Source organism: Callorhinchus milii, unplaced genomic scaffold (assembly GCF_018977255.1).
Source record: "Callorhinchus milii isolate IMCB2004 unplaced genomic scaffold, IMCB_Cmil_1.0 Scaffold2, whole genome shotgun sequence".
Taxonomy (NCBI): domain Eukaryota; kingdom Metazoa; phylum Chordata; class Chondrichthyes; order Chimaeriformes; family Callorhinchidae; genus Callorhinchus; species Callorhinchus milii.
In genome coordinates this window covers 24,768,826-25,057,183 of record NW_024704743.1, presented here as the reverse complement: position 1 = coordinate 25,057,183, position 288,358 = coordinate 24,768,826, and the positions used below count along the sequence as shown (strand labels likewise).

At 41.7% G+C, this 288,358-nt stretch overlaps 7 protein-coding genes and 1 non-coding gene across 10 annotated transcripts in view; 3 read left to right on the top strand and 5 right to left on the bottom strand.

Annotated features, from left to right (window-relative positions):
- The window catches only part of mturn (maturin, neural progenitor differentiation regulator homolog (Xenopus)), a 24,007-nt gene extending 15,023 nt beyond the window's left edge, over positions 1 to 8,984 (bottom strand). Inside the window, exon 1 of the mRNA XM_042332405.1 lies at positions 8,763 to 8,984. Within this exon, the coding sequence (XP_042188339.1) occupies positions 8,763 to 8,924 (162 nt within the window). The 5' untranslated portion in view covers positions 8,925 to 8,984. The remainder of the gene's footprint in view (positions 1 to 8,762) is intronic.
- A 15,987-nt stretch (positions 8,985 to 24,971) lies between these two features.
- On the bottom strand, positions 24,972 to 33,461 carry eaf1 (ELL associated factor 1). The gene is given in 8 exon segments (XM_042332113.1): positions 24,972 to 25,221; positions 27,083 to 27,340; positions 28,130 to 28,296; positions 29,282 to 29,385; positions 29,388 to 29,420; positions 29,581 to 29,618; positions 29,621 to 29,653; positions 33,321 to 33,461. Coding segments are annotated over 8 exon segments (795 nt in total). The 5' UTR covers positions 33,436 to 33,461; the 3' UTR covers positions 24,972 to 25,174.
- A 5-nt stretch (positions 33,462 to 33,466) lies between these two features.
- mettl6 (methyltransferase 6, methylcytidine) lies at positions 33,467 to 39,664 on the top strand. Its single transcript, XM_007889669.2, has 6 exons — positions 33,467 to 33,610; positions 35,071 to 35,443; positions 35,981 to 36,115; positions 36,893 to 37,063; positions 37,799 to 37,940; positions 39,232 to 39,664. The coding sequence occupies exons 2-6, from the start codon at positions 35,114 to 35,116 to the stop codon at positions 39,369 to 39,371; spliced, it is 918 nt and encodes a 305-aa protein (XP_007887860.1). The 5' UTR covers positions 33,467 to 33,610; positions 35,071 to 35,113; the 3' UTR covers positions 39,372 to 39,664.
- Positions 39,665 to 68,379: 28,715 nt separating this feature from the next.
- Positions 68,380 to 115,402, top strand: sh3bp5b (SH3-domain binding protein 5b (BTK-associated)). 3 transcript variants are annotated; one of them, XM_007889673.2, is made up of 11 exons: positions 68,380 to 68,408; positions 68,532 to 68,626; positions 69,089 to 69,180; positions 86,515 to 86,577; positions 90,293 to 90,421; positions 99,724 to 99,888; positions 101,579 to 101,709; positions 103,542 to 103,584; positions 105,250 to 105,469; positions 112,219 to 112,461; positions 113,760 to 115,402. In XM_007889673.2, the coding sequence occupies exons 3-11, from the start codon at positions 69,103 to 69,105 to the stop codon at positions 113,936 to 113,938; spliced, it is 1,251 nt and encodes a 416-aa protein (XP_007887864.1). In that variant the 5' UTR covers positions 68,380 to 68,408; positions 68,532 to 68,626; positions 69,089 to 69,102; the 3' UTR covers positions 113,939 to 115,402. The 3 variants fall into 3 exon arrangements, with proteins under 3 accessions (XP_007887864.1, XP_007887862.1, XP_007887861.1); XM_007889671.2 differs by lacking the exon at positions 68,380 to 68,408 and having other exon boundaries at positions 68,500 to 68,626; XM_007889670.2 differs by lacking the exons at positions 68,380 to 68,408; positions 68,532 to 68,626 and having other exon boundaries at positions 68,978 to 69,180.
- Positions 115,403 to 117,125: 1,723 nt separating this feature from the next.
- On the bottom strand, positions 117,126 to 158,077 carry capn7 (calpain 7). Its single transcript, XM_007889674.2, has 21 exons — positions 157,926 to 158,077; positions 153,445 to 153,553; positions 150,868 to 151,031; positions 149,028 to 149,095; positions 148,214 to 148,420; positions 147,208 to 147,294; positions 145,615 to 145,741; positions 143,694 to 143,779; positions 142,977 to 143,070; positions 140,678 to 140,824; positions 136,600 to 136,706; positions 136,393 to 136,513; positions 135,600 to 135,744; positions 134,082 to 134,181; positions 132,702 to 132,837; positions 130,345 to 130,420; positions 127,302 to 127,447; positions 125,769 to 125,831; positions 123,671 to 123,801; positions 123,244 to 123,321; positions 117,126 to 118,692 (listed from the first exon to the last, which is right to left on the bottom strand). Exons 1-21 carry the CDS (start codon positions 158,025 to 158,027, stop codon positions 118,548 to 118,550), a joined length of 2,439 nt encoding a protein of 812 aa, XP_007887865.1. The 5' UTR covers positions 158,028 to 158,077; the 3' UTR covers positions 117,126 to 118,547.
- An 8,394-nt stretch (positions 158,078 to 166,471) lies between these two features.
- On the bottom strand, positions 166,472 to 194,176 carry LOC103176324 (collagen alpha-1(VI) chain-like). The gene is given in 34 exon segments (XM_042346169.1): positions 166,472 to 167,141; positions 167,965 to 168,171; positions 168,965 to 169,151; positions 170,031 to 170,140; positions 171,043 to 171,176; positions 171,346 to 171,354; positions 172,357 to 172,393; positions 173,946 to 173,981; positions 174,143 to 174,208; positions 174,602 to 174,664; positions 174,753 to 174,788; positions 175,364 to 175,414; positions 176,323 to 176,385; positions 176,944 to 177,006; positions 177,097 to 177,159; positions 178,108 to 178,170; positions 181,759 to 181,794; positions 183,556 to 183,609; positions 183,804 to 183,866; positions 185,376 to 185,438; positions 186,036 to 186,089; positions 187,595 to 187,639; positions 187,727 to 187,753; positions 188,785 to 188,811; positions 188,923 to 188,967; positions 189,905 to 189,958; positions 190,047 to 190,091; positions 190,712 to 190,732; positions 190,837 to 190,857; positions 190,958 to 191,071; positions 192,051 to 192,210; positions 193,049 to 193,249; positions 193,856 to 194,000; positions 194,089 to 194,176. Coding segments are annotated over 34 exon segments (3,057 nt in total). The 3' UTR covers positions 166,472 to 166,535.
- Positions 194,177 to 208,896: 14,720 nt separating this feature from the next.
- On the bottom strand, positions 208,897 to 208,968 carry trnam-cau. Its single transcript has one exon. It is a non-coding gene; the product is annotated as a tRNA-Met (tRNA).
- A 6,377-nt stretch (positions 208,969 to 215,345) lies between these two features.
- On the top strand, positions 215,346 to 287,278 carry LOC103176327 (collagen alpha-6(VI) chain-like). The gene is made up of 43 exons (XM_042346162.1): positions 215,346 to 215,419; positions 225,125 to 225,222; positions 226,366 to 226,992; positions 227,654 to 228,241; positions 228,923 to 229,543; positions 233,437 to 234,009; positions 235,941 to 235,946; positions 236,943 to 237,545; positions 238,719 to 239,279; positions 239,698 to 240,273; positions 241,808 to 242,377; positions 243,092 to 243,441; positions 243,984 to 244,062; positions 245,079 to 245,224; positions 246,315 to 246,407; positions 246,792 to 246,845; positions 247,194 to 247,265; positions 248,549 to 248,575; positions 249,737 to 249,814; positions 257,160 to 257,213; positions 258,183 to 258,245; positions 259,424 to 259,489; positions 262,009 to 262,062; positions 262,259 to 262,294; positions 267,118 to 267,180; positions 267,351 to 267,413; positions 270,470 to 270,532; positions 271,557 to 271,619; positions 272,288 to 272,338; positions 274,039 to 274,074; positions 274,197 to 274,259; positions 275,557 to 275,619; positions 277,552 to 277,587; positions 277,687 to 277,723; positions 278,779 to 278,793; positions 278,915 to 279,408; positions 279,900 to 279,999; positions 281,898 to 282,572; positions 283,280 to 283,385; positions 283,505 to 283,528; positions 283,559 to 283,671; positions 283,787 to 283,825; positions 286,947 to 287,278. The coding sequence occupies exons 1-43, from the start codon at positions 215,346 to 215,348 to the stop codon at positions 287,117 to 287,119; spliced, it is 8,346 nt and encodes a 2,781-aa protein (XP_042202096.1). The 3' UTR covers positions 287,120 to 287,278.
- The last annotated feature ends 1,080 nt before the right edge of the window (positions 287,279 to 288,358 follow it).

Sequence of the window (288,358 nt, the reverse complement as noted above, 5' to 3'; positions counted from 1 at the left end):
TGTCCAAATTGGCCGCCGTGCGCAAACTGGCTGCTGCGTTCGCTGGCAACATAGCGTCACTGCACTTTACAGTATAACCTATGAAGCATTTTACAGTATATCCTATGAAGCATTTTACAGTATATCCTATGAAGCATTTTGGACATCCTCCCGATGTGAAAGGCAGTATATCAAATATGAATATCATTACGATGATAAACAAACAGATTACCGGATTCCAATTTCTTTGGAGATTTCCACATTCATCAGTCCCCATGATAAAAGTTGACTAAGTGGGATTAATCCTTTTACTTATGATCCAAGGATTGTCGTTTAGGATGAAGATCAGGTCACCGCTGATCTCAGTAAAGACAAGACACAGAAACTGATGGATATTCTGCACACTGAGCAGCCCTCTCCAAAGAGTGGGATGAATGTTTTTCATAGAATCGTACAGCACAGAAGGAGGCCATTTGGCCCATCAGCCCTGTGCCAGCTCTTTGAAGGAGCTACCAACTCGTGCCACTCTCCACTCTTACCCCTATCCTTGCAAACGTTTTTTTATTTTCAGGTAAATATTCAATTCCCTTTTGAAAGTTATTATTGAATCTGCTTCCAAAACCCTTTCAGGTAGCGCATTCCAGATCGGAACAAATGCGCCGCACAAAAAGAAAATACAACTGATCTCCCCTCTTTTTAGAGGGGAAGTTTGAGAGGGTAAAAATTGGCCAGAGTTTCTGCAACCGATATCTATTTAAGAACCAGTGTGTCTGAGTTGTCAGGATTGGTGGTCGTTGCAATGCTTCCCACAGATGAACAGCAGATACTCACTATCAAGGTTCATAAGTAAAGAATGGTTCTTCTGTTGAGATACCCGACCATAACTCAGCATGAAGTTAATACATCCAACAGAGGGAATGAGAAACAATGGTGAGGAAAAGACTAGCATGCAAAACTATTCCACTTCATTCCCATTTAGGATTCGCCTTTAATTGAAGAGTGGGAATCTGTAGAAGTTGGAGCCTGTTCTACATAATTGGACCAACAGAAATTAAAAACTTACTGACAGAGGGAATATTGCCACCATAGAAAGTACAGTGCATTTCTTATTATTTTAGACACAAAGATGGTAACCATAATAATACTTACATTTGATATAGCCCCTTATCATGTCTAAAAGTGCTTTACAGAATATACTGTAAAGTGAATTGACTGTATACTTCATGGCTGAAATATTTTTGCATTTCCAAAGTTTCCAACAGAAAGCATCCATGGTCCCAATAAATGCAGATGGTTCAGTACTCAAGAGAGTACAAAAGAGGAGAAGACCATTTATAAAGGTCCATTTGGTCAGTTCCAAGTTGTCAGACTTCCTTCATCTGAAAACGCCTTTATTTGAAAGTATATTCTATACCCTGCTGATGAAAATAACCGGTTTTGAAGCAAGATTATGTTCTGAGATTTTACCATGCTGTAGAATTTCAATATGCTCAGCATAATGTCAATCTAAAATCATTGCTAATATTCCTGTGGAAGTTATTCCCACTGTAACAAATTCTGCATTTGGCGAGTAACATCCAAATGGATAATAGCAAGGCAAGGGCCTGTGCCAGTTCCTCTGCTACCTGGCCTCGTTCCTTTCATTGGTACCCATTATCTAATGCAAAACTCGGACTGAAAATTACACTCTCTTTGACTTAGCTCAGTATCTAAGGTAATTCCCTGTCACTTTGTTGTATGGATCAATTTCTGCAGTTGCCACAGTTATTCTGGAACATAAAGTGAAAATAATATCGAGAAAGAGGATTGTGGCAGTGTTCAGGATAGAATTTGGATCTATTCCAATTTATAGACCTTTGGACACCACCCAAAAGCTGACACAATAGATGTCATGCAAAGTTCCACCTGCGGAGAACAAATCAATTCTTTCCTGAACATTGCCACAATGCTGAACATTACATTAACTAAGTCATTATCTGCCTTCCTTTAGCAGAGGAGATTAGGCTGCTGATGTATCTCAATGACTAGCAGCAAATTTGCTTTCATAGCACATACAGAACTGCTGCCTGTCCCTTCCAGACGATAATCACTTTAGAATGAGTAAAACTTCAATACTTATGAATAGATCATGATTGGTCCTCTAAAGTGCCAATGACCCAGAACCGGTGCCAACAGACTTCCTACAGAAATCAATTTTGGTGTTGGATGCTTACCTGATCAAGATACCATTAAAAGTGAGAAATAAAATAGACAGGCATCAAGTGGTAAAACATTAAGGCCCTTAGGGTATGTTATAAAAGATAAGAAACTGTAGATTATCATTATGGCACATGGATTTACTACAGGCTTGGCTAAGTAAACAGCACAGCTCGTAGTAAAAGTAGCAAAAGCATATTTCAATTTATACTTTTCAATTTTAATTAAAATTTACAATATTGTGGAGGGGTTTCTTTGGGCGCACTTGCGAGGTCCAGGTCCAAGCAGTAAGGTGAATTTGTGGAGAAACAACAGGGGAATCAACTGCAGGAAGGAAGAGCTCTGACTTACACTGACCTGTCGCTGTGCATCTTGAAGGCAGAATCGGCTTCAGTGTACAAGTCTATTTGCCAAAGCCCCTCATATAAGGACCTGGATAAAGTAAACCTGGTAAGTGGCATAGGATTTGGACTTCTGGAACTTCAAAGTAGCTGGCAGAGCGCACGTAAGCAACAGGGTGAATAACTGCTGCTTAGGCTCCCCACCTGCAACTGGTGAAACCAGAGTTCAATGGGTAAGGGTCAGTTGTGACGTTCACGTTTCATGCCAAGTTGTGCTGTTCACCATGAAGACTTCCCGGGATCTGCTGGTCGGGTCCCGTGCTGGTCAATGACAACTCACAACATTTCTCTTCTGTGTGGGTTAGGGCGGTGGGGAGGGGGGGAAAGGGGGAGGAAAGAGAGGCGAAATATAGAGAAAAAGAGGTCAGCAAGGGCCGTACTGGCTCTAAGGTAAAATGTCCGGCAATGATAGATCGGAATCAAATCGACTCTGTGGCAGACTGGCTGCTCCGATATCTAAGGCAGGCAGGTTTCCAATATTCCAAGGCATTCTGATCATGGAGCATTAACAGGATTTGGAAGAGTAGACCGGGAATGGTACTCTTCCACTTGGCATCTCTTAACCTTGCAACCACAGGCAGAATGGTCCAAGTTGAACAAGCAGTGGGATTCTAATGGTAATGCAGTTTTATCTGGTTAATTTCCTGAGTTCCCCATACTTCGGCTTTTACAATTTGTGGGCTAAACTCTGTGATTAGGGAAGCAGGGTTCACCCGGGGGGGGGAAGAGACGCAAGCTCTGCTTTGTTACGCAAATAGAACCCACACATACGTGGAACTCAGTAGTTTAGTTTGGAGACCAGTATGGTGGTGGGCTTCCACTTGCGTCAGAAATCTTGCTCCAAGAAAGGTATTAGATAGCTATAATAGATTTAGTTTTGGAATTAGGCATTTTAAATATTTTGGGGTCAACCAGATGGACCTTAAAGGCCCTTTCTTGCCCTGTACATTTTCCTTTACATAAATGATGGGGGTAAGCCTCATGCACATCTGCGTAGCCCCTATTTGATACTTCAGAAATTTCTGTATTTCAAACAAAATTTAGACTGTCTAATATTGTTAATGCAATTACACATTTTTTTTAAAAAGTCCCAACCCTGCCATAACTACAGCATTTCTTTTCTCATTGACAACACAACCATAAACCCAAACCACAAAAGCGGTTTCTACATGAATTTAATGATTTTAAGTTGCTGGAAACATGACAACATTCCTGTGAATCCTTCAGATTAAAATGTCTCGGGTCGCATATATAATTTATAAGATAGTTTAAGATAAAGGAAAGCAATTTTACAGGTGTCTCTTTCCTAGCCTCCCCAGTTGGTAAATTGGAAGAAAGGCACAGGCCCTTGCTGGGAAGTAAGCCATACTCATCAGAAATGTGTTAGAAGCAATTTGGGACATTTTGAACACCACATGCATGCCTACATTACATCCAGGCTCGACTATGCCGACGCCCTGCTCGTCGCCCTTCCAAAGTCTTCCCTCCACAAGCTGCAGATCATCCAGAACTCCTAAGCGTGTGTTCTCTGCCACACCCGGCTCTGTGACCCCATCACACCCACCGTCACCCAGGTCCACTGGTCCCCCATCCCTCACAGGATCAAGTTCAAAATCCTCACCTTCGAGGCCCTCCATGGCCTTGTCCCCTCCTAACTCTCCGACCTGCTAACCCCTCACCCCTCTCTCCGCTCAGCAGGTTCCGGCCTGCTCCATCGGCGGTCGGGCCTTCAGCCTCTCTGCCCCCACCCCCTGGAACTCCATCCCATTCCCTTCGCCTCACTCCCTCGCCTCCTTCAAGGCACACCTCAAGACCCTCCTCTTCAACCATGCCTTCGGCCACCCTCCCTGATGCCTTCCCCGGGTCCTAATCCCTGACTGTTCAACGCCTCGGGCTGTCCTCCCGACATGTAAGGCACTTTACAAATGTAATTTTGGATTGTATTTTGCATTGTATATGAAAAGGAAGGATTATTATTGCTGTAGATCTGTACTAAATTAGTTTGTTCCAGTCAGTCATTGCAGCCATTGGAGTGTTACAATTAGCTTTTGGATTCCATAAAGTGAAGAGCACGTAAAAGACGGTCAGGCATTCCCAATTGATATCCAGTGACCTTTACTAGAAAGTGCAACTGGGGAAAAGGGCAAAATTATCTTCATGTATGGTAATGTCTTTGATCGCTTCACAGGAATGAGGTTGGACCAAGCAAAGAGTAGTGGGAGATGGCTATAGGCCATTCAAAGAGGCAGGTTTTGACACACACTTAAAAACAGAGAGAAGGGTAAGACATAGTGGTAGAGGAAGGAGTTCCAGAAATTAGGAACTAAGGCTCGGCCACCGATGACAATATAAAGAGGGAGGAAGACAAGCAACAAGCCTACATTAGCTGAGTGAAGAGAGGCAGGTGGTCAGATTAGGGTAGATCTAACATAAGAGGGTACCAGGGAGGGGATGGATTTGTAGATAAGGACGAGGACCTTGAAATTAATCTACTGGGAGTTATTGGACACTAGTGAGGCCTAGGGTAACAGATACACGGAGTAGGTTTGGTTGAGGATATGGTTTTGGACGAGATGCACCTTATGGATGGTGGAGCTAGGGAGACCAGCGAGGAAACGTCTAAGCGGGATGTGATGAAAGTGTTTCAGTGACAGTGGGGTGAGCTGTGGACGATGTGGCAGAAGCTCATCTTTGATGCCCTTTAGAATTCAACATCCTACCAGACACTTAACAATCCAGACGTTCATCAAGATAGCAGTGGCCAATCAGCATTTGGAAGCTTTTGCCAGGAAGAGCTAGTGCCTTCACGAGAGAAGTGAAAAGCTTTTCTAGTTCAGCTTCGTGTCCCCCCTGTTCTACCATCAATGAGGAGGCTTTCTGCCATTCTGCCCCCACTATCTGGAACAACATCCCAGAATCCTCCCAGCTTGCTCCCTCCCTCCCTCCCCCTTTCATTCAATGCCTGCCTCAAAGCTTTTCTGTTTGAGTATGTTTGCAGTCATCGTTCTGCTACCCATCCCCAGCTGGGGTGCCTAGTCATCACCGTCAAGTGCTTTAAGATGTCCTCCCACTGTGAAAGATGCTATAATAAATTAAATATGTATTGTATCACATTCACTGTGTACTTGAAATCAGTGGTTTTGTTGCATTGAATATGTGAAAATCTGGGAAGACACCACTCCTGATCCAAGGACATTGTTTTTGTTAAAACGAGTTACATAATTCAGTGGAATCAGTTGCATCACCAAATGGGTTGAACCAGCTCGGTTTCATCCAGGAAAATTTTAATTCCATTGCAACACAGAGAACATTGGAGAAGGTGAAAAACCCTCTCTAAAATAGGTCAGGACTTATTCGCCTATTTTCTCCTATTCCGGCTCAACAATCCTCCAAGTTGTCATCTGAGGCACTGAGGCCCTCCTGCTTGGTTTCCGTCAGCACCGCCTCACCTCAGGTGTTGACAGCATCACTATTCATAGATGCATACTCCACTTCACCGAGCCGGTATCTTGCTCAACCCTCAATTGTCTTTTAAAGCCACATCCGTACTATGAACCCTTCTGCCGCTATCTCTCCCCCACCCCCCCCCGACTTGATTATGCTAACTCCCTGCTCGCCAGACGTCCCGACTCTTCCCTCCACAAGCTGCAGGTTACCCAGAACTCTGCAGCGCGTGGCCTCCCCACACCCGGCTCCGTGACCCTATCACCCCCATCCTCACCCAGCTTCATTGGCTCCCCACACCTCAGAAGATAAAGTTTAAAATCCTTGAACTCACTTTCAAAGCTCTCCACGGTCTTGCTCCTCCTGACTGAACCTTCACCAACCTGCCTGCTGCTTGTTTGGTGGGCACTCGCCTGCTCCACACACCCCACCTGGAGCCCCTCCCTTGCTGCCTTCAAGGCCCGTCTCAAGAACCGTACTCTTCAACCATGTCTTCGGTCATCTTCCCATCCCACCGCTATTGCTTTCCACCCCTCTTAATTCCCCCACCACAAGGTACAAACCATTCACTGTCCAGCTACTTGGGACATCCTCCTGACGTGAAAGGCATAATATAAAAGCAATTTGTTGTGGCATTTTGCTGTGAGCAAACTGGCTATGGTATTTGCCTACAGATACAGTCAGTACATTTGACAGTAATTCCTCACAAAGCACTTCAAGATGCTTTGACAATATACCAATCAAATGCAAGGATTATTATTTAATCAGAACAATGCAAGCCTGTGGCCTAATTTTCCAGTCCCACAAGGCTGCATTCCAGTTATAATCCTCGCTGAGACACTTTAAACAAATCAAATGAAGATCAATTATAAAGCCTTTTAGTGGCTAAATGAATATGCAATTCTTAGATACAAAGTAACTAGTGCAGGAAAAGCATTATAATCAACACATTTGTTTAAAAAAGTACAGAAATATTAGTACCAGTCAGATATCATCAAACAATTAATTAATCTTATTGATTACATATGTAATCATTCATGCTGATTATTTTCTAAAAGAAATCTTACATAGCTGCAACCAAATGATTGCAAGGATGGCCATGTTTGTAGAATCAGCACATTAGATTTGACCATTAATAATAAAAACAGACAGATTGAAAACTGTCTGAGGGCAGTATGGTAACCCCCTCCCCTCTTTCATTATATGACCTTGTATAAGCTCAATACTCCAGAGACAAAAAAAACTAGTTATCTAAACCCTGGATTTTTGTCATGTGTCCCTTCTTAAAAAATTGTTTTTAGTTCTATGTCACAGAAACCTGAAATAGAAATGTTAGAACGTAAATAGTTTTAGAAAATGAGACATGGAAGCATATTGTGCTAAGAACTTGTTCACCTTATAAATACAAAGTCTCTATGAAGACAGCAGATGCAGTGTCGGTCTTAATTTTAAAGAGTCTGCACTCTCTCTCCCCCACAATGCACAAGGCAGCAAAATCCACCACCCATAGAAATCAGAAGGCAGGCACCCAAATTAAATGCTCACCATTCAGAAATTATTTCACCCTCAAAATACAGTCAAACCACATTACAATATATTCTGTGAAGCGATTTGAGACGTATCAATGACGTGACAAGACACTATACCAAATGCCAGGATTATTATTATTATACAACCATAGCAATACTATAGCATTCAGAAAGCAAACAAAATATATGTGTAGGTAATCTGTTAAATGTCAACCAACGTGCATCATAACATAAGGATCAACCACACAATCTTGTGATGATAATAATAATCTTTCCATTTGATATAGGGCCTTATTACGTCTCCAAGACGTCTCAAAGCACTTCACAGAATTTACTGTAAAGTGAACTGACTGTGTATTTCGTGGGCGAAACACAAATTGAAGAGAAGCTGGAGGAACGCTTCATTCCAGACACTGCATCTCCTCCAGCTTATTCCCTCGGGTCTCTGCCTTTTCCAGGATGCATCATCATTTAAGTGTATGTATGTGCAATGTGTATATACATATACATGTATGTATACGTGTGTATATACATATGTGTGTGTATATATACACACATATATATAGACACATATACAACATAATACACACACACAGTATATATAAATTGGCTCCAGACCCACTGTGGGGCTCATCCTCCTGGAAATGAGCGTGTGATGGGAGCCACGAACAGCTGCGATAAGGGAGACAGACAGACACAGACACAGACATCACATCACATCAGAGGGGTTCAGGTGGTCCTGGCAACACGTACACAAAAGTGGCGCACTTCCAGCGGGACGTGTGGGGACTTAAATCACACCCAAATCCTCATTGATTTACATCGATGGAGGAGGGGGGAGAGGGGGGGAGGGAAGGGAAGAGGGGGGGAGGGAAGGAAGAGAGGAGGAGGGGAGAGGGGGGAGGGAAGGAAGAGGAGAGGGGGGAGGAGGGGGAGGGAAGGAAGATGGGGGGGAGAGGGGAGGAGGAGGGGGAGGGGGGGAGGGAAGGAAGATGGGGGAGGGAGAGGGGGAGGAGGGGGGGAGGGGGGGAGGGAAGGAAGATGGGGGGAGGGGAGAGGGGGAGGGGAGAGGGGGGGGGAGGGAGGGGAGAGGGGGGGGAAGGGGGAGAGGGGAGAGGGGGGGAGAGAGAGAGAGGATGGTGGGGGAGAGCAGAATATATATAAACATCCCCCCCCCCAACCCCCAACCCCTCTCCTTTAAAACAATACTCACGAAATTATCTCTGAAGTCGCTGTCGGGGCACAAGACGTAGAACGAAACCCCAGGATCGGCGTAGAAATCGAGGCGGCTCTCGGCCTCCTCGGTGGCGATGAGCTCGAACGGGGTGTTATAGCACCATTTGTCTGCAATGTCGACAAACTGCTGGAAATCCATGTTGCGGTGAACACACTGTGTGTGTGTGTGTGTGTGAGAGAGAGAGAGAGAGAGGAGAGAGGCTGCTCTGGCTGGGGAGGCAGTCAGTCAGCCAGTCAGCCAGTCACCGGGGGAGGGAGGGAGGGAGTGATGGAGGGAGTCAGTGAGGGAGGGAGTCAGTCAATGAGGGAGGGAGTCAGTCAGTGAGGGAGTCAGTCAATGAGGGAGGGAGTCAGTGAGGGAGGGAGTCAGTCAATGAGGGAGGGAGTCAGTGAGGGAGGGAGTCAGTTAGTCAGTCAGTGATGGAGGGAGTCAGTCAATGAGGGAGGGAGTCAGTGAGGGAGGGAGTCAGTGAGGGAGTCAGTTAGTCAGTCAGTGATGGAGGGAGTCAGTCAATGAGGGAGGGAGTCAGTGAGGGAGTGAGTCAGTCAGTCAATGAGGGAGTCAGTCAGTGAGGGAGGGAGGGAGTTAGTGAGTGAGTCAATCAGTGAGGGAGAGAGGGAGGGAGTCAGTGAGGGAGTCAGTCAATGAGGGATGAGTGAGGGAGTGAGGGAGAGGGCTGGCGGGTGCCTCACAGGCAGGTCACCAGCCGCCTGTCTGCACGAGCGGGAGCCCCGCACATGGCGCGCGCCGCCCTTTGTTATTGTCCTCGCGCGGGGCGGGGGAGGGAGGAGGAGGAGGAGATGATGATGAGGAGGAGGGAGGGAGGGGTCGTGTGGGAACCGAACACGGCGCCGGCTGTGGCCGCTCTAGAAGCGCATGGTCCCGGCTCCGCTCCCTGTGCCGCTCCGCTCGCCTCTCGCCCTTTATTCCGGATTGCAATGAACGGCCCCTTCGCGGCGCCGCGCTCTGTCCGCGCCCCCGTTCCCGTCCCCGTCCCGTCTCGACCCCGCCCCCACCTCCTCCCCGCCGACCAATGGGGAGCTCCTGCGGCCTGCGTGACGTGACGTGTGACGTACTGCCGAGCTCGCGCGCGCGCGCCCTGAGGTGTCTCTCCAGCTGTGTCTTCAACTGTCATTTTCCCCATCGCTCGTCTCTCGTTTTCTCATCTCTTTCTTCCCTCTCTCTCCCCCTCTCTCTTCTATCTCTTTTCTTCTCCCTCTCTCTTCTATCTCTTTTCTTCTCCCTCTCTCTTCTATCTCTTTTCTTCTCCCTCTCTCTCTCTCTCTTTTTTTCTCCCTCTCTCTTCTATCTCTTTTCTTCTCCCTCTCTCTTCTATCTCTTTTCTTCTCCCTCTCTCTTCTATCTCTTTTCTTCTCCCTCTCTCTTCTATCTCTTTTCTTCTCCCTCTCTCTTCTATCTCTTTTCTTCTCCCTCTCTCTTCTATCTCTTTTCTTCTCCCTCTCTCTTCTCTCTTTTCTTCTCCCTCTCTCTTCTATCTCTTTTTTTCTCCCTCTCTCTTCTATCTCTTTTTTTCTCCCTCTCTCTTCTATCTCTTTTTTCTCCCTCTCTCTCCTATCTCTTTTCTTCTCCCTCTCTCTTCTATCTCTTTTCTTCTCCCTCTCTCTTCTATCTCTTTTCTTCTCCCTCTCTCTTCTATCTCTTTTTTTCTCCCTCTCTCTTCTATCTCTTTTTTCTCCCTCTCTCTTCTATCTCTTTTTTTCTCCCTCTCTCTTCTATCTCTTTTCTTCTCCCTCTCTCTTCTATCTCTTTTCTTCTCCCTCTCTCTTCTATCTCTTTTCTTCTCCCTCTCTCTTCTATCTCTTTTCTTCTCCCTCTCTCTTCTATCTCTTTTCTTCTCCCTCTCTCTTCTATCTCTTTTCTTCTCCCTCTCTCTTCTATCTCTTTTCTTCTCCCTCTCTCTCTTCTATCTCTTTTCTTCTCCCTCTCTCTTCTATCTCTTTTCTTCTCCCTCTCTCTTCTATCTCTTTTCTTCTCCCTCTCTCTTCTATCTCTTTTTTTCTCCCTCTCTCTTCTATCTCTTTTTTTCTCCCTCTCTCTTCTATCTCTTTTTTTCTCCCTCTCTCTTCTATCTCTTTTTTTCTCCCTCTCTCTTCTATCTCTTTTCTTCTCACTCTCTCTTCTATCTCTTTTTTTCTTCCTCTCTCTTCTATCTTTTTTCTTCTCACTCTCTCTTCTATCTCTTTTTTTCTCCCTCTCTCTTCTATCTCTTTTCTTCTCCCTCTCTCTTCTATCTCTTTTCTTCTCACTCTCTCTTCTATCTCTTTTTTTCTCCCTCTCTCTTCTATCTCTTTTCTTCTCCCTCTCTCTTCTATCTCTTTTCTTCCCCCTCTCTCTTCTATCTCTTTTCTTCTCACTCTCTCTTCTATCTCTTTTTTTCTCTCTCTCTCTCTCTTCTATCTCTTTTTTCTCCCTCTCTCTCCTATCTCTTTTCTTCTCCCTCTCTCTTCTATCTCTTTTTTTCTCTCTCTCTCTTCTATCTCTTTTCTTCTCCCTCTCTCTTCTATCTCTTTTTTTCTCTCTCTCTCTTCTATCTCTTTTCTTCTCCCTCTCTCTTCTATCTCTTTTCTTCCCCCTCTCTCTTCTATCTCTTTTCTTCCCCCTCTCTCTTCTATCTCTTTTCTTCTCCCTCTCTCTTCTATCTCTTTTCTTCTCACTCTCTCTTCTATCTCTTTTTTTCTCTCTCTTCTATCTCTTTTCTTCTCCCTCCCTCTCTTCTATCTCTTTTCTTCTCCCTCCCTCTCTTCTATCTCTTTTCTTCTCCCTCTCTCTTCTATCTCTTTTCTTCCCCCTCTCTCTTCTATCTCTTTTCTTCTCTCTCTCTCTTCTATCTCTTTTCTTCTCCCTCTCTCTTCTATCTCTTTTTTTCTCTCTCTTCTATCTCTTTTCTTCTCCCTCCCTCTCTTCTATCTCTTTTCTTCTCCCTCTCTCTCCTATCTATTTTTTTCTCCCTCCCTCTCTCTCTCTTTTCTTCTCCTTCTCTCTTCTATCTCTTTTTTTCTCCCTCTCTCTTCTATCTCTTTTTTTCTCCCTCTCTCTTCTATCTCTTTTTTTCTCCCTCCCTCTCTCTCTTTTTTTCTCCCTCTCTCTTCTATCTCTTTTTTTCTCCCTTTCTCTTCTATCTCTTTTTTTCTTCCTCTCTCTTCTATCTCTTTTTTTCTCTCCCTCTTCTGTCTCTTTTTTTCTCCCTCCCTCTCTTCTATCTCTTTTTCTCCCCCTCTCTCTTCTATCTCTTTTCTGCTCCCTCTCTCTTCTATCTCTTTTTTTCTCCCTCCCTCTCTCTTCTATCTCTTTTTTTCTCCCTCCCTCCCTCTTCTATCTCTTTTTTTCTCCCCCTCTCTCTCTCTTCTATCTCTTTTCTTCTCCCTCTCTCTTCTATCTCTTTTTTTCTCCCTCTCTCTTCTATCTCTTCTTCTCCCTCCCTCTCTCTTCTATCTCTCTTATTCTCTCTCGCTCTCCTGTTTCTAATCTCTCACTCTTATTTTCTCTCTTTATTTCTTTCTGTTTTTTTTTCTCTCTCATCTCACTTTCTCTCCATCTTTTCCCCTCTGTTTCGCTGTGGTTTTTTTCTCTCTTTTCTATTCCTGTTTTTCTCTCTGTATCTCTTTTTTTCTCTTATCTCTCTTAACTTCGTTTTCTCTCTCTTTTTCCGTCTCTCTTTTCTCTCCCTGTCTCTCTGTTTTCTTTCCCTGTCTCTATCTTTCTACATTTCTTTATTTTTCTCAGTCTTGCGTTTGATATAGCGCCTTATCACGTCTTCGATACGTCTCAAAGCACTTCACACAATATACTATAAAGTAGATTTGACTGGATATTTTGTGGGCGAAATTTAGGAAGTCTCTCTCCCTCTATCTCTATTTTTCTTTAAGTCTCCCATTTTCTCTCAATATCTTTTGAGACACCCCACTGTCGTTTCCCATAAAAATGTTTGAATTGAGGCTCAACTTGTGCGACCAAACCCAGGGGCAAAAGATTTCTAGCGTCTGAACCCAGCTGACACCTAGCTACTGTAGTTACCTTCCCTCCATTGGTTACTTAAAAATATTTAACATCAGAAGTACTTTCTCTCAGTTAAATAGAGTGGGAAGGTGAGATAGATAAAATGTATTTCTCAATCTGTATGTCTTGACTTTTGCTTCGATTGGATCCCTTTCGTTTTTGGAAGAAAGGGCGGAATATCTTCACCTGTAATTGACTAAAATTTGAGTTCAGAGGGTTACACGTTTCTTATCTGTTCTTATGGAAGGCACGATCCTGGCCTAGTTGCTGTATAAAGATTTCATTAAGGTTTTGAATAAAGCAGTTGTGGTCCCAAAAATCCAATTTAAAAAAAATCAATCATATCATAATATGTTGATATAGAACATGACCTCATCTAATGTGCCAAAGCCTGGCAATAAACCCTAAAATAAAATATATTATAAAATGCCATCAGCACTTTGGGATATCCTCCCAATGTGACAGGCACTATATCAATTTAAATTCGTCTTGTAAAATAAATTCGAAATCTGTAAGATGTTACAGCCGTTCTGCTGAAGGCTCATACCTGAACTATGTTTCCACTCACCCTGAAAACCCCTCGGTCACCTCCGGGGCACCTTAGGGCTCCATCCTTGGCCCCCCTTCTTTTCCTAATCTATATGCTTCCTTTTGGCGATGTCATCCGCAGACACAGGGAAAGCTTCCACATGTATGTGGATGACACGCAAATCTACTTTGCCTCCCCCAGTGCCAAATCCAGGTCCACCGATGTTCTATCAGCTTGTCTGGCAGACATCAGAGTGTGGACAAGATGGAAGTAATACTCTTTGGCTCCCATCAACGTCTTCACTCCTGCAGATGTGAACTTCTCAACTTCTCAACCTCCCTGGGCTCTCCCTCACACTCACCGAATCAGTGCGCAATCTAGGCATCCGGTTCGACTCCCAACTGATCTTCCTCCCCCACTTCCTCCCTGACCAGGATCCCTTCCTCCACCTCCTCCACATTACCCACCTCCAACCGTACCTTACCCAAAATGCAACTCAAACCCTCGGGCATGTGTTTGCCACCTCCCGCCTGGATTATTCAAACGCACTCCTCGCTGGTCTCCCCAGTTCCATCATTCAAAAAATCCAACTCATTCAGAACTCTGCCGCCCATACACTTACCAAACACGACCCATACACGACCAAACTCCGTACCCACGTCTTACCAGTTCTGGCCAGGCTCCACCCACTCCCCATCGCCGAACGGATTGTTTTCAGGATCCTCACACTCGTGTTGAAATCACTTCACTCCCTGGCACCTCCCTACCTCTTCGACCTCCTCATTACCAAATCCACAACTCGGCACCTCCACTCAACTGGCACTGACCTTCTGCTTGTCCCTCGCACCCTCCGCTCCACCATTGGAGGTCGCGCTTTCAGCTACTACACCCCAAAACTTTGGAACACTCTCCTTCAATCCCTTCGCCTTACCCACTCTCCCCTTTTTCAAGTCCCGCCTTAAAACCTTTCTCTTCGACTATGTTTATGGTCACTTCGCCACCCCCTCCCCTCGGCTCGGAGTCAGGCTCCTCCATTGTTAAGTGCTCTGGGACCCTACCCTGCATGGATGCCACTATATAAGTCCAAGTTGTTGTTATGTTTCTCTTTCAGTTGATGATTGACCTGTTATGTATTTTGTTTTACTTTTAAACATAAAACATTACTTTTTATTGTGTTTGTTGTTCAAATAGAATGAAAATTAAGAACTGGTGATTTACAGGAAACAAAGTCCTTGTGTCATCACTTATGTAAGCCACTTGTACTTCTGAATTATTTTGCAAATGGCACTCATCAGTTTGTTTTATTCTATATACCAAGAACATAATGTCATCAGTGCAATGATTGGGATTACTTTCTTATCAATTTCTTCACTCCCACCCCTGCCTTAATAACATGTTATGATATCTACTTGGCACAGGGCTGATTAAATGCACAGTGACTCATTCCCTCCCCTACAACACTTCATATATATGGACAATGCATATATATTTATAATGAAAAATAACAAATTAAAAAACACAATGACTATGAAGACCAAGGGGATTCAAAAGAATAAGTGCTTCCCACCACAATTTGGAAAGGTATTAGCATAATACAGACAGGATGTCTCAAAGTGTGTGGCTCCATCTGCCAGAGCATACATTTCTCCAGTAATATCGCAAAACAACTTGCATTCATACTCTATTGCGCCTTTCAGGCGAGGTAGTGTCTCAGACCGCTGGTGTCTAAAATGGACCAAATGCAGAGTCTAGAAAAAATCTCAGTGAACGTACTTCTAGTATATAAAATATTGGAAGGATTAGGAAGGGTGGTTGGGAAAACAGGTCCAGTAAGTGATGGGGGAGTGCTGTATTGTCTGAGGTACCATCCTTTGGATAAGAATATAACCAAGTACTTGTCTGCCTGTTCAGGTTAAAGGTGCCATGGAGTTATTCCAAGAGCAAAATGAATTTTTCTGGTATCCTCGCCACCAATTCAATACACTTTACAACAATAAACATATTTTGAGCCATTTAGACTTAATAATAGTAATAATAATCCTTGCATTTGATATAGCGCTTTTCACATCTTCTAGTCATCTCAAAGGGCTTCACAGAGTATACTCTAAAGTGAATCGACTGTATATTTTGTGAGCAAAACGGGGCAGCCAATTGCGCACAACAGTGTTCCACAAATAGTCGTGGATTGAAGTGACCAACTTATTATTTTTTTTCTTGAGGGATTATTATCAGGCATGTGGAGTAAGGAAACTTGCCCAAGGTTTCGCCCTTCCAGGAATCAAACCCAGGTCTCTCGCTTGTGAGGCGAGCGCTCTAACCACTGAGCTACAGGACTTGTTATGTCAAGTTCAAGGATTATTAAAAATATACTTTATTCACAATGAATAAAACATTCACCTAACAAATACATTTCTGCTTTCTGGATAGCTGCAATAACATTGTCATTCTAACATTTCCCTAACTCAGGGTGGTCCAACTGGTGGCCCGCAGGCCACATCCAGCCTGGGAGATGATTTCATCCAGAATGCGAACACGGTCATACTGGGTGTCCGATGCCCAGGCTCGGTCTGACCCAATGGGAAAAACAATGGCACGAGGTGCCAGTCAATCAACAGGAGAGAGATTCAGAGAGAGAGAAACAAAGAGACATAGACACAGAGAGAGACACACACACACAGACAGAGAGACAGATACAGAGACAAACAGACAGACAAATACAAAGCCACAGAGAGAGGGCAAGACAGATACAAGACACACAAACAGAGAGAGACACAAAGAGACAGCCTTGTCGCTGGTTGTATTATTGCTTTAAAATTTGTATGAATTTTTACATTGCCTATTTAAAGTTTGCATTGTAACTAAGATACAGTGAAATTAAGTAATACAGTTACACAATTTAAAATATAGGATTCCTATATGATTCTTATGGATCATGTTTCTGGAATGGAAACACAGAAATATTAAATATTGCTTATCCGGCCCGCAGACGTTTCTCAAATCCAGCATCTGACTCTTAGGAACAAAAACTTTGCCTAACTAACCAATAACAAACCCATATCAATTGTCTTGAAGCCAATCTTTACAAAAAACATATCTCAGAATTCCCAACAGCTACTTAGCCACCATTGTTACAATTCCCTAATTTACTGGTCACTCTTTAGTTACATACAATGCGTTTGAGGCTACTCAACAGAGACATGATGCTTTTTGATGCTTTGTCCTATTCTGCAATGTAAAGGGGTGCTCTTCAGTTACAAGGTCAACGCTGCTTTCAAAATATTCTTCATTCAAAATCAATATTGTTTGTTGCTTAAATAGCAAAGTCCTTTAAGTGGAGATCAGTGACCAGTCCTATTTATCTGGAGTATTGCCGACCAAGTCATTGGCACAAACTCCCTTCTTTTCAAATAGTGTCACAAATCTTTAATGTCCACTGGGACAGGCAGACGTGACCTCAGTTTAACAGCTACCGCAACAGACAGCACCTCCAACAATGCAGTGTGTCCCTAATAATGCACTAACTGGACCATGAGATCAAAACCAAACATGGGACAACTCACAAACTTCGGACCCAGAGTTGAGAGTGCTGTCACCTGAACCAAGTCAAACACAGTTCTGTACAACATATTTTTAGCATTAGTATTGTGGGTAGGAGATGCATTTCAATTGTTCTGGAGAGAGTTGAAAGCTATGTTGGCACAGATACATGCAGTCATTGATCGCACCAACTATGCAAGAACAATCCTAAATAAATCTTTCTTCCGCTGACTGAAGTCTGTTGTCAAACAGGGCTGGTTTCAGTGTTAGACAATAATACTAATAATATGTAGCACCAAGCAAAGTTGGAGTCTGGCTCAACAGGCCATAGCAAAGATTCATCTCCATGGAGTTTGGAAGAGTTGAAGTGAGGCATGGAGCAGATTGAAGGCCTGATTGACCCAATCCGTTGAGAGGAGGTAGACTCAGCATTGCAGAGTATTGCTAATGGCACCTGGAGCAGATGGCATCAATGATGAGTTCCTAAGAGCTATTCTGAGGAAGGGAAGGGGAATGGAGAACAATGAGGATCTTACAGAAACCTCCAACTCACCAACTCACCTTGGAGTTGCCCTCCCAGTGCTGGTCAACAGGACTCTCCAAGGCACATATTCCATCAGTGTTCCAGAATGCAATTGTGGTTTCTATCTTTTTTTTGGTCAGCTGGGTGTCTGACAAGTGCGGAAACCCATCACCATGCTTAAATGTATCCAAACCAAACTGTACATGAAAATTTCAGAGATATTTATTGGAATAGATGCACACTCTCCCTGGAGGGACACATCCTGTTTCATTTCAGAAAATATTAGGTGCAAGTTGTCAGGAGCCAAGACCGTGTGTTGGGGTACGCATTCCATTCCAATAAACATCTCTAGAATTTCTGCGTAGATTGGTTTGGATACTTTTAAGATTGGTGATGGGTTTCTGCATGTGTCAGACACCCAGCTGACTAAACAAGTACGCTGAGGTTGGGCAGGATCTAGTTATAATTAAGATGGTAAAAATAGTATAAATATATTATTCTGTTTGCAGATGTTTTGTACTTTCCCAGTCAATGTTTTTCGATTTTACACTTTGTGAAGGGTATCTATAAGTCATACTGAATATAATAATGCTGAATAGGTTCCCTGTCTTTTGTAACACTGTTTAATGGTACTCTGTGTACAAAAATGTAATACAATTGTGACTAACAATAAAAACATGCAGCACTTGGTGCTCCAAGCCGCATACGTCACAAATCAGTTGCACAGATTAGCAATTTTCAAACAGAAAATTACATTTGTATAGTGCCTTTCACTCTGGGAGGATGTCCCAAGGCGCAGGACAATCAGTTTTTCGGACCCAAGCTGGTGGTTGGGATCAGGGAGGGTGCAGTGCAGGGTCCAAGGAAGGTGACCGAAGGCACGGTCTAAGAGGAGAGTTCTTGAGATGGGTCTTGAAGGAGGTATGGGAAGGAGATAGTGGAGGTTCTGTGGGATGGAGTTCCAGAGGGTGGGGGCAGAGTGGCTGAAGGCCCGTCCACCAATGGTGGGGTGGGCGAGGCGGGGGATGTGAAGCAGGCTGGAGCCCGCTGAGCAGAGGGAGTGGGCAGGTTGGTAGGGGTTTAGGAGATCGCAGAGGTAAGGGGGAGCGAGGTCATGGAGGGCTTTGAAAGGACCAGGATCTTGAACTGTATCCTCTGTGATGGGAAGCCAATGGAGTTGGGCAAGAATGAGTGTGATAGGGTCACGGAGCCTGGTGCGGGAGAGGACACGGGCTGCAGAGTTCTGGATGATCTGCAGCCTATGCAGGGAGGAGTTGGGGAAGCTGACAAGCAGGGAGTTTGGATTGTCAAGCCTAGATGTTATGAATGCGTATATGAGGGTTTCGGCGGCCTGTGGTGTGAGGCAGTGGCGGAGCTGGGCGATGTTGCAGAGACTAGAGGAGAAACCGTTTGTGGAGATGAAGTGGAGGTGGCGTGCGAGGCAGGATCGGAACCATTCAAGGACAGAACCATGAAGGTTGAGGTGAGAGGAGAGGCGTTGGAGGAGAATTGAGTGGTCCACGATATCGAAGGCAGCAGAGAGGTCAAGGAGGACGAGGAGGCAGAGGGAGTCCTGGTCACAGATGGACAAAATAACATTTGTCACTTTGACCAAAGCTATTTCTGTGCTGTGGGCAAAGCTGGGAAGCAATGACTCATTCCAGGACCTTGGAAAGGATCCAACAATAATGAGTTGTAGAATTTGACATTAAGATATCCTTGTGAATTTGATCACCTAGTTGAAATTATTTAAGATTTCTAGTTATCTGAGTTTAAACTGTCTTGAAGACATAGTTGGTAAAAACATAACATTTGAGTATGATACTTGCCAAAATATATAATTCTGTATTTAAAAAGCTATAGCACACATAAATATAATGGAAAACATTGAAACGTCCAATTTATTCCCCAGAGACATGTATAAGTTACAGCTTTGTAATGCACTAACAGGCTTTAATAAATAAACTATGTATTAATTTTGCTCTGGATTTAACTGTATCCCTTAAACTAGGAATATGCTTTTACCAATAGAATGAAACAAAGAAATATGTTTAAACAGTTCTTAATTAAGGTCAACAAATTGTTATAATTATATTTTATAAACCCCATTATCTTCATTTCTGAGATCTCTATCTCCAAAAAAATCTATCTTGGACTGTTTGTCATCTTGTTTCGCCCACAAAATGTAGTCAATTCACTTTACAGTATATGTTGTGAAGAGCTTTGAAATGTCTCGAAAACATGATAAAGCACTGTATCAAATGCAATTATTATTTTCTCTCTTATTTCCCTATTTGCAGGACTAATTCCTTCCAACCTTGGAAATAGAGGATCCCTCTCTTTGACTGACAAACACAATGGAGTCTTCCTCCAGCCCTCCGCTTATCATAATCTCAACACATCTATTTAGCTTCTCAATGACTCTCTTGCTTCTACATACACCTCGACTTTGACAAAATCTCAAACTGATTGCTACGGGTGCAAGTCCCCCTGCTAAATCAGTTACCTCCGATCATTAAAGTCTAAAGTCGGTATCAGGCATGATCTTCTCCACTACCAACCACCTCCTCTGCACATTGTCTTACGCCCACTCCAATTATTATTATTATTATTAAATGTGAAGCCGTGGACTTCCTAGTATCCAAAATTGACAGGATTGATTCAGGTGCTTCCAATCCTCTCTCCACTGATCGTACAGTTCCCTCCTTACATATTGTTGATACCATCTCTCCTTCTTTCCTCTCTTTTCTTATGAAACCAACCACTTACTCAGTTTACCCCATTGCCACACAGCTCTTGTTCACCCAGTTGCAGCTTCTCATTACCGTTAGCTGACATCATCAACCTCTCCCTTTTCTCTGGCACAGTACCCCTCTTTTTCAAAGCTATCGTTACTCCTCAACTCCTCCATTCACAGGCTGCAGATCATCCAGAACTCCGCAGCTCATGTCCTCTCCTGCACCAGGCTCTGCAGTCCCATCACCCCTATCCTTGCCCAACTCCACTGGTTTCCCATCACTCAGAGGATACAGCTCAAGATTCAGGTCCTCACCTTCAAAGCCCTTCACGGCCTTGCTACTCCTCTGTGACCTCCTAACTCCCTACCAACCTGCCCGCTCCCTCCGCTCAGTGGGCTCCGGCCTGCTTCCCATCCCCCACCTCACCTGCCCCACCATTGTCGTGTTGGCCTTCAGTCTCTCTGCTCCCACCCTCTGGAATTCCATCTCACAATCCCTCCACCTCGTCCCCTCCCTTGCCTCCTTCAAAATCCATCTCAAGACTCTCCTCTTAGACCTTGTCTTCGATCACGCTCCTACCCCTCCTTCCACCCCTCTTGATCCCAACCACCAGCTCAGGTGCGGATCCCTGGCTGTCCAGCACCTTGTGACGTCCTCTTGATGTGAAAGACACTATACAAATGTAATTTGTTGTTGTTACATCTTTCTCAAACAAAATTCCCCAACTCTCCCATTACTATCCCAACTCCAATTTCCCTTCCTCCCCAAAGTGCTGGAAGAAGTCATCAACTCCCAGCTCCATTTGTTCCTCCATTCATTCCAGACACAACTTTTTATTTACATTTACATAGCTCCTCTCACGCAAGATAGCGTCCCAGAGCGCTTGACAGTAGCAGAGCACGACCCCAAGCCGGGTGGAGGTGACCAAAGGCACGGTTGAATAGGAATGTCTTCAGGCGCAAGCTGAAGATGGGGAACGAAGGGGCAAGGTGGAAGGATAGAGCAAGAGTGTTCCAGAGTTTTGGAGTGGCTGAAAGCCCGGCCACCAATGGTGGAACAGAGGGCAGAAGACCGGAGCCAGTCGAGCGGAGGCAGCGAGTTGTGGGGTAAGCAGGTCGGAGAGGTAGGGAGGTGCCAGGGCATAAATGGATTTGAAAACGAGTGTGAGTATCTTGAAATTGATCAGTTCAGCGATAACCAGTGGATCCTGGCTAGAACTGGTCTGATGGGGGTACGGAGTTTAGCATGGACGGCTATGCGTGTAGGGGAGTCCCTTTTGCTTCCCTTCCGTCTACAGAACTGAGAAAGCCCGAGGCAAAATCTCAAAACCAATTCTCTCTGCCTGACGAGGGCTCTTTCTGCCTTTATCCTCCCCAATCCCTTTGAGGCCTTTGACATGGTTGACCAGCCAGGCTTCACTATTCCAACAACTTGCTCGATGGACTCCGCTGCTCTACATAAGCTGCAGAACCTGTCCTATTCTATAATAATAATCCTTGCATTTGATATAGCGACTCATCACGTCACTGAGGTCTCAAAGCGCTTTGCAGAAAAAATATACTGTAAAGTGTAGTGACTGTATTTTGTGGGTGTAATATTCCAGGTTCCATGAGCCCAACATTCCCATCTTTGCTTGGCTTTACTGGCTCCCCATCCCCTAGTGGATAACACACTACATCAAATGCAATGATTATGACTTTACTGAATTCATTTATCCCCAATAATTAATATTATATTAACATAACAGGTCCACCAGCAGCTGAAAATTCTAAATACACACCATTAGGGATGTGCTATTCTCTGTTTAAAACTTTACATTATAATTTTTTTTTAAAAGGCTGATTCGACAAAGTGATCCCGTCACTATCTGTAAACAATCATGTAACGTCAATCTTGATGGAATAGAATGCTTTCCGCACAGAAAGGGACCATTCAGCCCAGCATTTCTCTGCAGGTTATTGGTCTCCCCTAAAGCCTCTTACTTTGATCCCACCCTTTGCTTACTGTTTAATCCTGTTTCTAGTTCATGTATTTAATTTTTTAAATCATTCATAGATTCAGGTTCAGCAACAACAAAATAACATTTATATAGCGCCTTTCACGCCGAGAGGATGTCCCATCAGCCATCCGGTCGCATATTACTATTTCAGGATTCAGTTGTTAACGTTTTTAAAGACGCAAAAAGCAGGAAATAATTATTGGATATGACCATTACAACTGAGAAATGACATTTTTTTTTGGGTACATACAATGATTATATATATTCTTCAAATTATTGAGTCACTCATGGAGGCACCAAGGGGAATGACAAAAATAAGTGAGTCACACTAAGCTTTGTGACAACTTCTGCAGAAAGCAAGGATATCCTCCTCCCCCTCCGCTAAAATAGGCTTGGGAATGGCACTTCGTGACTTGAGGGGAAATAAAAAATATTTTTAAAAAAAATCACAACAGTAATGCTTCAGCTGTATTTTTATACATAAATTATACACAAATTCCAAAACAGCATAAATCAAATGAAGAAAATTCCAAAAGTTTTTCTGGACACAGATTACGCTCAGCCTCTTTACTGAACTTCCCAAGCAGTAAGAAATGCCATTTTTAAAAAACAGGGATATAGAAGGTTCAGTCAATGCAGCATTCTGTTCCCAACATGTTCTCCCACTAAGAGCTTTTTAAGATGAATTTCGATCACATTGTGCATTTGCATATTTGGATCAGGTGGTTCTAAAATACTTTCATTGGGAGAAGGGTTAAAAAAACTCAGTGTATTAACTTGTTATCTCCAAATCTTCATTGCATATTTTTAATTGCTGAAAAATTCAACAGATTCCAGTGAGACATAAAAGTATCCTTGTATCCATAAAAGACTGTATAATAAGCAATCATAAAACATCCAAATTAACACAAAATAGTCACTTTACAAACATCTACAATTTAAAGTTTATACCAACTCTGGAGAATTGTTCTAATTACACATTGCATGATATCAATGCTGATATATAAATTGAATATGTATAGTAAACGCTACATACACAATGGAGGCATTGAAATCTATTTTTGTCTGGAGGCCAGTTCTGCTATGAATATGTAAGCTTGCCATTCAGTCCATTTAAAATGTTTTGGCCGGTAAGGTTTCAGTAAATTAACTCTGATACTTGACAAAAACACAAGTAAGACAAAGGATTCTAGTTTCATTAAAACAGATATATATTTGAGAAGGAATAAAAGTAGAAAACTTGAAAATGCTGAAACTCTGAAATAAAAACACTGGAAGCGTACAGCAAGTTAACCAGCATTGGACTGAGAAAAATAGACTATGTTTTGGCATTGCCTTAAATTGGAAATGAACGGGGAACTGGGAAAGGGATATCTTATATTGGAAGGCAAATAAAACATTAGAGTAGAGAATTGTTTAATAGAATTACATTATTATTAGAGGCAAATTGTGGAATGCTGTTAATGGCAGGATTAACAAAAATAGAAGCAAGTGGGACAACAGTAAGATGGTGTGAAATTCCAGTTCAATTAAAAAGAGAAAATGCAAACCTTTTAAAGTTGGAAACCTACTTGTGAGTAACTGTTTGCAGTTAAATGTTATTCTGATGTTTTACACTAAACAGAAAATAAGCATTCTCCCAGCAGCATAGGTGAACAGACGCAATTCACACATTTTAATTTTGACGGTTGAGTTGCAAAGTTAGAAGATATACAGTGGAGGGGGAAATGTATCTCGTGCTGTAGGTGAGGAGAAGGATGACTTGGTAGCTAGATGCTGAAGCTGGTGAGATGGAAAGCAAGGACCAAGAGGGATTTGTCATTGTTGTGAGACAACGGTGGACGGAGGCATTGGAAATTGGGTACCTACATTTGAAGGGTCTTTTGAATCACGTGAGGGTGTGCCTCATTGGGGTGAAAAAGGCGATTTAGAATTTTTGTGCAGAAAGTGGTAGATACTACAGATAACCTGCAAAAGGAATTGAGATTTCATTCTGGAAAATAATCTAATTAGTTGTGGATGTATAATAATGTTGACAGAAGCCTTCAGTCTTCATATCTACCCATCATCAAACTTCAGTCATCTTTCATTTTCCACCTTTGCTCCTAGATTTCTATTTCCCTTCTGTTCCTTTAATTGCCACCCTCTTATCAATATTTTAGGATGCAACAAGACGGTAGAACAAGGGGACGTAGGTTTAGAGATGTAAAGAGCAATTTCAGACAAGTATGCAAAGGATAATTAAAGAGTGGAACAGATTGCCAGTTAAAAAAAAAGGCCAGGAAACTGGATTCATTTAAAAAATAGCAGCTAGATCCAGTAATAATAATAATAATAATCCTTGCATTTGATATAGCGCTTTTCACGTCAGGAGGACGTCCCAAAGCGCTTCACAGAACACACTGTAAAGTGAATTGACTGTATATTTGTGGGCGAACGCGGTAGCCAATTGCGCACAGCAATGTCCCACAAACAGTCGTAGATTGAAAATGACCAATTTATTATTGTTTTTGGATTTGGAGGGATTATTATTAGGCGTGTGGAGTAAGGAAACTTGCCCAAGGTTTCACCCTGACCTGCCTGGAAATAAACTCAGGTCTCTCGCTTGCAAAGCGAGTGCTCTAACCACTGAGCTACAGGACTCCATGGGACGGGTGGTGGTCCTGGAAGGGTGAGATCAGATGGGTCAAAGGACCTTCTTTACCCAAATCAATCGTGGGATCGTGTGACCTATATTAGGGTCACTCAGTTTTTCTACTCATGGCAAAAGTCATGCCTGAAAATCAAGCTATTTTTCTTTTCAGATGCAGATTGACCTGTTGTGGATTTCCAGCATATCTAGCTTTATTAAATATATTTTCATAACAAAATGTACTGCATTAAATAATTATCTAAGATACCACATCTGATATTAAAACTGTATTAGGGCACACGATAAAATAAGTTTTTGCAATAAACCAGTAGTTCAGGTAATTTTCTCTGCAAACTTTAACACCATCTCCGCATTGAGTCATAATGGAAGTGAAGAATTACTTTCTTAAGTCTTCAATCATCACTGTCACTTCCAGATTCACTCAGTTGCAAATCATTTCCTGAAAAACAAGTGTTACATCCTTATGAATGAAAAATAGTTCTCACGAATATGTAAGCCAATAAAACAAAGTCAATTCTTAGATAGTAGAATTTGCAACTATTCTAGCTCATTTTAAAAATGACATTTTTTGATCAGCCATGTGTCTGACATATCCATATCTAGCATCATGCTTCAGAGTATCCAAACCAGGCTGTTTTGTGCCTGTTACCTTCACGTCTGGTGGAATGTGCACTCCCCAGAAGGCTGCACCACATTTATCCAATTCCAGAGAGGATTTGGCACAGGTTTGTAAGAGCCAAGGCTTGGGGACCCCAGAGTGTACGTTGGGGTACTGTTGGGAGTCTAACCAGCAAAACTTGTACAGCTTACCACTGAAAACACTGTCTGGGAAGCTTCCCACTGCTTGACCAGCTAGGACCACCCTAGCCATTAGGGCTTTGGCTTGACCGCAGTGTTCCTTTAATGTTCTGCTAATGAGCCAGGCTGACTGGGCTGTCATCAGGTTTGCCCTGGAGTACTGCAAACCCACTTAGTTCAGAAACTGGACTATCGAGACTACCACGGAGGGTTGACTTATCTCTGACATTATATTGCCAAGCATATCACCTTAATAATAATAATAATCCTTGCATTTGATATAGCGCTTTTCACGTCGGGAGGACGTCCCAAAGCGCTTCACAGAACACACTGTAAAGTGAATTGACTATATTTGTGGGCGAACGCGGCAGCCAATTGTGCACAGCAATGTCCCACAAACAGTCGTAGATTAAAAATGACCAATTTATTATTGTTTTTGGTTTTGGAGGGATTATTATTAGGCGTGTGGAGTAAGGAAACTTGCCCATGGTTTCGCCCTGCGTGGAATTGAACTAAGGTCTCTCACTTGCAAAGCGAGTGCTCTAACTACTGAGCTACAGGACTCCAGAACTGGTGCCAGTTTAGCTACTTTCCCCAAAGAGGACAATCCTGTATTAAAAATTTTGACCTTTAAAAAAATGGTAGGTGAGCAAGTTTACAATTAGTATAAATTGTCTGATTTGATGTCTCAGTGTACCTTGCAACACATCAGATTATTATAGTCATCCTTTACCATATATACAAAGCAATGGATGCTTCTTGAATTATAGGCAACTAAAGCTTATAGAAGGAGACAAAGGATGGGGTGAGGGAGGGGACTGTGGGATGGAGTTCCAGATGGTGGGGCAGAGAAGCTGAAGGCCCGCCGCCAATACTGGGACAGGCAAGGCAGCGGACGTGAAGCAGACCGGAGCTCGCTGAGTGGAGAGAGCAGACAGTTTGGTAGGGAGTTAGAAGGTCACATCAGTCTTAAAAGTATCAGAATTCCAAGATTAAAGTCTGTGAGCATTATGTAAATGATGTTCTTCAGATTGCACCCAAGGAATGCACAATACTTGAAGGCGAGGACCAGGAACCTGGATTTGATTGTTTGGCCAGTGGAGCCGTGCACAGGTAAGGGTGATGGACATACAGAGCCCGTTACCGGAGAGGGTACGGGCTGCAGAGTTCTGGATGGTCTACAGCTTGTACAGCTTCTGTCGAGCAGAGAGGTGGAATAATTAACTAACTTAAATTCTTCCAAGAGTTTTCTTCATGTGTCTAGCTTCACTAAGTATTTGCTCTCTCCTCCGATCTCAAATGGAATTCTCACATGTCCTCCATTGCTGCAGCTGTCTCTAGAAATCTCAATATCTATTTTCACCTAAACCGATTCTTCTCGACCTCGTGTGTTTTTCGCTCTTCAACCTTAGCGGTGGATGCCATTCACCTACATTTCTCAATTTTAAAGAAAAGGTAACAAACTTATCAAACTGTAATTCGAGCAATAAGAGAGTACTTACTGAGAGTGCTCATGAGCTGAATGCTCCCTGGTCTGCTTGTGCCATTTGAAGCAGAGTTTCGGTTGCTGTACTGCTGGTACTGATGCTGTGGTTGTGGTTGAGGCTGAGGCTGCAGTTGTGGCGGCGTAGATGAAGGCTGAGCTTCGTTTTCCACATCGCTGCTGGAGCTGTCATCACTGCCAGAGGAACTTCCTGAACCCGAGGAACTACTACTGCTGCTGCTCATCTGTTCAATGATGTCAACTTCAGCTCGCAGTTCTGGGGGAAGGAAAGAGAGAGGAGATGGGAAAAATTATTTCAGAAGTCAACTGCTCTCATTTATCTTCTTTAGGTCACTAGTCAACATGTACTAATAATAATAATCCTTGCATTTGATATAGTGCTTTTCATGTCTTCTAGACGTCTCAAAGTGCTTCACAGAATATGCTGTAAAGTAAACTGACTGTATATTTGTGGGTGAAACTACATTTTTGTTGCAAACAAGTGTGTATGTCCGTATATTTCAATTCTTGAAAAGACAACTATGTGAGCAATTTAGAACTACGGTGATCACTCAAAGGTCTGCACTGTACCTCAATGCCAATCACCATAAATACCCACATAGCTGCAAAGAGCGCACAATATCTTCTTTGCTGCACTTCTTTGTTCCATCATAGGTGGGTCCATAAAATGCCTTATGCCAAAGTGCGCTCAAGAGATGCTGGCGGTCAGTGCTTATGGGTCATGAAATCATCAATCACATAACTGTTGATGCCACTCTATTCGTGGGTGGAAAGCCGTTGGCAGCATTGCATTGCTCTAACATGAATTTAAATGTAAAGATGAGGGGGCTTGGTTTTCAGATATCAATGTTGGGGTCCACAGCCCAATCGCGATATAAATTAATCCCATGTTATAGCGAACCACATTATGGTGGAGGTTTATCACTTTGTAAAATCACCACAAAACACAAGACATCCAACAAAAATTAGATTCAAACAAAACCTTGACTTGCCGAACCTCACTGCTTTCTAGTTTCTCACATTTATATAGGACATACATACATACCTCTTTTTATGTCATCAAGTTGGGGCTCAGGTGATGGGTTGTCCTTTGATGGAGATGTTTTTGGACCAGCAATAGGCTTATTGGGGGCCCTGAATTGAGAGGAAGGCTGGGATCTTCGGGCCAGCTGCTGCTCAAACTGAGCCTGAATTTTACTGCTTCCTTCAGCTCTGAAAGAATTGGGTCATTTTGAAATGTCACACTGTGTTCAGACACCATCCATGCAAACACTAAAACAAACACAATTACCTCATGACCAGGAATTTTTAACATCAACCTGACCAAGCAGACAGGACCTTGTTTCAACTTATCATAGTACTCCCAACAATGCAATACACCCCCACTACTGCAGTGGAGTGAAACTGCATTGGAGCCTAAGCTATACAAGTTCAAAATACCGATGAACCCACATCCTTCAGAGGTGAGAATGCTATCAACACTCACAAAATACAAAGCTTGTCCTTTCAAGAGTCAAGATGTCAAATGAAGGGCGAGAGGAGTAGAGGAGTTTTGCCAGATCTGTCTCATAACTCTACCGCTGATGACAAGACATTACAGAAGAAATCATTGTGGATTGGTCAGCATAAGTGTGAATTTTTGTTCTTTCTTCACCAACTACGAGATTGCATTTATCAATTTTGTGCGGAATGGAGGGAGTCATGAACAAACTGTATACCTTTAAATATCCATTACCCATTAGTAAAGGATTGGTTATATAAAACAAAATGAAAGTCTACTTACACCATCAAACGTCCCCTAAAAACATTCTGTCAAACAAGACCTATCCATGAGACTAAAATCTCTGCGTTTAATTACAGGAGAGCCCTAAGATCTTACTCAACAAGTACCTGGACTAATCTGTGGCAAAGTTCAATACAAACAAATTCAAGATACTCTGTTAAGTACCAAAATATTCCATGATGGAATAAATCTCACCAAAGAGGAAGTTGAAAGAAATCTCAGTTGACTCATTGCTAACTATATCCAAAAACTGCGAGGCAGAAACAAACATGGAAATTGAATAGGAAGATGTGCCAATTCCATTCAAATCTTTAAAGTTCATACTGAGGAGTCATGGAATCAAACTGCAGTAAAATGAAAAGCAAAATAAAACAAGTATTCAAGGATTCAGTTAGCACACCTATGTAATCTCACCTGGTTTTTTNCACCTGTATACTGCTACTTAGTTTTTCCAGCACAAACTCCCCAGTGTCATGGTTAATGATAAGAACGCAGTCCTTCTGATATGGCCTTTTATTTTACCTTTGAACACAGTCATTGGTGGGGTGGAGCCCTGGTGAGCAACAAAAAACAGATTGGATTTTAGTTTTCTAGCATTTTGTTACCCACAGTCTGAAATTGTCAAATAGTTGATGGAATCTGGCTGAACACGTTACATTTAGAATGCAAATAGTTTACAAAAACACATAAAATGACAAAGACTGCTAACTTACTGGGATGTGTGGCAAAGTGATGGTGACCTGATCGCCTCACATGATGTATCTATGGATGCTGGTTTAAAATCATCTGAAGAGAAAGAGAAGCATAAATCAGCAGTTAGTTTTATGAGCTTATAGTGATCAGGACTGTTAATAATTCGACAGGCGGTGATAAGAGTATAGTGTTTATTCCATTAATATCAAATATATATAAGACAAACAGTAAAATTCAAAAATCATATGACCATATAACACAATAGTCCACATCATGTAATGACACAGATATATGAATCAAATAATTGAGAAACAACAGCATGCACTCAGAAATTACTCCAAACAAAACAATAAGCCTGAGAATGCACCTCAACGCACACAGCAGAGAGCAACCTCTGTAAATCCCTCAGGGACTACTGATTCTGTAAAACAAAACCTAATAGGGACTGGCGCTGGTAAACCCTCGGACACAACCAATCCTATATAAAACATACTGAGCAGAGATCATAGAACTATCACACAGAATCAGAGAGTGGCTCCTGCAAACTCAACAGAAACAATCAGCTCTTAGCCCAGCACCTCACTCGTGCTGCCTAATCTGACTTCTGGTTATCAAAAAGACCAACCACTACTACTGTTACCACTTCTCTGCCTAGCAAACAGAACCAAAAACAAACATATTACCCACTACCCCTCGTCTTTCACTTTTAATGGTCACTCTCTTACTGGAGATACATTCCCTCACCCCTATACATACATATATATATATATATATTGTGTATATATACACATCTTGGATTTATATAGCGCCCTCCATGCCGGATGGCGTCTCAGAGCGCTTTACAGTTTCACACACACACACACAGTAGAATCGAATCCATTGGGAAGCGCACTGACCCTCTGCACAAATTCAACTATTTCAAAGTTACATCTTTATTTCATGTGTTTCTGACTCCACCTCCCCTTGTCACAGAGATAGCCCCCACCCATCACGGGCTGCTTTGCAGACAGAGATATGGACGACTTCTGGGCAGCCTTCCACAGCCTACTTGTCTCTCAGCCTTGAGATAGGCAGGTGTCTGAGGCTGTAGCCTTTTCTTTCTATGGTTCATTGTTCTTACATCTATGCTCAAGGACCCGATTACTCATTATCTCAGAGGAGTGAACATCACCCCAGGAAACTATGAAATGTAATCAGAAGCTGACCTCAGCTCATCCAGCAAAGCTAATTTTAACCATATCAAACCTTCTGGAACATTCGGTTGCTGTTTGAAATATACCAAGGCATCCTGAGGTGATAGTTGGTATATTTCAACAGGACTGCATCAACTTTGATGAATTGTATCCATTCAAATTCCCATATTAATTTTCTAGCTGGTTATATCCCTTACTTTTGTTGACCCTTTTCAGAAAAAATTGGTATAAATGTTTTGCCTAGGTTGAACTAAAGTAGGAAATTTCTGCAAAATACTAGTCAATGTACTGGTCAATGTACCTAGCAAAAAGACCAGACTAGCTTTTGCAAGCTCCTGCATCAAGTAGTAGGATGGTGTGAAATCACATGAACTCAGTTTGCTTATGTTCAAACACCATACTGGTACTTTATATTCTAAAGTGACACTTGAATACAGTGTAGGGCATAGTGCTGAATTAGCATAGGTGCATCTTTTGAATGAGTCATTAAACTGAGATTCCAACTGTCTTGTTCATGCAGGCATTGAAGACTATGGCACTATTTGACATTAATCTCTTGGTGTCCGAGCCAACAACCCCCCATATAAAAAATGGTCATTCCCTTCATGATTTGCAGGAAACTGCTTTGTGCAAATTGCATTTGCTTCCAAATACAGTCAGTAAGTTTTACAGAAAGAATCTGTGAAGTGGATGGAGTCATTTTGACGTTATTATGAAATGCAAGTATTATTGTTATATTATTAATTGCCCGATCTGTGTCCACCGCTATATTTATCTAGTATTTCATAAGTTCTTTTACTTGAAATGCACTGTGAGTGTAAATGCAAGTTAATGCAACTGCTCTTTTCAATCAACACATCAGGTTTGGTCTGCCAATCCAATCTACCACAATCCTCAATGATTTTCATTAATTCTGCCTTCTTGCACCTTTGAGCTACTATCTCCCAAACAAACTGTCCACCATTGCCAAGTCCACGGAAGTGCAAGAACCTTGTTCATATGGAGCTGCTCTAAACTTGAATCAGTGCCATTGCAGTACATCACAGTTTCACAGCACACAAGGTTTGTAGATTTGTGCTTGCACATTTAAATACAAATATATAAAAATAAGTCCTTGCATTTGATATAGCACTTTTCACGTCTTCTAGACATCTCAAAGTGCTTCACAGAATATACTTTTGAAGTGAATTGGCTGCATATTTGTGGGCGAAATGCGGCAGCCAATTGTGCACAGCAGTGTCCCACAAACAGTTGTGGATTGAAGTGACCGTTTTATTATTGCTTTTTTCTTGAGGGATTATTATCAGGCGTGTGGAGTAAGGAAACTTGCCCAAGGTCTCACCGTGCTGGGAATCCAACCCAGGTGTTTCGCTGAGCTGCTCTATCAACAAACAGCAGGAAATTGCATTTACGCAGCAGCTATCACATCAGGAGGTCACGAATCTCCCATTAGATAAAGTTACAAGTCAAATTTAACTTTTTAAAATAAACAGTATTTATCCACTATTTTGGTCCCTCTGATCTTCCCATGATAAACACCATCTGTGCCTGATCTTTGGCAGAGACAAGGTGATTGGCACTCTCAGACCCGCCATATCTCAATCATTAGGACATTCATTGCAGTATAAAACGCAACGTTTTGCTATACAACAGACATAGAAAGGAAAATTTAGTGAGTTAAGTGCAATGTCCATTTGATTGATCCAAATCTCAGTCTGAGTGATTCCGCAACTTAACTTTTTTGTGAAAAACAATATACAAACTGAACCATTTCAACATTTTACACTTCCTGATCTTGATAATATTTGGTTCGAGAAAATACAGAGGGAAGGAAGCCCTCCACAAACAACTTATTAATTTGCATTACACTCCGGTCAAGCGCGAGACAGCTGGGAATGATTAACATTCACTTATTTTGGTTAAAAGTATGAAACTAATTTTGATGTGACTTGCTCCAAAATTAAACAACAACAACATTGCATTTATAAGAGCGCCTTTCACGTCGGGAGGATTTGCACTTTGTCTCTGCTGATGAACTACCCACCTGACATTTTACCCCCAACCTCACAGACAACTCTCCCACCCCCACCTTGTGTCCCCCCACCCCGTCCCCCCTTCTCCTCTCTCCTCTCTTCCTCCCCCCCTTTTCTCTCTCTCTCCCTCCCCCCTTCTCCCCTCTCCCCCCCCTTCTCCTCTCTCCTCCCCCCCTTTTCTCTCTCTCTCCCTCCCCCTTCTCCTCTCTCCCCTTCTCTCTCCCCCCCTTCTCTCTCTCCCTCCCCCTTCTCCCTCTCCCCCCATTCTCCCTCTCCCCCCATTCTCCTCCCTCCCCCCATTCTCCTCTCCCCCCTTCTCCTCTCCCCCTTCTCCTCTCCCCCCCTTCTCTCTCTCCCCCCTTCTCCTCTCCCCCCCTTCTCCTCTCTCCCCCCTTCTCTCTCTCCCCCCTTCTCCCTCTCCCCCCTTCTCTCTCTCCCCCCCCACCCCCTCTCTCTCTCTCCCCCTTCTCCTCTCCCCCCCCCCCTCTCTCTCAGTCCCTCCCCCACCCCTCCCCTCCCGGGGGCCGCACTCACAGCGGATGGTGTGGAAGGAGCTCTTGGGCCGCTTCTCGAAGCTCTCGCCCAGTTTCAGGACGTGCTCCTCTTTGCCGAGGCTGAGGCCGAGGCCGGGCTGGGAGGTGCCGTTCATGGCTGAGGCCGGGCCCGGGCCTTGGGGGGGGGAAGGGGGGGAGGAGAAGGAGGAGAAGCAGCGACGACTGCCTGACCCCGGGAGGAGCAACTTCCGCTTCCGGTGCGCGGCCCCCCCACCCCCTCTGTGACGTCACAGGAGCCCAGCGACACCCGGGGTCAGAGCGGCCTCAGAGGTAAATAGTCCTCATCACGTGGTGCTCTATACTGTCTATACTGTATCTGATACCCCCCACTCCCCCCTCCCCACTCCCTCCCCCCACTCCCCCTCCTCCCTCCTCCCACTCCCTCCCCCCCTCCCTCCCCCCCCACTCCCCCCCTCCTCCCTCCTCCCACTCCCTCCCCCCCACTCCCTCCTCCTGCCCCTCCTGCCCTTCCCCCCTCCCTCCCCATCTCCTGCCCCTCCTCCCTCCCCCTCTCCCTCCTGCCCTTCCCCCCCTCCCCCTCTCCTGCCCCTGCTCCCCCGCCTCCCTCCCCCTCTCCCTCCCTCCTGCCCTTCCCCCCTTCCCCTCTTCCTCCCTCCTGCCCCTCCTCCCCCCCTCCTGCCCCTCCTCCCTCCCTTTCCCTCTCCTGCCCCTCCTCCCCCCCTCCCTCCCCCTCTCCTGCCCCTCCTCCCCCCTCCCTCCCCCTCTCCTGCCCCTCCTCCCCCGCCTCCCTCCCCCTCTCCCTCCCTCCTGCCCTTCCCCCCTCCCTCTCCTGCCCTTCCCCCTCCCTCTCCTGCCCCCCCTCCCCCCTCCCTCCCCCTCTCCTGCCCCTCCTCCCCGCTTCCCTCCCCCTTTCCCTCCCTCCTTCTTTTCGACCGCGCCTTTGGTCACCTTCCTCCCCCTCCTCCCCCTGACTCGTTCCCAGAATCCATTACTGTAAAGCGCTCCACGCGTCCGGCGTGGAGGACGCTATATAAATCCAAGTTGTTGTTGTACATTGTTCAGTACCACAATCAAAAAGTCCACTTACCATTGAGCTCATAGCTCACATACTTGGAAAGTCACCAACTATCTGCCATTGACCATTGTAAAATACTTTGATGCCTATTTTCTTCGGATTGGGTTAACGCCTGAAATGGCTCAATTTAGTGGTTAAGTTGAAAGTTTCTTCTAAGCAGCCAAGTGCTGGTCACGAAAACGTACATCGTGTAGTTAGTCATGCAACACAAAACTGCTTAATTGTGTGCAACTAACAAGGATATTCATACAAAGAGGGGATTCTCAACTCCTGTCAGGAAACCCCTTGTGTGGGTACTAGTCAATGGGATTGGGAGATCAAAGTGAAGACCGTCCCCCCACCCCTATATGACTGGTGAAAGCTTGGTTACAGGGGAAGTACACTGTATGTAGCGACTGTTGTGTGGCTGCGACATGTAATAGTGCGGTATTAGACGTCAGGCACTTGGGCATGGCGCAGCCCGCCCGGGGTTAGACGTGCGCAGTGCTTAGTCAATTTACACAGAACTATGTGGAATGTTAAAGCACTGGATATTACTTTGTTGATCTCAGCATGGGGAGCGTGCGGTGGGGAATGACATCCTGGGATCCTGTCATTTCCATTACACAGTGACCCAATTCTCTCATCCCACTCTGCTCCTTTTAGCGAATCTTGCTTAGAGGAATCTGTTGACTCCTTGTTTTTTCTTCCTCAGGAAAATTGTTTGGATCATTTCCAGAGTATTTTTTAAAAAAACAATGGGTGACACAAAGGAAGCTTGTGTTACTGAACCACAGAGAACAGAACAGCGAAGTGATTGCACTTTAAGAGAGAAAATGGTGACTGTAACACCTTACAGGCCAGAAGCGACTTTTCAAACAATAGGACACAGTGCGAGAATCCTGGACCCTGAGGAGGCAGAAAAACTAGAAAAAGACCGGAATCTCGTGTCTGATTTTAAGCAAGAAAAACTGGAAAGAGAAGCGCAGAAGAATTGGGACTTATTTTATAAGAGAAACAGTACCAATTTTTTCAAAGACAGGCATTGGACAACTAGGGAATTTGAAGAGTTGAAAGCATGTAGAGAAGTAAGTGCTGCTGACTGAAGCAAGAGGGCATTACAACGAGGCTGAGCATTTAGACGCTGATGCAGTGATCAGTTCAGTGAAAACCTGCAGAAAACAAAAAATTGATCATTTGAAATACTTGATTATTTTGTGGTGGAAATAAATAGCATGAGAAGAATACTTTTCTTCAAGTAAATACTCTGCTTTTATTCTTTAAAACCTCTTTAACAATGTCTTGCTACTTCTCTTACTATCTTCAAGAACCTAAAAACATATCTCTTTCACCGTGTCATTGACCAACAACTTTGAATCCCTTATTTCCCTGCTTGGCAACCACCAATATATTTGTCAAGTGCTTTAAGATTTGTTAATGTGAAACAAGGAATATAAATGAAGATTGTTGTATTCCCTTGCACAATATTGATATTGACCCTTGTTCAAAATATAGCTGATTCCTTTAATTGGTGAAATGTCAGCACCTTTCTGCTTTATGGTTTTGTTATTCAGCAATATTTTAATGATTGTGTACTTAACTTTATGTGTTTCTCTTCCCTACAGTTTCCAGCTCAAAAACTGATCGTCTTGGAAGCTGGCTGTGGAGTGGGAAACTGTTTATTTCCTCTCCTGGAAGAAGATTTGAATATATTTAGTTATGCTTGTGATTTCTCCCCCCGAGCTGTAGAATTCGTCAAGGTTGGTGCATAAATGGCCCTTGTTTTTAATGACTACTAATTTATTGGTACTGCACTGTTTTCTGGCATATTTGGCACTGTTGGTGGCACATCTGGTGTTGGTGGCACTGCTGAGAACAGTGACACCTTTGTAACAAGATACTGTATTTTGTAGGTGGTTGTATTTTTTAAGTGCTTTGTAACTTTTTTTGTGTACGAAAACAAATTTTAGCTGACATAAAAATTCCCGAATAAAGTTAATTTACTTTCTCCCACATATTGCCATTGGTGTATTCCTATCATAGAATCCTACAGCATAGAAGGAGGCCCATCGTGCCTGTACCAACTCTTTGAAAGAGCTATCCAACTAGTGCCACTCCCCCATTGTTATTACTTGCTTCACCTTTTAAACTTATTGTACTTGGTAACCTGCAGCATATCATAACGCGGTCGCATTGTTTCAGAGTGAAATAAATGTAAATCTTATTTCTAAGGGTTGTAAAAAAATTGGACAAAATGTTGGAAGGCAAACACTGGATTTTACCAATTTGGGTTTCGTGATTTACTGGCAAACTTACAATTGCAAAACAGAAGTTGTAATTAGTGCACCAAATCTGCTTTGTAAATACTGTCAATTAGAACCATTATTATTGTGTATAGTTTGCTACATATTGCATAGGGCCTTGGGACGTCCTCCTGACATGAAAGGCGCTATACAAATATAATTTGTTGTTGTTATTGCTACAGTATGATGGTCGTTAATATTTCGCACAGACTTGCCTTTGTTTTGTTTTTAAAGCAAAACCCTTTATACAACCCTGAGCGGTGCAATGCCTTCCAGTGTGACCTGACGAAAGATAACCTCCTGGAGAACGTGCCAGCAGACTCGGTGGACGCTGTAACATTGATCTTTGTTCTCTCTGCCATTCACCCAGACAAGATGCAGCTGGTCTTAGAAAATATTTATAAAGTTAGTACCTAATGACACTTTCACTTCGCCTCTTTAGTTGTAATGTGCAAGTGAGGAGATTTGAAAGGATTCAACAATAATATTCCATCGACTATTTGACTCTGCTCTTCTATGATGTTAGGGCTTTGGCTTGAAGAGTTGTTAGGAGAAGAATCCCTGCCCCCAGTGCCTGGTCTGCTCCTCCCAAGTCGTGCCATCAAGCCAGGCCGACTGGTCTATCATCAGCAATGCCTTGGAGTCTTGCGGATCCAATTGCTCTAGAGCTGGACTCCTGAGTTTGCCGCGGAGGATTGACATTCCATCAGCAGACACATCACCTTGGAGCCAGCCCAGCCACAGGGAGACCCTGCTTACTTATCCCTAAGGCCTGAACAATCTGACCAAATGTCAGAATGTAAACGCTGGATTAGTGATTCACTGGCAATCTGATAACCGCAAAACAGAACTCGCAATTAATGCCCCAAATCTAGTTTGTCAATATCGTAAATTAGAACCTCGTTGTTGTTGTGTATGGTTTACTTTTAAATCATTAAATGTTGCATATTTTATGAATTAATTGTATTGTTGCACTGATGTGACATAGACGTGTCAATTCCTACAGTAGTTGAGAATCTGTTACTGCGAAGCGCTCTGAGACGCCGTCTGGCGTGGAGGGCGCTATATAAATCCAAGTTGTTGTTGTTAATGTGCTTGTTGTAGCTGAGCTGCTGATGGTTCTCTGTGTGCTTCTGGCAGGTATTGAAACCAGGTGGATGCCTACTATTCCGAGACTATGGACTGTATGACCACACCATGCTCCGTTTTAAAACCGGTCACAAACTTGGATCAAATTTTTATGTTCGGCAAGATGGAACCCGGTCTTTCTTCTTTTCCGATGGTGAGATACTGTATGTCATTGTTTAAAGAAGTGAAGGGATTTTCAACTTTGATTGAGGGCTCAGATGCACGTTGCCTATCATTCTGAAGTGTCTGCCATCTTAACATATACAGGCAGATATGTTTTAAAAAAATTATAACTTTGTCTCAGGGATCTGAAGGTGAAATAGATTTGCATAAATTGCGCAATTGGCTGCCTGTTTCACCCACAAATATACAATCAATTCACTTTACTGTACATTTTGTGAAGCGCTTTGAGATGTCTAGAAAACGTGAAAAGCACTATAGCAAATGAAAGGATTATTATTATAAAATGCTAAATTCTAGCTGTGTGAAGTTATGCTTCTGGTTCTATAGTTACGATAGTTTGTGTCAGACTGGCTAAGTTGGTAGCACTCTCGCCTCTGAGTCAGCGGATTGTGGTTCAAGCCCCATATCCTGACACACAGTCTAAGTTGACATTCCAAAGCAATACGGGGGAGAGTTCTCAAGACTTTCCTCTTTGACTGTGCTTTCGGTCATCTTTTCCCCACCACCCCCCCTAACCCCACCCCTTGAATCCATCTCAAACTCGGGTGCAAAACCTCAACTGTGTATTAGGATGACTTCCTGACGTGAAAGGCACTATATAAGTGCAATTTCTTGATATTGTATATATCTATGGTTCTATTAGGTATAACATACGGTCCAAATTAAAGATTCCTGAAGTGTGGAATATGAATTAACCAATGTGCCGGTTTCCATCCTAACCACCCGACCATTTTCAATGCCGCCCTCCCTGGCCTGGGTGTGATTTCCGGCTTGCAGATTGTGGATTTTAGCTGCCAGTTAACGCGATAGTGGCTTTTGTGAATCTCTTTTCTATAGAACAGAATAACACTAGGAAAGAGGTAGTCATCGTCACTAAGTGTATATTTTACACAGAAGCTTCTCACAGATTTTTCAGCAAGGACTGGGTCTAAGACAATATGTGTTCTAAGTATCATCACACAGTGCACTTATTTTTTGCAAGCTTTTATATAAAAAGCCACTTGCTGCTTGCAAGTTGGCTGCTGTGTTTCACCCACAAAATAGAGTTACATCACTTTACAGTATATCCTGTGAAGTGCTTTGAGATGTTTCGACAATGTGATAAGCCCAACTATATCAAATGCATATTTTTATTATATTATTATAAGAATTGTTATGCCAATTATTGCAACTTATTGTAACTTTCAGAACTGTGGATGTATGTTTCTTTCCAGAACTCACTTGTTCTTCATGTTGTCTGTTTCTTTCTGTTTTGCCAATAGAATATGTGTGTCGGCTCTTGACGGCTGCAGGATATGAATTGCTGGTCAATGAATATGTACAGCGTGAAACTATTAATAAGAAAGAAGGTCTCTGTGTGCCAAGGGTGTTTCTGCAGTGCAAATGTAAAAAGCCAAAGTGAGAAATGTAGGACATGTTGAAACACAAGGATTCTTTTTACGAGTCTAAGATGTTAGACAAGTAGTGATCTGAGGTGAACCTCAGGACTTACAATGGCCACTGGGCATGTAAGGAGAATGGAATGAAGCATCGTGATGGTGAGAAGTTGGTTTGATTTCCCAACACCTCCAAGACAGTGAGTTCCTGGCTGTGTTCTGCTCCTTATATGAACATGATTGTGTGCACATTGCCAAATTGAAATACTTCCCACTCTCTGGAACTATATTGTTTTTATAAAATGTAAAGTTACAGATGTTTGACAGAATTTTTTAAATGTATTTTGATCCGTGGCTTTAATAAAGCATTTTCTAATATGTATGTGAAAGATACTTCTTTGAATACACAGTAATAATATTTCTGAAATAGACAGGAGAAAATCATACCGTGTAATGTTACATTTTCCCAATTTATTCTACGCCACCCCCTCGTTAAAGGAAGTTCAAAAACTGCACGTGACCCAGCATTTCACATTACACAGCTACAAAAACCCAACCGGTGGAATGCCCTGCTAAATGATGTAGTAGAGGCAGAGTTCATTGTAGGTTTCAAGCAGGAAGTAAATCGGTATATGAAGGCTTGAAGGAGATTGAAATAGACCAGGCCAGAGGGATTGAAATTGCTCAAGACTTGCATTGCTGCAGAGTCAATTATGTTCTGTTTCACATTGACTCTTGGAATTAAGGCATCTGACCAGATCCAGCTCTGACCAAATTAGAGAGATGCCAGATTGACTAACTGTAAAGTCAAGAATGAGTTGACTTTTGGAATGATCAGTTTGCATTGATTTTACATGAGATTCCACCAAGATTGTGGAAATCTCACACATTTTCTACTCGGAAGGTTTATAGCTGCAAACGGAAAAGATTCACCTTCAATGACTGTTCAGATGAATGATGAAGGGAGTTTCTTCCTGTGTCCTGGCCAACAAATCCCCTGAATAAAATTGGGTTACTTCATAGATGTTTGTGGGACATTGCTATGTGCAAATTGGCTGCCAAGTAAATACACAGTCACTACACTTTACAGTAAGATTACAGTGAAGCACTTAGAGATGTCATGACAGCATAATATGCCGCTATATCAAATGCTAGGATTATTGTCATTAATGTGATATGGATCGACTATACTTTCACTTCCAGTGTTATTCAGGCACCTATTCAGTGCCAGGTTAACCCTACCTTGAATGTAATATAATAATATTAATAATCCTTGCATTTGATATAGCGCTTTATCACGCCTTTGAGACGTTTCAACGCTTCACGCAATATACTGTAAAGTCAATTGACTATTTTGTGGGCGAAACGCGGCAGCCAATTGTACACGTACAGGATATTTATTGCAGCTCTGTGTGTACTTGTGGACATGAGTTCCCACTTGGAAAAGATTCACATTGTTAATTTTGTTGAATGACATTAAAGGGATGATTATGATTGAGAGTCACGAGGTCCTGCAATACCAGCTTTTTGCACAAGATGGCCCTAGAGTTAGATGTTACTGTTGGTTCTCAGTGAAGATATAAATGTATTTTTTTACTGTATTATATTCTTTTGAGATAAAAATATTTAAGATATCTGAATGTTCATTTTTTAATGTAAGCTAAACATTTCATTCAAAAGGAAGGGAAAACCTGAGGGAACACTTTTTGTTATGAGCGCAGCGTCTTGGGGGTGCTTCACAAATTAACTAAATTAATATTCAAATTTCAGATGTTACTGAGATCCTCACTCCTCGCCCTTCATTGCTATGTCCATGATTGTCAATCTGGCAGCATGGGACAATGCCCCGAGGCTTAGTGGTTAGTGCGCTCGCCTCACAAGCGAGAGGATCCAGGTTTGATTCATGGGCAAAGCAAAACCTTAGGCAAGTTTTCTTACTCCATACACCCCTGTTTGCTTAGCAGTAAGTAGTAAACCGGTTGGTTGTCGATTAGCAGATTGTTTTCCAGGGGTAATGATCCCTCCCCCCAAAACATTTGGTCACTGAATCTACGACTGCTTGTGGGACACTAATGTGCCGTGTTTCGCCCACAAAATACACAGTGAATTCACTTTACAATATATTTTGAAAGTGCTTTGAAACGTCTCATCAACGTGATAAAGCACTATATCAACTGCAAGGATTATCAGTAATGTATTGTTGAATGTCACCACTTTGGACGGGCTGATTGGATTTAGGATGTTAGGTTCAGTCACCATTATTTTGTCTTTTCCTTGGAGCCAGTAAAAGCCAGCAGCTTGTGTGCCATCGATCCGCCCATTGTGTTTCCGACCACTGGGATCATGATTCCAACAGGGCACATATGGGAGGAGGAGGAAGCAAGAAAGTGTTTGCAAAATAACTTCTTCATGAATTCATGATTTCGGAGTACAATATAATACAAAATATTTATTTAAAATAAATCTTAACAGGCAATTTAGAAATTACAATGAAACCTAATAATGGGGGCGGGAAATAATTGAATGGTAAACTGAGTACCAATCGGTTTATGTGAATATTTAACATTTTGACAGAGACAGTTCTCTCTTTAAGTGTTTTCTTTGCAACCTCAAAATGCAAAGTTGCTTCAAAATCAGCAGGAATAATTCATTCTTGTGGGTGCTTCAGCACTGGTCAGGAGAAGCATTACCATGAACCAGCTTAAAAGGTCAGCATACACCGCTGAGGAGCTTTGCATGTGTATAATGTAAATTTATGTTAAGTCACCTGCAGCTGGTGGTTGCAGTCTCTCTATAATGAGATGGTGGCATAGAGAAACCTCATGTCAGCAATTCTATCTGTAAATTGAAATGACAGGCTAGCTAAATCGTGCCCAGCCTTAATGTAACTGGCAGACATTCAGGTATTGTTTACAGTATATTGATTTATTTGGCATTCTGTCAAGTGACACTGAAAGATCCCAAATGATCCCAAAACAGCCCACTAAAGTATATCAAGTGGGCCGGTTGCTACCTTTGTAAGCCATGGTTGCCATCTTTGTGCATATGTGTGTGTGTGGCAGGGGCACTTACAAAAACATTTTAATGCAGTTCCTTAAATAAGAAATGGAATGTGTTTGAGAATATTGAATTTTTTACCCCATAGGTATGTGTATATAATTGCTGTAGCCACAATGGTCCCTTGCTTACTGGATATTTTTATCCAGGTGGGGGCAGTGAAATTCAAATTGAAACTCAAAAGAAATGAAGTGACGATGTCATAGAAAGGGCTTGACTGTTCAAGACATGCATCGCTGTGGAGTCAATTAAACCCGACCTTATGAAAAGTAAACAGCAACAATATATGCTTGGCAGAACAATTTATGTTATAAGCGCTTGGATGTTTAAACCAACTTCCGGCCCACCACAAAATACTATTTATTTATTACACAGATACAAATGAGTCATTTGATGCAAATTGTCATTGAAACACAGCAGGATTCCAACATTGATATCCAGACCCTAATAATTTTTTATATGAACAGCTTTCTGGCACAATTTTTATCCAGGTGCGGGCAGTGAAATTCAAATTGAAACTCAAAAGAAATGAAGTGACAATGTCGTAGAAAGGGCAGAGACAGATGCTTATCTGGCTGGGATGCATTATATGCATGAATGAGACGATGCCAGAATTCCATGTTATATCTCAAGAAGGAAACCAGAAGGGAAAAGGAAGCAAAGTGGAGAGGAAATACAATACAGACATATGCTTGATTAAAAATATCAATGGCATTTATCTTTGAACGCGATGCTTTTTGGCATCTCTTGTTATTGAAATACTCCCAGTTTCCACCCACGGCACCAGCACCACTGCTGGTCTCGACAGACTGTCTGACAGTCTTGATGAGCTTTAATTTCCTTCAAGTGAATATTTCACAAAATTGACCCAATCCTGCTTGGCCCACCTTCTCCTGCCTGCTTACTCTAACTTGTGAAGCCAGTGCACAGTTTTAGTCTTTTGACTGGATCTTAGGTCCTGTAAGTGCGGGCAGTCTCAACTCTATGATTTCCAGTAACGATCGTGGCCAGGGTTTGGTTGTTTTCAGCTTTCGGACACTATGACCCAACCCTCTGAAACTGCCTGCTTCAATCGCTCCACCTTATTCCCTCCTTCCCTGTCTTCAGATCACTCCATATCCATCTGTCCACTCCCTCCGCTCAGCAGGCTCTGGCCTGCTCCATGTCCCCCGCACGGCCTGCCCCAATAATCGGCGGTCAGGCCTTCAGCCTCTCTGCCCCCATCCTCTGGAACTCCATCCCTCAGTCCCTTGGCCTTGCTCCCTCCCTTTGCCTCCTTCAAGGCATGTCTTAAGACACAATTTGACCGCGCCTTTAGTCACCCTCCTACCCCACCTTCGGTCAACCTCCTACCCCTATGCTCCCTGCCCTCCACCTCTCCACCCCTCCTGACCCCAAACCCCCAAAGCGAAAGGCGCTATACAAATGTCATTTGTTGTTGGGTAATTAGTTGCTGAACCCTTTTCCCTTGGAGTGATGAGTTATCAAGATTTTTCTGTATATCAAGTAGAGAAATATTGAATTATAAAAGAGACTTAGGGTGACATTATTGGAGGAAGATTGTGCATAACAATCCTATTGGGATCCTTTGAAGAGAATAAATCTTGTGATAATGAGAACTAAGCGGATGTTATATATTTTAATAAAGCTTTTTACGCAATGCCATGCAGGAGATTGGGTTAGAAGCAGGGTATGGGGAGGCTTTTGAAGGGGATCGGAAATTGGTTGAATCATAGGCAGAGATGGATAGTTGTATATGGAGCTTCAACAGGCAGAAATAAGTAATGGGGTGTCTCAGAGCTCAGTGCTCAGGTGATGCTCTTTATTCAGTACGTAGAGGATTTGGAAGTGGGGAAAGAAACCAAGCTATCCTAACGTTTTCTTTTTTGTGGCTTGTTACAACAAGAACAACAACAACCACATGGATTTATTTAACTCCACGCCGGATGGTGTCTCGGAGCACTTTACAGTAAAAAGGAGGAGGCCAGACCAGGAGGAACGAAGGCAACGGGCACTGTTTTGAGGAGAGAGGAGGTCAGAGAGGTAGGGGGGTGCAGAGGAGTGGAGGGATTTGAAAACAAGGGTGAGGATCTTGAATTCAATCCTCTCTGGGATAGGCAGCCAGTGCTGTCTGGCAAGGACTGGGGTAATCGGGGAGCGGAGTTTGGTGCGGGTGAGAATGCGGGCAGCAGAGCTTTGAATAATCTTATATTCTGAGGCTGTAGGGGAAATTAGAAGTGCAACACAAATGCAAACGATGGTACAGTAGTTAGGATTTGGTGCTTTCACTGCTATAGACTGGGTTTGATTCCCAGTCAGGAAAGTATCTTTCTCTGAATTGAAACATAAAAGTTCTTATTTACATCATTAAGAAATCTGACCTTTGGTTCACACATTTTTATGTGTTACAGCAAGAAACTACCAAGGCAGAATAATACAAATAAATGGAAACCTATTCTATTTCCAAGCTACAAACTTGTGTCACATGTCCAGAAGTGAGGAAATTAAAATTGTATGTAGCAAGTCCACAACAACAACACGTATTTATATAGCGCCCTTCACACTGGATGGCATCTCGGAGCACTTAGCATCTGATAAAGGTTGATTCAATGCTAACAATACAATGGTAGACATGTTTCCATCTCATAAGAAAGTGTCTTGAAGGAGCAAACACGAACGTGGAAAATGGGATGAATAGCCTCCTATCATTTCATACATTTTCATGTTTCTATTGATAAGAAGCTTTACCATTTAAGGTCTAGTCGTAGCCTGTAAGACCATTTTGTTTTAGAAAATAAAATCAATATAATTTTAGAAAAATCACAAATTCAGCTTAATTTTAAAGCTGTTTTCTGCAGTTCTCAAGAAGAACAGGTTTCCAAATTAAGACCGTCAGCAGGGAAGTTGTAGAGACTGAATGATTTATGTTTAAAAAAAATCTAAGTAGTATAGTGGACACATATGCTTCATTCAATACTATCAAAATATATGCTTTCTAGCAATTATTCTTGTAATGTGCCATTATCAGCACAAAATTAATGATGGATTGTGCTTTGTTGATCTTTGCTTCATCTGTATTCATGATGATTGGTTTGGAAACAGATCTTGTCAGTACCCGGTGTTAAAATTGCTTTGGCTTGTATTTATAAACCTGTCCATTAAATGACAACTTGCGGGTTAGGTTAACTATGTGCAAGCACACTCAGGGGTCTTTATATAATTAACCAAAGATAGCATTATGGAATCAACTGCAACCCTTCTCACTAGTTGTTAATGACATACTTACATCCCCTCCCATAAGTGAGTCTAACATTACTTATCTTACTGATATGACTGAAGTTCTGTTATTTTAGCATGTGAACACTATGCCTGAGTATCTGACAGTCATCCTTTGTTTATTTGCCAAACACCCTATATAATTTGTGGCAGTGAAACCATTATATTAAGTACTGCACAAATTCATTCATAACTTTTGTTTGATTGATTCTTAAATATTTGTTCAAAATAACATAGTTAATATCATCCAATTAAAGCAGGTTTTTCGATATAATTCACAATCCCTCACTTGTTTCAAACCCCACACGTTAGCTCAGCTACATCTGATAGACCCCGAGTCAGTGAATCCGATTGTTTTCTATCAGTTTTGCAGCCAACAACGTCAACAACAGAGCCTGCAGTCCATTATCATGTGGTTTTCCTCATAATATTAATCCTTGCATTTGATAAAGCGCCTTATCGTTAAGGCATCTCACAGCACTTCACAGAATAGATTGTAAAGTGGATTGACTGTATATTTTGTGGGCGAAAGGCGGCAGCCAATTGAATTAGTGTGAGTAAGACACTCAAGGAAATCCCTCAGATTCAGAAAGCTGAATGTGAGCCAGTCATTGTGCGGTCTGCCTTGTACCAATTACTCATTGGCATTGCTTTCGCCAGCTCACAGGATACAATATTAAGCAACAAGGCTGGCTCCAGTTAGCCAAGCAGGATGACTCAGAAATATTCTGACAATTAATGATTATTCACAAAGAAAAGCACTAGAAACATGCTCCTAGGCTTGCATATTATATTTGAAAGATGTTTCTATTCTTCTCAATAGAAACATAAGTATGACTCTAGAAACAATTTGTGGTTTCAAAGCACACTGGGTCCAAATCCCTGACTGTCCAGGGCCTTGGGACATTCTTCTGACATGAAAGGTGCTTTATGTAGTGTAATTTTGTATTGTATTTGCACCTTAGCTGGAGGGGTGGAGAGCAAAGAGAGTGGAAGTAGGAGGGTGACCAAAGGCACGGTCAAAGAGGAGGGTCTGGAGGTGAGCCTTGAATGGGGCAAAGTAGGGGGCAAGGTGAAGAGACTGTGGGATGGAATTTCAAAAGGTGGAGACGCAAAGGCTGAAGGCCCGACCACTGATGGTGGGGCAGGCAGGACGGGGTGGGTGGCATGCAGCAGGTCAGAGCCTGCTGAGCGGACTGTACGGACGGGTTGGTATGGAGTCAGCAGGTCACAGAGGTAGGGAGGACCACGGCCATGGAGGGCTTTGAAAGCGAGGATGAGGATTTTGAACTCTATCCTCTGGGGGATGGGGAGCCAGTGGGGCACCTATATTTAGTACAATATTTGTGTTTCAAAGAGAGTTAAACTTTGATCTTTGAACATTCAGCGAGATAGAAAAGAGATGCTGTCAGCCCCCTGGGTTTCTGTAATTTTCTAACTTGCTTAAATCTTGCTCTGCTTCAAATGGACAGATTTAATCTTTGCTTGGATGATCATGCTTCCAATCCATAATACAATAATATCTCAAAACAGCAACCAGAATGTTTTTCCTTGTCATTGCAATAACAGTCAGGTTTCAGTGATCACTCTATCATATCCTCCCAACGTGAAAGGCGCTATACAAGTGTACTTTGTTGTTTTGCACCTTCTACTGGGAGCTCAGTACAATAGCCCAGTGAGCTTACTTAGATAGACGGTAATAAATAACTGTCAGGCTCATAATTCTTTGTAGCTTGATGAGAAATGAAATGTTAGTGATGGATATTTAAATAACCCTGGATTACTGTAACATTTAATTCAAAAACTAAGGACAGAGATAGTTTACTAAATTAACTGAATCTCCTGATGTGAAAGGCGTTAGATAAATGTAAAAAGGTTGTTGTTGTTGTTGAATCTGGATGGGTTAGGAGGTTACCAATTCCTGAAAAAATCTTGCACAATAAGAAATTAAAGTGGCACTGTCCCTACTCCTTTTTATTATTAATATTTTTAGGCCTGTTTTCAATTTAGATTTCATTTTCTGTTCCCCTTTTTTAAAGTCTCCTTATCATTTCTCATCCATTTGAATTCTTCTTAGCCCTCCACCACTGTCACTCCTATCAGGTAGGAAACACAATGAACAGCCTTATTTGACCTCAGATTTTTCCTCCCTCTAACCCCTGAAAGAATAAATTACATCTGCTTAACATCTTCCCGCTGACAGCAAGGTTAAGTTCAAGAATTTTGTCTGTGGGAAGCACCCCAAACTATTTCTCACCACAGTATGGCACACATAATGGATCTCCACAACCACCAGACCTGTCTTCTGCACTCATTCTCAGATTCCTTGTAGTAAATTATCTTGTTGAGAACATTACTGTCTCTTTACAAGGACTTTGCAATTTTGTGGTTTCCAGAAATGACACATGTGAGTGTCAACGTGAGAGACAAGCTCTTATTCATTTTAATAGGGAAGGAAATAAAACAAACTGAAAGGTGGTATTGAATAGGCATGTGGTGAAATATGCAAAGTTTTCAGCAGTTCTATTTTTTGTAATTATTTTTCAACAATTCAGTGTTGCACCTTTGCACATGATAAATCCAGACAACAAAATTGCTTCTCAGAAATATAACAACTTGTACTTATACAGCAACTTTCATGTAGGATAATGTCCCGAAGGACTGAGTGAAAAACAAGAAAAGTGGGAAATGGGGGGAGGGTGTAAAGAGGAAACATGAGTGGATTGCAAATGTGAGTGGATTTACCAAAGGTGCATTACAAAGGGGCTTTGAAGCATCCTTTACGTGAAAGATCGGTGCAATTTTAAATTTTTAATCCAATATAATTTTAAAATCCTTTACAAGTATCAATGGAATTATTTCCATTGAATTATTTCCTTTGACAGGGGAGTCAGTGACTAGGGAACATAGTTATAAAGTCATCACGAGAACAGTGAAAGGAGAACTTCAGAGGAATGTTTTCACCCTGAGAGTTGTTGGGATGTGCAACACCCTGCTGGGTCGGGTGGTGGAGGCAGATTCTGTTGTAGCTTTCAAGAGGGAAGCAGACAGCCACATGAAAGAGAGGGGCTGGAAAGCGTATGGGGATAATGCAGAGCAGAGGGATTACATTGATCGTCTTGTTCTGTGAACTGGTAGAAACATGATGGGCCAAATTGCCTCCTTCTACACTGTAGATTTCTATATTTCTATGTTACATTTGATATAGTGCCTGTCACACTGGGAGGATGACTCAAAGCACTTTGCAAGATATATTGTAAATTATAGTGTCTGCATGTTTTGTAAGTGAATGTGGTGACCAATTTACCCACAGCAATGTACCACAAAAGCCTTGAAGTGAATAACCAATTGTTTTATTCAGGGGACTGTTGGCCAAGACACCACGGGAAACTCTCTTCTCTTTTTGAATACCTCTGTGGGATCCTTACCATCTACCTGAACAAGCAGACTGGACCTCGGTTTAATGACTCACCACAAGGACAGCACCTGAAAAAATGCAGCCTGGCCAGAACAGTGCAGTGGAGCATCATCAAACACGATATGAGTTAAGAGTCCCGTTTGAATCGGCTGAGTTCAATGAAGAAAAAAATGTCCAAAGAGAATGTTACTGTTATTCAGATACCAGTCATTGGAGCACTGCATCTGCACATAAGTATGTAAATGTAGGGATCTGCTTTACACATATTTATGAATTTAATACTTTTTTTAAAAAATCTCTCTTTTTTTTGGTTCTCATGCATAACAGCCAGCACCAGCTGACACCTTACCATCGGATTGAAAATGCAACATTCACAAGCTGGGTTCACTGGGTTGACCATAACTGCTGCTTTATGAATGTTACATCACACAGTTCAAGGCTGCAAAATCATGAATCAACAACAAGAACAACTTGCATTTATATAGCGCCCCTTTTGCAGGGTAGCAGCCAGAGCGCTTGACAGTGGCAGAGCACGATACCGAGCCGGGGGGTGACCGTAGGCACAGTCAAAGAGGAAGGTTTTCAGGCGCGATCTGAAGATGGGGAAGGAGAGATAGAGGAAGAGTGTACCAGAGTTTCGGGGCGTAGTGGCTGAAAGTGCTGGTGGAATGGAGAGCACGAGGGACATGCATAAGGCCGGAGCCAGTCGAGCGGAGGCAGCAGGTAGTGGGTTACGGAGTACGCAGGTCGGAGAGGTAGCGAGGTGCCAGCGCACAAAGGGATTTGAAAAAGATCGTGAGGATCTTGAAATTAATCCATTCAGGATAGGGAGCCAGTGAAGCCTGACTAGAACTGGTGTGATAAGGTATGGAGTTTAGTGTGGGTGAGTACGCAGGCAGCAGAGTTTTGGATCAGCAGCTTGTTCTGGATGGTGGAGCCGGGGAGAATCCTTTGTCTGAAAAAAAAGGTTGGTGACCAAAATGGCTGGTGTAGTGTATTTCTTACTGACGTTTCATCATCTGTTTCTGCTGGCCTGGGCTCAATTTTTACACAGTTACTTAAAGTTACATATAACATTATAGCATAGAAACAGGCCGTTTGGCCCAACTAGTGTGCGCAGGGTTCCACTCCACACAAGCCTCCAGCCCTCCTAATCTCTTCTCCCAAGCCCTCCTTTTCCTTTCTTTCTCATCTATGCATCTGTTTTCCATTTGTAATTTTCACAATCCGATATTTACACACTGGAAATCACAATTAACATGACAAATCCAGTTTGCAAATGTGACATTTTAGATCCCATCATCCAGTAACAATAAACCGTTAATTTCCATGAGACAGGTCATGATTGGTGTGAAATAAATGGAGCACTTGTTCTCATTCTGTCAGGATGAAATGAATCAGTGTTGAGAACTAAGCAATTTCATTTTGCGTGACACTGAGTGAACCCTGGCTGAAACAGATTACAGCTTATTCAGTCATTGCATAACATCAGTTGCCCACCTAACAAACTTCACAAAAACTAAAGAGCATTGTTTGTAATTCTTATCCTCGCAAAGTCACAACTCTTGGTCAGAGCAGGAGCTAAGAACCAAATCAAACATATATGTAATGTCTTTCCATGAACAGAATGGACGGCTTCATATGTAACATTTTAATTCCTTGCTTTAGTCTCTATTATTTAGATGGTCAACCCATTAACGGAAAAGGTACTGATCAGCACTGCCCTTTTGCAGGCACATCTCAAGTGTTTTGTTATTTCAAATTTCTTCTCACACATAGATGATGTACTTGGAAATCTATATTAAACTCCAAGGCATTTCCATGGCAATTATTTTAAACTACACCAATAACTATTTTAACAAGCAAAGCATTAGCCTCATTATCTTGCAATTCTTTATTACCCGATTATTGTCTACATTAAATGCAATAAATACATTGTGTGCACTAGTTATTGCATTGTTGTTATTATACGACTGTTGCAGCCAAGACTAGAAGTACGATAAATGGTTTCAGGTAGATACAGTATTTACCTGTGGCCTTGATTGCATCATCTTTAGATCAACAATATAACCATGTGTATGGGGAGAAATTCCATCTGGGTCTAGAATTACTGTAATCGTAAATATTTTCACATGTCAAACTTTCGCGGAATCCCCGATTTTTTTATCTTGTTGTGTCGACAAATTCTCGCAGATGGTCCATGGCCCACATTAAAAGAAATGAAAATGGTCAATTTATTGGTAAAGCAGGACGCAATAAAAAAAGACCTTTATCTGTTAGGGCGGGAAGTTGCTGGGCTATGTGCAAGCATGCACCAGCCGACCTATCATTGAATTGTTGAATCTTACGGCACAGAAAGAGGCCATTCGGCTAATCGTGCCTGTGCCAGCTCTTTGAAAGAGCTATCCGATTAATCCCACTCCCTCCTTGCAAGAACAATTCAAACCGTTCTCAAAAGGCCTGCACACAGCCCAGCTGCTTCCCACACTCAGCTGGTAGATTGTTTTTTGCTTTGGAAATTATTACGCAATGATTTATTTTTGCATATACTGTAGTGGTTTCACGATTTCCACAGCAATTATTACGCACGAAAATATATATATATGACACTGCATTTTCTTAGCATTAAGAGCATGTGGAGTCCTGTAGCTCAGTGGTTAGAGCACTCACCTCGCAAGTGAGAGAGCTGGGTTCAATTCCTTGCAAGGCAAATCCTTGGGCAAGTTTTCTTGCTCCACACGCCTGATAATAATCCCTCAATAAAAAAAATAATAACAATTTGGTCACTCAATCCACGACTGTTTGTGGGACACTGCTGTGCACAATTGGCTGCCGTGTTTCATCCACAAATATACAGTCAATTCACTTTACAGTATATTCTGTAAAGCGCTTTGAGACACTCAAAGATGTGAAAAGTGCTATATCAAATGAAAGGATTATAATTATCCAGAATTTGGCAAATTGTTGAATTCAGTGTTAATTTTGAAGCTTTTTTTGGTAGTCTTAAAAGAAGCGTACAGAAAATTGTCTTTAAAAAAACTGTTCAATCTTAATATTAGTCTTTAATGCTAAAAAAAGAGTAAATCTAAAACCCGGGTAGAAAATCTAATTGGTAGTACGTAAACATTATCTGGAAGGTTTATGAAAGCAGTGGATGACAGTGCTAAAATATCAATGTACTTTCAGTGACAACATTAAGTTGAGTATAGCATTTTCTTAATACAGTGTATCCATCATCTTCAGGTGAATAGCCCTCATATTTCTCAGATTCTCTGGGGGCTAAGATCTGCTATGGAACATTAACCAATTCATTGCCTTTTGTGCCAAATATGACCAAGGTTCTTTGCTGCTAAAACGTATCAGGAATTGGATTGAGATTTCTTTAATTTCTAGACTGAATTCCTTCAGGACCATAAACAGAGAGAAAAAATATACTCCTCATTTAAACCGAGGACCACCAGTGGCCAGCTGTGCCCTCACAAGTATCGCCTAAAACCATTGGGATCATCTCCTGAATGATGTGTGCCTAACCTAATGAAAAGGTTTGTGAAATTCTGAACTGACTGCTAGTGCTAAACTTTCATTGCAAGCTGTGCATTTTATTCTTATAAACTTACCTAGCTAACAGTCTGCTATTGCCTCCTGCTAGTCGTCCAAATTTTAGAGAAATCTGTTCTCTTGGCCAGTATTCCCCAAAAATTTTAGGGCCATTGACATAACTCCTTAAATATCTTTGTGAATCACCATCAACCGGTCACGTTAGGCAAAGTTTCACTATGACTGTACCTCCCAATGTAATTGCTGCACCCAGTGTGACTGCAACTCCCAGTGTGACGGAGATAATACTTGTGGTGTTACATCCCACTGGCGAGAATGAAAGAGGTGCTTTGTTGATACTTACAGGAATAATGCAGGTTTGGAAAACATACTGGCAAATTGTTTTCTATTTCAGAATCAATAATAATAATCCATGTCTTCGAGACGTCTCAAAGCGCTTCACAGAATATACTGTATAGTGAATTGACTGTATAATTGTGGGTGAAACGCGGCAGCCAATTGCACACAGCAGTGTCCCTCAAACAGTTGTAGATTGAAGTGACCAATTTATTATTGTTTTCTTTTCTTGAGGGATTATTATCAGGAGTGTGGAGTAGGGAAATTTGCCCAAGGTTTCGCCCTGCCAGGAATCAAACCCAGGTCTCTTGCTTGCGAGGCAAGTGCTCTAACCACTGAGCTACAGGACTCCACTATTATCCAATGATAAATATATTTTTAAAAATCCATCAGTAGCAGTCTTGGATTTTTTTCCAGTCAGGCAAGTATCTGGGATATGAGAAACCTACATCATTCTTAAATGTATCCAAACCAGATTGAGAGTTCCACATATCACAAGATTGATGTGGATAATAATAATAATAATAATAATAATCCTTGCATTTGATATAGCACTTTTCACATCTTCTCGACATCTCAAAGCGCTTCACAGAATAGGCTGTAAAGTGAATTGACTGTATATCTGTGGGATAAAGGAACTTTAGCCCTACCGTCCTCCAATCATAGCATCAAGCTGCTTTTTAAATGAGTCCAGTGTCCTGGTCTCAACCACCCTTCCTGCCAACGTGTTCCAGTCATGAATTACCCTCTGAATAAGGAATTGTATGATATCTTACCCTGTATTTGGAATGGAATGCACACTCTCTCCTGGAGGGATGCAATTTGTTTGCGTAATTCTGAAGAGGATTCGGCGTTAGTTGGTGAGAGCCAAGGCTTGAGGACCCCAGAGTGTGCATTTGGTACTGATGGAGCTTAACTAGCTAAACTAATATAACTTCCCATTGAGAGCACTATCTGGCAAACTTCCCATTACATGCTTAGTTAGAAAGCTGCTTACCTTCCTCTACCCCCCTTCCTCCACCCCCACTTCGTCCGCTACCCCATTCCTCCGTCCCCCCTTCCTCTGCTCCCCCTCTTCCATCGCCCCCCTACCTCCTCTGCCCCCCCACCCCCCCACTTCTTCCTCCCTCCCCCCACCCACCTCCCAAGGATATTCAGTCCTGGACTTGAAGTCCTGGACGAGAGACAACTTTCTTCAGCTCAACGTGCGAAAAACCGAGGCCCTCCTGATTGGCTCACGTCAGCGCCTCCGCACCTCAGGCGCTGACACCATCAGCATCCAAGGCTGCACTCTCCACCTCTCAAAGCCAGTCAGGAACCTCGGCGTTTTGTTCGACCCTGAGCTGTCCTTTCTCCCTCACATCCGCACCACAACTGGCACCGCCTTCCATCACCTCCGGAATATCGCCAGATTACGGCACTACCTCACCCCTCACGCTGCTGAAACCCTGGTTCACGCCTTTGTCACCTCAAGGCTGGACTATGGGAACTCTCTCCTCGCCGGCCTTCCCGGCACCTCCCTCCACAAGCTGCAGGTCATTCAGAACTCTACAGCTCGTGTACTGTCCCGCACCAGGCTTCAGGACCACATCACTCCCACCCTCGCTCGCCTCCACTGGCTCCCCATCCCCCAGAGGATTGATTTCAAGATCCTCATCCTCACCTACAAGGCCATTCACGGCCTCGCTCCCTCCTACCTCTCCAACCTACTATCCCCTACCTACCTGCCCGTACCCTCCGTTCCTCTGGCTCCGGTCTGCTCCACGTCCCCCGCCCCAACCGCCCTACTATCGGTGGTCGGGCCTTCAGCCTCTCAGCCCCGAGGCTCTGGAACTCCATCCCCCAGTGCCTTCGCCTTGCTTCCTCCCTTTCCTCCTTCAAGGCCGGTCTCAAAACCTTTCTCTTTGACCGAGCCTTCAGCTCCCCTCTCGACTCTCTTCCTCCTCCTCGCTCCCTCCCTTCCCTCCCCTCACCCTGACCATTTCCCCCCTCCTCTCTCCCTCCCTTCCCTCCCCTCACCCTGACCATTTCCCCCCTGCTCGGGTCATGACCCAACTGTGCAGCGCCTTGGGACGTCCTCCTGACGTGAAAGGCGCTCTATAAATGGAATCTTGTTGTTGTTGTTGTTGAAGCCAAGATGAGTTGCAGAGCAATGGTTTTACCATTGTGTTTCTAAGAAGGACTAGTCTGTTCTCTACAGCAATACTGAATGTGTGACCAGTTACATTTAATCATCCACTTAGTCACAAGGGTTGAGAACAAACACTTTTTTTACTCAGTTACAATATGACATAAACATCAAGAACAAATAAGAAGAACAAAGTCACATTTTGCCTTTCACTATGATAATACTCGAAAGAGCAAAGCATCTGTAGCTGTAACTGCTTAACTAAACTGAACCTAGAAACAGAAACTCTTGAATTAGGATTACAAAACAGTCTTGTGCAAATCAAGAATATTTCTATTATTCACGGAGAACTGGAGATGTTCTTAGAAATAGGAGAAAAAATTGGAACAATAAAATGAGTGGCATAAGTATGAATGCCGGTAGCATCAAAGCGGTTAGAAGACATCAACAAACTACACACAATCACACCACTTTGCAATAAATCCTGTGAAGTCCTTTGAGACTTGTCGACAATGCTGTAAGGCACAATGTCATATGAAAGGATTACTATTATACATTACTATAAGATCATAAACAATGTGTGGGTGAAGAAGAAGACCTTCATTTGATCTGATCTTTCCAGAATACTACTCTACCATTCTCCCATCACAGCATCAAGTTTTTTTAAAAAATGTGTCCAGCATCCTGGCCTCAACCACTCTTCCTGGTAACTCATTCCAGTTGTTAATTACCCTCTGAGTAACAAAATATTTCCTTGGGATTATCCTCTCACTATTTCTCAACATCATCAACCAACAGTGATATCTCATTTAGGTCCAGTGTGCTATATGTCAAAATTGTCTCAAAAACGTGATACGGCGCTATATCAAATGCAAAGATTATTATTATTATTTCTAGAATAACCCTTGCTCATTAAGATTATACACCTCTGAATTGTTTTACCTCACTACCTGAAATTTTTGCTTTAGTACTGAAAAGTTACGAGGTGGAATTGTACTGGCAAAGTCCTGGGGAGAAATAGTCTGGCCAATCGATGGGACAAAGACAGACGGTGAAATGCACAGAGGAAATGAAAGGAGAGAGAGGAGGGAGTGACTCTGAAAATAAAGAAAATTTAAACAAAAATGTTCCACTAAATTTCTTGTTAAATACAGGAAATACTTGCAACAGGAACTTGCTGTCCCCTGTCATCTTACAACAAGAAAGTACAGATAATCTACATTAAATAAAAACTATACAGCCCACATGCTATGTGCGAAGCTTAGTTTGACTAAAGTATAGCTTGATCGATGTGGTATGCGATCTTTGACTCTATATCCAAAATAACTTAGGTTAAGTTGCCTTTTAAGGAGTCTTATATACCACTGGCAGTTCAGGGTCTTGTGACACACATGGAGATTGGAGCAACTGAAGCTGTTTCCCTGGTCACTGAATGTTTATTGACTTATAGGCTGCCGCCCCTTAAATCTCTTGGCAAATTTTTTAAACCATTTATTTATTTCTTGGGCTTCTGGCCAATTAGACTCCAAACATAACTGAAGAAATGTGGAAATGGAAGAAGGAAAAGAAAACAGAAAAGTTGATGACTTAAAGGTGTCTTTATGGATTGTCTACTTACACAGACATGCACATTTGGCAATAGTATTATGCGTTACTGCTTCTGACGCAGTTCAGGTGGAAATGAAATCATTGTAATTAAAAGGATTTCTCTTCCACTGCTCTAAATAGTGTCCATAGAATCATACACATTTACAGCACAGAAGGAGGCCATTGCACCAGCACTCAAAGCAAGGTATTCATACAATCCCACTGTCAAGGCCCTCCACGGCCTTGTCCCTCCCTACCACTGCGACCTGCTGACCCCTTATCAACCTGTCCACAGGGCCTGCTCCACATCCCTCGTGCGGCTTGCTCCATCACTGGCAGGCAGCTGGGCCTTCAGCCTTTCCGTCCCCATCCTATGGAACTCCATCCCACGTTCCCATCGCCTCACTCCCTCCTTCCCTTGACTCCTTCAAGGCGCGTCTCAAAACCCTCCTCTTCGACGGAGCCTTCGGCTGCCCTCCTACCCTCCCTGCCCTCCACCCTCCCGATCCCGGCCCCCTTGCTCAGGTCCAAATACCTCATTGTCCATCACCTTGGGACATCCTCCCAACATGAGAGGTGCATTACAAATGTCATTTTGGATTGTATTGTATATTTACTATATAGGATAATATCTACTGTATAACAGCAGTGCCTTTTGCTTCTTGGATTGCTATCTTCTCCTTTTGAGTATGACCAATATATAGCCCCTATGCTGTTAGTAAAACAATCCACTGTACAATTCATTGTTACATCTGATTGAGGTTTCTAAAATAATAAAGGGATTCGATAGATACAGAGGAACTATTTCCTCTGCTCGGGAATCTAGAACAATTGGCATAAATTTAAAATTAGAGCTAGGCCATTTAGGAGTGAAATCAGGAGGCAGTTTTTCACCCAAATGGAAGGGATGACCCCAAATTCTACCTCTCTGCCTCCACCCTTGACTCCAGAACCACAGACAGAATATCCGTTGTACATCAAGTTCTGGATGAGAGCTAACTTTCTTCAGTTGAATATCAACAAGACTGAGGCTCTCCTCACCTCAGGCGCTGACAGCATCACCATCCATGGTTGCAGACTCCACCTTGCTAAGCCAGTCTGGAACCTTGGGGTCTTGATTGACCCTCAACTATCCTTTCAAAATCACATCTGCGCCGTGACCCGTTCTGCCTTCTCCCACCTCTGCAGCATCACACGGCTCCAACACTGTCTCACACCGCAGGCTGCCAAAGTCCTCATACATGCTTTCATTACATCGAGGCTCGACTACGCAAACTCATTGCTTGTCGGCCCCCCCAACTCCTCCCTCCATAGGCTGCAGATCATCCAGAACTCTGCAACCCCTGTCCTCTCCCGCACCAGGCTCTGTGACCCTATCACCCCATCCTCGTCCAACTCCACTGGTTTCCCATCACACAGAGGACACAGTTCAAGATTCTGGTCCTCACCTTCATGCGCCCTGCCTATAATAATAATAAAAATAATAATCCTTGCATTTGATATAGCGCTTTTCACGTTGGGAGGACGTCCCAAAGCGCTTCACAGAACACACTGTAAAGTGAATTGACTGTATATTTGTGGGCGAACGCGGCAGCCAATTGCGCACAGCAATGTCCCACAAACAGTTGTAGATTGAAAATGACCAATTTGTTATTGTTTTTGGTTTTGGAGCCTACCTCTGCAACCTCGTAAACCATGACCATCCTGCTCACCCTCTGCGCTCAGCGGGCTCCGGCCTGCTTCACGTCCCCCGCATCGCTCGTCCTACTATTGGCGAGCGGGCCTTCTGCCACTCTGGCCCCCACTTTCTGGAACTCGATCCCGTAGTCCCTCCCTTACCTCCTTCAAAACCCATCTCAAGACCCTCCTTTTCGACCATGCTTTCGATCTTCCTGCTTCCCTCCCTGCCCTCCACACTCCCCAATCCTGACCCCCAGCTTGGGTCTGAAACTGTGTCTGTCCAGCACCTTGGGATGTCCTCCCGATGTGAAAGGCGCTATAAAAATGTAATTTTGTTGTTGTTGTTGTGGAAATCCGGAACTTTTTCCCCAAAAGGCTGTGGATGCTATATCCATTCACATCTTTAAGACTGAGGTGGGTAGATATTTGTTAGGTCAATATATTAAGGGATACAACAACAACAACCTTGTATAGTGTCCTCCATGCAGGGTAGCATCTCAGGGCGCTTCAAAGTGGTGGAGCCTGACTCTGAGCCGAGTGGCGGGTGGAGGTGGCCGTATGCACGATCGAAGAGCAAAGTTTTCAGGGAGGACTTGAAATAGGGGAGAGAAGAGCAAGGTGGAGGGATTGAGGGAGAATGTTCCAGAGTTTTGGGGTGTAATGGCTGAAAGCATGACCCCTGATAGGGGGGGTGGAGGGTGTGAGCGATGAGCAAGAGACTGGTGCCAGTCGAGTGGAGGCACCAAGCGGTGGATTGGGGGATGAGGGGGTCGGAGAGGTAGGGAGGTGCCAGGGAGTGAATGGATTTGAACATGAGTGTGAGAATCTTGAAGTCGATCCATTTAGTGATGGGGAGCCAGTGGAGCCTGACCAGAACTGGTGAAATGTGGGTATGGAGTTTGGTCCCGATCAGTATGTGGGCGGCAGAATTTGAATTGGTTGGATCTTGTGAATGGTGGAGCTGGGGAAACTAGCGAGGACTGTATTGGAGTAATCCAAGCGGGAGGTGACTAGCGCATGCACAAGGGTTTCAGCTACATTTGGGACTCCACCACGTGAGTCCTGTAGCTCAGTGGTTAGAGCACTCGCTTTGCAAGCGAGAGACCTGAGTTCAATTCCAGGCAGGTCAGGGCGAAACCTTGGGCAAGTTTCCTTACTCCAAACGCCTAATAATAATCCCTCCAAAAACCCAATACAATAATAAATTGGTCATATTCAATCTACGACTGTTTGTGGGACATTGCTGTGCGCAATTGGCTGTTGCGTTCGCCCACAAATATACAGTCAATTAACTTTACAGTGTGTTCTGTGAAGCGCTTTGGGACGTCCTCCCGACGTGAAAAGCGCTATATCAAATGCAAGGATTATATTTTTATATATAAGGTACGGTCGGAGGCGGGCAATGTGGTGGAGGTGGAAGAAGGCGGACCTGGTCAGAGACTGAATGTGGGGGAGGAAGGACAGCTGGAGGGTGGAAATGGATGCCAAGGTTGCACACTGGTTCAGTGAGTTTGAGGGAGAGTCCATGGAGGTTGAGGAATTTAGATCCGTAGGAGTGAGGACGTTGATGGGAGCCAAGGAGTATGGTTTCCAGTTTGTCCATATTCAGCTGCAGGATGTTTACACTCATCCAGGCCTTGATGTCTGCCAGACTAGCTGATAGAACACTGGTGGTCCTGGAGTTGGTACACAGAGGCAAAGTAGATTTGTGTGTCATCCACATACATGTGGAAGTTTACCCTGTGTCTGCAGATGACATCGCTCAGAGAGAGCATATAGATAAGGATAAGGGATACGGAGCAAGGGCAGGTAATTGGATTTTCAGGTACAGATCAGCCATGATCTTATAGAACGGCAGAACAGACTTGAGGGACTGAATGACCTACTCCTGTTCCTGTGTTTCTATTCCAATACCCCTTCAAGCCTCTGTCCTTTATATACCTTAGTTATGTCCCTCTTGAAACCCACAATGGCCCCAGCCTCTACCACCTTACTTGGCAGTTCATAATAACTGTAGATTTAATAATCTTTGCATTTGATATCGAGTCTTTCATGTCAGGGGTCATCTCCAAGCGCTTCACAAAATATATTATAAAGTGAAGTGACTGTACCTTGTGGGCAATTTGAGTCCTGTATCACAAAAACTTAAAAAAACACCAGTAGCCAGTATTTTTCCCACTCAGCTTCGATTAATGCTGCAAGCCAAAACCCAAGTGGATCTTAGCTGGACAAACAGTGCTTTCAAAGGCAAGCTGTATGTTTTTAGCTGGTTAGACTCTAGTAGTACACTAACACCCAGTCTGGGGTCCCCAAGCCTTGGCTCCTGTTAACCTATGCCTAATATTTTCCGAAATTAGGTGAGCAAGGTTCATCTCTCTCGGAAGAGATTGTGCATTTTTTTCTAGACACAGGGAGGTTTTGATGCATAGGTGGCATATATATTTGAACTCTCAGGTTTGGATACTCTTAAGCTTGCTGATGGAAACCTGAAGAGAATTGAAACTGAACAGTTTGAGGTATCAACACAAATGAGGTTAAAAACTTCATAGAGTTTCACCCAGTGGCACAATAGGTAAATATATGCCCCAGTGTAGCACTAAGCAGACAGAAGATTGTAGGTTCTCAGTTAGCTGATCTCAGCTAGATTCATATTGTAGTTGAATGCTATATTTTAATTTTGGATGCACTGAGACAGCAGAACAGGGGGATACAGGTTTAGGGTTTCAAAAGGCAATTTTAGGACAGACACCAGGAAGTATTTATCTACTCAGAGGGTGGAACAGGTTATTAGGAATGTGGAGTCCTATAACTCAGTAGTTAGAGCACTCACCTCGCAAGTGAGAGACCTGGGTTTGATTCTCAGCAGAGTGAAATGTTGGACAAGTTTCCTTACTCCACATGCCTCTGTTTACCTAGCAGTAAGTAGGAATCTGGTTGTTAGTTGATTGGCGGATCGTTTTTCCGGTGGTAACAATTCCTTAAAAAAAATGATAAATTGGTCACTTCAATCCACGACTGTTTGTGGGACACTGCTGTGCACAATTGGCTGCCACGTTCCGTCCACAAAAATATACAGTCAATTCACTTTACAGTATATTCTGTGAAGCGCTTTGAAACGTCTCAAAGAGATGATAAGGCGCTATATCAAATGGAAGGATTACTATATTGTGAGGCTGGTTGCGGCAAGGCCACTGGACTCATTTAAAATAAAAAAAGTCTGATGCTGTGATAGGAAAATGATAGGGTGGGTATTTTGGAATTATGAGATTAAATGAATCGAAGGGCTTTCTTCATCCAAGTCAACCTTGTGACCTTGTAAACTTGTGAGTTCTAGACATCTCTCAATAATTGTTACAGATTTTACAAACTTGTTGTGAAGCTTACAGACTCTGCTAGTACATTGATATACAGTATTGAGGAACACATGACGTTTGCCTGTATGGAAGAAGTTGTTCGAAGAAGTTTGTGGTTTTTCATGTGCCGTACAGTATATCACCTCTGTGAGTCTGACTCTATTTCAAAGCACAAATGGTTCCAGGCTAACCACGTTTTTGAACAGCACCTTTTTTGAGTCAAAGCTAAGTCCTCAAAGTTTGAAAATTAGTTCAACTTTAATGCCATAAATAAAATGGGAACGTTTCCTCAGGTTTCGTAGTGAGAGAAATGGCCAGATGTTACACTTCCGTCACAGCTTCCTTGTGAGCTGACACTTCTCAGTCATCACTCTTTTGTCACTGCAGAGTAGCTCACAAAATTACTGTAGTCTTCCACTATCTAGGGCAGGGATGGCTAATTGCAGCCCTATTTTACGCATGTACAATGCAGCTAGCAAACAGCCAGCAGGCCTAAAGTTGTCCATCCCTGATCTAGGGTAATGCCTACTGTATGAGAGCAGCGCCCTTTACTCCATTGGACGACCTCTGCCTTCTCCTTTCCCTATGACCAATACCCTTTGCTGCTAGTAAGAAATCTACTGTATGATTCACTGCTTTCACCACCTACCTGCTATTCATGCCCTGTGTGTTTGCACAGGTTTTCCAGTCTGATCTGGTATTAAACAAATATATTTAAACATCAATTTTTGATGAGTCTTTTGCGCAATTGAGCTGAAACAAGCTCAATATTTGTTTGACTACCCTTTTTTTGGGGTCAGCCGGGTGTCTAACACATGCGATAAACCCATCAGCATGCTGAAGAGTTTCCAAACTAAACTGAGATTTCCACATATCCCAGCAATGCATGGAAATTCCAGAAATCTTTGTTGGAATGGAATGCTCACTCTCTCCCTGGAGTGACGCATCCCGCTCACCTAACTCCAGAAAGTATTAAGTGCAGGTTGGCAAGAGCCAAGGCTTGGAGACCCCAGAGTGTGTGTTGGGGAGCTGCTGAAGTCTAACCAGCTAAAACCACATAGCTTGGCTTTTGTAGCACTGTCGGGTAAGCTTTCTTACCGCTGCTTCTCAAGCTAGGAGCATCTTAGGGATTTGGCTTGCAGGGTTAACAGGAGCTGAGTGGGAAGAGTCCCTAACCCAAGAGACCGGCCTGCCCCTCCAAGTCCTGCGGATGAGCCAGGCTGTCTGTGACCTCCTTGGCTCGGAAACTGGACTACTGAGACAGCCATCAAGGGTGTGCTCAATTTGGACTTTGTTTACTTTTACAGTATATCCTGTGAAGTACTTTGAGATGTTTTAACAATGTGATATGGTGCTATATCAAAAGCATGGATTATTATTATTATTATTGTTACTTTTCATTTTGGGAGTTGCTCTTAGCAACGTTCCTTCCAACCTCTGTGACCTGCTAAACCCATAACGGCCTGTCTACTCCTCTGCTCTGCGGACTCTGGCCTGCTCTTCTTCCCACTTGCCTGCTTGCCCCACCATCGGCGGTTGAGCTTTCAGCCTTTCTGCCCCCACCCTTTGGAAGTTCATTCCACTGCCTCTTTGCTAGTTCCCTCCCTTGCCTCCTTCAAAGCCCATCTCAAAATCTTCCTCTTCGACCACGCCTTCCGTCACCCTCTTACCCCCGCCCCCTCTACCTTTTACCCCTCCTCGGATCAGATCCGAACCCCCAGCTCGGGCGCAGATCCTTGACTGTCCAGTGCTTTGGGACGTCTTCCCGACATGAAATGTGATTTATTGTTGTTGTTATACCTCTACTTTTTCACTCATGTTAATGAACAGAGGATTCTCAGCCCCCTTGTTATCAGCAGTGCTTTCCTCACTGCAGAATCGTTCAGTAAATTACCTTTTATCACTTCACAGTGACCAAGAACTATCCATTACCCGAGGAATGTTTTTGGCCTCACTGGTCACTTGTTAAGCCAAGAAGATATAACTGAGAGGGTCACTACAGCATCCAATAACTGTCAATTATAAAAATGATGGCCTGATATTAACAATTCACAATTGCCTTAGTGCTGTTTTGAATTGCATTCCAAATTGTATCTGGCTCCCAAATGGGGGGAAAATGGGCCTCTCTTTTAAATAAAAAGCAGGTTATACTTAAAATTATTAGAATTCTTTTGAGGATATAGTAGAATAGGAAAACAGGCCTCTTTAATTTTTTAGTGCAATGTGAAGCTACATGTAATTGTTCCCTGAAAATCAGGGATAGTTTACAATTACAATGATAATGCAGTGATATATGATTATTATATTTATTACTAAAGGACCAGGAATGTCATTTTAAATTAAATAAATAATATTTATCTGATAATACAAAATGCCTTTTGCACTTACTGAAATGCATTGCAAACCTAGCTGTGGTTTCCTGGAAATACTGCATTACAGTGCACACTAATCCAAGTACTTATGCCCATAAAAACAGAACCATTGTTTTTTTTAAAAAAAACTCTTTCAAGTCACTAACATTGTAAAGGCAATTAAAATGTCTCTGTTGATCTCAGGACTAATGAAAATGTTGGACCTCATATCTAATGACCAAAAATGTAAAAATAGCACATTCCAAAGATATGATACAAAGGAAAGTCATGTGATTCGCTTCTAGCAGTGGACTGTTTGGGAATGGGAAATCTGATTTATATTTTCTGCTTTCTTAATCCTTGCATTTGATATATATTTGATATATATATTCTTGGTTTCGTTCAGAGACTGAGAGGAGCTCTGAGCATGTCTGGTTGACAAGGCAAGCACCATCTCACTGTTCACCTAGCATTAAGTAGGAACCCGGTTATTAGTCAATTGGTGGATCAATTTCCAGGGGACATGTGGAGTCCTGCAGGATATTGGTTAGAGCATTTGCATCACAAGCGAGAGGATCTGGGGTTTGATTCCCAAGCAGGGCGAAACCTTAAGCAAGTTTGCTTACTTCACACGCCTCTGTTTTCCTTGTATTAAGTAGGAACCCGGTTGTTAGTTGATCAGAGGATCACTTTCCGGGGGTAATAATCCCTTCAAAAAATAAATTCTAAGAATAATAATTTGGTCACTCAATCTCCCAAATAACATTGGGCATTCACTCCATGGCTGCTTGTGGGATATTGCTGTGTGCAACTGGCTACCGCATTTCGCTCACAAAGTACAGAGTCAGTTGCAGCGATGATTATAGGAATTAATTTTGTGACCAAATTATTATATATTTTTTAATTCAGTTATTTTTTGAAGGGATTATTACCCCTGGAAAGTGATCTGCTAATCAACTAAAAACAGGTTCCTACTTACTACTAGGTAAACATAGGTGTGTGGAGTAAGGAAACCTGCCTAACGTTTCGCCCAGCCTTTGATTCAGGTACTCTAATAGCGCTAGGGCTGATCATGATGACATTACATGTTGCTTGATGGCATATTCAGCATTTCAGATCAATGTTTTTCTTCAAAATCTTATTTTCATAATAAAGGGTAATAAGAGCTTCATCTTGTGCTGATATTCTGATAGCTTCTGTTTCTGTTTCGGCTCTCAAATTCCTGTTATTACTATTATTATTATTATGATGATAGGATTTTGTTAGTATTGTTAGGGAAGGGCAAAGGGAAGAAACTGTTTGGGCCGGATTTGAACTCAGGTCCTAAATCTTGCCATCCTATTGTGCCAATCAGAGCTTATCTTCTTGTTTTAAAAAAATCCATAAACCTTTATTGTTAATTAAATAAGATTATAAAGTAAATGTACCTGTCATCCCTTTACTTGTCTTTAGTTGCTATCTCCAAGCTTTACCGACAGAATGATATTCTGTGATGAATAGTAACTGTGTCATGTTGGGAATCATCAGCATAGGGAAGATTAATGCAAAGTATGAGAACAGGCTATAGACAGGCAAGACTACATCTTGCAAAGAGTGACAGGAAAGTGAAATTAAATAGTATCTTCAAACAGTTCCTGACTACATAGCTCCAATACACAATAAATTTATTGAACTCTTACTTGCCACCATTCAGGTAACTGGGGCAAATTAGTGTCAGCTGCAATGCATACTTTGACAATACGTTTTCAATTTTTACTTGTAAAAAAGAGCCCTAATTTTTCATGAAAATAATAATAATAATAAATAAATTAATGATTGCTCGTTGGCAGGTTATACACTTTGCTCTCACCTTTGAGACTGGGGTTCGTTCTAAACTCATGGAAAGAAACTCGCTTTTCTCTGCTAGCTGTATGAAATGAACCAGATAAAAGTTGGTGATTCACTTCATGGTTGTTTGTAGGACATTGCTGTGTGTATATTGACCGAAACTGTAAAGCGCTCTGAGATGCCTCCGTCCGGCGTGGAGGGCACTATATAAATCCAAGTTGTTGTTGTCTCGTTCACCCACAAATGCACAGTCACAGTAATTCCTTCCTGTAAGGCGTTTTGAGACAGCTCAATGCCGTGATAAGGAGCTATATCAAATGCAAAGATTACTATCATACATCTACGCACCGCAACTCTGTTCCTGGAAGGATTATAGCACAAAAGACAATGAAATCTGACTCAGAGCTTTGCGTGAGAACAGCAGGGGTTTAAAATACCTGACCAGCGACTTCTGTTTGTATTATTGCGGACTTTAAAATGCCACTTTGATGCAGCAGGGTGAGCTCTTCTGAGGTAGGAGTCGGGGGTATAGTAGAAGAAGCTCTTTATATAGTCTCGTTGAATCCAACCTGTGTTTGATGCAAACTGGGGGTGACAGAGTTGGGTGGGGTGAATGTGTGTATGTATGTGTGTGTGTAGGGCTGGGTGGAGGGGGTGGGGGGGGAGTTGAATCTACGAACACCTTGCTTACCATGGTTTCCCTCACCTTGAGCAGGATAAAAAAAATTCAAGTACATTTAAAGAATAAAATAGGTGCAATCGGGGATGCGATCAAATCTCCTTTTATTTCTAAACCACGTTCAAGACATTTTGCCTTCAGATCCTCGCATTCCTGAAATGAAGAGAGAGTGGGTTAGACACAATCCCTAATTAATAATGATAATAATAATCCTTGCATTTGATGTAGGTCTATATCACGTCGTTGAGACGTCTCGAAGGGGTTCACAGGATATACTGTAAAGTGAATTGACTGTAAATAAAAAATGATTTAAAATCTTAAAAGCTCATGTCTCTACCTGGTGTTAATGTTGAGTGAGTGAATGAGTGAGTGAGTAAGTAAGGGAGTGACTGAGTGAGTGAGTGAATGAGGGAGTGAGTGAGTGAATGAGGGAGTAAGTGAATGAGTGAGTGAGTGAGGGAGTGAGTGATGAGTGAGTGAGTGAGTGAGGGAGTGAGTGAGTGAGTGAGGGAGTGAGTGACTGAGTGAGGGAGTGAGTGAGGGAGTGACTGAGTGAGTGAGGGAGTGAGTGAGTGAGGGAGTGAATGAGGGAGTGAGTGAGTGACTGAGGGAGTGAGTGAGTGAGTGACTGAGTGAGTGAGGGAGTGAGTGAGTGAGTGACTGACTGAGGGAGTGAGGGAGTGAGGGAAGTTGGCTGTACAGTGGTGTTGAGAAGGTTGCACTGACCCTCCTGTGGTGCTGTCTGTGTTGCGCTGCACTGAGATGATCGGAAGGGGCGGATTTTGCTGAGAGGTGACTCGATGTTGCGGTGAAAACGCTGTAACAAAGCGGCGGCGATAGGAGGAGAGCAGAGGGGTGACAGCAGCCAACACAGCACAGCACAGCACACACAGCACTCACACACAGGGACTGCACTCACACACACACACAGACAGGGATTGCACTCACACACACACAGGGACTGCACTCACACACACAGGGACTGCACTCACACAGAGACAGGGACTGCACTCACACACACACACACACAGAGCAGACAGACACACACACACACACACAGCCGACAGACAGACAGAGACACACACACAGAGCAAACAGACAGAGACAGGGACTGCACACACACACACAGACAGGGATTGCACACACACACACATAAAGAGCAGATAGACAGATACACACACACAGCAGACAGACAGACAGACTGAGACACACACACACACACAGAGCAGACAGACAGACACACACACACACACAGAGCAGACAGACAGAGACACACACACACACACAGAGCAGACAGACAGACACACACACACACACAGAGCAGACAGACAGAGACACAGAGCAGACAGCCAGACAGAGACACACACACACACAGAGCAGACAGACAGAGACACACACACACACAGAGCAGAGCAGACAGACACACACACAGAGATCAGAGCAGCCAGACAGACACACACACACAGAGCAGCCAGACACACACACAGATCAGAGCAGCCAGACACACACACACACACAGAGCAGCCAGACACACACACAGAGCAGAGCAGCCAGACAGACACACACACACACAGAGCAGCCAGATAGACACACACACAGAGCAGAGCAGCCAGACACACACACACACAGAGCAACCAGACAGACACACAGATCAGAGCAGACAGACACACACACAGAGCAGAGCAGCCAGACAGAGACACACACACACAGAGCAGCCAGATAGACACACACACAGAGCAGCCAGATAGACACACACACAGAGCAGAGCAGCCAGACACACACAGAGCAGAGCAGCCACACACACACACACACAGAGCAGACAGACACACACACACAGAGCAGACAGACACACACACACAGAGCAGACAGACAGACACACACACACACAGAGCAGAGCAGCCAGACACACACACAGAGCAGAGCAGCCACACACACACACACACAGAGCAGATCCTCCTCACTGGAGCTCAGAAAGGAAAGGGAAGATTAGACCAGAGACGTCAGTAGGATTTTCCTCTCAGGACAGAGAAGGTGAAATCACAGGGCGGAGGCTGTGTCCACCGACCCTTCAGCCTCAGCCTCAGCTCATGTTTTCTCTTTTATTCCCCGCACACATATCAACAGTGATTTAGGGTGTTTCCTGCCCTGGTTGCGTGGAATTTTTTTCTCTCTCTCTCTGAGAGAGGAGGGGAAGGTCTGCTCTCCAGCTGTTGTTACAGAATGCAATCCAGATGTTGCCTCTGAGCTTTGCCCCCAAACACATCCTCTCTCTCACTCACTCACTCACTCACTCTCTCACTCACTCCTCTTTGCCTTTCTGCTTTCAGTCATTTTTTCTTGGTTTCATATATATTTTTATACACATATACACAATCTACATAGATCCTTAATTGCCTCTTTTTTTTAATGTAATAACCCCACCCCCACACTTTCCCGTATTTTGCATTGTTGAAATTTGTAAATATTTTTAATTCCAACCCAAAAAATTAAAAGAAAACAGCAATAAGATGGACGGTTTATCGCGAGGAAGCAAAGTGATCCAGGCGCCAGAAGAGGAGGAGGAAGAAGTGGATCCGAGAATCCAGGTAGACTTTTATTTTTATTCCAATGGTTATTTCGTCGCCTTGTTTATTGGCATGTTTCAGATTTGCTGCCTCCTTCAGTGAGCGAGAAGAAGGAGGGGGAGAGAGAGAAAGGTTCACCGTCTGACTTTCAGTGTAACAGCGAATCACGCTATAATCCACTGTTAGATTTTATTTGTAAAATAATAACAATGAACCTTGTGTTTGATGTAGAGCTTTGTCACGTTGTTGAGATGTCTGAAAAATGTCTTGCAAACCCTGTTCATTTAGGCACAGTCTCAGAAAAAAAGGGTATGAAATGAATAGTTTTCCAGGAGTTCAGGCTATTTGTAGGAAGATCAGTGAAGCCATCGTTTATTTCCTTCCTATTTCCTTTCCAGCAAAAGAAAGCAGTGTGGAATTGAAATGTTTCTGCTTTGTTCTAAATGATCCTGAAAACCACAGGGCCATTGTTTAATAGTTTAGCAGTTGCAATATTAAATTTGATGCAACTTTAACATTTCTTTTATAATATACTATAATAATCCTTGCATTTGATATAGTGCCTTATCATGTCGTTGACACGTCTCAAAGCGCTTCACAGATGTATTGTGAATTGAATTGACTGTATATTTTGTGGGTGAAACATGGCAGCAATTGGGCACAGCAGCATCCCACAAACAGCCATGGATTGAGTGACCAAATTATTATTTTTTAAAATGACTTTTCTTCAAACGGCTTATTGCAAGATTTACTGTGGAGTGCATTGACTGTGTATTTTAAGGTGCTTGTCAGATTACAATTACAAACTGAAACCTGGGTGTTGTATCATAATGAATCCAACTTTAATTTAATTCTAGTTCCTCATAAACAGGAAATTGTGCCCTGTCGCTATTCAGATAATGGTGCTTGCAGTGCTGTGTATAAAGAATGGCATGCTCCTTGGCTGTTGATTTTGGCTACCTACAGAGCTCCAATGCTTATACAGAACTGGATAGTAAATGGTTAACGTACTGGTACTGTGTGAGGTTTAAAATAGGAACTAACAGTATTCTTGTAAAAAAAAACGCCTCCACTGGGAGTTCCTACCCAAGTAGAAAAGGTCAGGAAAAACTGTGTAACGTCGTGTTGTGGCTAAAATGAATAGTGTTCAGGATCAGCACTGAATAAAAATCTGCTGGTTTAAATTTTGTATGTATATACTTGTGTGTATAAAATCTCTTTATTCCATCCCACCACCACCCCAGCCTCACCAGGCCTCACTGGCAGCACACCTCCAGAGACCCATGGTAGAGGGAAAGGTGACAAGCGAATAAGACCATATGACATAGGAGCAGGAGTAGGCCATTCGGCCCCTCAAGCCTGCCCCGCCATTTAATAAGATCATGGCTGATCTTCTAACCTAATTCTATTTACCTGCCCTAACCCCATATCCCTTAAGCCCTTCAGTTTTTAAAAATCTATCAACCTCAGTCTTGAATATGTTCAAGGACTGAGCATCCACAGCCTTCTGGGGTAGAGAATTTCACAAATTCACTACCCTCTGAGTGAAGAAATGTTTCCTCAACTCAGTTCAAAAAGGCTGATCCTTAATCTTGACCCCTAGTTTTACATTCTCCAACCAGGGGAAACAGTCTCACGGCATCTACCCTGTCAAGAGCCTTAAGAATCTTATAGGTTTCTATAAGATCACCTCTAATTCTTCTATATTCTAGAGAATTATAGGCCTGGTTTACTCAACCTATCCTCATAGGTCAAACCCCTCATCCCAGGAACCAAACTAGTGAATCTACGCTGCACCCCTTCTAAGGCGAGTATGTCCTTTCTTAAATAAGGAGACCAAAACTGCACACAATATTCTAGGTGCGGTCTCACCAAGGCCTTATATAACTGCAGCAAGACTTCCCTACTCTTGTACTCTAACCCTTTTGCAACAACGCCAACATGGCATTAGCCTTCCTAGTTGCTTCCTGTACCTACATACTAACTTTTTGTGACTGGTGTACAAGGACACCCAAATCCCTCTGAACACTAACACTACTTCGTCTCTCCCCCTCTAGAAAATAATCCGCTTTTCTACTACCTAGGTGAATAATGTCACACTTCCCCACATTATACTCCATCTGCCACTTTCTGGCTCACTCACCTAGCCTGTCTATTTCCCTTTGCATTCTTCGTGTGTCATCCTCACAGCTTACTCTCCCACCTACCTTCGTATCGTCCGCGAATTTAGATATGTTAAGTTCTATTTCCTCATCTAAATCATTGATATAGACTGTAAATAATTGAGGCCCAAGCACTGATCCTTGTGGCACTCCACTAGTCACATCCTGCCAATCTGAGAAGGACCCGTTTATCCCTACTCTCTGTTTTCTTCCTGTTAACCACTCTCCGATCCATACTAATATATTACCTTTAATTCCATGGGCTCTAATCTTATGCCACAGCCTTTTATGTGGCACCTTGTCAAATGCCTTCTGGAAATCCAAATACACCACATCTACTGGTTCCCCCTATCTAACCTGCTAGTTACATCCTCAAAAAACTCTAAAAGATTTGTTAAACATGATTTCCCTTTCGTAAAACTCTGGCTAATCATATTATGATTTTCTAAGTACCCCACGACGACGTCCCTAGTTAAGGACTCTAGAATTTTCCCTGCCACCGATGTCAGACTAACTGGTCTATAGTTCCCCATTTTTTGTCTCCCACCCTTCTTAAATAGCGGCGTTAAGTTTGCGACCTTCCAATCAATGGAAACCATTCCAGGGAATTTTGGAAGATCAAAAACAAAGCATCCACTATCTTTGCAGCCACCCCTTTTAAAACCCTAGGATGCAGGCCATCAGGTCTGGGGGATTTATCGTTTTTTAATCTTATCAATTTCTCTAGCACTATTGCTTTACTGATGTTCATTTCTTTAAGTTCCTCACTAACATTAGCCTCCAGGATCCCCTCTATTTTCGATAACTTTTCAGTATCCCCTAACGTGAAGACAGAAGCAAAATATTTGTTTAATGACTGCCATTTCTTTATTCCCTGTTATAATTTCTTCTGGCTCTGCCTGCAATGAATCCACATTCACTTTTGATAGTCTCTTCCTCTTTATGTACTTGTAAAAACTCTTACAATCTGTCTTTATGTTCCCAGCTAGTTTACCCTCATATTCCATTTTCTCCCTCTTAATCAGTGACTTGGTTTTCTTTTGCTGATCTCTAAAGCCCTCCCTCATGTTTACTGCTCTTTTTGGCTGTATTATAGGCCTCTTCTTTTAATTTTATACTTTTCCTAACTTCTCTAGTTAGTCAAGGTTGAACCACTTTTACTGTGGTATTTTTATTTTTCAAGGGAATATGTGGTCACTGGGAATTATGTATTATATCTTTAAACGTTTGCCATTGCTGGTCTATCATCATTTGTTAATCTAATTTCCCACTCTATTTTAGCCAAATCTTCTCTCATACCTGCAAAGTTACCTTTATTTAAATTTAAGACCCTTGCTTCAGATTCAACTACATCACTCTCTAATGTTAAATTCCATCATGTACTGATCACTCTGCCCTAGAGGAGCCTTATCTTCCAGATTGCTGATTAGCCCTATTTCATTACACAAAACAAGATCAAAGATAGCCTGTTCCCTGTTGGTTCCTCAGCATATTGTTCTAGAAAACTCTCTCTAATGCATTTATAGTATATTCTGTGAAGCGCTTTGGGACGTCTAGAAGACGTGAAAAGCGCTATATCAAATGCAAGGATTATTTTTATTATTATTATCCTATAAACTCATCCTCTAATTTACTTTTGCCAATTTGGTTTTCCCAGTCTATATGAAGATTGAAATCACCCACTATTAGTGTATTCTCCTTGCTATATGCTCCTCTAATTCCCTGATTATTACCTTGCCCACTATTGTAACTGTTGTTTGGGCATCTATAAACTAATCCCACTAGTGTTTTCTGCCTCTTGTTGTTTCTTACCTCCACCCATACTGACTCTACATCCTGATTTCTGATTATTAGCAGGGCTAACCCCCCACCTCGTTTTCCACATTGCCTATCTTTCCTATACGTTGAATACCACAGAATGTTTAGCTCCCATCCTTGGTCTCCCTGTAACCACGTCTCAGTAATAGCCACTAGATTGTACCCATTTATGTCTATTTGTGCACTTAATTTGTTTATCTTGTTACGAATGCTTCGTGCATTCAGATATAGCACCTTTAATTTTGACCTCTTACTATTTCCCCTACTCTCCCCTACTCATTAATGCCCTATTTCCTTTGTTGAGCTTTTTGTCCCTACTGGATATACTCTGTTCTTTATCTCCCAAGTCGCTACTCTGTTCTATAGCCATGACTGTTCCTTGCAATGTCGGTTTACGTTTTACATTTAACTGCAGCTGTAACCCTCCCTCCCCTCACAAATGCATCCCTTCTGTGTTGCATCAGAAACTTACCTTGTGTGTTTTTCCACTCTTCGTGGCAGCGCAAGTTAAAACAACAACAGGGCAGAGTTGGGGGGAGGGAATGGAATGTGTTTCACTGTTCTGTGGCTGCACCGTTGAGCACTGGACTTAGAGCTGAAAGGTTCTTGGTTCAAATCACAGCTCTTGGTTTTTTTGATGACGATAAGATGAATACCATGTCTAAAAATATCCTCCTTTGAGAGGGAGGTGAATAGCGTTCCACTGGTTTTGAGGAGACATGGCTAGGCAGGCTGGGCCAGGTGTCATGCTGTGGTTACCAACTACACCCAGCAACTTTTATATCAGTATGTTTCAAAGACTATAATGTCTATTTTTTTCTGTCAGCCAGGTGGTTGACACATGCATAAACCCACGGTCACGCTTAAGAGTACCGAAACCAGATTAAGAATTTCATATATATATATAAATATATTATATATGCCATCCACAAATGGAAATTTCCCCTGTCTGTAATGCAATACACACTCTCTCCCCAGAGAAATACACCTCGCTTATCTAATCTCAGAGAGGGTATTAGGTGCAGGTTGGCATGAGCCAAGGTTTGAATCTCCCAAAGTGTGTGTTGGGAACTGCTTGAGCTTGACCACCTAAAACTGCACAGCTTGTCATTGAGAACCCTGTCTGACAAGTTTCCTCCTGGTTGTCCAGGACCTATTAGGGCTTTTGTTTGCAGGGTTTGAGACGTCTCGAAAACGTGATAAGGAGCTATATTAAATGCAAGGATTATTATTGCTAATATTAACAGGAGTTGAGTAATACGAATTCTTGCCCCCAGCGATTGGTCTATCCCTCCAAGTCCTGCTGACAAGCTAGGCTGGACCTTTGAGTACTGTGGACGCGCCTGTCCGAATACCGAGACTACAGTGGGTTGACTTGAGTGTGACATTCTGTTGCTAAGTACATTGCCATGGAGCCAGCTCAGACCTCAGAACCCAACTTACCTCTCCCCCAGAAGCTTGCCTAGACAAGTGGCTATTTCCCGTAAACAAGTTTTAGTATTTCATAATTTTGGATGTGATTTCCCCTCTGCCCTGCACTAACGTTCTAGTGTTGAGGCAGAACTACTTTCAAAGAAGCATTCCACCAGTACATTAGGTCTTAACCCCAGAGGACACCATGTTCCCTTTAACAACCATAGTGAATCATATTGTGTTTTGTCCATCAGTCAAGGCAGCATGTGTGGGTTACTATATTACTGTACTTTGTGGGAGACACTGAGCTTGGGGGCCTGCCCTGGTGACTCATACTTTGGGTTGGTTTAAGTGTATGGGTGTGTTTTTTTTATTGACATATTTACATTTGTACTTTAGGATCAGTTTACATTTTTCTTTAAATGAACAATGTAAAGACTGTAAAATCTGCCAGTAACCTGTTCGGGAAAGTGAACACATTTTTTTGATCTCTGATCTCCCAAACCGAAGAGTTTTGATGTGAATATAACCCCATGTTAAGGGCACTGGCATTTACCATTGGCACCAAATGTACAGAGAGAAATTTTAGAACATCCAGAATTTGGGAAAGTGTTGAATTCAATCTTAACTTTAAATGAGTTTTTCTGTAGTTCTTAAAAAGAATGTGCTGAAAACCGTAATAAATGTTTTAAAAATAATAATAATTTGGTCACTCAATCCGCATCTGTTTGTGGGACACTGCTGTGTGGAATTGGCTGCCGATTTTTGCCCACAGAATATATAGTCAATTCACTTTACAGTATATTCTGTGAAACACTTTGAGACGTCTCAACGACTTGATAAGGTGCTATATCAAATGCAAGGATTATCATTATTATAAAAATAAAGGCCGTATTGAAAAATTTGCCTGTTTCTATACTCTCTGAAACACATTATATTATAATAATAATCCTTGCATCATATCTTCGAGATGTCTCAAAGCACTTCACAGAATATACTGGATAGTGAATTGACTGTATAGTTGACCCATTGTTACTGCGCTGGTATAAATTTCCTCTATTGGAACTACGCGCTCTATCCTTTACCTGTTAATATTATTTTTCCTTGAATGTTAATAGCATTAACAGTTAACTCCTCCAGTTATGCTCAAGTTAATAATAATAATCCTTGCATCCATATTATTAGCAATAGATATAATATCTCTCTCTTTACCCTATCAAAACCATTCGTAATTTTGAAAACCTCTATTTAAAATCCCTGCTTACTGTTCCTACCTTTTAAGTCTTCCCACGTAACTATTAGCACTCATGCCTGGCACGATACTATAGGTAGTTATAAACCACTGTAGCATGTTTTTTGCTTTGCCTTCTAATCCTCTGAATTAAGTGAATTTGATTAAGGTAACTATTATTTTACATGCACTGTAAATCCCAACTATCTAGGATTATGTTAACTGTTTCTCATCACCCTCCATCCCCACTCACCCCATCAAATACTGAATGTTCCTTTGTTGTGGAGGTAGAAACTGCTTTTGTATCTTTAATTCCCTTAAGTTAATTATTCAGATATCAGTATGTGTTCCAGTTCTCAAATCAGACAAACTGCTGACAACAGTATTGTAGGATTAATGTGCTGTTCATAGAATCATTGAATATTACAGCACAGAAGGAGACCATTCAGCCCATTGTGCCTGTGCCGGTTCTTTGGAAGAGCTGCCCAATCAGTCCCACTCCCCCGCTCTTTCCCCACATCCTTGCAAAGTTTTCCTCTTCAAGTACCTATCTAATTCCCGTTTGAAACTTGTCATTGAACCTGTTTCCACCACCCTTAATAATCCCTCCAAAACCCAAAACAATAATAAATTGGTCATTTTCAATCTACGACTGTTTGTGGGACATTGCTGTGCGCAATTGGCTGCCGCGTTCGCCCACAAATATACAGTCAATTCACTTTACAGTGTGTTCTGTGAAGCGCTTTGGGACGTCCTCCCGACGTGAAAAGCGCTATATCAAATGCAAGGATTATTATTATTATTTCAGGCAGTGCATTCCAGACTGTAGCAACTTCTCCTCATCTCCTCTCTGGTTCTATTGCCAATTATTTTACATCTATGTGTCCTGGTTACTGACCCACCTGCCAGTGGAAACAGTTTCTCCCTATCAACTCTATGAAACTCCTTCATAATTTGAAACACCTCCATTAAATCTAACCCTAACCCTCTCTGCTCTAAGGGACAGCAGTTATGCATTTGACACGTTGTCGGCAATGTCCTGGCCGAATCATTGTGTACTTGTTCTGAAATGAAGTGTCTAGTTTTCATCTATAGGGAAGAGGTGGGAAGTAAATAATTGTTTACAGGTCAGAAAAACAGTGACATATTATTGCAAGTATCCTTCTCAACTGGTCTTTAAATAACTCCAACATTCCATGGCAAAATAGGTTTCCAGCAGGTAAAACTGAATATGAGAATTTTGCTGCTCAATATTTCAAAGGGAATTGGATGTGTATTTGAAGATGAACAAAAGAAAGAGCAGGGAATTGGGATCAGTGTACCATCTATTGTTCCTCTAGAGCTAGCGTAGACTCCGTGTATCGAATAGTCAGTCTCCTTCTGTGCTGTAATTTCTATAATTATCATGAATCCAGTTAATGCTCATTGTCAGGAGTTTGGTGTCAAGATGTTCCACGGGAGACAAGGATTCTAATGAGGCAACATTGAGCTCTTTTATGCAATTTGATTATTCTGGACCAGTGACAGATTAGCAGTTCATTATTTCGTGCCTGATATCAACACCAGCAAATCTGGATATACTGAAAATATCTAGCGAATCTAAAAAAAAGGAGTGAAATTACAGTATTGGAGGAAAATAAAGCAATTGAGGAGCTGTAACAGAATATAAAATTTTATGAAATGCTTAGTTGACTTCAGGACTCCCGTGGTTCTACAGTTGAGGTATGGTACCAAGTGCCACCATTGTTTTATTCTGATATCCAATGTGCATATCCTCTTTTTTAATTGAAAAATCAAATCGTTTTTGCTTTGTTAACTATCCATCTTTGCAAACACTACAGTGCTTTGAGATTAAAGTGCACCTCTAAACATAGCTTATTTCCCTCACAGTCTAAGATTAATAAAGGATAGTTTACTCCCTGCAAAACTGAGTGCTTCCATTAGCCAGAAGCCCAAACTCCGCAGTTTAGCAATACTTGCCATATCCTGTCCTTGTTTACATGTACTGTGCTCTGAGTAAAGTGCAGAACATGCCTAGAGAGAGTCCTTCACACTCATGAACAAAATCTATTTGGGGTAATATAGGGTTTAATCCTTTTAGAGTTTCTGGATTTAGTTTGCGATCTATAAAATCACGTGAAGAAAATGGTGTGGAGAATTTAAACAAAATTAAGTGGAATATAGGCGGAGTGTAGAGACCAGAGACTCAATTGTGCCCATTGAGCTTTGTTGTTTTGTATAATACTAATATTATAATAATATACCATTTCTATAAAACTGATATAAATTACATTTTAAATAAAATGTATATATAATTGTTTGTATAATAATACTATAATAATGTACAATTTATATAAAATTTATATAAAATATTTTTAAAAATAAAATAACATTTTGTATAACACAATACAAAATTACATTTGTATAGCGCCTTTTATGTTGGGAGAATATCCCAAGGCGCTGTTAGAATAATAATATAATAATATCCAGTTTATATAAAATTGGGCCCATTGTCTTAAACCTTGACAAATATCACACATTTCTCTGTCTCTCGTACCTTTCAATTGACTTTATATTTCCACAATGGAGGCATTTTTAATTCTCAGAGTGACAGATTTGGTGAAATGTGCAAATAAGCAAGCAAAAATCAATCTGAGGGCCAATAGGTTATTTCTGTATTCACTTAGGTGGTTTGGGAATTGTACTGACAAATGGAGGAAAATTCATTTAAGCAGGATTAAATGTTATATAATTAAGTAGAAACTAATATAAGCAATTTGCCTGTTTTAAAAATAAGAGAGATCATGTTGGTACTTTTTAATCTACAATTTACACGTAAACATGCCTGCTCCCTCACAGTCAAGTTCCAACATCTTTCTTGTCATTGAGAGCATTGACATGACTGGCGTAGAAACAGTAATTTTCATTAAATGTACCAGTACCCTTTGTGAGTCTGCCAAAGCCACGAGATTCAGTGGCTAGATCCTAATAAATATATTATCAAATATATTATTTGATTTATCAGCTGTGTTAGGTAATATTAAGGTAAACATTGGCCAATACTCTGAGAACAATTTGTGAACTGAGGCTAGGCCTCATAATGGTGGTATTTGGCAGCTAAGTTGTTGTTTGCTTAAATTAGCCATATTTGCATTTAATTCAGTGCCTGACACTTCACTGCAGTGTTGGGGGTGTGCTGCATTGTTGAAGGTGCCGTCTTTCAGATGAGACATTAAACCTCACAGTGTGAGACAGTAACAATAATAATGCCTGTTCAGATGGACCTTAAAGATCACTATTAGAAAAGAATAAAAGTTTTCTCTTGATGTCTTTGCCAGCAATCCTCCAAAATAAAATCGCTCACTCATTCCTTGGCTGTTTGTTATCTGCAAATTGGCTGCCATATTTGCCCACAAAATGCATACAGTCATTTTATAACCTGAGAAGCGCTTTGGGATGTTCTCCTGACATGAAAAGCATTATACCAAATATAAGGATTATTATTATTATTATCATCATGTACAAACATCTCAAAGCATTTCACAAAGTTTTTCTGTAAAGTATAGTAACTGTGTATTTGTACGTGAATGTTAGCGAATATTTTGTCCCACACTTGCAATAGGAAATTCATTATAAAGGCTAGCAATAGCAAACCGTGCAAGTTAATCCCCGATTACTATAAATGTATGGGCAAAATCTCCATGTAGTAATGATGGCGGATGAAAAACCTCAGCAAACTATTAGTTTAAAACTACTCCTTACTGTCGCTTTGTAAGTTTTGTTACAGAAATAATATTGTACTGAACTTGAAATTTGGATAGAAATAAATTTAGTGGTTCAATTGATTATTTATGACCTGTTATTTCATCTGAGACCTGGGTTTGAATTCAGGTCAGAGTGATGTTGTAAACGTCTTCCCTTTCAGCAGAGGAGAGAAGAGGGGGCCCTAAGTGAAAAAGGCTTGTGCTGTTTAATTCTAGGTCCTTTCTTTCATGAATGTCATTCAGAGGTTATACGAATGTGGAAATAGAAAATAGGATGTAGGTTTCTTGTGGTTTATAATAGTAATAATAACTCTTATGTTTGGTACAGTGACTTTCATATCAGGAGGATGTCCCAAAATGGATCACAGGATAAAGTAAATTTCAGTGATTGTGTTTTGGTGGAAAATACATTCCTATTAGATAAAAGAACAACACATAAAGAGAGCAAGACACAATTAATGAATGACTTTAACACAGATCTGTAGGCCTAACTAAAATATGTCTTAACATAAGGAAGTGAAAGGGAGTGAGGATTGGCAGTCATATCAAAAAGCAATTGAAGAAAACTAAAAGGAGCATTTGAAAAGACAAGAGGGCAATAGAGAAACTGATGGCAGACAGTGGCAAGCTGGAGCCAAAGAATTAATTAGCAGTCGGCAGCATGTTGAAGACTATCTAGATCCTTTAAGGGACATGTCAAGAAGAGATATTGTAGCAGATCAAAAGATGACAGTTAAAATGAGGTTTCACATCCATTAAAAAGACAGCATATGTGGATTGAATAATAATAAATAATAATAATAATCCTAGCATTTGATTTAGTGCCTTTCATGTTGTGAGGATGGGTCAGAGAGCTTCACAGAATTTATGGTTTAGCTTAGTAACTGTATATCTTTCAAGCAAACCCAGTAGCCAATTTGCATACAGTAGTCTCCACCATGAAGTGATGACTGTGGGATTGTTGGCCAGGACACCAGAAGAAATTCTCTTCACTTTTCAAATAGTGCCATAGGACCTTTAATGTCCTCCTAAACAGACTGACTTCAGTTTAACGTTTCATCCTAAGAGCGTATAAGGAAACAATAACCACTGAATGTTGACGGCAGTCTGGTCAGACAGGATACAGCCTGGAATCTTTAAGAAAAGCGAGAGGAAAAGGGTGAGGCTTTGGGTTAATATTTTTAGAATCTCCATAAACATTAAAGCAGTATCTAATAATAACTGAAGCAGAGCAAATGTAATCCAGTTATTACATAAGAGACATGAGCCTGGAAACTATACACCAGTAGCCTAATAGAGTATCTGTAATGGAAAAATTCTATGAGAGTGCAATTCGAGATCCTGTTGAAGACAGCCACCCATATCCATGGGTTGCTCACCCATATCCAAACAGTGTGAAACAGCAATACTAATAAGCAATAATAATAATTCTTGCATATGATTTAGCGTCTTATCACATTGTTCAGACAGCTCAAAGCGGTTCGTAGAACTTACAGTAATGTGTAGTGACTGTAGGTGAATGTGTCAGTAATGTGCCGCAAACAGCCATGGAGTGAGCGACCAATTTTATTTGGGGGTTTGTTGACCAGGATCAGGAGAAACTTCCTTCTCTTTTTGCACAGTGCCGAGGATGTTTAATGTCCACGGGACCTTGGTTTAACGTTTTATCTGATGGATAGCACCTCTGACAATGTGGTGCTCCTCCAACACCGTGTTGGAACGTTGGCCTACGCTAGGAGTTCAAAGTCCTGATGGTGAGATTGAACCCACAACCATGTGGCTGAGAGATGAGCCAGGCTGGGTGGTCTGTTATTGACAATGCTCTGGAATATTGCAGACCCATCTGGCTCACAAACCAACTGAGACTGCTGCAAAGGAGCAACTCAGCTCTGTTATTCCCAGCTCCCAGCCTCTTATTCCTCCCCCCAACCCCACCACTACACACACACACACATAGACCCAGGAGGATAGTCATTAGTTGACAAGTGTAAATTTGAGCCTGCACCAGGTGGATGGCAGGTAATGGGAATTCCCAGTAAGCCTCTTGCTGAGCACCACAACACAGCATGAAATTTGTGAGAGCACTGCTCAACTACTCTTCCCTCCGCAAGCTGCAGATCATCCGGAACTCTGTAGGCCTCCAACCTGCTTCAGGTCCCCTGCACTTCCAACCCCACCATTGGTGGTCAGGCATTCAGCATCTCTACCACACTCACTGTAACTCTATCCCACATTTCCTCTGCCTCACTCTCTCTGTTGCCTCCTCAAATCCCTTCTAAAGACCGTCTTCCTCTTTGACTGTGCCTTCGACTGTAAAGTGAATTGACTGCATATTTTGTGGGCGAACCGTGGCAGCCAATTGCGCACAGCAGTGTCCCACAAGCAGTTGGGTGGATTGAGTGACCAAATTATTATCATAGCAGGTCGCAGGAGAATGGTGGAATGTTCCAGGTTACACAGTGTTTAGCATTGGCCTTGTGTTGATTCTGATAAGGTTTACAGTCATGGCTGTGTTATTTAAATAAATGCACCAAACAGGATAGAAGTATTCACAGTCACGAGCCTCTCACCTCACCAGTTATCTCAAATCTTATGACATGACAGCTTTGTATTAATTTACTTCCTGACACCTATTATAACACCACATTAATATCACACTCTACACCAAGTGACTGCAGGGATTGCATGTTGGTGAGCACTGGAATAACTGATGTGTTCCAGGAGTGAGAAGAAGGTGCATCTTCTTAAAAAGGAATAAAATGGGAATTCCACAGATTTGCGTTGTATGATCTGGGTATTATGTATGAGTGTTGTCAGAAAGAGACTTAACTGTTATTGTAAGCATGAGTTGTTTAATGATATCCTCCTTTCCCCCTCCCTCCTCTCTCTACACACCCATATGCAGTCTTCTGCCATGAGAACTTTCTGCTGTCCCGAGATACGAGTGGCTTTTATTTTGAAAATCCAAGAGCACATGAAGATTAAATGTTAAATTGACGTGCTTATCCCATTTTAGAATACTAGTTGCATTGAGAATGAATTCCAGAGTTACTGTGAAATTTTAGCTCAATAATTCAATATGTAAATACACATTAAAATGTAATCCTTTCTACGTAGACTGTAAAAAAGACACGTGGAAAAAAGAGAATCAATTCCTGCTCCCGATCTGGACAGGAAGAATTACGAGGGCAACGACTGTTGTGAAACACCAGTTGATCCTGGTGATGTCTGCAAGACATATATTAGAATAAATAGGGGCTAAGTTGTGTCCCTGTTTTGGTGACATGAATGTTTTTCCCCTAGGCAGGTATTGGAGGATTTAAATTTTTATCTTGGCTCAAGTGGTAGCCTTCTTACCACTGGTCAGAAGGTTGTGTGTTCAAGCTCCACATCGGGACTTGTGTTCATTGTTGATTCTGACCTAGAATAGGGGGCACTGAGCCATTCAATATATGCACCTGTTAACTTGTATTTTGGATTTAATTCTTGTTTCCATTTTGGTTGCGTACAGTTGTAGTTTTTTTTGTGCTAAATATATTCTTTGTGGAGTCAACAACAACAATTTGCATTTATATAGCGCCCTCCACGCCGGGCAGTGTGTCAGAGCCTTAACAGTGGCAGAACCCGAGGCTGAGCCAGGGGGAAGGTCGAAGAGGAAGGTCTTCAGGCGCAACCTGAAAATGGGAACAGAGGGGGCGAGGCAAAGGGGTTGAGGGAAGGAGTTCCAAAGTTTCAGGACGTAGTGGCAGAAGGCACGGCTGCCGATGGTGGAGCAGAGGATTCGGGGGACATGGAGGAGGCCAGACCCAGTAGAGCGTCCGGCCTCCTCCGTGTCCCCTGAGTGCTGTAGCATATTGGCACGAATTTTCATTGCAAGCTCCTCAAATTCCCCGGCCCAACCTCAGACTTACCTTACTGAACCAGTGCACAACCTAGGCATCAGGTTCGACCCACAGCTGTCCTTCCTTCCCCACATCCGGTCCCTGACCATGACCGCCTATCTCCACCTCTGCCACATTTCCCACTTCCAACAGTACCTTACCCCAAACGCAGCTGAAACACTCATTCATGCATTCATCACCTCCCGACTCGACTTCAAAATGCCCTCTTTGCCGGTCTCCCCAGCTCCACCGTGCACAGGATCCAGCTGATCCAAAACTCCGGCACCCGCATACTCACCTACACTAAACTCGGTACCCCCATCACACCTGTTCTAGCCAGGCTCCACTGGCTCCCTATCACCGAACAGATCGATTTCAAGATCATCGCACTCATTTTCAAACTCCATCATGTCCTGGCACCCCCTACCTCTCCAACGTACCTGAAAACGCACAGCCAGCTGCCTTCGCTTGACTAACTCCGGCCTTCTGCATGTCTCTCATGCCCTCCATTGGTGGCTGAGCTTTCAACCACTGCGCCCCGAAAGTCTGAAACACTCTTCCTCTATGCCTCCACCTTGTCACTTCCTTCCCCATCTTCAGGTCGCGACCATGCCTGCGGTCACCTCCCCCCACCCCAGCTCAGCGTCCTGTGCTCTGCCACTGTCGAACGATCTGGATGCTACCCTGCGTGAAGGGCGCTATATAAATGCAAGTTGTTGTTGCAAGCGAGAGGATCCGGGTTCGACTCCTTGGCAAGGCAAAACCTTAGGCAACAAAAACAGAAGTTGCTGGGAACACTCAGCAGGTCAGGCAGCATCTATGGAGAATGGAAAGTGAGTCAGTGTTTCGGGTCCAGGACCCTTCATCAAGGGTTGCGGACCCGAAATGTTGGCTCACTTTCCTTTCTCCGTAGATGCTGCCTGACCTGCTGAGTTTTCCCAGCGACTTCTGTTTTGTTTCAGATTTCCAGCATCTGCAGTATTTTGCATTTTGTTTAAACTTAGGCAAGTTTCCTTACTCCACACACTTCTGTTTACATAGTAGTAAGTAAGAACCTGGTTGTTAGTCGATAAGTGAATGGCTTTCTGGTGGTAATAATCCCTTTAAAAAAAATGTGGTCACTCAATCCACGTATTTCGCCCACAAAGTATACTGTTAATTCACTCTAGTATGTTCTGTGAAGCACTTTGAGATGTCTCAATGATGTGATAAGGCGGTATATCAAATGCAAGGATTACAAGGATCATTATATTTGCCAAGACATTTTCCTATCAGCACAGAAAGTTGAACAGTGGATCAAGTTGATATATTTGAAGTGTTCCAGCAATTTGAAATTATATGTAATGTAATTAATGTTGGGTATTATTGGAGTTTTACATTTGGATCATTTTTATGGTAAACCTAGAGGCTAACTTGCTGTTCTGGTTGTAGAAAGGAGACATGTTTGCATGGCTTCGAATTTTTACAAAGGAATCTCATTAAGAAATACATCAATTAAACCCCAGTATTTTAACTGAAGTATTTTTCTCAAAAACTGTAAGTGGAGGTGTTGTGAGAACTGGGGTGTATCGCACACTTCAATAAACTGATTGATTGTGAAAGGAACGGAAGAGCAGACTTGCTTTATTGGTTGCAGCCTCTGACTTGTGATCTGAAAGTTCCTCTTTCAGAGAATGGATGATAATGTGGGTTCTTGTCCACACTTGTGGTCTAAACTGAAGTGAAGATCCTAATCTGAACATGGTTTCTTTTATTTGTCAATTATCCATGCCAGAGTTGTGCAAAGCGTTCACCAGTAAAAAGGCTCGTGAACCCTTCCCTTGAAACTAAAACCAATCCATTGTCCAGCTCATGCAGTTGAGACACTCGCTGATCCTAGTAATTGAGGATAAACCTAGTAATTGAGGATGAACCAGTTCTCTATTCTGTCACCTACAACAACAACAACAACAAGATTGCACTTATAGAGCGCCTTTCACGTCGGGAGGACGTCCCAAAGCACTGGACAGTTGGGTCGGGACCCGAATGGACAGGAAATGGCTTCTTTTCCCAGCCCAGAAATGTTTGACCTGCTATGCAACTCCCGTAGCCTAGAGAGACAGCTCAGTTGCATTGAACCAATATTGCAAAATAGATAATATGCTGCTCATTGGCGTTGGTAGGTACCATACTGCCACAGTGTCTTCTACTGTCCAGTAAAGAGCTGATGATGTGCACTAATTGGGATTGATCCCATTGCAGATAACAACAACAACTTGCATTTACACAGCGCCCTTCACTGGGGAACAGTTTTATTCTGGAGATAAACAATCACTGCTAGTATTTGGATATCACACAAAACACAAATTGATCAGAGTTTTATTGTATCTATTAATGGTATCAGTATTAATAGTAATACTTGCATTTTATATAGTGCCTTTCATGTTGGGAGGATGTCTCAAAGTGCTTCACAGGATTCAATGTAAAGTATAGTGGCTGTGAATGTTTATAGGTGAACGTGGCAGGCAATTTGCACACAATAACGTCCCATAAACAACTATGAAGTGAATGATCAATTTTATCTGGGAGATTGATGGCCAGGACAATGTGAGAACCTCCCACCCTAACTCTTTTGGAATAGTTCTATGAGATCGTTAATTTCTATCTCAACAGGCAATTCGGTCCTCAGTTTAATGTTTCATCCAAAAGACGGCACCTCCAGCAGCACATCTAAATCCTAGGACAACAATTAAATATCAATGTCCAGGAGTTATGATAAGGCAGTTGTTTAATGGAGGGATTCAGCTGTTCAATGGCAATTCAACAAAATAAATGGTATTGATTTTTCTAAAAAAATCCAGGAGACAAACTGCTTTTGTTTTACTGTTCATTATGGCTGCTGCGAAAGCAAATTTCACTCATTTGTTTATTTAAGTTTGCATTTTTGGGTTAAACATTAAGCGGAGAGGAATCTCAGCAATGTGGGTGGACTTTTGGCAGAGTGTTTAAAGTGTTTCCTGAAAATGTCGCCTATTGATATTTTGATTCTTTGAAGCGATTTGATTGTCTGTTTTCAGTTTGTGATACATTTCCTATTTGTATTTTAGGGTGAGCTGGAAAAGCTGAATCAGTCCACAGATGATATTAATCGATGGGAAACTGAACTAGAGGTAAAGATTGTTTTCTTTACATTTGAAAAAGCAAGTCAGTGACTGGGACCCGGTGTGTACAATCAGACTGTGAAACAGACAGTCAGTGCCCAGGATTCAGTGTGTACAGCAACAACAAATGACATTTGTATAGCGTCTTTCATGTTGGGAGGCTCTATCTCTGCTGACTTCTTCTCCCTCCTTTCCTTTCACAACCTCTCCCTCCACATCATCCAGAACTCTGTAGCTCGTGTCCTCTCCCGTATCAGGCTCCGTGACCCTATCACCCCCACCATCGTCTGGCTCTACTGGCTTCCCATCCCCCAGAGAATAGAGTTCAGAATTCTTGTCCATGCCTTCAAAGCCCTCCACGGCCTTGCTCCTTGCTACCTCAGTGACCTGCTAATGCGATATTAACCTATCTGCTCCCTCCGCCCAGCAGACTCCGGCCTGCTCCACATCCCTGCCATGGCCTACCCCATCATCGGCAGTCGGGCCTTCAGCCTCTCTGTCCCCACCCTTTGGAACTCCATCCCACAGTCCTTTCACCTCATTCCCTCCCTTGTCTCCTTCAAGGCACGTCTAAAGACACTCGTCTTTGACTGTGCCTTCGGTCACCCTCCTACCCCTACCCTCCCTGCCCTCCACCCCTCCTGATCCCAACCCCAGCTCGGGTCCAAATCCCTGACTGTCTAGCGCCTTGGGACGTCCTCCTGACATGAAAGGCACATTACAAACATGATTTGTTGTTGTTGATGTTGTGATGTTCAGACCAACCAATCAATTGGACATTTATGAATCGGAATGATTTTTCTCCTTAGTCCTTGTTTCTTGCTGAGTCCTATCCTTGACTCGGATTATCCATGCTGCCACTTAACTGGGTCACCTCAATGTCATTCAATATAAATTCTGACAGATTAAAATTCATGGTTAGAAATAAGATAAAAGGCTGATCACAATTTTGTTGCTTTATAATTGTTCGACTTTGAGGTGCTGATGGCGACACTCATCTTTGGACACTCAAAGCTATGATATGATTCAAAAGCAGTTGACCGATTTTTTTTCAGTCTATTCTCTGTTTGCAATGCTCATTTATTAGGCATAAGTGGGGTTGAAAATGCCCATTCAGGACCAAAATTTGTTCATAGTGCTGCTGAATTACTGATAGCAATTCCTCATGTTAACCAGAACTGGGTCAGGATCTCTGCTCTGAAAGTAGACCGAGTCAGAACAAAATTCACAATGACCACCTGATGATCTTCCAGTTACCGTCAGGAGCTGCTATTTCAACTCAAAAGTCACTCAAGGCCAAATATTAGCCAATGAAGATCACAATGTTACAAAGAATAGAACATTTTCAACCCCCGTTGCCATTTACAACAACAAATTACAACAGATTGCATTTGTATAGCGCCTTTCACGTTAGGAGGACGTCCACAGCGCTGGGACATTCCAATTTAGTTCACTTTGAAAACATTCACGATGGACAATAAGTCATTCTGGTTGAAGAAGCACAACACAAGAGAGATTAAGGTGGAGAAGACCCATTTGATTTCACCCATTCAGAAAATTAACCTCACAATCCTCCCATTCTATTTAAGCTCCGAGTCCAGTGAATTGGCCTCTACCACCCTTTCTTGTAACTTGTCCCAGTTCTTAATCATCCTCTTTGTGAACAATTGCTTTCCTCCTGCCTATCCTAAAATTGCTCTTTACAGATTCTTAACCTCTTATTATACTGGCTTGGCATATCTGAAAGTATTGCTCTGAGTATATTTACTGTAGCCCATTTAGCTTCTCATACTCACTGATTAACTCCATTAAATATTTCTGACAGTTTTGTGGTGGAATTTTAATCCTTGTTCATGTGCTGCTGTTGTCGTATGATCCTTGGTTAGGAATTGCTGTGACACAAAGGCTTTGATCATGAGGATTTCTGAGCGCTGAACCCCTGCAGAGGGCTGAAATCCATCATGGTCTCAGTTTATGGTTGCTATGGACAATATTCTTAAAATCTAGGATTATGCAGAATTTGGGGGAAAATACTTTAAATTGCTCCTTAATTTAACAGCCAGTTTTCCAGTTTTTTTAAGCACTGTGATAATGCCACTGTGATGTGCTTTGTATAAGCTGTGTAAATCAGCTTTCAGATAAAAGCTGAACTCAAGAATGTTTCAAAATTCTGGACAATCTTGAATATTAAGTCAAAAATCTTAAGGTTAAGAGCGTGAGGCATTTTGTGGCAGTGACTAGAGTTACTTTGATAATAAAAGTGGAGTTTACTTGAGTTGAATTTGACCCTTCCACTCATTCATTTGATGTGATGTCTAGATCAGCAGTAAATCCTTTCTCTCATGTCCAGGTTTCACTGAGACCTGGTGCTGTATTCTGAGATCAATGAATAGCACATACAGGAGAGGATAAGTGAAGATTGTCGGTTACCCTGTATGCTTTCCGAGGCAACTTAACACAAAACATTTGGGTACATCTTGTTATAACTTCACCCTGCGGCAGGGAGCGAGAATCAGTGGACTAAAATCAATTTCAAGTGATTTTACCGGGTTACACGGGAAGAAAGTTAACCCACTGAATGCTGGAAATCCACAGCAAATTGATTAGCTTCTGATAGAAAAATAGGTTAACATTTCAACCGTAACCTTTCATCACATAAAGTTCACCTCCACTGGCTGATGCCTGAACCATGGGGCTGAATTACTATTCATGCAGATTATATTGGAAATTGGAGCTTTGATTGCAGCAGACATGGAGCTCATTCCCCCTGGGTCCGCACTCACCAGAACATATCTCTGCACTTCACTAAATTGAATCCCATTTTTTCCCCATGGAAGCATATTCTAGCAGAATGTGATTACTTAGATTTAGTCTGTCTTAGTTTGCAGCTTTTTCCTTTTTGACTCTTACAATCAAATTTTCAATCTGACGGCATGACTGGCCTTCAGAGATTTACAGGACTTGAAATTGCAATAGTGGTGGTATTAACTGCTTCACCATTGCACAGATATGTCCTCTCTGAAAGGCTTAATTCACCACTTTCCAAACCTTCCACAACCTTGTCCCACTTTCTGCGACCCTGCTACCCAGGCCTCCCTTTGCTCAGCAAACACAGGTCTGCTTCAAGTCCCCTGCCCAATCCTCCCACCATTGGTGGGTGAGCTTTCACCCATTCTGCAGCAATCTCCAGACCCGCCTCATCCCCTTCGGGCCTTCAAGACGTGCTTTAAGACCTATCCTTTTGATCATGCTTTCAGATAGTAAACACGTACCTGTGCTAAGTTAGGAATGTCTGCTGAACTTACATTTGTAGTATTGCAAATCCAGTATCCAATGCTGCACAGAAGCTCAATTGCATTTCAAAGTGGCTGTTCTACTTCTACTGAAACCAGCATTGGAATAGAGGGGTCGGTGTTGACCTCAGTATAACAGGTACAAACCCCAAATTGCAACATGAGTCTCGACACAAAATGGTAGCGGTATTCTAATTCTATTCTATTCTACAAAACTCAGCGGTATTCTAGAGGAATTGAGAGCATCCCTGTGTAAACCTGACTGACAAAAGCAATGGAGCATTCTTTAATGACAATCAATTACTTGGTTGGGTCAGTTAAGTGTTTCAAGGGATTTAATGGGGTTGTGAAGCTACTGGAACTGTATGTTAGCCGTGTTGTGTTTGATGCAAGATTTTTGGTTAATAACCCTGATCGATTCTGTTCCACAGGACGCTCGTCAGAAATTTCGAACCGTTTTAGTTGAAGCCACTGTTAAACTTGAGGAGCTTGTTAAGAAGCTAGGAAAAGCTGTCGATGATTCCAAGCCTTACTGGGAAGCCAGAAGAGTAGCACGACAGGTAAGGAACGGACTGTCCATTCAATTCCATCCAATTTAGCACAAGTGTATTAAAGATTTTTTTAATAAAACGTAAAAGGGAAGAACATAACTGGTTGCAAATAATGTACTCAGACTTTTTCTCCTTCCTCAAATCCAGTGCCTATTGATGCTTTGCCATTGCGAATAGCGCGTGCAACAATCAGCCAGCAAATATTGTTTTGCTTGTTAATTATGTGGGAGTGTCGATTGTGACTGAGCCGTGCAAAAGGCAGTCGGATAAAACGTTTTGATTTTCTGAACGGGGATCTTGTTAACAAAGCAACTCCTTTCTTTCCAAGCCCTGTCAATTGTGCTATCAAGGTGTCTGTGTTACTGTTAAAGCGCTTTGGAGTTGCGGATGTAAATTTAAAACTCAAATCTCAGGGTTGTGCACAATTGTGCTGTTTTACCAAATCATGGTAATTATCTGTGCTGTTTCATCTTGGTTGACTCAATGCACTGTGGAGTAGATGTGCCATAATTGAATCTGTATAAAAAAGGTTGGAGGCTTAAAATAGGGTTTCTGTTGATGATTTTAATGATGAAACATTGTTGATGTACAGTTGGAGGCTATGTTACAAAGCAGACGTATGTTTTACTGAACATTAAAAGCTTAAACTGAGTCATTGCGTGTGTTGCAGCAGGGAAGGAGTCTCAGACAAAAAATATTTGATCTAAACAATTGGCATCTTTTAGTTTTACATGAACACAAAATTTTTCAAATACAACAAATGTGGTCTACTTCCTAACAGGGCACACATTTCTCCCCCTTAAAATGCAGCTAAATTTGTTAAATGACGTCTGTGGAAAAGACTTAAAAGAATATACTAAGGTGGGCTTATCCTTAAGTGATCATCCGAAAATACACCCCTCCATCAAACTTAAAATGCATTAACTTCCTTTTCTACAAAAAACGCAAAGAATTGTCAGGCCTTCTGTTACAGTATTTTTGTGGCTACTTGTCTCAGCTCTTAGGATCCTCCACAGTTCATTTGAAACAAATTGATTTCTGTTAGGGCCTTTCTTTTCGATCATTGTGCAGTGGTTGGCTGGAAGGCAGTACTCCACACTTTACTACAGATGTTTCACTTCCCTACCTGGCTTCTGTTAACTGTCCTCAGAGATAAACACTCCACAGTTTGTGCTGTTTGCAATGGCCACTTCTGATCCGAGTCTGAAATACACAGGGCTTTGGTTACTTGGCAAAGGCTTCTAGCAACCATGGTTTGGAGGCAGACTGCAATGCAGTGTTCATTATTTTGAAAAGAGAAATGGTTCAATTTGGGGAAGTAGAAGAATTATAATGATAATCCTTGCATTTGTTGTAGTGCCTTATCATATCAAAACATTTCAAAGTGATTCACAGCATTTACTGTAAAGTGCAGTGACTTTCTATTTGAATGCAAACATAGCAGCCTATTTGCTCCCAACGATGTTCCACAAACCACCATGAAGTTAATGTCCAATTTTAACTGGGGCATTGTTGGCCAAGACACTGGGGGAAATGCCCTTCCCTTATCAAGTAGTGCCATGGGATCTTTAGCATCTATCTATCTGAACAGGCAGATGGGACCTCAGTTTAACATCCGAAGGACAGCACCTCAAATAATTCAGCACAGCCTCAGTACTGATTTGGAGTGTTAACCAAGACTGTAAATTCAAAATCTTGACATGGAGCTTGAACCCACAGCTTTCCAACTCAGAAACGAGAGTGCTACCAACTGAACCAGGCTGACACCTAACGTATTTCACTGTCAAGAATGTTTTTTTAGGTATTCATCTACAAACTACAGTCATGACACTTTACAGTATATCCTGTGGATCGCTTTGAGTGAAAGGCACCATATCAAATGCATGGATTAAACGTGTAGGTTTTAGATTACTGATAAACAGCTGCATTATCCTCCATAGAAGAATCGCATTAACTCCCCCTTTGGAACATGACGACCCGTCAGGTGTTTTAGATTACCTGGGTTTTGGATTTCAACACAAGAAACTAATATTTTTAACGGAATTGGAAATCATACGTTTTGACAAATGCTTTATTTTTTGCAAGTTGCCCTCCAGTATCTGGGTCATTTGGCCAATTCTTCCTGGAAGAACTCAGGCAGTGAGTGATTTTAGGATATCAACAGCTGGAACAGTTTACCAGGAAAGCTGGGGGAGGCCAGGACACTGGACTGGTTTAAGAAACAGTTCATTGTTGTCATGGGAAGACCCTGGCTGGGTATTCAGAAGGATGAGATCAAATGGTCCAATTGCAATATGCTCATACTTTCCTTAGGTTTGTTTTTATCAGCACACAGGAGAGTGTGTAAAGCTACATGGGAGCATTTTTGGTGAATGATTAAAAGCTGGGAGTCCTGTGCTCTAGTCCAGTTTAGAGATCTAATACTATTCAGCAAATTCTAAACTGTATTGAACAGTATGTATGTGTGGTGCCCCCACCCTATCCTGTGTTAAACATAAAAGCTCTTTGTATGATACATCCACTGTATCTTCAGTTACTATGTGGTAATCATGAAAAAAATGTATGTGGCTTAAATTGCTAGTGGTGCTTTACTTCATGGCTGTTTGTGGAACGTTATATATGGAAATTGGCTACTGCATTTACCTGCACATAGCCAGTCACTACACTTTGTAGTAAAATCCTGTGAAGTGCTTTGAGATGTTGTTCTGGTGTGAAAGGTACTATATCCAATGCAGGGATTATTATTAGTGGCTACAACATTTGGGGAGGACAAGTTTTCCAGGGCTATGGGGAGAGAGCGGGGGAGTGGGGTTGATTTGGAAGTTCTTTTCAAAGAGCCGACACAGACACGATGGGCCGAATGGCCTCCTTCTGTCCTGTATGATTCTATGAACATTTGTGTCTGTCTTTCCTTGAAAACTGTGTGCAGATAAATGGTTGGTGGCTTTCTTACCATAACATTTTTGTCCTTGAGTAGACAGAGTTGATGAGTGTTGTGCCATTACCTCATGCTGGGACTTTAATAACAGCAGCCAGCTGTGCAGCTGAGCTTGTTTTATTAGTTACAGATGGCATCATCAGACAGTGCAAAGAAACATCTCCATCAGCCATGACTTTGTCATTAGCATCCGTGTGTTTTTTGTGGAGCTATCAGTTTAGTCACATACTCCTGGACAGCAATGCTTATGTTCTTCAATTAAATACAGTTAAATTTATGTATCGTAAACAAAAAGCAGCTAAGATTTGAAACAATTCTATTCTTACTGTGGGACAATGTGTTTATTTTTTTCTTTACATTGCTTATTCTTAATAATAATAATTCTTGCATATAAAATAGTTTCAAAGTATCAAGAACGTCTCAAAGCACTTTGCAGTGTTTCGGTGCAGTGCAATAACATACAATGTTTACCTAGCAATAAATAGGAATTTGTTTGTTAGTCAATTGGTGGATTGTTTACCGGGGGTAGTAATCCCACAAAAATAATAATAATTTGGTCAATCATTCTACAACTGTTTGTGGGACATTGCTGTGTGCAATTGACTGCCACCTTTCACCCACAAAATACAGTCAATCCATTTTACAGTATATTCTGAGAAGCACTTTGCGACATCTCGACGAGGTGATAAAAGTGCTATATCAAATGCAAGGATTATTATATAATGACTGTATTTATAGGTGAAATGTTATGTATTAATTTTGCATTGGGTGCATTTCTAGGGTTGGGTTTTGACTAATTTAATTCAGAGATATTCATGTCAGATTTGTCTGGGGGTTTGCATTAACTATTGCCGAATCAGTGTCTGGTTTTGAAATGCTTATGTCCTTTCCAGTAGTTTCTCAGCTGACATTGATGCAGCATGACATTGGTTTGGGTTTACAGTTAGCTTTATGACACACTTCATTATTTAAAGTAATTAATCTGTCAGACTATCCATGGCAGATCATTTGAAACATACAGCGGGAGAAAATAATTAATGTTGAATTAACATCATTTCAGCTATGTTCGGTTTCAACCTGACGCTCAAACTTTTATCGGCCTTCGTGCTGTTTCTCAGCACAAAGACCGCATTCAACATTGTAGCCATCTGACGAGGAAATAGTTTGCAAAAATGTCATTTGTATGATTAGTAGAGAGAGAGATAGACTAAGGTATGAATCCAGTGCAGTAAAGCAATAGGAATTATACAGAGGTCAAGGAATGCTATAAAGAGGATGACAATATATCATGTGTCAAAAGAGCCTCTTTCAGATAGCACTGGCCAGTACTCACCAGAATGTAACAGTTTGTGGTGCATCTCAAACACTTCCAGATATGTTTTCTGTGTGGAAGGTGCTTTGTAAGTACAAGTTATTTTTGCTTTGGCACACACTGCTCCAGAACATACTTTGGTTTCCATGCTAATAATAGGAAATCCACTAACTCTAGACTCCAGTTGACAGTGAAGTCTAATTTACGTAGAGTTACATAGCGTGATACAGCACGGAAAGAGGCCATTTAATCTAACTAGCCTGTATAGGTGTTTATACTCCATGTGAGCTTCCGACCCTACTATTCCCCTCTCCTATACCTCTCCCATTCACCTCTCCTGCATCTTGTTAAATTTCCCCCAAAAAATGAACAACAACAACAACAAGATTCCATTTATTGAGCGCCTTTCACGTCGGGAGGCCGTCCCAAGGCGTTGGGTCAGGACCCGAGCAGGGGGGAAATGGTCAGGGTGAGGGGAGGGAAAGGAGGGAGCGAGGAGGGGGTAGAGAGTCGAGAGGGGAGCTGAAGGCACGGTCGAAGAGAAAGGTCTTGAGACCGGCCTTGAAGGAGGAAAGGGAGGAGGCGGCGAAGGCACTGGGGGATGGAGTTCCAGAGCCTCGGGGCTGAGAGGCTGAAGGCCCGGCCACCGATGGTAGGGCGGTTGGGGCGGGGGATGTGGAGCAGACCGGAGCCAGAGGAACGGAGGGAACGGAAATAATAAGATTGTATTTGACGAAGCTGGCATATTGTTAATGTGCTAGTTTTCACTTTCCAGCCATGCCCATTAATGCAGAGCAGAGCATCTGCTGCCGTTGACGGCCTGTGGTGCCAGTTTTTGTCATTTTGTTATTATTCCGCGTGTAGATTCTGATATGATAAATTTGTCCTGAGGTCTCTAGCTGCGTATGGCACTTCCCACTATATATTTACATCTGTGTGTTTACACAGTGTCTTTACAAGCGTCAGCCTGGCTCAGTTGTTAGCACTTTCATCTCTGAGTCAGAAGATTGTGGGATCAAGCCCTGTGTTGGGATTTTGAACTCACTATCTAGGCTGACATTCCAGAGCAATTTTGAGGGAGCGAGCGCTGTGTTGGTGGAAGGGCTGTCTGGATAAGATGTTAAACTGACTGCCTGTTCATTTAAGATTCCATGGCACAAATTGAAGAGAGAAGGGAGTTTCACCTGGCGTCCTGGCCAACAATCCCCTTGATAAAAGAATCGCTTCATGGCTGTTTGTGGGACATTGCGGTCTGCAAATTGGCTACCATGTTGCCTACAGAATACACAGTCACCACACTTTACAGTAAATCCTGTGAAGCACTTTGAGATGTCCTCCTAATATTTACTTGGAACAAATATACCACTTTTATATTTGATCCATATATTTCTATTTCTGCTTTTACAAACCACCTGCTGTTTATTACTTCTTTAGCACACATATTTGAGAGTAGGGGAGAGAAAAATCCCTCATGAACATGTGGAATATTTGTGAGAGCAGGGATACTTGTTAGGAAGTAACTGGTAAGGTAATTTAAACTAGTTAACTTCTAAATGTGCACAAGCACTGGGAAAGCTAAAGAGCTGACTTTCATTACCTGCTGTGTGTAATGTTGCCTGAAATTCCTTCTGAAGTAGCAGGGATTATTAAATTTTAAATACATCGCTGGGCTAATATCAGGAGGAAGCTTGACCTTAGAGAACTAGCTCCTATAATGCGGTCTCTTGCTGTCTTTTTCATGTGCATGGAAGATAATTGATCCCTTTTTTTGCCCTTTATTCGCCAGTCGTTAATGTTGAGGAGAGTTTTGCGTTTATTGTGGATTGGGTTTGAAGCAAAGATTTTGCCTTTGAATTCAGCAGTTTCTCCAGCTCCCTTCTCCCTAGATTTTGATGCTGTATGTTTTTTTTCAGCTGCAGTCTAGCTCTTTTTAGCTTCAATCTCACATTGCACCATCTCCACATGCCCACATCTATCTGGTATGGGTGTCATTTGAAGATTCAGACACTTAAAAATTTGCTTTTTTTTCTAGCCCTAATATAATGTTATTTTTCCAGTAGCATTGATTAAAATATTAATAATGTTTTAAATCAATATTGCACTGTATGTTTTTAAACCTTTAAGTGCATACATTCATTTTGTTATATCATCTGCAAAAGATGACTTCCTGTAAGCTTTAAATGCTTAAAGTATTAATTAGAATTTTAAATTCGTATGACAACAACTTGTGTTTAAGAGAGGAAGGATCCCAGAGCGCTTTATGTCTGTCAGTCATGCAGAATGTAACACTTTTGGAGCCTTAACTGCAACTGCCCTACCAGGAAGTGTAGTACAGCATAGCCAAATAACATTCCCTCCATACTACGTGTCCTGGATAACAACACCCCAAATAAAATTGGTCACTCCCTCCTTGGCTGTTTGTGAGACATTACTCTGTCCAAATTGACTGCTGCATTTACCCACAAACGACACAGTCACTCAACTTCACGATATATCCTGTGAAGCACTTTAAGACGTCTCGACAACATGATAGAGAGCATGCAAGCATCCTCAAATGCAATGAGTTTTATATCAGTTCTCTATTATCCCAACCACAGTAAAGAACCTGCATTGTGAAGTTTTTCATTTTGACCGAGCGAGATTTCCAATGAAGCGCAGAACTGTATGTGAGGTGGACTCGTGTCGTTTAAGAACGGAGCTAAACCTATTGAAAACGTATTTCAGATAAGACCTGGGTAGTCAAGAAGATAAAGTTGTGTCTGTCTGTCAGATTTCAAACTCGGATCCTAGGGTTGGAGTTTCAAAATGAGCACAGTACCACAAACATTATTCTCAAGTATTCTAAAAATTCCAGCCTTTTCTGGGCCAGCCCAATGTGGAGTTGTGCTTCCTGTTCATGTTTTATTATATTTTTTGACACCAAGTAATGTAATCTAATTCAGAATAGTTATAGATTGGTCACTGAGCCAACTCCGGTGCTTGTTCCTAAGCAATACTAAAATAGATTGGGGTATAATTTAAGTTTCCTTGATCCTATAATTAAAGTGTTTGTGACATTCCTGGCTGACCAGAGGAGGGAGGTAAATGCGTCACAGTAAAATAAGCTATCATGTTAATAGTAAAAGTGGCCATGGGAAACAACGTATTTCTGCAGTTGGTTAGATGTCAGTGTATTTTGCTATGTTTATGATTTCATGATTTTTTAAACTCAATCTTAATTGGAAAAATATTTTCTTTTTAAGAGCGCACTCAAACTATATAGTGCTCAGGTCAGGTGGCACCTAGAGTACTTTATACAATTCTGGTCATTGTAACATTGGTGAGCTGCCAGGCCCTGGATTCAGTGCGGTGGAGAGCAATGAGAATGATCCCCAGTGTTACAAGATTGAACTATGAGCAACAATTAGATAAGGTAGGGCACTCCAGTCCTGAAAGAAGATGACTAATAGGGGATTTTATACATTTAATTTTGCCAGGAAGGTTGGTTGAGGGCAGAACACTGGACTCGCTTATGAAGTAGCTTCATGCTGTGGTTGGAGGATGTTAGAGTTGGTATTCTGGAGATGAGATCAGATGGGTTGAAGGTCCTTCGTCATGCAAACCATTCTTGTGATTTTTTTTGAACTGCAGAAAAGCAGCTTCCAAATCAAGACTGAATTCAAGAATGTTCCGCAATTCTGTACGATCTTAAATTTGGAAATCAAATGATTTTATACTCAGAAGAAGGTGTGTTACTTACTTATCGATTCCACTGGCTTCAGAGGATCGAATTCAAGATCCTTGTCCTCACTTTCAAGGCCAGCATGGCCTTGCCCCCTCCTACCTCTCTGACCTGCTGACTCCCTATCAACCTGCCCGCTCCATCCATTCAGCGGGTTCCGGCTTGCTCCATGTCTCCTGCCCAGTCCGCCCTTCTCTTCAACTGTGCCTTCACCTCCCCTCTCGAATCTCTATCCCCTCCTCGCTCCTTCCCTTCCCTCCCCTCATCCTGATCCCCTGCTCGGGTCCCAACCCAACTGTCCAGCGCCTTGGGACATCCTCCCGATGTGAAAGGCGCTCTATAAATGCAATCTTTTTGTTGTTGTTGTTGTACCATAGGTGGCCGGGCTTTCAGTCTCTCTGCCCCCACACTCTAGAACTCCATCCCACAGTCGCTTCACCTCACTTCCTCCCTTGCCTCCTTCAAGACCGGTCTCAAGACCCTCCTCTTCGATCGTGCCTTCAGTCGCCCTCTCACTTCTCTGCCTTCCCTCACCCCTCCCCTACCCCTCCCCCATGCTCGGGTCCTGACCCATGACTGTCCAGCACCTTGGGATGTCCTCCCAATGTGAAAGTGCTCTATAAATTTAATTTTGTTGTTGTTGTTGAGCCAGGCTGATTCTAGTTGGCCCTGGAGTGTAAAGTTGAGCTGCCTGGTATTATTTTGCTTCTGAATGAAGGACTGCCATCAGCCACATAGTGCAGTCTCAGTGAATATAGAAAGAGGCTTAGCAACATGGTATTTCATTGCTAAGCCTTGCCTCCCAGGACACCCACCCTCCACCTCCTTGTTAACTTTTATGCCTTTTACCGCCTAAGTTCATCATAGTTCATCACAGTCTTTAAAACCCTGCCTTCTTTTTGATTGCACCTATGGTCACTTCCCACCCACCTCACCATTGCTTGGCATCTGATCCCATCTTTGCAAAGTGCGTTGAGACATTATTCTACATGAAGCAAAGTTGTGTCGTTGTAGTTCTTACTCAAGGTTGTTTTCATAAAGAGAAACTTTGGATGAGAAATTGCCGCTCTGTGGTTTCTTTGACAAGGTTCACTTGCAGTGGTTTTCCTATTATAGGACCACATAGGTGTTTGGCAATGCATTGTTCACCAAGGCTAGTGAATTTTCATGACATTGGGACTTCCAGTTATAAGCGCAGAACAAAACATTGACTATAATTAGTGAACGGTGCTCACTACACCCCAGAGTCAAAGGTCCTTGTGTTTAGGGATAGGGATAAAACAATTTTTTGGTGTGTTGTAAAATAAATGGTTCCACTGTTATTTATTGCTCTTCAATAGGCACAGCTCGAGGCTCAGAAAGCCACGCAGGATTTCCAAAGGGCCACTGAGGTGCTACGGGCAGCCAAAGAGACGATCGCTTTGGCTGAACAGAGGCTGCTGGAAGATGAGGAACGTCAGTTTGATTCAGCGTGGCAGGAGATGCTTAACCATGCCACACAACGGGTATGTCAAATTGTAAACCAAACATTCCCTTAGGTGGTGGCTCCTCCTTTAGTAAGGAAGGAGACTTCAAAACTACTAATAATAATAATCCTTGAATTTGATATGGAGCTTTATCACGTTTTCGAAACCCAAACCCCTTTCGAGTCTGGCTTTAAAAGGGATTGTGATTCCAGCACAATAGTCAGCAGCAGCAGAGTGGGGAGACTTCTCTCACAGCCTATATGTGTGTGTGAAATTGCTTCAGTCCCAGGTCTATTTGTAATTCAGCATCACAAAAGTCAATGATCTCGCTGAGGATCTGGTCTCTGGTTCCAAGCTTAATAATAATAATAATCCTTGCATTTGGTATAGCGCCATATCGCGTCTTCGAGACATCTCGCAGAGCTTCACAGGATATACTGTAAAGTGAATTGCCCGGCAATTGCAAGATATTTAACCTGAGCTCCGAATGGTTATGTTTCAATAAGATTCAACTATATTCAAAAAAAACTCCATGATACCAAAGAACTAAAAAGTGAAACGAATAGAAAAATAAACAGGAAGGACCATTTGAGTGGCTAAAATGTAATATTAAATAATAATACAAAAGTTTCAGCGTGAAGCGGAAAATTGTGACGGTTGATGTGCGAACAAATTGCCATCAAGGCCAGTTGACTTGACTCAACAATACAATACAAATTTATATTTATACAGTGCCTTTCACATCAGGAGGATGTCCCAAGGCACCTCGAGCCTCCCTTTACATGATACAAGAGTCGGGCTTGAATCTGCTAGTCAATTGTGATTGGAATTCCACACTATGGAGTGCCGTATTTGTGTGCTAGTTTCTGGAACTCTGCCTAAACTCAACAGGAAACAAATTGGAGTTAAACTGGTATCTTGCGCAATTGGCTGCCGCATTTTTCCCACAAATAAACAGTCAATTCACTTTACAGTATATTCTGTGAAGTGCTTTGAAACATCTAGAAGATGTGAAAAAAGTGCTATATCAATTGCAAGGATTATTATTCTCCCCTTGCATACTTAGCACCTACCAAGCCTAGGAGTTCCAAGTCCCGGTGTGAGGGCTTGAACCCATAAATTTATGATTCAGTGGTGATAGTGCTTCTAATTGAGCCAAGCTGACAACATTAGGGGACAATAATAACAACCCTTGCATTTGATATAGTGCCTTATCACGTCTTCCAGACATCTCAAAGCGCTTCACAGAATATACTGTAAAGTGAATTGACTGGATATTTTGTGGGTGAATGTTAGCAACTGGCAATGGGGTTTACAGTGGGGGGAGGGGTTAATCACGATTTATTTCCTTCCAGATGGCCAGCCCCAAGGGTTGGTGCTCTGTTGGAATGAGACTTGGATTACTGTGTTTTCCCACAATAGGCGTTTCCCATTTCTGAATTGTTATTCCCTATAGATTGTGTCATTGCTGCTGGTTTTGGGGTGGTTAAACTTGTGTTCAACTAACTCTATGGCAACTTTAAGACAGCTGCGGCAAGTCATCTGTGAATACTGGATTGAAGTAGGTCAGGCCACACGAGCCAGACTGCTTTCTGTGCCCTGTGCCTCATTAATTGTTGCAGTAGATATTTTTCCAAGTTTCTTTTTCAATTAAATATTTTAAAGGCCTTTATTAAAAATACATGGAGAACAAGTAAACCAGACGTGTCGGATTCTCTTTGTTTCCAAGGTTATGGAAGCAGAACAGACAAAGACCAGAAGTGAGCTGTTGCACAAAGAAACAGCCATCAAGTACAACGCTGCAATGGGCAGGATGAAGCAACTGGAGAAGAAATTAAAACGAGCCATAAATAAATCCAAGTGAGTGATTCTCTTTACTGCCCTTTGCTCAGGGGAAAAAAAATCGCTAGCTAGAGTGATAGATAGGGGTGGAGAAACTGTGATGACATTCTATTCCTGGAGATGGCCCAGTCATTGACCGCTATGGAGAAGACCCCTGACTTTATTCAAGTGGTTTTGTCCACAAGTTGTTTTCTGACGCTATTGAGTTGTCCGGCCACTGGACAGATCACAACACATCAGTGGCGGCTCGGGAGATATGCATCCTTAAATCAAACAACTGTCGGGCAAAATCATTTTAAAGACGTGTGTGTCTGTGTGTGTGTGTGTGTGTGTGCGCGCGCGCGCATGGTTGTTTGTGTGTGTGTTTGTGTGTTGGGGGAGGAGGGGGTTTATCCCTGATAATTATCACATCACAGACACATTTTTCATCAATGAAATATGACATACATATGTGATTGGATTATATTAATGTGCTGTGTTAAAATGGGATTGTGAGCAATGACAGAGCAGGAATGACAAAGGTAAAAAATACTGGTGTTATTCTAGGTTACGACAACAACTAACAACAAATAACACTTGCATAGCACCTTTCACATCGGGAGGACATCCAAAGGCAATGCAGTGTTGAAAATATAAGGTCGTTATTTTACCGATTTTCTGACAGTGAAACACTGAGAGATGTTGCTACTCTTGTCTAATCATTCTTTTTAGAATCATAAAATCCCACCCTCTCCCCAACCCCGTATTATTTTCCTCTCTAAGCATCTAACTTATTACCATTTTAAATAGTTTATGGACTCTGCTTCATCATTGGTTTGTGGAAGAGAATTCCACAAGTTTTCTAACCTCCCCGTAATTGTTTTGTGATTATCTTATTTGTGCCCTTTCGTTACTGACTCTTACTCCAGTGGAAATGAAGTTCTATTTACCCTGTCAAAGCCCTTTTCATGATCTTGAAGACCCATCTCAATCACTCCTTAACTTTTCAGTTTTAATGGAAAAGTCTCTTTATTATCTGAAAATCCACACCCTGTCCCAGCTCCACTCAGTCTCTTGCGCTGGTCACACTTCCTGCTCAATCTCCAGCCCCGGACCCAGCTCCACTCAGTCTCAGACTATTTATTTGAATTTGATTGGAGCAATAGCAGCATTATGGAAATATCTTTGCAAAAAATTGTATAACCCATGGGGTTTACACACAAACAAAAGTAAATTGAAGTTTCTGGGTTTGTGAGCTCTGCTGTTTACTTTCAACTGTGCTGTTTAAAACAGTGCCTTTACTATCCTCCTGTTTAAATGACTAAACACTCAATGCTGCCGATAAATTATTCAAGATTCTATAAACCATCTCACTGGAGACTTGCTTCACTGTAAAGGTCTAGAATTACTTTTTTTCTCGGCCAGCTCGACAGAGACAACTTCACCTATGAAATAATCAACCCATGATTTGCTGTCAGAATATTTCTGTGGTTCATGGCTGTGCATTTTAATGGGAGTGTTATGTTTCAAAGGATAACACTGCCTCTGGAACTGCTGGATTGCTACATCTGCAACTGTTCATTGTCAGAATCAAAGGAGATTGACTTTAGCCTTTCATGTTCAATAAATAAGCAAGTAACAGCCTCTAGGTTCTTTGTGAGATCAGAAAAATCTTGATCGGACCATGTTGAGTGTGTGCTTAGCTCTTCAGCTAAAAAATAATCACTTGGAAAGTAAATTTATTGTAAATCATTTTCTTGACTGTGTGAGTGTCTCATTTATCAGTGAGAAGCTCATCAGAAAGGAGCAGCTTTGCTTTGATGTGTGCCCGTCAATGTGGTAACCCAATCCTAATTTTTTTTTCTCCGCAGGCCTTATTTTGAAATGAAAGCAAAATACTACCTTCAGCTTGAGGTGAGTTTTCATCAGAAATGTCAGTGTGTATTTTATCCAGGGGTTCTGGATTATTGGGAAAGAAACTCTGGAGGCTAACACTTCAAGAGAAACAAATAATAAAAATCATGGAAGTATAGTTGATGATGATAATCGTAATAACAATCCTTTGTGCACCTTATCACATTGTTGAGACATTTTAAAGCACTTCACTGTAGAGTGGATTAACTGTGTATTTTGTGGGTGAATGCAGCAGCAATGTCCCACAAACTGCCATAGAGTGGGTGACCAATTTTATTTGGGGGATTTGTTAGCCAGGACACCAGGAGATACTCCTCTTTTCAAATAGTGCCATGGGATCTTTAACGTCCACCTGAACATGTAGATAGGACTTTGGTTTACCGTCTCATCTGAAGGATGACACCTCCAACAATGCAATACACCCCAGCTCTACATTGGATTGTCAGTTTAGACTATGTGAATTTAAGTCCCGACTTGGTGGGAGCTTGAACCCATAACCTTCTGACTCAGTGGTGAGAGTGTACCACAGAGGTAGGCTGATACACATACACACACACAGATAATGCTGTGGTACAATCAGAGTATATTTACCCAGATGTGGAGGGGCGGAGGGGGAGTCTATACAGCAGGAAAACATCAGTCCAGCAGCAAGATTATTTCTGCTGTTCAATGCAGAGCTAATAGAAATTATTTACTTTACTATATCATATCAAATCAATTGCTGATTTTCAGAGATCACTGTAGTTGCCACAGCAAGAACAATATACACTGACATAGTGGCTTTCAGATCACTTCAAAACACTTCAGCATCTTTCTCCTGTTAATGACCCATATTAGCACTATTGGAAAAGAGAAGGGAATTCCTCCCAGCGTCCTGGCCAAAAAAAAACCAGAATAAAATTGGTCACTCACTGTATGGCTGTTTGTGGGACACTGCTGTGTGCTACTGGCTGCTGCTTTCACCCATAAAATACAGTCAATTCACTTTACAGTATATTCTGTGAAGCATTTTGAGACGTCTTGATGATGTGATAAGGCGGTATATCAAATGCAAGAATTATTATATTAATTGTCTCTTTGAGTTCTGTTATTTCTATGTGGGATAGCCCATCAAAGTGTAGTTGTGCAAGGTCTGTGGAAAGGGGAAATAGCTTGTTCCTTCCAGGAGCTTTACATAGAATCTACAGACTGAAACATTCGGCTCAGGTAGTCTTTTCCGCTATTTATATTTCAAATGAGTCTCCACCCATTCTAATCTGGGGTATGGTAGTTAAGTGGGACTGAACGGATTGCTCTTGAGGGAGGTAGCACAGATACGATGGGCCGAATGGCTTTCTTCTGGGCCATAAATTCCTGTGGTTCTAATCCTCTTTCCCTAGTCTTCCCCCATATCCCTCTGTTCCCTTCGCTCTCTTGCACCAAGTTTCCTCCTAAATACACTGAATAAGGGTGAAAAAGATGCTATATAAATACAAATTGTTATTGTTGAATATATGAGATGTCTAGAAGACGTGAAAAGCGCTATATCAAATGCAAGGATTATTATTATTATAAGCTTTCATGTTTAGCCCCTTCGCTTATCCAGGTTCCACATTTAAAATTTGCACTAAATGTATTTCTGTGCTATCTTCGAAAGTGTGACTTTCCCTTTTTATCCACTGGAAGCATTTAAAGAGGAATGTAGATGAGCTCCAGGCCAAGCTTTCTGCAGCCAAAGGAGAATACAAGACTGCCTTGAAGAATCTGGAGATGATTTCCGATGAGATTCATGAAAGAAGGCGCTCCAAGGCAATGGGTCCCCGAGGGAGAGGTGTAGGTGCTGAAGGGAATGAAAACTCGCTGGAAGATTTATCCAGTTTGAAATCAGAGCTCGATGCATTGTCCTGTGAGTATGACAACCTGCACTTACAGCGTACTCTTGTGGTTCGGAAAGCCTATGTTCCACTTGTGTCACTACTGATAAAGTGCCCCCGATCGATGACTGTAACATTAACCTGAATATCATTCTCTTCAGCTCTTCGCCATTGCTACTTGCATTAAACTTGACACGGGTAGGAGCGGAGTTCTGCCCTATTTTCTGTTTAAGTCTCCTTTTTTACCTTGTGTCTGTAACAGCCATGCATGAATAGCTCTTCAACGGCAAAATACTTGCACTGATAATCCAACTGTGTGCTATAGGGAACATGGGTGCACACAGTTGGTGGTCAGAAAATGCACTGGCCACAATGTTTTCTCTTGGACAGTGATAGACTTTCCAAAACAGGATGTGACTTTTGCCACAAGTTCTCTTAAAGGACAACACTTCAAGAACAGAATCAATCCTTTCAGAATCAACAGAAAAAAATGTTTTGGCCACAAAATATACAGTTAATTCACTATACAGTATATTCTTTGAAGTGCTTTGAGACCCCTTGACAACGTGATAAGGCACCATATTAAATGCAAGGATTATTTTTATTAACTGTGTTAAATTGATTAATTATAACACTTTCCTTCCTCTGTGCAGCTATAAATGGGGGGGAGGGAGATGGGGATGGAGGAGGGCAGTGGGGCAGGAGGGAGGATGTAACAGGAATGCCCTTCAGCCTTCTGCAGTAGGTATCAAAGTTTAAGAGTGCAACAGATCTAGTGGTTGTGGGGAGGGGCGGTCGGGGTTGCTAAGTTGTTCGAGTAAGTGATCGGTGGAGAAATGGGTGGAAGAGGGAGGTGAGGGTTGACGATGTGAGACTTCAGTCAGTCCCAATGAGGAGCTTGTGTTGTGAAGCTGACATACCTGAAAGAATCGCTGAGAGTGACAGACTACAGAAGCTGCTGAAACAAAATGACAAAAGTACCATCTGGTGATAACATATTTTCAGGGTTGTGCCCAATTGCTTTCAATTTAGGTGTTTTTTTCTTTTTGCTCCAGTTCAACAACAGTGATGGTTTAAGTGTGTATTTTGAATGTAGAGGCATTAACATATGACGTACTAACCACTGAAATGTAATTAATAATAGAAGTGAGAAAGGAATATTTTGATGCTTAATGCTATGAGATGGAGAGGGTTACTTATGGTTTTCTTCACTAGTGTTTAGATAAAGTCACATGTACAATGCAATGTATTGTGACTTGTTTGGAATTGGCTTCTGTAATTCAAGCTGTCTGAACACAGATTTGCACATAATTTTTATTCATGTTTTCATTCAATATATCCATTTTGTCTGAATGAAATGACGTGCACCATTATTTCCTTGTATAACAGCAGCATTCACTTTGCTAGTTTACAGGAAGAAAATTAAACTGTTTAACAATCTGATATATTTTACGTAACCACCCACAGACTCTAGAGGGAGGGAAGCAGGCAGGGAGCAAAGCCTACTCTTGAGAAATTATAAATAACTTTCTGCCAATAATCTCGAGCAACAGTCCTTCTTTAAAAAAAAGGAAATCCAATTAACTTGGTTACAGACCAAGGCAGATTATTGGGGTTAGTCTTTAAATTTGTTTTTTGATAACTTTGAAATGTAGCCAGCCAGCACCCAAGCACACTACAGTCCTGCAGCTATGCAGAAGAAAAAGTAGAAATTTTTGTTTGTTGTTTGGGGTTGGGTTCCTAATTTCAGCTGTGCTTGAGAATAAAAAGCAGATTGCATTCCTCTCCAGACTTTTCACAGAACCAATTTGAATCTATTGCATCTTAAAGGGCAAATGAGGCTTTCACTGTTTTCCGGATACATGCGTCAGTTTCGCTCAATGTAATAGCATTCTTGTCTGTGGAACAGAAGGTTAGGAGTTCATTCTTCACATTAAATTTCATCTCCGAATGTACATGGATACTCTAGTACAATATTGAGGCAATGTTGCATTATTAAAGCCACTATCCTTTGGCTGAGATGTTAAGCAGAGGTCCTATGTAATACAATTCCCAGCACATTGTGGATGTAGTAAACGTTATGATGGTAGTTGCAGCGATTTGGGACATCCTTCTGATGTAAAAGGCGCTATATAATCTAATTTTGTTGTTGTTGCTGAAGGAATAGCCTTCATTTGTTCAATATTTCTTAATACATAATGATAATTCTGATTTGATATTACTCTTCCACGTCAAGAATATATCTCAAAGCGCTTCACAGGAAATGTAAACCGTAGTGAATGTGTATTTCATAGATGAATATGGCAGCCTATTTGCACACAGCAATACCCACAAACAGTCATGAAGTGAATGACCAATTTTATTTAGACATGGTTAGAACGCTCAGCAGATCAGACAGCATCTAGGGAGAGAGGAAAGTGAGTAAAACGTTAAACCATTTTCCTCTCTCCATAGATGCTGCCTGAGTATTCCAGTGACTTCTGTTTTATTTCAGATTTCCAGCATTTGCAGTATATGGCCTTTTGACAAATTTTATTTGGTGGATTATTTGGCTCTGGAACTCTATCCCCCAGTGCCTTCGCCGCCTCCTCCCTTTCCTCCTTCAAGGCCGGTCTCAAGACCTTTCTCTTTGACCGTGCCTTCAGCTCCCCTCTCGACTCTCTACCCCCTCCTCGCTCCCTCCCTCCCTTCCCTCCCCTCACCCTGACCATTTCCCCCCTGCTCGGGTCCTGACCCAACTGTGCAGTGCCTTGGGACGTCCTCCCGATGTGAAAGGCGCTCTATAAATGGAATCTTGTTGTTGTTGTTGTATTGGACAGGATTCTGGGTGAAACTCCCTTCTCTTTTTGAGTAGTGTCTTGGGATATTTAGGATCCATCTGAACAGCCGGATGGGACTTAGTTTAACATTGCATTCGAAGGACTGCACCTTCGACAAAGCAGCGCAACCCCAGCACCGCATTCGTGTCAACTTCGACTGTGAGCTCAAAATGCTGACATGAGCGTGAAACCCACAACCTTCTGACTCAGAAGTGAGCGAGCTAATAACTGAGCTGGGCTGACATATGAAGCTTTTAACTGAGCAACTAGTGTAAATTGTGTAACTTAGCAAATATTAAATTAAACAAGTACATGAGAACCTCTTTATAAGATCTTGTTTCAGGTTCATAAGCATATAAATATTGTGTTATAATGCCACAAAGTCAAAACAGCTGGCACAACACCAATTCCTGCGTGCTGTGTATGTTGCAGAGCATGCAGGAAGTGCAGCTTGCATCAGTTCCTGAAACAATTGCCACTGCTAACATTTCAGGAAGTTATGACTGGACACGTAGGAAAACTGACGACCAAACTCATGGGTCCATGAACGACTGCTCTATAATTAACTTTGTGCCATAGCGAAGTAATAGGCTCATTCTATATGCAGCACAAAATGGGTCATGAGAAAATCAAATAGGGATCAAAAAGGATTGAAACGATCCCTTTTTTAAGCAATCGGTACATAATAGACCACTTTTGCAAAAGATCTAAAGTCTCATTACTTTAAAGATCATGTGCCATTATATTCAGTTTTGGCTTTTAAGTATTAAGGAAAGGTTGCCATGGTTTTGTTCAGTCAGGGATTGGGTGGTGCTTTCAGTTACCACACTTCTTCTGCTCAACAACATGAGCTCACAATCAGCCCGGTCTAATGGTATGAAATTCCCTCTACAGTATATTAGCTATGACAGTCCTTGATGAGTTGAAATTGAGCAATTTTAACCCAATTTCTGGTAGATGAGCAGAAATAGACTCAATTGTTAATAAACTGGACAATCTGAGCCAATCCATAAGGATGGCTGGTGTTGGAAAAGGCATTTTGGTTTTCTGCTCATTTTGAGCTTTAGGTATGTTTTGGGGGGAATGCAGAGGACATGTGTCAAGTTCATCTAATCTGATGCGTGTCCTCCTTTAGAGCAACTGAAGGAATTGTAATAAGGAAATATTCTATTCCAGCCATGACATTTTTTAAAGAAAAAAATCACAGTAACATGTGTTATGTTTTTTGTGTTACCCTGGTTTAGTTAGGAGCACTCTTTCCTCTGAGTCAGAAAGTTCAAGCCCTACATCAGGATTTGGACTCATATAGTCTGAGCTAACATTCCAGTGCAGTGCTGGGGGTATACTCTGAGTCGAATTCATGAACTGAGGCCTAGGCCTCATAATGTGGCATTTGGGAGTTAATTTGTTGTTGTTTGCTTAAGTTAATGATCTCTGCATTTGATTCACTGCCTGACACTTCAATGCAGTGCTGCATTGTTGGGAGACTAGGATGAGATGTTAAACTGTGGCCCTGTTTGTTCAGGTGGATGTTAAAGATCCCATGGTCCTATTCGCAAAGGGATGGGAGTTTCTCCTGGTGTCCATGCCAACAATCCCCCAAATAAAAATTGGTCACTCACTTCATGTTTGTGGGATATTGCTGTGCAGAAATTGGCTGCCGATTTCACCCACAAAACAGTCACTGCACTTCACAGTATATCCAGTGAAGTGCTTTGGGATGTCCTGACGTGAAAGGCGCTATACTGAATGTAGGATTAGTATCAGTATTATTATTATTATTATTGTGAAATCCTTCCCTTTTTCTCTCTTCCTTTATATGCCATGCAAGCCACAAACTGCCTGCTGGCTGAGAGGAATTTTGAAATCTAACGTGCAAGCTTTGATAATGAGGAAGAACACTTGTTTGTGGGAAAGTCAAGGGAAGTAGTGAAGCTTAATTGAAACGATGGTCAAACAGCATCTGAGAATTCTGCACACATCTGTAATGTGTAGATCTGAAAATCTCAGTATGTTCTCAGGGCAAAAACATGTTTTATATGAAACAAAATCTGACATGGCTATGCAACAAAGGCCACTTTTATCATCACTCGACACAGAGTGCTGTCTGGAAATGCTATTAATCATCTGGACGTTTTAGCTCATAGCAGGATACACGCTGATGTCTTGTGGGCTGATTCTAGCTGATCACAGAACATAGCTTGTGTGAACCTAAGGATTGTGGTGAGACCATTGCCATTTGCAAGTTCAAATAGTCGCCTCTCAGGGCTTAGTCTCTGAGTTAATGTCCTAACTTACATTGAATTCTAACTCACATTATGATAGGATAGTGTCCCCTGAATAACAACAACAAGATTACATTTGTATAGCGCCTTTCACATTGGGAGGACATCCCAAGGTGCTGGACAGTGTACAGCTTTTCAGACCCGAGCTGGGGTCAGGAAGGGAGGAGTGGGGAAGGGGGGTGACCGATGGTATGGTCGAAAAGGAGGGTTTTGAGGCGGAACTTGAAGGAGGCTAAGGAGGGGGCGAGGCGGAGTGATTGGGGATGGAATTCCAGAGGTAAATAAGTTCAAAAAGGCCTCATAAATGATCCTGGCTAAATTGGAATCCGAGATGGTACCTCCGAGGCTTTTCAGCGGTTTCAAGTGCTACAATAACAAAATTACATTTGTATAGTGCCTTTCAGGTCGGGAGGATGTCCCAAGGCGCTGGACTGTTAGTGTTTGGACCCGAGCTGGGGGTTGGGATTGGGAAGGGTGGAGAGCAGGGGAGGAAGCAGAGTGATTGAAAGAACGGTTGAAGAGGAGGGTCTTGAGATGGGCCTTGAAGGAGGCAAGGGAGGGGGAAGGCGGAGGGACTGCGGAATGGAGTTCCAGAGGGAGGGGTCAGAGGGGCAGAAGGCCTGCCTGCCAATGGTGGGGCGGGCAAGGCGGGGGACATGAAGCAGACTGGAGCTCGCTAAACGGAGGGAGCGAGCAGGATGGTACGGGGTTAGGAGGTCGCAGAGGTAGGGGCAGCAAGGCCATGGAGGGCTTTGAAGGTGAGGACCAGGATCTTGAACTGTGTGATGGGAAGCCAGTGGAGTCGGGCGAGAATGGGGGTGAGAGGGTCAAGGAGCCTGGTGTGGGAGAGGAAACTGGCTGCATAGTTCTGGATGATCTGAAGCCTGTCAGGGGAAGAGTTGGGGAGGCGACAAGCAGGGAGTTTGCGTAGTCAAGCCTGGATGTTATGAATGCGTATATGAGGGCTTTGGCAGCCTGCGGTGTGAGACAGTGGTGGAGCCGGGCAACGTTGCGGAGGTGGGGAAAGGCAGAGCGGGTCATGGTGCAGATGTGGGGTAGAAAGGATAGTTGAGGGTCAAACAAGACCCCAAGGTTCCAGACTGGTTTAGTAAGGTGGAGCGTGCAGCCATGGATGGTGATGCTGTCAGCAACTGAGTTGTGGAGAAACAACTGACGGGAGCCAGTCAGGAGAGTCTCGGTCCTATCACTGCTTAGAGGAATTTCAAACCACATTCCACAAATAAGAAACTAAATGTGTTTAATACTGTAATTTTGATCCAGTAAAACAGGAATGAGCTCATTTAGCTACTTCTGTCCTTTTATTACATAAATATTGCACCATTCAGATAAAATGGCATATCTTTTACTTCGCTGCCTTTTCTCTATTTTCCTTAATTCCTATACTTCTCAGCTACGTACCTATCCCGTTTAAACATCCCAATTGATTCTCCAACTTCTGCTTTTGGGGCTAATGTTTTTCACAATCCATAAAATTCAAGCATTTTAGAAAGCAGTTCTTTCAGTAACTTACTCCTGATTAGAAATGTAATTTGACTTTCGAATGAATGAAGTTCTCCAATTTAATAAGGCTGAAGAACATTTGGCCATTGATTTTGTAATGAATTTAAGCCAATTACTATTAAGTGTGTGCAATGATGTCTCTTAATTCATTTGCAGTGACATCTGAAGTGTTTGAGGATGATAACTGCAGCAGCAACATCTCTGAAGAGGATTCAGAGACCCAATCTGAGTCCAGCTTGAGTTCCTGCTCAACCAGTCCTGTGGATGTGCCCAGCTCTTATCCTCCAGTAACGCTGCAGAGTCCCGAGTCTCTCTCTGACTTCACACTAAGCTCCACTGCTCTGGGACCCCGTAGTGAATGTAGTGGCGCATCGTCTCCTGAATGTGATGTTGAACGAGGTGAGGGACACTGCCAATTAATTCAGAACAGTAACACTGAAGTCTATATGAAGCAGTTTCACATTCGTTCATAGATTGTAACAATAACAACCCTTGCATTTCATATAGTACCATCACATTGGGAGGACTTATCACAGGATTTCACTTTAAAGTATTGTGACTAGTGTAGTGTGTTAGGGAGAAACAACCTGTTTGAAAGGACACTGCTGTTATTCACCTTGGTGGATGGCGGGTGGGGGGGGTGGGGGAGTAAGCAGGGTCTCCTTGGAGCTGACCTGGCTCCAAGGTGACATGTTTGGCAGCAGAATGTCGGAATTCAGTCAGACTTCTGTGGCGGTCTCAGTAGTCCAGTTCCTGAGCCAGGCAGGTCCGCAATACTCCAGGGCACTGCTGATGACAGCACCGGCAACCTGGCTCATCATTGGGGGAGAATCATCCCACTCATCTGTTTACCCTGCAAGCTAAAGCCTAACAGTTAGGGTGGTCCTAGCTGGACAAGCAGCGGGAAAGCTTGCCAAACAGTGCTATCAAAGGCAAGCTATGCGGTTTTAGCTGGTTAGACTCCAGCAGTACCCCAACCCAAACTCTGGGGTCCCCAAACTTTGGCTCTTGCCAACCTGCAACTAATACTTTCCGGAATTAGGTAAGCGGGATGTGTCCCTCCAGGGAGAGAGTGCACATTAATAATAATAATAATCCTTGCATTTGATATACCGCTTTTCACGTCAGGAGGACGTCCCAATGCGCTTCACAGAACACACTGTAAAGTGAATTGACTGTATATTTGTGGGCGAACGCGGCAGCCAATTGCGCACAGCAATGTCCCACAAACAGTCGTAGATTGAAAATGACCAATTTAATTATTGTTTGGGGTTTTTGGAGGGATTATTATTAGGCGTGTGGAGTAAGGAAACTTGCCCAAGGTTTCGCCCTGACCTGCCTGGAATTGAACTCAGGTCTCTCGCTTGCAAAGCGAGTGCTCTAACCACTGAGCTACAGGACTCCACGATGATGGGTTTCCGCATGTCAAGACACCCGGCTGACCAAAAAAAAAGCGCAGTTTCTCTGACAATACATCAGAGAGATGAAAAAGGTTTTAAAAGTAACCACTGATGTTGAGAGAGAAGGAAGATTGAACAGTGATCCCCACTATAACATTCTGTAATCTGTTGTTATTTGTTGGTGAACAATCCCATTGAATCAGCCATTGAAGTGTTGTCATTGACAAACAGGTTAAAGCTGTCCTATAAGAGCCTCCCTTCAGAATAATGTGATCATTTAATTTAATCTTTACACAGGGGACCGAGCAGAAGGCGCTGAGAATGAAATAAAGGACAAACAGATTAAAAAAAAGACCATTGAAGAAACAACTCTACAAATTAAAATAACACAACTTTCGGTAAAACGTGGGGAGTCCAAGGAAAAGAAAATTGCAAAAATGGAAGTCCACGGATTGGCTCAGTCACCAGCATGTTAAATGTTGGGAATACAAAGCTTGCCCTAAATATGCCGAGGAACTTACTTTGTTGATCCGAAGATACTGGTTTGGCCTTTTTGGTTAGAGTGTAAATCACTAGAAAGTTTCCAGAAAAGCCGAAGTGGTCTTTGTAATACCAGGAAAAAAGCTACATGAGCAGTTTGGGATTGCTGACGGGAACTTTTGTTTTGAAAGTATAAAATCTGCAATGGAACATTAACCATGTTTATACTTATCAGTCTGCTTTCAGACTATAATGAAAGTACTTGTAGCCAATTAGTATTGCTAAACTCGAGGTGAACTGTCTCTCTTTCATTCCATGAGCGAAGATCTATTTAAAGTGCACAAGTAGAGTTCAGCAGAGATCTTTGTGCTGCTTCACATTGTGTTGGTTATGTGCACCACTGTGTTGAGAACAATACTGTATATGCTTTTGACATTGCCAACTTCCCAGTGGGTTGGGGCTGCAGTCTTCATTAAGAATTTGGATCAATGTTGATGACAGTCTTTAATTTTGGTTCCCACTGAAAAAAGACCTTGACGATATTTCCATTCTTCCAATCATCTGCAAGAACTTCCAAATATAAAAGAGCAAACAACGGACCCAGCAGAAGCACTTCATTTCCTGTGTGTAACTTTGTATGCTATCCTTAGTAGCTTACACTGATGAGTAGCTAACCTAGTACCAAGCTCTCGGGTCTGTGACTTAAATCATTCGTCTGAATTTTTCTTGTGTAGAACAGAAGCTGAAGGTGACTACCCAGATTGAAGAAATTGGGTGGTTGCTTATGATATTTCTGCCTTTTTAATCCGTTGAGCTAGATTTTTTGGCCAGTCATATATCTGTATTACTACAGGCATTTACAGATCTTTACTGCTGTGTATCATGCATTTTGTTTGTGCGAACAGGTCAGCTGCCTTGAGCAAGGATTGCAATGAGATGTAATCAAATTGGAAAACCTTTTGTCAGTATTGCTACAATAACTTATTACAGTAGAGACTCAAACCTGTTGTGCCAATGCTACTTTTACATATTTCATGTGTATAAAGTAGCCAGTCGTAGCCTGCATGCCTTATTTTGTGTTTTAGGATAGTTCTGTAATATGTATGTGTAGCACTTAGAAATTTAAGCTAGTATTTTATATACGTTTTGGTATTACAAAACAATTTATGTATGGTGCTTTGACTATTTTTTATGTACTGTAATTTCCAAACCAAGCTTGTATGTCTGAATATTCTGAATACAGATGCAGCTCACCACGGTTCTTGTGTTTTTATATACATGTAGAAAAATTGAAGAAATGCTGCAAAGGCCAGAATGATATTGTGATTCATCAACAGCAGTGTTTTATAATCCTTGAGTTTGATAATGTCACAAGATTGACGAGGATGAAGAAGATGCTTTAACCCATCTGCTCTCATCCTTCCAGAATACCCACCCATCCCCCCAGCACCATCAATCACAGCATCAAGATACAAGTCCAGTGTCCTGGCCTCAACTATCCTTCCTGGCAACATGTTCCAGTTGGTAATTAACCTCTGCATAAAGAGATAGGAGGATGCCTCAATGTATTTCACAGGATTTATTGTAAAATTTAGTGACTGAATTCTGTAGCAAATGCGGTAGCCAATTTACTAGCCATGTGGTGAATGATCAATTTTATATGGGGGAATTGTTGTCCAGATTAGCAGGCAAAACAACCTTCTCTTTCAAGGAGTATCAGGGAATCTTCTATGTCCCCTGAACAGGCAGACAGGACTTTTATTTAATATCTCATCCAAATGGTGACCCCCCCACGCAACAATGCAGCACTTGCTAATGGAAAGTTCAAAGTCCTGACATGGATGTTGAATCCATAACCTTCTGACTCAGCAGTGAAAGCTACCAACTGAGCAAGGATTGTAATTGGTTTAAAAGCTCGAACGCTAACCCAAATTGTCGAAGTACAACTTCAGCTGAATTGCAGATAAACAAGGTTTTGTTGTAGATGAGTAAGGCCAACAAGATTTTGTTGACCGTAACTTACCATTGATTAAGCACATCATGATTAAGTACTTGTGTTTGGCTTATTCAGAAGCAATACAAATGTCCCCTAGGCATAAGGGACTCTGTGTAGAAGAGGATCCAGATCAATACTCTGAAGATTTTGTGAGTGCTGATACCAGGATTCTGTAATAAAAATAAAACTTGCTGCGAATGCACAGCTTGATGATCAGCAGGGATCTGATAAGGGTCCTTTTTGAAATCCAAATTGTGGGCAAACTACAAATCGAATAAGTACGATCTAATCAATAATCTGCACGGCGCATGAGTAATTTAATGCAGCCGGTAAGTGTGCATGTGGTACCTCGTCATTGGAGCCGGTAAGTGTGCATGTGACGAGTCAAGGCTACGTTTCCTGATTTCAGTGCATCTTACCCGTTGGAGCATGCCCACTTACCAGCAAGCATTGAATCGCAGGAAATGGAAGTTCTTTTGCGCATCAGGCAATGGTTCAAGACTATGTTTCCCGCGATTCATTGCAGCTGGCCGGTAAGTGCACATGGTTGTGGAGTCCTGTAGCTCAGTGGTTAGAGCACTCGCTTTGCAAGTGAGAGACCTGAGTTCAATTCCAGGCAGGTCAGGGCGAAACCTTGGGCAAGTTTCCTTACTCCACACAGAGCCTAATAATAATCCCTCCAAAAAAACAAAATAATAATAAATTGGTCATTTTCAATCTACGACTGTTTGTGGGACATTGCTGTGCGCAATTGGCTGCCGCGTTCGCCCACAAATATACAGTCAATTCACTTTACAGTGTGTTCTGTGAAGCGCTTTGGGACGTCCTCCCGACGTGAAAAGCGCTATATCAAATGCAAGGATTATTATTATTATTATTATTGTAAGGGTCTCAGTAGAAACACTAACCTATTTTTCTCTTCCACAGGCTGATACCCCTACTGAGCATATCAAGCATTCTGCTATTTATTGCAGATTACTGTTTTTCTAAATTTCAGGATTACACCATTAATCTTTAGAACTTTTAAAAAATGAATCTTTAGTTGTCTTAAATCTTTACACAGCTTGTGATGAGACAATATATAAACTTATTTTACAAAGTAACAGATTTGAGAAACAAATTATTTTTTTTTGTACCAAGAGTATGCATTTGTGTATTTTAAACAGTTGAGTATGGATACATTCCCCTTCATAGAAAAGACTGAATTCAGGATTTATTAGAAAAAATATATACATTGTTTTTGTGGTGAATGGAAGTTTGGGAACCAGACAGGTAGCCTGCAATTGTCTTTTCTGTAATTCTGCACATTCTACTAATTCTTCCCATATTTCACAAGTTGTATTGACTTGCATTTGATCAGAATAGTATCAAAACTCTGAAATAGGAGGTAGAAGTCGATACCAGCTGTCCGATAAACACTCTCAGCTTTGCCTGTCAGATTCGCTACAGTACAGTATGTGGCAGGAACAGCAAGGCAAGTTTTCACCCACGTAATATTTTTAGCTTCTTGATCATGAAATATGTGCTGGACATGCAAACAATAGTCATGCAGAGAGAACACAAGTTTAACAGCACAACATAGTGTCACCAATTATTAAATATCATTAATGAAATACATTTTTTCTTCACTTCATTCTTTATCAAATACTACTTTAGTTGTGACCCACATCCCAGAACAGTTCAAAACATCCTGTTTTGATCTATACCAATCCAATACTAATAAATTATAAATTTTAAGTTAAAATTTTCATTTAAATGCATAATTTGTTTTCAATCCTGTTAAGGTATCAGAAATTCATAAAAATAAACAATCTTTAATAGAAATACATTTGGCCAAATTCAGAATATAACCACTATGCCAGTAGTGAACTTTCTTTTATATAAAGTAGATACATTTTACAAGCCTGATTTTACCAATTACAAATACCAATTAGTCTTTGGTTTAAAATATAAACTGCACATTTTTCTCCATGTGTTGCAAAGTGATTCCAATAGGTAAGAATGCGGGTTAGATTTCAGGCAAACTACAGCTTAAAAGCCTGGGGGGTGGGGGAGGGAGACAAACCTTTCAATCATTCAGTCAACATATATTGCGCAGAATGCTGACTGCAATCTGAACATGCACCAAGAAAATCCAGTTAACGTACTGAGCTTGGACAAGAAAATACAATACATATTACATCAATGTAATAGTGGGTACAGACACATGAATATAATTCCCGGAGCCCCCATTCCATCCATCACTTTTTTTAAAAAAATGAATTAAAGCAGGAATGCCTACTGCTTTTTAGAAAGATTTATACAATCCTTTTTTAAGTACATCAGAAATGTAAACCAAAGCTGTGTTTTCTTGCTAGTGCATTAACATTGCTGCTGATAGAAGAAAGCTCTTTTCCTATAGGAAGGAACAGGTTGGAAGAAATCAATTTCAATGATAAGCAAAAGATTTTCATTATCCCCCAAATTTCTATACAGAAACTTCTAATAAATCGTGCCAGAGCTAATGTTACCTTTAAAACGCATACACATCATTCCTATTAACTGGCATACACAGGATTCTTCAATTCTCTCCTGAGACAGAAAAAAATGCTAATTAAGAGTTCCTTAGCTCATTTCAACTGAGTAATCCTGAGTGGAATTGTGCTGTGAAAGTCTAAGAAGAAGGGGCCTTCTTGATTAGGAAGGAAGGTTGTGGGGATGATATTGTAAACTCCTGCAGGGACATTGTCAACTTCCAAGTAGCAAAATCCACACCTGTAAAAGAACAAGTGCACATTTCAGCAGCTTCAAACATCACCAGGTCATATCCTAAACCCATTATCATAGCACATTCAAACAATTTGCACAAAACCATAGCAGGGATTAGTATTGATGGCTTCACTGGAGGAGCAAACACCAACATTAAAGCAATGCGTCAAATGGTGTATTGTATTTTACAATAATAGTTAGAGGAATCACATGATAAATACCTTTATTCAGTGATTTTTTTTTAGAGAGGTCATCTATTTTAAAATTGAGGCATTCAACCTTTTGGATACTGAGGAGACTAAAGCCAGGTTGAAAATACAATATGATTTCCAAGTATGAAATAAGATGCATTTGTTAAAATGAAACTGTAGAGCAGGTGATTTTCTGAAACAATCAGCAAAACATTCCTTGCATTTGCAATTCTCAAACAGGTTACTAAAAATTAAGCGTTTAGTAGAACTGGTTACATTATGCTGAGATGCATTGCCCACCGGAAGCTCGCAGGGAGTACCTTATACCTACCATTTAGTGAGGGCTCAAACCTGCGCTTGTTGGATGTTGAACGATCAACTAGTGACTATCCTCCTCAAGGGAGGGTGGGTAAGCAAGGTCTCCTTGGAGCTGAACTGGCTCCAAGATCACATGCCCAACAATGAAATGTCTGAATCGAGCCAGGCCTCTGTGGTGGTCTCGGTAGTCCAGTTCCTGACCCAAGCTGGTCTGCAGTATTGCTGATGACAGCACAGCCAGCCTGGCTCATTTGGCAGGACCTGGGAGGGCAGACCAGTCACTGGGGGGCAGGGAATCATCCCACTCAGCTCCTGTTAACCCTGCAAACCAAAGCTCTAATGGGTAGGATGGTCCTAGCTGGACAAACAGCAGGAACTCTTGCCAGACAGTGATATCAAAGGCAAGCTATGCCATTTTAGCTGGTTAGATTCCACCAGTACCCATTCCACACTCTGGGGTCTCCAAATCTTGGGTCTTGCTAACCTGCACCTAATACTTTGTGGAATTAGGTAAGCGGGATGTGTCCCTCCAGGGAGAGAGTTCGCATCCCATTCCAACAATCTATCTCTGGGATTTCCATGTGTAGGTGGGATGCATGGAAATACTCTTAAGCAGGTGATGGGTTTCCACATGTGTCAGACACACAGCTGACCAAAAAAAAACTGAAAATCCTAAATGCAAACTCCAAGCAAGCATAATTGGCACAGGTTAAAAATGCCTCTGGATGTTTACTGCAGGAAATTCGCCTTGCAAGAATTCTGACAAAAGATCTTATCGGAGCTCATTCTGTAGCACCTGTGTGATCCAGATTTGGCCGATACAAGGCACAAGTGATGTTTCTGTATTTCAAATGGTTTGATTGATGATTTGGGTTAGAAATCATTTGTCATACAGCAAACATTTCAGTTTATGAACATTTACTCCCAAGATTAATTTAGGGCAAAATGAATAATTCATGTAGACATGTGTAAATTGACCTTTGTGAATTATGTCAGCCTGGTTCAGTCAGTAGAACTCTTGCCTTAGTGCTGAATGTTGCGAGTTCAAGCCCTGTGTTGTGACTCGAAACTCAAATTTATAGTGACATTCTGAAACAATGCTGGGGGTGCGCTGCATGATGGAGACGTCGTACTTTGGAGACCGAGGCCCTACCTGCCTGTTCAATGGACGTTAAAGCCCTCCATGACCTCGCTGCCCCCTACCTCTGCGACTTCCTAACCCCCGACCATCCTGCTGCTCCCTTCGCTCAGAGGACTCACGCCTGCTTCACATCCCCCACCTCGCCCAACCCACCATCGGTGGGTGGGCCTTCTGCCACTCTGCCCCCGCCATCTGAAACTCGATCCCGCAGTCCCTCCACCTCACCCCCTCCCTTGCCTCCTTCAAGACCCATCTCAAGCCCCTCCTCTTCGACCGGCCTTTCGATCACCCTGCTTCCCTCCCTGCCCTCCACTCTCCCCAATCCTGACCCCCAGCTCGGGTCCGAAACCCTGACTGTTCAGCGCCTTGGAACGTCCTCCTGATGTGAAAGGCGTTATACAAATGTAATTTTGTGGCTGTTATTGTAAACACCCAGTTAGACTATTTGAAAAGAGAAGGGAGTTTTCCTGTCGTCATGGCCAACAATTACCAAACAAAAAACAGACTCCATGGCAGTTTTTCCGAACATTGTTGTGTGCAAAATGGCTACTATATTCGTCCACAAAACACGCAGTCACTATACTTTACTGTATATCTAGTGAAGTGCTTAAAAGAGTCATCCTCCCAATGTGAAAGGCACTAAATCAAATGTAAGGATTATTTTATAATTAAACATCATTGTATTCACCATTAATCATATCACTCAGTTACTGGAAGGAACTATATTATAGAATAAATGAATAGAATTTATAATTGCTTATGGCAGCAATGAAAGACTAGTTTTGGGTTATGCACATATTTCAATCTGCATCTAATTTTATTCTTCATGTTTGGCTAACTAACTTCACTCTGAAAAGCAGCAAACTTAGATCCGCTCGTTCTAAATTTACTGAATTTTATCATTGGTTATTTATTCCCAATTAAGGTTACTGAATGGAGTAGTAATTTGGACATCACTTGGAGTTGAAGTTGAAGTTGGACTGAAGTTGGACATGAAGAAGTCAGACTGCTCCTGTCAGTGGGGGGGGGAAGAGAAACCTTAAAATACTTAAAGCAATACTCATAAAATATTAAAATTTAAACAAAAAATGTATTTAGTTTTTCCCTTTCCCCTCCTGAAAGTGCCAACTTATCTCGTTATACAATTTCACTGGTTCTGAAAACCCATTTTGTATCTTGCCTCAGAGACCACACTTCACAAGGGATCCGATACAGTGGCTTAGGATGCAGGTTAAATTTAGGAATTTTTGTATCAAAGAGCAATTAGGCAGTTGTGCTGGAGGCACATCCACTGTGGTAGTGCCATAGTTTTAATCCCATTTGTAATTTTTTTATGGAAGTACATATGAAGTGGAATCCAGTTACAACACGCTTCGTTTTAATGCAGACTTCACTCATAAGGCTTCCCTGCTCTCTAAAATATGACCAATCTCCAGGTCGTCAAGTCCCCTGCCTCCGACATTACTTCCTGAGCACAGTGCATTGGCAGGACCTGACCTCATAACCTAACCTAGGTTACGTTACACATAGCGAAACTGGTTGCTTTCTGCGTGCAGTACGCAGCAAATGACATTGGCAGCCATCTGATTGTTCATTTTTTAGGGTAGAAAGCTGTCCAGCTTTTTGCGATTTTATGGTTCAACTACTGCATTATAACAAGGCTCTACTGTTTGATGTCATGCTGTAAAATTGCTTGCATATACTCATCGTCTGGGCTCCCATATGAATAATGCATTTCAGACATCAGATCAAAAAGCAGCCCTGGTAGTGAAAACCCTGGCTGATTTTTCCCTCTCAGACCCAGAGTTGCAAAGACATTGCATCACATTTACAGCAGACTTAGCACACACCAGGAATTAGAGTTGGCAAGTTAGCAGAGTCAGGGACAAAATGACTCAGTAGATTGGCAATGCCTTGACTCGCTGAGCCAGTGTGGAGCTTTAAGTAACATACTTATGTTATAAGTGCTGTGCTCTGCAAAATGAACAAGTTTAGTGCTAGAAAATGGGTCAATTTTCTAACATTGGCAACCATTGTCATGATTAAGCAAATAGTCCACATCAAAAAGGGGTCTGGGGATAGGGCGGAGTAGTGGGATTGAATGGATAGTTTGCTCTGAGATCTTGTGCATGGGCCTAATGGTCTCCTTCTGTGTTGAAAATTTCTATGATTCTATGGGACCTAATCCTATGGAGAGTGTATGAATGAAGCACAGTGGACGCAGTGCAGATGCTCCCACTAATCTGCCCCAATGGGTTTTTAACACAAATCTTAGAAAAGCACCTCCCACTATGTCATACATACATTTCTATTTTCTTGTGGCCTTTACGTGAGATTGATACTTCAGCAATAAATTTAGGGCAGTTTTGTGCTGTGTGCTCACATGGACCTAAAAAAAAGTTTAGTACTTCAAAACATTTCACTTAGGAGTCTTTCTTCCCAAAAATCTGGATTAGATTTTAACCAGCTTCCACAGACAAAGAAAGACCCGTTAAATATATTTTTAAAAATCACTTCAAATAAATATTTGCTGGTGCAATCTCCTGAGCCACTTGTGTTCAAATAAGCAATAACTGGGGAACAAGACAACTCTCCTACGTAATGGTGTGAGAAGGGAAGAGATCATTTTTAAAAAAAATCTTGGGAATCCTCCCCCAACAACAGATAATTAGAAAACAAGTCTAAGGCGACCTGCAAAAGAACTGCATGAATTGAAAACAAATGCAGCAAATAAATTCTGTAGGACAGCCCAATAAAATAGCTGTTTACATGTACAGGTTTCTAAGATGCTTTAAAGTAGCTGTACTACAAGTGATGAGATACAAAAGGCATAAGACTTACTTATTATGGTAGAGGGAGTGTATGCCACGGCAAAATTACACAGAATAAGAAAACATGCAACTCTACCTGTAATCTCCACTGGGTTTTTTCGAAAACTCTCCTGCTGTCGAGACAACTATCAATTCAAATCCAACGCTGTACTGCCTGAAGAGAAGGGAATAAATTATTAAATCTGAAATAATAAAAAGAACAAAACCACAACTTCTTGCCTAAAAGGTTTCCTCACTGGGCTCCCACTGTATACATTTAAAATGAGCAGCAACTTTTTATTTTTGGCCAGGATGTACTTTGCTTAACCTCACTGTATTGATGGATTGAGATCTAAAGGGATAGAGATGCTGAGGAAACCTCAGGGTTTTTATATCAACTGTGTTCTATTCCAGAACGGTTTAAAGGATCAAATAAACATTAAAGACACTTCAGATCTCTCTAAATATCAAAAGCAAGTGAGCAGAGAAGAAACTAAGAAAGCAAATACTATTAGTTCACAGACCTGGGTCCACGCAATTCAATCAGCAGCGGCCCAGACTTCTCGACATTGATCTGGTACGTTGGATTCAGCATGTAAGTATTTCTGTAATTTCCACACCCACCAGCAGTCTGACCTTTCCACTGACCATTTACCTGGGACAAGAATACAGAGCTTAAATGCTTTGATGAAGCACATGATGGAAGTTTCAGAAAATACACTTTAACACTGCAAGCAAATTCAGCAAAACAAAAATCAGCCTTTTATCTCTTGTATGTCCTACCGATCAAGGATATTCATCTGAAGCGTTAGTCCCAGATAATGGATATACACACACGACATCCAATTATTTTCAAACTAGCAATATGCCCATAGCATCTACATGGATAGTAGGTTATTTTATAGCCTGGAATATGTATGCTGTGCAGAAATGTGTGAAGAGAGATTCTCCTGATGTTCTGGACAACAATTCCACCCATAAAAAATTGCCATTCACTTCAATTGCTGTTTGTGGGGGACATTATTAATAATCTTTGCATTTGATATAGCGTCTTATCACATCTTCAGGACGTCTCAAAGCACCTCACAGAATATACAGTAAAATGAATCGACTATATTTTGTGGGCAAAACGTGGCAGACAATTGCGCGCAGCTGCATCCCGCAAACAGTCGTGGATTGAGGGACCAAATAATTTTTTTTCCATTAGGAATTATTACCTCCGGAAAAGCCATCTGCCAATTGACTAACAACCGGGTTCCTACTTATTGCTAGGTAACCAAAGGCTGTGCGCAAATTGATTGCTGCTTTAGCTTACAAAATACAGTCACTACACTTTACTGTAAATCATGTGAAGCTCTTTAAGATATCTTCCTAGCATGAAAGGCGCTATATGAAATGCAAGGATTATTATAAGTAATAGAACTGGATGACATTTCAATTATTCAATCCTATGGAACTCAAATCACAAAAACTGAATTCTCCTCATTCAAATAGACTTTAGTCAAGATATTCAATGATTTGTGTAGATACAATCTTGTTCCCTATACATTAACTTTCTACTATGTTTCTGCTATATAAGATTGTTATATTAATTTATAGTGAAACTGATCATTGGTCATCCAATTATTTAAGATTTTTTGTCTTGTAAACAATGAGATTTGATAGAGAAATCTTTTGTTGTTGGCAAGACAACCAGTGGTTAGTAACAATGATCACTCTCAGGTTATGGCATCAGTAATAACAATCATATTTATCCTACTGAATTGGATTACCCAATATAATTGGATATAATGGGGTTGCACTGTGGGAACCATTTACTGTGCATACACGTGGCTAGACCCAGTGCATGCCTCACATGCCGTGGTTTTTGGGATAAATGGCCGAATTCTGGTTCAATAGGTTGCTGGCAATCTGACTTCCAGCTTTGCCAAGTAGATCACAAATCTGAGACAGTTTTTAACACAATAAGTTTCTTCAATTGAATTTTATTTATTTTTTGTAAATTTATCTGACACACAACCTTCTTAAATACGACAGGGCAAGTTTTTATAATAATAATAATCCTTGCATTTGATTATAGCGCTTTTCACGTCTTCTCGACGTCTCAAAACACCTCACAGAATATGCTGTAAAGTGAATTGACTGTATATTTGTGGGTGAAATGCGGCAGCCAATTGCGCACAGCAATGTCTCACAAACAGTCGTGGATTGAAAATGACCAATTTATTATTGTTTTTTGTTTTGGAGGAATTATTATTAATCTTTAATATAATAAACAGATTAATATAATTTTATTATTATAATAATATTAATGATAATTCTTGCAACTATAACACCTTGTGTCATTGAGACGTCTCAGAATATACTGTCAAGTGAATTGATTGTGTATTTTGTGGGCGAAACACAGCAGCCGACTGTGCATGGCAGCGTCCCCACAAACAGTTGTGGATTGAAGCTGAGTGTAAGAACAGGAGAGGAGAGCACGAGACGTGGCCATGATAAGTATGACTTTTGATAAGTATGAACTCCTCGGAGAGCCCATAAAATATGCAAAGACGTTTGAAAACGAAATGTTACATATTTAATTTGAATTGTGCACATTACTATGCTCAGAGCACTCACCCGTTTGTAATGGATGTACGGAAAAAGGATCTTCGAGAATGTAAACTTGCACATTGAATATACCTAGCATAAAAATCATAAGTTTATTATAATGTGAACAAACATCAAATTAATTACAAATCAAGCAAATGAGATCAGAGAAAAATCAATATTTGGAGAAAATCATTCAGCACTACTTTGTTTAGTCTTAGTTTCTGAATTAAATATTCAATAGATCTTATGGAATTAGAAATTTTTAAATTAGAAATCAGTATATGTCAAAGAGCAAGTCCCCTTTCGCCATTTCCAATTTCATTGGTGACACTTGAGAAGAACTGGACTTCCTGCTTATGCATGGCAGCCTTAAGGCTAACAACAACAAGATTACATTTGTATAGCACCTTTCACGTTGAGAGGACGTCCCAAGACACTGGACAGTGACCAGCATTTCAGACCTGAGTTGGGATCAGGGAGGGAGAGGGGAGGGGAAGGGGGGTGACAGATGGCATGACCGAAGAGGACTTGAAGGAGGCTAAGGAAGGGGCGAGAAGAGTGATTGGGGAATGGAATTCCAGAAGTTGGGGGCTGAATGGCTGAAGGCTCTCCCACCAATGGTGGGGTGGGTGAGTTGGGGGATGTGGAGCAGACCGGAGACGGCTGAGCGGAGGGAGCAGGCGGTTGGTAAGGGGTTAGGAGATCGCAGAGGCAGGGTGGGACGAGGGCATGGAGGGCTTTGTAGGAGACTTTCTACAAATCAAAACAAATTAATAGTTGTTATCCCCATGAAGGGTCATGTTCTGGAAGTTTGATGCTAGATGGCATTATTAAGATGTTGCCTTGGGTAGTGGAGAGGGAAGGTGGGATACAAATGCTGAGCGTAATAAATGTATCATTACAGAATCCTGTATATTGTTTATAAAGGGTTAAAGCTCTAAGGGTTTCCCTCCTAAATACATCTAATAGCATGACTGGCAGTACAACTGCTTACTATTTCTCCACGTCAGAAATACCTTGAAGCCAACTTCTCTTCAAGATAGTGAATGCCTTTCAAAACTTCAACTATTGCCGAGGTGATGGGAAGCGGGCGGGGAAGAAAGAGGAAGATCGAAAGCCGTTATTACAGTGTGGGTCAGATGGCCGGACATTGGATGTGTGAGAATACCATTGCATTTTGAAAGGCTCATTCTTTTTCTTTCCAGGCTCTAGCTGTTACAATTAGCTTTTTTTTTAAAAAAGATAAATCAACTTTTCATGAATCTCAATACATATTAATTGCAACCATATCAGGTTAGTGAATGAGGGTTTACAATAACTAGATTACATTTGTAAAGTGCCTTTCATGTCGGGAGGACGTCCCAAGGCGCTGGACAGTGTACAGCATTTCAGACCCGAGCAGAGTCAAAGTGGAACCCCGCTGTGTAAATTTGGCTTTAATTTAAATATACAAGAACAAATATACACATGTACCACTGACTATTATTTACTTGTTGCAATTATAATCTTTAGTGGGGACTATAACCAAGAAAGGAAAGATTAAGTGGTAAATCTACATACCCTGAGTGTATAATGGATGGTATTCTGCTTCTCATATTGAGATACCACTAATGTATATGTGCTCGACCCTGGTTTTGTCAGCTTGATCTTAGTCAGGTAATGAGGACTGTTTATTCGAATTCCATCAATGAGTGGAGGAGGATCACCTGAAAGAAACATTTCACATCTAAATACAATGATAGACATTTTTATGGCATCAGAAGGTTATTCAGCTCATCAACTCTCAGAGCAAGTGGTGCTTTCAATTCCACTTCCCCACCAATCTCCATACCCCTTCATACCTCCAACTTTCATAATTTTAACAAATTAGCTCCCAGTCTACCAAATCACAATCCATCTTTCTCAAAAAACTGAGATTTAATCTGATTCATTTTGTGTATGACACATGTAGAAACCCTTCACCATGCTTAAGAGTATCCAAACCAAACAGAGCATCCCACCTACACATGGAAATTCTACATATATTTATTGGAATGGCACAAGTTCAAGAATACAAGTTAGATAACTTGTTCACATGTACATGAGTCAAGCCTCCCACTATTAGATTCACTTCTAGGAGGTCTTATTTAAGCACCCCAGTCGAGGAAAAATGTTCAGACGATTTTCTCTGAACCCCATTTATTTTTTACCAAATTATGAACACAATATTCCGAACAGTTTTGCTAGGGTTAAAATAATTTGCTTTAACGTGTGAAAAAAAAATACACATAGGGGAAAGGTAATAGAAGGGTATGGGAGGGAATAAGGAGTAATGGAGACTTATGTGGAGTATAAAGACCGGTACGGAGTAGTTGGGCTGAACAGTATGTTTCGTACTGCACCATCTATTTAATTTATAAACAAATTCCCTCGTGATTGATGAACCTCACTGATAATTTGAGGCTTTTGCACAGAAATGTCATCTGAATGATCATCCTCCAGCACAAGATTCATTCTTCAGCCAAGGACTTGTTCTCAGAATGAACGGTGCAGAATTGGTAAAGCAGATAAGCCAAATGGTCTTCTACACTACCTGGACCAATATAATATAGGGAGTATTGAAATATATAAAACTATCTAAGAAATATCTGATTGATGTTTCATAATAAGTGTTTGCTGAAGCAATGTGAAAAGACCCATCCACATTGTTCTTATCAATAGACCTGTAATTGAGTGGTTAATTCAATAACTGTTCAGTTTTATTTGCAATAATTTATTCCAAATTAGTCTGTGAACTTAGTTCCACTGGTGTAAAGCAAAAAAGTAGCTAAAGAATATCCAAAGTTATTGTCCATTATAATTCAGTGAAGAGAATGAATTACTTTTATGAAAATGACTTTGAATCAAGATCTTGTGTCTTTAAGTAGATCTTGGTAACCACTTTTTTAGATTATAGATCTGCAGCACTGCAAAGCTTAAACATTCATTGTAATTTTCACCTTGTTCAACCAAAAAGGGATCAGGCTCAATGTCCACTTATTAGTTCCTACAGAATTTTAAATCCTCATTACATCAATGAGTTCAGAGTAGGTCAGATTTTAGATTCAATGAAAGCATATGGAGATCACTAGCATGCAATAAACTACAGTCAAAATTTTCTGCAAACCTACATTGATTTCATAAGCAGTTCTATTTCCTGTGCTGCGTTCAGATAGCATTATTCTATTTTTTGATCTCTTCATTTCCTTTTAAGCTATGACAGAATTCAACTATCAGGGTGAATTCACAGATGGTGAATTTATAGCATAATTTGCATACAGCTGCTTTGTTCTAAAGAGGAATTTATTGCACCTCATCTAAACTTTACCAACCCAAAACAATCTTCCTCTCTCTTACGCAGTATTTTTGTATGGGTACTTATCAGAAATTCCTCTAGTGCAACATTTCAAGTCACCAATCTTTAAATAGTGAGCTGACTAGTAGCAATGATAAAAGGTCTCTCCAGCATTCGAAAATCAACATTGAACATCAGTTAGTTTCACAATCTCTTGAGGCTTTCCTGCTGTGGATTTGTTTCAGCATGATGTGGTTAAACAGACGGGAATGGTATACCAATATGTTCTTGGATCCAACAAAATCATTTAATGGGTAATGAGTCTACACAGAGTCTAATGCTTTGTTTTGTATGCTAAGGGGGTGGGGGGGGGAGGAGGGAAAATAAGGAAAACTAAAATGGTAACATAATGGCATCATAATTTGATGGACAAAGAAAAATTACAAATTCAGAATGAATTATTTTATGAAACCAAGATCTCATGTCTTTAAGGATTATTATTATTGAAATGGCAATGCCTGTTAAATTAATAATATGTGCAAACATATTTACAGCATAATGCTGTCATACTAGTTAAAGAGGAAGTGATGTATTATTAGGATAAAAATGAAGTGGTAACATGGCCTTTTTGCAGTTCTGCAGGCTAACTGATCTTTAATATCCGGGACCATAATACCCCCATTTTTATATAAAACACTAGGTTATCATAACAATCCTCCAGTGCAGACAATTTGGCTTTCAAATTAAAGTCGTTTTCTAAAATTCTGCATGATTCCAAATTTAAAGCAACTGATCTTAAGTCTAAGAACATTAATAATATTAGATTCCTGGTATCTGTACAGGAGAGGGCTCATTCTTGGCACTATTTGGGACTGGCACCATTGTGTTCAATTAGTTAGCATGTAAAATACAAATTGGCTACAGTACGAACCAAAATGTTTCTTCATCGGGAATTGTACTGTCACATAGCACTACACTGCAAGTCTTTCTTACTCTCTGCCATTCTCCCCAGTTCATTCTGTCCGACTCTAATTTTGCTTCAACATACCTGATCTCCTAGCCCACTCCGCTGCTCGGTTAGATCAAGGCGTGTTCACACCCCTCTGTGCTACCATCAGTTGCAGAGCCTTCAGTTACTGTGTTTCTAACCTTTTGAATTCTTCCCTCTACCCCTCCCTGGACAATGCAGGACTATAAGCATTGGTACAATTTAGTTGGGCCGAATGGCCTGTTTCCATGCAGTAGCACTATGTAACTCTGTAGTCCTTTTTGTAAACGACACGTACTTACTTGGGTAATAAACTTTCTTTCCTCCAGTCTGATAAACGACCAAGGTTATAAATTCTCGATTGCGAGCAAAGTCATCCTGTAATTAAAATATGAATTTGGGGTTTTGATGAGAGTTCCTACAGTTATCATGCTTCACTAATACTGTACAAGAACAAAAGGCAACCATTGCATTTGCTTTTTCACCCTGTAGATTAGTGACTTTGAGTTTCATAGATTACATCCTCGTTCAAGTCTTGAGAATCAGTAAAATTGAAAGCCAAGAATGTGAGCATCTGTGTACTCTATCAATAAAAAGATTACCAACTCACAGCATCTTCTTCAATCCTCCAATATGAATAAGATCCTCCACCTACCATTGGGTGAAGGCCATCTAGATCCAGAATTTGGGGCATTCAAAGAAAGACTTCTTTATAAACTTTCTCTCCCTGTCATACCATATTTGTCATACCTACGTGAGGCCCCCATCAGGCTGCGTATTTTAAGTGCTGGACTCTGCACTCAGCTATTTTTGTCATCTTATTCATCTTAATGCCTACAATATTGGGGGCTGAAACAAAAAGCACCAATAGCAACTTGAATTTATATAGCATTTTTCATGTGGGTAGCAGTGTGAAGCCCTTTGAAACATCTCAATGACGTGATGAGGCGCTCTATCAAATGTAGGATTATTACTGGAATGACAGTGCCCATTTGAAAGAAGCCTCTTTTTGTGAACCATCAACACTGACCAAAGGCAGTTGGGTAGATTTTTTTTATATGGGTTAAACCTGCATATTACAATTTCTTTGAAGAGAACACAGTGACATGCTTTAATAGCATGCTCAAAACCCCACCCCTCCCCCATGCTCGGGTCCTGACCCCTGACTGTCCAGCGCTTTGGGATGTCCTCCCGACATGAAAGGCGCTCTATAAATGTAATTTTGTTGTTGTTAATGCTGATATGAATTTTCACACAGTGTACCTGATTTTCTTCTCTTTATCACCTTTGAATTTAATTCGATTGCGCTTTAATGAAGGACAGAGGTGCGCAAATCATTGACGATTAAAATGCCTGTCTGAGGAATTCCCACCTAGGCAGGTCCCCTTGTACTTAAGATACCCAAGATTTGTAAATGGTTGCACAAGACAGTATTTAAAGAGTACGTACTTGCCTTCTTGTGGCACATTTTCATAGGAATTAGAATATTTTGAAATAAAGGCACAAAGTCATGAGAACTGAGGAGCAGAGAATATGTACATTATACACCCAGAATAAGAATGGGCATAATAAAAATAATATTTACATTTGACATGGCATCTTTCATGACAGGAGGACAACACAAAGAGCTTTATAGGATTACTGTGAAGTGTAGCATCTGTGTATTTTGCAACTAATTTTCATACAGAGATGACTAATATCAGCAATGAATTTAGGGGATTCTTGGCCATAATACAGGAAGGAACTCTCTTCTTTGAGTTAGTGCCAGGGGATCTCTAACACTGATGTTACCATGACACAGTGACAGGAATTTCTTTAAGGGGAAGTGCCCTTTTGAAATCTCTTAAAAGACTAAAGTTTTGTCTGCAAAATACACTTCACAATATATTCTGTGAAGCGTTTTGAGACATCGCAAGATGTGATAACAACAACAAATTACACTTGTATAGTGCCCTTCACATCAGAAAAATGTCCCAGGGCGCTGTATCAAATGCAAGGATTATTATTGAATTCAGGAACTAAGGTAGGGAGAAGGAAATTTAATTCTGATTTGTAGAGGATATTTAGAATGAAGAAGAAACATTTGGCCCCCTGTCTTAGCCTGTAATTTGACACTGTAAATTTGCACAGGACTGTGGAACATTCTTGTATGAATTCAAAAGCCAGTGTTCCACAGTGCTTAAAACGAGCCTCCAAACAATGACCGCATTTAAGAATATTTCACAATCTCAAATTTTAGGAGAGAAAATCGTTTCATGGGAACAGACTTGGGTGGAATTTCAGGGTCATTGTTTTAACAAATACACCATCATTATCCTTGACAGCAATTATCTATGTTTTGACATTATAGGTGCTTATAATAACACAGAGAATCTTATTCATCTTCTTGAGAAAGCTTCCATTCTGTAGAATAAATAGGGAATATAGTAAACCTCACATAAGTCACATCAGTTGGGACCATACATTTAATATAACTTATGCCATTTTCCATTTGCTCTTTTATTGTTGTGGATGAACAGTTCAACAATCAATAAAGTCTTGTGTTTAAAATATTATGTGATGTGAGAAATTCCCAAATGCAACATTACAATTTTACCTCACCACCGATCAACACAATACGATGGGGAAACTTGACTGATGCTTTCCACAGATTTCTTACCTTGTCAGTGATGTGTCTGGTTAATAAAACCCAAACTACAGCACCACCTTGTGGGCACTGAACCTCCAGCTTGTATTGCGGGTTGTTAGCTAGGCTGTACGCATCTTTCACAGGACCTTGCTTTGCATCCCAAGTACTAAAGAAGAAAAAAATATAAGCTTATCCTTGCTAAATCTTACTAGCAATGTACATAAACTCCGATTCAAAAAATATTCATCACATGATAAAACTGCATCGGAAAACAAGTCAACTTCCTTTGTGTTTCCTTAGGTCGACAAATCCCTTCACGCCCTGGCACCTCTCTACCTCTCCGAGCTGACTTTCTACGCACTCCACTACCTTCGCTCGGCTGGCTCTGGCCCCCTGCTCTTCCCTCAACCCCTTCATCATCGGCGACTGTGTTTTCAACCAATACGCCCCGAAGCTTTGGAAGCCTCTCCCTCAATCACTCCCGTCTTGCCCCCCTCTTTCCCCTCTTTTCGATCACAACTGAAGATCTTCCTCTTCAACCGTGCTAAGGGTTACCTCCTCCCTCACCCCGGCTCGGTGTCAGGCTCCGCCACACTCAGTGTCCTGGGACGTCTTTCCGACGTGAAGGGCCCTATACAAGTGTAATTTGTTGTTGCTATCACGTCTTGCGACGTCTCAAAACGCTTCACAGAATATATTGTAAAGTGTTCTGATTCGCTGACCAGTGTGAAGGGCGCTATATAAATGTAAGTTGTACTTGTTAGATCCCTTTAATTGTTCATAATTATGCATTGAGATGATAAATTCTGGACCTCTTCCTCTTCTTGAGGCAATCAGAAACCCAGCATGTAAAAGAGAGGGTTGGGCTGATTTATGTTTTATTATGTTAACTCTTGGTTTAATGTGAAATTTAAGGCCTGATCAGTGCCTCCCAACAATATCGTGCAATAAGGAATTTACCATGTGGAGGAAAGCAATGATATGAATTGATATCATAAACAGTGAGTTAGTCCAGCAATATGCTATGCCAGCAATACTGCATTCTAAATTGAATTTAAAAAATGTTCCTTGCTTAACGTTTTGGTTTCCCCCCACCCAAATACGCCTAGAAGGCTGTAGGTTTGTTGTGGAGTTAGCTGATCTCAGCTGCGGCATTACTGCAGATCCCTAAGTTAAGGAAATTTCCCTCGGGAGATTAAGTAGGTTGATCCTAGTTGAAAGCACGTGGAATGTGGAAACAACAAGAAGCAAACAAATCAAGTCTTTAAAGGTACTTTTTTAAAAAAAAGTCAAAAATAGCTCCCAAATTAAGATTGAATTGAAGAATGTTTCAAAATTCTGACATTCTTAAATTTTTAAGACAATGTTTATAAGAATAAGAAATTTTGGTTGCAAAAGTAGTTAACTAACCTGTGAATACATGTTGATTCTTTGAACAAAGCAGGGTTCCAGCTCAAATAAATCACATCATAGTATGTGCAAAGGTCCTCCCAACTAATCCAGAAAACTCCTGTCACAAGAAAGAAATCAAGGAATCAAGCGTTACAAAGATTACAAATAGTAACAAGAGGCCAAGTTTCTAAGAAAAACAATTTTTAAGTGACACATTAGCAAAAGCTTTTGCTGCATTGATATAAACAGCCTGGTGCCATGCTTTGTTGGGCAAATTACATGGTGCAGCACAAAAGCCGGGAAATCCCATTCAAGGTCCCCACATTACAGGAGGGATAATAATAATAATAATAATCCTTGCATTTGATATAGCGCTTTTCACGTCGGGAGGACGTCCCAAAGCGCTTCACAGAATATACTGTAAAGTGAATTGACTGTATATTTGTGGGCGAACGCGGCAGCCAATTGCGCACAGCAATGTCCCACAAACAGTCATAGATTGAAAATGCCCAATTTATTATTGTTTTTTTTTGTTTTTTGGAGGGATTATTATTAGGCTCTGTGTGGAGTAAGGAAACTTGCCCAAGGTTTCGCCTTGACCTGCCTGGAATTGAACTCAGGTCTCTCACTTGCAAAGCGAGTGCTCTAACCACTGAGCTACAGGGATGTAGAGGCACTGGAGAGGGTGCAAAGGAGATTCACAAGATGATCCCAGAACTGAGAGCTTATATCTATCAGGAAAGGCTGAACATGCTTGGACTCTTCTCTTGAAAAGAGGAGTGTAAGGGATGACCTGATAGAGGTCTTTAAAATGATGAAAGGTTTTGATAGGGTAGACATAGGGAAGATGTTTCCACTTATGGGGGAGACCAAAGCCAGGGCCATCCATATAAAATAGTCACAAGTAGATCAAATAGGGAAGTTAGAAGAAATTTCTTTACACAGAGAGTAGTGGGAATGTGGAACATGCTGCCACAAGGAGTTGTTCGAGGCAAATAGCACAGTTGTATTTACGGGGAAGCTAAATAGGTACATGAAGAAGAAAGGAATAGAAGATTATGCTTGAAGGCTTAACTGAGAAAGGGCAAGAGGAGGCTCATGTGGAGCCTAAACACCGGCATAGACCAGTCGGGCCGAATGGCCTGTTTCTGTGCTGTATATTCTAATGTATTCTCGGGTCAATATTACCACACAGCAATGCACATAACAATGATCAGAATTTTTAACCCCAGTGCTTGCGTTTTAGCAATAATCAAACAATTTTAAGTCAAATACGGAGGTCTCTTTTACTGTACTGAGTTGTGTTGACTTTCATTTTAGACTTGATTATAGGATTTCAAAAGAAAAAATTAGAACTGAAGAAACAAAAACTGAGGCTTAATAAAGCTGAGGTTTGAAATATAATTGGTCTTAAAGGCTTAATATTACTATTTTTAAAAATGCAAGAATTATTATGTTGAAGACATGATAATCAAGAAGCTTAATTTTATACAAAATACAACCCAGCCCTGCAAAACAGAAGAAAGAGCAACTTACCATTGTCGATTTTCTGTGCTGTTTTGGGATCAAAGTTCAAATATTTTTGTAGTGCTGGAATCCAGCTCTTTTCGTCTCGATCACTGTACCGTCCTTTCCATCGCAAATGGCTCCAGGGATTTTTAAGTTGAAGAAATTTGAGCCGCTGTAGACCACAACAAATTTTATATTGCACCAACAACAGCAATTTACATATAGATATTGCCTTTCAAATTAGGATGACCTCTCAAAGCAATTCAGAGATAAAACGGGAAACTGAGCAGATGGAGCAGAGGGATACAAGGATCACAAAGAGAGGTTGGATGAGGCCTTGGAGGGATTTGAACACGAGAATGTTCAATTCATATCACTGGGGGATGGGGAGCCAGTGAATCATAAAGTTAAATTGTAAGTTTGAAAACTTCACTTCCGTTCTGAATGGACATGCAAAGTATCCTCCAAATGATTAACAATTAAACAAATTGTAATCCTGAATATGGTTTACAATAAATTCAGTCTCAGTTGAGTATTTGATTAGTTTCTAGTCTTACGTTAATTTGTAGAGTTTTTAAGATTAGACAAGTCGTCACCCCAGTAGTTAAAACAAGAGGATTTTAGGGCTATGGAAGTGGTGCTAGTGTCTTCTACATGCACTAGTCCTTCTTGTCAAGTTCAGCTGTGCTGAGCCATAGAATTGACAGAGGTCCAAGTTTACCATCGGTCTCACCAGTGACCCAAATAATCTTCCTCTATTAAGACTGTCATTGTAATTTTGTTAGGTGTTTCTGTGCTATGAAAAGAACCATTGGGTTACCTTGTATTCACGAATGTCTAGGACAGCATATGCATGTGTAGGCACCAGGCCCCATTTCTCGCCTTCTTCTTCACTCATAATCCCCGTTGCTGTTGTAATCAGAACATCTCCCTTATGGAACCTGTTGGATTTAGGAATGATCAAATGCTGTAAGTGTAATGTATACCCCAAATATCACCATCAAAAATAATTGTAAAAGAAGTATACCTTTGGTAAAGCATCCTGAAAGTGCCCTCATGATCAAACGTTTGATTATCTGAATGCATTGCAATTCGTTCTGGTATCCAGCCAGTCAGTGCATGGAGATCAATATTCTGAAATATTATACACACAAAATGACTTTCAAGCATTGGTTAATTATAAGCTGGGCTAATAGAAAAGTGCACTTTTTCCGCGGAAACCGATACAAACGCCCACCCCTCCGCTACAAACCGGCACACACAGTGTGCTAGGCCCGAGCCTTTGAGCGCTGTTTGCTCAACGCAGCTACTGTGGGCTCTGGTCGCACGTGCGCAGCGTGGAGAGTGTTGGGATCACAGAAGCAGCACGAGCAGGAAATCAGCTTCGCCTACAGTGAGTGAGCCACATTACAAATACCAGCTGTGTCCTATTGCTGTCTATTTGCTTGACGTCTGGCCTAAACTGAGCTCCTGCAACGGAAGCTTGGTAAATACCTGTATTGTACTATTCAAATTAACATTTTTAGTATTTTAAACATAACTACATTTTCAGGAAATATGCCTATAGTTATAAGCTGGGTTGTTTCATAAAATGCTTCACTCAATAGCACCAATAAACCCTTCGCAAAACCAACCAAATTTCACTGCAATTTTTTGCAAAATTTGTCAAATGTCCTGCAATTTGGGGCAAATATTTCTGCAGCTTTCTATTGGCCCAGATTATAAGACTTGAAACCTTCATAGTCAAAGCCTTTAAATGAGGCACCACTTAGATGTCTCCATATAGAAAGAAAGAAATTAGAGTGACTTTCATGTCAAAACATCTGAAAGTGCTTTTTTTAATTAAAAAAGCTGTATTGATCATTTGTCATAGGCAGATATGGCCACTATTTTGCTTATAACAAAACAAGGTCCCACAAACAACTGTGAGATGAATGGCTAATTAATTTGGATTGTTTTCCTGAACACCTGAGAAAAGCTCCCGTCTCTTCTTGAACACAACAACATTTTAATATTCACCTGATGATACGTGATGGGACCCAAGTTTCAAATCTAATCCACAAATATGTGCTTCCCCAGTACTGTACAATGTGTGTCAGCTACAGACTATGATCTCAAGTCCTGACACAGGGCATGAATCCGCAACCTTCTGATCTAGAAACGAGTGCTATCAACCGAGTAAGGCTGGCCCAATACAAAACTGCTTTAAAATGCACAAACTATAAATAAAATATTAAAGATTACATAAAATAACAGACGGCGCAGTGACTTGCAAGTGTTTTTAATTCCTAGCCCACATTTTCATAAATTCTACTGCTGATAGACCATAAATCAGACCATAAATCAGCACAATTCAACATGTACTAAAACAAATAAGCCAAGCTCAGAGAAAATAGTACAATCAAATTGGAGTGAAGTTACATGCTTCTGTATTACAATTTCTGTGCCAAATCTGTTCTGCTTCAGCAACATTTTAGTGTAAAAATACAATCAGGATACATCCTTAAATACACCAAATACTCAAAAGTAATTTTGGATAAATGAGAATATACAGGAGAAAATCTATTTTAAAATAAATATTACTTGTGTTTTGATACAGCGCTCTTCATATCTGGAGGATGTCTCAAAGTGCTTTGTACGATTTACTATGAAGTGCAGAGACTGTGGTACGCAAACACCACCAATGGACATTAAGAGAATTTGGGAGCTTCTATTTTTCTATTTGTCAGGTCATGGCCCTTCTAGTTTTGTTAAAAATAATCTGTGCATCCGAATCTCAATGCAGAATGCGCCAAATTTTTGTGAATGAGATTACTCTAGAAACTCTTTGCTCTCACAAATAATTTGTTCATATCTGTTAACAATTTATGACACCAAATTCAACATAACTTAATTCGTTTTAAAGTACCACAGATTGTCATCACTTTGTTCATTAATTGGGACTCAATTCAAGTTTTTCCAATAGGGTTACAAATGATTTTAATCTGGTAATATCACTCTTTGTTCTCAACTCCAATTTATTGTGATTTATTACATTTTAGCTGCATCTATCATCACGAATCAAGGGTCACAAATGAACACAAATCCTCCATTATTAATAGTCTAATTTTGAATATTGTTTTTTGAACAATTTTCAGATAGTTTACATATTTATGCATCTACTTTAATTTTATTTTCCTTGTGACATTTGTCTATCATTTGAATGAACACTGGAACTAAGTAGTTGTGGTTTGGTGGTGAAGATATTATTAAACATGTGTGCGTGTGCATTGGGATACTCCTCCCACTACTTGTCCAGCTATGATCACCCTACCCCTACCATTAGGGCTTGGGCTTGCGGGGTTAACAGGAGCTGAGTGGGATGACACTCTGTCCCCAGTGACTGGTCAGGGTGGCTCATCAGCAGTGCCCTGCAATACTGCAGACCAACCTGGCTCAGTATCCGGACTATTGAGACCGCCACAGAGGGCTATATTCTGACATTCCATTGTCAAGCAGGTCACCAAAGAGCCAGTTCAGCTCCAAGGAGACACTGCGTACAAGCTGATTTAATGCTGTCATCACTCCTATCCTTAAAAAAACCCTCTCTGGGCTCATTCCTGCTCTCAAACTACCGCCCCATGTCCAACCTCCCTTTCCTCTCCAAGGTCCGAGAACGAGTTGTCGGTTCCCAGCTTCGCTCCTTCCTCTCCCACCACTCCCTTCACGGACCCCTCCAATTGAGTTTCCGTGCCGCCCATAGCACAGAAACAGCCCTGGTCAAAGTGACAAATGACATTCTGTCCATCTGTGACCGGGGCTCCCTCTGCCTCCTCGTCCTCCTTGACCTCTCTGCTGCCTTTGACACCGTTGACCACTCTATTCTCATCCACCGCCTCTCCTCTCACCTCAACCTTCACGGCTCTGTACTTGACTGGTTCAGATCGTACCTCTCACACCACCTCCACTTCACTCCACAAACGGTTTCTCCTCTAGCCCCCGCACCGTCTTGTGCGGTGTTCGTGGGGCTCTGCCCTTGGTCCCCTCCTCTTCAATATCTTTATGTTCCCTCTTAGTGACATTATCTGCAGACATGGGATCAACTTCCACATGTATACGGATAACACCCAACTGTACCTCTCTGCCTCCACCCTTGATTCCAGGACCACTGCTGTCCTGACAGAATGTCTGTCAGCCATCAAGTCCTGGATGAGAGCTAACTTTCTTCAGTTGAACATCAACAAGACCGAGGCTCTCCGGATTGGCTCCCGTCAGCGCCTCCTTACCTCATGTGCTGACAGCATCATCATCCATGGTTGCACACTCCACCTTGCTAAGCCAGTCCGAAACCTTGGCGTCTTGTTTAACTCTCAACTATTCTTTGTATCCCATGACCCTTTCTGCCTTCCCCAACTCTGCCACTGTCCCACAACGCAAGACGCCAAAATTCTCATACACGCATTCATTACATCGAGGCTTGACTATGCAAGCTCCTTGCTTGTTTGCTTCCCCAATTCATCCCTCCATTGGCTGCAGATCATCCAGAACTCTGCAGCCCGTGCCCTCTCCTGCACCAGTCTCCGTGACCTACCGCCCCGTCCTCGCCTGACTCCACTGGCTTCCCATCACACAGAGGACACAGTTCAAGATTCTGGTCCTCACCTTCAAAGCTTTCCATGGTCTTGGTCCCCCTACCTCTGTGACCTCCTAACCCCCTACTAACCTGCCCGCTCCCTCCCCTCAGCGGGCTCTGGCCTGCTTCACATCCCCAGCTTTGCCCGCCCCACCATTGGCGGGAGGGCCTTCTGCCACCCTGCCTCCACGTTCTGGAACTCCATCCCACAGTTCCTCTGCCTCGCCCCCTCCCTTGCTTCCTTCAAGACCCATCTCAAGACCTTCCTCTTCGACTGTGCTTTCGATCAGCCTGCTTATAAATTCAGTAGTCAATCCACCATTTCCACAGTAGCTATTACCTATGAAGTAAGTACTTTGAGATGTTTTGACGGTATAGATGTTGTATCAAATGCAAGGATTATCATCAATAAAAATGCAAATATAGTGGTTAAATTTTAACTTTGTAGTTTCTGAAAACCATACAATAATGGCCTGTATCATTAAAGACTTACAGAGTTGGAGCCTGGAAAGTCATATCCTCCCATAACCTTCATGTATGCCTTTTCAATCAAAGACACCCAAAGCTCGTTTTTGTTATTGGAATAGGAACATAACAACTCTCCATTGTAATCCACAGGCAAATAGTCATCAATTATCACCTGTTCCAAAGGAGATCAGGAAAAAAAAATCAAATTAATTTCAGATGTCAATAAAACCATTTTGGACCAGCAATTGTCTGAACTAGCCTGCAAAATTAGGCACAGGTGATTTATTCAGTGATTACTAAATTTGGCTGTGCTGCCTTAGTTCAGGAGGGTAATCTCAATTTATGCTCAACTACACAGAAGTTCAATATTATAACAGTCATGAATATATTTCAGCATCCATTATGCTAGTTTATGGTTGGACAGCTTTTTTTCCCTGGCATGAAGCCCATAAATTGCAAACAAGACTTTTACTTAAGACTGCACACAAAAAATAACTGAAGATCTAAGTGGACCCATCATGGTGAACCTTCATTTAACCCCAGATGGGTGTAGTAATGGATGAAACACCTGAATGACCATTTCTAGTTAAGAGTTTAAACTGAGGTTGGATAAGAATCCATGTAGGAGCGATTGGGTCAAAATTAGGAGGAAATCTAGGGAGCTTTTGTATGCGAAGTAAGGAGATGAACCTGTGTCCAAATAGATCTGTATTATTGAAGAACGTTTTAATTTGGATCTAACAGGTATCGGAAATATGAAATTATGGCACCATATAGATAAAAATTCCAATCCTGCCACTCAACTCCTCCAATATACAGTTAAGTCTTAGTGTGCCACTTAGTCTCCATTTCCCAGGCTGAAGAAAGTTGTGTGGCGAGGAGGATCAGCAACTACAGTACATACACTGTGGAGTGCAGGTATAACACACTAATTGGAGTCAATAAAGTCCCAATCAGTGCTGTAATTGTAATGGGTCGTCATTACTACTTATCACTTCTATATTTGCTGTCCAAGTGACATTGGCTGTGACCCCAGTGCTTCCTGTGAACCCAACAGCGTGTTGAAGTCCCAATGGAGCCTGTAGCTGTTTTTTTCAAAAATGTATTCTGGTAAGTAAATGTTGAGGACCACATTCCAAACACGTTACCAAACAACCTGCACGATAATGAAGCAAGTTATAATGGAGCTTTACTGTAAAAGCAAATAGGACAGTGCATTCTGGGCTGCCAGCATTTTCACAACTACTCTACACCATACTATCACAATTTCAAACGATGCGTTCAAGCTTTCCAACAGACTTTTTGTAACTTGAGGAATATGACTTGTGCAAATTTATAAATTTTAAACAGTTCATTAAGTTAAAACAATTTTTAAAATACTAAAATATATATATATATATATAGCATTTCGCTTGAATTTATGATCCACTGTTACACAAATATATCCTGCAACAAAAAGACCCACATAACAACAACAACAAGATTGCATTTATAGAGCGCCTTTCATGTCGGGAGGACGTCCCAAGGCGCTGGACAGTTGGGTCAGGACCCGAGCATTGGGGGGAAATGGTGAGGGGAGGGAAGGGAGGGAGCGAGGAGGGGGTAGATAGTCGAGAGGGGAGCTGAAGGTACGGTCGAAGAGAAAGGTCTTGAGACCGGCCTTGAAGGAGGAAAGGGAGGAAGCGAGGCGAAGGCACTGGGGGATGGAGTTCCAGAGCCTAGGGGATGAGAGGCTGAAGGCCCGGCCACCGATGGTAGGGCGGTTGGGGCGGGGGATGTGGAGCAGACTGGAGCCAGAGGAACGGAGGGTACGGGCAGGTAAGTAGGGGGATAGTAGGTCGGAGAGGTAGGAGGGAGCAAGGCCGTGAATGGCCTTGTAGGTGAGGATGAGGATCTTGAATTCGATCCTCTGGGGGATGGGGAGCCAGTGGAGGCGAGCGAGGGTGGGAGTGATGTGGTCCCGAAGCCTGGTGCGGGACAGTACACGAGCTGCAGAGTTCTGAATGACCTGCAGCTTGTGGAGGGAGGTGGCGGGAAGGCCGGTGAGGAGAGAGTTCCCATAGTCCAGCCTTGAGGTGATAAAGGCGTGGACCAGAGTTTCAGCAGCGTGAGGGGTGAGGTAGTGCCGTAGTCTGGTGATGTTCCGGAGGTGATGGAAGGTGGTGCCAATTGTGGCGCGGATATGAGGAAGAAAGGACAGCTCAGGGTTGAACAGAACCCCGAGGTTCCTGACTGGCTTTGAGAGGTGGAGAGTGCAGCCTTGGATGCTGATGCTGTCAGCGCCTAACTTTACTGAAGCGGTAACAGTTTGATTTTGTGCTTGCCTTTCTGGGAACTCCGTTGATATGAAGTTTTACCATGTATTTTCCACATGGATTATATTCCGGCTCACCCTTTCGATTCTGAGGATAAATAATGCTGAAAATCCAACGGTAAAAGTTGTAAATGCAAGAAAGAAATGTACATATGTTAAAAATAAATCCCTGGTAACAAATTTTTTTTTAAGTATAGAACAGTCAATGTCTCAGCAAAATAATGTGATACTTTGTCAATAATGTCAACGTCTAAGCAAAATAACAGGTTTGGTTTTGTTGGAAAAATCTATTCTATTTCACTGTTCTACATTTCCCCTGAACTTCTCAGCCAAGAAATGAGTAGACAATCTAGCTCTAACCAACTGCTAAAAGATGTGTCAAAGTGGTGTTGTGTATTTCCCACTTCTTTACTTCTCACTGGGATTCATCTAACTTCTTATCAGGACTTTCTCTAGATATTGCAATGTAATTCAGGAATATATCCAAACGATTCTGCATCTTACCATCTGTACTGAAGTCACAATATACTGAACCACTTCAACACAAACTCGTGTAAAAATCGAATATATTCTGTTGAGGGTATAGGTTGAAGAACAAAGCAGTATTCTTATCCTAATTACGCAGTTACTAAGTATCAACATGATTTTAATATTAAAGATCTGTACTCCTAACAATTCCTGAAACATAAAAAAATCCAATGACCAAGTGAATAGATGTAACAATTACCTTGTGATTAACTTTTTATTATAACGTCTTTCATAGGCAGCACTGATGGCGAGAGATGCCACAAAAGAACAGTCCGATACTACCGTCTGAAAATGGAATGTGTCAAAATAATCTAAATTAGAATCTATTTAAAGCTCTTCATTTCAGCAAAAAAATTAAACAGATCACCCTGCCCATTGTTTGGGATTTGGAGAGAATACTACTAGTCATATGCTTTATCTAGGTTCAATGAACCATCTATATTTGAACTGATGCAAATTAAAGTCAGAATCCTTTTTTGTCATTGCAAATAAAAAGCAATTTAGTGTGCAACACACATCCTTTAAAACATGCACACGTACAAATTGCATTAAAATCAGTAGTATTTTTATAAGAACTTTGCAAAACCCTGCAAAATTGGATTATAGACTAGCACATGAGGAGAGAGATTAGAAATTGACTATGTTACTCGAAATAGCAGTAATGGTTATCTGTGTTTTGCAGAATTGGCTAAACTAATTTAACTTTACAGAGAGCTTTTAAGTTATACTAAGAAGCAGTGAATTTTGACTGATGCAACTCTTTTTTGCGAGTGGAATAAAAATGAAATTTCACAGGTACAAGCTTCGTGCATCTCATTTAAATAATTGCCCAAATACTGTACCTCATAAAGTAGTGAGTCCTAGAGACTCCTCTGCCCAGGATCAATTTCAATTGTAGTAAAATGAATGATAATAAGCAAGAAACAATAATAAATCAGCAATAAATTAGAAAGATGCAGGTTCAAATTCCACTCTTTGCTGATGGGTAGGTGATTGGAGGGTTTCATTTCCCCTCCTCTCTCTCCAAAAACAAGAATGGGGGCAAGGAAGAAAATTGATTAGGTTTCCTGCTTGACCGCTGTCCACTGACTTCTGCTAAAAAAAACACGTCTAGTTTTCTACATAAAGAATGGTACTTGGGCAATACCAAAGGGCAGTATGGAACAGTAACAACAGTGTCAGTGCTTTATCATATTGAAACATCTTAAAATGCTTCAGAGTTTGCTATAAAGTATAGTTTTGTGCATTTGTAGGTGAAAGTGGCAGTCACCTTATGCACAGTTATGTCCCACAGACAACCATGAAGTGAATGACTTTTTTCCTTTGGGGAATCATTGGCGAGGACACTGGGATAAACTTATTTTGAAAAAGTAACCCAGTATCTGACGTCCATTTGAACAAGCAGACACCTCCCTCAGCATAGACTTTGAGTTTAAAAATCCCGACATGGTGCTTGAACCTACAACCTTCTGACTCAGAGGCAAGAGAGATGAGGAAGTGGATGGCTTGCAACTGGTTCTATATGGGACACATTCTTACATCTTAAGCGGTTTCAAGCATTTCGTGTACTGGGAAATCTATCAAAAAGAACATCCTTAATGTTGGGTAGCATCTCGGAGTGTTGAATGATGTCTGGGGCTGGGGTTTGATGCCGAGCCGAGGAGAAAGGGTAGATGACCCTAGGCATGGTCGAAGAGGAAAGTCTTTAGGTGCAATTTGAAGTCAAGTAAAGATGAGGAAATGCCGGGGATTGGGACATGGTGTTTGAAGGTAAGGCCACCGACAGTGCACAGGAGAGGTTGGGAGAAGCACAAAAGGCCTGAGCTGGCTGGAGTGAAGGGGGCAGGTAGAGGAGTTGGGTGTGAGCAGGTCGGGTCTTTTCAAAATTGCAGACTCTGACAAACTCATACAAATTTATCATCCTAAAGAAAAACACATGAAAGAGCCATCTATACAGAATGGAGTGGGCCCGCCAATGTTAGTGCTTATCAAAGGCAAAATGCTGATGGCACTTTACTGAAACTCATCTTAGATTCCAGCATCTTAGATTGTTAGTTAGAAATGAGAGGTGACCTTGAACTTAAACTATAGATTAAAAAAAAATGTATTTGAGAGCTCACCTGCTTTATACTAAAACTAGACACTGTGTAGATCATTGTAGGGTTGTTGCTCAGCTCATCAGGTCGAACCCAGCGAGAAAATAATGCTTTCTGTTTTGGTGACAAAACCAATTGGCCAGCCCGGTCTCTAGCAAATCAAAGTAAACATTATTAAAAACAATTACATGCACAAAAAACATAGATAATGAATATTTTGATTTGATATCACAGAATACATGAGTTTGCTCAGGTAAATGGGGGCAGTTTCCCAAAAGTGTCCAAAACAACGCTACTATGACCATTTCCTTCCAAAAGCAAACATTTTAAATATTGTTTTATTTTATGAAAAATGTTAGTTTAGCAACTGATGATTTTCAAATTTCCTTTTCAAACGTTACTAGATGTTCCATCGTTATTTTGTTAACTAGAGTAAGAAAATGAGTGCAGCATACTAGTTACAGTGGGCATGTCCCCTAAAGCACATGGGCTACTTAGCAGAAACAGGAATAAATCTCTGCTCATTCTTTTGGACCACAAAGGGGCTGAAGAACAATTTGTCAAGTACAATTTGAGCACACAAAATATACAGTCAATTCACTTTACAGTATATTCTGTGAAGCGCTTTGAGATGTCTCGAATACGTCATAAGGCACTTTATCAAATGCAAGGATTATTATTATTAATAATCACCCCATTGTTCTCCCATCACAGCATCAAGCCGTTTGTTTTTAGAAAAAATATTCCAGTGTTCTGGGTTCAACCACCCTTCCAGGCAACTTGTTTCCATTGTTAACTACCCCATGGGAAACAAACATTTTCCTGGTGGCTGCCCTGCAATTGCCTTTTGCAATTCAAAACTTATGTACTCTTGCAATTCGAAAATATTGTTCTGGCTTTACTTTGTTAATCCTATTTAAAATGTTACCTCTATGAAGGTAAGGAAAGTCTTTAGGTGCAATTTGAAGTCAAGTAAAGATGAGGAAATGCTGGGGATTGGGACCTCCATAATTTAATAATAATTGCATTTGATGTAGCGCCTTATCATTTCGTTGAGACGTCTCAAAGCGCTTCACAGAATATATTGTAAAATGGATGCCTGAACATTTTGTGGGTGAAATGTGAACCTCTAGAAAGATCCTCTCTGAGGCATCTTTTCTTAAAACAGAGAGGCCTAATTTATCTCATTGTTGCTCATGAAAATTCAATTAAAAAGCATTCAAAATAACTGTCCGTCTTCAGCAAGTAATGTTTCACAACCATTATATATAACATTACTGGGATTAAAGGAACTACCAAGTCACCAAATAACAATTATTTAAAATTTACTATTTTATGCATTGATACCTTTTGAGCATTCATTCATTGAAGACATTGTGCAAAGACTTCTTTAAAAACACAGCGTTGGTTTATAAATTAGTTGGTTCAGAGAATTGTAAAACAAAATAAATCTATAATTTATCAGCAACGCTATAATTTCAAAAATGTATTTTTTTAAACAGATTTTTTACATGATGCCACGAACAAATGTATGCTCAAAATACCCAGTGGGTAAAATACTACATTTTCAATAATCAGTGGTTTGATATTGGATATTTCGGAAAAGATTCAGCTTACGAGAATGGCATTGGAAAGGCAAATCTCTCCTTAAGGTCAACACTCATGAATGGAACATATTCAATTCCATTTATCTTAGATGTTTTCCTGCAAGAAAGCACAATTGACATGAGCGATAGATACAAGTTTAAACTGTATATGTAGTTGTAATAACTGCCTCGTTGTAATGGAATACATGAATGCTGAGAGTTAAGATTACAAAGTAACTGATTGTCTAATGTGAGGTGGAAAACATAACAGGGTGCAAGTCGCTTAATACAGTATATCCATGTTACACTATAGTATTTCACTGCAATTTATGAATAAAATTCACTACCATTGCATATGAATCAAGTTATTCAATCTTGAGAACCTGGTGTCCACATGGAACAGAAGGATATTAAACTCAAAAAAATTACTAGATTTGCAAATGCAAAGAACTAATTGTAATGTATTTCAAAATAGTACATCCCAAAGTTTAGATAATATTTATAAGTGTGGTGAAACAACTTAGACAGCTCAGCAGGATTCCAACACATAATTAACTGACAACTATCTTAGAAATGTGACAGATGTCTGGCATATTGTCAACTCTACATATCAATGCTATGGTTAGAATAAGCTACTTCAGCCTCCTGTGCTAAAGAAAAGGCCGACTTATGGATTATCAAGTCGTTTAACACTAGTTCTGCTCTAAGCATATACAAGCAGAAACTAACATTGGTGACAACCTAATGATCTAAAGATCAAACTTTTTTTCAAAAAAAGTGAGTGTACTGGCTGACAGGTGGGAAGTGAGCTGGTCGGCTGTGCGCGTGCAATGCAGAGTGAAACTGGCTATCGAGCCTAGTTATAATGTGATTTATAATTTTCTGGATCCCAACCACTGATTCAGAACTCCGCTGTATTAACAAGCATTACTCCCCTGCATTAACAAAAATAACAAAGAATATTAGTGACTCCTCCGGCTGATTTTACTGTGTGTGACGTGTCCAATTATCTGCTCCAACTTTTAAGATATACTCACCTGAGTACCTGAATTTCCTCTGGAGTGTATCTCTGACCCTGAGGGGATGGTTCACTGCCCTGCTGATTTCTGGATAGCTGTGGTTTATTATTCAGAGAGAAGTCAGGTCCCAAGGGCTGCAAGGTTCGCCCAGGCATGCTAGGTTTACCTGTACTTTGCTTCTTTTCTAGCGAAGTTTTGGACATGGAAACTTTTAACGCCTCGGCTCTAAATGAAAGAGGGCCGATGAAAAATTAAGCACAATTTTCAACATAACTTTTCAAACCGTAAAAGGATTTGTACTTTTCAAGCCAACACCATCACATTTCCTTCTAAATGCTCATCTGTCACTTCAACATTTAAAATGGAGGTGGGGGGAGGAAATGGGAAAGGACAAAGCATCCTGTATTATCTGAGCAAACATGAAGTACAATATACAAAAGCATCAACAACTTGCACTTATGTAGCACCCTTCATGTCTTGGAGCACTGCACAGTGGTGGCGTTAGATGCTGAGCAAGAGAGAAAGGAGATGGGAAGCCAGTGGAGCCATTTTTCCCCTCAATTCTTCACCTTGCAGCATTATAAAATATTGATTTTCATTCCTGATAAAGTATTTGCACTAGACTGCGCATCATTGTAAATGTTCGATGGTTATTGATTTTAACTGAATCCAGCTAAGTCTATTTATTCCCCTGCACGAAAAGCCTGCGTCATGATTAGTACATTTTACGCGTCTACAAGTGAACATATCATGGCTATAACAAATCCAAAAAGAGATCAGAATTTTAACTCTAATAAAAGGTATCCAGTCTACAATAGAAGCAGGAACTCACCTGTCAAGTGCTTGTCGAGCTAATTGCTTCAATTTAACCTGCAGGGTTTCGTCAGATGTTTCGTTTGCCTAAAAAATGAACATGCATTGAACTCTTTCAATTATATCCAACAACAATAACTTGCAGAACCTGACTCTGAGGCTGGGGTGGGGTGGGGAGGGGAAGTGGCCATGATCACGGTCGAAGAGGAAGGTTTTTAGGCTGGACTTGAAAAAGGGGAGAGATGGGCCAAGGCGGAGGGATTGAGGGAGAGTGTTCCAGAGTTTTGGGGCGTAGTGCCTGAAGGCGCAACCTCTGATGGTGGGGTAGAGGGTGCGAGGGACGAGCAGGAGGCCGGTGCCAATCGAGCGGAGTTGCCGGGTGGTGGATTGGGGAGTGAGGAGGTCGGAGAGGTGGGGAGTTGCCAGGGAGTGAAGGGATTTGAACACAATGTGAGGATCTTGAAGTCGATCTGTTCGGTGATGGGGAGCCAGTGGAGCCTGGGTCAGAACTGGTGAGATGGGGGTACAGAGTTTGGTCCGGGTCAGTATGCGAGCAGCAGAGTTCTGAATGAGCTGGATCTTTTGAATGGTGGAGCTGGGGAGGCCAACGATGAGTGCGTTTGAGTAATCCAGGTGGGAGGTGACAAACTCATGCACACGGGTTTCGGCTGCATTTGGGGTAAGTTATGATCGGAGGCGGGCAATGTGGCGGAGATGAAAGAAGGCGGTCTAGGTCAAGGACCGGATGTGGGGAAGGAAGGACAGCTGGGAGTCGAACCGGATGCCTAGATTGCGCGCTGGTTCGGTGAGTGTGAGGGAGAGCCCAGGGAAGTTGAGGAGTTTAGATCCACAGGAGTGAAGACATTAACGGAAGCCAAGGAGTATGGCTTCCTTCTTGTCCACACTCAGCTGCAGGAAGTTTGCACTCATCCAGACAAGCTGATAGAAGATCGGTGGACCTGGAGTTGGTACTGGAGGAGGCAAAGTAGATTTGTGTATCATCCGCATACATGTGGAAGTTTACTCTGTGTCTGCGGATGACATCGTCTATATACATAATATATATAGAAGGAAAAGAAGAGAGTCAAGGATGGAGTTCTGGGGTACCCTGCAGGTGAGTAGGTGGGGGCAGGAGGAGAAACCATTTGCCGAGAACGGAATCCAGTCATAGAATCTCAGCCAAATACTTGATCTTAACGTCTAATTGAACAGTAATGTTTTTTCCCAACATTATAGCAGCCATTGCACAATAAGTCAGAAACTGATGACACGGGTGAAAATACAACCATAAGTTTCGTTCCCTATCCACACGCCCAGAAACCATTCAGAACTAAGTGAACAATAACAATTATTTTCCATTAAATAACAACAATCATTGCATTGTACATTATTACACTGATGAAACATCTCAGAACACTTCACATGATTTTATTGTAATGACTGTATTTGTAGAAGCACAGCAAATTCCACAAATAGCCATGAACAATTTTGTCTGGAGGATTGTTTGCCAGGAGAAACTATCTTCTCTGTTCAAATATTGGGCATGGGATCTTTAATGTATACTCAAACAACTGAGTTACATAATGGGCAGGTACACATCACAGTTCATTCAACAGGGTAAAAGAAGCATAGTTTTAGCTTGGCTCATTGCTGTCCCCTTATGAGGATATAAAGATAAGGGAGAATTCACAAAACCAGCAGAATCCCCCTCAATATTTTTACCTGCAGAACCCGATTCAAAAACAGCATTTATAAGGTGGCGTTTTGTTCTCCTTAGAAGTATTCCCTCAAAATTGTAGACAAAAAGTTACACAGCTCATTGAAAAATTTCAGTGTTATGAAATAGAAAGTTTGCTTACGGTTTTCAGGCATAATTCAACACCTTCTGTGTACAGTTCTACAGCCTCGTCTACACTGCCTTTCTCGTCTTCGTCGAAGGCCTGTGTCACCAAGAAGTGAGCACGCTCCAGATCCATCTGCTGTTTTGTCTTCAGAGGGTCCCCTGCATTATTCTGTCCCTGAACTAAAACACACCGGATAGGAGTTACCAATCTGGAGTATGTGATATTCTTCACAGCTTTAGCAATGCAGACTTTCTAATTCATAAATTGGCAAGATGGTTAATTCAATAATATTAAAACAAATCCATTCTAAAACCCAAAATATTATGTTTAGACATTTACCAAATATTGTAAGTTTTGTTGTTCTTACTTACAATGAAAGGCAAAACAGTTTACCAATAAAAAATAGTGTAGGCAAACTTCAAGATACAGCAGAATACAAACAAGCCACGTGAAAATCATGCACATTGTTATCATTATTATCTGGATCTCGTAGTTACTTCAGCGCTGAATCTGCCACTTAAACTGAATACTGACAGGAAAGGTGCCTTTTTCGCCCACAAATATATAGTCAATTCACTTTACAGCATATTCTGTGAAGCGCTTTTGAGACGACGAGAAGACGTGAATAACGCTATATCAAATGCAAGGATTATTATATTATTATTTTTCACTTTCCACGGGTATTTGAGTTTGGCCTGAAGTGAGGTGGATGGCTCTTGCACAACATTTGCCTTGAAACAATTCTATATCTTTCAGTTACGGAACCAGGTGGATTTAATCACTAACAATCAGGAATAGGGACTAGTTTATCAATTTTTTAAATAATTTCTTAAATTAAAAAATGATTATAAATTGGTCACACAATCCACAACTGTTTGTGGGATACTGCTGTGCACAATTGGCTGTTGCGTTTCACCCACAAAATACAGTCCGCTCACTTTAAGTATATTCTGTGAAGCGCTTTGAGACGTGATAAGGCACTAAATCAAACGCAAGGCCTATTATTATTGTTGTTAATGTGTCAATCCATCACCCTGCAACATTGTAAACGTGTGCCTACCTTGTGCCAGTTTTTAAACTCTACAATTGGTTGCAATGAAGTGTATAATATTAATCCAGATGCTTGGGAAGGATTTATGTGGCACTCTGAATTGCACTGCAACACCATGCAGTGCATGGTATACAGGATTAAGCCTCATACCTTCCATGTTCCTGATATTTTACTGTTTTGCAAACCCATCTACCTGCTTAGGAAACCATGTTTCTGATCTTACTTTACTGTAATGCAAATCCAGTCTAACTGCTTCATTGCAGGGCATGCCTGAGGAGCAAGGAAAAGGGGAATCGGCAAAAAAGAAAATGTCATGTAATAAAAGGGTAAGGCTAGTTTCAGATTACATCTAATGCATAAAAGAATGGCGAGCAACACAAAGATTAAAAATGTACACAGATGAGTGGAAAGCTATGGGTATCTAGCTCACAATCATGGCACTTATTTGCAAAGGTAACAAATATCCTACATGAAATACATTTTCAGATGAAATTTCATTAGCAGTGACCTCCATTATCAATCAGCTTATATTCAGCAGAAGATGTCAATTATATTTGTGATGCTCAGCAAAACTGAGCAAGGTTTCACAACTACTTTCATAACTTAACACTCATTGAATACTGAGTGACAATGCCACTTTTAAGTTATTTTAGTGATGGACACTGTGACAGAAATAGCAGCAGAACTGCAATTAAGAAAGTTACTTAATTCAGCTATTGCTGCTGTTTCTGTCAGACTGCCTCAGTGAAAATAACTATTGAGTTATTAAGAGTTCGGATGCAAGATCTAAAAATTCAAGCGAAAGAGATAGAGAAGGGCTGTAAATGACTATCAGACTTGAAAGGAAATTCTGCAAAGGCTCTGGAAACAGACCCTGCAAGTAGCATTTCCCTTCCACAATTTAAAAGCAACCATTTAGTAAATGAATTTTATTTTTTAAAAAATCAAATAGGTAAGTGACGAACACAAATGTGCTATGTAATGTTGATTTAGAGTACTTGTTTTGTTTTGTGTAACAGATTTTAATCTCCCTTAGCCATTAACTACGACCCAATTTCTTTCAAGATCAATACTGTTTTGAAAAAAACACTAAAATTAAACAGCACTAAATATGCATACAGATACCAAACCAATCTGCCCTTTTATTCGGTAATTCAACACACAAACTATAAGTCTACAAAATACTGTTGGGTAGCTCTTCAGCACAAAACTGCTAAACAATGAACTGCTTGTCTTAATACAAAATACATTTGAGGATCCACCTTCAGACAGCGTCATAAATGAAGCAAATTCGTAGACATCACAAACCTGAGAATTCAAAGTCCAAAAAATTATTTTGAACAGTATGTAATCTTATATAAAATGCTGTGACAACACCCGCCCATGACAGATGTACGGCACTTAAACAGCCTTCCAAATCATAAACAATAAAAGACAAGGTGTCGAATTAACAGAATCTGCAAATTGACCACTAAAGCTAACCATTTAATCTAAAAAAAATTGGACTGCATCACTCACTTTTCACTACAAACCACACAAACCTGCTGAATGAAGAGCTTGTACTCTGTCCAGGTACTCGGTTATTTTTTCCTGAATACTATCCAACTTTGATCCAGCCATGCCAGCGTGGATTAATGCTTGAGCAGCCTCCTAAGAAACAAACAAATGTATTTTGTATTAAGACAAGCAATTCATTGTAAAACTGAAAGAAAAAAAAAAGTCAGAAATTTCCCTAGAAGTAATGCCAGGTTTACGTTGCTGATCTTCTTACCACAGCAAAACTTATTATCGCCAACCAATCCACAACCAAAAAAAACTTTGTGAGGATGCTGTGGCTGAACTCACTCTGAACACAGAGTGCTGAAAATTGATGATTCCCACATGGTCAAAAAATCTATTCAAATATAAATACCCAGAAAAGCAATGGGATCACTAATGGGTCAGTTATAGATTGTGAATCCTTTTTATACAGTTCCAATTATTCACAATATGCTTCACAAAAACATTGAGCAACATCTTGCGTCGGGGTGTCTGCTAACTCAGTTGGTAGCACTCCTGCCTTTGAGTGCAAAGATTAAGGACTTGCGTCGGGACTTTAAAAGCTGACGCTTCACTGCAGTATTATCCACACCTTGGGACGTCGTGCCGACGTGCAAAAGCTCTATACGAATGTGATTTTGTACTGGTTTATCAGAGGTGCCAGCCATTGGATGAGACCTTAAAATGAAACCGAGATTCCATCTGCCTATTTAGATGGAAATCAAAGATCCGATGACATGGTGTCCAATCCCGAATGTTGTTGTGTATAGAGCTAGAGCTTGCTGGTTTGAATCCCAGCTTGTGCTGAGATTGCACGTCTTTGTGGGGCTGCATGGGAAGGCGAAATTAGCACCAGCTTCCCCATAATAATAACCGGGGGGCGAGGGGGAAGGAGAAATCAACCTGCTCCCACTTTTGCACCCTCTGCTAGTTGTGCAAGTGTGGTAGCTTGATGCTCGGCTGTGATAATAATAATAATAATAATAATCCTTGCATTTGATGTAGCGCCTTTCACGTCGGGAGGACGTCACAAAGCGCTTCACAGAACACACTGTAAAGTGAATTGACTGTATATTTGTGGGCGAACGCGGCAGCCAATTGCGCACAGCAATGTCCCACAAACAGTCGTAGATTGAAAATGACCAATTTATTATTGTTTTTGGTTTTTGGAGGGATTATTATTAGGCTCTGTGTGGAGTAAGGAAACTTGCAAAAGGTTTCGCCCTCTGCCTGGAATTGAACTTAGGTCTCTCACTTGCAAAGCGAGTGCTCTAACCACTGAGCTACAGGACTCCACGAGTGATGCTTGAAGAGTCGAGCAGCCTCGCTGATACTCACACGTGAACAGTGACAGCTTGGGCAAGGAATGCAACCAACACCCGTGGAACGACACCCAAACATGAAAAGGTCAGTCCAGGAGCAGACGGGTCCTGTAGCTCAGCGTTTAGAGCATTCGCCTCGCAAGTGAGAGACCTGGGTTCGATTCCCGGTAAGGCGGAACCTTGGGCAAGTTTCCTTACTCCACACGCCTGATAATAATAATAATAATCCTTGCATTTGATATAGCGCTTTTCACGTCGGGAGGACGTCCCAAAGCGCTTCACAGAACACACTGTAAAGTGAATTGACTGTATATTTGTGGGCGAACGCGGCAGCCAATTGCGCACAGCAATGTCCCACAAACAGTCGTAGATTGAAAATGACCAATTTATTATTGTTTTGTTTTTTTGGAGGGATTATTATTAGGCGTGTGGAGTAAGGAAACTTGCCCAAGGTTTCGCCCTGCCTGGAAATGAAATGAAATGAATAATCCGTCAAGAATAAAAAGCAATAACATGTGTGGGACAACGCTGTGCGCAATTGGCTGCCACGTTTCGCCCACAAATATACAGTCAATTCAATTTACAGTATAATCTGTGAAGCGCTTTTGAGACATCTTGACAATGTGATATGGCGATATAGCAAATGCAAGAATTATTATTATTATTATTATGTGCCGGGTAGAAAATTAGAAAACAAAATTGGGACACGTTTTTAAAAAAAATCCCTCGACACTCTTCAAAAAGGGAGATTATCTGGTGTCCTGGCCCACATAAATAATAAATAAATAAATAAATACAGAAATAAATAACACGTGAAGTGGTTATTTACTTTGCTAATGCTTTATGGGGCAAAGTTATGCACAAAATTGTCCAGGGTAACGACAAACAAATAGGCACTTGATAGGAATTACCGATAAAGTTCGTTGAAATGTTCCCACGTTATCGGTGCTGCATCAAATTTTATTATGGCGCATTCATTTACTAGCATTCGTTTTTTTTTAAACTCCCTTTACCAATCAATCGCATGCAGACCAGGGGACTGCCCAGGTCACCCCCCCAAAAAATAACATTGGTGTCAGGTTTGGTTATCAGAGACTGAGTGGCCTGGCTACAAAAGTACATTTCCAACATTCGCTTTTGGTTCAGGTTCCCAGTAAACTGTTTGGTTTCTGTTTTTATTCTCCGCTCAGGCGGCACAGACACCGAGCACTGATCTAGAATCTGACTTTCCATGTCAACGTCATCTGAACAAGCAGCGCATTCGCTGGTTACCAGAAGCCATCTGACCCCGGGTTCTCTGTCGAGGTCTATCTCACACAAACACACACACACACAGTGTCCATGGGAAGAAAGCCTCTGAGAGCGGCAGTCAGTGTCTGTGTGAGTGAGTGCGTGTCAGTATGTGGGTGTGTTTGTGAGTTAAGTATGCGAGTGTGTATTAAGTGAGTGAGTTAGTATGCGTGAGTGACTGAGAGTGTGAGTGAGTGCGAATATGAGTGAGTTAGTATGTGGGAGTGAGTGTGTGTGATTGAGTACGTTAGTTTGAGTGTGAGTATGTTAGCGTGTGAGTGAGTTAGTATGTGGGAGTGAGTGTGTGTGATTGAGTACGTTAGTGTGAGTGTGAGTATGTTAGCGTGTGAGTGAGTTAGTATGTGTGAGTGAGTGTGTGTGATTGAGTACGTTAGTGTGAGTATGTTAGCGTGTGAGTGAGTTAGTAAGTGTGAGTGAGTATGTAAGCGAGTGAGAATGTGAGTTAGAATGTGAGTGTAAATGTGTTAGTATGAGTGAGTGAACAAATGTTTGTGTGTTAGTGCATGAGTGAGTGCATTAGTATGTTAGTGAGTGTGTTAGCTAGTGTGTTAGTAAGTCTGGTAGTGTGTTAGCAAGTGTTAGTGTATTAGCGCATATGTTAGCGAGTGTGTTAGTGAGTGTGCTAGTGTGTGTCACTAATGGGTAAGTTAGTGAGTGTGCTATTATGTTAGTTTGTGTATTTTTGTGAAGTAGTGTGTGTGTTAGTGAGTGTGTATATTAGTGTGTGTTAGTGAGTAGGTATATTAGTGTGTGTTAGTGAGTATGTATATTAGTGAGTGTGTGTATCAGTGTCAGTGAGTGTGTCAGTGTGTTAGTGAATGAGTGTGTGTCAGTGAGGGTGTTAGTGAGAGTGTTTGTGAGTGTTAGTGTGTGTATGTCAGTGAGTGTTAGTGTCAGTGTGTGTTTTTGTGTGTGTGTGTGTGTGTGTGTCAGTGTGTGTGTGTGTCAGTGCGTGTGTGTGTCAGTGTGTGTGTGTCAGTGTGTGTGTGTCAGTGTGTGTGTGTGTGTCAGTGTGTGAGTGTCAGTGTGTGAGTGTCAGTGAGTGTGTCAGTGTGTGAGTGTGTCAGTGTGTGAGTGTGTCAGGGTGTGAGTGTTAGTGAGTGTGAGTGTGTCAGTGTGAGTGTTAGTGAGTGTGTCAGTGAGTGTGTTAGTGAGTGTGTCAGTGTGTTAGTGTGTGAGTGTGTCAGTGTGAGTGTATCAGGGTGTGAGTGTGTCAGTGTGTGTGAGTGTTAGTGAGTGTGTGAGTGAGTGTGTCAGTGTGTGAGTGTGTGTGAGTGTGTGTGAGTGTGTCAGTGAGTGTGTCAGTGTGTGTGAGTGTGTCAGTGTGAGTGTATCAGTGTGTGAGTGTGTGTGAGTGTGAGGCCTGGTGTGGTGTGGGTTGTGTGAGGCCTGGTGTGAGTGTGTGAGTGTGTCAGTGAGTGTGTCAGTGTGTGTGAGTGTGTCAGTGTGAGTGTATCAGTGTGTGAGTGTGTGTGAGTGTGAGGCCTGGTGTGGTGTGGGTTGTGTGAGGCCTGGTGTGAGTGTGTGAGTGTGTCAGTGAGTGTGAGGCCTGGTGTGGTGTGTGAGTGTGTGGTGTGGTGTGAGTGTGTGTGAGTGTAAGGTGTGGTGTGAGTGTGTGGTGTGAGTGTGTGTGAGTGTGAGGTGTGAGTGTGAGGTGTGGTGTGAGTGTGTGTGAGTGTGTGTGAGTGTGAGGTGTGGTGTGTGAGTGTGAGTGTGAGGTGTGGTGTGAGTGAGTGTGTGTGTGAGTGTGAGGTGTGGTGTGGTGTGAGTGTGTCAGTGTGTGAGTGTGAGGCCTGGTGTGGTGTGTGGTGTGAGTGTGTGTGAGTGTGAGGTGTGGTCCCCGCTCTCACCTTATAGTAAAACACGGCTCTGGTGAAGTGACCGCTCTGGTCGCTGCCAACCGCCAACTGCGCGAACTTCACCGCGTCCTGTTCCAGCGCCGAGGGGTCCATCCGCCCTCACCCCGAGCCCGGGATCCGCCCTCACCCCGACCCCGGGATCCGCCCTCACCCCGACCCCGGCCCCGGCCTCAGCCCTCACCCCGACCCCGGCCCCGGCCTCACCCCGACCCCGACCCCGGCCCCGGCCCCGGCCTCAGCCCTCACACCGGCCCCGGGATCTGCCCTCAGACGGGCCTCGGCCTCGGCCTCTCTCTGGAGCTACAGCTCTCACACTCTCTCCGACCCTCTGTCACTCACTCACTGTCTCTCTCTCTCTCTCTCTCCGACTGATATTTGTGGCTTTTTATTTCCTTTTCCCCCTCTGTCTGTCCCTCTCTCTCTGTCTCTCTCTCTCTCTGTCCCTCTCTCTGTCCCTCTCTGTCTCTCTCTCTCTCTGTCCCTCTCTCTCTGTCTCTGTCCCTCTCTCTGTCCCTCTCTGTCTCTCTGTCCCTCTCTGTCTCTCTGTCTCTCTCTCTCTCTGTCTCTGTCCCTCTCTCTGTCCCTCTCTGTCTCTCTGTCTCGCGGCAAAACTGACACCTTCTCTCTGTCTCCGACACTGAGCACTATATCCGGTTGTGGGGGCGGAGCCGAGAGGGAAACCGACAAACACCACAACACCGAAACCCCCAACACCGCCCCGAGACCCCCAACACTGCCCCGAGACCCCCAACACCGAGACCCCCAACACCGCCCCGAGACCCCCAACACCGCCCCGAGACCCCAACACCGCCCCGAGACCCCAACACCGCCCCGAGACCCCCAACACCGCCCCGAGACCCCCAACACCGAGACCCCCAACACCGAGACCCCCAACACCGAGACCCCCAACACCGAGACCCCCAACACCGCCCCGAGACCCCAACACCGAGACCCCCAACACCGCCCCGAGACCCCCAACACCGAGACCCCCAACACCGCCCGAGACCCCCAACACCGAGACCCCCAACACCGAGACCCCCAACACCGAGACCCCCAACACCGAGACCCCAACACCGAGACCCCCAACACCGAGACCCCCAACACCGAGACCCCCAACACCGAGACCCCCAACACCGAGACCTCCAACACCGAGACCCCCAACACCGCCCCGAGACCCCCAACACCGAGACCCCCAACACCGCCCCGAGACCTCCAACACCGAGACCCCCAACACCGCCCCGAGACCCCAACACCGAGACCCCCAACACCGAGACCCCCAACACCGAGACCCCCAACACCGAGACCCCAACACCGAGACCCCCAACACCGCCCCGAGACCCCCAACACCGAGACCTCCAACACCGAGACCCCCAACACCGAGACCCCAACACCGCCCCGAGACCCCCAACACCGCCCGAGACCCCCAACACCGCCCCGAGACCCCCAACACCGAGACCCCAACACCGCCCCGAGACCCCCAACACCGAGACCCCCAACACCGAGACCCCAACACCGCCCCGAGACCCCCAACACCGCCCCGAGACCCCCAACACCGAGACCCCCAACACCGAGACCCCAACACCGCCCCGAGACCCCAACACCGCCCCGAGACCCCCAACACCGAGACCCCCAACACCGAGACCCCAACACCGAGACCCCCAACACCGCCCCGAGACCCCCAACACCGAGACCCCCAACACCGAGACCCCCAACACCGAGACCCCCAACACCGCCCCGAGACCCAACACCGCCCCGAGACCCCCAACACCGAGACCCCAACACCGCCCCGAGACCCCCAACACCGAGACCCCCAACACCGCCCCGAGACCCCCAACACCGCCCCGAGACCCCCAACACCGCCCCGAGACCCCCAACACCGAGACCCCCAACACCGCCCCGAGACCCCCAACACCGAGACCCCCAACACCGAGACCCCCAACACCGCCCGAGACCCCCAACACCGAGACCCCAACACCGCCCCGAGACCCCCAACACCGAGACCCCCAACACCGAGACCCCCAACACCGCCCCGAGACCCCCAACACCGCCCCGAGACCCCCAACACCGAGACCCCCAACACCGCCCCGAGACCCCCAACACCGAGACCCCAACACCGAGACCCCCAACACCGAGACCCCCAACACTGCCCCGAGACCCCCAACACCGCCCCGAGACCCCCAACACTGCCCCGAGACCCCCAACACCGCCCCGAGACCCCCAACACCGCCCCGAGACCCCCAACACCGAGACCCCCACACCGAGACCCCCAACACCGCCCCGAGACCCCCAACACTGCCCCGAGACCCCCAACACCGCCCCGAGACCCCAACACCGCCCCGAGACCCCCAACACCGCCCCGAGACCCCCAACACAGCCCCAAGACCCCCACACCGAGACCCCCAACACCGCCCCGAGACCCCCAACACCGAGACCCCCAACACCGCCCCGAGACCCCCAACACCGCCCCGAGACCCCCAACACCGCCCCGAGACCCCCAACACCGAGACCCCCAACACCGAGACCCCCAACACCGAGACCCCCAACACCGCCCCGAGACCCCCAACACCGCCCCGAGACCCCCAACACCGCCCCGAGACCCCCAACACCGAGACCCCCAACACCGAGACCCCCAACACCGAGACCCCCAACACCGCCCCGAGACCCCCAACACCGAGACCCCCAACACCGCCCCGAGACCCCCAACACCGAGACCCCCAACACCGCCCCGAGACCCCCAACACCGCCCCGAGACCCCCAACACCGAAACCCCCAACACCGCCCCGAGACCCCCAACACCGAGACCCCCAACACCGCCCCGAGACCCACAACACAGCCCCGAGACCCCCAACACAGCCCCAAGAACCCCAACACAGCCTCGAGACCCCCAACACAGCCCCGAGACCCCCAACACCGCTCCAAGACCCCCAACACCGCCCCGAGACCCCCAACACCGAGACCCCCAACACAGCCTCGAGACCCCCAACACAGCCCCGAGACCCCCAACACAGCCTCGAGACCCCCAACACCGCCCCGAGACCCCCAACACCGAGACCCCCAACACAACCTCGAGACCCCCATCCCAATAAAGATCTGAGACCCCCACCCCAATACTGCACTGTGATCCCCACCCTAATACAGCACTGGGACCCCCACCTCAACACAGCACTGACACCCCATCCCAACACAGCACTGAGCCCAGAGCCGCCACCCCGACACAGCAGAGACTCCCAACACAGCATTGAGACCCGCACCCCAATAAAGCACTGAGACCCCAACACAGCATTGATACCCCCACCCCAATACAGTACTGAGACCCCCACCCCAACACAGCACCGAGACCCCCAACACAGCATTGAGACGCCCATCCCAATACAGCATTGGGACCCCCACGCCAACACAACATTGGAACCCCCACCCCAACACAGCACTGAGACCCCAACACAGCATTGAGACCCCAACCCCAATACAGCACTGGGACCCCCCCACCCCAACACAGCACTGGAACCCCCACCCCAACACAGCACTGAGACCCCAACACAGCATTGAGACCCCTACCTCAATACAGTACTGAGACACCCACCCCAACACAGCACTGGAACCCCCACCCCAACACAGCACTGAGACCCCAACACAGCATTGAGACCCCTACCCCAATACAGCACTGAGACACCCACCCCAACACAGCACTGAGACCCTATCCCAACACAGAACTGAGCCCAGACCCCCGCCCGACACAGTACTGAGACCCCAGACCAATACAACAACAACAAAATTGCATTTGTAAAGCGCCTTTCATGTCTGGAGGACGTCCCAAGGCGCTGGACAGCCAGAGTTACGGACCTGAGCTGGGGGTCATGGTCGGGGAAGGTGGAGGGCGGGGGGGAATCGAGAGAATGGTCGAAGAGGAGGGTCTTAAGAGGGGTCCCGAAGGTGGCAAGGGAAGGGATGAGGCAGAGGGACTGCGGAATGAAGTTCCAGAAGGTGGGGGAAGAGTGGCAGAAGGCTCGTTTGCCAATAGTGGGGCGAGCGAGGTAAGGGATGTGAAACAGGCCAGAGCCCGCTGAGCAGAGGGAGCGGGCAGCATGGTAGGGGGTTAGGAGGTCGCAGAGGTAGGGGAGAGCAGGACCATGGAGAGCTTTGAAGGTGAGGACCAGGATCTTGAACTGTATCCTCTGCGTGAAGGGAAGCCAGTGGAGTCGGGCGAGGATGGAAGTGGATAGGGTCGCTTAGTGCGGGAGAGGACACGGCTGCAGAGTTCAGGATGATCTGCAGCCTATGGAGGGAGACGTTTGGCAGGCCGACATGGAATGAGTTTGGATAGGCGAGCCTCGATGTAATGAAAGCGTGTATGAGGTGTGAGCCTGCGGTGTGAGACAGTGGTGGAGCCGGGCGATGTTGCGGAGGTGGGGTAAGGCAGAACGGGTCATGGCGCAGATGTGGGGTAGAAAGGATAGTTGAGGGTCATCCAAGACACCAAGGTTCCTAACTGGCTCAGCGAGGTGGAGTGTGCAATGCTGTCAGCGCTTGAGGTGAGGAGGCTCTGATAGGAGCCAATCAGGAGAGCCTCGGTCTTGTTGACGTTCAACTGAAGAATACACCACTGAGACCCCACCCCAATACAGCACTGAGACCCCACCCCAATACAGCACTGAGACCCCAGCCCAATACAGCACTGAGACCCCACCCCAATATAGCACTGAGACCCCAGCCCAATTCACCACTGAGACCCCAGCCCTATACAGCACTGAGACCCCAGCCCAATATAGCACTGAGACCCCAGCCCAATTCACCACTGAGACCCCAGCCCAATACAGCACTGAGACCCCAGCCCACCCTGACACAACAGTGAGACCCCTCTCCCAATACAGCACTGAGCCCATATCCCACCCCGACACAGCGCCCAGACCCCACCCCCCACCCAGCGTCCAGACCCCACCCCAACACAGTGCCCAGACTACACTCCAGCCCAATCCAGCACTGAGACCAGACTATGATACAGAACTGAGATCAGAGACTGCATAGCTCTGAGACCGGAGACCAGACCTTGTGCAGCACTGAGATCAAAGACTGTTACAGGACAGACCACACAGCACTGGACCAGGCAGGGAAAAACTCTGCAAAGGACTGTACTAGACAAAGACCAGACTCTGCACCGGACAAGACCAAATCCGCAACGGACTTCACTGGGCAGAGACCAGACCCCATAGAGGATTGGACTCGGCAAGACCCTATAGAGGATTGCATTGCACAAGATTTTATTTTGGTCAGCTTGGTGTCTGATATATATTAGTCTATTAGCCTGCTTAAGAGTATCCAAACTAGATCCACATTTGTATGGCACTTACATTTGGAAATGTCCCTGCATCTCGAATGGAATCCCTGAAGGGATGCATCATGCTTACTTAATTCCGGAGAATATCAGATTGGTGGGTGCCATGACTTGTAAGCCCAAGGGTGTACATTGAGGTACTGCTGGAGTTTAACCAGCTAAAACCGCATAGCTTGCCATTGAAAGGACTGTTTGGCAAGTTTCCTACTACTTGTTCAGCTAAAACCACCCAACTGGTTAGGGTTTTGACTTGCAGGATTAACAGTAGCTGAATGGGAGGAATCCTACTGATGTACAATTAGATGTGGGGTTTGGTGAATATTCATCTAAATATATTTAGTTATGTTACCTTCGGGTATAACGGAGTACTAAAACCCAATTTTCCCAAGGTGAATGGGTGGATGCAGATCCTGTTGGTGTTTTACATGGTTTGTGGTAAGAGGTGCATTGATAAGCCAAATTAACCCTTCTTATTCCATGCTTTATTTTGTTAACTGTTCATCATGTTTAATGATTTACTGGTATTTTAAACATAATACTTCACAAGATCAGTTTGGATGAAGAAGGCCCTTTGCCCAAATTGATTGCATCCTTCCAGAATACCCATTCTACCATCTTTCCATCACAGCATTAAGCTTTTTTTTTAAATGAATCCAGTATCCTGGATATTTCCTGTTGTATTTCCTAAAATTGCTCTTTGCAACCCTGAACCTGTGTCCTCTTGTTCTGTTGTCTTGGTGCAACCAAATTATTATTCTGGTCTCACTTTGTCAATCGCATTTAAAATCTTGTATATCTTTAAAAGTCCCCTCTGGTACATCTCCTTTCAAGAATGATAAGCCCTACCTTGTCTGCCACCACCTCAATGGGGGTCATCCTCAATGTTCTCTGCACTGCCTCAGGGGCCTGTGTCACCCATTTACGTTGTGACAGCCAGAGCTGTACGCAGTATTCTAAGTATAGCCTAACCAGAGCACTGTATAGCTTGAGTATATGGTGATCTGAACTCAATTGAACTCCTGGCACAGCTATGATAGCCGAATGCCCTTATTACATCTTCTAGACATCTCAAAGTGCTTCACAGAATATACTGTAAAGTAAATATTTTGTGGGTGAAACGTGGTAGCAAATTGCGCACAGCAGTGTCCCACAAACAGTCATGGATTGAGTGACCAAATTATTTTTATTTATTTTGAAGGAATTATTACCCCCGAAAAGTGATCCGCCAATTGACTAACGACAGGCTTCCTATTTACTGCAAGGTAAACAGAGGCGTGCGTAGTAAGGAGACTTGCCCAATGTTTCGCCCTGCCGGGAATAGAGGCAATCCCATTTGTCAATCCCATTTAAATCTCTTGCTTGTGTGGCGAGTGCTCTAACCACTAAGCTACAGGACTCCACAATAGGGAGGCAGTGAATTGCACCCACAAAATGTAGTCAATTCACTTTACATTGTATTCTATGAAGTGCTTTGAGGCGTCTCAATGACATAATAACACTATATCAAATGCAAGTATTATTATTATGAAATTAAACTGAACGCATGGGGGAATATCTAGTCTGCTGTTGATGTTTTGTGGCAACACTTGTTAGTAATCAGAGATTGGAATTAGCAGTGTTATAAGGGAGAAAATGAGACAGCAATTCGATAGTGACTGATGTGAATATGCTATTTATTGTTGCTGCTATATTAATTTTATTCTCTTATTTGTCAGCACATACAAAGCAAATGACAGCCATGCAAAGCAACTTTTAAACTGCAACCCATACATTTAACATGACAAAACATATTCAGCTCATCTTTGAATACTCTAAATATTTTAACATATCTAATGTCTCTGGCTGCCACCATTGTTGTTTCCTCCTGCTTCGTGGGATAACAGGCTGATTCAGAAACAAAAAAGCTGTGACCAGAGGCTGCTACCAAACCATTTTGCTGATGCCAATGGGGATGGTGGGGTGGCCATACTCCAAACCATATGGTATTGTAATTAAAGACAGGTTTTGACCACAATTTTGGGAATGTAAATGATCGCATTACATATTACATCCACTTGCATTTCTAATCAATCATATTTTGTGAAGGCTTTGGGATTTTTATGTGATAGGTACCATATAAGAATGCTGCAATTGATCTGAAGTACAAAACTGAAGCATAATCCAAGCAAAGTCACAGAAAAGGTAACATTTTACCCATGCCCACTCTATGTGGGTGGATGAAGTTAGCAGAAGGAGGACGATGGGGAAGTACAGTACTATTTTGGGGCCTTTTAAAAATGTCTGAATCACTTTGTGATTTGAAGATCAAAAAAATGGTAAGTAATCAGAGGTATGCACCATGGAAATACCGTCTTAAAAGTGTGAAAACCTGACTAGTTATGAGATATCCAGGTGACTAATTATCAGAAGATGATAATTAACATTTCTTATGGGAAATAGCCAGAATATTGAGTGACTGATGAATTATGTGGGTTGCCGACTTATCCCAAGGGTGAGTTATCAGTTTCACTAAAACACAATTTTCAACCAAAATAGTCATCACAAATGATAGATTTTTGGTCAACTTGAAGCAGGAAGATGAGTGAAATAATAAATTGTTTAAAACTATTAGTCAATTAAATGTTAGTGTTGTATTAAACACATAGATAAATCTACAGTGCATTGGGTGCACTTTTGGAACAACAACACGATTACATTTGTATAGCGCCTTTCACATCGAGAGGATGTCACAAGGCGCTGGACAGTGTACAGCATTTTAGACCCGAGCTGGGATCAAGGGGGAGAAGGGAGGGGAGTGGAAGAGGGGTGACCGATGGCATGGTTGAAGAGGAGGGTTTTGAGGTGGGACTTGAAGGAGGCTAAGGAGTGGGCGAGGAAAACCTTGGAAGTGTATTTTTTTAAAAAACAAAATCCCCTTGCTGGTCATTATGATGTGAATGTGAACACTGCATGCATTAGAAACAATTAGCTGTAAAGATGGTTACCACATTCAGTCTTGTTTAAACAGTCTCCACCTTAGTACATATCTTTCATTGTAATTAGTGTAATTGGCCATATATAAAACCCATCTTTTCATAAACATCCAAAAACACATAAGAGTAGCACTGAATCTTGATTTGAAAACTCTGATCTAAACTGGTACTGCCAATATATTTACCAATCTAGTTGTTTCTAGAATATAATTGTGCTGATGATCAATTATTCTATATTTTGCTTTTAATCAACTACAACTAGGAGCAACTTTCCTTTGTAATTGTACTATTTTCCGATTTTCACTGCAGTGATACCTTGCGAATAAGTCTATGGTGCATGATTATTTTTGCTAAATCTTTATACTGTGGGACACGGAACACCCTTTCTTCAACAAATGTATAGTTGTAACCGCTTTGCCTCCCTGTAACCAGCTGACAGATACCATCTTCATCAAATCCATCTCCCACAACCACCGAATAGACCTGTATACCAGCTGTCATGGCGGCTGCTGCCTGAATAGGAATTTGCTCTCTAACTACCGATAATGAACGACCGTCTGAAAATATCACGGCTTTCTTTTTAACATCAGTGCGGGCTACACGTTTGTAAAATTCTGTAAGATATCTCAATGCATCTGGGAGATCAGTAGGACCATCCATGTAGTTAATGGCTTTAACTTTTGGGATTACGAATTCAATTCCATTGGTGAAAGGAACTTCCAGGATCTGTTGGTTGTTGCCGCTGTACTGAATCACAGCCAGTCGAAGGATCTTCAGTGGATCCATCTCTGATGAAAGAATTCTTCCGGCTACCTGCTCCACAAACTTCTTCGTCCTTTCAAAGTTTCTTTTCCCCACACTGGTAGAACCATCGAGCACGAGTGCAATATCAGTGGCCTCCGTAAACTTACCTACAGTGTGATTCAAATTATTAAATAATGTCATGCTCTAAAGCGAGTGAATAAAATCTGTACAACATTCTAAATTGAGTGCACACAGAATACATGTTGTTATGTTGCATGCTAAAAATTTTGTGCATAACATATTTATACAATTTTGGGCCTCTCAAGAAAGAACTACGGTTGCCCTTTTTCTTCGCACCCTCCTCCTAGCCTGAGCCAATGGTTACACCCTCACCACAGTTGCAGGTGAGACTCACTTATTCAGCAAATAGCAGCATTGGTCCCTTTCCTTTCTGCTTGTTTAACTGAGTCTTTTGCCATGTAAATCTATTCACTAAACCACTGGGGAAACAATTGTTTTTCCAAACTACAGTTGCTATATAAGTGCAAGTTATTGTTGTTGTAAAACTCAAGCGTGATTCTTACCTGGACATCTGAAATCTTGATGTTTATCTGAAAAATCCAAAAAATATATTACATAGTTACAAAGATATACTATGTCATTATAAAGGCCTTCCAAAACAGTCAACTAACTGAATATTAGGGTCTGATTGTTTTGTGTGTAAATTAATTCATTATAGAAGGAATACAGGTTAGGTATGTGGTTTAATTACACTTGACTGAAGTTATTCATGAAAAGAAAATGTCTCTGACCTTGCCAATGCAAATTAATGCAACACTATATCTGAAAAGGATGATGGATTTTAAGGGACAGACATTAATAATATAACAGCGTCACCTCATCAATATGCAATCAAAGAAGGTAACATATCTTGAAGGATACATGTTATGATCACAATGCTCATTTCAGACTTTGAGTGATAAACTTTTTTTTAAATAATAAAAATGATAAGTTTCATACCTCCACAAATATAATTAGTGATGTTCTCAAATAATGTTTCATCTAAAAGTTGAGCATGGTCCATAATAGGAAAATATAGCCCAGGATTAAGTGATGATTGACAAGTAATCTGTTGAATCAACTGATTGTTTGGTGAGGTTTTGAATATGTCTCCTACGCCAATGCCAATAACCTATAAGAAGAGACTACAAGTTAGATTTCTGCTTTTCAAATACAAGTTGTTGTTGCAGGGATACATTTTTGAACTTTCTCCTTTCTAACTGCAACATTTCTAATTTTCACTGCACTGATAGCTTTTTGTAGGACACAAAAGACCCTTTCTTCAAGATAATTCCCAAAATGTTAAAGAGACTGTTTTTTTCTCACTTAGCTGTTTTATTTCTTTCTGCACGATAAATGCAACATACCTGCTTTGTGAAAAGTAATGGATCATGGAATATATGGCATCAGTGTGAGGTAAATTGTAGCACGACAGATTAACAAGCCAAAGCTAAACTGGCCGAGGCCTTCTGAAGATTTGAAGAATTCAAATTAGAAGCCTTTTGTTGCTTTTTAGTCCTCTTTAACATTCTCTATAAGTAGTACACTGAATTGGATTGTTAACCTAGTCTATGATCTCATAGCCCTGAAATGCATCTCATAATCCTTGCATTTGATATAGTGCCTTATCACATCACTGCGCCATCCCAATACACCTCAATGGATTTTACTATGAAGTGTAATAATGTGTATTTGTAGACAAAACCACAACCTTCTCACTCAGAGGTGAGATTGCTACTTAGGCAGGTCGACACCAAATTTTAAAATATTGCTTTGAGGTCAAATAGTTAATAAAAACATAATATACTAATGAACAATAACCACAATTGGAAATATTTATTGGATGGTTTATAAATAAGTAATTAATGTATCATGACTTAACCTATGTTCGGTTTGGTCCAAAGTAGGATCAAATGGGTACCTACTCTTAGGTTTGGCACATCACACAGGGAAGATAATGGTTTAGGATCTCTTGATATATCTGATCTTCCATGGGTTAACACAATGGCAACCTTGTTGGTAAGCTGGGATGTGCCAAAAGCTTTTTTAGCAAAATCCAAAGCTTCTCCTGTGTATGCTCCTCCTGCAATCCAACGCATGTTTTTCACAGCCCTGAAACCACAAGACATACAGTTTTAAAGGGGTCGTGTCACAACACTACACAACATTATGAGCTGCATATAACAAGTTGAACTAAGCTGACTCTGCAGTGCAATTCTGGAGGAATGCTGCATTGTCAGAGATGCTATAACAGATGAGGTTTCATCTGTTTTTTTCAGATGGACAATGAAGATCCCATGGTACTAATGGAAAATAGTTTCTCTGGGTGTCCTGGCCAACAGTCTTCCATAAAAGACTATAAAGAAGGTCATTCGGCCCATTATATCTGTGCTGGCTCTTTGAAAGAGCAACCCATTCAGTCTTATTTACTTATCTTTCCCTAAACAAATTCCTTGCAAATTATTCCTTCTTAGACATCTATCTGGTTCCCTCTTGAAAGCTAATTTGGATTTTTTCTCAACAACCATACACGGCTCTGAGATGATTGACAGCCTTGGGGTCCCTTGTGAATGGATGGGCAATCGAGCCATTCACAAGTGGTTCCAGCTGTCAATCAATCACAATTTAACTCCTCCCATTCCCTCCCTTGGTTCTTCCCCATTCCTCCGCCCCCCCCCCTCACTGATTGACAGCTCAACTCCAGCCACTTGTGATTGGCTGGAGTCTGCTGGCAATCAATCACAATTTGACTCCTCCCATCACCATCCTGATTATATATTTAAAGTTGAAGGTGGAAAAGGTCTAATTTTCTTTAATTTAAGTAATGTGATTTGCTCTTTGTAATTTTATTTAGATGATACAACATGACGGACCAAAGAGCTTTCTTATGCGCTGAACATTCCAAATTTAATGGCAAATTATTAAGTATAAAAAATGAAATACAAGATTTTCTTTTTAAAAGTCTGAACAAAAATATTTTGATTTTTTTACCTTTTTAACTGTGTGAGAGATTTAATGGTGGGGTCATCCATAGACACAAGTTCACGTGTTTGTTCATGGCTGTATTGTATGACACCGACTTGTGAGCTCCCTGGAAAACTCTGTGTGAGAAGGATTAATTCTTACACCTTCCTTCTATTTTACATTGTTCTCTTTGTTTACATGTCTAAGATAGTTTACTGAGCGTTTTTCTTGTCTTAAGGAAAAACTTTGAGATCTGGGAATTTATAAAGATATTGAAGCCATTTTCACTGCCATGTGTTCCCATGGGATTGAGATGGAGACAGTTTATAGTTCAAATATTCTTTACAAGTAAATTTATACAAGTTAAAGAAATTCAGTTTGAGTCTGAGTTCAGTTATAGCTTCAGCTATTTTCTAGATATGCACACAAACTGGAGGATGACTCTTCCACACTTGGTACCATACCTTTTTTAACAAAAAAGATCATAGTGAACGAATTACACATATTTACTCCAAGTAATTTTCAATTGACAGAATAACTTGAGTATACATAATCCTTCCTAGACCTTTGTGGTTTACATTTTATACTTTAAGTCTAATGGCCATAAAATAATAATAATAATCTTTGCATTCTGATATAGCACCTTATCATGTCGTTGAGAAGTCGCAAATCGCTTCACAGAATATACTGTGAAGTGATTTGACTATATTTTCTGGGCTTAAACCCACATAAGTATTTTAGAAACCATCATTTTCTGTGCAATTGTTCCTCTGATGGAAACATAAATATAGATCAATGGTTTAGGCAGCACCCCCATCAATCTTAATATTACTTCAGTGTAAAATCTATCCAGATGTGTCCATTCTACACAATCTCTAATTAGTGGATGTAAAACACAGAATCTGTTAACAAATGAAATTAAGATCATTATTTGGATACTGTAATTTACTGAGCATCAGTGCAAATGGGCAGGAAGCTGTACCCTGCAGCGTTTTTTTTCTGGTAATGAGATAACCTTGTGTTCCTCCCTGTTACAAACCTTGATTTTATCCATTTTCATAATCTTGTTAATGACTCTGATGATAAATTCTTTCTCAATAGTAAAGGTTTGCCGACCAACACTTTCAGAGCTATCCAGTATAAAGAGCAGTTTCACCGCGCCACAATCATTGTCTGAGACGGAAAAAGAGAAAGACAAAACTCTTGTTAATTGATCATAAAATATAGATCAGGAAAAGAGACAACATATTTGGAGTGATGAAACATATTTGATATTCAGGAGAGCTAAAAGCAAACGGTTTTAGAGCTACCTACCTACATGAAACAAATGAATTATACTTACCGCAGCTTGCTGAAAAACAAAATAAGAAAATGAACGGTATTATCAGTATTTTTAGTTCAGGTGATCAGCTAATTTTGTACCCATTACTGAATCTGATGACATTTTGATCAAAGATTAAAGTTACTTTATACAGGAGCGTACAATGAGAAATCAATAAGAGGGGTGAGATTCTTCTAGTTGGAAAATTTACCTTCCTGGCCTAACAACAAGGAAATCCCAATGTTCACACTTCCAAAGTCAATGACTTTACTGGCCAGCAGAGATTCTATTGAGAAAATAAATCACACAACTACTGTGCAGCGGGGTTTGGGATCCATAAAATCCCAGCCTGCATAATAGTGAGGCTCAATAATAGATAATAAATAGTATGTGTAAAACTGACTGGTCCTGGTTGGTTCCTGCACTGAAAGAAAAAATGGTCAACTTCTAGTTCATTGGATCACCACAAAGCCAATTCTTGTTTTCCGTGCATTCTCAAAGTGAGAAGTGGCGTTGGGGATGACCTGATAACTCGGAAGTTTCGTGAAATAAGCTAGAAATAATCTTCTCATCAGGTTGCCATTGGTGTCACTTCCTTCTTTGCGCATTTGCAGCAAGCAGAAAATGATGTTCATGGAGCCTATTGACCTAGAAGTTGGCCATTTTACCTCAAAAAGACCAATGTGTGTGAAGTGAATGTGTGCATATGCATGGAATCCACAGTCCAAAGAGTGTTAAGTGAATTTGTACTATGGTGAAGCGTGTGGTAACAGAGCTGTTCTGTACTTACTTTGAAACAAAACATCAAACTAAATAATACAAATGTTTCTGAAATACTTGTATAAATCTTGTGAAGAGATAGCAAAATTATATACATTTAACTGAAATGCTACATAATTATTTTGTATAATAATAATAACTGTAGCTGCAACTGTATCAACTGCAAAGGAATAAATAACTTTCTAACAGCTGTTCTTTCCTACCAAATGTAATAATGGGCTTAATTCTAGAAAACATTCAGTGAATACTTACAGCAGAGTTTTTGAATGATGTCTAATATTTCACACTCCTGCAGAAACAAATCCCAGTAATAGATTGTGCATAAAGTGATCATAATCATTAATATTTTCAAATTTATTCGATTAACAACAACAAAATTACATTTGTATAGTGCCTTTCACGTCGGGAGGATAACCTAAGGCGCTGGATAGACAGAGTTACAGACCCGAGCTGAGGGTCAGGGTTGGGGAGGGTGGAAGGCAGGGGGGGAATCAGGGAGATCGAAAACACGGTCGAAGAGGAGGTAGTTGAGATGGGTCTTGTAGGTGGCAAGGGAAAGGGCGAGGCGGAAGCATTGCGGGATGGAGTTCCAGAGGGTGGGGACAGAGTGACGGACGGCCCGCCCGTCAATAGCGGGCTGGAGTCCGCTGAGCAGAGGGAGCGAAAGTATGTTTGAGGGTTTCGGCGGCCTGCAGTGTGAGACGGTGGCGGAACCAGGTGACGTTGTGGAGGTGGGTGAAGGCAGAGCGGTTCATGGCACAGATGTGGGGTAGAAAGGATAGTTGAGGGTCAAACAAGACCCCAAGGTTCCGGACTGACTCAGTGAGGTGGAGTTTGCAACCATGGATGGTGATGCTGTCAGTGCCTGAGTTAAGGAGACGCTGACGGGAACCAATTAGGAGAGCCTCGGTCTTATTGACGTTCAACTGAAGAAAGTTAGCTCTCATCCAGGAATGATGTCCAACAGACATTCTGTCGGGACAGCAGTATTCCTAGAGTCAAGGGTGGAGGTAGAGAGGCAGAGTTGGGTGTCATCTGCATTTATAATATAAATTAAACATTTATACTTCAAAAAATGATACTTTATATAGCTTAAAGCATATAACTTAAAGCCTTCAAAATATATTCCACAGAATATGTAATTATTATGTGACTTAAAAAATATATCAGATACAACAACAACAACAACAAGATTCCATTTATAAAGCGCCTTTCACGTCAGGAGGACGTCCCAAGGCGCTGCACAGTTGGGTCATGACCCGAGCAGGGGGGAAATGGTCAGGGTGAGGGGAGGGAAGGGAGGGAGCAAGGAAGGGGGAAATGGTCAGGGTGAGGGGAGGGAAGGGAGGGAGCAAGGACGGGGAAGAGAGTCGAGAGGGGAGCTGAAGGCTCGGTCAAAGAGAAAGGTTTTGAGACCGGCCTTGAAGGAGGAGAGGGAGGAAGCAAGGCGAAGGCACTGGGGGATGGAGTTCCAGAGCCTGGGGGCTGAGAGGCTGAAGGCCCGACCACCGATGGTAGGGCGGTTGGGGCGGGGGACGTGGAGCAGACCAGAGCCAGAGGAACGGAGGGTACGGGCAGGTAGGTAGGGGGATAGTAGGTTGGAGAGGTAGGAGGGAGCAAGGCCGTGAATGGCCTTGTAGGTGAGGATGAGGATCTTGAAATCAATCCTCTGGGGGATGGGGAGCCAGTGGAGGCGAGCGAGGGTGGGAGTGATGTGGTCCCGAAGCACTGGTGCGGGACAGGACACGAGCTGCAGAGTTCTGAATGACACCCTGTAGATACCCTGAAACAAAGTGCTCTGAATCAAAAAATTACAGTGTACACTGTAAACTATTACTTACATCTGGTCCTGGAGGTCCTATTAAACCAGGAAGACCCTTTGGAATTAAAACATGAATGAGTTAAGACTATATTTGCTTGATGTTATGATTGCGGCATTGTTTTGTCTGTTTTCTCTATTTGAAAATTTTAAATACATATAAATATATAATTCTACCGATAAGGTAAAAGAGAAAAACATAAAAAAAGAGACACCTACAAAATCTCCAACTGAACCACGGTAACCCTTTTGTCCTTTGGTACCATCTTTTCCTGGAAAATTGTTCTGTATCAAGAAACAAAGCACACTTTTAAAGCATTATTTATTTTAACTAATTTACACTAGAATTTTGCTTTTGCTTAATGTTTTAATATTAATTTGAAAAATAATACAGGCATTTAAAGGAACTTGTAAGCATTGATGGTTCATTTCCAATGGGCATAATTTTAATTACTTCAATGGGTATTCAATTTTATGTAGTTTTTTATGACTGTAGCTGGTGAAAGTTTAAAAATAAACTAGTTTGCTCTATAAAGCACATTTTCTTAAGGATTACAATTTCAACAACTATAGAGGTACATTGCAAGACCCCTCCAAATACTATTCATTCTATAGCTGCTTGATTTTCATTTGTTCATTCCATATTAATTATATTCCATGTTATGATCAGCAACTTACATCATCACCTTGAATACCCGACTGTCCTCTATCGCCTTTTTGTCCCACGTAGCCTTTAACACCCTATGTTGGGTTAATAGAAAATAATTTTGCGACACTGCAAAATAAACTAGGAATCTAGTAAATTCTGTATTTAGACACCTACAAGTACCTTTGGGCCAGTTTGTCCTCGTAATCCGGGAAACCCCTAGAAAGTTAAAAAAAGTAGTATTATGGAACAAATTGTGATGATCTATTCAGTGGTAGTTCAACCTTTTGGCCTCTGAGCGCCAGATGCTGGATTTGAAAAATGTCCGTGGGCCGTAAAACAATATTTTACGCTGGTTGGCCGGCAGCGTGCAAGCCCCTGGTGACGGTCTCCTGATTGGCTCGGGGTCTGTGTGTCGCCTTTATCTGCTCATCGGATAATGAAGTTGGGAATGGTTGATGGGCCGGATGTGGCCCGCGGGCCACCAGTTGGGCCACCCTGATCTGTATAATCATACATTGTCAATGGTGTTACATATAACACAAGCCTTCAGATTACTTGAGGAATATCAATGTATTTAAGAGGGAACTCAACTCGTACAGGAGGGAGAAGAGAATAGAGGGGTATAGGAGAGGGGAATAGGAGAGTAAAATGCTTGTGTGGAATATAAACACCAACGTGGACTAGTTGGGCCAAATGGTCTGCTTCTTAAACACCAATGTGGACTAGTTTCTGTGCTGTATGATTCTATAGAAATCCACATAACTGAAACAGTAAATCTGCAAATGTCTTACTTGGAATCCAGGATATCCTTTTATCCCTACACCGGGTCCACCATCATCTCCCTATTTGTAAAGAAAAATGTAATAATTTAACAAATAAGATGCAATAGTCTATCAAAATATTTCAACTTGGCTTTCAAATTAATAGCTCATTTTCCAATTAAATTTTATGTTTTTCCACTGCAGCAAGTCAGCAACCGAAGACCTAGCACATCCCTGAGTGAGTCAATCATCACTCATATAGTCAGTGGCAGAGGCTAGGAATCAGGTATCTAACCCTTCTATTTGTGGGGAAATTGCATTGTTTGGTGAAGGTGGAAAACAAAGAAAGATAACAAAACTTTTTCAGTCAGTGAAACTTTTTAACATACAATCCAATAATTTGCATATCATCAAAGAATAACAAGAATGATAGTCTGCTCCCAATCAATTTCTGTATCACTTATCTCATTTATGGTGGTCAAGGGAACATGTCTTGTTCCAGACAAACAGCTACCTTCACTAAATATAACTAACTTCCCATTTACACTGGTATTTCTCATTAGAATGCATCTATTTTCTGCACAAATGCACCAAAATAGTCCCACATACTGACGTAAGACAACAATCTGGTTGGTTCCCCTCATCTTAGTTGTCTATGTTGTATTAATTTATTTTACCTCCCTGAGCCAGGGAGAGAGGTGAGGTGACAAGAGGTATGTTTGAAGAGGAAGGTTTTCATGCATGATCTGAAGATGGACCAGGAGTGGGGCAAGGCTGAAAGCATGGCTATCGATGGTGAAGTGGAGGGGACGAGTGATGTGCTGGAGGCCAGAGCCAAACATACAAACGAACTGTATGTCCGTGAAGCATATGTGAAATTGATGTTCTCCCAGTTTTACTGTCCCTTTGTTGCAAAAATTATGACACTTATTTTAAGGCTATTTGAGGTAATCTATCGTAGAGTTGCTGTATTATAGTTTGATCCTTACTCTAATTCCAGCAGGGCCTGAGTCACCAGGTGAACCTAGAGCTCCTTTGGCTCCTTTGGATCCCTAAAAAAGCAATCAACACAATTAGCAAAGGAAACTGAAAGCAAATCTTGTTAATGTCAAATTTTATCGATTACACGGACATTGAAACTAAATTTAATAGAATGAGGAGTAATGCTTCAGTTGTTTGGAGAGTAGATCATATATTTAACACATAATTTTACATGTAAAGTTATATTGCATGATATTGACCACTGGCTATGATTAATATATTATTACTGAAGTGATGACGACAGTCTAACAAGCCTGTGCTGGTTTACGAGATATAAATGTAACTCTGATTTTTTGGTTGAATTATACTTTTAGCAAGAAAACTGCAATCCCACTTGATGGATGGCCTAGCTTCATTGATATCAACATTGAGAACAGTGCCAGATTTCCACCTGAATGTGGGTGTCATCAAAACTGCATGGAAGATTATGGATTTCTAAGTAACATATAGATTCAATCATGTGGCTTAACCATATTTTACAAGTCAACCTCATTACATGTAATGTAAATCCAAAAAACAATGTCAAATGTATTTTTGAGAGCTAAATAGTTCCATCATAATATTCGTACCTCTCTTCCTGGTATGCCTGGTTCACCTTTGTAACCTTTTAGACCATTTCCACCTTGAAAGCCCTATATAAATAATGATAAATGTGTTTAATATAATTAAATGCAAAATTGTTATAATCATCAGAAATTGAAGGAATTTCACCCAATGCTTACAGGAGAGCCATTTTCACCAGAAAGACCTTCATGTCCTTGTGCTCCTGCAGGTCCAAAGCTACCCTACAGGGTGTAATAGAAATAAGGTGAGAAAATCATTTTTGATTTACCCAAAGGAAATCATCCAAAATTCTCTCCTCACCTTCAAGAAACTTCACATTTGTACTGGATTATTATATTATTTTATATTGTTGTATTATATGAATCACATTTGTAAGGCTTTTACTTTCATACACAGGGATGAAATCCATGATTCGCTGTTATATCAATAAAGGAAAGCAGAGGATACATTATATCATAATGGTTCTTCATCTCTTTACATATCCTGTATCATATTAATTATTGCAGCACAGAATGATGGGCTAGAACTGATGTTTCTATGAACTTTAAATAAGACATCACAGTTAAGACTCTTAATAATTCTTCATACTTCATGGAGTGGTAAATCTAATTTTAGCCAGATATAATTGGGTAATTAAACAGTATAATGTGTATATTGTAAATTGTTGCTGTATATCTGTTCCAGTTTAATGCAAAATGTCAATGAAATCCGTAAAGATTATATTACCAATAATGATAGCAGAAGTTTGGATGATTGCTCTGAGGAGCATGTTAGTAATAATGTAATGTCCCACAAAATCAAAAGAAGTAGATTTTCACTTGTGATTCACAATACAGATGCAGAGTCATTAATCTTGACAACTGTCAGAGGGAAATATTCAGTATTTTCGCAGGGGGCAATGTTCACTAAATTGAGTTATCCTGTACAGTGCTGTCACACAGGCTGCCCGACTTCACAGTGCTGACAGAGATTTGGTTATAGGAAGCCTGCCGACTGACTTGGCTGTTGGAGGATGGCTTTGGAAATGGGTGTCTGGATAGAAATGGATGGACAATGCATTACTGAAAAAATAATAAAGGGGGGAAAAAAGAACTCAAACCAATGTTGTAGTATAGCTTGATTATATTGATTTTCAAGCATTCCCATAATCTGATTTAATTGTCTGTTACCTTGACTCCTCGGACTCCTCGAACACCTGCAGGACCTCGCATTCCTTTTTCTCCTTTCGGACCCTGCATGAAAAGATTTTCCAATGGTTGAATCAAATCACTAATCCCGCGCTACTGAATGTTTTCAGTCATTTTCATTGGGCAGCAGATTCCTTGATCTGCTTAAAAATGTATTTTTCTGGAAATGCCTGATCCATCTCCAAAATGACCCTTTGCTTCGGACACACTATGGAAGAGTCATCGTACCACTTTGGTAAACCAGAACCTTAGTTCCATTGATATAAAATCTGCAAAAAATGTTCAGATACAGTTTTAATGTTTCACTAGTATTCCAAACCCAACTGGCCTGAATTTCAATCTAGACTTTGCCTGTTCAAACCATTTAGTGTTAAAATATAAGGGCATAGAGAAGAGTGGAAACTTATTAGTATTGGTCTCAATTTGGAAGATGGTTCTTTTCAAGAACTGTGGAAAAGCGGCTTCTAAATTAACCTACAAATGTAGTCAAAGCTGTTGTAAGCAAACACAGCAGTCACTAGTACAAGCAAAGTCCCACGAACAGCTTTGAAGTGAATCGCCAAATAATGTAGAGTATCGTTGGCAAAGGCTTTGGGAGAATCTTCCTTCTTTTTATTTGTCACAGCATCCTTTTTGTCCGCTTGTATAGGTAGATGGGACTTCAGTCTAATACCACATTGAAGAATAATATCTCCAACAATGCAGCACTTTTCAGGACTGATGAAAAGTGCTAGTATGTGTGCTTTCTAATATGTGAGCTTGTTCCAATGTGGGCCTTGAACCCAGAATCTTCTGCCCGAGAAGCAAGAGTGCTATCATCTGAGTGAAGTTAACATCTATCACTAACACTACCCAAGTGAAACAGAAACAAGATTTCACAAGTTCCCATAAAACTGTTTAAAAAATGACAAAATTCAAGCACTTAAAACTTACAATGGCATAAAAAATGGATTTATATCTTACTTGCATATTAGAAAAAATTGGTTGAGTGTAAGAGGCATTGTTTAAAATCATATACCTGTAACAGTTTTTAAACTAAATCATTATTATTAGATTTAGGACAAAAGCCAGCTACTCAGTGCTGGAAGCAAGTGTACTCAGAGGTCTCCATAAAGTTTAGTCCCCACAACATGGGGTGGCCAATTGCATCAGTACATATTATACTACACAGCAGAAAAAGTATCTTGAAGGTTGCTAATTAAAACAGATTCTATTAATATCTTGGCTTTATAAATTAGAAAAGATCGCTACTTGATTGAAAATGAATATAAGACCTGCTTTTCTTAAACTATAAAGAGAACTTGAGTGAACTTGAGTTTGTCTTTTTTTAAATATCAATATTAAATTGTTTTAGAAAACTTATGCCATACGAAGGTTTTCTTCCCTTGTATACATGCTTATAGTACTGGTTTTCAGGGAATGGTTCCCAGTTGGAAGTGCAAGCAGCTCCTGGATTCCCTTTATAAATTCCCCCTACCAAAGTCTGCCAAAGTGAAATATGACCAGAACCTTTTGGAGCAGATGAGCTGGTTAACAATAGTTTGTCCCACTGGTAATCTGGAATCTATTTCATTTATTTTTCATTTCGCTGGTGTTAACTGTAGCAGAGGTAAGTCGAAGTAAAAGCTCATCTATCTTTTTACTGTGGTTTCACAAAGATTGATTTGAATCAAAAAGGCCTTTTCGGTCTTATGATTCCAGAACACCTACTGTCTTCCCATCACAGCATCAAGCTTTTCTTAAAAAAAATCAGTGTTTGTTTTATGAATTCAGTGTTGTGGCCTTAGTTACCCTTTTTGGCAACCTATTCGTGATTGTTAATTTGTCAATTACTCATTGGGTAAAAAATACTTCCCAGTTTCCCGCAATTTCCCTTTGCAACTTTAAACCCATGTCCTCTTATTTTACTGTTGTGGTGCATCGTGAAGTGTTGCTCTGGGTTTTCCTTTGTAATTCCATTTCAAATTTTTACACACCTCTATAAGGTCTACTCTGAGACACCTCCTTTCAAGACTGAAGATCCCTTGCTTGTCTAATCCGTGCCCATAGCTCATTTCTCCAACTCTGGGCATCATTTTCGTTGCTCTCCTCTGTGCTATTTCTTGAGCCTGGGGAGCCACCCCATGTTGTGGGGACCAAACTTTATGGAGACCTCTGAGTACACTTGCTTCCAGCACTGAGTAGCTGGCTTCTTGTCCTAAAACATGGCAAACTTTTGAGGTTATCAGGTCACTGCTCATATCATTTTCTGCATGATGCACACTTCCTGTGCACTACTACATTTGTGTGCAAATCTTAGGAAGCACCATTTAATGTTACATCTTATTTGCTGTGCATGACAGCTGGCTGCAAGAATGATGTTCGCTCCACTCCTTGTATATAGTGCACATGCATACAACACACAGGAAGTGATATCAGTAGCGCTCAAAGCCTAGATGTTAGCCATTTTGTTTCACTTGATTACACCTCATTCTCTGAGCCACTGGAACAGAACCTGATTAAGACTGCAGAAACTCATTGCATCCAAGAACCCTACAGCTATGGAGACAAGGCTTTCATCTCATGGTTTGGGTTGGATTTAAATCCAGATTCCAGATGTGAACAGCAGCATTGAAAATAATTGTGACATCAGTCCCTTGCAATTTTTTACTTACATAGCCATTACCAAGAAGTCTCCTCAACTATCTTCCCGCCAGTCAGCAGAGCTGTACAGAAATCCCCACAATTTGCAAGGCTTAAATGATTGAAAAAATCATTCTTATAATTTTCACAGTCATTAACAGTGCACATTAGTTGCACAAAATGTCGGGTTGAAATTAATATGATAATGTGAGCATGCATCTGTTAAAAACTAACTTTTATTTAACCTGTGTTCGCAATTAAAATCATTGATTTAGCAAATTTTAAACCTAATAAACCAATTTATTACTTTACTGCTTTCGTGATAGATGTTCCAAGTGAATTGATTACATTTAACTTGACAATTAAACTGTTAGCTCCTTTCAGAAGTACTGGTATGTTTAACAGCATGGATCTGTTAAAAACTAACTTATGTTATCATTTAACCTGTATTCGCAATTAAAATCATTGATTTAGCAAATTTTAAACCTAATAAACCAATTTATTACTTTACTGCTTTCGTGATAGATGTTCCAAGTGAATTGATTACATTTAACTTGACAATTAAACTGTTAGCTCCTTTCAGAAGTACTGGTATGTTTCTGTGGCTGGAGGCATACTCAGCTGTTGCCACCCAGCTGCCTTGCACATGACTGAACTATAAAAATAGTCGTTGATCTAGCCTGAAGTAAGCAACATTGAAATGGTACTCATGTCCGGACTGCTTATCACCAGAAGCCAACAAACTGTTAAGCTTGTGGCATTCCCAAACTGTTTCTAGTTAGAGCATTAAATTAATTAAACCTGATTGATTTGGAAGTTCAATTCAACAGAGGGAGTGATAAGTCAAACTAGCTGAATGTAATATGTTTACCTGGCGTGTGCTATGTTGCACAATACTAATTTAATCCTTGTCTCTTCAAGCTTGTCAACGTTGCTGTTTATTTCCCAATAAAAATAATGGAGATTCATGATATTTCTTGATTGTAGATGTTAAAAAGAAAATACACTCACCTTTTGTCCTGGAATTCCAGATGTACCAAACAGTCCCTGTGTATAAAAAAAGTTATTTTTTAAAAAATAATCTTGGTACGTATTTAGCTATCAACTATGAACACATCGAAATATTTCTAGATGTGTTACTATCACTAAATTTACCGACCTTTTACAGTGTATACTTATGTGACCCTCTTTTTCTATAGTTACAAAGCAGCCAGCTGTAGGACATACATGCAGGCATAAAGTGCAGTTTTTCATTAATTGTCAAAACTATTCCAGTGAGTGTTATGTCAGCTACGAATGAGATTTCCCATTAAAATTGTGTATTGGCAAAGGTACTGCATATAACTCTCATCGGACATTTTTACCCATATATCTCACATGAAAACTTTTACATTTGGTGATACTTTAATGCTGTTACATTTTAACAGAACAAAAACAAACTTCAGAAAATCTTTCATTGAAGTGCTGTAGCTTAGTGGTTAGAGCACTCGCCTTGCAAGCGAGAGGACCTGGGTGTGATTCTCGGTAGGGCGAAACGTTGGGCAAATTTCCTTACTCCACAAGGCTCTGTTCACCTAGCAGTAAGTTGGAACCTGATTGTTAGCCGATTGGTGGATTGCTTTACCAGGGGTAATAATCTCTTTAAAAAATAATAATTTGGTCACTCAATCCACGACTGTTTGTGGGACACTCCTGTGCGCAATTGGCTGCTGCGTTTTGCCAACAAAATATACAGTCAATTCACTTTACAGCATATTTGGTGAAGCGCTTTGAGACGTCTTGAAGACGTGACATGGAGCTATATCACATGCAAGGATGATTATTATTATATGCGTTCAACATCAAAATGTTTTCGGCTCCTCTGATGGCCAAGTCAGTAAGGATACCATCTTATGCAGTACTGTGTCATACACAGTGTAGAAATCTGCAGATTCAAATTCTAAGTTGAGCTGAGTTGGCTTTAGGAAGCATCTAAGACACTAACAATTGGCCTTGTTGAACTTTGGTTAAAAAGGAGAAATTGCTCTTGCTGAAAGATGCAGTTGTCAGGAGAGGGTTATTTTACAGAGAATTGTTAGAATGTTGAATGCTTTGCTGGCTGCCGGTATCGAGGTAGAATTCATACTCACTTTCAAGAGGGAACTAGATATATATCTAAAAATGAGTAAGATTCAGGGGTACAGGATAAAGGGAAGCACCATGACCTAGCACCTTGTGAAGGGCGCTGTATATAAATGCAAGTTGTCGTTGGAAAGATTACTCTTTCAAAGAACCAACATATGATGTGAATTCAATGGTTCTAAGAAGCACGGCTGTGGTGCCTATGCAATAAAATAGCCTGAAAAATATGAAAAATGACCATTGGGGCAAGGTCCCAGGAGAAGCCTAATGCCTGTGTAACCATGCTACATTTGTAGAAAAGAAAACTGCCTTTGGAAGAGGAGGACAAGGAGAAGAGAAAATTTGAAGAAGGAAACAGAAAATTGTTCTAGTAATGAAATATTTTGTTTTGGGCTCAACAAAATTCAATAGTGCCTTTCATGACATATCTATTTAAACAATTTAAACAATTGCCTTTGCAATTGTGAGAGAAGTGAGAGTTTCATGTATTTTTGAAACTGTTGTGGAAGACAACATCTTGCTTTGTGATATTTTGGTAAACACTTGTGTTATTCCTAAAAAAAAGCATTCTGTTCCATAACTATGGAATATCATTAAAAACGTTTTGAAATGATGGCCCTGATTTCTGGGTCCATTTTACACATTACGTTTCTCAGCCGACTAATTGCCTTTCATTTATGTACTTACATCATCACCTCTCTGTCCTTTGCTTCCTTTAGGTCCCATTGATCCAGGCACACCCTAAGATCAAAAATGACACAGGATTGCAAACAATTCAAATAGCACATTGCATTTTCAGCACAGTTGATAAATCACTAATATAGATTTCAAATAAAATCACTGACTTAAACTTGCAATGAATTATCCCATAAATCAATGTAAAACAAGCAAAAGTCCTAAAGGCATTAATTAAATAAATGATTCTAAAAGATTACCTTTCGTCCTGTTATTCCTGGTACTCCAGGCAACCCTGTTGTGCCAGGGGGACCAACATCACCCTTAAGAAAAGATATTTTCATATTTTTAAAAGAAGTTCTTTATGATCTTTTTTTTCAATTGGTGCATTAGTCAGCAATACTCCATTAGTATTATCAGCTAAATATATTAAATACCACAACAATAACTTGTATTTATACAGTGCTTTTCACCCAGGATAGTGTCCTGGAGTGCTAAATACTGTACTAAACAGAATGTATTAGCGACATGGGACAAATGGCCTGTTACTGTGGGATATCACTCTATGTAGCTTAAAGAACAAACTTTTGACAGCATATGAATTTTAACTAAGCGTCTCTACTGTTAAATTTACTGCAAGATGAATAAATAATAAGCCTATCATTTGATATAGTGACTTATCATGTCGGAAGGACATCTCAAAGCACTTCACATGATTTACTGTGGGTTATGAGTGACCGTGTATTTGTAGGCAAATGCAGCAGAACAATTGCGCACAACATAGATCATGCAACCTAGGTGTCAGTATCAATCCTCAGCCGTCCTTCCTTCCCACATCCAGTCCCTAATTAGAACTGTATTCCTCCACCTCTGGCACATTACCTGCCTCCAACTATATCTCACACACCACGCAACTGAAACCCTCATTGAAGCGTTCGGCAACTCCCGCCTCGATTTTCCCAATGGCCTTCTTATCAGCCTCTCTAGCACTCCAGTCACAGAATCCAAATGATTCAAAACTCCGCCGCCCAAATTCTCACCCACACCAAACTCCGCACTTCCAACATCCCAGTCTTTTCCAGTCTCCAATGGCTCTCTATTTCAGAATGGATCAATTTCATGATCTCCTAACCGCCCCTTTCTCTCAGCTAGCTCCAGCCTACTAAGCCACTAAGCCCCCAAACTCTGGAACTCTTTGCCTCAATCCCCCTGCTTTGCCTCCTCCTTCCACGTCTTCAGAAGACCTTCCTCTTTGACCATGCCTAATGTCACCTCCCTCCTCTCATCAGATCAATGTCAAACTCCTCTGCTCTTAAGTACTCCAAGGCTATGCTCCACGTGAAGGGCCCTATATAAATGCAAGTTGTTGTTGTACATTATATTTGATCTGCCCACTCTCTGCTCAATCCACTAATCCGTTCATATCCTTCTATAGTTCCTTAACAAACTCTTCAGACCCAGTTATGGTCCCTATTTTTGCAGTGTATATGCTAATTTTGATACTGACCCTCCATATCCAAGTCCAGATCATTTATTTATATTATGAAGAACAATGGCCATATCACTGATCAATGAATATATCCATATTTACATCCCTACAATCCATAAAACATTTAGCTCTAACCAGTTATAAACTATATACTACTCAAGGGGGAAATCTTCTAATCTCTAGTGCTACTTGGTTTCTTCATTTTTAATCAAAACAATTGCAATTTTCACTGCTTATCTTATTCTAAAATGAAAGCTGGGTATAAAGGTAACGCTAAGCTGTGCTTACTCACTTATTTGTGATAGTTCTCGAGAATAATATTTTGCACACTATAAAGACTTACTTTTTCTCCTTTAGCGCCAAAGGAGCCAGGATCTCCTTTCAACCCTGGGGACCCTTGTTCACCCTAAAATTATGAATGACAAGCAAATTCATTCAGTTCACATTAATGTCCTCTATTGGTGCAGAATACCCTTCTGGGCATGCTAAGCTTTTTTTTAACATTGGCACTGAGCTAATACAGTACACACATTCAAATTGGCAAAGGTATAAACATCTTCATAGAGTATTGATTCATTTTGACACCATGGTTTTAAATATTTTGCTTCTATTTACTACCTTTATTGCAAAATCATTCATTTTCCCAGTCAAATCATCAAAAACTCGTATTGTTCCAATTAAACAACTTCATCTTCCAAACAATGGATTTGGGGGAAAGCAATATAAGACATTCCTATTCTTCACATAATTGGACAAAACAAGACCAGCTCTTTGTAAATGTTTTGGAATTTTGTTACCCTTAGGCTAAGATCATATAGGAATTGTGTTACACTGATTAAAGTCAAATTTTCAGTCCGTTGCCGAACTTCGTGGTATTAAATTATTGCTGTGCTCTGCTAATGCAATTGATTATTTCATAGGACTATGAATCAGGTACTACTTAAACATATTCCAGTTTTAACTCTCAATAAAGAAGAGTGAATAGTAATCTGACACGACTTACATCATCTCCATCATCTCCTCTACAGCCAGGTAAACCAGCTGGACCAGGCTCACCCTAGAAAGACAAGGGACCATTTATGGCTTTTCTTCCCATGATTTACTTAGGTTACACAACAGATGTAATTTACTGAAACACTGCCGGACATGTGGAGAAACATTCTTTTGCCCACTAAATAGAAAAATAGAGTAATGCAGCCTTCACACTTCTGTAAGAAACAATTTTTAATCACATGGTCACTAGACTAATTTGGATGAAGAAGGCCCATCTGATTAAACCTTCCAGAAAACCCACCCTCCCATCAAGCTGCTCTTTAATTGAGTCCAGCATCCTGGACACAACTTATTTGCAGTCACTAATTACCCTATGGGTAAAGAAAAACATCCCTGTGTATGTCCTGAAATTGACCTGTGTAATTCTAAACTTATGTCCTCTTTGTTTATTCTAACATTGTTTTTGTTATGATTTTTAATTCCATTTTAAATTTTGTACACCCTTATGAGATCCCCTCTGAGTTGTCTTCTCTCAAAACTGAAGAACCTTAGCTTATCTAATTCTTGCTCACAGCTCATTCCTCTAAAACTGGGGATCATCCTTGTTGCTCTCATCTGCACTAACTATAGATCCTGAGCAACTCTCGTAGTATGTGGTGATGAGAACTGTATGCAATACTCTAAGTACAGCCTGACCAGAGTACTATATACCTTGAGTATACCTGGGGATCTGAACTCTACTAATTTAGCAATATAGATCAGCATCTTGGTTGCCTTGCTTTTTGCTGCTTCACACTGGGAAGTACGTTAATTCAACTACATATCTTGCGTAGAATTGTAAATAATCCTTGCACTTGATATAGCGCTTTCCACGTCTTCTCGACATCTCAAAGCGCTTCACAGAATAGACTGTAAAGTGAATTGACCGTATATTTGTGGGCGAAACGGAGCAGCCAATTGTGCACCGCAGTGTCCCACAAACAGTTGTGGATTCAAAATGACCAATTTATTATTGTTTTGTTTTGGAGGGATTATTATTAGGCGTGTGGAGTAAGGAAACTTGCCCAAGGTTTCACCCTGCCTGGAATTGAACCCAGGTGTCTCGCTTTCAAGGCAAGTGCTCTAACCAATTAGAAAGGATTAATCGAGGGGGAGAAATCCACTCTCTTCCTAACCAAAAATTAATCTTTCCTCAATGAGGACCTTGGCTGCCTATTCAGTACAATCTTATTTTTTGGCTGGGAGAGAGCTTGATTTTTGCCCCTCTTCAGTCGATCAAATCTAAAAAATATTGATGTTAAAACAACAAAAAGGTAAGAGACGATAATTTGATGTAGAAAAAAGATTAATTAAAAATGTTAAACAAGCCTTTGTTGCAGAAAAGAATTGAAACATTACACACTGGGAGTGGGGTTTCTGCCACCTATCGATCATTTAGGGTTAAACATCAAAAAAAGTAATAAGAAGTACTCATGAAAATGATCAATGAAGCCTATTGCAGAAAAACAACAAAATATAACTCCCCAAGGTTAATTCCATTACACTATATTGCAAGAAGCTTGTCCATACCTTATCCCCATCTCTTCCTTCAATACCAGGTGCACCTTTATTTCCCTGAGTATTAAAAATAAATATTGTATGCAAAGAAAATTACAGAATTTATTATAAATGCATTTTTAGAAGGAAATGTAATTATCGAACCTTCAGCCCTGCAGATCCTCTGAAACCCTGTTGAAAATGAACAAACTATTATCCTGAACAAAACCATGTCAATAGTATCATTTAAAGAATATTGAGGAATTCAGAACTATTTCAGCAACAACACCAAATCATACAAGAAGTGCATAAAACTAAATGGTGTCAGAAGGAATGGACCTGGTGACAAGGACAGCTATCCTCTGTGTATTGCAGTAAAACACTTTACAGACGAAGATATTATGATGACAAAGAGTTTCACAATACTGATTTCTTGTGAGTCTTCTTGTGCATATGTTTATTTAAAACATTTATGGATGTATTGGGGGTAGTGTAGGTCTCACAAGGGATTTAAATGCACTGCGTTGGTCGAAGATTGCATGCTGTTTAGAAGCAGCACTAAGCTCACACCACACAAGCCATTTAATTTCACATAAAGTGGCTTCCAGTGGTGGACCCAGCAAGTGGCGTATTGTCAGTGTGGCAGCACGTTGAATCCGCCGCTCAACATTGGAAGAATGGCTACTCAGTGAATGGATCACAGCAGCCAATTTGCACATAGTAATGTCCCACAAACAGCCAAATGGGTCTACAGTTTCATGTTCATCTAAAGGACAGCACCACTGAAAATGCATACTCCTTCAGCACTGTGAACTCAAGGTCCCAATGGAGGGATGAGACCCAAAACCTTCTGACTCAGGGGCAGGAATGCTACCAACTGACACCTAAGGGGACACACCATGTTTAATAACTAATGTACAGTATAAAGCAGCTAATCTCCTAATTTACTGAATATTTTTTTTTCATCATTTTCTTAATTTACACGTCTTCAATTCTGCTGGAAATGGTCTATGACATTGAAAACAAGAAAATGTTATTCTATAAAAACTCAATACTGTTTGCTAAAGAGTTTGGCTATGAAAAGTAATGTTTTAAAACCCACTTTGGGTATATAGAATATTACATTTTAGGTTCAGTGTGGATTTCAAAGAAAATAAATCCAAATGGATAAAGTTGCACAATGTCCTGGGGAAGGGGAGGAACTATTCATTGCATCTCAATACCTTTGCACCTCGAGCACCTTTGTCTCCCTGTGAAATAAATATAATATTTGTCAACTGCACAGCACAGTTCAATTCAAAGGGGAAAAAACTTAAGATAAATGCTGAAAAATCTGCATGCACAGTGATAATATAGCTGACCTTTTCCCCTACATGCCCAGGAGGACTCATATCACCAGTAACACCCTAAAGAAAAAAAATAAATCAGCAGGTTCCCAAAGGACCAATACCTATTTCTAAAAAGACTGCAGGAACAAATCAACATTCAATCACAATCCATTTGAAATTGCCCTAAATTGCCCACTGTGTATCTTCAATTCTCATCTAAAGTACAGTTGAAATTAATTATATGCCAACTGGAACAAATATCTTTAAAATCGATTGAAAGACCTTTGATTGCAACTTTCTCGGGTAAATCCACCTATCATAACTAATCATAATTTCCAAATGAAAGGATGATTCAATATCAATAATGAACTTTCAGTAGAACAGAACTAAGACTGTCTGCTTGATTGTCAAACCAGACCTGACGCATCTTATCTACCAACTAAACAGCCGACCTTAAATCCACACAACTATACTCTCACACATTCATTATTGCTAAACTCTAATGTAAACCACTGCTAATGGTTTCACATTCACAGTTTACAATATTATTTAAACAATTTGATAAAGTTATTTTCTTGCAATCACTGCTACTCAACCATTAACAATGTATGCTATGAGGTTGATTGAGAATATTTTATTCTGGATTTGCTGTGGGGTTTTTGCTGACAGAGGTTATGATGAAGGCCACCAATTCATACATTCCATGTTGCTGCCTGACAGTGTTATAGTGATGCAATAATGACTGTGACTTAATTGTGAAAAAGAAGTTAATGATGATTAATAACTGATCATAAAAATGAGAGAAAGTATTATATAATCAGTTGCCATTCTCATGGCAACCTAAATACAAGTAAATATGTGTTTGGTGTTAAATGGCTGCAATGCATATTGATGAATTCATTTGATGTGCGACATGAAAGATTTGTTCCAGAATAATATTTTAATGTAATGGCAAACTATTACATACATTAACTGCTGTGAACATAATTTTTTAATAAGTCAAAAAATGACAAACCATTGAACCAACACCTCCAGCATTTCCAACATATCCTCTTCTTCCATCAGAGCCCTTTAAACATTTAGAAAAAATGTGTTCAGGTATTTGTACAAGCCATTATTTTTAAAATAGATGTTCTTCACAATAAATTGTTTCATACCCTTTCACCAGGGTCACCTAGGCTTCCAGGTATGCCATGATCAGCCTGCTCATAAAAGGAAAATGACAAAGAAAATGAGAAACTAAATGCACGTAGGAAGTTTTTTAAATTTCACTATCTCACTTATTTGCATCAAATCCATACAATCTAACAGTGTTCTATTAACTATTAAATGGATTACTACAAAGAAAATAAGGCATTTAGGGGTATTAAATTCCTGAAGTTACTAAGTGCAATGATTTTGAATACTGTGCCTATTTGCCTTTTCAGTGCTCTGTATATATGCTGCTATCTATGCTTTAGCAACATGAAAAGTTTCTCCCTCAATTCCATCTTTCTCCAGAAATATATCCATTTATATTATTCAATCCATTGGCCTTCTCAGTTGACTTATTCATTATATCAATTATCATTTGTGTGAAGTATTTTTGCCTGATTTCTATTTATTCCTAATTTCCCCAAATGTAAATTCTATAAAGTTTGAAACCATCATTGGTATGAATAATTTGTCTCAGTTTGTTTGTTTGCTTTTTCAGCTGCAACCATACAATGGCCTGCAGGCTTCATTGGCAATTACTTAGTTAGTGTACCTTTGCCTAATCTGAATTTCTATTTGTATCTTAATATTGGAAAATATATTTTAAAAAAGACACCCCATATCTTACCTCACAACTGTAGATGCAGCACTGCAAAACAAATATAGATATATCAATAATGCACCCATTCAATAAAATTAAATATATGTTGAAAAATCTAAATCGTAATCGATTGAGGTTAAAATATATCTTACCAAAGGTTCAGAATCCTTGTACTGGAAAACAAAGACAATAAAGTGATCAAGTTTGATTAATAATCAATAAATGTATTAGGAATCCCAAATAAGTCAAATATGCAAGAATTATTATACTTACAATCTGATCTATAATTGAGCTAATTGTGGTTTGGAATACAACTTGCTCATCTTGCATCATTGAAAGATTCTTTCTGTAGTGAAAATCAGTTGCTATTGCATTTATTCCTTCTTCCTAAAAAAGACAGAGACAAATAATCTGTACCAATAGAATATACCTTTTGGTAAATTGATGAATACAAGATTTATTTCAAAATGAGCCCAAATACAATCTCTTAGGAGTACAATAAATGTTCTATTTGATAACTTATTATAAAGTATTTTGTTTATATTGATAGAGAATAGTTACAGACTATAATTATTACAGGATGATAATCTTAAGTAGGTGGCCATCAGCAACATAAACTACTAGAAATCGTATACAGTTTATTCTCATATATAAATTACAATTTAAGACAATTAATAAGGAACCAAAGTGACTGGGGATTTGTTTTTGCACAGAGAGTTGTTAGGATATGAAATATCCAAATTCAACCCTTTTGGTTTCTGGAAGCACAAATAACCTGAAAAATGAATCAAGGCATCCTATGAATAAGCCACAAATTTTGCAGGCAAATGGTTGTTTTAGAAATATATTAAGTTTGCCTATTACTTTCTGCATATAAAGGTAACGTATTGTTTCATGTAATGGCCCTGATGTTTTCAGTGCACCTTATTATGTTGGGGCGCCTCAAGGTGCTTCTCAGTCAAGCAATGGGACTGTTTTTGAAGGCACACAGCAGCAATTTGCACCACCAATGTATCACAAACAACTATAAAGTGAATGACTGAAGTAATTCCACAGAACAAGGGAAAAGTGGAGGAGTACAGGGCACGGGGAGATGACTGCAAATGTTGTTAAAGAGATATGTTTTTAGGCATGATTTAAAGATAGATGGGGGTGGGGGTGGGCCATGGAGAGGTAAAGGGAGGAATTACAGACATTAGTGGTGTAGCAACTGGGTCTACTATTAGACTATTAAAGTTGAATGGAATCTTTTATTATCATATTTTATGTCGAAAACATACCACAGTGCATGCAATACAGAATTAAAATGGTTATATATTTTTAACAGTTTTCACTCATTTGTAATGTGGTCAGTAATTACACTTACTAGGTGATTTGGGGTAATTGCTACTGTAAACATTTTGATATCGAATTCTTTGGCCTCTTGAACAGAAAAGGAAATACCCCCACATCGTTCTCTGTATCCATCAGATGGGTGTCCATCTGTTATAATCACCATGTATTTGTTACCATGGATGTAGGTACCCCTACCACAGATAAACAGGAGTGAATTACAAATCTTTATGCATGAATGGACTGCACAGATTTCTGAAAGAGAAAATCAAAATTATTTGTCCATGATCTTCAACAATTAGAAATATAATATTACTGTCTGGAAAGCACAACGGTAAACCTAATGCAAAAATGTGTGGCACCATGGAGTGAAGGGATACATGTCTGAATCCCACGCACTTTATACCAAGTTCCTGAGCTCAGCTATGAGTTGAATTGAGATCAAATACCAGATATGGAGGGAAGGAAAATCAGAGGGAGAGTTATCACCAGGCCAATTACGTGTACATCATAGTGGCTGGCTAAAATGTGGCAGAGGCCAGAAACCTGGTAGAAAAGTTCTTGGCAATAGAGAATAATAATCATCTATTCTTAACTGTACAAGTCACACATCAAGTTATTTTTACAATTATTCTCTTTTTAAAATAGAGCAGTATCTTACAGCGCTAAATTGACTTGTTGTAGATCATTTCCATTTAAGAAATGTGCTACAAAATTGATGTGTTATTCAACATGTGGATTACTTTAAAATACAAATCTTATTATCATAATACTAATTCTGCAATACAGAATTTTTTAAAAGTACAATAATATATATATTTATACAAGTACGTTGTGGTATTAGATATATAGTTATCAACCTCATACATCTTTTCAATCAATAACCAGATTGAAATAACATCCCTCTCCAAATTAAGGTTTGCAAGAGAACTGGATTTTATTCAGTAATTCCGTGGTCTTGGTTTTATCACAAGATGAACTGTTGCACAATAACAGAGTCATTAAAAATATACAGGGAATAATTGTAGTTACCTGGACATTAACTGCCCTGTAGCAGCAGTGATGGCACAGTCAGTGTAGGTACCCTTGCCAATGTACTTCACGCCTTGAATTGCTCCTTGCAGGTTTAATTTATTTGCTGATAGACTAGTTATCTCACTAATTATCTTAACTTCATCACTGTAGTGTAAAGCTCCAACATTCCAAGTCAAATTCCGATCACATCTGTAATACCTTTGAAAGCAAACAATCAGTTATCTCAAATCATTGATTTTGGCCGTAGTTTGTTTAGTTTTACAGTGGTTATGGCATCATTTGGCTTGGATGGCAACTCTCAAGGGACAAAACTTTAAAGAAACAAGAAACACCGCACAGCTGATCAGGTGTAATGCCCCCAAAATTCAATACTCCGCAGCTGATGTTTACTGCTTAGACTCCTAAAGGATACTCAGATGAAGAAACAGAACTGGCAACAATTGTAGAACTGTTCGCCACCATACAGACACTTTCAAAAGCGAAATCCAGGTAAAATAAAATAAAAAATATATCCCACAAACATTTAGAAAACAAACCTATGGCTGAAAACTGTTGGGATACTAAACCAATACTCTGATTTGCATTTTCAATGCCGTAGGCAAAGTTGCTAAACTTCGTGGAAACATCGCATTATATGTCACCTTTCACGTTGGGAGGAAATTCCAAGGCGCTGGACAGTCAAGGGTTTGTACCTGAGCTGGGGTTTGGAGTCAAGAGGGGTGGAGGGAAAGAGAAATTTCTCAGCCAACTTTAAAGTGTAACGGGCGTTATGCATACGGATTAAGAACAAAAGATTCAACTTACCTTTCTTTCAGAGCGTCGACAAACTCAACAGCAAACCGTTTGACCTTTTCCACGACAGACCCGTACGGCTGTGCTCTCAACGCAACACTTTCAGACGTATCCAACAAAATATACACATCAACGGGGCATTCTTCAAAAGCAAAGAGAACGACACGGTTGAATCAAAAGACGAAAACAAAGTTGAAAAACATTGCGTCCTTGGTCAGAAAGCCAAGTTTTGTTTGCTTGCTTACCTTGAAAAGAATTTCTATGAGACTGCAGGAGGGAGTCAGTGGGGTTCATGTATCCCATTAGGAGTAGGACACAGAGGAGAGGCGACATCTTCAAGGTGTTTTTTTTCTGCGTGTTGCTTCCAAATGCGAGATCTTTATTTTTGTGACCACTCAGACCGACAATGACTTAAACATTAAAGAAAAAACAGAACATGCGGTCAGGTCAGTACACCGCTGGGAGACTTTGCAGAAGAAGAAATGTTCTGTATCAAACATATACATGTTAAGTGGTATTTTCTGTAAAGCAGCAACTTTTATACATTTCCCAAGAGTTTGTATTTTCACCCCCGAAGGTCAATATGTTGCCTAGGTCCCAGAAAGAAACAAATCATTATTATTAGTTGTCCTCGGGACATTGCATAAAGAATTAAACCTGCAAAGTTATTTGCACACACACAAAAAAAAGTAATTGCTCATGTGCCTCGACAGGATATACCCTGCGTTGTTTTCTTTCGGGCGTTAAAGAAGTTCATGCGCAAAATTAATTAAAGATCGGTGCAGTTTCTCACCGGTTTCTACCAGCCGCCGCCCGACATCTACCTGGCTCCGCGATGCTGGAGCTGCTCAGGAGCCCAGCGCTCACCTGCCGCCCCGACACTGCGAGGCGGGGCTCCAGCTCAGCACACCCACCTCCTGAGCCACAGCCCCACACACAGCCCAACACACAGCCACAGCCCAACACACAGCCACAGCCCCACACACAGCCACAGCCCCACACCAGCCACAGCCCCACACCAGTCACAGCCACACACACAGCCCCACACACAGCCACAGCCACACACACAGCCACAGCCCAACACCAGCCACAGCCCCACACACACAGTCACAGCCCAACACCAGTCACAGCCCCACACACAGCCATGGCGCCACACCAGCCACAGCCCAACACCAGCCACAGCCCCACACACAGCCATAGCCACACACCAGCCACAGCCACAACAACACACACACGGCCATAGCCACACACCAGCCACAGCCACAACAACACACACGGCCATAGCCCAACACCAGCCACAGCCCAACACACAGCCACAACAACACACCCACCTCCTGAGCCAGCGCCACAGCCACAGCCCAACACCAGCCATAGCCCAGCCACAGCACTAACAACACCCACAGCCACAGCCCAGCAACAGCCACAGCACTAACAACACCCGGAGCCACAGCCCAGCAACAACCACAGCACTAACAACACCCACAGCCACAGCACCACCACCAACAGCAGCCACATCACTAACAACAGCCACAGCACTAACAACAGCCACAGCACTAACAACAGCCACAGCACTAACAACAGCCACAGCACTAACAACAACCACAGCACTAACAACAGCCACAGCACTAACAACAGCCACAGCACTAACAACAACAACAGCACTAACAACAGCCACAGCACTAACAACAACAACAGCCACAGCACTAACAACAACAGCCACAGCACTAACAACAACAGCCACAGCACTAACAACAGCCACAGCACTAACAACAACAACAGCCACAGCACTAACAACAACAACACTCACAGCCATATCACTAACAATAACAACATTCACATCTATATCACTAACAACAACAAAAATGCACTCACATCTATATCACTTACAACAACAACAGCACTCACAACTGTATCACTTACAACTATGTCACTCACAACAACAATTATATCACAACAATAACACTTACACCTTTATCACTGACAACAATAACACTTACAACAACACCTACAACTATAACATTTACAAATATAACGCTTATACCAATAACAACAACATTCACAAGTATATCACTTACACACAACTATATCATAACAACACACAACTATATCACTTACAACAATACCAATAACACTCACAACTATATCACCTACAACAAGAACAATAGCAATCACATCTATTTCAATGACAATAACACTCACATCTATATCACTTACAACAACAACAGCACTCACAACCATATCACTTACAACTATGTCACTCACAACTATATTACTTACAACAACTGTATCACTTACAACAATAACACTTACACCTATATACACCTGGAGACCTGTAGCTCAGTGGTTAGAGCATTCGCCTTACAAGCGAGACACCTGGGTACAATTCCAGACAGGGCGAAACCTTGGGCAAGTTTCCTAATCCTCACGCCGAATAATAATCCCTCCAAAAAACAAAACAATAATAAATTGGTCATTTTCAATCCAAGACTGTTTGTGGGACACTGCTGTGCGCAATTGGCTGCTGTGTTTTGCCCACAAATATACGGTCAATTCACTTTACAGTCTATTCTGTGAAGTGCTTTGAGACGTCGAGAAGACGTGAAAAGCTCTATATCAAATGCAAGGATTATTATTATTATATCACTGACAACAATAACATTTACAGCACTTACAACTGTAACACTTACAACTATAACACTTACAACTATAACAACAACATTCACAACTAGATCACTTACAAGAATAACAACGCACAACTATATCACTTACAGCAGTAACACTCACAACTATATCATTTATAACACTTACAACTATATACTTACAATTATATCACTTACAACAGCAACACTTACGATTATATTTCTCAACAACACTTACAATAATACAACTGAACAACACATATAACCACAACACTTCCAACAATAACACTTTACAACAATAATACTTTACAACCACAACACTTCCAACAATAATATCTCTTGCAACACTTACAATAACAACTATTCCAACACTTACAACAATATTTTACAACCACAACACTTATATCAATAACACTTAGAACAATAATACTTTACAACCACTACTCTTACAACAATAACAACTCTTACAACACTTACAACCACAACATTTACAACTGTAACAATAACAACACATATAATAAATATAATAAATAATCCTTGGATTTGATATAACGCCTTATCACATCTTCAAGCTGTCTCACAGCGCTTCACAGAACATACTGTAAAGTGAATTGACTGTATTTTTTGTGGGCGAAATGCTGCAGCAGTATACAGCAGTGTCCCACAAACAGTCGTGGATCGAAGTGACCAATTTATTATTGTTAATCTTTTGAAGGAATTATTACCCCTGGAAAAGTGAGCTGCCAATAGACTAACAGCCGAGTTCCTATTTACTGCTTTGTAAACAGAGGTACGTGGAGTAAGGAAATATGCCCAACATTTTGCCTCGCCGGGAATTGAACCTAGTCTCTCGCTTGCAAGACGAGTGTTCTAACCACTGAGCTACAGGACTCCAAACAACTTACACCAATAACAACACTTACAACAGCAACACTTACGTCTATAACAATATTAACAATACTAACAACACTCACTACTCTAACGACAACAAAAACACTTACAACAAAAGCAACACTCAACCACAACACTTAGCAATATGGTGGAGAGGATGCTGGCTTGATTCTTAAACTTTTATTTGTGGAGAGTTGAGTATGACTTGCTTGTGGTAAAGTTTCTTGTTGGGTTGGGTTTTTTGTTGGGTTGAATAGTGATATGAAATTAACTCCCTCTCTCTCTTTTCTCCTTTGACCCAGTAATACTTCGGAATATTTATTCCTTTTTATTTATTAACATTCAAAAATAAATTGCAGATTTTCAATTATTCTAACTGCCTCCAACGTTTGTTTTGTTTGACAGTGATGCTCATGGAAAACTGTAAAGCTATAAATAGGTAATCAAAGTAGTTTAGCTTTTGCCAGTTTGAAGGATTGAAATTGTAGGAACATCAACAGTGATATAGTTTAAAGGTGGAAGTAGGCACATAGATTTCCCCCTTTTTAACCTGAAACAGCAGACATCTTGTTTGTTATGCTTTCTATGTGTCTTTTTTGCAGGAATGAGGAATGTAAGTTTTTGCAGGTTTTGCAAGTAGGGCAAACACCAAACACTCACCTTTCTCCCAACACATCTCATCTGCCTAGAACACCTACCCTACCATTTCCCTATCACAGCATCAAGCTATGTTTTAAATTAATCCAGTATTCTGTCTTCTATCACCTTTCATGGCAAGGTATTAATTACCTTCTGTGTAAACAAAATTACCTGGTATCTGTCCTGAAATTTCCCTTTACATTTCCCTTAAATCTATGTTCTCTTGTTTCATTGTTTTGCTGTATTCTAAAGTATTTCAATCCCATTTAAGTTTTTATACACCTCTATGTATAAAAGCACATTTTCAAGTTCAGTGTTTTATCCTCTAGAGAAAAAAACATGTTATAATAGAATAAAGTAGATGTTACAATTTTTATATATTGCAAATTTGCAAATTAGTTAATTACTAGGTAATTCGATAATTTTCATTGACATATCTAAATAATAAAGTATCTTTAATAATTCTAGGCTTGACGTCAGATATTCCATATGACAGAATAATTGTTCCATGTAATGAAATCTATTTCACATGACAGAGCAATTAATGTATGTGATTCTTGATCTTTCCAAGGGTCTACGGAATCATACAGGTATGGACATGGATGTCCCAATGGAAATTCTTAACCAGCTCTAAATGGAAGAATGACAAAGTATGTATTTTTTCCTTCATGTTGTTTAAACCAGCATGGGGTGAAACTACACGACAATAAATGGAATTAAACTAGCCTTCAGTGTACACTAGCATGACAAACACTCACTCCTTGCTGTGTGTTTGCCATTATGCATATCTTCTGTGCAATTCCCGTTTGAAAGTATTTTTCAATTAGGTGGTTTATTTTGCACAAATAGACGGAGCGGTTGCAGTAATTGGGCGCATCATTTAAAATGCAATCTATTTGCGGGCTGGAATGGGAGAACTTGGGATAAGTAAGTGACAGTGATGCCTTGAGTACTCTTTAGTTCCTGATTCACGTCAACAAGACCAAGGCTCTCCTGATTGGCTCCCGTCAGCGCCTTCTCACCTCAGGCGCTGACAACATCACCATCCATGGTTGCACACTCCACCTTGCTAAGCCAGTCCAGAACCCTGGGGTCTTGTTTGATCCTCAACTATCCTTTCTACCCCACATCTGCGCCATGACCCGCTCTGCATTCCTTCACCTCTGCAATGTCGCCCGGCTCCGACACTGTCTCACACCGCAGGCCGCCAAAGCCCTCATATACGCCATCATTACATTGAGGTTTGATTACGCAAACTTACTGCTTGTCGGCCTCCCCAACTCTTCCCTCCATAGGCTGCAGATCATCCAGAACTCTGAACCCCGCGTCCTTTCCCGCACCAGGTTCTGTGACCCTACCACTCCCATCCTCGCCCGACTCCACTGGCTTCCCATCACACAGAGGATACAGTTCAAGATCCTGGTCCTCATCTTCAAAGCCCTCCATGGTCTTGCTCCCCCTACCTCCGCAACCTCCTAACCCCCTAACATTCTGCTTGCTCCCTCTGCTCAGCGGGTTCCTGCCTGCTTCATGTCCCCCCCCACCTTGCTCACCCCACTCTTGGTGGCCAGGCCTTCTGCTACACTGCCCCCACCCTCTGGAAATCCATCTGCCTCGCCCCCTCCCTTGCCTCCTTCAAGCCCCATCTCAAGATCCTCCTCTTCGACCGTGTTTTCAATCTCCCTGCTTCCCCCACTGCACTCCACACCCCTTGACACTGACCCCCAGCTTGGGTCCGAAACTCTGTCTGTCCAGCGCCCTGGGATGTCCTCCCGACCTGAAAGCTGCTATACAAATGATACAAATGTAATTTTGTTTTTGTTGTTGTTGATACAGGTTACACTTCTGGGAAAGTCAATAATGTTACTTTAGGTAGGAACATAGGAACAGGTGTAGGCCATTCAGCCCCTTGAGCTAGTTACACTATTCCATTAGATCATCGCGCTTTGACGTCTCGACGATTTAATTATATCAAATGCAAGGATTATTGTTATCATGTGTGATCTGTACCTCAACTCCGTTTACCCAGATGTTCTTAACACTGCGTCAAATCATTTCTTTCTAGAATATAAAACGTAAGAATGTACAGGACCCCAAAAGACTAGGGTTATCTATTGAAAGAGGCATAGGCAAAAACTATAGATAAAATGAATGATGATTGTTTACCCAAAATTCATCTAAATAACATACATATCTACAAATTAGGCTAGCAGCATGTAGATTTTCAAAATCGACATCAATCACTCTGCATTACATGATGGAATCATCATGTTACATTACCAAACCAGGCCATTTGGCCCATCAAGTCTCCATTAGGGTTTTTCTCCACATGAGCCACTTAATCTAATCCCAATCTCCTGTAGATTTTTCATAACCATTATTCTTCTTTTTCAATTAATAATTTGAATTTGAATAATAATATAAGTTATAGATTCTGCTTGTTGTAATGGTCAAATCATAATATTTTGTCTCATCGCTATCTGTATTGGCCATGTTACAGATGGCAAACAGGTGGCTAACATTATTAATATTTGCATACCACCAGAATCCGACACTTAGATTGAAAACAACTTCAGATTCATTCAATACATTTCATACATCAGTTATGTTACATTTTCACACACACATACATTGTAGAATATTCCCTGGATAACTCTGATCAGTCAAAAATGTTAATATAGATGATTCACATTATCAATTATCAGTAAGATATAAAGAATCGTAGAGATTTATGGAGATACACCACTATTTGGTCCTTTGTGCTGGTTTTCCGAAAGAGCTAAGCATTTAGTTCCATGTTCTTGCCTTTTCGCCATTTCTTTTCATATTTCCCATTGCACTATCCTAAAATAGAAAGGAGTTTCTCCTAGTGTCCTGGCCAACAATCCCTCAAATACAATTGATCACTCCTTCCATGGCTGTTTGTGGGACATTGCTGTGCACAACTGGCTGTCGCTTTTTACCTACAAAGTCTACAGTCAATCCACTTTACAGTATATCCTGTGAAGAGCTTTGAGACATCTCAATGATGTGATAAGGCACTATATCAAATGCAGGGATTATTATAATTAATCCTTTTTAGATATTTACTTAATTCCCTTTTAAAAGATAATACAGTCTCAACCATTTCACATAAAGAATTTTGTTTAATTGCGAAAGCAACAGTCAAGAATGTACTGAGCTACTATATTAAATCTTGATCCAGGCCTGATTTAAAACGGATGTGGTTCAAAAGATTAATAATCTTGGAATTTGCAGCCTTATCTAAATTGATTGGATCCACTCCTTAATAATTATTTCAAATGGTGCATTTAGCCCACTGGCAGAACTTTTTTAATTAAACCCATACAGGAAGATATGACTAGGCGTTAGAAACATATAAATCTAAATAACCTTAATAATCACTGAAAGCTAAAAAATTAACATTTTATGCTGCTTCACTTAATTTCCTGTTTCCTCCATGTTCAGCATTAATCCAATGTGTTAGTTATTTCCTCTGAGGGAGAAGTTGGTCTTTTCCCTCTCCTTCCAAAAAAAAGTCAATTCACATTAGCTTGAGTTTTTTGCTTCATGTCTAGATTAATCAAACTAATTCGTGATGAATAAATGCACATCCCTTGTCAACTGAATAATGTTAACATCTCTGAATTATTTGAGCAGCACAACCCATTGCTGGTAATCTGTTTTAGTGCAAATGTTTTCTTTCCATTTATTTTAAGAAGCAAGCAAACATGTCTTATTTATGGATCCTACAGAACTGCAGAACAGCACAGAAGAAGCCCATTCAGTCCACTGAGTCTTTGAAACAGCGATCCATTCAATCCAATTGATGTACTACTGTAGATGTTTGCAGTAAGGTCCAAAATGCACTTATAAACTAATTTTATTGATATAACAACACATTTGTTCAGCATCTTTCAAATGAGAAGGACATCCTAAGGCACTGCACAGTCCAGGATTTCCACCCAAACTGGGAGTGGGAGCTAAGCGGGGTGGGGGACAAGGGAACAGATGGAGGAAAGATGACCAAAGGTGCAGTCAAAGAGGAATGTATTGAGATAGGCCTTGAAGGAGGCAAGGGATGGGTCAATTAGTAGGGACTCTAGGATGGAGTTCCAGAAAGTGGGGGCAGATAGGCTGAAAGCCCGACTACCATTGGTGGGATGGGTAGGGCGGGACACAGCAGGCTGGCGCCCACCAAATGAAGGGCTTGAGAAGGTCATAGGTTGGGCTAGACCATGGAAGAATTTAAAAGCGAGGACGATGATCTTGAACTTAATCTGCTGGGGATTGGGAGCCAGTGGTTTTGAGCGAGGATCGATCGGGGTTAGAGTTAAGGTGGGAAGGAACATGATCTGCAGAGTTCTGGATATTCTGCAGCTTGTGGAGGTAAGATTTGGATAATCCATTGAGCAGAGAGTTGGCGTAGAAAGTTAGTGGGTCTGAGCATGGATGTGAGGTTTAAAGGACAGTTGAGAGTTGAACAGGCAACAAGGTTCCACACTGGCTCCACACTGATTAAAGTATAAAGTTCCCAAAATATTCAATGCTTGTCACCACAAATGCAAATGTAATAGCAGGTTGTTCAAAGTGATAAAACTGTAGGTGATTATAAGGCAAACATGGACTAGAAAACAAATTCATAGTAGTGACATGTGGGCACACTCAAAGACCACGTAGTTGAACTCCGGTGGTTAGCAAACATGCAGGTTACAAATTACATTTCAGATTGTGGAGTCCTGTAGAGTATTAGTTAGAGCACTCACCTCGCAAGCGAGAGGACTTGAGTTTGATTCCCGGGCAGGGTGATAAGTTAGGTAAATTTCCTTACTCCATACGCCTATATTTACCTAGCAGTAAGTAGGAACAACACCAACAACAAAATTACATTTATATAGCGCCTTTCACGTCAGGAGGATGTCCCAAGGTGCTGGACAGTCAGTGTTTTGGATCCGAGCTGGGGATTGGGATTAGGGAGGATGGACGACAGGGAGGGGGAAGTGGGGTCATCGAAAGCATGGTTGAAGAGAAGGGTCTTGAGATTTGTCTTGAAGGAGGTAAGGAAGGGGGCAAGGCAGAAGGACTGTGGGATGGTGTTCCAGAGGGTGAGGGCAGAGTGGCAGAAGGCCCGCCTGCCAATGATGGGGCAGACGAGGCGGGGGACGTGAAGCAGAGTGGAGGGAGCGAGTAGGATGTTAGAGGGTTAGGAGGTTGCAGAGGTAGGGGGGAGCAAGGCCATGGAGGGCTTTGAAGGTGAAGACCAGGATCTTGAACTGTATCCTTTGTGTGATGGGAATCCAGTGGAGTCGGGTGAGGATGGGGGTGATCGGATCATGGAGCCTGGTGCGGGAGATAACATGGGCTGCAGAGTTCTGGATGATCTGCAGCCTTTGGAGGGAGGAGTTGGGGAGGCGACAAGCAAGGAGTTTGGACAGTCAAGCCTGGATGTTATGAATGCGTATATGAGGGTCTCGGCAGCCTGCGGTGTAAGACAGAGGTGGAACTGGGTGATGTTGCTGAGGTGGGGGAAGGCAGAGCGGGTCATGGCATGGATGTGGGGTAGAAAGGATAGTTGAGGGTCAAACAAGACGCCAAGGTTCTGGACTGGCTCAGTGAGGTGGAGTGTGCATCCGTGGATGGTGATGCTGTCAGCACATGAGGTATGGAGCCAATCAGGATGGCCTCGGTCTTGGTGATGTTCAACTGAACAAAGTTAGCTCTCATCCAGACTTGATGTGCAGGAACCGGTTGTTAATCGATTGGTGGGGGTAATCGCTTTTCCGTGGATAATAATCTGTTTTCCCTTTGACCGAGCCTTCAGCTCCCCTCTCGACTCTCTTCCCCCTTCTCGCTCCCTCCCATCCCTCCCCTCACCCTGACCATTTCCCCCCTCCTCGCTCCCTCCCCTCCCCACACCCTGACCATTTCCCCCCTGCTCGGGTCATGACCCAACTGTGCAGCGGCTTGGGACGTCCTCCTGACGTGAAAGGCGCTTTATAAATGGAATCTTGTTGTTGTTGTTGTTAAAATATAATAATTTTGTCACTCAATCCATGACAATTTGCTGTCGCATATCACCCACAAAATATACAGTCAATTCATTTTACGGTATATTCTGTGAAGCGCTTTGAGACATCTAAAGGATGTGATAAGGCACTTTTTCAAATGCAAGGATTATTATATTATTATATCCTCACTTAAAATTAGATTGGATTTTTATTATGAAATATTCACCGTGCTTCTAGGCTTCCTGTAGCAATTACGCCATGCTGTCCACTTTCAGCACCCTGCCTCGAGGCTAAATTAGCAGATGATTGTGTATGAAGGGAGCGATAATACATGTTCAGACGTTTTGCCCATTGAAATGGTTGACTGGTTAGCAATATCTGAAAGTTTTGTATATATGGTTTAGAGTGACATGGATTTGGCATTTTTTTACATTTCAAAATCTGTGCATAACATTGTACTTAATAATTGTAAGTTATTCAATGATGCATCCGCAAATATTATTATCAATTAATTTATGTGAAATCCGTTACCCAAATAATGATGCCAGAATTGGTAGAAAGATCAGGAAAAAGGTCTTCGATATTCTCTTGCATCTCGTGGCTTTTTTGCCTTTTATTGGGTAGCAAAGATAAATACATTTCTGCTGATTTGTGCAAGTATGAAGACATCTAACTGCATTGTGCTCCCTCTCAAATTGCTGAGGCAATGTAAAACTTGTGGATTTAGTGCAAATGACAAAAATCCCTTCATTTTGGCATTACAATCTAGGAACATAGGAATTAGAAGCAGGAGTAGCCCATTCGGCCTCTCGAGCCTGTCCCGCCATTCAATAAGATAATGGCTGATCTTCTAACCTAACTCCATCTTCCCGCCTTATCCCCATATCCCTTAATCCCTCTATTCTTTAGAAATCTATCATTCTCAGTCTTGAATATGTTCAAGGACTGAGCATCTACAGCCTTCTGGGATAGAGAATTCCATAAATTCACTACCCTCTGAGTGAAGAAGTGTTTCCTCAACTCTGTTCGAAAGGGCTGACCCTTAATCTTAAGACTGTCACTCCTAGTTATAGATTCTCGTACCAGGGGAAACCGTCACACACTGTCTACTCTGTCAAGCCCCATAAGAAACTTATATGTTTCTATAAGATCAATCTGTGCCACTGGAGCGGTATGTCAGATGCCCTTCTAGGCTGAAACTATGATTTTATATGAATTTAATATTAGTGCTGATAATAGTGTCAGCCTAGCTCAGTTGATAGAACTTTCACCTGAGTCAGAAAGTTGTAGGTTCGAGCTCCACATCGGGTCTGTTTATTCAGAGTCTATGTTGACACTCTAACGCCGTGCTGGGGAACATTGAATTGTTAGTTCCGGCCTTTGGATAAGATGTTTAAACGGAGGTGCTGTCTGCTGATTCAGATGACTGCTAAAGATCCTATCAAACTATTTGAAAGGAGAAACAAGTTTTCAGAATTCAGAGTAATCAGAAACAACTAGCACATACTCATTTTAGGATTGCTGATTTTAATGGTGTTATTTTTAAAAACATATTTAAGATGAAGAGACAAAAATATTTTAATAATTTCAGTGTAGCAATATAGCACTTACAACAGTGGCTTTCACTTAGGATTAGCATCTCAGAATGCTTCAAAAAGACCATGGGGATCTTGAGCTGGGAGAAACGGAAAGGAAATTCAACTGTGTTGACCAAAACGTGGTGGGAGAATAATATTACAACAACAACACAACAAAATTACATTTGTATAGCGCCTTTCACATTGGGAAGATGTCCCAAGGGACTGAACAGAGTTACAAACTCGAGCTGAGGGTTGGGGTCGGGGAGGAGGAAGGGTGTGGGGGAAGCAGGGAGATTGAAAGCACGGTCGAAGAGGAGGGTCTTGAGATGGGTCTTGAAGGTGGCGAGGGAGGGGGGCAAGATGTAAGGACTGCAGGATGGAGTTCCAGAGAGTTGGTGCAGAGTGGCAGAAGGCCCGCCCTCTTATAGTGGGGCAAGCAAGGCGGGGGACTTGAAGCAGACCGGAGCCCACTGAGCGGAGGGAGCGAACAGGGTAGTAGGGGGTTAGGAGGTCGGAGAGGTAGGGGGAAGCACGACAATTGAGGGCTTTGAAGGTGAGGACCAGGATCTTGAACTGTATCCTCTGCATAATGGAGTTGCCAGTGGAGTTGGGCAAGGATGGAGGTGATAGGGTCACGGAGAGGACACGGGCTGCAGAGTTCTGGATGATCTGCAGCCTGTGGAGGGAGAAGTTGGGGAGGCCGACAAGCAGTGAGTTTGCATAGTCGAGCCTCGATGTAATGAAGGCGTGTTTGAGGGTTTCGGCGGCCTGCGGTATGAAACGGTGAAGGAGCCGGGCGACGTTGCGGAGGTGGGGGAAGGCAGAGCGGGTCATGGCACAGATGTGGGGTAGAAAGGATAGTTGAGGGTCAAACAAGACGCCAAGGCTCCGGACTGGCTTAGTAAGGTGGAGTGTGCAACCATGGATGGTGATGGTGTCAGCGCCTGAGGTGAGGAGGTGCTGATGGGAGACAATCAGGAGAGCCTCGGTCTTATTGATGTTCAACTGAAGAAAGTTAGCTCTCATCCAGGACTTGATGTCTGACAGACATTCTGTCAGGACAGCAGTGGTCCTGGAGTCAAGGGTGGAGGCAGACAGGTAGAGTTGTGTGTCATCCTCATACATGTGAAAGTTGACCCCATGTCTGCGGATGATGTCACCAAGAGGGAGCATATAGATATTGAAGAGGAGGGGAGCCCTGAGGAACGCCGCACGAGATGGTCTGGGGGCTAGAGGAGAAGCCCTTTGAAGAGATGAAGTGCAGGCGGTGTGAGAGGTATGATCTGAGCCAATCAAGGACAGCGACGTGGAGATTGAGGTGAGAGGAAAGGCGGTGGATGAGGATAAAGTGGTCGACGGTGTCGAAAGCTGCAGAGAGGTCAAGGAGGACGAGGAGGCAGAGGGAGCCCTGGTCGCAGTTGGACAGATTAATAGTAATCCTTACATTTGATTTAGCGACTTTCATGTCAGGTTGACGTTTTACAGGAATTACTGCGGAATATAGTGACTGTATATTTTATCGGCCAACAATGAAAAAGTGAGAAATATAATGCACGGTGGGAAAATTGGAAGAAAAGTGATTCATAGACCACTTTTTTTGCATCTTTTTGCCCATTGTCGATGTATTGACTCATCTATATATGAGCCGCAGGCATGCTCAGTGACAAATTTTGTAATCTTTGATTAGTTGTATCAATCTATTGTTGTGTGATCCCCTAATTTGTGGCTAAAAGATGTTTTTGGATAGAAAAGGATAAAAACTCTAGCTTTGCATTTAAAACTATCGTTGACAGAAGGAAACAAAATCTCGGCTAAAATAGAAATCAGACAAGCACAGAAGGAAAACAAGAGCATGAAGAAAAGAAGATAAAACTATGATCGATGGTGAGGAAACAAAGATAAATGGCAGCAAGGAAAACAGAAAAAAATAGACTGGGTGTAAATGAGAACATATGGAGTAAGAGCATTGGATGCACGGAGCAAACATGTGCGTATCTGTAATGTGGATGAGGTTTGCTTGGGAGTGTAAGGCGCTAATGGTGACCCATTTTCTGCAAGTATCAGGAAATCAGCAAATCTGAGCAACTTCTCAGTTGTGCAATAGGTGTTTAACAAACTGATGATCTGAAAACAAAGGTACACAGACAACATATGGATAGTAGTTAAGATATAAATTATAATTGGTAATTAATGCTGAAATGCTTGCGTCTGAATTACGGCTATAGTAGGATTTGTAACCTTCTTGCAAACCATTTCTTCAGCTAAACTGCAAGCATTAAAAATGAATTAGCTTTCTACAGATTTGTACTTATGCTTGTGTGGACAAGCATAATTTGTGCAGCAAATACAATCTTATAATCTACATTTAAAAATCCGCCCTTACATGTACGATCACTAAATTAAGTATCAGACCAACTGGACTTCCACGCTAATGCAACCTGTCTGACTTTATTTGCCCTGATATAGTTTATTATATATTTTTAAAAATATGTAATTATTTTTGTAAGTAACTTGACACTAAGTGTAGTTGGCATACTGAAGCTACCTTGAATTACTTCCAACTTTAAGATCAGGCCACCAGATCTGCTGAGTGTCTTATCAGTTGTTCTTCTTCTGCAGAATCAGCAAATATATCAGCACAAATTTATTTATTTAGATCAAAAAGGAGCCCAAGAGTGCAATTAATTTGACTGTTCACATGCAAAAAATAATCGGTTTCCGCAATAGTTCTGAATGTGAACATTTGTTTCAACACATTGTAAACCTACATTTGACGATAAATACCATACTTCAGAATTTTTTTACTCAATGTCAATTGATATATAAATTTAGTTTAACTTGAATAATAATACTTGCATTTGATATGGTGCCTTATCATATTGTCACAATGTCTCAAACGTGCTTCACAGGATTTCCTATAGAGTGTAATAACTGGTATTTAGTACACAAACTTGTACAGAGCAGTACAATTGCAAATACATGTTTGCAGGAATCTGTCCAAGATACAAAGGGAGATGTTGTTTGTTTGTTTATTTATTTATTAATAATAATAATAATCATCCTTGCATCTGATATAGTGCTTTTCACGTCTTCGAGACATCTCAAAGCGCATCACAGAATATACTGTAAAATGAATCACTGTATATTTTTCTGGGCGAAACACTGCAGCCAATTCCACACAGCAGTGTCCCACAAACAGTCGTGGATTGAGTGACCAAATTATTATTATTATTTTTTCTTTTTTTTCTTGAGGGATTATTATCAGGCATGTGTATTAAGGAAACTTGCCCAAGGTTTCACCCTGCTGGGAATCAAACCCAGGTCTCTCGCTTATGAGGCGAGTGCTCTAACCATTGAGCTACAGGACCCCTATTTAGTTCTGACGAAGGGTCTTGTACCTGAAATGTTGACTCATTTTCTTTTCTCCATAGATACTACCTGACCTGCTGAGTATTCCCAGCGGCTTCTGTTTTTGTCTCCTATTTAGTTCTGATTGCTTGGAATCATTAACAAATCAGAACTACAAAAGGAATATTGTCGAATTCAAAGTCTAGAAAATCCATGAAACCAGCTCTAGAGTGGTTCTTACACCTTAGTAATAGGAAGAATGGTGTCCAAAGACAGCAGCAAAGAAACAACACCAGTACAGCAGTGCCTGAAAATCCTGCTAACAATAATAAAATATGGTTCATTGACATTGTGCGTGGTACACCCAATTCTATCTCTCTGCCTCCACCAACAACTCTAGGATCACTGCTGTTCTGACGAACATCAGTCCTGGATGAGAGCTAACTTTGTTCATCTGAACGTCGACAAGACAGAGGCCCTCTTGCTTGGTTTCCATTAGCATCTTCTCACCTCAGGCATTGATAGCATCAGTCTTGGTGTCTTACTTGACTTCCAAGTATTTAGAACTCAGCAGCTCATGACCTCTCCAGCACCAGTCATCCTCATGAGCCATCCTTGCTTGGTTCCTTTGGCTCCCCAACCCCAGTAGATCGAGTTCAAGATCGTCATTCTCACCCTTAAAACGTTTGCAGTCTCACCCAATGCGACCACTGCTGAAATCCTACACTCAGTGAGCACTGGCTTGCAATGTCCCCTGCTGTATCCGCCCAACCATTGGCAAGCAGGCTATCTGCCCTTTTGCCCAAGTTCTCTGGAACTCCATCATGGAGTTGTTCTGACTGACTCCCTCATTCAACATCCCTACCTCTTTGTCTGTGTTTTCTCCTCCCTACCCACATTGGCTCCCACCTCTAGCTTGGGTGCCCATCCAGTCCTGTTAAATGCTTTGGGATAGCCTCCTGATGTGAAAGATGCTATATGAATGTAATTTTTTTATTGTAGAAACAGTATAACTGCTGGTAGAAAAGCAGGAAATTAGTGTTTAACTGAAATGTTTGAGCTTCCTGTTATAGGAATACAAAACCATTCTTATGATGCAAGACTGCTTCAAGTCTCAGCTTAGCTTGGAATTTTTTTGGCTCTGGGTCATAAGAGTGTGGGTTCAAGCCCAATGTCAGTACTTTTATTTCACAGTCCAGAGAGATATTCCAGTGTAATAATAATAATCCTTGCATTTGATATAGTGCCTTATCACGTCTTTGAACCGTCTCAAAGCACTTCACAGAAGTGAATTGACTGTATATTTCATGGGCGAAACTCAGCAGCTAATTGCATACAGCAGTGTCCCATAAACAATTGTGGATTGATTGACCAAATTTTTAAAAAAATTTTAAAGGGATTATTACCCACGGAAAAGCAATCCACCAATTGATTAACAACCGGGTTCCTACTTACTGCTAGTTGGACAGAGGTGTGTGGAGTAAGGAAACTTGCCCAAGGTTTCACCCTGCTGGGAATCGAACCCAGGTCTCTCACTCTAACCAATGAGCTACAGGACTAGTGGTAAACGTGTTGCACTGATGGAGATGTTAAACTGCAAATCTATTAAAATGCTCGCCTGTCAATCAGAAGTTGCTGCACTAAGTCCAACTTCTGAAATGGGCATTTCGCCCACAAATATACAGTCAGTTCACTTTACAGTCTATTCTGTGAAGCGCTTTGAGACGTCTTGAAGACGTGAAAACCACTATATCAAATGCAAGGATTATTATTATTTCACTAACAAATTCATTTAAAATAACATGTTTTTGAAAAAAGTGTTTTGCCTTCCAATGTTTTGGTGGACACAATGAGCATGTCTATGCCATATTTGTAATGCATATGATCCAAGTGACATGAAGACAATGAGGTCAGATTGTCCCATGCAAAGGCCACAGGTGTTAAAAAAGGGGGTGGAAGAATCACAGGATGAGGGCAGTGCAGGAACAACTCCATCTCCAGTTAAGGTTTAGAGACCAAACTGTTGATAGACAGAGCCTCGGGTCATGTGTGTTCCTGATCTACAGGGCGGATCTCTGCCCCAGGAACTCAATTGAAGTTAGAGGCGTGGTTTCATCAGACTTTTAGATGTTTAGTTGGCAGGTTTTTAAATATGTATCCATAAACTGCATCCATCAGATCTGCTTGCCAACCACGTTCGAGGGTCCATGGAGTAAGTATTTTTCATCCCATTTTTGCGTATTTTAGGGATAGTGAACTGTTATGTGAATTAACAAATGTAGGTAGAGCATTTCTGTCAAATAACAAGGATAAACTCCTGTGAAAGAGATGTTGCACGTGTGACTTTTAATATATATATATTTATTATTATTTCCAGCAGGTGCATACTGGAACACTCCTGAATTTTTCAGTGCCTACATTATTAAAATGCATCCCAAAATAATAATTTTGTGCACATTATTAAAATGCACCAAAAAACATTTTTAAAAAAAGATATTTTTATCAAGATGCCTTTTTTTGTTCCAATTCTCTCCTTGTCTTCCCCTTTTACTGAGGGATTAAAATCCGACAGTGTTTTTTTTAAAAAAATCTGCTTTCCAGGTGTGCTTTAGTACAGACCACAGTCTAAGGATTTTTACGATTAAAAGTCCGACGTAAAATACAATGAAAACATTTTGCAATGCTGTCTGTTTGTCTGTCTGTCTGTCAGCTTTTATGAATCATCTGCATCATTGGCATGGAATGAAATAGCTCTGGATGCGGTCAGGACATAGTGGACGTGTTTGAAGGGTTGAATGTAACTCGTGTCTTCTCAATTGTAGGAGTGATTGGAGAATGAAGTGCTGAAAGATCATCTACTTCCTTACCTGGGGCTTCAATTCCAGGTAAGTGCTGCAAAAGTGCTGAACATTTCAGTGGCTTTGTGCACATTATTAAAATGCACAAGCCAAAGAGAATCATTGGAATCTCCTTGAACTGACTTTACAGTTCAGGGTGTGTATAATTATCCCAATAAGATTTAAACTTGTGGGGGTAAATGCTATTTGTGTCATTTTGCTTGTAAATTGTGAATATTCGTGCCTTTGTATAGCCATGTTGTGGAGTCTTGTGTCGTATTGGTTAGAGCACTCGCCTCGCAAGCGAGAGGACCTGGGTTCGATTCCTGGGCAGGGCAAAACCTTAAGCAAGTTTTTTTTCGTAGCAGTAAGTAGGAACCCTGTTTTAGTCGATTGGCGGAAGGCTATCCGGGGGTTAATAAGCCCTTGAAAAAAAGTAATAATTTGATTACTCAAACCACAACCATTCGTGGGACACTGCTGGGTGCAATTGGCTGTTCCGTTTTGCCCACAATGTATACACTCAATTCACTTTACAATATATTCTTTGAAGGGCTTTGGGACATCTTGATGATGAGATAAGGTGCTATATCAAATGCAAAGATTATTACCTTTATTATTCTTAGGTGTTCTGTGGTTTTAATAACGTTTTAAATGTTCACACCGATCTTTTATAATTCTGTTCTAACACTCTGCAGCACCTGAGTAGGTTGTATCAAAAGGCTTTGGAAACCATATCATTTCCAAACTGCAAAGAGATCTATTGTTCCAAAGCAGGGATAACAATAATCTTCAGGATGAAAATCTATCACAGAATATATTTACTGAAAAAGTTAACTTTAAAAAGTACCTGTGCTCCAGGAAAAATGTTGGCTGTAGTATTAAAATTCACCTGCAAAATACAGTCACTAGACTTTACTGTAAATCCTGTGAATCACTTTGAGATGTCCTCCTGATGTGGAAAGGCTGTATATTAAATGTCAGGATTATTATTAGATTATAAAATGATTTCAAGAATGATGTGCGGATAGTAATTTGCTAATGCAGAAAATGGAATTTGAGTTTTTTGTGTGAACTTGGGTGAATGCTTAGAGAATTTGAAAAAGTTGTCCAGTCAACCTAACTACAAAAAGTATGACATGTAGTAATACATGTTTGTGTTGCTGTTTTTTTTATTCCAGTTGTATTTTAAGGACTATTCTGGAACTTTTATTGTATTGAGTTATGCATGCTGTTCACATCAGCAGAATAAATCTTATGAATTGGAACTGCAACTTTTTGAGTAGCATATACCTTTTCCAGTAGCACGCCTTTTACTGAATCAAACATAATCCTTGATAATTACTACGCTATCAAGCTAATCTCCCAATCTGTATTAGAAGCTACAAGTGTTATGATTTGCCCGAATCTTCAGCAAATTGAACCAAGAACGAGTTCAGAAGCATTAAAGCCACTCTAGAAATATATAAATGTGCAAGAGCACAAATACTAGAAAATAGGAAAATTGAAGACATTTAACTTAAATCCTACAAAAAAGTCCAATAATCAACAAATTCTCTGTCCCTTCTTCCAAGAATGTCTAGAAAATTGTGAACTGGTATACTGTACCTGTCAAATATTTTAAAACTACACAGAGAGACTGTATTACTAACCAACCACAGCTTGGATTCAAAGTTGTACTCCCTTAATTGCAAAAACATCTCAAAGTCACAACTCCCTGGGAATAAAGAGTGCTAAATTGATTTTAAAAAAACTTTGATAAAAAGAGCTGCTTCCAGCTACACTGTCCATCTGTCCAGAGACATATAGTTATGTGTGAAAGCAGCAATAGCTGAAATGAAAGAATGTTTTATGTAAAGTAACAGATTCACAGTCCTCCCTGCTGTCTAATCCACCTTGATGGTTTCTTGAACCGTAGCCTATAGCTTATTAATGCCAAGTCCAAGTATTCATATATTAACACTGATATTAAATGGTATTAAATTTCAGAAAATATTGAATTTGAACAGGAAAACAACACTATTTCAAACCCTACTTATTAAGTTAGAGTTTTTATTACAATATCATAAGACAATTTGCATAACAAAAAAATGCCTACAGAATTTGATATATATTTTAATAAAACATGTTTTATTTTGTTTATAGAGAATTGCATGGGATTTAGACCCAAATGTGTTATACAAATTATATTAGGCTAATGTAATAAATAAGAAGGAGGAAACTGACGAAAGCAATGTGAATGGATTCCTTCAATTTCTCGATAGTGAAGGAATTGAAGGATATTGTAAGATGGGGCTTTACCTGTTCTTAAAGATGTTTGTTTTTGTGATCTAATTTGTTTTGCTTAGGATTCTTAGCTGTACTTAACACAGAGAGAAGAAACTTTCAAATGCAAGGATTATTATTGTCCCACCAGTCTGATTCAAATAATAATAATAATAATCCTTGGATTTGATATAGCGCTTTTCACGTCTTCTAGATGTCTCAAAGCTCTTCACAGAATATGCTGTAAAATGAATTGACCGTATATTTGTGGGCGAAATGCAGCAGCCAATTGCACACAGCAGTGTCCCGCAAACAATCGTGGATTGAAAATGACCAATTTATTATTGTTTTGTTTTTGGAGGGATTATTATTAAGCATGTAGAGGAGGGAAACTTGCCCAAGGTTTTGCTCTGCCTGGAATTGAACCCAGGTGTCTCACTTGCAAGGTGAGTGCTCTAACCACTGAGCTACAGGACTCCAGATGCATGTCAGAGGAATGAAAGAGCAGTATGCTTACTAACTCCAAATCCCCAAATTGAAGACAGTGGCATGTATTTCAAGAGGACCATTAGAAAGTGCAGCTTAATTGGTGAGTGAATAGAGTTATAACCTAAGGACCAAATGTTCAATGGTTCAAATCCTGATCTGTACTGAGTTTGCTGGGCTTAGTCAGGGATGAGGGAGACTAAATTGTCCATGGATTTCCCAAGGTCTGGGAAGGTAAAATCAATCACATTTTCTGGTGGATCCCTACTCAGAGAGTGTACGTGAGGTTGAAGGAGAGATACATATGGTTATGGTACCCTCTACAGTTGATTTGCCTCTGATGATCATTGTCTTGTAGCTCAGTGGTTAGAGCACTCGCCTCACAAGTAGACTCCTGGCAGGGTGATAACGTTGGGCACGTTTCGTTACTCCACACGCCTCTGTTCACCTATCAGTAAGTAGGAACCTGGTTGTTAGTCGATTGGCGGATTGCTTTTCCGGGGGTTAATAATTTCTTCAAAAAAAATAATAATAATAAATTGGTCACTCAATTCATGACTGTTTGTGGGACACTGCTGTGTGCAATTGGTTGCCGCGTTTTTCCCACAAAATATACAGTCAATTTAATTTGCAGTATATTCTGTGAAGCGCTTTAAGACATCTCGAAGATGTGTTAAGGTGCCTATCGAATGCAAGAAATTTATTATTATTATTGTCACACATGAACAATGCTTACTTGGGGCAGGGAAGCAGATGCTCATTGTCAAGGCTAACACATAAACAATGCCCACGTGGGTAGGGAACCAGAGATGGTGGACCACAGCATAATGAAGCTGGAGAATAAGGAGAAAATGAGAAACCCACAGATTTTTTTAATGAAAGGGTACACTAGGAATGTATTTGGAACCAACCAAATTTGGTTGATATGGTTGATTTTATAATTTGGTGAGTATATGAAATGTTACTGCTCGCAGAAGTAGGGCTTGAAATGTTTAATAAAATTGGATTAACTTGTACCATTTGTATCATTCTTCTATCATGTGTCATACAAACCATTACAGCTTTCAGTACCACTGGGGCTTTTCGGAAATTGATTTAAAATAGCCTGAAGTCAAGGAAAAGTAATTTCCATGTTCTTTTAACTTTCACAAAATATGATGTTTGAACGTACAGCTTCAGGGCAAGGACATAAGTCACAAGAAGTCATACTGAACATTTACACAGCTCTGGCACTACCCACAATGTGCAAATGTGGGCATCATATTACAGTCAAGACATCTTTGCAATGGAAGGGCAAATTGAAGTTAATTTCTCCATACCACCACACAAACTTGCACTTATATGGTGTCTCCATGCAGGGTAGCGTCTTAGAGTGCTTAACAGTGACTCCGACATGGGTGTTGGGAGGTGACAGTAAGCACGGTCGAAAAGGAAGGTTTTCAGGCAGGACTTGAAAAACGGGAGAGGGGGGGGCAAAGCGGAGGGATTGAAAGAAAGTGTTCCATATCTTCCGGATGAAGTGGCTGAAAGTGCGACCTCCACTGACCTCCACGGAGGATGCGAGGGACAAACAGGAGGCCGGTGCCAGTCAAGCGGAGCTGCCAGGTGGTGGAATGGGGAGTGAGGAGGTCGGAGGGACAGATGTATGGATGTATGTTTACTGCATGGGTCTTTCTGTGTGCACTTACCTAATGTGCTATCAGGAATGTTTCACATAATCTACAATTCTATCTCAGTAAATTAATAATAAGAATATAATAGTCTTAAAGATTTTCGATTCCCTAAAACAAAATTTTGAGTAATCACTGTGCTCATCACTGTGGTTAATTTTCATCGTGTTCACCAGCTATTGTTAATCATTACTATTACTATTAATTCAGAGTATTGTTGCTTTCACCTACTTCATTTTATTCACAGTAGTATAACATTCTCTTTGACCATTGCTATTCACTTTAAATATACTTGCTGAGGGCTTTCTTTATTTGACCCCTCTAGACATGTTTCCCTTGTACATAATAATATCCTCCACTTCCCTTTTCTTGTTATGCCTGTCAATTTTGCTCGCAATGATAATAATGATAATATTAATCCTTGCATTTGATATAGTGCCTTGTCATGTCTTCGAGCTGTCTCAAAGTGCTTCACAGAATATACTGTAAAATTAATTGACTGTATATTTTGTGGGTAAAACACGGCAACCAATTGCGCACAACAGTGTCTCACAAACAGTCGTGGATTGGGTGACCAATTTATGATTTATTTCTTTTTTGAAGGAATGATTAACCCCAGAAAAACATTCTGCCAATCAACTAACAACCTGGGTTCCTACTTACTGCTAGGTAAACAGAGGCGTGTGGAGTAAGGAAACTTGCCCAACGTTTCGTCCTGCTGGGAATCAAACCCAGGTCTCTTGCTTGCAAGACGAGTGCTGTAACCACTGAGCTACAAGACTCCACTCATGTTGTATTTCCTCATTCCAACCTTGCCTCAGACTTATCTCCATCCATGACTCACTCTCCTCCCCTCTATATCTGTTTGCTCTCCCTTCTTGGAGCAACCACAGTCTCCTGCTCTTATCTCGATATTTAACAAGAACAACAACACCTTGCGTTTATACAGTGTCCCTCACACAGGGTAGTGTCCCAGACCTTACATTCACAGTTCATCCACTAAATTGCTGTGGTTTGAGCTGGTTCTTCTTTGCTGGAGACATTTTGCCGCATTGACTGATCCAACTCAACTTACCCTGAGCTAACACCTGCCCTTCCAGTCTCAGCCCTTGGGAAACTCTTCAGCCAAACCAAACAGACACCTGTCAATTTGCAATCTGTTTTGTGAAAAAATGCCACTTTTACGAAGAGGAGGGCAATAATTTAGAGTGTAGATTTACACCAATTATCACAACTGAGGTCCACGCATAAATGAAAACACCCACTGAAAGGAAAAATGCAGACTATAATAAAATATTCTGTGTGGTCTGCAAAAATGGTTGCATTGGCCAGATCCAACAACAACAACAAAATTATATTTGGAAAGCATCTTTAACGTTAGGAGGACGTCCCAAGGCGCTGGACAGACAGAGTTTCGGACATGAGCTGGGGGGTCAGGGATCGGGGAGGGTGGAGGGCAATGGGGGAAGCAGGGAGATTGAAAGCACGGTCAAAGAGGAGGGTCTTGAGGTGGGTCTTGAAGGAGGTAAGGGAGGGGATGAGGTGGAGGGACTCGGGATGGAGTTCCAAAGGGTGGGGGCAGAGTGGCAGAAGGCCCAGCCGCCAATAGTTGGGTGAGCGAGGCGGGGGACGTGAAGCAGGCTGGAGCCCACTGATTAGATGGAGCGAGCAGGATGGTAGGGGGTTAGCAGGTCGTAGAGGTAGGTGGGAGCAAGACCATGGAGAGCTTTGAAGGTGAGGACCAGGATCTTGAACTGTATCCTCTGTGTGATGGGAATCCAGTGGAGTCGGACGAGGATGGTCACAGAACCTGCTGAGGGAGAGGACGCGGACTGCAGAGTTCTGGATGATCTTCAGCCTGTGGAGGGAGAAGTTGTGGAGGCCGACAAGCAATGAGCTTGCATAGTCAAACCTCAATGAAATGAAAGCTTGATGAGGGTTTTGCCGGCCTACGGTGTGAGACAGTGGCGGAGCCGGGCGACATTGCAGAGGTGGGGGAAGGCAGAGCGGGACATGGCCCAGATGTGGTGTAGAAAGGATAGTTGAGGGTCAAACAAGACCCCAAGCTTCTGGACTGGCTTAGTAAGGTGGAGTGTGCAATCATGGATGGTGATGCTGTCAGCGCCTGAGGTGAGGAGGCGCTGACGGGAGCCAATCAGGAGAGCCTCGATCTTGTTGACATGAAAGGCGCTATATAAATGTAATTTTGTAGTTTTTGTTGACTGAAGAAAATTAGCTCTCATCAAGGACTTGATGTCCGACAAACATTCTGTCAGGACAGCAGTGGTCCTGGAGTGAACTGTTGAGGCACAGAGGTACAGTTGGGTGTCATCTGCATACATGTGGAAGTTGACCCCATGTCTGCGGATGATGTCACCAAGAGGGAGCATATAGGTATTCAAGAGGAGGGGAGCAAAGACAGAGCCGTGGAGGTTGAGGTGAGAGGAGAGATGGTGGATGAGGATAGAGTGGTCGACGACGTCGCAGGCAGCAGAGAGTTCAAGGAGAACGAGGAGGCTGAGGGAGCCCTGGTCGCAGATGAACAGAATGTCATTTGTCACTTTGACCAGGGCTATTTCTGTCCTGTGGGCGGCATGGAAACCCGATTGGAGGGGTTTGTGAATGGAGTGCCGGGAGAGGAAGGAGCGAATTTGGGAAGAAACAACTCATTCCAGGTCCACGGAGAGGAAAGGGAGGTTGGAGATGGGGCGGTAGTTTGGGAGTAGAGATGAGTTCAGGGAGGATTTTTTAAGGATAGGAGTGATGACGGCGGTTTTTACTGGAGTGGGAACAGCACCAGTGGACAGAGAGAGGTTTATGATGTCAGTGTGTAGAGGGGCAAGGAGGTGGAGCTGGGAGATAAGGAGAGGGGTAGGGATGGGGTCAAGGGGAACTGGTGGTTGATTTCATGTGGGTTATAGTGGTGATGAGAGAGGAGGGGGAGACAGGTTTGAAGGTGTGGAGGGAGGTCCAGAGTATCGTCCTCAATTCAGGAACCTTTGTCCTAGTGTATATTGGATCCCGGAAACCCCATGGTCTTACCAAGCCAACCATCACCCACCACCAGCCCAACTCCGACAGACATACAGACATTACGTTGTTATTAATATAGATTGTCTAAGACAGATAAGAAATTCAATTTTCCTAAGTTGAGTTGTACAGAGGAGTGCTTCAATTCTTCATGCTGGAACGTCTAGTTTGAGGATATCCTGGACTTCCTGGTAACCAAAATTAATAAAATCGCCTTGGCTACCTCCATTTCCTCTCCCTTCCTCTCCTACTCGCACACCCTCGGCGCTTTTCGGACATCCTGCCGACGTGAAAGGCACTCTATAAATGCAATTTTGTTGTATTTTGTTGTTGTTCACACCTTGCAAACCCATCTCCCCCTCATTCATCTCCTCATCTCTTGCATGAAATTTGACACCTACTCCCTTGATTCCATTCCGATGTAGTTGCTGTCCACCCAGCTGCCCCTTGTCACCCTGCCTAGGTAACATTGTCAACCTCCTCTTTCCTCCAGCACGATGTTAGATATCAAACAAGGTCACCCAGCATTCCTTTTAGGTAAAATCTGTTAAGTCAAGCTTTATTAGTACTATAAAGTTACACCATGGAGAGATTACAACAAAGCAATGCTACCGCGGGACGAGACGTTCAGCCGAGGTTCAAATCTGTCTTGTCTTATGCATAACCCGACAATGGTACCCCTCCCTTTCAAAACTGTCATCACCCCTGAGAATATTTATTGCACGTGTATATTGGTGTATTTTACCTGTCAGGTGAAATTTTTTAGTTTGCCCATTCAAAGTGATCTCAGAATACAGAAAATACAGAAAAAAAGTCAGGTAATAATAATAATAATAATAATAATAATAATCCTTGCATTTGATATAATGCTTTTCACGTCTTCTCGACGTCTCAAAGCGCTTCACAGAATAGACTCTAAAGTGAATTGACCGTATATTTGTGGGCAAAACGTAGCAGCCAATTGCGCACAGCAACAGTTGTGGATTGCTAATGACCGATTTATTATTGTTTTTTGTTTCTTTGGAGGGATTATTATTAGACGTGTGGAGTAAGGAAACTTGCCCAAGGTTTCGCCCTGCCTGGAATTGAACCCAGGTGTCTCACTTAATATATAAGAATATATGGAGCAAGAAGGGCTACTGCTGTAATTAGGGAAGAGGTGGTGCTCTGATGGGGATCTGAGAGAAAGAAAGAAAACAGCACTGTAGAGTGACAATATAATTTGTATTTTTGGACAGTAAATAAATAGGATTCATTATGTATTAACTAAAAGATGCATTCATAAATACTAATAATAATTTGGTCATTCAGGCCATGGCTGTTTGTAGGACACTGCTGTGTGCAATTGGCTGCCGGGTTTCGCCTACAAAATATGCAGTCAATTCACTTTACAGTATATTCTGTGAAGTGTTTTGAAACGTCTCGATGGCGCTATTTCAAATGCTAGGATTATTATTATTGTACTACACATTGTATTTTATGTGGAGAGTTTTTATATCTACACTGGGCTGATCCCATATAGTGCAGGTATTAAGGGCTGAGTACTGTACTTAATGAAGTAAATCTAATAATCTTATTTTGGCAGGATTTGATGATACAGAAAAGGTTAGAAAAGTCAGATATTATTCATTTGAACATGTAGCTTGCAGTTAGTTCCATATTGCTGAATATTTGTTCTCCTGGCATCTGAATCCAAGGAAATTTGTTTGTGTGGGACAATTTCCTGGATGGCTTATAGCATGGCTTATAGAACTATTATGATCCCACTCTTTCCAATTTTGTAGAATAGTTTTTCTCCCTTAAAGGGGTTTTGTCAGACAGTGATTGACCTATATTAATTTGGGAATTTGCAATTGGTTTAATTGATAAACAAATTTGTTCCACATAGCTCGCTTGTTAGATGTAATCTTTTAAAGGATGATTTTGAAACTTTGCTGTGGATTCAGGAAGATTCATCCAAATGATATTAAATCTGAAATAATTAAACTTCAGGCTATCAGAATCTGAGAAAGGAATAATGAAGAGAGGCTGCACAATAATCCACACTATTTTAATATATGCAGTAAAACTGTTCCCAAATAGTGTGGATATCGAGCTTTCTGCTGTAAGTTAATGAAGAAATCTGTGTATTTCTTTTTTTAGCATATTTTGCTGATGGAAGGAGGATAGAAAGTTGCCAGACATTAAGTATTCTTGCCAGCACCAGTGTGCTTCTGACTCAAATTTAATTAACCTCTTTAACTGTGCTGAAGTTGGAGTTAGGGAAGGTTTCTGTTTGATCCTAAGTTAAGCTTCAACTACACATCTACTTTGTTGCCCAGACAGCTCTGTAATATTAGCAACTTTGAGCCATAATAATAATAATAATAATAATCCTTGCATTTGATATAGCGCTTTTCACGTCGGGAGGACGTCCCAAAGCGCTTCACAGAATATACTGTAAAGTGAATTGACTGTATATTTGTGGGCGAAACGCGGCAGCCAATTGCGCACAGCAATGTCCCACAAACAGTAATGGATTGAAAATGACCAATTTATTATTGTTTTTGGTTTTGGAGGGATTATTATTAGGCTCTGTGTGGAGTAAGGAAACTTGCCCAAGGTTTCGCCCTCTGCCTGGAATTGAACTCAGGTCTCTCGCTTGCAAAGCGAGTGCTCTAACCACTGAGCTACAGGACACTTTATCATCACTGGTGAAATCTTTATAGAAAGCTTACAAAATCAAAATACAGAATGAAGCCATTCAGCACATTGGAAAAGAGGCTATTCATCTTGTGAAATGCTTTGGGATATCCTCCAGAAGTCTGGCCTGGTATCAACTCTTCCATGAAGAGAACTATATCTCAATTACCTATTCTTTCTCTGAGCCTTTTCCCTCCAGATGTTTATCAAATTCTCCATTCAATGTTGTTGTTATCCATACCTTAATCATATCTAGGGAAAAAATAATAATAATAAATTGGTCACTCAATCCACAACTGTTTGTGGGACACTGCTGTGCGCAAATGGCTACCAGGTTTTGCCTACAAAATATACAGTCAGTTCACTTTACAGTATATTCTGTGAAGCGCTTTGAGACGTCTCAAAGACGTGATAAGGCGCTATATCAAATGCAAGGATTATGAATATTATTATTTCAGATATTCTCCCTATTGGGCTGCTAAGTTGGCTCCACCCTTCACAAACTTCAACTCATCCAAAACTCAAGTCTTGTCCTGCTCAGCTTGAAAATGGGCAATAGTTAATTGTCAATGATGTACATATGGACACTAAACCCATGATTTATACAAAATTCTGCACTTGTGCACCTCTGTTCTTGTCACATTCCAATGGCTCCTTGTCCCACGCTTAATTTCAGTACTTCCATATTTATTTTTAAATCCCTCCATGGCATTGCTCCACTCTGTATCAAATTTTCAACAGCCTTATCTTCTAGCCTGCATTCTGTGCTTTGACCTCTGCTAGTTGTATCTCTTTGCTCCACTATTGGGCTGAATGGCCTACTTCTGGCCTTTCTAAGGTTCTATTGAAAGCTGAGTCTTCAGCAACCATGCTCACTCCTGTGAAACTCTCTTCCAAATTTACTTCACCTTTTCAATTATGTTCCTACTGTTAGTCTCCTTTGACTTAAATCGAGCCCCTTCAATCTCCTCTACATTTTAATGTACACTGCTCCAATTGTTACATGAATAATGTAAAAACAAGCTGTTTTTCTTCTTCTGCGAGAACCATCTAAGAGTTCATCCAATCTGACCCACAGTTCACCTTCAGGTCATTGGTATATTCTATAAATTAATAGAAATTAGATCATTCTGTTATTACTGAGCCAGCTACAACATTGCATAAGAGGAAACTATCTAGTATAGACCTGTTATATATATTCCAATGATGGATACTGATATTAAACAATAGAAGATGCATAAAATACTGTAAATATAGTATGCATTTTGGTATATGCTGTGAATCATAGACTCATACAGCACAAAAAGAGGCCATTCGGCCCATTGAGTTTGTGCCGGCTCTTTGAATAGAGAAATTAATGTCAATCCCACTCCCCAGCCCTTTCCCCATAACCCTACAAACCCGTCCTCCTCAAATACCCGTCCACCGCGTTTTTAAAAGTTGTTATCGATTCGGCCTCGACCACCCTTTCAGGCAATGCATTCCAGATTCGAACAACTCGCTGCGTGAAAAATATTCTTCTCACCTCCCCTCTACTTCTTTTAGAAACTATTTTGAATCTGTGACCTCGAGTCACCGACACACCCACTAGTGGAAACAATTTTTCCCTTTCTAACCTATCAAGTCCCCTCATGACTTTGAAAACCTCTATTAGGTCTCCTCGTAACCTTCTCTGCTCCAATGAGAATAATCCCAGCCTCTCTAGCCTTTCCTCATAATCAAGGTCCCTCATTCCTGGTACCATCCTCGTAAATCTCCTCTGCACCCTTTCCAATGCCTTAACATCCTTCCTATAGTGTGGTGCCCAGAACTGGGCGCAGTATTCTAACTGAGGCCTAACCAGTGTTTTATATAGGTTAATCATAACCTCCTGACTCTTGTACTCTGCCCCGATTTATAAAGCCTAGTATCCCATATGCCCTTTTTACAGCTTTACCTGTCCTGCCACCTTCAAGGATTCATTTACCTGCACCCCTACATCTCTCTGTTCTTTTACCCCCCTTAAGATTGTATTACCTAGTCTATATTACCTTCCCTCATTCTTTCTACCAAAGTGCATTACCTCGCATTTCTCCATATTGAAACTCATCTGCCATGTGTCTGCCCATTTTACCATTCTGTCTATGTCTTCCTGCAGTTGGCTTCTATCCTTCTCACTGTTTACTACCCTACCTAACTTTGTGTCATCCGCAAACTTGGAAATGGTGCTTGCTATACCCAAGTCCAGATCATTTATGTATATTAAGAAGAGCAGTGGTCCTAATACCGATCCCTGGGGACGCCACTGTACTCTTCCCTCCAGTCAGAAAAGCAGCCGTTCACCACAACTCTCTGCTTTCTGTCTCCCAGCCAGTTCTGGATCCATGCTGCCACTGTCCCTTTTATACCATGGGCTTCTATCTTTCTTACAAGTCTTTCATGTGGCACTTTGTCAAATGCCTTTTGAAAGTCCATATAAACTACATCAACTGCACTACCTTTATCCACCCTCTCCGTTACCTCATCGAAAAATTCTATTAGATTTGTTAGACAAGATTTGCCTTTAACAAATCCATGTTGGCTGTCCCTAATTAACCCATATTCTTCTAAGTGAAGATTTATTCTGTCCCGGATTATAGTCTCCAGGAGTTTCCCCACTACTGATGTTAGGCTGACTGGCCTGTAGTTCCCAGGTTTGTCCTTCTGTCCCTTTTTGTACAGGGGAGTCACATTGGCCACTCTCCAGTCCTCTGGCACCACTCCTGTGTCCAACGAAGATTGAAAAATTGTAGCCAAAGCCTCCGCTATTTGACCCGTGCCTCCCATAGTAATCTTGGTTGCCATCCGTCCAGACCGGGCGACTTATCTATCTTCAGCGCAGTCAACCTTTTCAGTACTTCCTCTCTGTTTATACTTATCCTATCCATTTCCTCTACCTTCTCCTCCGATACTGTGGCATTTGGTGCATCCACTTCTTTTGTGAAGACAGATGCAAAGTACTCATTCAACACATCAGCCATGCCCTCTGCCTCCACAATAAGATTTCCCCTATATTGAAAAAAAATTCTCAAGTCTTTCTTCATATCTGAATCCCCTCTTATGCTTTGAATCATTGAGCGATGATTATATTTACATCAATAAAGGATGAGAAACGGATTTAAAACTGTAGAATAATGTCAAATCTGGACCCATGTCTGTAACTGATTTTTATTTGTATTCATCTACAGGAAGACAACCCAAGGTTCTGTCAAAATGGGTGTGTTTGAAGTGCTCATTGCCTTCCTGATCACAGCAAATCTGTGCTTCACTGAGTCTCAGCAGATTGGTACTCTTTCTACTTTGTTCAAATACAGCAGTGATTTACTTAATAGAATGAAACCTCAAAAAGATGTAAATGTAAAGATGGCGTAAATATAAGTATCACATCACTGAACATTGTAATCCAAACCAATTGATATTTATTGGCCGTCAGTGCAAGCATCCCACATTCAACCGCTCTGCCTTTCTCAACTTTGCTTATGTATACCATTCACCAGGTGCAGATCTTACTGAGGGAAGTTTTGTATTACAGTCTTCATATTACAGGAGTAGCATTTTGGCATTGGAGAAGGAACAGTACAAGGTAGCTAAATTGGTAATGAGAATTAGATACTTGAATTACCAGGAAACCGCACATAACTGGAAATGATCACACTGGATAATATAATATAAATAATGATAATCATTTCATGGCACTCGGCAGACATTTCAAGATCCTTATAATATATTTGCCATGAACAACAAATATAGAACAATGAGGCACAGACTCACAACAACATCTTGCACTTATGTAGTGCCCTCCATGCAGGGTAGTGTCTCAAGCTTAGAACAGAAAATCGAAGTACACTTAAAGAATCACAAAATGGTGAATGTGTGCAACAACCTAACAAGGAAGGTGGTAGAGGCAGACTGTGTTCGTAAATTGTGTGTATGATAATATTTCCCTCATTTTTGCATTTATTTGTACAGGTCCATTTAAAAACTGTCAATATTATTTACTTGAAAGTGGTTAGCCTCAACTCAGTACCCAGCAGACTTGAGTCGGCAACACAGCAGACTAAATTAATTCTATTCTGGCCCTTAATTTTCATCTCATTTTTATAGATGTTATGAAAAGATCATGATTTTTACTAATGGCCATGTGCTGGCCCCAGTATTTATGATAATTATTACCTTACATTGATTGAGAACAGTATTTATACAATTATTAATTTATAATTATTGACAGTGTTAACTGCCATTTTACCTATTTATCTGCTGATCAACAATAGTGACAGTATTTGTATAGAATATTAATGTTAGTAATATTAACTAGGATTAAAGTAATTTTACAGGCTAATAATCAGTACTGATGACTGGAGTCGACATTTGTGATTATTAACTTATTTTGATGTATAATAGTAACAATGTAATACTTTTGTTTTTGAAGTCTGCAAGGAGTCCTCTGTAGCAGATATTGTGTTCCTAGTGGATGGATCATGGAGTATAGGATCCCAAAACTTCAGAAGGGTTCGAGAGTTTCTCTATACTCTAGTAAATGCATTTGATATCGGAGAAGATAAAGTCCGAGTAGGCCTGGTCCAGTACAGCAGCACCCCTCGGACTGAATTCCTGCTCAACAGCTACAGCAGCAAAACTGAGATTCTACAGTACCTGCAGCAGCTGCCGTACAAAGGAGGAGGCACGAGAACTGGCTTGGGTCTCAATTTCATATTGAACAACCACTTTACAGAGTCTGCAGGAAGCAGAGCTGCGCGTGGAATACCACAGGTGGCCATTGTCCTAACAGATGGGAAATCTCAGGACAGGGTTGGACTACCAGCTCAAGCATTGAAAAACAAAGGAATTATTGTTATTGCCATTGGCATCAGAGATGCTGTTGAAAAAGAACTATATGATATAGCGAGCGACCCACCTGAAACGTATGTGTACAACATGCCGGACTTTGCTGCATTGAGAGGAATATCTCAGGTGATAATACAGCTACTTTGTAGCACAGTGGAGGAAGGCGCAAGCCAAGTAACACAGGTGTTACAGGAGTTTGAGATGTCACCAGGTACGATTCCAAGGAATGATTCAGACTGGGGTTTACATACTCAGTTGGATGGCTAATCACGTTCAGTCTATTTGCTTCGATAGGATAATTTTCCTTTCACATTTGGGTGAATTCAGCGGTAAATTTGATATTTATCACATCAAATATTGTATTAAACTTCAGGCTTTGGATCATCACTGTTGATTGCTGGCTAGTAGGAAACATTTTGGGGGGATTTATTAAATCTAGCGTCTCAGACATACCTACTGATATATGTGGGATTCCACTTTGTTCACACCCAGATACGTTTAGTGTGATAGCCTTCAAAAAATACTTCTGAACTGACCCCTGATACTTTTATTCTCTGCTCGAGCTGTGATTGCTTTCCCAATTGATGTCTTTTGATAATTATATCAAACTGTTCCAGTTTTTTTCCCATTTGGTAGCCTTAATGAAGTATCACACTTGGAACAGCTGGTAAAATGCTTTGCCTCGCCACTTCAGCTTTTCCTATAGCTTTGCTATGTGTAATTTGGACACATTTCTTTCTTTTCTTTTCCTTGTAAAACTGGTATGGATGGATGAAGAAGTTATATTTTTTACCAACGTGCATCGCAGTTCAAAATCTTTTTCCACCTATTTGCTTTGCAAGTACTTTTAAGTGTTATTGTTTTGTCTTTAGCGTGTAGGAGAGCCACAGTTGCCGACATTGTTTTCATGGTGGATGGTTCAACAAGCATAAACGATGAGAACTTTGAAGACGTCAAGGCATTTCTAAGCACCTTTGTCAGTGGTCTTGATATTGGTCGTGACAAAATAAGAATTGGGCTGGTTCAGTACAGCGATAATCCAAATACAGAGTTTCTCCTGAAGAGATTTTCATCAAAGCAAGACATCTTGAATTATCTGCAAAGACTGACACAGAAAAGAGGTGGAACCAACACAAGAACGGCCCTGGAATTTCTCCAAACCCAACATTTTATCCCATCAGCAGGGAGTCGAAAGACAGAAAATGTCCAGCAGTTCGCTGTGTTGATCACGGATGGAGGATCCACTACTGAAGTTGTGCACGCAGCTCGCCAGCTCAAACAGGGCAGTGTCACAACTTACGTTGTTGGAATTAATGTTCAAGACCAAAAGGAACTTCAAGACATTTCCAGCAAACCTACCGAGAAATACATCTATGATGTTCCGAGTTTTAATATGCTGAAAGCCCTTGCAGCTAATGTTCTAGAGTCAGTGTGCATGACTATTGAAGCCCATAATCAAGGTTTGTGGCCTCGGTATTTTCTTTTATTATTAATAATTCTTTTAAATCTTATACTACAAAAATCTTTTATTCAAACAAATACCTTCATAGGGACATCGGACGTGTATCAACCTACATCTTGGCCAAAAAATGCCAAGCATCAGTGAATTATATTAACTAATTATTTGTTAGTAAGAATTCAAATTTACCATGTAAAATACACAACTACAATGGTGGTCAACAGTTCTTTGTTCATTAAAAAATAGCCACTTCTCCCACTTCTTTTTGTAGATTTCGGCAAAGTGCCTGCTATGAAAAATGCAATAATGCCTTTGATGAAAGGTGGACCTTATGCACTGAACATATGGCTGTTAATTGTTGGTTAATAATAATAATCTTATAATAATAATAAGTTTTACATTTGATACAGTGCCTGATCATGTAGGAATGTCTCAAAGTACTTCACTTTTTTTTCTGGAAAGGTGTAGTTATTGTGTGGGAAAATGGAGCAACCAATTTGCCTGCAGAATATTTCACAAACAGCCAGGAGATGATTGGTCAATTTCACTGGAGAATTGTTGACCAGGATTGCTAACATTGTTTATCTTGAGTCAAGGTGACCTAAAACCCTAACATATCAAACAGTCTGATAAGCATGTCGTCTCAGGTACTAATGCAATATTTTTATTTTCTGATTCACAGCCTTTGCTGTACGCTACGCTGATGTTGTTTTTCTTGTCGATGGATCTCAGAACATGGGAGCATCAGGATTTCAACAGATACGAAACTTTATTTTCAGAATCGTTTCTCAGCTGGATGTTAGCGTGGACAAATTCCGTATTGGGCTTGGTCAGTTTGGTGCTAAAGCACGAACTGAATTCCTACTGAACACATATCAAAACATACCAGAGATGATAAACTACATAAGGAGCGGTCGCAGTTTTGCATTTAGAGGAGGACAGGCATTAAGAACAGGGAGTGCAATTGATTACCTCCTCAGGATCTTTTTCACAGAGTCTGCTGGAAGCCGGAAGAAAGAAGGTGTTCCACAGATTGCTATAATAATCACCTCTGCATCATCACAGGATGATGTTATAGTGCCTGCCAGAGCTTTAAGAAACCATGGTGTGAAAGTCATCTCCATCGGTGTCAGGAATTCAGAATTAACTGAGATGAAAAAGATAGCTTTCCTTCCAAATTTTCCATTTGTTTTCCAGATCAGTGCTTTTAGTGCTCTTGTTCAACTATCTGACCGTATATCCACTGCAATGAAAACGATAGTGAGAAACGAGTTTCTGCACAGAGAGCTCAAAGCCCCAGAAGGTAACCACTTTAAGTCCTTTCTCTCGATAACAACTTTTATTCAGTCATTTTATGAAGTGTATTTAATTCACGAAGTGTAGCACGCTTCTGTAATTTTGCATATTATTTAGAATGAAAGGAAAGTTAAACCGACAGATGCAAAAGTGCAAATAAACACATATTTATATTTTGTTGCTTTGTAGATACTTAAATATTTGTAAAAATTTTATAATTTTCTCCATTCCCATCTGCTCCTCAGAAAGTGTCTGTCAGTGGATTTGAACGAATGATCCAGCCCACAATTCTCCATGAACCAATAAATACATTGTCAGCACAGTAAAACACAGATTTAGAACGATTTGTAGAACTCTTAAATTTGGTCTTAACTTATCAGTTGGTTTCCACCTCTTTCAGAAAACTGGTTTCCAAATTAAGGCTAAATTTAACAATTTGCTAAAATTTTGCATGATCTTAAATTTTAAGACAGCTGTTTTAAGATATGAGCTGAGGAATCTTGGCCTCGGAGCTGAGTTCACCATTCTCAACTTTATTTATGAGGTATTACATAGATTATATAGCACAGAAACAGGCCATTCAGCCCAACTGGTTTATGCCGGCATTTATGCTTCACATGAGCCTCCTCCTGCCATTTATCAACTAAGCCTATCAGCATAACTTCCTATTCTTTCTCCCTCATGTACTTATCTAGCTTCCCCTTAAATATATTTATGCTATTCACCTCAACTACTCCTTTTGGTAGCAAGTTCCACATTCCACCACTCTCTGGGTAAAGAACCTTCGGACTTCCCTATTTGATTTATTGGTGACTATTTTATATTTATGGCCTTTCATAATTGATCTTGCTTGCTTAATCCACCGAATTTGTTAAAATAGTTGACCAAATCAGCAACAACTTGGAAAATTTCATCAGCCACTTATTTTGTATTCCAATCTTGTTGTTCATACAAAACAGACATCTTTTGCTCATTGTTCCCTTAGTCAGGATCCCTGGGGCCATCACACTGAATCTTATGGTGACGCCTGGATTTCAATTCCAGTTTTATTCTCAAATCATCTGTATTAAAGCAGTCAAAGAGAAAGGAAATTAAGACCATTTGTTATTTGTACAAATACTCTTTCTGTATCTTCAGAGAAAAATATTATTACTGGTGCACTGGCAACGAACGACATTAATGTTGTTATAAGTGTCATATAAACTCACCCATCCATAACCGTGGTCATGCACTTGACCTCATCATCACCCATGGCCTTGACATTTCCAACCTCAGCATAGTGGACAAGGCCATCTCGGACCACTTTTTCATCTCCTTCTCTTCTCACATCCCTCTTTCGTCCACCAAGCCCTCAACCTTTCTCAACTGCCCTTGGAAAAGGCTACCCCCTGAGTCCCTCACAAAGGCCCTCTCATCTTCAAACATCCTATCCGTCTGGCCTTCCACCCGCGGAGATCCTAAAGCAGCCGTCCAGCTGCTCCATGATCGTCTCTCCTCCACTTTCAACTCCCTTGTACCCCTAAAATCCAGGACCATCTCCAAACCCACCCGATTCCCCTGGTACAACAACCATCTCTGCCGCCAAAAAACTCAAACCCGTCTGCTCGAGTGCAGATGGCAGAAAATTGGCCTGACAGTTCACCGCCAACTGTGGCTCGAGCATCTCACAGCTACCGCCGTTCTGTGACACACGCAAAAACGGCCTTCTACTCCAACATCATCTTGGAGGCTAAACACAACCCCAAAATCCTTTTTTCCACCACCCACTACCTCCTCCGTGCCCCCCTCAGGCCTCCTCAATCTTCGTATCAAATGCCAAGTGCGAGGAGGTCATGGACTTCTTTTCAACAAAAATACTGAACATCCGCCAGGCAGCCTCATCCACCTGCCCCTTGTCACCCACCGCCACACCCTCTCTGCCCTCCTTACCTTCCTCATCATCTGCTCCTACCACCACCCCCTTTCTACACTCTTTCCTCCCCATCTCTCCCTCCTCCCTCTCACCCACCATCACCTCCATGAAACTCACCACCTGCTGCCTCGACCCCCTCCCCACCAACTTACTGGTCACCCAGCTCCCCCTCCTCTGCCCACTACTGGCTGACATTATCAACCAGTCCCTCTCCTCCGGATCAGTCCCTGCCTCCCTCAAAACTGCTGTCATCACCCCACTCCTGAAAAAACCCTCACTAGATCCCTCAAACCCCAGCCATTACCGTCCTATTTCTAACCTGCCCTTCCTCTCAAAAGTTCTGGAACGCATTGTTGCCAACCAACTTCGCGTACACCTCTGCTCCCAATCCCTCTTCGAACCCCTCCAGTCCGGTTTCCGCGCTGCCCACAGTACAGAGACTGTGCTTATGAAAGTCACAAATGACATCCTCTCTATCTGTGACCAGGGCTCCCTCTGCCTCCTTGTCCTCCTGGACCTCTCCGCTGCATGGGACACAGTGGATCACGCCATCCTCTTCCACCGCCTTTCCTCCGTCATCCACCTCAGTGGGACCGCACTCGCCGGGTTCGAGTCCTACCTCACAAACCGCCAGCAGTACATCTGCAAAACGGCTTCTCCTCCCGCTCTCACACGGTCACCTGCGGGGTACCCCAAGGATCCATCCTTGGCCCCCTCCTCTTTCTGATCTACATGCTCTTTCTTGGGGATGTCATCCGCAGACATGGGATACATTTCCACATGTATGCAGATGACACCCAGCTCTATTTTTCCACCTCTCTTTGCGACCCCCAGTCCCCTGATGTTGTGTCAGCCTGCCTGTCAGACCTCAGGGGCTGGATGAGCGCAAACTTCCTTCAGCTGAACGTTGACAAGATGGAAGCCATACTCTTCGGCTCTCGTCAACGTCTAAAATCTCACGGTTCTCACCTCCTCCACCTACCTGACCTCCCCCTAAAACTCTCCGAACCCGTACGCAACCTCGGCGTCAGGTTCGACCCCCAATTATCCTTCCTCCCCCCCATCTGGTCCCTCACCAGCACCGCCTTCTTCCACCTCTGACACATCGCCCGTCTCCGCCAATACCTCGCCCCAATAGCCGCTGAAACTCTGGTCCATGCCTTTGTCACCTCTCGGCTGGACTATTCAAATGCCCGCCTCACTGGTCTCCCCTCCACTACCATCCATAAAATCCAATTCTTTCAAAACTCTGCCGCCCGCATTCTCACCCGTACGAAACTCCGCTCCCCGATCACCCCAGTCCTTGCCAGACTACACTGGCTGCCTGTCCCAGAGAGGATCGCTTTCAAGATCTTCACCCTCGTATTCAAATCCCTGCACTCCTCTGCAACGCCCTACCTCTCTGACCTCCTCTTCTCAGCACAGTACCCGTTGCCTTCGTTCCTTTGTGTCTGGCCTCCTCCTCGTCCCCCGAGTCCTCCGCTCCACCCTCGGCGGCCGTGCCTTCAGCCACTATGCCCCGAGGCTCTGGAACTGCCTTCCTCACTCCTTTCGTCTCGCTCCCTCCCCATTTTCAGGTCTCTGCTGAAGACCTTTCTGTTCGACCGCGGCTTTGGTCACCTTCCTCTCCCTGGCTCAGCCCCGGGATCCTAAACTGTAAAGCGCTCTGAGACACCGTCCGGCGTGGAGGGCACTATATAAATCCAAGTTGTTGTTGCTGTAGTGACTCAGATAGGACACTGACAGGGTTTGGCAGCCCGTGTATTTTCTCTGTCACCTATCTCTGTGGTGTTGGATCTCCACTGCACCAATAGGGAGATTGTGGGGATGAACAAATAATTACCAACCCTGTGCCTCAAGTTATATCATCATTTTATTGGTGCTCTCGCTCGTCATACCTGTAACATTACTTTGGTATTTTCATAAAGTATTTCAGGGAGCATTTTGTACATATTATAACTGAACACTTTTGTGCTCTTCATTTCTAGTGTGCCAGTCTGCTTCAGTTGCTGATATTGTTTTCCTGGTGGATGAATCGGGCAGCATTGGGACAGTAAACTTTCAGCTGATCCGATCTTTTCTGTATAATTTTATCGACATCTTGGAGGTGAGCCCTGATTACGTGCACATCGGCTTGGCACAGTACAGCAATAGCCCGGTGGCTGAATTTTATCTAAACCGTTATCAAAACAAGAGCGACGTCCTGGACCACATCCAATCAATGACGTACAGGGGAGGAGGCAGAAACACTGAGACTGCTCTCAATTTTGTGCGACAAACTTACTTTACAGACCGTTCTGGCAGTCGGGCAAGAATTGGGATCCCCCAGTTACTGATTGTGATCACTAGTGGAGAATCCGAGGATAAAATGGGTAAAGCAGCCGCCACTCTCCGACGGTCAGGTGTCATCATGTTTGCTTTAGGGATCCAGAATGCTAATGAGACTGAACTTCGACACATTGCCTCGTATCCATCGAGAAGTTACATTTCCAAAATAGATGATTACATACAGCTCTCAGCCATTGAGAGAAACTTCCAGAAGAAGGTTTGCAGTGAGATTGGTAAACAAACAGCGGTAGTGTCCGAACGAACAGCAATTCTCGAACAAGGTGAGGTTCGGGAATCAGTGTCGAAAATTGTTCCTAAACTCAATATGTATTTCAGACTTAGTTCAGAGGGCAAACTCTTCAAAATATCTGTAGTTACTAATAATAGTAATATAATAATAGTCTCCATTAACCTCTCTTGATTTATCTAATTTTCTCTGCTACTCTTTTCGGCTCTTCATGGGCCAATGTCAGCTCTACACCTGAGTTTCTCAATAAAAAAAAGAGTGTGTTTCCTTGCAGGAGAGAGGTTCGTGATTGATTGGGATTTGGAGCAAACATCACCTTTCCAAAAAAGAGCTCCTGTTTTATTTTAAAACAAATTTATAAAAGAATACCTGCTTTTCCATTTTTTTATTCATTTTTACCCACAAATTATTAGTTCTTCCATCTGTCATTAAATATACTTCCTGATATCTGATAATTTTTCTTTCAGCTGTCCATTACTTTTGGATGCACCAAGACAGTGGAATAAGAGGGCATAGGTTGCAAACGTTAGGAAAGACACCAGAAAGCTTTTCTTTATCCAGAGGGTAAATTAATAACTGGAACAGATTGCGAAAAGGGCAGTTGAGGTCAGGATGTTATGTTTTTAAAAAAAACTTGGTGCTGTAATGGGAAGACGGGTGGGCAGTTATTCTGGAAGGTTGAGGTGAAATGAGCTAAAGGCCCTTCTTCCGAAACAATCTTGTGATCTTATAATCAGGAGGAAGGAGCATGTGCATGGCCTGGGTAATTTACCTTTTCTCGCTTTGGATGACTGCCTGAACGCCACTCCGTGCTATGTACAAATCAATAAGAATGAAATTACACCATTTAATTTCGTACTGGGGAACACACAGTGTAAAGGGCAAGGAAGGGGAGGAATTCCTGAAATGTGTGCAGGAGAACTTTCTGGATCAGCGTGTTTCCAGCCCAACGAGGAAAAAAGCTTTGCTGGATTTAGTTCTGGGAAATGAAGTGGGGCAAGTGGAGCAGGTTTCAGGAGGAGAGTATTGGATAACAGTGATCACAATATCATTAGGCTTAAAATAGTTATAGAAAAGGACAACAATCAATCAAAGGTAAAGACCCTCAACTGGAAGTGTACTAATTTCAGTGAGCTAAAAAGGGACCTGGCCAAGATAAATTGGCAGGTAAGACAGCAAACAAACAATGGGAAGCCTTCAAAGAGGAGATAGTTCAGGGCCAGAGCAAATACATTCCCACAAAGGGGAAAGGTAGGACAGTCAAACCTCGCTGGATGACTAAGGAAATTGGGATTAAAATAAAACAGAAAAAGGAGGCTTATGACAAATGTCAGGTCCAAGTTTAAGCAACTTGCTCATTAATTGCTATTCTTGAGGGTTGCCTTTTTTCGGTTGGCAGGCCCTGTCAGAATCTAGCTACTTATTGCTCAGTCGAGATCCTGTGTCGACTGGTACCTTGGACCGTTACCTCTGTGGCTTGTTGTCATTTACTGATAAGAGGTGACCCCCTGCCCCTGTCTGTTATTCTTTCAAAAACAGAGAAAACCAGATGTGTCCTATCCCATGACTGTCAGTCCAGTTGTCCCCCACACTTAACTTAAAATTTAACCCATTCACAACATCTATTGTGATTCTAACAGTATACAAAAAGTGTATATTCTAACAAGACTTATAAACAATATAAAAGCCCATGGTATTAAAGGGACTTGGCAACATGGATCCAGAACTGGCTCGGAGACAGAAAACTGAGAGTGGTAGTAAGCGGTTGCTTTTCTGACTGGAGAAAGGTGTGTAGTGGTGACCCTCAGTGGTCGGTAATGGGACTACTGCTCTTTCTGATCTATATTAATGATCTGGACCTGGATATAGGGAGCACAATTTTCAAATTTGCAGACGATGCTAAGCTAGGAAAAGTAGTTAATGGTGAGGAGGATAGCACCAGTCTCTAAGAGAACTTAGACAGATTGGTAAAATGGGCAGAAACATGGCAGATGAGGTTTAATGTGGAGAAATGCGAAGTGTTGTATTTTGGTAGGAAGAATAAGGAGAGGCAGTATAAGCTAGATGGTAAAATCTTAAAGGGGCAAATGAACAGAGAGACCTGGGAGTCCACATACGCAAATCTCTGAAGGTGGTAGGACAGGTAGATAAAGCTGTTAAAAAAGCATACGGGATACTGGTTTTATAAATAGGGGCATAGAATTCAAAAGTCAGGAGGTTACGTTGAATATTTATAAAATGCCGGTTAGGCATCAGTTGGAGTACTGCGTTCAGTTCTGGGCACCGCACTTTAGGAAAGATGTTAGGGCATTGAAGAGAGGGCAAAGGAGGTTTACCAGGATGGTACCAGGAATGAAGGACCTTAGTTATGAGGAGAGGTTAGCGAAACTAGGATTATTTTCCCTAGAGCAGTGAAGATTAAGAGGGGATTTAATCGAGGTTTTCAAGATCGTGAGAGAATTTGATAGGTTGAACCGGGAAAAACTGTTTCCACTGGCATGAGGCTCACTAACCTGAGGACACTGATTTAAGATAGTTGTTAAAAGAAACAGAGGGGAGGTTAGGAATTTTTTTTTCACCCAGTGAGTTGTTTGGATCTGGAATGCATTATCTGAAAGGATAGTGGAAGCCGATTCAATAACAACTTTTAAGAGAGAAGTAGATGGGTATTTGGGGAGGGCAGGATTGCAGGGCTATGGAGAGAAAGCGAGCCAGTGGGATTGAGTTGGATTGCTCTTTTAGGAGCTGGCACAGACGCGATGTGTCGAATGGCCTCTTTCTGTGCTGTATGATTCTATGATTCTAAGAATTTGTAGCTTGGTACACTTAAGAACATGTTATACATTTAGACAAATCTACAAATTCTGAAAGAGAGAATTGTGGAAATACAGCAAAGTGAATATCTTGCATGTCATTCAGTTGGTTTCAATAATTTAAACTGTGTTACTCATCTTTTTTCAGGGTGTATTGAGACTGAAGAAGCTGATATCTTTTTCCTGATTGATGGATCAGGCAGTATACAACCTGACAACTTCCAAGACATGAAAATGTTCATGAAAGAAGTAGCGAAGACCTTCCGTATTGGAGCAAACAAGGTTCGCATTGGCGTTGTCCAATTTGGATCAGCTCCACAAACAGAATTTGACATGACTCAGTATTCCACCAACACAGAATTGGAGATGGCAATGAATCAAATTGTTCAGATTGGAGGAGGCACTGAGACGGGCCGTGCACTCACTTACATGAAGACTCTTTTCAGTGAAGCGGCAAAAACTCGTAGCTATGGAGTGCGGCGTTTTCTAATTATCATCACAGATGGTCAATCAGAGGATAGTGTGGAAATTCCTGCTGAGGAACTAAGACAAGAGGGAATAGTCAATTATGCTATAGGTGCGGGCGAAGCAGATCCAGCTGAACTTCTGCTGATTGGAGGATTTCAAGAAAAAGTATTTTATGTCACCAGCTTGGATTTTTTAATAGATTTGAAGAACAGCATTGTGCGGGAAATCTGTTCAGTAGAAGGTAAGAGGTATTCTTCAATGTGCTTTATAAATTAGTATCTGCAGCAGCTATGCCATAATGAACAACCCTTATACAGTATTGTGGATTTCACCATGTCAGTAATTGCTTTGGCACTGAGAGGTGAAACAATTTGCCCCTTTGATAAACATTTTTACCTTCATTATTGCATTATTTCATTATTGCTATTAGATCACTGGTTCTTCTTTGTATCCTGTTCCACTGTTACTTTTTCAAAAGGAAAATGAACAGAAATGAAAACAAAATAATTTAATTTCCCCACAAGTGGGAATAATAAGTGTATATAGAGAATTATCTAACTACAAATGAATATTCTGATTGAATATAACAAGAGGGCTCACAAAGTTGTTCTTAATGTAGTTCTTAAAATAACTTGCAGAACAAATGGCTTCAAAATGAAAGACTGGATTTAGGAATTTGAGACTAGATAATAGACTAAAACTAGACCCAGCTGGAATTTTGCCCCACACATCCCAAAATGCCTTAATATAGATTTGCTTTCATATTTTCTCAGTAAATTTTCTGAGTTTCTGAATTATTAATCATTTGAATATATTTTTCAAACAGGACTAACTGCTGTACTCACTAAGTTTAGGGATATCATTTTGAAAATACAACACTTTCTCACTTTTTTATAACACCGTGAAATATTCCCACTCTTGTAAAGCATTCAGGGGCTAACTCCCTCTGCTCTTCTTCAGCAAATTGCATTAATATCAACCCTGTTAGAATACGGACTATTGCACAAAGGTGTTTTATTTCCATATTCTTCACCACCTGATCTCATGGCCTTCCCGAGTGAGTTTACCAATTTATTGTAATTTGTGCCAAATAATTGGAAAGTTTGTGTGTGGACTTGCACCCATTTAGAATTGGGTTGGGCAAACTTATTTCACAAAATAAACTTATAGCTGGCAAAGAGAGTGGAGACTTCATACATCAATGTGGTCTGGATTCAAACCAGGACCTAAGGGACAGTTCTTTAACCTACTGCACTATCCATCAACTATAATGGGAGCCTTCACACCTTCACTAAGATTGTGATTTTTTTGTATAGTGAGCAGTTTATGATTTTTTTTTAACAATGTGACTTGATGATGAAACTCATAGCTGATGACAATGATGGCAATATCATCTGCAATTTATTTCTTTCAGCTTGCAGTAAATTGGACACAGTTGACATCATCTTCTTAATAGATGGTTCAGGAAGCATAAACGTTGAGGATTTTGCAAAAATGAAAATGTTCATGAATTCTATTGTAAACAAAACTAGTATCGGAGCGGATAAGGTTCAAGTCGGTGCAATACAGTTTGGTTCATATCCACGGCCAGAATTCCAACTTAATACTCATTCTACAAAACCTGACTTACAGCAGGCAATATATAACATTCAGCAGTTGGGAGGGGGAACTCAAACAGGTCGTGCACTGACATTTACTGCAGATTACTTTGATGGAGCAAGAGGAGGTCGACCTAATATTGCACAGTACCTCATAGTGATTACAGATGGAGAGGCACAGGATGAGGTCCTTGCACCTGCTAAAGCTTTAAGAGATAAAGGAATCACTGTTTTTGCCATTGGTGTCTTCAACGCTAACAATACTCAGCTTCTGGAGATTGGAGGATCCCCAGATAAAGTCCATTATGTTGAAAACTTTGATGACTTGGATGATCCAGAGAAACAAATCTTCTGGGAGATCTGCAGTGTACCGAATGGTTAGTATAATGTACCATTAATACTATACAGAATAACTTAAAGCTAAAAGTGAACAGTTGAGGGATTTTGTTTACGGTTTTTTCTAACAGTTCCTTAATAATGAATCTCAATGGCAAGTTACTTGGTTTTTAACTGGTTAAATTTCAGGAGGATCCCAGCATACACTCTGGGGTCCCAGAGCCTTGGCTCTTGCCAAACTGTGCTTAGTACTCTTCAGAATTAGGTAAGCAGGGTATGTCGTTCCAGGGGGAGAGCGCACATTCCATTCCAAACACAGAAGTTTCCATGTGTAAGTGGCATATGTAGAACTCAGACTGGTTTGGACACTTTTATGCATGGTGATGGGTTTCTGCATGCGTAAGGCTCCAGTTAACCAATAAAATTACTGATAATGTTATTGCTATTTTTCTCCTCCAGATTGTGCAAGAACAGATGTGGGAGATATTGTCTTTGTAATAGATGGATCAGGCAGCATACAACAACGTGACTTTGAGAGCATGAAAAGGTTCATGGTAGCATTGGTGAACAACTCAGATGTTGCCCCTGACAAGGTTCGGTTTGGGGCTGTAGTGTATGGTACCACACCTGTAGTCCAATTCCAGCTGAACCAGTACAAGACCAAAAGTGATGTCCGAGAAGCCATTTATGGGATGCAAAGGGAAGGGGGATCGACATTCACAGCACTTGCCCTTAAGGAGGCAAAGGGGCTCTTAACTACCGAGGAAGGTGGTCGGAGATCAGACAGGGTTGCACAGTTCCTCATAGTTATTACTGATGGTAAAGCCACAGATTCGGTTAATGTACCAGACACATCTAAAGATATTAGAGATGAAGGCATCAACATCTTTGCTGTGGGAGTAGCTGAAGCCAACGAAGAAGAGCTCCAGACAATTGTTGGTCCAACAGGAAACTACTTTTATGTTCAGAACTTTGAAACGTTGAAAAGCATAACTGGAGATATTTCAAAGGTGATTTGCGCCAACACCAACCCAGGTAAATGATTGATTATGAAAAAAAGAACAGGTGGATTTGGGGTAAACTGATTGAAATTAGGTTAACCTAATTTTGGAGTACTGTTAGCCATTTCTTTTTTAAGGATAATATTTGCATACAGTTCTCACTGTCTTTCAAGCCCCTAGTTGGGCATTATATAAGAGTACAGGAACACACAGACATTTATGGGTGTTAAAAAGCCAATAGCAACCAGCTATTGTAAGTTTCTCACAATATTCAGAGGAATCTCTGAACACGGGATGGTGGTTCCAGGTATACAGGGTATGATTCTGGGCTACTGCAATGTAGTTATAGACCATGAAGCAGGATATAATAATGGAAACTGGAGGGTCAGTTATGTGCCGCAACTGGGTGGCCAGAGTTAAAACATTTCTCCTCAATAGGACTAAAATACCCGCAAGACTATTTCATCTTAAAATTTAAAATAATTGCAGAATTCTGGACAATTCCTGAATCCAGTTTCATTCAGGAATGAATGATTTAGAATGTGATTTTCTGCAAATCTCAAAAGACCAGCTTCTAAATCAAGATTACATTTGTGAATTATTCACAATTCTGCATATTTTTGCATTTTAAGATAAATAGTCTTATAGGCAAGACGAGGTGGAATTCCAGGCAATATGCCTTTCTCTGTTTACATGTAGTGTCAAATGTTGTAGTGGATGTGGCACCTTCATATATTAATTAAATGCCTTTATGCTAATTTAGTTATGCTCTGTTGCACACATCCTCATCCATACCAAACTCTGTACCCTCATCACCCCAGTCCTTGCCCAGGCTCCATTGCTTCCCTGTCACTGAATGGTCACTTCGTGTCCCAGCATTTCCATCCCTTTCCAACCTGCTCACACTCCACTACTCTGCCCATCCCTTTTTCCTCGGCCAGCTCGGACCTTTCAATTTACTGTGCCATTTGTAAATTGAAACACTGACTGTGTTTTATCAAAAAATTATCAAATTTTGTGTAAACTGGGCATGTACACGCTGGAAAAGAGAAGGTTGACAGGCGATATGACAGCATTTTTTTTAAGATTCTAAGAGGAATGGATCGTATAGACCATGATAAGCTGTTTTATTTGGTCCAGAACCAGAGGACATGGCTTGCGATTGAAGCGAGATAAATTCAAAGTAAATCTGAGGAAACACTATTTCAGTGAGCGAGTAGTAAATGTATGGAACAGGATCCCTAAGGAGACGGTGGAAGCAGAAAGTCTTGATTCTTTCAAAAGAAAATAACATAGATCTCTTTTAGGAAATAATATTGTGAGATATAGTATATAGTTTGAGACATGACAGGTGCACACCACTGCCAGGTGGTGGAAGGCCAACTGGATGGACCTTGGTCTTTTTTCGTCCAGCAATTCGTATGTTGTTAAGTTAATTATGACAACATTAAATGAGATGACTGATACTTTACAGCATGTTATGTAGTCTGATTATGTCTAGAAATATATCAATAAATTGTAGTGTCATATATAATTTTACATCAGTGTTTATTAATATCTCTTGACAGAGTGTAAACTTCAGCAAGCAGATATTGTTTTCCTCGTTGATGGATCCGAAAGCATTGAGGCAGAAGACTTCAGGCAGATGAAGGCTTTCATGAAAAAAATTGTGAACGCTTTTGAGATTGCCCCGAACAAGGTCCAGATCGGACTGGCTCAATTTAGCACGCTTTTCCGTAAAGAATTCTTCCTGAAGGATTTTTCAGAAAGAACTTCATTAATTGCCGAAATCGAGGGAATCGTCCAAATGAATCAGGGATCTAACATTGGATTTGCGTTAACAAATGTGAACAGTCTCTTCACGAGAGAAGCTGGTAGCCGGAAGGCTGATGGAGTGCCCCAATTCCTATTGCTAATAACAGATGGCCGATCCAATGATGAGGTGGTTGCACCCGCTAATGCTCTGAGAGATGAGAACATAAATATTTTCGCACTGGGCATAGGAAAGGCAGATATAAATCAGCTGTTACAAATCACAGCCTCGCAGGATACAAAATATTTTGTTGAAACTAGTAAAAATATAGAAAAGATTACGCCGAGAATTGTCAGGAAAATCTGCAAGGACATGCCAAGTAAAGGTATGTGTCAAACACTATGTGACATTGTCCTTCATAAAAGGCGCTATGCGAATGCACATTGCTGTTGCTGTATGTGACAGTTTTATAGTACATCAGTTATTATGGCTAAATGCTGTAATAACCTTTGAACTCACAGCATGGGTGGGTGGGCCTTCAGCCTCTCTTGCTGCCACCCTTTGGAACTCCATTCCACAGTCCCTCTGCCTCGTCCCCTCCCTTGCCTGCTTCAAGATGCCTCGCCCCCTCCCTTGCTTCATCTCAAGACCCTTCTCTTCGATCGTGGCTTCGCTCACCCTCCTACCCCAAATCGCCGCGCACCCTGATCTCAACTACCAGCTTGGGTGCAGATCCCTGACTGCCCAACGCCTTGGGACGTTCTCCTGACATGAAAGGCACTATAAAAATGTAATTTGTTGTTGCTGTTTGCAATTTACAGTTGTATTTAAACAAAATAAAATAAATTAAAGGAAAATCTTGCATTTTCTGCTCATTAAATAGAGGAAAATGCAATATTCCTGCATCTAATGAGCAGATTGTCTGACCAACAAACACTCCAGTTCTGGTTAGATATAAAGTAAAGCTACCTCTTCTTGTCCCCCAATGCTATACTTCAGCCTTAACCTCATCCTCACGAGCGCAACATTTGCTGGACTTAGAGTGTAGCCTGGTAATTTCGCTGTGATAATAAATTAGGTAAATTCTTGTCTCTTCCAGATTGCACAGTAGATGTTGCTGTGGGATTTGACGTTCCCAGGCAGAAACGGTTTTCCAATATCTTTAGCGGAGCACAGAGACTCCAGACACATCTGAATGATATCTTACAGAGAATGGTGAGCTTACAGAATGTCAGCTGCAGCTCGTATCTGAACATCAGAGTGGGATTTCACATAAAGAACGAAGCTGGAGGGACAGTCTTCGAATCAGCCTTTGAAAAATACAATGAAGATATCGTGAAGAAATTGAAAGAAATTCAGTTGTCAAGAACGGATCAAATTGATTTGACTGCCACCTATTTACAATCATTTTCAAGCAAATTTGAGCGGGAATCAGGAACAAATGTAAAGGTAAGAAATATTATCCTAAGAATCCTTTTTTTTTTAAAACGCTGTTTATCTTCCCCCTCTCCTTCAGGCTGGAGGGAGGAGGGACGTTTGCCTAAGTGGTCATTCTTCATTTTTGAATTCACAAAGTTAGTGTCTGCATGATATTTGACTATTATGACCATCGAGTTGCGTCAAAATCTGTCTTCACAAAATGCTCATATGTTCACCTAATGTTCATAACTGTGCACTTCATAAACATGCAATTCCAGCAGGGAATAGTCATAAAGCCATAAAGAAGAGGAAGTCCATCTGATTTTTCTTCTAATCAGCCCATGTTCAGGGTAGGGTAGAGTTGGTGGGGAATGGAGTGAGATCAGTAGATTTGGCAGAAGGCAATGGTGCCTTGTGGTCAAATTATGTTATCCAGGTTACAAACGACTATTTAGGTAAAGCATCAGTGAGTGCTGGAACCTATGGGGTGGTACTCTAGCTATATTCAAGGTTATAATTTTATAGACAACTTTTTCCAAGAGTTTCTTTAAATAAAAAAAATCTCTTTGCAGGTGATTGTGATTTTTACAGATGGAGCAGATGACAGCATGGACAGACTCAAGGAAACATCAGACAGACTCAAGCTTGATGGTAATTAGTTCTGCGTTTAAATCTTTAATGTTTTTTTCTTACAATCATAGCTTGAAATAGCAGCCTTTTTGTTACATCTTTACAATGGGGAAAAACTTACTATTTTAGGGATCACTTTAAGACAGCAATTAAGAAGAGTCCTGAAAGGAGACAGAGCTCAAGTAGAACTATACGTAACAAGTAACTAATCAGTGATTTAAAAATAAAAGATTTTGTTTTTTTATTTTGGATTTTAACACGTGTTACTGCTGAAGAAGTTTAAGCAAGCCTCCACTGTGGGGCAGTACCGCTCTTATTAAACAGAGATGAATTCTCTTTTAGTTCAAAGAAGTCAGCAGATTTGAAACAAAGAAATGTCCTCCCCACTAGAATAAATAATGGAAATGTTAATGGGAAATTTAAGGTTAATTCCTACAATTATTGTATAATTTATTGGAGGAATGTGCAGGTATCCAGAATTTTCCAAATAATCTTCCTTTTAATTGTGCCTTCTATTCCATGACATTGAAAGGTCTGCAGTATGGAAATAGCAGTTTGCACAAGAGAACTTCCTTCTCCTCTCTTGCCACTACTGGCCAATATAAAGTTGAGAGCTCAAGCCTATCAGTGGTCATAATAATATAATTGTGGACGTTTCGAAAAACAGAGAAAGACTCTTGGGAAAAAATGTAGCTCTAAAACAAAATTGGGGAGAAATTCTACCCAGGTCTATTTATGTAGCATTTTAGAATGTCCAAATTGCAATTACATTTTTTATAGTTCATAATTTATAAATTATCAAACTGCGGTTAATCTGAAAGAATGAATACCTTTGTCAGTTTGGTGACATGACTCGGTCATCATCCACCTCATTGTGAAAGAATGAATGAAACATGAAAGACAATTCAGTCCTGGTGAATGACATAACAGGTTAACTGGCAGTGATGATACTAGTAATAAAAATAGGACTGTTGTGCTATCCATTGGTAATGCAAATAATTTCAGTAACATGTGGGACTTGCTTTACTCTGTGCTAGGTGTGAATATGCTAATCACTGTTGCTCTGGAAAATACACCAAGCCTTGATGACATTCTAAACATAGAGTTTGGACGAGGATTTGGATATAGACGGCGATTGACAATTGGGATGCGTGATATAGGAAGTGCTTTGCTCACAGAAATTGTAAGTGACTATTTAGGGCGACATTAAAACAGGTTTTTCATTTTTAGTAATTTCTTTTTAAAATCTGTAATTTAATTTGAATCAACATAATTTAGCAAAAAAAATTAAATAACAAACAAAGTATACCTGGTTAACCATTTGGTTTACTAAAGGCTTGTTTTCCTTTTGTTCTAAGCTCTCCCCCGGATGGCTGGTTGACTTTCAATTTAAGAAACACCAACATATTATTATTTTCTAAAAAAATATATATTTTTAAAGACTTCCTGGGAAATGTTAATACATTGCTCCATCTATCTGAAGTCCTTTCCCATTTCTCGTTGGTTATCATCCAGTTTTGCTGAATATCAAGTTTAGTAAAAAATTCTTTGGTTGGTGCATCATGTCGAATTATTTGTTGCTCATCCATTACATATAAAATGATATGTGAGAACAAATTCAACCTAGGTCTAAATTTACTATTATTAAAATAATAATAATCCATACATTTGATATAGCTTCTTTCATGTTGTAAGGACGTCTCAAAGTGCTTCACAAGTTATACTGTAAAATATACCGATTGTATACTTCGTAATTTTGCGTTCAGCAATGTCCCAAAGCAGCCATGGAGTGAGTGACCAATTTTATTTGAGGCATTGCCTTTTATTTGTGGCATTGCAACTTTGCCTTTTGTTTAATTTTATGTAGGTATTGTTGACCAGGAGACCGGGAGAAATTCCATTCTATTTTCAAATAGTGTCATGGTAACTTTAATGGCCACTTCAATGTAATGTCTCATCTGAAGGATGGCACTTCCAAAATGTTGTGTAATGTAGTGTCAGCCTGGATTATATGGATTCCAAGTCTCAATGTGGAGCCTAAACCCACAACCATTGCTACTAACTGAGCCAGGCTGACATACTCTATTTATGTAGCATTTTGGAATGTTCAATTAAGACATTAAGTTTAATGTCAGTTTTCTGCATTTCTTAAAAGAACCTACAGAAAACTGGCTTCAAAATGAAGACAGCGTTAAAGAATTAAAGAATTTGCCAAATTCAGGAGAATCTGAAAAGCTCCGTTTAAATTGCCCTTGAATGTTTTCTTTCTCCAGGACACAGTTGCAGAAAGAAAATGTTGCAATGTGTTTTGCAAGTGTATAGGACAACCAGGTGCACGTGGTCTTCAGGGAGGTCAAGGATTTAAGGTAAGACATAGTACAGAATGGGCCTTGTTAGAATGTACTTGAAAAATATAAAAATGTTTAAACATATTAACTCTGGGATATTTCTCCAGTTGCTAGAAAATCTACCAACATTGGTAAGTAAGCTGATGGTTGGTAAAGATCCTATCCAATTTGGTGGTGTGAATTTATAATGAGATTTTGCCATTGTAGGTTGGTTAAACTTATTGCCAACTTAGTGAATTACCCCACCCCCTCCTCCTGACAGGAATTTCTATTGTGAACTTAAAGCACTTCCAATTTCTTGTGTTAAGGCTGTTTATTCAATTTAAGAAAAACAGGAAAGCGACAATTAGAAACACTCTCTCTAATTGGAGCTCAAATGCTTATATATTGATCTTATTGCAGGGAATTGAAGGTCCAAAGGGAGTTCCTGGTTATCCAGTGGAAGAAGGAGACACCGTAAGTTGATAAATTTTAAAGTTTGTGAAATATAAAATGGAAGCTCTAAATTATCGGAGTTGAACAGGTCAATTGCTAAGACAAGTGATCTTTTCATTACATTTTTATAGTGATAGTCTCCATTATTCAACCATTGCCTCTGTCCTCCCAAGGCCACATTTCCACTACCTGGGAGCATGGAGTCAAAGTGTTTTGTGCATTGCATAGTGTATTTAATCAACTCAGTCTATACCTATCACTGGAACCTCCAGCCTCATTGGCAATCAAATGTTTGTTAAAGTTATGATGATTGCAGGAAAATGATGTAGTACCCTCTTTAATGTAAATAAAATTTTTTTTTTTTTTTAGGGTGACAGAGGTTTTCCAGGTATTAATGGAACTGAAGGAACTGAAGGATGTCAAGGTCCTAGAGGCCCTAAGGCAAGGGCTTAGATAAATATGTATCAATTGAACTAATACATTACAGTAGTCATGTTTTGACTGAATATTTGCCTTAACCTTCACGGGCGTGCCCTTGCCTGGATCGAATCCTATCTCTCTTACCGTCTCCACTTTGTTGCCTCTAACAGTTTCTCCTCCAGCCCCGCACTGTCACATCTGGCGTCCCCCAGGGCTCTGTCCTTGGCCCTCGCCTCTTTAATATCTACATGCTCCCCCTTGGTGACATCATCCGCAGACATGGGGTCAACTTCCATCTGTATGCGGATGACATCCAACTCTATCTTTCTGCCTCCACCCTCAACTCCAGGACCACTGCTGTCCTGACAGACTGTCTGTCGGACATCAAGTCCTGGATGAGGGCAAATTTCCTACAGTTGAATGTGAACAAGACCGAGGCCCTCCTGATTGGCTCACACCAGAGCCTCTGCACCTCAGGCTCTGGCAGCATCAACCTCCATGGTTGCACACTATAACTCACCAAGCCATCAGGAGCCTAGGTGTCTTGTTCGACCCTCAACTGTCTTTCTTCCCCACATCCAAGCCATGACCCGCTCTGCCTTCACTCACCTCCGTAACAGCGCCCGACTCTGCCACTACCTCACCCCTCAAGCCGCTGAAACTCTTGTTCATGCCTTCATCACCTCCAGGCTCGACTATGCAAACGCCCTGCTTGTTGTCTTCCCAAATTCTCCCTCCACAGGCTGCAGATAATCCAGAACTCTGCAGCCCGTGTCCTCTCCCGCATCAAACTCCGTGACCCCATCTCCCCCATTTTCGCCTGACTCCACTGGCTCCCTATCCTTCAGAGGAACCAGTTCAAAATCCTGGTCCTCACCTACAAAGCCCTCAATGGTCTCGCCCACCCTACCTCTGCGGCCTCCTAACCCCCTACCAAGCCGCCCGTTTCCTCCACTCAGCTGGCTCTGGTCTGCTCCACGTCCTCCGACCCACCCGCCCCACCATTGGCGGGACAGCCTTCAGCCACTCTGCCCCCAACCTCTGTAATTTCATCCCCCATTCACTCCGCCTCGTCCCCTCCTTAGTCTCCTTCAAGTCCCACCTCAAGACCTTCCACTTCGACAACCCATGGGAGTGGAAAGGGGTTCACCCCCCTTCCCCTCCCCTCCCTTCTCCCTCCCTGACCCCAGCTCGGGTCTGAAATGCTGTACACTGTCCAGCACCTTGGCGTCCTCCCGATGTGAAATGCACTATACAAATGTAACCTTGTTGTTGTTATTAACCAAACAAATCTTCTCTTTCAGGGAGCAAGAGGGTATCAAGGAGAAAAGGTAAATACGTTGGTTTTGAAGTTGAATGAAACCTTAAAGGTGTTTGTCTTAAACGTGTACCAGTTTTTTCTTATATTGCCTTCTACATGAGATGTCCTACCAATGTCCAGTTCTGCTCCCTGTGACCAGATGGGGATACCCAAGCCTTATAACAACAATAATAATAATCCTTGCATTTGATATAGCGCCTTATCACGTCTTTGAGATGTCTCAAAGCGCTTCACAGAACATACTGTAAAGTGAATTGACTCTATATTTTGTGGGCGAAATGCGGCAGACAATTGCGCACAGCAGTGTCCAGAAACAGTCGGAGATTGCAGGGATTGAGTGACCAAATTATTATTTTTTTTGAAAGAATTATTACTCCTGGAAAAACAATCAATTAAGAACTGGGTTCCTACTTAATGCTAGGTAAACGTGTGGAGTAAAGAAACTTGCTGGGAATCAAAATCAGGTCTCTCGCTTGCGAGGCAAGTGCTCTAACCACTGAGCTACAGGACTCCATGAGTCCATAAAAAGTGCCGGAGAGAACAATGAGGATGATCTCTAATGATAGAGGAATGAGCTCTGTTTAGCAATTAAACACGCTAAGCCTCTTAACACTTGAAAAGAGGAGACTCGGGTGGGACCGTACAGAGATGTATAACATTTTAAATGTCATTGAGAAAGGAAGCTCAGTCAGTATATTGGATATACTTAGACATCAGAACGAAGGGAGAGAAGTTGAGACTTGCAAAGGATAATTTCAGGACAGACATTATGTGTTTGTTTACCCAGAGAATAAGTAACGACTGGAATAGCTTAACAGGAAAGATGGTTGAAACCAGGTGATTTGACTAATTTTTAAAAAAAATGCTTGATGCTGTGATGGGCGGATGGTAGGGTAGGTATTCTGGAAGGATGAGATAAGATGGGCAAAAAGGCCTTCTTCATCTACCATTGTTCTGCCCTTTCCCATAATTTGTCTACATCCTTTTGCAGTATTTTACTTTCTTAGTTACCATTATCCCTCTCTCCCTATGTCCAGTTCATTAATATATTGGGTAAAAAGCTGGGACCCAGCCCTGATTGTTGTGATACGATACTTTCGTCTTCATGGGACAGCACTTGCAAAGAAACTTTCTTATCAATTTAACCTCAACATTGTTTTTCTCTCCACAGGGTGAAGAAGGGGTAAACGAATTTAATGGAATCACAGGGGAGCAGGTAATATTTTCTTTGTTATTCCGATTGTATGAGGTAAATTAATCTCTGTTGCACAGTTTGTGACAGGCTATACTGTATTGCTCCTTACAGTGCACCTCCCCCTATTATAGTGGATCCAAAATGTTTGTTAGCAGTACACAAGTATAAGAGAAAAGGCCTGTTGCTTAGACAAGTGATATGTATGTTTGTAAGCTTTTCAGCAAGATAAAAATACTCATTCTGATGGTGAAATAATCACTGTCTGTTTGCAAATGTTAAGTCGTTTGGCTGCTATTTCTGACTGACCGAGTACTGTAAATCTGTTGAAAATGCAGAGCTGTCATGTTTTTGAGCTACAACCTGATCCAACAGAAACTGGAAATATTTGCCAAAAATAGCAGGGAAATTTGACAAATATGGGAGAAAATTGTAAGCTTTTGTGAGGCATATCTTACTGCCAACCAACATTTTTTCACTTTATTGATAGAAACTAAACATGAAGAAATAACACATATTAGATTGTTGCAAAAAAATTAATGTTTACTTTAACAAAAACTGGGTGGCCCACTTGGGGCGAGGGGGGAAATTAGCCCTGACTGACGGGCTCCAGGAGGTCACCCACTCGTGCTTCTTGGGGCCCGTTACCGCACCCAGTGAGAGAGAGATACACACACACATAATCACACAGACTCACAGAAAGAGAGAGCGACACATATGCTCACAGACACAGAGAGACGCACACACTCACAGACACAGAGACGCGCACACTCACAGACACAGCGAGACGCGCACCCTCACAGACACAGCGAGACGCGCACCCTCACAGACACAGCGAGACGCGCACCCTCACAGACACAGCGAGACGCGCGCCCTCACAGACGCAGCGAGACGCGCGCCCTCACAGACGCAGCGAGACGCGCGCCCTCACAGACGCAGCGAGACGCGCGCCCTCACAGACGCAGCGAGACGCGCGCCCTCACAGACGCAGCGAGACGCGCGCCCTCACAGACGCAGCGAGACGCGCGCCCTCACAGACGCAGCGAGACGCGCGCCCTCACAGACGCAGCGAGACGCGCGCCCTCACAGACGCAGCGAGACGCGCGCCCTCACAGACGCAGCGAGACGCGCGCCCTCACAGACGCAGCGAGACGCGCGCCCTCACAGACGCAGCGAGACGCGCGCCCTCACAGACGCAGCGAGACGCGCGCCCTCACAGACGCAGCGAGACGCGCGCCCTCACAGACGCAGCGAGACGCGCGCCCTCACAGACGCAGCGAGACGCGCGCCCTCACAGACGCAGCGAGACGCGCGCCCTCACAGACGCAGCGAGACGCGCGCCCTCACAGACGCAGCGAGACGCGCGCCCTCACAGACGCAGCGAGACGCGCGCCCTCACAGACGCAGCGAGACGCGCGCCCTCACAGACGCAGCGAGACGCGCGCCCTCACAGACGCAGCGAGACGCGCGCCCTCACAGACGCAGCGAGACGCGCGCCCTCACAGACGCAGCGAGACGCGCGCCCTCACAGACGCAGCGAGACGCGCGCCCTCACAGACGCAGCGAGACGCGCGCCCTCACAGACGCAGCGAGACGCGCGCCCTCACAGACGCAGCGAGACGCGCGCCCTCACAGACGCAGCGAGACGCGCGCCCTCACAGACGCAGCGAGACGCGCGCCCTCACAGACGCAGCGAGACGCGCGCCCTCACAGACGCAGCGAGACGCGCGCCCTCACAGACGCAGCGAGACGCGCGCCCTCACAGACGCAGCGAGACGCGCGCCCTCACAGACGCAGCGAGACGCGCGCCCTCACAGACGCAGCGAGACGCGCGCCCTCACAGACGCAGCGAGACGCGCGCCCTCACAGACGCAGCGAGACGCGCGCCCTCACAGACGCAGCGAGACGCGCGCCCTCACAGACGCAGCGAGACGCGCGCCCTCACAGACGCAGCGAGACGCGCGCCCTCACAGACGCAGCGAGACGCGCGCCCTCACAGACGCAGCGAGACGCGCGCCCTCACAGACGCAGCGAGACGCGCGCCCTCACAGACGCAGCGAGACGCGCGCCCTCACAGACGCAGCGAGACGCGCGCCCTCACAGACGCAGCGAGACGCGCGCCCTCACAGACGCAGCGAGACGCGCGCCCTCACAGACGCAGCGAGACGCGCGCCCTCACAGACGCAGCGAGACGCGCGCCCTCACAGACGCAGCGAGACGCGCGCCCTCACAGATATAGAGATACGCATTCACAAACACACACACAGACAGACAGAGAGAGACAGGCGTGTAGCATAGGTGTGTGTGCAGTGAAGGGGGATTTGTATAGCAGAAGCTGTGTGTGCGTGTAGCGGAGGGGGTGCGTGTGGCGGAGTTGGGTGTGTGTGGCAGAGGGGGTGCATGTAGCGGAGTTGGGTGTGTGTAGCGGAGTTGGGTGTGTGTAGCGGAGTTGGGTGTGTGTAGCGGAGTTGGGTGTGTGTAGCGGAGTTGGGTGTGTGTAGCGGAGTTGGGTGTGTGTAGCGGAGTTGGGTGTGTGTAGCGGAGTTGGGTGTGTGTAGCGGAGGGTGTGTGTGTGGCAGAGTTGGATATTTATAACGGGGCGGGGGTGTGTAGCGGAGGTGGGTGTGTGTGTGTAGCGGAGTTGTGTGTGTGTAGCGGAGTTGTGTGTGTGTAGCGGAGTTGTGTGTGTGTAGCGGAGTTGGGTGTGTGTGTGTAGCGGAGTTGGGTGTGTGTGTGTAGCGGAGTTGGGTGTGTGTGTGTAGCGGAGTTGGGTGTGTGTGTGTAGCGGAGGGGGGTGTGTGTGTGTAGCGGAGGTGCGATATACAGAGGAGGCTGTGTGTGTCACGGTGGGGCGGGGCGCACTTTTCTATCGGCCCAGGCTATAACCATCAACAGACCATTATTACTGATTAATTTGAAGAGTTTTCAAAGATTGCTGCTAATACCGTGTCAATATTAGACTTGCCGCGGAAAACCCCAGCAAGCCGGGCTTAACATTGTTGAACCAGCATACAGATTTTATTTCTCGTCAAATACCGACCTATATCTTTGTTTCTGCTCAACATTTCTGTACCACAATCATTTCTTAAAGTAGCCATCATCACCCCTATCCTCAAAAAAAACCTTCCCCGGACCCATCCCTGCTCTCGAATTACCGCCCCATCTCCAACCTTTCCTTTCGAAGGCCCTTGAATGAATCGTTGCTTCCCAGCTTCGCTCCTTCCTCTCCTCGCCACTCCCTACACGAATCCCTCAAATCGGGTTTCCGTGCCGCCCACAGCACAGAAGCAGCCGTGGTGAAATTGACAAATGACGTTCTGTCCATCTGTGACCAGGGTCTTGTTGACGTTCTTGTCTCTGTCTCCTCGTCCTCCTTGAACTCTCTGCTGCCATTGATACTGTTGACCACTCTATCCTCCTCCACTGCCTCTCCTCTCACCTCAACCTTCACAGTTCTGTCCTTAAGTGGTTCAGATCTTACCTCTCACACCGTCTCGACCAATGGCTTCTCCTCCAGCAACCACACCATTTCGTGTGGCGTTTTTCAGGGCTCTGTCCGTGGTCCCCTCCTCTTCAACTTGTACATGCTCCCTCTTGGTGACATTATCCCCAGACAAGGGTTCAACTTTTACATGCATGCGGATGACACCTTGCCTCCACCCTTGACTGCAGGACCACTGTTGTCCTGACAGAATGTCTGTCAGATATCAAGTCCTGGATGAGAGCAAACTTTCTACAGTTGAACGTCAACAAGACCGAGGCTCTCCTGATTGGCTCCCGTCAGTGCCTCCTCACCTCAAGTGCTGACAGGATCATCATCCATGGATGCACACCCCACCTCACTGAGCCAGTCGGGATCCATTGCATCTTGTTTGATCCTCAACTGCCCTTTCTACTCCACATCCATGCCATGACCCGCTCTGTTTTTCCTTACCTCCGGAACATCGCCCGGCTCCGCCACTGCCTCCCCACTCAGGCCTCATCCACGCATTGATCGAATCTTGGCTCGACTACACCAACTCTTCCTGTTGGATACTTATTAAGACAATAAGGACGAATTGATATATAATATTGATGCAATAAAAATTACTAAGAGAGTGCATACAGAAAAAGGAGTGGATGATATCGCTATGGTGCACGGAAGAAAGAAAATAGTTAAGGTGCAAAGTGGATACAAGAGCTCAGACCAGTGTAATGTCATTAGAAGAGTATACCCAGCTGGGAGAACCCAATAAAGACAAATTAGAAAAAGGCAGCAGCAGACTATTGGCCTATAACAAAGGAGAGATAGTACAAAGATAAAGCATATAAGATAAAGTTTCACATTGTAAAATTAAAAGCTGATACTCTGCTCGGACTGCAAGATATCATTGAAATGGGATTGCTCAAAAAAATTTGGAGTGTGGAAACAGAAGACTACAAACAAATGGAGATGGATGAAATACTGGAAAAAATCAACCAGTTTGGGGGAAAAGGGGATTGATGAAAGAGTTGAATGACAGAACATCTGAAACTATAGTGGAAAAAACAAGGAAATCTTTGCCCGACATAGAATGCCAAAGGAGATAATTAGTGACAACGGACTCCAATTTTCAAGCAAGGAACACAAGACATTCACAAGGCAGTGGAAAATGACAAAACAACTTCACCAGGATATCCCAAAGCAATGGTCTGTTGGAACAAGAAACACCGGCTGTCAAGAAAATGTGAAAGAAGTCAGAAAATGCAAAGGCAGATAAGCACCTGGCAATTGTGACCTATAGAGACATGTCGAAAGACAATGAGAAACACTCACCAACACAAATACTGATGTCAAAAAGGTTAAGAGATTTGTTAATCTCGGAAGAGAAAATATTGAGACCACAGGTACAACACAATAGAAATGGAAGGAAAACACAACCAGGAAAGGAGAAACCATTTAAAGAGGAGAGAGAATATGGTTCAGCAAGAAAAACTGAAATACAGAAGGTTGGACAAAAGGGGAAATTTGAAAGAAGGCTAAAAACCCAATATCATATTGGCTTAAAAGTGATAAAGGAAAAATATACAGGACATCACGGGAAATTGGCCAAAGAAGGACCGAGGAAGAAAACGAAGAGCAGAAGGAAGATCCGAGGATGCCAGAAACATCAATAACCACCAGATCAGGCAGAGTAGTAAAACCAACAAGGAGATTAATTGAACAAGACTGAGACACAAATTAAAAACAGAAGAGACCAAAAAGGGGAAGATGTTGGATACTCATTAAGACAATAAGTACCAATTGACTAGGACCAATGGAAGGTGATCAGGAGGTAGAAAAGCAGCAAAGAAGGGAGAACTGAATAGAGGAATTTTGGTTGGACTTTTGATTTTGTAACTGGTGAGCTGAAATAAGCGTGTTCTACACATTGTTTGTTGAGCACGTAACATTTCCCTCCACAAGCTGCAGATCCTCCAGAACTCTGCAGCTTGTGTCCATGTCCGCACCAGGCTCCGTGACCCCATCACCCCAACCTTCGCCCAGCTCCACTGGCTTCCTATCCAGAGAATGCCCCACCATCGGTGGCCCCACCTTCAGCCTCTCTGCCCCTAACCTTTGGAACTCCATCCCACATTCCCTTCACCTCACACTTCCTTGCCTCCTTCAAGGAACGGCTCAAGACCTTCCTCTTCAACCGCACCCTCGGCTACCCTCCCTGCCGTCAGCCCTCCCTGATCCCAAACCCCACCCACGCGGCTTCAAATCCCTGACTGTCCAGTGCCCGATGTGAAGGACGCTATCCAAATGTAACTTTGTGTTGTATTTTTTAAAAAGTAGCTTATTTTGTCTTTCTAACATAATTTTGGAAATACAGTAGGGAACTTATTTTCCGTACTATTTCAGACCAATCCCATTGTGGATATATAAACAGTATGGATAATGGGCCATTTCACAAAATGCAAATTGGCTTCAATGCTAACTAATTCAGTTCTGATATAAGGAGATGGCCCAGGCTCTAAGTTCAGTGCAGAGAAAAAACAACAATTTGATCCCTTGTGTTCCACGAATGAGTAATGAGCAACTATTAGTCAAGCTAGGGCATGATTACGAAATTGTGCAAACAATTAAGCATCATTTAAAATACAAATTATTTCTGTCCTAACCAAAATATTATTTTTCTGGAGTTCTCTTAACTTCCTAACTGGAGTGTCCCTAACTTTCTAGCCCTCTATCTTTTTCTATGACATTCCCTTTATCATTCTGCTATAACTGTCTTTTTCACTTTCTCTGACTCTCCATATTTCTAACGTTAAACCCGTAAATTGACAAATACTAAATTAACACCTACTTTTACACTGTCAACTTGCAATTGAGCTGTGCGGATAAATCCTAGCATGGATTTTGCAATATTGTAGCCCTGCAATACGTTCCACATCAGAGTCTAATGGAGATAAATGGATGTGTGGATAGTTGGGGTGCGTAGTTGTGGAGTTCTTCAGTAAATGGTGTTCTACTGTACAGCAAGTAAAATTACTCAAAAACAGCAAATTACATTTGTATAGCACCTTTCACGTTGGAAGGATGTTCCAAGTGAGGATACAAGAGCAGAGTTCTGGATGATCTGCAGCTTGTGGAGGGAAGACTTGGGATGTCCTCTCACTGTAGATGGCATAAAATGTAGATGGACAAACAGGTATTTGGACCCAAGCAAGAGGTTAGGATTAGGAGGGGTGGAGGGCAGGGAGGGTAGGGTTAGGAGAGTGGCTAAATGCACGGTCAAAGAAGAGGGTCATGGGATGTGCCTGGATGGAGGCAATGGAGAGAGCAAGGTGAAAGGACTGTGGGATGGAGTTCCAAAGGTTGGGGGCAGAAAGGCTGAAGGTCTGACCGCCGATGGTGTGGTGGGCAGGGCAGGTCGCAGAGGTAGGATGGAGCAAGGCTGTGGAGGGCTTTGAAGGCAACGATGAGGATTTTGAACTCTATCCTCTGGGCGATGGGGAGCCAGTGGAGCTGGGTGAAGGTGGGGTTAATAGAGTCACAGAGCCTGGTGCAGGAGAGGACACAGACTTTATTAGATCTGTGTGATCTGCAGCTTGTGGAGGAAAGAGTTGAAAAGGCCAAAAAGCAGGGAGTTGGCAAAGTCGAGTCAAGATATAACAGATTTAACAGATTTGTGTTAGTGGTCCACAGCTGTTTCATGTGGCTAATTGCCATACTTTTTTCTTCTTGTTACTTCGTTTCCACATGATAATATTTATCATGCTATTGTATGTTTTAGATTGAGGGATATGGCGATAAGGCAGGGTTATGTTATTAGCTGGAGTTAGATTAGAAGATCAGCCTTGATTGAACGGCGGGGCAGGCTCGAAGGGCCAAATGGCCTACTCCTGCTCCTACATGTTATGAAATAAACGCTATTTACAAATCATGTTTTCACAGGGGAATCCTGGACTTCCTGGTGCCCGAGGGGTTAAAGGAGACCCTGGAAATCCGGTAACATTTTAGATAGAAAATAATTGAAACTCTGTTTAAAATGTAGAGAATATACATGTACGTGTAAAACTTTTCGGCTGGATGTTTTGTCACATGTGGAAACCCATCTCGATGTGTAAGCCTATTCAGAATGAGAGTTGCATATATGCTTGCTACTTATTCATGGATATTCCCTGGGCCTGGAACACTGTGTACACTCTCTCTTTAGAGGGTTACACCCTGTTAACCTAATTATGAAGAGCATCAGACTTGTCCAACACTGACATCAGCCCAGAAGGACTCCTCTCATGACTGCCATGATTGACAAGAGACCTCAGCCAGTGGAATAAAAGATTTAGGATTGTTCTTGTGTAGTTGCAATCCCTTACGGAGTGTTTAATTTCTCTGCTAACTTTTTTTAGTCTCAAACTTTGCTCGTTTGTAAACTGTCTTTAAAGTTGTCTAGCTTGCTCTGAAGAGTCTTCCAGTCCTACTTTAAAGGATCACATGCGTGTAAAACTCATGCAGTGGAACAACACAGGCAGCAGTTTGCTGTTCTTTCTCCGCACTGAACACGTGTAGGTCCATCATAGATATAATTTAAGATCCTTTCTTCTCTCTAGTTTTCTGTTCCCCATTTTTGATGTTTCATAAACTCAATCTGAAAACATCCCCACTTTTCCATTTGAAAAGTATTTTATTCAGTTTTACCAATTTGCTGTGATGTTGTATGATCATTTTCCTTTCAGTGCCTGTGGGTCTTTGTGCTAATATACATTTTTAGATGATGCTTAATCAGTGGTAAGTGAATACCTTTATTAATTTTCTAACATTAAATGAGCAACAAAATGGACAAAACAATATACAAGAACATACATGTTTGGTAATTCATTAATTTTTAAATACGTTATTAGTTGGAGGAAGGGAGAGAAAAATTTAACATGGCAAATAAGCATCATTTTGAATAAATATGTCATATTAACTTCTCAGGGGTTGAAAGGCTCAAGTGGATTCAGAGGTGACCGTGGAGGCTATGGTTTAAGTGGAGACCCTGTAAGTGAAAAACAAAGTAAAGCAAAAACTACAAATATCATTTATTATTTATAATCTCCAGTTGAACGTCAACAAGACCGAGGCCCTCCTGAATGGCTCCCTTCAGCGCCTCTACACCTCAGGCACTGGCAGCATCACCATCCAAGGATGCACACTTCACCTCATTAAGCCAGTCCGGTACCTAGGTGGCTTGTTTGATCCTCAACTGTCTTTTCTACCCCACATCCGTGCCATGACCCTCTCTTCCTTCCCTCACCTCTGCAACATCACCCAGCTCTGCCACTGCCTCACCCCTCAGGCCGCTGAAACCCTCATCCACCTATCTATTATACCTAGGCTCGACTATGCCAACTTCCCTCCACAAGCTGCAGATCATCCAGAACAATGTAGCGTGTGTCCTCTCCCACACCAGGCTCCATGACTCTCTCACCCCACCCTTCCCATCCCCCAGAGGATAGAGTTCAAAATCCTTGTCCTTGCCTTCAAAGCCCTCTACCACCTTGCTCCTCTGTTACCTGCTAACCCCATATCAACCTGTCCGCTCCCTCTGCCTGTTCCACGTCCCCTGCCCGGCCCGCTCTACCATCAGTGGTTGGGCTTTCAGCCTCTCTGACCCTACGCTTTGGAACGCCTTCAATAACCCTCCTACTCCTATCCTCCCTGCTCTCCACGCTTCCTAATCACAACCTCCTGTTTGGGTCCAAATCCCTGACTTGGGACATCCTCCCAACATGAAAGGCGCTGTAACAAAATAATGTGTTGTTGTTTTTATCAAGATGAATAACTAAGTAATTCTGATCTTTGCTGATCTCAGCTAAATTGACAGTAGAAGCACAATTAATCTCAACTTCTAAAGGCTAGGGAGAGGAAGAGTTATCTAGGATTGCTGCTCCTGATCTCTATCACTATTGACCGCTATTGAAAGTATATGTTTGGACACTGGAAGCGAACAGGATTGAACTTGGCCGTGATTTTTCCTTGCAGTCAAATTGTCTGGCAGAGTTAAAAAGAATCATTATTTTGTATTTTAGAAATAAATTTGTGAGATAGAAAATAGATATTGTTTTTGTGAAATTACAGTAGTTTTCCAATGCACAAACAAAAGATATAGTTAAGAGAGTTCATAGTTCTATACCTAAGAGGGTTTTGTGTCTAATGTGGGTGTCTTTATATTTCAGGGTGCTCCTGGAATAAATAATTATGATAAAGGAGTTAAAGGTAGTAAAGGATATCCAGGCTCACAGGTACACTTTTCAATAACCATTCGATAACCATATTCTATTATTGTTAATGTTTGGCAGATGATATATATGCAATAATCTGTAGTATCTCAGTGCCTTGGGATGTCCTCCCAACGTTATGTAATGTAATATTGTATTGTATTATTTTCAAGTCCAATTCAAGTTCACGGACACCAGGTGTGTGCTAACATTACGATCCTTGTATTTTGGACGGAATTAGTATTGAGAAGCTCTACAATACAATATGAAATGCAAAATTATGTTTGTAAAGCACCTTTCACATCGGGAGGATGTCCCAAGACACTAAACAGTCAGGAGTCAGGGATTTGGACCCCAGCGGAGGTGGGGGGGTGGGGGAGTTTGGGATCAGGGAGGATGGAGGGCAGAGAGGGTAGGAGGGCGGCCGAAGGCACGGTTGATAAAGAGGTTTTTGAGTTGTGCCTTGGAAGGAGGAAAGGGAGGGAGCAAAGCGAAGGGAAGGTGGGATGGGGCAGAGAAGCTGAAGGTCTGACCGCTAATGGTAGGGCGAGCCGGGTGGGGGACGTGGAGCAGGCCGGAGCCTGCTGAGCGGAGGGAGCAGACAGGTTGATAAGGGGTTAGCAGGTTGGAGAGGTAGGATGGTGCAAGGCTGTGGAAGACTTTGAAGGCGAGGATATTGAACTTGATCCTCTGAGGGATGGGAAGCCAGTGGAACCAGGCGAGGGTGGGTGTGATGGGGTCACGACCACACCCATAACTACACGATTACTCACAAACATCTATTATCTGTGAGCACCTTCCAATGGCATATTAGCAAAGAGCATTACCATACAGCTTAATATTTTCAAGGAGCAATTTAATCTTGACATTATCTGTGAGAACCTCTAAATTGCATGTTATGAGCATTGAGAAATGCTGTGTAGCCTGTTAGCAGTGAGCACGGACGCAGTCCAGTAACAGCAGTGAAGGGTGGAGATAAGCGAACATATTAAACAATGACTTCCTGGAGTTTAAAAGTATACTCCTCAACATTTGACTCGTTTAAAAAAAACACACAGGTTGATCCTGTGGTGGGAAGACAGGATCAATATCCTGGAAGGATGAGAGTTAGTGGTCTGAAAATGCCTTCTTCATCTGGATCTCTCTTGTGAACAATTTTACCATCCTGGAATTAGAAGCTAGCATCTCTTTAAAGCTAGATATTAACAGTGGGAATATATATTGTCCAATAATAGCAGGGTGCAACTCTTACATCCTGATATTAACAATGAGTACTATACCCTCCTAACCTCTCTGCCCCCAACACCCACAACCCCACTCAGGTCCTAATCCCTGACTGTTCAGCTCCTTGGGACGTCCTCCCGATGTGAAAGGCGCTTTACAAATATAATTTGGTATTGTATATTAGTAGTTACCACCTGAACACAGCCTGATATTAGTAGTGAAATAATTAACACTTTAATATAGTGTGATATGTTGTAATTGTGGAACATCAGTCATGCACCAATATTTATTTTATAGTAATAAACTGTCTACCCTGAACACCTTGAATCATTTCACGGTATCCAATATGAATGGGAACCTTCTAATAGAAATGTAATCATGTGGCTGAATACTTACAATCTTTTCCACAACTCTGACATGGTCACATTAAATGCTAGCACCCATACTTAGCTTTCTCCACCAAATATGTGAAGTTAAAAAAGTGCAAATTGTTGTCGTTGTTTGAAAGGGTATTAGATTTCGGTGATTGAAAACTATGGAGAAACAAAAACAAAGCAGTAGAGCCCATAGAAATGCCAAATAAATTGCATATCAAAAATAATAATAATTCTTGCATTTGATATAATGCCTTATCAAGTCTTTGAGGCGTCTCAAAGCGCTTCACAGAATATATTGCAAAGTGAATTGAATTTATATTTTGTGGGTGAAATGTGGCAGCCGATTGCGCACAGCAGTTTCCCACAAAACAGTCATGGATTGAGTGACCAAATTATTATTATCATTTATTTTTTGAAGGGATTATTACCCACAGAGAATCAACTAATAACTGGGTTCCTACTTACTACTTGTTAAACAGAGGCATGTGGAGTAAGGAAACTTGCCTAACATTTCACCCTGTACACGAATCGAACCCAAGGCTTCTGAAATGAAAACAAAATAAACACTGTATATATATCTTTGTTTTTTTTCTTGGAAAGTCCATAAATGTTTTATTGAATGGATCATCAGTTTGGGAAATGGATAGGAACTCTTGAGATCCCATGATTTCAAACAAAAGTTTTAGAGAGTAGCTTGTTTGTTTGTTCCTTTGCCAATTGGCAAAGGAATGTATATAGCCAAATAAATGTGCAAGTCGGCGAACATAATACCAAAATAGCTTAATAAAATAGTTCCAAGAAAACAGATAAAATTAGTTATCTTTTGTCTGTTTCAGGGAAAGCTGCGTGAATATATGTGAATGTTCGAGTTGCTGCCCTGTTCCACTTAAAAACCCATGACATGAAACCAAAATAACATTAAGCCTTTCTTTTCTTTCACAGGGTGACTCTGGAAGCAGTGGTATACCTGGCGATATTGGTAGTATTGGATATGATGTAAGAAATGTTCTTGTAATTCAGTCAGATGTCATCAGTTCCCCCTCTCTCCCGTCACTAGATTTGTCTCTTATCTATAAACATACAAACTATCCTTCACATGTTGCTTAAAATCTAAATGTAAACTCACTGCTATTCCACCATTTTTTCTCTGCCACTCGACCAAAAATAAAATCTTAATATTTGCCTTTTCAAGGGGCGAACGGGCCGACGAGGATTTATAGGTGAAGTGGTGAGTTGATCTATTTGTCTTGTAATGTTTGTTAAATTTTGACAGCAATGCATTTTACAAATGTATTGGAGCAGTGGCAGCATGTTGTCTGGTGGGGGAGGTTTTCTTTCCCTCTTGCCCCACATTCCTCCCCCCCACTTTCAAGCTCAACTTTTAGAGGTGGTGACTGGTGTGACAGGAAGTAACCTCTTGAGTCAATGCTGTCTCACAAACTGAAAATCCAGGCTGCGAGATATACAATACATTCCAGGACTTGAAGAGAAGAACTAAGGTGCAGAATGATTGTAGGGTCCACTGAAAACGCATATACAGGTATCTAATTGTAAAAATAACAATCACGATGATTGCGCTAAAATGGGAGAGCGAATGTGCTACAATGAACATTTACCATGGCCGAGATCACCACTGCTTCTACATCCAAGAGAGAAACTCGCTCACAGCTGGAATCCATCATTTGCTAGATGACGAAATCGAAAGGATAAGCATTTTATGAAAAGGAATACTATAGATTTTTGGGTGAGAAATTTTGAAATGTATGGAAATGTGGAAACTACACCAAGCATAGGAAACTTTCTTATTCTTATCTTGTTTTCTTATATTGAATTGCATTATGAATGGTAGAAGAACATGTGTACGCAATTAACAGCTCTTGAAACAAGTAATGTATTCCAGTTGTGTCTTGGCAGGGGAGAAAACTTTAGAGAAACATTAAAGAGTGATGTAAGATGCTTAATGGGAATTCAAAGTAAATGCAGAACAATACTTTATGATGTGCCAAGGAGGCAGGCTAAGAAAACACAAGGTCAAGGTGAAAAAGACAAGTTAAAACAACTACATCTTGCAGGTTATATAGCGGCCTCCATATAGGATACCATCTCAGAGCGCTTAACAGTGGCAGAGCCTGACTCTGAGCCAGGGGGAGGGGGAGATGGCCCTGAGCACGGTTGAAGAGGAAAGTTTTCAGGCGGGACTTTAAAGAGGAAGAGAGAGGGGACAATGATTGTGGGAGAGTGTTCCAGAGTTTTGGGGCATAGTGGCTGAAAGCGCGACCTCCGATGGTGGGGTGGAGGGTGTAAGGGACGAGCAGGAGGCCGGTGCCAGTCGAGTGGAGGCACCGGGTAGTGGATTGGAGAGTGAAGAGGTCAGAGAGGTAGGGAGGTGCCAGGGAGTGAATGGATTTGAAACCACAATTTGCACTTATATAGCGCTCTTCTCACAGGGTAGCATCTCGGAGCACTTAGCAGTGGCAGAGCCTGACTCCGAGCCGGGGGGGGAGATGGGGGGAGGGCGGAGGTGGCCACGGACGAAGAGGAAGGTTTTTAGGCAGGACTGGAAAAGTGGAGGGGGGCAAGGTGGAGGGATTGAGGGAGAGTGTTCCAGAGTTTCGGATCATAGTGGCTTAAAGCACAACCTCCGATGGTGTGTGATAACAACAGTTTTCAGGGGAAGTGGAACAGAGCCTGAAGAGAGAGACTGGTTGACCATGTCGGCCAACAGCAGGGGAGAGAAGGGAGAGTTGAGTGACCAGCAGCTGGGTGAGGAGGGGGTTGAGGTAGCAGGTGGAGAAATTCATCTGGGTGATTGTGGTTGAAAGGGAGGAGGGAGAAATGGGGCAAAGGAGTGTAAAGAGGGGGGAGTGGCAGGAGCCGTGACAGAGGGAGAAGGTGGTGTGGATGGTCTGGGTGAGGTGGAATGGGACATGGGGGAAGGGGTGGGGGGGAGGACAACTCAGCCAAGCAGATACTTTCAATCTTTGAGGCGAAGAAGTCTAGGATCTCTTTGCACTTGATGTTTGATGTGAGGATAGAAGGGGCTTGAGGGCGTGCACGGAGGAGATAATGGACAGTGTAAAACAGCGTCTTTGGATTGTTGTTTGCCTCCAGGATGACTTTGGAGTAAAAGTCAGTTTTGACCTGTGAAAGGGAGAGGCGGTAGATGCAGAGGTGCTCGAGCCGCAGCTGGCGGTGAATAGTGAGGCCGGATTTCTGCCATCTGTGCTCGAGCATCTGGGTTTGTGTTTTTAGTGAGCAGAGGTGTGGAGGAAGGGATAGGTAATAGCCCGGGTGGGAGGGGGAGATGGGGAGGGGGTTATTCTGGAAGGATGTAATCAAATGGGCTGAAGAGTCTTTTTATCTGTATCTCTCTTATGTCAGAGCAGTATAGAAATGAAATACAATATTTAAATCAATATGTGTACATTTATACTTATAATATACCATCTGCACTCTTCATAGAACAAGAGGAAACACAGTGGTGTACCTACCACAATGACAGAATTCTGAGCACCATCCATTATCACCCATTCATGAAGCAAGCACCATCTTAGATGCGTACAATGTGGGAGACATAAGTATTGTTGTGAGGGTGAAGCACTCGTGATTAGGGATCATCTGATATGGGATAGAAAACCATCAGACAGTCCCAACTGAGATGATGTTAATGTTGGTTTACTTTCAGACATACTTTCTAATACAACAATAACAACTTGCATTTATATAGCATCGCTCACACAGGGTAGCATCTCGGAGTGCTTGAATACTCTAGAAGAGCTATGTGGAGAAGTAACTTGCCACTCGTGTTATACTCGAGTTGTGAGGAGTCATCTACCAATTAGTTGCACTATGCCATCTCCCAAGTGAAATGCAGCTCCTAATATCTATTATTGGGAACAAGCAACAATACAAAACTCTGCCTCCTCCATTCTTACCTGCGCCAAACTATGCTCCCGATTACCCCAGTCCTTGCCAATCTGCACTGGCTGCCTGTCCCAGAGAGGATTGATTTCAAGATCCTCACCCTTGTATTCAAATCCGTCCACTCCTCTGATCTCCCTACCTCTCTGACCTCCTCTCTCCTCACAACAGTGCCCATTGCCTTCGCTCCACCGGGTCTGGCCTCCTCCTTGTCCCCCGAGTCCTCCACCCTCGGCGGCCGTGCCTTCAGCCCCGAGGCTCTGGAACTCCCTTCCTCACTCCCTTCGCCTCGCCCCCTCTCTTCCTATTTTCAGGTATCTTTCTTTTCAACCGCGTCTTTGGTCACCTTCCTCCCCCTGCCCCCGGCTCAGCCCTGGGATCTGTTACTGTGGAAGCGCTCTGAGACGCCGTCCGACATGGAGGACGCTATATAAATCCAAGTTGTTGTTGTTGGTAACTACTCTGGAGTACTTGCACAAACAGTAGGCAAAGAAGGAATATCTCTCATGAATGCCTACACTTTTGTGACAGAGACGTTAGGGTTCATACTCCAACATGAAGGCATGAATGCCTTTAATTTTCTTTAGGAATAGTTCTAGACATTCATGATGGATGGATTCAGATACTTCATTGATAGTCAGTGTTTCATGTTCATGTAGAACATAAACCTACAAACTATCCTTCATATGTTACTTAACATTTAAACTCACCTTCATTTCATCAATCCACTAATGGTATGTGGCAGAACACAGGTGTGACTAGTTGACACATGTGTCAGCACCAGTTCTGCCCCATCACCGAGTTCTGCATATGTCACAGGGGGCACACCCTTTGAGAATGATTAACTCTATGCACCAGACACTTTTGGCACTGATACAACTTGAATTATAATAATAATAATCCTTGCATTTGATATAGCGCTTTTCATGTCTTCTAGAATATGCTGCACAGAATATGCTGTGAAGTGAATTAACAGTATATTTGTGGGCGAAACCCGGCAACCAACTGAGCACAGCACAAACAGTCGTGGATTGAAAATGACCAATTTATTATTGTTTTGTTTTTGGAGGGATTATTATTAGGCGTGTGGAGTAAGGAAACTTGCCCAAGGTTTCGCTCTGCCTGGAATCAAACCCAGATGTCTCGCTTGCAAGGCGAGTGCTCTAACCACTGAGCTACAGGACTCCGATTACAATTGGTTGCAAATACAGAATTGTTTGCAAGTATAGGCTTGAATGCCTGCAGTTGATTATGGGGCCCGCTGAGTAAGACAGAAACATATCCAACAAGAAGATATTCTGGATTTCTTTTGGCCAGCCGGGTGTCTGACACATGCGGAAACTCATTATCATGCTTAAGGGGATTCAAATTAGACTGTCTCCTACACAAGGAAATGTCTGTGTCTAGAAGATGAAAGGAGTTTGGACTATTTGAACTCACCTAGTGCATCTGCATCCAAGGAACAAATTCTACATGAGTCCATATTGATGTTTTGGTCAGTATCTGACACTTGTAGAAATCTATCACCATGCTTATGCTTAAGTGTAATCAAACCAGACTAAGAGCTCAACATATATAAGCCATTTACATGTGGAAATTTCGTTGTTAACACTACCACACAGTAAATTATCAGATTCACTGAAAGATTCTGTAAGTATGACTGATTCAAGGAAGAGGCTTGGATTATTTTCCACTTCTGATAAAATTGCCAAGCTTTGTGGGAACGGACCTAATGGAGATCCCATTATTGTCTCACATCATCAAAATGGTATTACATTTTCTGGCTAGTCAATATCCAAATTTACATGCTTTCCATATATTTCCAGCACCACCTTCTCTCATTGAACTTAATATTCATTTCAATTAATTATTTCTTTAAAATACTGTCCTATACCAGCTAGCGTATACTGTTCAAAAACATAGGAAAGAAATTATATTACTTTGACGCGTATCTTTTTGATTGTGCGGTCACTTTCCCTTCTCCCCAGCTCCTCCCCCACCCCCACTAAGCATCTGCTGTATGAATCATTTTGAAAAGTCATCATGATGTTAAAGACACTTTTTTAATGTAAATTGTTGTCATAAAGCTTAATTCAGTAAATGAATGTTCAAGTGTTTATTTTTGTCTAGGGAGAAAAGGGAGAGTCTGGTGATTCAGGATCCTTCGGGCCCAGAGGATTTCGAGGGCAGCAGGTGATTTCCAATTAAATTCATATTTGTACAACATGAGCTCTCAGTATATCTCCTGGAACCTCAGCAGGAAATCACTGGCATATCACAATATTACTAGTGGTCTCCAGGCATCTCTCTGTACCAGCGTTTATAGCTTACAACTTCTAATTTTCTGTCTCTTTAAATTTTAGGGATCCAGAGGAATAATTGGATTGAAGGGAATAAAGGGAGAGCAGGGACTTCCAGGAGTTCAGGTTTGTAAAACTGTTAATATATTTAACTAGCTGTACCCGTTGGCATGCTTTTCGGTATGTATCACAGACTTCGCCATCAATGGTGGTAAGATCCTTATAGCTTGTTGGGTATCTCACAGTGTGCAGCAAAAGCCTTAGGAAGTAGCATTCAGAGTTGTTTGGATACACCCTGTACACCCTGGTTGTACACCCTGGCGAGCGTGTCACTGGACTTGACACCAAGATTGCCTTCAGCCGGAGTACCTTGAACTCTTCACTTCCACTTCTTGGTCTGGGAGTTCCATGTGAAATACTTTGGGACCTCACAGTAAAGAACGATTCTTGCAAACTAGTCCTGTTGGAAGAATGCAGTAATCTAGTTTTGGGAGGTTCAAGTGAACATTCCCGAACATTCGTTTCTGTAAAAAACAACCTTTGACCGTTTTCAAGATGAACCTGAAGATCTTGGACCACTGGATGTTGATCATGTATGTGGAAGCTCAAAGTTCTTCAGATTGCTTCATTGGTGCTCACATATTGGCTCATCTGGTAGTATGTTACCTCGTCTCTTTCGGCTTCCTCCCTCTCGAGTCCAAATAGAGTATATGCTGACACTAGGTTCCTCATTCATCAGCAGTTATTAAATCTATTAGAGAGAAAACACACTGCTTCTAATACCATTTCTGTAAAAAAAAGTAAAGCATAAAATCTTGTAAGAAGAATTACATCCTGCTCTAGCAATATAAAGTCCAACTTCAAGTAACTAGATTGAAGTCTTCCTATTACACTTTGGCTCCCATCAACATCTTCTTTTCTGCAGGCCCGACATCCTCAACCTTCCCGGGCTCTGACTCAGACTTACTGAACCCATGCCCAACTTAGGCGTCGGGTTCGATCCCCAGCTTTCCTTTCGACCCCACATCTGTTAATTGACCAGGACCGCTTTTTTCCACCCCCGCCCCATTGCCCCCCTCCATCCATGCCTCACACCCACAGCAGCCGAAAGGATCGATCGTGTCTTTGTCACTTCTCGGCTGGACTTTTCCAGTGCTCTCCTCGCTGGTCTCCCCAGCTCCGCCATGCACAAAATACAATTAATTCAGATTCCACCGTCCGGATATTAACCCGCACAAGACTCCATAAACCAGTCTTTGGCAGGCTTCACTGGCTCCCAATTACTGAACGGATCGACTTCAAGATCCTCTCACTCGTTTTCAAATCTCTTCATGCCCTCACACCTCCCTACCTATCCGATTTGCTTACCCTCCCACTCCACCGCTTGCTGCCTCTGCTTGACCGACTCTGGTCTCCTGTTTACTCCTCGCCCCCTCCGCTCCACCATCGGCACCTGTGCTTTCAGCCACTACGCCCCAAAGCTCTGGAACTCTCTCCCTCAATCCCTCCGCCTTGCCCCTTCCCTCCCCACTTTCAAATCCTGCCTAAAGACCTTCCTTTTTTATCGTGTTTATGGTCACCTCCCTGCTCCCTCTCCCCCTGGCACGAGGTCAGATTCCACCACTGTCAAGCTTTCCGGGTCGCTACCCCATATGAAAGGCCTATATAAATACAAGTCGTTATAATGATACATGTACCTCACCATACTGCTGTGAATATGTGCAGCCTATCATAATTCTATGAATATCCAAATGAGGGATTGCCTTGAGCTGATTTACATTTATAGGCAAAAAAAAGTTTATTCATATTATTGTAAGTTTGGGAGGAGGAGGAGTGAAACAATCCATCACTGTTTCATCTCACCCCAAACCCAGTTCTTTCATATTGTTTTGATAATCGCCTATTTTGAACCTGAACGTGATAGCTAATCAAAGTTCACTGGTTATAAAGTTTAGAAATTTCTGTTCAGAATCTTGGGTGACGATTTGCCCTGAAAAGTGGTTGCTCACCAATAGAGTTTACCTGTTCCAAACAAATAGCTTTACTTTCACAAACACTTATGTCCATGGTCTACTAATACTAGGTGTAACTGCAAAACCAGATTGCGACAGAAAACATCTATAGGAAATAGAGCCTTCAGACATGTGAGAAAATAAAATGAGAATCCTGTTAATTTTTAGTTCAAGAGATTTATAATCCACTTATCCTTTGCATATCCCACTGGGATATCCTTCGTGAAGGATTTGCAAATATAGAATCCTGCTAGTAACATCTACCAGCAGGAACTCTGCTCCAGTGGGCCCCGAATCAGATACCTTCAGGTAAATGTGAGAGAACTATCTAATTACAGGATGCAGTGTTTAATAATCCTTTGTAAATCCGTCTGAAATTTGTCACCACAAAGTAAGTAAACATTTGATGCAAGTAAAAGTATTTTGAATTTTACAGAATTCATAGCTGAAAGGAGTGGGGTTAAGGGTTTCTAAAATCTTCAAGGCAATTCAGCCAACAACCCTTGTTGCCTGGTGAAAGAAGACTTTGGCTACATAAGTTCTGAAACAGTTAAGATTAATTGTTAAGTGACTATAGAAGAGGAAGGAGGAATTTTCCATTCCAGGAACTTAGCAGCCTTCAAAATGAGCCAAGTATTATGAAGAGAATTCTTGTGGAAAGATAACAGTGGAGATTAATGAATAAAAACAATAGTAAGCTTGGCAGTGCACATCGTAGGTAATTGTGAGATATTTATCGCCATGTGGGTTGAACAGTCATGAACCTTGATGTGCAGATCATGCATGGCCCACTTTGTGCACAAAACAAAACAAAAATGGCATCAGGGGAGGGGAAAGGTCTTTTAAGTCCAACAATGAAACTGTTATGAGACAATGAAAGAGCAACAAGAGCAAGCCTCAACTTTCTGCCTTTTGTGGCGTAGTTGGAACTGGAACTGTAGACGTGAACCCATTTCCTGGTATTCTGTGTAATAGTAAAATGGAGTTCCAGCATGTTGGATCACACCATTATCCAACAATTATTTCATTCTGCGTTTCACCCACAAAATATACAGTGAATTCACTTTACAGTACATTCTGTGAAGCGCTTTGAGACGTCTCCAAGACGTGATAAGGTGCTTTATCAAATGCAAGGATTATTATTATTATTGTAATATATTTATGTTGCAGGGTCCCCCTGGACTGCAAGCTTTTAAAGGATCCAAAGGGAACAATGGACTCAAGGGACAAAAGGTCAGTCAGACAATTTCTTATATCTATTGTTCTTATGCTTATAGAGCACAACTTTATTGAAGCATGGGATTATGAAGCAATTCAGGTGAAAGAGGATAAAATCATAAGCAGTTTCCGAACTTTTTTTTAACTATGTGACTTTTATTTTAAAAATACTGCAACTGACAATTGTAGTACGGAAACAGCAAAATCGTCCAGGTGTTTGCAGTATTACAGCCAGACACAATAGACACTGGAAGCGTAGTGTAAAATATCACCTTCCGTTTGTGAATCCATCTTGTTCTCATCAGTTATCTTCATTTTATATTCACAATTATTGCTGTTGTCAATAGTTTGAGGCCAACAGGTTGATATGACTCTTTTTTTACAAGTTGATAGGACAGATCACTGAGGTAGGAAGGAGCAAGGCCGTGGAGGGCCTTGAAGGTGAGGATTTTGAACTCCCTCCTCTGGGGGCTGGGGAACCAGTGGAGCTGGGTGGTGGTGATAGGATCACAGAGCCTCGTGCAGGAGAGGACATGAGCTGCAGAGTTCTGGATGGTCTGCTGCTTGTGGAGGGAAGAATTGGGAAGGTCGACAAGCAGGGAGTTGGCGTAGTCCAGCCTAGATGTAATAATTGTGTGGATGATAGGGAAGGGTAGAGGTAGGGAGGGCAAAGATCGTGAAAGGATTTAAAAGATAGGATATGGATCTTAAATTCGATCCTCTGGGGGATGGGGAGCCAGTGAAGTCAAGCCAGGACGGAGTGATCGGTTCATGGAGCCTGGTGCAGGAGAGGACGCGTGCTGCAGAGTTCTGAATAATCCGCAGCTTGTGGAGAGAAGAGGTGAGAAATCTGGCGAGCAGAGATTATCTGATATACAATTAACTGAATTTCACTGCATATCAAGACTTCCAAAAGGTGTTTGACAAAGTGTCAGTGCACATCGCCAAAAGATGATGCATAACTTAATTTTCCCCATGTGTCTAGAAAATCAGTTTTGTATATAATCTGTCACTCATTCACTCGAAAACTATGTGACAGGGTGAATCTGGAGTCTCGGGTAACAGAGGAAATCCTGGACCATTAGGACCCCGTGGATTGATGGTTAGTCCTTAACGCTCTTTAGTTTGTGAATTGCCCACAATAGCTTTTTATCAAGTTATATTTGTGTATTTAATGAACCTTTTTTGTTTGATTTCCCTTCTTGGTGAGGGTGGGCGGCGCTAGTAAGAACTTGGCTCAGGAGATTAAGATCTTTGATTAAATTCACATCCTGTAGATATAGGGAAGGAGTTTGATTGCCTTAATGGCCTTTTGATTATGGTTTATTAGATTACATTAGATTAGATTGATCACATTTGGGTGCTTGTTTTCAGAGTTTCACATAAAAGAGAAGCTGTATATGGAGGAGGTTAGATGTATAATCATCTGTGTGCAAGCGTGTGCAGCAAGTGTATGTGGGTGCCTGCACGTGTGTATGTGTGTGTGTGAAGGGGTGTGTGTAGAGGTGTATGAAAGAAAGGGTGGAAATACAGGTATTGACTAATAACTCTCACAGAGTGTGTTTGTGTGTTGGACGGGAGGAAACCTTTCAAGGTTAGTAGTGTAGGATAATGAAATCAAAGAAATTGCCATAGCTCCATTAGATACACATTTTGTTGGTTTTAGCAATATAATGCACACTACCAGTGATGTAAACTTTCATAACATTATGCTATTTCATCTCCGTTTAACAATTTATATATTTTTATAAATGTCTTAAATTACCACAGGGGTTGGATGGCAATGATATTGCTGGTCAACCAGGGTCAAAAGGAGAAAAGGTAACAAATCAGAGTTTATTGTTGTAGCTTTACATCTTGGCTATTGTCTCAATAACTAAATAATAATCAAACACTGTAATGACTATGCATTAGATACTGTAATGTCCCACACATAGAAGTGCTCTAATATAAGTTAAAATACATATGTAAAATAAGTATTTTTTCTGAATATTTGTAAATGTGACAATAATGAGTTTGTGTATGATATATCATCGTATTTATATTACGTAGAATTACACAGAATATACAGCACAGAAACAGGTCATTTGGCCCAACTGGTCTATGTCTGTGTTTATGCTCCATATGCTTCCTCCTGCCCTTCCTCAATTAAGCCTATCAGCATAATCTTCTATTTCTTTCTCCCTCATGTACTTATCTAACTTCCCCTTAAATGTATCTCTGCAATTCGCCTCAACTATGCCTTGTAGTAGCAAGTTCCACATTTCCACCACTCTCTTGGTAAAGAAGTTTCTTCTGACATCCCTATTTGATTTATTGGTGACTATTTTATATGTATGGCTCCTGGTTTTGGTCTGCCCCACAAGTGAAAACATCTTCTCTTTGTCTACCCTATTAAAACCTTTCATAATTTTAAAGATCTCTATTAGGTCACCCCTCACCCTTTTCTCAAGAGAAAAGAGTCCAAGCATGTTCAGCCTTTCTTGATAGGTACAACCTCGCTGTTCCAGTATCATCCTTGTAAATCTCCTTTGCACCTTCTCCAGTGCCTCTATATCCTTTCTTTAATGTAGGGACCAGAACTGTACACAGTAGTCCAAGTGTAGTCTAACCAAGGTTCGATATAAGTTCTATCCCTCTAGAAATGAAACTTGGTTTGCTTTTTTTAGCGATTTGTGTATATGTACCCCTAGATCCCTTTGCTCCTCCACCCCATTTAGATTCTTAATTTCCAGGCAGGATGTGACCTCCTTATTCCTCCTACCAAAATGTACCACCTGACACTTATCTATATCGAAATTCATTTACCAATTAAATGCCCATTCAGCAAGGTTATAAATGTCTTGTAATTTGTTGCAGTCCTTCTCAGTATTAACTACCACCCCCGCCACCCATTTGGTTCTGTCCGCAAATTTTGAAATTGTACTTTCAAAATAAATATAACAATCATTTTCATGATATAGGTTTCAATGTGTTTACAATGAAAGATTGCTTCATTACAGAATTCTCTATCGCATTCTAAAATATAATGAATGTAATTTATCTGTCGATATAAATAATATTTTTATAATGCTTCATCATGAAGCTTCAAATAAACTTTAGGTGAGGGTTTGGAGGATTGGTGCGGGTGGAATTCAGAAAATGATTTCTGAGATTTTGTACCGTCACTTGTCTTTAAAATTTTGCTGTAAAAAACCTAGTCAAAACTATTACCAGATTCAACTGAAAGGACAGTGTATTTGAATGAAAAGACATTGCACATTACTGGAATGAGAAAAAAATGAATGAATTTTGGAAACGTTTTCCTATTCCTGGACGTGTTGGTAATTGGAATTGCATCAGACGACATCTCTGGTGCCTAGAAATAAGGTCTCCATAACATGCTGCCACAGAGTGGCAAGATTCCCATTAGCGACCGGGTTGGTCTCAGTAAATCCCATTGCAAAACTATTTTTTCAGCCACCAATGTTCCCAACAGATAAGAAGATGAGGCTAATTTATTTTGTCATTTTGTGATTCAGGGATTACAAGGATTTCCTGGCTATCCTGGTGCACAGGTACTGTTACATTTATTAAAAAAAAAGACATGCTTCTCTTTTGTTGCTTGCCTGTTTTAAGCTCTGTGTCAAAGAAAGTCTCACATTATCTCTCTACATTAACTTATATTTTGTACCTTTAGGGACTGGATGGTGAACCCGGTACTTCTGGCGAAGACGGATCCAAAGGAGCAAGAGGACGCAGGGTAAAATCTTTCATATGTTTTAAAAAAAAATTTATTACTTTAAAAAATAAATGATTTCTTCTCTCAACCTCTAAATCTGTAACAGAACAGATATTTGGGTAATAGAAGTATTAAGGGGCCTGGCGAAAGGGAAGGTTATTGGGATTAAGAGATCTGACAAAACCTGGTGGAACAGGCTTGATGGTCTGAATGGCCTTCTCCTGTTCCTGTTGTCCAATATTCCTAACAAAAAAAACTACTTTGAATTTTAGAGAACATTGTTCCCACTTTAAACCATGATCACAAAGAGGACAACAGATCACTGCAGCGTCCCAAACAAATGTGTATTTCATGGGAGATCCCAGTGTAAAGTTTTCCACTATTTTTAAAGATCATCACATTAATGCAGTGATGTAGTTTAGACTCCCTAACTTTTTATTTCATTCTGACATGTGAAATTCAACAATTTATGGCCCACATTTACCGTTTAGAAAATCCCTGCAGTTTTTAAAGAATCCAATCAAATCACACAAACAGACGATTGGTAACGCAGGGAGAAAATTTGCAGGATAATCTGTGATATCACAAAGAAAGAAATAGTAATTTTGCTCTACATAATAATAGTTATAATATCCTGCCCCAACTTCTGTGGTACAAGCACATTTATACCCGATGTGAAGTGTCTTTAACATTGGTAAAATAACTGTAGAGTAACTTCACGTCTAAGACTACCTTGAATTGTTGAAGGAGCAAGAACTAGTTGCCTTTAATTCGAGTGTCTCCCTGCTATATTTTGCACATTAATTAAAAATAAAACCTGTAGAATCTTACACATTGTAAAAATAGAACATACAAGTGGCTTATGATGATTATTCCATGAGAGAACCCAGCTTAGGTTATTACTTTGTTGTACATAAAATGCACCTCACTCAGTGGAGTTCTGAGGTATTTCCAACTAACTTGCTTATGAAGTTTATGTTACCTGTGCAATGAACTGTGTCTCATATAATTCCCATTACATCTATTGTATTGTACAAAAGAGTAAACAGTTTGAAAGTTAACTGGCGGCATTGTTAAATGTTCCTTATTAACAACGTAAAACACACAGTCACTACACTTTGCAGTACATCCTGTGAAAGTGCTATACCAAATACAAAGATAATTATTAATAATAATACTTGCATTTGGTGTAGTGCCATTAACAATAATGGTGCTAATCTTAATTTGAAAACATGTGTTAGTGTTGGTATCAGTATGAGTAGTTGAAAAAACAGAATGCATTTCTGAATTTCATGGTATGCTATTTCTGCCATTTTAGGGTGATGCGGGCACTTCTGGTAATATAGGTAACCCAGGAGATGCTGGAGCTTTAGGAACCAGGGTATGTATACTGTACCATGGAGGTAGAAAATTATATGTTTTGCAAAACATTTCTCGTGATATGCTTATTTTTACTCCGCGACTATTTATATTCTGTGTAAAAATATGATCATACTTGGGTTTAGAGGAAAGGATTTCATTAATGGAAACCTAAAGCAAAGCAACAGTCCAAACTAAGACTTAATTATAACAGCCGTGCAGCAAAATAGACATTCTGTTTTGTTTTCACAAAACAAAGCACATTTGTCTCTAAAATTATTTTGGAGTGTTTTCTTAAGCTGATATTTTTCATTTTCATTTTCATTTTTTTCATTTTTCATTTTTTTCCATATTTTTTCATATTTTGTAAGGTTTATAGACCAAGAGAATATTTTTATCCTCATAAATCTATGAAATAAAATGAAACCTAACTTTTTAGAAATTAAAATATAGAATGATGGGAAAAGTAAAATGAACAGTATAATACAAACATTCGCAATAAGTAAGAATGCTCGTGTGATTGAGAAGGATGGAATAAGAGTGATTTGTAAATAGATCTACATGCAGATTTATTCAGTTTTATACAGGACAAACTCTGTTTTACTGTTCGACCCACAAAAATACCTGGTGAGTAATGACCACTTACTGTTGCGTGGCCAAAGATGAATAGCATTATTTCCTTTCAGAGTATGAAAGCTAAGCAATCAACTAAAGTTATTATGTTTCATTATGCGTGTTAACTCATAGGTGCACAGCAACGACAAGATTCGATTTATAGAGCACCTTTCACGTCGGGAGGACGTCCCAAGGCACTGGACAGTTGGGTCAGGACCCGAGCAGGGGGGAAATGGTCAGGGTGAGGGGACGGAAGGGAAGGGAGGGAGCGAGGAGGGGGTAGAGAGTCGAGAGGGGAGCTGAAGGCTCGGTCAAAGAGAAAGGTCTTGAGACCGGCCTTGAAGGAGGAAAGGGAGGAGGCGGCGAAGGCACTGGGGGATGGAGTTCCAGAGCCTCGGGGCTGAGAGGCTGAAGGCCCGACCACCGATAGTAGGGCGGTTGGGGCGGGAGATGTGGAGCAGACCGGAGCCAGAGGAACGGAGGGTACGGGCAGGTAGGTAGGGGGATAGTAGGTCGGAGAGGTAGGAGGGAGCAAGGCCGTGAATGGCCTTGTAGGTGAGGATGAGGATCTTGAATTCGATCCTCTGGAGGATGGGGAGCCAGTGGAGGTGAGCGAGGGTGGGAGTGATGTGGTCCCGAAGCCTGGTGCGGGACAGTACACGAGCTGCAGAGTTCTGAATGACCTGCAGCTTGTGGAGGGAGGTGGCGGGAAGGCCGGCGAGGAGAGAGTTCCCGTAGTCCAGCCTTGAGGTGATAAAGGTGTGGACCAGAGTTTCAGCAGCGTGAGGGGTGAGGTAGAGTCTGGCGATGTTTCGGAGGTGATGGCAGGCGGTGCCAGTTGTGACGCGGATATGAGGAAGAAAGGACAGCTCAGGGTCGAACAGAACCCTGAGGTTCCTGACTGGCTTTGAGAGGTGGAGAGTGCAGTCTTGGATGCTGATGCCATCAGCGCCTGAGGTGCGGAGGAGCTGACGCGAGCCAATCAGGAGGGCCTCAGTTTTGCGCACGCAGAATCTAGAGTTCAGAAATTATGAGCTCCAGCTTCTACAAATAGAAGTCAATCCTCAGGGGATTCATTTGCCAGGTCTATTTTCCAAATAATTACTGAGACTGTTCAATAGAAGTAGTATATAGTGAGTACTGCAATTAGGCAATTGGAATTTGTTTACATGTTATATACTTGCAATGGCCCACCATATTCTATGGCATTTATTATGATAATTACTGTTAATATATGTATCAGCCCATTTTTTCATTGCCTTTTGTTTTTGCATTAACATCCACTATATAGAAAAATGAAAAACAAGTACCTAACTGACTTTTTATTTCCTTATTCCAGGGCCCTAAAGGACCATCAGGAACTATATCTATGAAAGTATGTAGTTTCAGTGCAAATATAAGTATAATGATTTCATGCTAAAACCTAATTTAATCTCTGTTACCCAATCTTTACTTCTCTGTTTTTCTGTTCCAGTCATGTGAACTTATATCATATGTTCGAGATAATTGCCGTAAGTAATTTATTAAAACTATACATACCTTAATTACTTTGCAGCTGTCCTTAGTTCCACTTCAGTGGCTAAGTGCTTTACAGTATAATATAAAAGTAGAAGATATGATAGAGTACTAAGAGGATAACAAACAGTTTGTGGTTCATTCCTCCTTGTAACAAATTGAAGTGTGTAGGTGACATTACTGGAGCCTTTATTAGCATCTTCAAGAACTCTGATGTGTTTCAGCCTGTTATGCTTTGGGATATATAATAATAATAATCCTTGTATTTGATATAGCGCCTTATCACGTCTTCAAGACATCTCAAAGCGCTTCACAGAATATGCTACAAAGTGTATTGACTGTATATTCTGTATGTGCTGTATTATTCCAAATACAGGGTGACCTCAATTATAAGGCAACCTCTTTCCCAATTTTCATAGATTATTTGAGTAAAAGAGTAAAAAAAATGTTATATAGTAATTATAGAATAGTTAAAAGAAATTATGGAACATTAAAATGACTCCAATAGTGATAATGTTCTCCAAATTGTAAAACACAATTTAAAGTATTCTCTGTGGTTATCATGATATCACATTGTGCCAACATTTCACTCTTTCTCTAACCCGCTCTCTAACTCTTCTCTGGCTCTTTCCCTCTCTCTCACTTTCTCTGTCTTAAATTGGCTGGAATATTAACGCACAACATGCACAGTCACTCCACTCCACAGTATATCCTGTGAAGCGCTTTGAAATGTCCTCTTGATTTGAAAGGTGCGAGATCAGAGGCAAGGTTTACCGTTATTAACTGTATGACAGTACTGCATTGTACTACACTGTATGATCCTGTACTGCATCAAATACATGGCATTTTGCTGCAGAGTTCTCCGTTATATATTCCTATGGCAGGCATGATCTAGGTCAGATGAAACCAATTTTGTGGTGAATGGAGAAATTATTAGCCTGGGTAATAAGCCCAAGGACATTCCAAGATTTAATGTCTGCATTTTTTCTTCTAACCACAATGATCTGAAGATATATTTATTATTTTATGTTTATTTTTGCTTTCTTTGCAGCCTGTTGTTCATCAGGTAAGTACTTGTATTTTTTTTATTTCTCTTGTAAGTTTGCCTTGCTAAAGCCAAGCCTTTATATCTGTCTCATTGTTGTTCCGATAAATGATTCTAAACTACTTCTGTGCATTTGTGTCAGGAAGAAACGAGTGTCCTGTGTATCCCACCGAGCTGGTGTTCGCTCTGGACATGTCAGCGGATGTCACACAAGCTGCATTTGACAGAATGAAGGGCATTGTGGTTAATTTTCTCCAGGATCTTAAAATCTCTGAGAGCAATTGCCCTAACGGGGCTCGGGTGGCTGTCCTCACGTACAGTTCTACAACAAAAACATTTATCCGCTTTTCAGACTTTAACCGAAAGAAAAAGCTGCTAGAAGAAATACAAAACCTATCTTATGAGCGGTCAACCAACAGGCGGAATATTGGTGCTGCCATGAGGTTTGTTGCACGAAATACTTTAAAGCGCATTCGTGGGGGCATTCTTGTGAAGAAAATTGCTGTCTTTCTCGCAAATGGGCCATCTCAAGAAACCTCAACCATTTCTACAGCAGCTCTGGAGTTCAGCGCTTTGGACATTACACCAGTTGTCATTTCGTTCAATAACATCCCTGAAGTTCAGCGCGCTTTTGAGGTAAGTAAACTCCATATTTTGATATGTTCTGTTTCCAGTTGAAATTCTAAGAATGTTCTTTTAAGAAACAACAACCCACTTTTGGTCTTTATCTTGTAGTGACTATAAAGTGACAAATTGCTGGTTCCAATGATCAACCCCTTTTCAGGTCCTCTATCCTTTTAGGTATGGTTGTTGAGGGTCACAGAGACTTTGCTGACTGTATTGTCAGACGCAACCTTTCGTCCATTCTAATTTGTTTTTTGTACGCTCCTCTTAATTCTTTGAACTGGATGGAGTTTGTGCTAGGCAATGATGCAGTACATGGGCAGGCTGTCAGTGCAGGTAGGATAAAGACAGTTTTCCCCACTCAGCTGTTCGCTGTTGTGAAATGAGAAAAGAAAGGAGAGAGTGACACACTTTAGGAATCTGAGATTCAAAATTGGATTATAAAAATCTTCCAACAAATGTTTGGTTCTATGTTTAATCTATTTTCTATTTTTCCTGTGAAGGTCGATGACACAAAAACCTTTCAAGTGGTTGTTTTGCCAAGACAGCAGCAAGAGGCACGAGAGCGGTTACGCAGAATCCAATCGTGTACTTTCTGTACAGGTATGGTGTTCTAGACAGAGTCGTGTACCATTTCTCACATCGCAGAATATTTTCCGGAACAACAAACTTGAAAATAATTGATCATTTCAAGTATTGGTGGTCCTGTAGCTTAATGGTTAGAGCACTCGCCTCACAAGCAAGAGGACCTGGGTTCAATTACCGGCAGGGCGAAATGTTGGTGAAGTTTCCTTACGCCACACGCCTCTATTTATCTAGCAATAAGTAGGAACCCAGTTGTTAGTCCACACTCCACCCGGTTGTTAGGCACACTCCACCTTACTAAGCCAGTCCAAAACGTTGGCATTTTGTTTGACCGTCAACTATCCTTCCTCCCCCACATCCATGCCATGTCCCGCTCTGCCTTCCTCTCCCTCCTCAGGCTCTGTGACCGTATCACCTCCACATAGAGGATACAGTTCAAGATCCTGGTTCACACCTTCAAAGCCCTCCATGGCCCTGCTCCTCCCTACCTCTGCGAACTCCTAACCCTTACCAATCTGCCGGCTCTTTCTGCTCAGCAGGCTCCAGCCTGCTTCACGTCCCTTGCCTCACCCGCCCCACCATTGGCAGGCCTTCTGCCACTTTGCCCCCACCCTCTGAAATGCCATCCCGCAATCCCTCCGCCTTACCCCTCCGTTGCCTCCTTCAAGACCCATCTCAAGAGCCTCCTCTTCGACCATGCCTTCGATCACCCTCCTTTTATACCTTTCATCCTCCCCAATCCCGACCCCCAGCTCGCATCCGAAACAGTAATTGTCCAGTGCCTTGGGACATCCTCTTGATGTGAAAGGCGCTATACAAATGTAATCTTGTTGTTGTTAGTCGAATGGTGAATCGCTTTTCCAGGGATAATAATCCCTTCTAAACAAAATAATAATTTGGTCACTTAATCCACGACAGTTTGTGGGACACTGCTGTGTGCAATTGGCTGCTGTGTTTTGACCACATAATACAGTCAATTCACTTTACAGTATATTCTGTGAAGTGCTTTGAGACATCTAGAAGACGTGATAAGGTACTGTATGAAAAGCAAGGATCATTATTATTCTTTTTTTAAGGCAGGAGGATCAAATACTCTTTGGCAAATAATACTTTCTTTGCTATTGTGATGCAGAATGCTGACCCAGGGAAGGGCAGCAAACCAGGGTTGGATAAGGGAAATGTGAGAATTGGTGAATATTCTACAGTTCTGTTTAATTATATTTGGGAGAATCGAAAGCATTTATGCAAAACACTACAAATCTCTCTTTTCATTTTTTTTTTGCTTCAGGCATCCCAAACTATTTAACCAAACTGGTTCAGTTTTCAGCAGAAATCCACCTGATCTTACCTCACTGCTTTAATGAAATCTTTCAAATTGTTTTCAAATATTGGCATCCTACCTATTTTTAAATATAATTGACGGCAGCCATACAGATGAAGGCCTAGATCAAAGCTGTCATTTACTTCTAGTTCATAATACACAACTGATTGTAATTGATATCCATTTCAGAGAATTCAGTCTGATTGCTTCCCAATTGATAGTTCGCACATACTGCGCATTCTTCCGCAGTCTCACATGGAAGCTTGAGATTTTAGACTGTAGTATTATGCTTCACTTTTAGCCATTTTTCATGTTGAATTGATGCAATGAATGAAGCATAAAATTAGCTTTAAGGATGTTGAGCTCCACCCCTTCCATCCAAGAGCTGATTTTGGAACAGAATCCGTTCTGTGACTTTTGGAATTTCTAATCTTATTAGAGAATCAATAGTCCTTGCCAGGGTTCAACACACTCTCTCTTCCAGTCGTACTCTTAAACTAGGATCTATCTAAAATCACCCCATAAATAGGATTTACTGAGAACCACACATTATTATTTTAGAACATAAAAATTTTACTTTATTCGTCTTTTGCAGATATGTGTGAACCAAACCCACGATGCCAGCAAGTCCTCCGCCCACCTCCGATTCCCATCAGCATGGACATAGCTTTCATTGTTGATGGCTCAAGCAATGTGAGATCTGTAGACTTCGAAAGGCTGAAGATCTTTCTAAGCTCGATACTCGATGAGTTTGTGACGTCCCGAAACCCAAAGGCTTTTGATAATCGTGCTCGAGTTGCTCTTGTGCAACATGTACCACGTGATTACGTGCCTAGGTCAGGCCAACAGCCTGTTCACCTGGAATTTGGATTTTTTAACTTTTCAAGTAAAAGTACAATGAAGAGGTACATCCAGCAATCCTTCGATCAATTAGACGGCTCTTCTGGTGTTGGCCATGCTATTGAATGGACTTTGAACAATGTCTTTGCAACTGCGCCAACCCCACGACGCTACAAGGTTCTATTTCTACTAGTTGCAGGAGACACTAGTGTTTGGGACAAAGCCAAGTTATTGGCTGCGTCACTACAAGCGCGATGTCAAGGGTTCTCTGTCTTTATATTCTCTTTTGGGATGGATACTGTGGAGACTGACTTGGAAGATCTTGTTAGTTTCCCTTTTGACCATCATCTAATTCGACTTGGTAGACTGCTTGAGCCTGAAATGAGATACGCACACAGGTTTACTCGGGCCTTTTTGAAAAGTCTGACACGTAAGTGCAACATTGGAGAGCATGACAATTTACATGACAAGTTACATAAAGTACCATTTTATTGAAAGAGCAAAGTTGTACAAAAGCTAATAACATTTAAATCTTTTTTTTCTCTGGCGTAATCCGGAGCAATGTTACTCCAGATTATCATCAAATTAGTTTGTCAATGTGGTGTATGGGGTGGTTCAGAGACAGTAATTATAGTTTATATGTTTTTTTGACAATTTGATATTTATCAACAATAATTATTATTATTCGGCAAACATTTCATCCTACTGACCTGTGAACCACTGACTTCATGATGGTAAAACACTGAAGCCTGCTCAATTAATTACTACATTATTCCAGATTTTACAGCATTTTGATACTGGCCAAACTACTCACTTGCAGAAAAAATATTATTACTATTATTATTTTATAAATGTAAGTAATGTTTCACTGCATTTAAAATATTATCAGATCTTCTTTTTGCCACATCTGTAAATATACATCTGTATACAGTCAAAAAAATATACACTAAAACACAAAAATGGTTTACGAAAACATAAAGTATTTCTTTATTCTAGATATCCCATGGAAAATGTAAAACATTAATTCAGTCAAATGTGAAGCTAACAATTTGATATTTGACATCCAAAAGGGATTAGCAATACTGAACTATACTTACAAAATCAGAAAATATATTAATAGACATTTACTTTGTATAGTTGGGATCAACGCATATCCACCTCAAGCTTTACGAAGAGAATGTCAGTCAGCGAGATTATTCCAGGGGATCACAAAGGTATCAAATGCAATTTCTGAACAAAAAAGGTATGTTTTTTTATTATCTGCATCACTATTAATATTACATTTAATCCTATTTGAACATCTCACCGGATATCTGGTTGAATTCTTGGATACTGCTAGCTTAAACTTGTATTCATCCATAGGGGAACTGAGGAAGAAGGGAGAGAGTTTGAAGAGGAGGAGTTTGAAGAGGAGGAGTTTGAAGAGGAGGAGTTTGAAGAAGAGAAATTTGAAGAGGAAGAATTTGAAGAGGAAAAAGAATTTGAAGATTCTGAAAGAGAAACAGAAATGTCGACAGATAATGGTTACGGTAGGTATGATGAGAAATTTGTTTGCCAAACTGAAACAAACTTAATTCAAAATGTAATATAAAACTTACTCTATTTGTGCATGATTCATTTATTTTCATGTGTATTCACTTTCAGGCGAAATGGTTGACACTGAAAAGGAAATGCAGAGTGAAGGTAATTGGAAATTAGTACAAAACTAATGTTGGAAGTGTTATTGACCTTGATCTTGGAATCCTGTATCCTAGTGGTTAGAGCACTCGCCTTGCAAGCGAGAGGACCTGGGTTTAATTCCTGGCAGGGCGAAACGTTGGGCAAGTTTCCTTACGCCACATGCCTCTCTGTCGCCTAGCATTCAGTAGGAACCCGGCTGTTAGTCGATTGGCGGATCACTTTTCCAGGGGTAATAATCCCTTCCAAAAAATAAATAAATAATAATAATTTGGTCACTCAATCCATGACTATTTGTGGGACACCGCTGTGTGCAATTGGCTGCCACGTTTCGCCCACAAAATATACAGTCAATTCACTTTACAGTGTGTTCTGCGAAGCGCTTTGGGACGTCCTCCCGACGTGAAAAGCGCGATATCAAATGCAAGGATTATTATTATTATATTCTGTGAAGTGCTTTGAGACGTCTCAAAGACATGATAAGGTGCTATATCAAATGCAAGGATTATTATATAAATGCATAGTCGCTCCCGAAATACACTGTGAAGGTAAATGCAATAATATATTTGAAGAATTAATATGAATTACAAATTGAAATGCGATTGCTGGATAATTTTTTATTCAGGTCAATGAATAGAATGAATAGTTTGGTTATATGCCAGGACTGCATATCTTTGTCACAATTTTCCTTAAAATAATCCTTGCATTTGATCCTTGCATTTGATATAGTGCCTTCCATGTCAGGAGGGTGTCTAAAAGCACTTCACACGATATACTGAAAAGTGTAGTGACTGTGTATTTTAATAATAATAATAATAATAATTTTGCATTTCACATAGGGTCTTATCACGTCTTCGAGGTGTCTCAAAGCGCTTCACAGAATATACTGTAAAGTGAATTAACTGTATATTTTATGGGCAAATTTTGTATGTGAATACCATGCTATACACTGTTATCCACTGGCTCCCCATCCCCCCCAGTGGATAGAGATCAACATCCTCGTCCTCACCTTCGAGGCCTTGCTCCTTCCTACCTCTATAACCTGCTAACCAACCCCATACCAACTTGTCCGCTCCCTCCGCTCAGCAGGCTCCGGCCTGCTCCATGTCCCCCACCTGGCCCGCCCCACCATTGGCGGTCGGGCCTTCAGCTTCTCTGCCCCCACCCTTAAGAACTCCATCCTACAATCGCTTTGCCTTGCTTCGTCCTTTGCTGCCTTCAAGATCCTTCTTTTCGGGCGCGTATCCGGCCATCCTCCTATCCCTACCCTCCTCACCCTCCACCCCGCCTGATCCTAAACCCCTGCTGGTGTTCAAATCCCTAACTGTCCAGCTCCTTGGGATGTTCTCCCGACATGAAAAGCGCTATACAAATGTAATTTTGTCAGGAGCGGAGTCAGGAGAGTGCAGGGGGGTACGTGATGGGGTGGTGCGATTCACAAAGTGACGTCGGCGTGTCACCTCTCCTCCCACTCCCTCTTCGAACCCCTCCAGTCTGGTTTCCGCTCTGCCCACAGTACAGAGACTGTGCTTGAAAGTCATAAACGACATCCTCTCTATCTGTGACCAGGGCTCCCTCTGCCTCCTTGTCCTCCTGGACCTCTCCGCCGCGTTCGACACAGTCGATCACGCCATCCTCCACCACCTTTCCTCCATCATCCACCTCAGTGGGACCACACTCGCCTGGTTCGAGTCCTACCTCACAAACCACCAGCAGTACATCTGCATAAATGGCTTCTCCTCCCGATCTCACCCGGTCACCTGTGGGGTACCAAGGATCCATCCTTCGCCCCCTACTCTTTCTGATCTACATGCTTCCTCTTGGAGATGTCATCCGTAGACATGGAGTACATTTCCACATATATGCGGACGACATCCAACTCTATTTTTCCACCTCTCTTTGCGACCCCCAGTCCCCTGATGTTCTGTCAGCCTGCCTGTCAGATCTCAGGGGCTGGATGAGTGCAAACTTCCTTCAGCTAACGTTGACAAGATGGAAGCCATACTCTTTGGCTCTCGTCAACATCTAAAATCTCACGGTTCTCACCTCCTCCACCTACCTGACCTCCCCTTAAAACTCTCCGAACCCGTACGCAACCTAGGCGTCAGGTTCAACCCCCAATTATCCTTCCTTCCCCACATCCGGTCCCTCACCAGCAACGCCTTCTTCCACCTGCGACGCATCACCCGTCTCCGCCAATACCTCTCTCCAAAAGCCGCTGAAACCCTGGTCCATGCCTCTGTCACCTCTCGGCTGGACTACTCTAACGCCCTCCTCGCCAGCCTTCCCTCCACTACCATTCATAAAATCCAGTTTATTCAAAACTCTGCCGCCCGCATTCTCACCCGCACCAAACTCTGCTCCCCGATCACCCCAGTCCTTGCCAGACTGCACTGGCTGCCTATCCCAGAGAGGATCGACTTCAAGATCCTCACCCTTGTCTTCAAATCCCTCCACTCCTCTGCACCCTCCAATCTCTCTGACCTCTCTCCTCAAAACAGTGCTCGTTGCCTTCGTTCCTCCGGGTCTGGCCTCCTCCTCGTCCCCCGAGTCCTCCACTCCACCCTTGGCGGCCGTGCCTTCAGGCTCTGGAACTCCCTTCCTCACTCCCTTCATCTCACTCCCCCCTCTCTTCCTATTTTCAGGTCTCTGGTGAAGACCTTTCTTTTCGACTGCGCCTTCGGTCACTTTCCTCCCACTCCCCCTGGCTTGGTCCTGGAATCCGTTACTGTGAAGCACTCTGAGACGCCTTCCGGCGTGGAGGGCACTATAAAAATCCAAGTTGTTGTTGTTGTAATTTCTTGTTGTTATACCTGAGCAAGCAATGATGATAATAACTGAGTATACAAAGTGGGAAAGTGTTCCATTTCCCCACAACTAACAGCCCCTCACCATAATGGGTACTAAACTCAACAACAGAAACGGGATTTCCGAAATTCTAGGGATTTGTAGTCTTAGACTTTTCCTTTTTTCCCGATCATTTTTTTATTCATCCCAACTTTACAGTGTATTTCTTGTGGTGTGAATACTGAATGTTCTTTAGTTTTTTTTAACTATGGAGATGCAGTATAAATTTAGCTGGGCCTATTCTTGCTTAGTAAACCTCTTGCCTTATTTTTGCTTCCAGATGTGTGTGCACTGAATCAAGATGAAGGGGCTTGCCAGGATTATGATCTTAAATGGTACTTTGACAAAGAGCTGCAAGTTTGCACACGATTTTGGTACGGTGGCTGCAAAGGAAATGGAAACAGATTTGACACTGAAGAGGAATGTGAAGCCTTATGCCTTAAGTCTTACTAGTGCTCGAATGTGACATTTTAGAATTGTGAGGAAACAGATGGAGACGGCTGCTTCAGAAAGAATTAGCATTTGGAGGGGGAAAAATTGCTGATCTGCTATTTTATACAGTTACTTAAAACTACTGAATAGAGTTCTAAATGTCAATATGTATTCATTTCAAATAAATTCATTTCTCATGTGATTGAGGTATAACAAAAACATTCTACCTTAGATCACCACTGTGAACACTGGCAAATTGCCTCCCAATTTAGACAGAATTCACTCCATGGAAACCCTGTATGTTGTACAGCCTTCATGAAACTTCAGCTCCAGTGAGATCTCGGGTCTGAGATGAAGACATACAGGGGTTTCTGCGTAGAAATCAGAATCACTTTGCAGGCACAGGAAGAGAACAATTTTCAAGCTTCAATGCCTGTTAAAAATACATGCTAAAGAGGTGGTGTTTGTTCCATTTGAGCTAATTTTATTAACCCAGGCGCAAAGTAGTCCTGGTCAAACCATTTATGGACCGTTGTGGAACATAGAACATAAGGATTAGGAGCAGAAGTAGGCCATTTGACCCCTCGAGCCTGCCCCGCCATTCAATAAGATCATGGCTGATCTATTCTAACTCCACCTACCCACCTTATCCCCATATTCCTTAATCCCTTTATCCACAAGAAATCTATCAATCTCAGTCTTGAATATGTTCAAGGACTGAGCATCTACGGCCGTTTGGGGTAGAGAATTCCATAAATTCACTACCCTCTGAGTGAAGAAGGTCCATTAATGTATCAACAAATTTGGAATTTCTCCCATGTTCCTTTTGCTATTGAAAGTTCAAGATTGAAAGCAAAGATCTTTCAGTGAGTTTTATATCTGTTTACGTTTTAGAGCATTCTCACTTATAGTTTATCATTTGATCTGTCCTTTTTGTTTCATTAGACAATTAGAATGACCGAAAAAGAACCAATTATCAATAATTAACAGAGGCAACCTTGCTTAGATAAAATGTTCTTGTGCTGTGTATGGTAAACAGCTCTTTCTTTGTTTTTCTTCAGTGTCTAGTGTCTATTAACACAGATTTAACTTTATACAGGTTCATTGACCTGAATAAAAAAATTATCCAGCAATCGCATTTCAGTTTGTAATTCATATTATTCTTCAAATATTATTGCATTTACCTTCACGGTGTATTTCAGGAATGAGTACACATTTATATAAGAAGAATAAGAATAATCCTTGCATTTGATATAGCGC

Excerpts from the sequence above, each read along its gene's own strand:
- sh3bp5b (XM_007889673.2), top strand. The coding sequence starts at position 69,103 with ATGGACGGTTTATCGCGAGGAAGCAAAGTGATCCAGGCGCCAGAAGAG. Across the intron at positions 99,889-101,578 it reads TTAACCATGCCACACAACGG|GTTATGGAAGCAGAACAGAC; the intron begins GTATGTCAAATT and ends TTTGTTTCCAAG. Across the intron at positions 101,710-103,541 it reads CGAGCCATAAATAAATCCAA|GCCTTATTTTGAAATGAAAG; the intron begins GTGAGTGATTCT and ends TTTTCTCCGCAG.
- mettl6 (XM_007889669.2), top strand. The coding sequence starts at position 35,114 with ATGGGTGACACAAAGGAAGCTTGTGTTACTGAACCACAGAGAACAGAA. Across the intron at positions 35,444-35,980 it reads AGTTGAAAGCATGTAGAGAA|TTTCCAGCTCAAAAACTGAT; the intron begins GTAAGTGCTGCT and ends TCTTCCCTACAG. Across the intron at positions 36,116-36,892 it reads GAGCTGTAGAATTCGTCAAG|CAAAACCCTTTATACAACCC; the intron begins GTTGGTGCATAA and ends TTGTTTTTAAAG.
- capn7 (XM_007889674.2), bottom strand. The coding sequence starts at position 158,027 with ATGGACCCCTCGGCGCTGGAACAGGACGCGGTGAAGTTCGCGCAGTTG. Across the intron at positions 127,448-130,344 it reads AAAGAAAGTTTATTACCCAA|GTGATCCTCCTCCACTCATT; the intron begins GTAAGTACGTGT and ends TGTTTCTTTCAG. Across the intron at positions 125,832-127,301 it reads CCATCCATTATACACTCAGG|GTATATTCAATGTGCAAGTT; the intron begins GTATGTAGATTT and ends TTTTTATGCTAG.
- LOC103176327 (XM_042346162.1), top strand. The coding sequence starts at position 215,346 with ATGGTGGACCACAGCATAATGAAGCTGGAGAATAAGGAGAAAATGAGA. Across the intron at positions 246,408-246,791 it reads AGGGAGGTCAAGGATTTAAG|GGAATTGAAGGTCCAAAGGG; the intron begins GTAAGACATAGT and ends ATCTTATTGCAG. Across the intron at positions 283,672-283,786 it reads GTCGACAGATAATGGTTACG|GCGAAATGGTTGACACTGAA; the intron begins GTAGGTATGATG and ends ATTCACTTTCAG.